At 36.8% G+C, this 288358-nt stretch overlaps 1 protein-coding gene across 5 annotated transcripts; it reads left to right on the top strand.

The window, feature by feature from the left end:
* Nucleotides 1–59704: 59704 nt before the first annotated feature.
* SYT14 (synaptotagmin 14) lies at nt 59705–276411 on the top strand. Of its 5 annotated transcripts, XM_025399213.1 has the most exons (10): nt 59705–59808; nt 74198–74245; nt 87301–87421; nt 128242–128406; nt 134650–134865; nt 207132–207403; nt 212874–213323; nt 269606–269795; nt 273279–273335; nt 274589–276411. In XM_025399213.1, the coding sequence occupies exons 1-10, from the start codon at nt 59782–59784 to the stop codon at nt 274900–274902; spliced, it is 1860 nt and encodes a 619-aa protein (XP_025254998.1). In that variant the 5' UTR covers nt 59705–59781; the 3' UTR covers nt 274903–276411. The 5 variants fall into 5 exon arrangements, with proteins under 5 accessions (XP_025254998.1, XP_025255008.1, XP_025255030.1 ...); XM_025399223.1 differs by lacking the exon at nt 273279–273335; XM_025399245.1 differs by lacking the exons at nt 87301–87421; nt 273279–273335 and adding an exon at nt 74548–74752.
* The last annotated feature ends 11947 nt before the right edge of the window (nt 276412–288358 follow it).

The raw sequence follows: 288358 nt of genomic DNA, 5'->3' as shown, positions 1-288358 counted from the left end.
AGAAAGTCATTTCCTCTCCCTGGCCTCAATTTCCTTTTGTGTCAAATGAGAGTAGTACTCTAAACTGGGGGTCAGCAAACTTTCTGAGTAAAAGGCCAGATGGTAAATGTGTAGGCTTTACGGGTAATACAGTTTCTGTCACAACTACCCAATTCTGCAGTTGTAGTACAAAAGCAGCCAAAGACAAAATGTGGCCGTGTTCCAATAAAACTTTATTTACAAAAGCAGGTAGTGGGCTGGGTTTGACCCATAGGCCATATTTTGCCAACCCTAGGTGTAGATGATCTTCAGCATCTTTTTAAATAACCATAATTCCTTTAGGTGAGAAGTGGATTTTTTTGATACTACACATACAATTCGTTTAAATGTAAGATCCCCAATATAATAACTCCAACTGTTTTTTTGTTGTTTTGGATAACATCTTTTCTTCTCTCCTTTAGTGATAAATCAAATCTCAACAGACTTTATTTAGAGGTTAGAATAATAGGTCAGGTGATGCTCTCACTGAGGAATTTGACAATATACATGACTAAATCCTAGACCTCAAAGTGTTCACAATGTAATGAAAGAGACACACACATAAAGGCATAATTATAAAGCATTACAGTAATTGCTAAAATCATGCTATTATCCATTATCAAGACTTAAGTTCTACTACATCCAAATTTCAGATGCTAGAGTAGACCAAGTTCAAGGACATTGCAATATAATATATGTAGCATATGCAGAAAATTGGTGGACCATCTGAAATGCATTCCTGTGAAAATTGAGGGTGTGAGTTTTCAGGGAAGTCTTGACTTAGAATAGCACTTGTCCACAGAGCAAGGCTGTGCCAGATTGCACTTGAGACCAAAAGAGTGGCCATCTGTGGTAAAAGTCAGACCTTTGTTCAATTGCAAAGAAGTAAGGTGTAGTTATGATACAGAACATGTGAAAAGAACTTTTTGTTCTGAAAGGCGGCACATGACATTCCATTTGAAAGAGAAACATCAGAGAGAGCCATGCTTTCACTCTCACAAGGCACGATCCCCAGCTGCACAAAGCTTTGTATTTCTTATTGTATTTCCTTTTTCAGGGAGATAAGGGGCTGGTGGTAGAGATGCATAGACCACAGCAAGTTATTGTGCCATGATTTTGTCTTTGATGTACTTATTTCTGAAATTCATTATGACTTGAAATATCCTTTTCATAAAGACTGCAATAAAGTCCTTTGACAATATGGCTAGATGGATCAAAGGGCTTATCTCTGTTGAATCTTGAGTAGCCACCCAGATATCACTGGAGAAGCAACAGTGCAGGTAATTCAAAACACCCTCAACTCATATTTAGTTGATTCTGGGATGTACTACAGTTTTGCAGGAATAGATTTATATTTCTTATATTTCATAGCCTAATAGAAGCTTAAACAGTTAGCTCAGCCTTCATTGCACAGATGGTGAAAGAGAAGCTTAAAGAAGAGAAATTAAGTACTTGGCCCAAGGTCACATAGTTAGTTAATGGAAGAACCAAAACTAGAACCTAGATCTTCTGATGCCACATTTAAAGCTCCATGAACCACTGGTAAGAACTACCTTTGATGCTGGTACACAGTGTGTGTGCAAGATTACACCTATAATGATAAAACTGCTGGTTTTTATTCTGTCCTTTTCTATTTGATTATTTCCTTTTAAAAAGTGCTGGTCACAGTCCACAAACTCACTACGAGGTCTCAGCTAGCATTTGTAAATACTGCTGTGGATCACAGAATTGCTAATATGCCATCCTAACCATATACCAAATGATGCTTTCGTACAACAGTGAAAAAATATTTCCCTTGGAAAGATTAGATTTCTATTGTCTCTTTTTGTAAGTGAGTAGAAAGAATTTGTGACTATTTGGTTTTCTTAGGGAAAAAAGATTAAATATGCATAAAGGGAGCCACAAATCTGTCAAGTATTTTCAAACTGTGTTCAAAAACTCACCATTTCCCTGAACTCTTTCCACACTAGACTCATTGAACTCTCCGATCTTCTCAACACTGATGTACCTTTTTGCAAAACATTTAGTCACTGATCCTAAACTTCAACGTTACTCCCTTTTTCTAGAAAAATTAAGAAAAATTGCACTCACACACAAAATTTCCATTGGCATCAGGGGACTCTTACCTGCTTATTCCCAAATCTGGGAGGTATGGTAGAAGGCTCACATGCACGACACAGAATGACAGGCATTCATACATGTCAAATACTGTATATCTGAGAGCTGAAAATATTATAGGAATGCAACAAAAAGTCAAAATCAAATGGTCCAGAATGGAAATTTGGCTTAAAAAAAATCAGTCTGGGCACAGTGGCTCATACCAATGATCCCAGCACTTGGGAGGTGGGCGGATAGCTTGAGCTCAGGTGTTCAAGACCAGCCTGGGCAGCATGGTGTTACCCTGTCTCTATCCAAAACACAAAAATTTGTTGAGCATGGTGGCACGTACCTGTAGTCCCAGCTACTTGGGAGGGGCTGAGGCGAGGGGATCACTTGAGCCTGGGAAGTCAAAGCTGCAGAGAGCTGTGGTCACGACACAGTGCTCCAGCCTGGGTGACAAAGCCAGACCTGTCTCATTAAAAAAAAAAAAAAAAAAAAAAATCAGATTTCTAATGCAATTTTAGAAACTTTGCAGCCTGTGGATACCACGGACTCAACTGGATTCAACCACACCCTAGTCCTCCTTCCCAAACATCTCTCAGAGTTACACAATTCCAGCAAGGAATGCTTTGACATTCATTTTGTTTTCTTAACCACCACGCCTGCAGGAGATCCAGGATAAAGGCAAGGAGCGGAAGGGAGACACACAAGATGCTCAAGTCTTTAAAAATCTCCATAGGGAAAATCTTGCTACAAATGGGCAAATCACATCCTGAAACGGTGGACTCTCTGAAGACCTTACAAAACAGCCTTCAGGCCTGATCTGTCTCCTTTCCCAGCTTGAACTGTGTTTTTCTAAAGTGGTTTCACTTTCCTCCTTCTCCAAAAGGTGGCATCAGAAAGGAGGGAGCAGGAAGGCACAGGCCAAACGCTCATCTCAATGGCTGCCTCAGCCATGCTCTGACAAGCGAGCTGATGGGAAAATTGCTCCTAATTAAATCACTTCATAAAAAAGAGACCATTTTCCAAGCGAATGCACTCTGCAGTTCTCGTGGTGGGTAATTTGTTGTGTTAATAAGCTGGAGAGGTTGAATCCCAAGGTTGCAGCCGCTGACAGCCCACAGAAATAGGGACCATATTTTGGCAATGCCCTTGCCCTGTCGAGGGTACCGAAGAAAGCTGACAAATGGCAGTTCCTTATAATAGTTCTGCTCACTGGAGACCTGGGGGGCTGAGAATGATGTTTTCTAGTCTGTAGGTTTAGGATGCCAACAAGATAAAACAAATACACAGAAAAAGACCCTGTGTCTTTTGTTTACTGAAAAATAAACAGGGGAGGACTTCCCTTTTGTAGATCCTGCTGTGATAGAGGAAGAGGGTGCTTCTTCAGCTGTATTTGAACCAAAGCATGGAAAATTCCCATCTGCATTCGACTCCGTGGTTTTAGGGCAGCTGGATAGGCAGTGTTGCACAGTCTGAGGCTGTGGACCCTGAAGTTAGACCAAGTGTCAGTTCCAGTCCTAAATGCTTACCAGCTGTGACACCTTGAGCATGCATGGTAATCTCTCTAAGCCTCGTTTTCCTCATCTGTCAGGACAGTCATAATACCTACCTCTTGGAATGATGGTAAAGAGTAAAAAAGGTAATATTTGTAGAGTGCATAGTGTCTGGCAATAAGAAATACTTATTAAATGGTAGCAAAAGTGTTTTCCCCCACTTTACAGATGAGGAAATGGAGGATTACAGTGATTAAGTAGCTTAACCAAGGTCATAAAGCCCTGAGTGGGAGGGTCAAGACTCCATTTGGCTCTAAATCCAGGCACCGTGATTTCACTGTTGGTACAGATGGAAGCAAGCACTTAAATGCATGTGATCTTATTGGCTGTGAACTAAGCAGGACCATTTCTGATATTTCTGTCTAGAGCAGGCCAATCACGTAGTGCACAGATTATGTTCCCTGATGTATATCTTGGCAAAAATGGTCCCAATCCCTTTGGTTCTTGGGCTGATCTTGTTTGAGGATTCTGTTGCTCAGAGCCCCTGAGCCTGTTTCTCTCTAGCTTCTGAAGAACATTTGGTCTCCTGGGTTCCCTGTAGCCAGTCTGCTGCTTCACTTTTCTTCTTTAGCAGCTCAAAAAGATTTTTTCCCTTATTTCCTGAGACCCCAAAGAAAACTGGTGGTCCTGGCTCTTGCCTTCTGACCTCCACTTCTTTCTCAAGTTTCCACTTTAGTTTGGCTTCTGTGGAAAATTCCACTGTGGACTTATATGGATGAAAGCACTCTCTAATTATATTGAATCTACAGAGATCTGTTTTCACAACCCTAACAGGGTTAGTCTCTGAGTTCCTGTGACTGTTAGATGATCATGGACCCAATGGACCCATTCTGCTGGGTACAAGGGCCCCTCAGGGAGGCTCATTGACAGTGGCCAGTCATCTGTCATGAGTCATTGCTATCGTGCTAGAAAATAGAAACTTATGGCTTTGATCAATATCTTTCCTTAGGGCTCAGCATCTCTTGGCTCCCTTCTCTTGTTGGCACTATGAAACAGCAGCAGTTAAAACAATTTTTTTTTTCTACTGCAAATAAATTCTTTTTTGCTACAGTTTCTCTGAGGGCCCTCACTGCAAAAGAAACCAGGAACTGTAGCGTAATTTGGGTTGTGTTTAGTTCTCTTTCCCTCTCCTAGATTTCCTTGCTGTCTCCTTCCTTCCTCCTTCCTTTCTTCTCTTTTTCCTCCCTGTGTTTTCTTTCCCCTCACTTCCCTTGCTTTACTATACTCTTCCTTCTCCTATCTGCTCTGTCTTTCCACATTCTTTTCAATTCAATAAATATTGATTAGGTACTCAATTGATTGGACTAGGTAACTCAGTACCCCCAAAATGAGATGGTCTTTGTTCTTAAGGAACTCATGCTTATAATTTAGTAGAAATCTTTCCTATATTGCCTTTTCCCCCCAATGTATAGTGAAGGCTGAAATCTAGATACTATTTAGGGTTAGTAAATATTCTCTTACAAAAAGTCAAAATCTTCTTGAGGAGTCTGGCTTAGTTAGTCATTTACACATTAGTGTGAATTAATTTAATAAGATTGCTTTCCCTCTCATACCTAAACAGCTTGCCTTGTAAGAATAAAGACTCTGATTGGGGAAGGAGAAGTAGGAAATTTGGAACTATAAAACAATTTTTGGAGGTTGGTAGCCTCAGGGAAAGCCATTGGAAGAGGATAAGAACACTGTTCATTAAGATAGAGATTCTTGTTTTAAAATGAAATCAGGCCGTGCACAGTGGCTCACACCTATAATCCCAGCACTTTGGGAGGCCAAGGCGGGTGGATCATCTGAGTTCAGGAGTTCAAGACCAGCCTGGCCAAATGGTGAAACCCTGTCTCTATAAAAATATAAAAATTAGCCAGGCATGATGACAGGTGCCTGTAATCCCAATAACTCGGGAGGCTGAGGTGAAAGGATTGCTTGAACCCAGGAGGTGGAGGTTACAGTGAACTGAGATCGCACCATTGCACTCCAGCTTGGGCCACAGAGTGAGACTCCATCTCAACAAATAAATAAATAAACAAACAAGTAAATAAAAAATAAAATGAAATCAATACCAAAAAAATAAAGATAGATATTCTTTTTACCCAAGGCTTGCCAAACACCTCTGTGACCTATAGTTTTAATGTGAACCAAGGCTGAGTGAGAGAATTTGGAGGGATTACGATTTTAATTTCTCCAGCTGTCAAAATTTTTGACTCTACTCTCAGCAGGAAGAGGTGGAACTTTTTTACTGTCTTCTTCACTAGACTGTAAGCTCCATTAGGTTAAGATATGATCTGTCTTGTTCATAATTGTGTCCTCACTACCTAGAACTATGCCTGGTATACATGTAGTAGGTGCTCAAGAGGTACTTGATGAATAAATGAATGGATGAACAAAGTGACAGTTGGATACAAAGGATACAAACTGCTAAAGGAGTGCAAATGAGGGGGAAATTGCATCAGGTTGAAGAACACTTTCTACACCCTGGTTTAGAAGGAACTTCATGGAGAAGGGTTTTCAATGAAGAGCTAGTGGACTGTCTGCCTGGACCTCAAGGACAACAGAGGAAGAAAATAACTGCTGAGAACCAGTAGGGAACATTACCCAGTTGGAGTAATAACACTTCCAAAAAGTGAACATTCTAACAATGAACTATTTCTTGAGCACAGTGGAATGTACAATCAGATTGTGTGCATATTCTGATTGTACAGAATATGCCTGGTGGGATGATTTTACTTCCCTTCTGAGCAATCTGGGAATTGTCAGGAAAATGGAGATAGCTTCAGGCTAAGAAGGGATTGCCCAGGGAACCGCCTGGTGTTCCTGCAGAATCACTGCATGCTCCACAGGGCAGAGCCTCTCATTGAAGGCTTCCGGTGCTCTGTTTCTCAAGAGTTGTCACTCCTTAAATCCAGAACCCTCTCCAGATTTGTTCTACAGGGTTGTTCCTATCCGGAGTGAGTGACAAGTGACTACGCAGTCTGTTTGCAGGGAAGACCTTCCAACCCAGTATTGTGTGGGTGTGGGGATGATTCTGCCCCAAGGCGGGGAGGAGAGAAAATGTCCTTCAATGAGCCCCTTCAGCCTGAGAATCCATAATTACCGCGTAGACTGGTTGCAAAATCTGACCTATTTTCCAGCTCCCTGAGTGATGGCAGGTGTGGTTAACTCGACAGTCTTCCCCCTATGCCGTACATCTTCTCCTTTCCCCACTTACACCGACAGATTATTCCTTCCTAGTGTCCTTTTTTTCCCTTTGTCTCAGAAATAACGAGGTGTCATGAGTCTGCCATACATCGCCCTATCGGCAGCCAGTGGTGACTTCTGATTAGTGGAATACCATGGGAGCAGAGGGAGGGAGCGTGGCAGCACCGGCTGCTCTGCCTGGCAGCCCTGTCGCGCCTCAGAGACTGGCGTTTTGTCTGTGTCAACAAGAATCCGCCTGGGTATTATTCATGTAGCTGGACATAATGAATTCAGCTGTTTGCTAGTGCAGCAAATAGGTTTTTTGCCAGTGATATTAGGATCAAGCTGAGTAATAGGATGTGTCCATACCAGAGTAATGTCCATTTATTAGCTTCTGTGGGAACACACACATATTAAGAAAAATCACATTTCGCATGGCTCTGTAGCTGAGGGAACTGCTTGCTAAAAATTTCCTCAGCTAAGGATTTGTATTCCTAAGAGCTGGACCTATTTCACCAAAAGTATTTACTTGTGAAGTAGAAAAATCCTACAAGCTTAATGAGCACAAATGACTCTGCCTTATGTAAAATCCCTGTGGGAAAGTTAACCTTAGTGGAGGAGAAAAGCTGGAGGTCTACAGAGAGGGCAACCCAGGGGAAATGGCTGACACATGCTGTCTTTCAACATAACGTCAATTGGCTTTTTTTAATGGCAACATGAGATTGACTTTAATTGCCTAGGAGGTTACGCTGGGAACAAGAACAGGCTTCTAAGCCATCAGGAGAAGCAGCTGTCTACTTGATTTCAGGGGATGGGAGCAGATTCTTTTAGTCCTCCTCAGAAACCTCTCACCAGCTCAACCAGGACTAAACTCCCACCATCTCAGATTCAGACCTTGGCTTGAGATTTACCTTTGCCCAGTGAAAGATGTCACTAGGAAGCGCCACACATGAAGCCTCTTAGAATTGTACAGTGCCAGCCCCCACAGACTTAGTCATTTGAAACTCTTTCTTATGAATGAGTTTTGATGGGAGAGAAGGTGAAAATTGGAGGGCTCTGGGATCTGGTGGAGGGGAAAGAGAATATAGACAAGGCAGAGAGGGAGTGACTAGTAGTTCCAAAAAGGTAGGAAGAAGTGGATTTGGCATGCCTGTAGTCTCCGCTACTCAGAAGGCTGAGGCAAGAGAGTTGCCTGAGCCCAGGAGTTCATGGCCAGCCTGGTCAACATAGTGAGACAGATGGAAGGAAAGAAGGAAGGGAGGGAGGGAGGGAGGGAGGGAAGAAAAGAGAGAAAAAGAGTCAAGACCAGAAACAGAGACCTAAAATTTTGCCTATTTCACAGTCTTGCAAAGGAAAACTTAATAAATAGGAGTTCCAGTCATTGTCATTTGGGAGTTTACAAATGTGGAATGCCTTCTAAGGTACATCCCATGCAGCCTAGACAACTGCCTTCCATGAAGCCAAAGGGACAGTGGAAATGTCTTGGTGGTACGCCTTCTTCCAGGTGGGAAGGAAAAGGCAGACACGAAGGTGAATATTCTGAGGTGAGGCAAACCCACCTGCTGTTTTCCCACACAGAGGGCCTCATGCAGTCGTAGCAGTGGAGGTGTTGGATGATGCTGTGCTCCTCCATGGGTCTGTCAAGCATGTCTCCCACGGAAGGCACACCCTTGGCACCAACTTGGCAATTGCAGCCGTCAGCATTTTGTGATCTAGTGAAAGTGTCCATGTTCCTTGGAAGACAGGAGGGCAATTCCTTCAGCTCAGACCACCAGGTCAGAGAACACGGGGGGCTCCTGTCAGGCAAACATATCTCCCAACCCAGCCCCCGTGGCCCTGGCTCCACTTTCGCTAGTTCCCAGATGCCTCTCTGGAGATCAGGTTGCGTTCTCTGCCCTTCACAGATGTCCCTCACACCGACTCAACTTCTTGGGCCTTTTTTTCCTCAAGACCGACTTCTGAATAGACTACTGGCTCATCAGCTATGCTCTTCCTTGCTATCTCTGAAAACAAACACAGGGGTACCCTTTTCTTTGTTTTAACCACCTGCCACCAGGAAGAAACAGCCATGTTTCAAAGAAGTTACAATCATAAGGTGAACACAGAGGTTCCAACATTTTACTCATTTCTTCTGGTCACTGTCTCACACCACAGATGCCAGCTTATCCCTTGACTATTGCTCAGTCCTTGGCCCTCTTTTCTTCTCAAGCTGCATCTGAACAATCACATGACAATCACATGACTTTGTTTGTCATCTTTAGGCTGAATTCTTCCAAGTCTCTGTTTCTGGTCTCGACTCTTTCTCTGAACATGAAACCTCCATATCCAGCTGCAGGGTCAACAGTCTCACTTTAGTGTTCTCCAACTCAGCACGTCCACACAGTTCATTATGACTTCCCCTACAGTCTGCTCTTCCACCTGAATTATTTATATTGACTTCAAGCATCCATCTAATCAATTAAACCCTACACCTGGAAACCTTCCCAGACAACTTTTTCCTCTCCAGACCCTCATATCTACTTACAAAATCATGTCTTTTTAACATCTCTGTTCCTGACCCCTTCCTTCTTCTCAACGCAGTACTCTTTCCCTAATCCAATATAGGCCCTCCTTGTCTCTTGCTCTGCTCCGGTAGTAAGCTCACCCTCTGGGCTTGCCTGTCCCTAATAATTCTTTTGCTATCCTGCCAAAGAATGGCTCCCATAAGGCAGATATGATTTTTGTTATCCTCCTGATTAAAACCCGACAGCGGACTCCTCCTTGCCCTTGGCATATAATCTGAGTTTCTTTGAATGTCCTATGAGGTGGCCCCCGAAATGTCTCTGCTGAACCCTCTGACCTTATCTCTGGTGAAGCTGCCCACATGCCTCACGCCACTGCCCCCTTGCCATGCTCTAGGTCAACCACACTCCCTACCTCCATGCTGCCCACTGACCCCAATGTCACTAAGTCATTTTTTTCAAGAGAGTCACTCTCCTTGGCAAGTAGGTCTGAAGTTAGATTTGGGGTAGAACAATAACTGTGAAACAGATGGCCAAAAACTCAGGGCCATTCAACTGCCTTCCCAATCTAAGGACCATTATGGTGGTGTGGCATAATGAAGGTGGGCTGACCCTGTATGTCTAATATAAACAGAATACAGCTTAGCATAGCTCATTTAAAGTGCTTAAATAGATAAAGAAGCAGCCTCTGGAGTCAGAATTCTTAGGTTCAAATTCTACCTCATCAATTAAACCTTAGTTTCCTCATTTGAAAAATAGAAACATTGGTATTCACATGAAATTGCTGGCAGCAAATTTTAAAAGTGGAAATAATAATACCTGTCTCGTAAGGTTGAGAGAAATGGAAATATTGAAATGGGGCCTGCAAAAGGTGTTTGGTAAATGTTAGCTATTGATGTTATCATTATTAATGGTATTTATAGAATTCCATTTCTTTTCTATCAAATAATCAGAAGGAGGTTTTACCCTTGAAACTGTTGGAGAGATGACCATGGGATTCGGCAGTCAGGCTGGCATTCTGATTGGTGGCAGATTGACAGGTGCAGCAGGAAAACAAAGACATACAACCCATTCCTCCCTCCCCCACACTGTTTTATATTTTATAAAGGGAATTCACAGCCTAGTAGATATGGGATTGAGTAAAAATACTTCCTGCCTCTATTGAAGCTTGAGGACACTGGAGTCTTCCACAATTCAGCCAGAACCCAGGGTACGCCAAACCACTTTGCGATCCTCCATCTCTGTAGGCTACAGTTTATAAAACACTTCTATCTCCATGATTTCATGTGATTCCCAGAGTGACCAATGAGGTGTTAGACCTCTCCATCCTCAGACAGACTCTGTCACATGCCTCTGAAAATGCTTTAGTTGTTGCCATGCGGATGGACACTCAGAAAATACTTTAGAAAAAAAAAAAATCTAAACTGCTTGCTTTAGTGGTTTTGTGTAAAATGCAACCAGAGAGAGAAAGAGAGAGAGGCCCTTGGCAGATAGGTTTAACTCAAATCACTGAGCAGGAAAATATGTGGGAATCTGGCCTGGTTTGAGAAAAAGAGCCAGCTTTTTTAGCTGACTAGGAAGGAGCTTAAAAGGGGAAAAAAATGAAAGGAGGGAAACTAATGAGGCATCTCTTTCCTCACAGATAATGTGGGATGCTCACCCAGTGGTTTGCAGTGGCTATAGCATCTGTTACACTTCAGTGACAACCAAAATGCCTTGGAGATAAGACAACAATTATGAGACCTGCCTGAGAAGAAATGAAAGAAAACCCAATCGCGGCCAAATAGCACTGCCATCTATTAACAAATTATTACAGGCTGAAGCAGTCTTTAATGAGATTTTAACAAAAGAAATCCAGTCGTGTTCCTCTGGGGCAAAGAGATTTTATTATCATGTGAATGGTTAAGCAGGTAAGAGGCCCTCCCTTGGAGCTCCAATAAAGAGGAAATGTGTGAGCCCTGTGTTCTGCCTCTCCAAGGAGCTCTAACTCCCAGTCAAGATGAAAACATCTTGGAGAAAGGACCCAAATAATACTGTTCAAGAGGAAGTTTTAGTTTAGTAAGTGGCTTGATGAGCCAAGTGAGTCTTCAGGAAAGCCGCGTTAGACCTTTGGGTTGTGATTCCAATCCTTTGTGCTTTTGGTTATCCTAGAGGACATTGTGACATTCTCAAGAGATTCTTAAGTCAAAGGGTATAGTGGCAACATTAATCTGAAGGAATAATGAAGCCAGCTAGATTCAGGACCTGCCTGCCCATGATCTTGTAGAACCGCTGCGGTTTCAGAAGAGAAACTGCTATGAGTCTAATGTTGTTAGTTTAAAGGAGGAAAGAAAAATTGGCTGCATGGAGGGAGTTCGAGGGAGGGGGGAAAATGTGCAGTACAAGGAAGTCAGTGAGAAGTCTGCTCTGATGCACTAGACCGTCTTGCATGAATTGGGTTTTTCTTTTTGCTTCTCCCACCCCTTTCATTGATCCACTACATGAACACTTATAGGCAGTCAATAATATCAGGAGAAATATAGCCATTTTGAAACTAATATTTCTGTTACCCAGGAATTTGCTTTATTTGCAATATGAGCCTCCAATGCCTGACTAAAGGAAACTGAGGACTAACCTGGGTGATCCAAGAATTCCTGGACTGTTAAATAGCATAGTTTCTTTAGAAAAGGACTCTGGACCTCCTCCTGGGAGGAGGGGCAGTGAGGCTAGGGTGAGTAAGCAGGCTCCCCACGTGAGGGTGAGTCAGGGAGACTGATTCCTTAGCAGCCGGGGCACTGTGTAAGACTAGGTCACCTTCTGTGGCAAAAGAACAACCACAATCGCTATGTGTTATGCTGGTTATACTCCCCTTGAGACCAATGGCAGACACTGGCTGTTAAAATATTTAGTGTCTGATAATGTATGATTAATGGGTAAGGAGTAGAGTAGCACTTCTTTTAATGGCTCACACTGTAGGAAAGAGATTTAATAGAATTGAAGATGGACTTAGAATGACATAGAAGATAAATCTCAGGAACATACATCTTTGGGACAGATAGCTCATTCTGTTAGAATATAGTGTTATTATTGTTATTAGCTAACATTTATTAAGCACTGACTAAGTGCCAGGAGCTGCTTCAAGTGTTTTACATATGTTAACTTAATGCTTCTTGTGCTGTGATAATGAACCAGTATTTGTTTTTTAAATTTCCAATGTGTCATGGACAAATGCTTTTGTGGAATTCAATAAAAATAAATTACTACAAAAGTGAAAAAAATTTAAAACATGCAAAATTCAAGCTCAATTTTTTGTTTTTTTAACTATTAGATGTAAGAGACATCAAATTGTCAAAATCCTATAAAAGTTTCTAAATCCTTACTCTTAGTTACTATACATAACTCCCCATAGACTAGTAACAAACCTTCACCAACTGGTGCAAGTCTACGGACTCTGTTGAAGAGCACTGTATTAACTCATTTAAACCCTCCTAAAAGTTCATGACGTCATTAATATTTTCATTCTACAGATGAGGAAACTGAGACACAAAACAATTATCTTGCTACTGAGGCCAGACATTTAATTTTGCAAAGAGAAAAATATCTATTTCATGGTCATAGAAGAGTACCCCAACTAGTCACTGAAAAATTAAGAGTAGCATTAAGAAAAACAAGCCTTAATGAGAAAGTATGAATGGAGTTTTATTATCCAGGCTTCTGTGGAAAAACCAGGAAAGGCATAGGCCATACTGGTGACATTTTGGGAGTGTCATCGTTGCTGTATTGGGCAACGGGATGAAGTGTTTAAGACTGTGGCTTGAGGGCTAGGCTTCCAGGATTAGTTTTCTTGCTTGGTCACCTACTTGCCATGTGAAGTTGTTAGTTCCTATCTGAAAGGATGGTTGGGAGGATTAACTGAGTTGTATATGTAAAGTATTTTTCTTTAAATGCCTGGTACATAGTAAGTAGTTTATACGTGCTGCTGTATTTGCATATGAAAAACCACCCATTGCAAAAATTTCAGATTCCTTAAATGCTTCCATCTATAATCTTTAATCAGAAGTCATGTTTGACTTCTAATTAAACAAGCCTATCCTCCTTGCCTTAAACTTAGAGCCCCTGGTAAAACTCAGCAGTGCTGCAGTGGTCACTGCCAGACCTCAGGTATAGAGCAATGTTTGGGGCTGGATAATTCTTTTTCTTGGGGAGGGGGTGGTTACTGTGTGCATTATATGATAGCAGCATTCCTGGTCTCTACCCACTAGATGCCAGTATTATCCCCTTCCAGCTGTGACAACCAAAAATGTCTTCAGTCATTGCAAAACGTCCCCTGGGAGGCAAAATTGCCCCCAGTTGAGAACCACTGATATAGAGAAAAGAGAATATTAATAATAGTCTCTTATGTTTTCATAGCTTTTCAGTGTAAAAGGGCTTCTGCATGTTTTAACTCCGTTGGGAAAAAGAAAAAGAGGAAAAAGATGAAATAGATCAGAAGAAGAAAAGAGAGAAGGGAATAGGGGAGGGATAAGGGAGGGAGAGAATGCAGAGCGCAAAGAGATGAAGTGGGGCAGACACTCAAAACATAAAGGAACGAACAAACAGGTGTGTGAGTTTGTGTGATCGCCCATGAGTGCATCTACACCTGCAGGTCCTCCCAGCACCTCCCACTCAACATGTTCAAAACTGAACTCAGCAGGTTGTAGACAAGGAAGGAAACTGAAGTCCATGGCGGTCTAAGGTGTGACCTTGGGCAGATTCTTCTGAGTCTAGTTTCCTTGATTGTAAAATGAAGATAACACCACGTGCCTTAATGGACTGTGTGAGCTGGCATGGAGCTAACCTATCACAGTGTGCTCTTGCTCATCCTTTTCCCTCCTCCTTGTCTCATGCCTGTCAGTTAAGGGCTAGGGTCTGGCACTCTTCCTCCTTCACAGCACTGCCTCCCGGACAGAGGTCCTGTCCCTACTAGCACCCAGTGTTTCTATCCATTTGACGCCACTATTCCATTCCTCTTCCCACTGCTCCAATCCATGGCCAGCCCTCAACACTGCACAGCTAATGTCCTGTGGGAGCCTCCTAGTTAGACTTCCTGACTCTGGGTTCTCCCCACGACAATCCAGATTCATGTCCTAAAACAGCACTGGGATCAAGTCACTCTAATTTTTTTAAAAAACTGTTCACTGGCTCCCCAGCATAAAATCTAAACTTCTTTGCCTACCATTAAAAGCCATCCTCTCTCCCTACTTCCCACTGTCTGGCTCCAACCTAGCTTCCTAACCTTAATTCTCCATTGTGCTACCCATCTCTCTCTCTTTTTTTTTTTAGACAGAGTTTCGCTCTCGTTGTCCAGGCTGGAGTGCAATGGTATGATCTCGGCTCACTGCAACCTCTGCTTCCTGAGTTCAAGTGATTCTCCTGCCTCAGCCTCCCGAGTAGCTGGGATTACAGGCATGCACTACCACACCCAGCTAATTTTGTACTTTTGGTAGAGATGGGGTTTCACCATGTTGGCCAGGCTGGTTTCAAACTCCTGACCTCAGGTCATCTGCCCGACTCAGCCTCCCAAAGAGCTGAGATTACAGGCATGAGCCCCCGCGCCTGGCCTGTACTTCCCATCTCTTATCAAACTAAAAAGGCAGTTTCTTATACACACCCTGTGTTTTCCTCATCTTCCTGGGATTCCCTTCCTAAATCCCCACAGTCTATCCCCATCCCTCAAGGCCTATTTCACTTGTTAACTTCCTTCATGAAACCTAACCTCCTCTTTCTGGACATTTACAGTTGTACCTTGCTATCATCAGCAGACTGGTTCCAGGACCCTATAGATACCAAAATCCATGGATGCCCAAATCTTTTATATAAAATAATGTAGTATTTGCATATAACCTATGCACATCCTCCCACATACTTTAAATTATCTCTAGATTACTTATAATACCTCATACAATGTAAATTCTATGTAAATAGTTGTTATACTATATATTTTAAATTTGTATTATTTTTTATTGGTGTCTTTCTCAAATAATTTTGATCTTTGGTTGATTGAATTCACATATGCAGAACCCATGGACGTAGAGGGCTGACTATATTCAGTCTCTCTCATCTCTGGACTCTCATAGCACTTTCTCTGTGTCTATTATATAGCATTTATGTTTTTCCATCTTGTATCATAAATATCTATGTGTTTATCTCTTATCTCCCACTGAACAAGGGGCTCCTTGAAGACCCAATATGTACAGACTGATTTTCATATCTTCTGTGGGACCTAGTACAATGAATATTTACCTAGTATATATAAGCCATATAAATAGCATTAGTTGTCATACTTTTTTATCCTCCACGGAATTCCTATCTATTACTTATCTAACTAAACTTTATAATGGTTTAAAAAAGAAACAGGGAGGAGGGAGAGATAGCCAAAGATTGGTTAATGGATATAAAAGTGATGCAGGGGCCAGGCGGGTGGCTCACACCTGTAATCCCAGCACTTTGGGAGGCCGAGAAGGGCAGATTGCCTGAGGTTAGGAGTTCAAGACCAGCCTAGCCAACATGGTGAAATCCCATCTCTACTGAAAATACAAAGAAACTAGCCAGGCGTGGTGGTGCATACCTGTAATCCCAGCTACTCGGGAGGCTGAGGCAGGAGAATTGCTTGAACCAGAGAGGTGGAGGTTGCAGTGAGCCGAGATCGTGCCACTGCACTCCAGCCTGGGTGACAGAGCAAGACTCTGTTTAAAAAAAAAAAAAAAAAAAGTGATGCAGGACAGAGACTCAATAAACAAAGGAATAGGCCCACCTAGAGAGGAGGAACAAGTTACAGTGTTCTATAATACTGTAGGGTGACTATCATTAACAACAATTTACTACATATTTTCAAATTGAAGAGTAGATTTTTATTCCCAACACAAAGCAATGATACATGCTCGAGGTAACAGGTATGCTCGTTATCCTGATTTGATCATTACGCATTGTACACAGGTATCAAAATATCACACTGTACCCATAGATATGTATCCATTAACAGTAATAATAAGAGAAAAAAACTAGCATATGATAGCAGCATGAGGAGAGTCCCTACTGACTTGGGTCATAAGAGCAGCCTGAGGTGTATGTGTATGTGTGTGTGTGCATGTGTGTGTTGTAGTGTAATGCAGTGTTCTGAAATCATATAGAACTGGTTTCTAATCCTAGCTGTAAAACTTGATAGCTATGTGGATTTTGGACCAGATAGTCCGGATACCTAACTTCATTTCCTCATTTGCAAAAAAGAGATAACAATACATGCTTTATAATGTTATTATGAATCATTTATTTATGTCATCAACAAGAATTTACTGAGTTTTCACTATGTGCCCGGTACCTGGTAGAAACAAAATAATGTACATGGTATATTTACCAGAGGACCTGGTATATACTGAGTATTTGTAATGTTTAGTATTTAGCATTAGAGCAATTCGAATAATATGAGAGCAGCTACTCTATTACACATACATGTACACATAAATAGAGAGAGCTACAGGTACCAAGTAGGGGTCTTTATTTTAAAATTTGGACAAAGGGAAACACAGTATTCTTTAGCCAAAAGTTTTTCTTCTCCAGTTAGCTTGAATATGCTTTTTCCTGCTTCATTCTTAGTATCCATACTCATGGGAAAAAAATCAGACGTCAAGAATACCATTTATCTGGTGTCTATTATGTGCTATGAACCTTTCAACAACTCTTTAAGGTAGATTAGCTGGTCTCCGTTTTATGGGTGAAGAAAGAGACCCAGAGGATAGTATTTGCTAGTCTTTTCCACATAACCTGTAAATGGTGGAATCCTCTTTCAAATCCCATACTGTCTGCTGTTCTGCTGGAGAGGCATCCTACATGCCAGCTCAAGGTGAGGAACAATTATTTGCTCGATCAACTTCCCAGAAGTTTCTATCAATAATTCTCCTGGGTTCAGAGTTCTTGGAAATATTGAAACAAAGTTGGTTTCCAATTCTGTCTAAAAAGATAACATTTTTACTTGGAAGGAGACATCATATTACTCTTCTTACATTCCCACTTATTCCTATACAGGAGGTAACTTCACTAACTGTTCAAATCTCCACTCTCTACTGGTTCCTCCCCAGGTAGAAAAAAAAAAGATTAATTCTTTTCTTTTTATAGTTAGCAGGGCTATTGGCTTCAAAAACAGGAACCAGGCCTAGCAGGTCGTCTGGTCCAGGTTTCCACATCTTTCTTTTAGGTGAAGAGAGCCCATTGCATCGTCCTTGCCCATGCAATAGAGAGAACTGGGTCTATCTTGCTTGTGACAGTGTGTGTGACAAAGCTTGTGGCAGTTTGCCTTACTGGATTTCCTGCAAACTCAGAGTCTCTGCACTCTACACATTCCTCACCTTGGAGGCTCGTGCCTGTCCCAAGGTCCAGATTCCAGTGCAGAGGTAAGAAGCCCCCAGTTTGGCACCAGTTTCAAGCAGCTTTTCTCTATCCCAAGTTGTACTACAGATCCTCATATTGTAGAGATAATTGGGCACTTGCCAAACTGTTGATAAAGCTGATATTTTTGTCTTTTTTTGGCTAGCAGTGCTTATGTGTATTATCTAACAGTCAGAATCCAGAGAGGAAAAGAACGTGGTTTTACATCCAGAACTGCTGGCTCTGTTGCTGGGTTAGGAGCTTTCTCCATCTTAGTCTGTTCTATATCAAGGCTAACCTTGTTTTCACGGATCAGTGAACTCGTAGGCCCTTTCAGTGATTTTTAAAGCCATATACACAAATATCTAACAACACTCAAAGATGGCCTGCCACTAGAAATTTATTCATTTTACAGTTACCAGTGTAGGAGGATGGAGATACATTCAGTAATATTTGTTTGGGGGCCTAGAATTCAAAACTAAAAACTCTACAGTCTAATTTTGTTACAAATAACTCATACATGTTAGCAAGTTAATTCTGACAAAAGTCAATCTAGGTGAGCTTACTTGTATTTCTACTTACCATCTTAAAAATAAAGTTGGAGTTCCAGCCCCACTACCAGTTGTTCTGTGACTTGGATAAGGCCTATTCCTGGGCCTCCATTTCCTCGTCTAGAACAATGCCTGTTTTGATTCAGACCATCACTGACAACCCTCCTGCTCTTCTGTCCTCTTAATACTCAGAAGTTAGCATTTGAGCCTATGTTGCCTTCAGGGTGTATTCTCGTGGCTCTGAGGGGTTTGGGAAGAGGAGTGGATCTAGAGGAAAATTTAATGAACATAAAGGGAGAAACTTGCCAGATGCAAAGTGGGAGTTTATTCCAGGAATATTAAATTATCATGAAACACATCTATCTACATTTATTAAGAACAGGAAGCACGACTCTGCTTGCCTGAAGCCTTCATTTCTAAAGCAGTAACAAATTATTCATTTCCTTCATAAGCTCTTTAGTCCTTGGGGTATTTAACACCAGGAGTTTGACCATATTATGACTCATCCTCATATCACATGATAAAGATGATACTAAATATTGTAAACATATGACAGTGGATATAACTTATGAATCCTCATTAATTTATTTTGATTTTAGCATAATGGCTTAATACTTTGCAGGAGACTTCTTTTTACCCAAAACAGGACTGGTGTGTCTCAGATTTGCAGTATTTTCATGAGTAAATACCACTGACCACATTAAGAAAGCATTCTTCTTTTATGCAAATATGTGTCAAAGATTATCAAAATGGGAAAGAATTTTACCTTCTCAGCTATTTAAAAAAAAAAGATTTTAAAAGAAGCCTATCATTATTTAGCTGTATACTCTGTGTTAGTTTTCCGTGGCTGCATAATACATTATCACGAACTTAGAGCAACATCCATTTCTTAGCTCACAGCTCTGTAGGTCAGAGTGTGGGTTCTGCTGGATTCTCTACACAGGATCAAACAGGGCCAAAATCAAGGTATTTGCCTACTGCCTCTTCCCTGGAGGATCTGAGAAGAATCTGCTTTCAAAGTCATTCAGGTTGTTGACAGAATTCTATTCCTGTGGTTGTAGGACTGAAGTCCCATTTCCTTGCCGGCTTTTGGTGGGGGACTGCTCTTTGGTCCCTAAGGTCACTCACATTCCCTGGCAGATGACCTCTTCCTTCTTCGAGCCAGAAATGGTTCATAGAATCCCCTTTGTGCTTTGAATCTCTGACTCCTCTTCTGCAGCTAGCTAAAGAAAACTCTCTGCTCTTAAAAGGTTCATCTACTGGGTCAGGCCCACCCAGATAATCTCTGTAACTCAAGGTTAACTGATTCGGGACTTTAATTATATCTGCAAAATACCTTCTCAGCATGAAGAAGATTAGTGTTTGACTGAATAACCAGGGACAAGCATCTTGAGGGGCCATTTTCATGATTCTATCTATCTGTCATACACAGTTGTCCCTTGGTATTCATGGGCGATTGGTTTCAGGACCTCCGCAAATAGCAAAAGCCACAGATGCTCAAGTCCCTGGTAAAAAATGGTCTAGTATTTGCTTAAAATCTATGCACATTCTCCTGTATACTTTAAATCAACTCCAGGTTATTTATAATACTTAATACAATGTAAATGCTATGTAAGTAGTAGTTTTTAGGGAATAATGGCAAAGAATAAAGGTCCGTACATGTTCAGGACAGATGCAATATCTTTTTCCAAATTATTTTCTAATTTTCTAGCTGTGGTTGATTGAATCCATGGATACAGAACTCATGGATATGGAGGGTCAACTGTACTTTAATGCAATTGAGCAAATTATCTAACCTTTTTTTTTTTTTTTTTGGAATTCTACTCTGAGAGCTTTGATGAATAGACCTATGAAGGGATTATGCTTATGATAACTTTTCTACAGCAGCCAACAAAACAAAATAATCAAAACAGACAACAAAAACTGTTCACACTGGATCTATAAGATGCCAAAGCACATGAATAAAAAATAGACTTAATGATTATCAATCTTGTTAACCACCATTTGCCCAGCTCTTGGAACAGAGCCTGACTCAAAGTAGGTGCTCATTAAATATAGTGTTTGCTGAATGAATGGATGTATAGCACTAATTAGAGCCCTTTAGTTAACTCTTTATCAAGTGCTTCCTGCAAACAATGGACTTGTGCTGAGTATAGTGAAGGAAGATTCATTGTGATGGTTGATTTTATGTGTCACTTCAGCTAGGCTATGGTACCCAGTTGTTTGGTCAAACACTAGTCTGTATGTTGCTGTGAAGGTATTTTTTAGATGTGATAACGTTTAGCCCAGTAAAGTTTGAGTTAAGCAGATTGCCCTCCATAATGTGGGTGGGCCTCATCCAATCAGTTGAAGATTTTAAGAGAAAAGACTCCAAGCGGGTGGATCACTTGAGGTCAGGAGTTTGAGAACAGCCTGGCCAACATGGCAAAACCCTGTCTCTACTAAATAAAAACAAAAACAAAAATTAGCTGGGTGTGGTGGCACATGTCTGTCGTCCCAGCTACTCAGAAGGGTGAGGCAGGAGAATCACTTGAATCCAGGAGGCAGAGGTTGCAATGAGCCAAGATTGCACCACTGCACTCCAGCCTGGGTGACAGAGCGAGACACTGTCTCAAAAAATAAATTAAAAGAAAAAGAAAAAAAAAAAGAGAAAAGACTGAGGTCCCCTGAGGAAGAAGAAATTCTGCCTTCAGATTTCTTTCAGACTCAAAACTGCAATATCAACCCTTCCATGGGTCTGTTGTATTCTGGGAACAGGGAAAAGAACAGCCCAACTAAAGAATCCCAGGGGTAGAGAAGCATGCTGTTAGGGAACCTGGAGGCTAGGTTGCAGAGAGCCCTGATAAGCATAGAACATAGGCTGCAAAAGCCTTAAAGATTCATCTTTTAAACAAGCAGCATTAAGTACTTCTCTTTCTTGTGGCAGGCTAGAGTCCCTATCATCTTGCCCCAGGCCTCTCATCTTGTAACAAGAAGCTGAGACCCAGGATGAGTGTCCTTGGGTCACAGGGGAAATCTTTGCAGGAGAAGGCTATCTTCTACTGCCTCAGCCAGCACTCTGGCTACCACATCTTCCTGCTTCCTGCGTCTGCAAACTCATCTCCTGCCTGCTCCCACGTTGCTTACTGCCACACTGGTTCTCTTGCCGTTCCTCAAATGCTCTAAGTTTGTTGCCACTTCAGAACCATTACACTTGTTCCCTCTGCCCAAAAGCTAAAAGGACCTTGCCTTGGGTTTTTACACCCTGGAGCTTCTTGTCTCTGATCTCAGGTCAGCTGTTGTCTTCTCAGAAAAGTCTTCCCTGACCACAGGCTTGAATGGTGCCTCATCCACATCTGTTCCATTGCCCTGATTTACTTTTTTTTTTTTAAGATTTTTTTGAGACAAGGTCCCACTTTGTCGCCCAGGCTGGAGTGCAGTGGCACAATCTCAACTCACTGCAACCTCCCCTTCCGGCTTCCTGGGTTCAAGTGATTTTCATGCCTCAGTCTCCTGAGTAGCTGGGACTATAGGCATGTGCCACCATGCCTGGATAATTTTTGTGTTTTTAGTAGAGACGGGGTTTCGCCACGTTGGCCAGGCTGGTCTTGAACTCCTGAGCTCAAGCAATCCACCTCTCTCGGCCTCCTAAAGTGCTGGGACTACAGGCGTGAGCCACTGCATCCAGCCTACCTTCTCTATAGTACTAATCAATGTCTAGAATTATTATTATTTACCTCTCTATTGTTTGTTTCCCTAAATAGAATATAAGTTCCATGAGAGTAGAATTTGTTCCCTAATGTGATTTGCTCATTGCTTTAACCCCAGCACCTTGAATAATGTACATATTCGTTACTCTATAATTATGAATTGAATTAATGAATGTTGAATACAGATCTCAGTTCTCACAGAGTAGTTTAAGGGGGAAAAGAGATCAAGAGAAACAAAGAGGCATTTTCATGAGGTAAGCAGAGAAGCCATCGGCGATCACCTCTGGTCCCACAGCAATGCACTTTTCCTTCTTCCACTTTTTATTCAAAACAGATGCCTCTAGAAGGAATTGTTAAGGTCACAGTTCTTGCTGGATAAAAATCACAATTGGTACTGAATTCAGCTCACCATTAAAATTCCCCACAATGCCAGTTTCAAAACAAAGTGCTCTCCGAAAGATGAAACCTTATGTTCCTCCCCTGACATTCCCCTCTTTCCTGAGAGTCATATGAACTCTCTCAGCTTCCCTGGACTCACTTTATCACTAATCCTTCACTTTTCCCTTTCTGCCTCAAAGGAAGATGCTCCCCTCTTCACTTACTGAACCTAACATGGATCTGCTCATGCTGTGCAGTAAAGCTAAACAATCACCCTGGGGTTTTGCAGCAAAAGAAAGGAGGATGTTTATCTGTGGGGCCCCAAGCAAGGAGAATCTGGCAGCTTACACTTAAGACCTGACCTCCTTGATGGATTACAAGCAAGGTTTGTTGTTGTTGTTGTTGTTTGTTTGTTTGTTTTTTGAGACAGGGTCTAACTCTGTCATCCAGGCTGAAGTGCAGTAGTGTGATCTCAGCTTACTGCAACCTCCACCTTCTAGGCTCAAGCGATTCTCCTGCTTCAGCCTCCAAAGTAGCTGGGATTACGGGCATGCACCACTACTGCCCGGCTAATTTTTGTATTTTTAGTAGAAATGGAAACCGGTTGCACCATGTTGGTCAGGCTGGTCTCGAACTCCTGGGTTCAAGCGACCCTCCCACCTTGGCCTCCCGAAGTGCTGGGATTATAGGTATGAGCCACTGTGCCCAACCTCAATCTAGGTCTTTTTAAAGGCTGGGATAAATTTCAGGAAAGCAGAAATCACAAGCAAAAAGGTAAATCAATACATGGAGGTTATATATTGGTTTGGCCTAAAAAGGTGGGATATCTTGAAGTGGGGCTTTACAGGTCACAAGTGAATTCAGAGACTCTCTGGTTTGCAATTCGCTAAGCAAGCAAAGCTTTGTCTAAACATTTGGGGTTGGCAGAAAAGAATGTTAAGATCTAGCCTGTGGGCATGACTTTCTCCAGGTCCCTTAGGAAGAAATTCAGAACAAAGAATGACAGAGTTCAGTCCTCAGTTCTCCCGTGTCTGAGGTCTACATGCCAGCAGACAGTATTTTCCATTTGGTGGGGTGCGGGGGAAGGTAGGGGCGGGTCCAGGTTTCTGAAACACAACTCAGGGACATATGTTAAGATATTATCTTTAATTTCTCTAGAGAACCAAACATCTTGTGACTCTAACTTTCTTGGCTATTGTTTTAAGCTATTAGATTACTCATTTACTTCTCAAGGCTAGCTAAGTGCCTGGAATTTCCCTTGAAGAAACTCAAGATTTTCCTTTATTCTCGTGCTTGGGTTGGGGGTGGGAAGGCAGGACCCTAAAAGGGGTCCCTGCTCTGTCTCACTTCCATTTTGGGATTTTCTTCTTTACTTGTTCTCTGAACCCCTTCCCAACTGATCTTCCTCCTGCCTCAGATCCACATTTCACATTGCCACCCAAGGATCTTCAATAAACCACTTCTATGAATATTGCTCGGTTACTCGGATACCTCCACTGGCTCTTCAAACTCACATTATTGAGCCTGGTACTCAAGGCCCTCCCCAAGGACAAAGGCCAGCTTACCTCTTCACCCTTATTTCTACGTTCCCTAGCATTAAACTGACGACAAAGCATATAGGATATAACTAACTGCCTGCAATTTTAATGCAGTGGAGCTGTTGGCTTGCAGCTGTGACAGGAAAAGACATTTGACCACAGGGAATCTGGTGCAAAGGCATTCTGGCAGAGCAAACCCAACACATCAGTTTTACTGTTTCCCATGACTTATGAATCCACTCTGGAGAGGATTTGAATCACTTGACTTCTTCCTCTGAAACCTTCCTAGCTGCCTAGCTGTTTGTGTGTGTGTGTGACTGCATTATTGAGTACCCAAGACTTTTGAATCAGGGATCTTAACTATCAATTATTTTACATCATCCTAAACCTCTCTTCCCTTCCATTTGCATGGATAATTGGAAGCTGATGAGGGTTAGCATTACACAAGGAGATAAATTCATTCAACAAACATTCAGCAAACACTTATTAAGTACCTAATGTATGCCACCTTGAGATACTCACAGTGTAGAAGGGGACACAACCATGTAAACATCGTTACTTCAAAAGAAGAAATGCTATAATAAAGGTATGTTCAATATTATATGTACAGAGGGAATATAGAGGCAGTGCTTCTCTAACAATCTAAAGAGTACAGGGAAGGCTTTGGGGAGGTGACAAGAAATGGAGGATGTAAATCTGAGGCAAGGATAGAAAGAGAAGTAAATTTTCCAGACTTCACCCCCATACCATCAGTATAATTTGAGATATATTTTAAAACATCATGACAGTACAAATTTTTTTAGTGGCATTATTTGGGCCATACCGAATGATTGCTGCATGCATTTCTACTCCTTTGACCTACTTTTTCATAAGTATCAACAGAGGCTTGCAAACAACCACTAAAAGAGTGTTCACAATGTATCAGGATGGAGTTTTGAATTAGAGGCTTCCAGGCTGTGCTGAAGCTGGTGGTCTTGTGAGCAGAAACACTTTGCTAAGCAGAAGGAAGCATAGCATGGCAAAGGAGGAAAGAGACAGAGCAAGCCTAAAGCTAAAGAGTTGTGAGGGGTGGAGCCCGGGTCATTCAGGGATTTTTTTTTTAAAGTGGGTCACTCATAATATTTCTGGAAGAGCATACAACTTAGCGGACAGGACCCATATGACTTGTAAATTACAAGGCAGTCATTAACAACATAGCCAAGCTAGAGGAAGGGCGCCTTCTGTTAGAGTGGCTATGTAACTCTCGATTTCAAAATGCCTCTTGGTTCATTTGCAGGACTAGGCAAAAAAAAAAGCACAAGAGTACATCAAACTTAGCATTTTGGATCAAGCCAATTTTGTTGCCAAAGGACACTTCATGAGATCAGTAGTAGCTGCCTCTATGTTGACCAACTAAAGTCATAGAGGTACCATATTCTCAACTTCTTCCTATGAATTTTAGTTTTTAAATTACCAAGTCAAAAGCAGTAAGCATTTAAACCACTTTTGATAACTATCTTATGTTGTTTATCAAAAGAGCTGTATTAATTTACTATACCACCAACAGGGTATATGTATACCAGATTCACCACAACCTGTCGTACATTTAGCAAAAGTAAGTTATTGAGTTAACAATTTATGATTTAGTATATTTAAAACAGTAGCTTAACAATGGTTTAACGTGCATTCAACAAACATTTGGCAAAGAATTATTAAGCACTTAATGTACTTTGATTACTGGAGTTATCTTTTTAGGCTGGCACAAAGCCACTAGAAAGGTCCATTTGAATCAAGTGTCATTGCTGATTTGATGATTTCTCCCTTTCCTTCATCCCCCATAGGAATCAACATATATATATGTGTGTGTATGTATACATATGTATATATACATTGAGTTCTTTTGACTATCTCTTTCAAAGGCCTCTTACATCTATCTATACTGTTATTTTTATTCCTACTACCATCAGCATAGTTCATAGTGCAGAAAACTTAAGTCTGTGCTACTGAAAATGTCTTCACAGGTCTCTCTTCCTTCAGTCTTCCCCATGGGAATAATCACAACTCATTTACTGAGCAACTAGTATGAGCCAAGCCGACTGCTGGGCGTTTCATAGACATTACCTCCCACAACAATCCCATGAGGCAGATATTAACTCGACTTTATAGATGAGGAAACTGGAACACAGAAAATTAAGATAATCACTGAATTTACACAACAGTAAGTGGAAGAGCAGATATTTTAACCTGAGTCTGACTGAGTCCAAAACCTGTGTCCTCAATGAAACATTTCTCGAATCAGTCCTCTAACCCATTCTAAACATTCCTGTACTTGTTATTAAGTAGTTGCCTTTTAGCTTCAAACCCCTCCTGTGATACCTGGCTTTGTGATACTCAGCTGGGACTCTGCAAAACACAGTCCGCTTTGCCTGTTAGCTCTGTGTTGGGCTCTGCCAATAGCGGGTGCTAGAGGAAGAGCTCAAGGCTGGAGGAGGGAGGACAAAGTCCTCAAAGCAGCCCAACTACCTGCTTCCCATGGACTTCCTGTGAGCATCACTTCTGTAGTACTTCATCCCAGCAGTAGCAGTTCTGTCCCATAGTAGCAGCTAAATTCAGTTTGCCGTTTTCCCAACCCTTACAGAATGAGTTTTATTACATCCCCCTCAGAGATGCCAGCATTAGCCAGCAGGTGCCCCTTTTCCAAGATGCGGGTCCCAGTTCCACTTAGGCCCTCCTCCCAAACAGTATCTCCTCTTCAAGTCTGAGCTTTGGCTTATCAGAGCTGCTCCTCTTCAGCTTCCAGGGTTTAGTCATTCTAACATCTTCCTTTTGTTCCCTCAGCCCTAGAGATGGTAGTGTTTTGATGCTAACTTCATAATATATTAGAGTTCATTTTTACCTGTTCAAGTATCTAGTTAACAAATTTATACCTCATTAACAATTCTGGAGAAGTTGTTGCAAGAAGGAACTTACTCCAGAAAGCAAGTGAACCTGAGTAATGCAAGGAGTGAAACATATTGGATACTGTGTTGTTCCCCCAGGTCCCCTCTTTTGGGCCACAGCACCCATCTTCTAGTTGCTCGGGGTATCCACAGCTGCATCCCCTGGGTTTCATGGAACTGCCTCACCCAAGGCTACAGCCCCTGTCAGCAGCGGATATTTTTGTTGTTCTGTGTTTTCAACTACTTTTTAGCTTTAACGAGTCAAATTGCCTTGCTACCCTGAGGCCACTTCAGAATACATATGCCGCATTGGTACTTGAAATCTGCGTATCTTATTTTTGTTTTCCACTGCCTGTAATTCTATAAATAAAAGGGAAAATAATGTATGAAATTTCAACTTATCTGCAATTCATATTATATAAAACATTAACTTTTGGGGAGAAGGAATTGATTTAAATTATTAAAACCCTAAAAATGCTAATATACAAAATAGTCATCTCTCATAACATTATGTATTCTAAGAAGTTGCTACTTGAGTTTTTCAAAGGCTTACTCATGAACTAATTTTCTTAGTCTGCAAACAAATTTAAGTGTTCATAAATGCCATTAAAATTATATCCTGCAGTTTTGAAACAATATTCAATTAGTTTTTAATGAAGGAAAAATATATAAAGAAGATAAAATATTCTTCAATTAGTAGTATGGTTTATACCTCAGGCAATGAATAAAGCCTCCCTGAAATATTTCAAGAAAATTGACTATTTTGAGCTTATTTTTAATATCATTATAAGCCATAACTACATTTTGTTTTAGGGAGATAAACATTTATAACAACCAAATGTCTGCCTACCAGAAGTTTGATTATCTGAAAAAACTCAAGACGAGGAATATTTAATATGTCACTTAAAATTAATACCTAGGAAGAAGTCTCAATTAAATCCTAGGTATAGAGGTGAATCCCCATGTTTTATTTGGCCTGATATGATATTGCTGGGTCTTTCTTAAGGCCTTAAGATAGTACTGTGAAAATGTCATTTGTATATTTTTATGATATCTGCATTTTGTTTGGATGTATTTATATGTTCTTATTTATACCATAGCTTATACTTCCTGACAGTTTTTCATTTTAAATTGGATCATAAATTTCCTTCACTTACTAGTTTCTTGATTTTCCTCTTTGCCATTTCTTCACATTTTATCTTCAAAATAACCTCTCATTTTCTTGACTTCCTGGATAGCACAGAAAAGAAGGCACATTGAACAAGGGGGAGGAAGGAAGGAATTACAATAAGAAGCCTAAGTAGAGGCAGAGTGGGCAGTGGGCTACTTTTCCTGCCATCAAATGTCTTCTCTAACATTTAGAAAGGTATGGAGAGGCTGCTAGTTTAAAGACTAACAAACTAGGAAGGCTGACCACATATTAGCAGAGTTTAATATATTAACCAACCGAATATTAAATTTACACACTAACACAGGATTAAATGCATACTCGTTAATGTGCTACCAAGCAACTAGGGCTAGCTATTTAACCAGTACATATAGGTAACTGTAACTGAGTCCTTGAACTGTGGTTAAAACCTTCTGAAAATAATGTGTGTGTGTGTGTATTTACACTGCTCCTCAATTGACAATGGATTTCAGGAGACTCCAGAATTACATATACAATGAAGTAGGAAAGTTGAATTAAAAAACAACAACAACAACAAAAACAATTAGTATGCTGGTGTTTGCTGGTTACAAAGCAACTAGTCCCCTCTTCCCTCCTCCTACCTTTACCTTTTTTTTTTTTTTTTTTTACCTCCCCAATGTAACTGGGAGAAAACTGACCCCACTGCCAGATCTAGGGTTCTGATTAGTCTAAATCAATCAAGATCTTACCATCTGGATTAGGCCCTTTTTGCATTGCTATAAAGAAATACCTGAAGGCTGGGTAATTAATAAGGAAAAGAGCCTCATGGTTCTAGGCTGCACAAGCATGGTACCAATGTTTGCTTACTTCTGGTGAGGGTTTCAGGAAGCTTATGATCATGGTGGAAGATGAAGAGGGAGCAGGCATATCACATGGTAACAGAGGGAGCAAGACGTGGAGGGAGGTCCCAGACTTTTAAAAACCAGATCTCATGTGAACTAAATGAGCAAAAACTCATTTATCAGCAAGAGGATGGTGCTAAACCACTCATGAAGGATCCATCCCCATGATCCAATCACCTCCCACTAGGCCTCACCTCCAACTCTGGGAATCACATTTCAACATGAGATTTGTCAGGAAGAGACATCCAAACCTGATTACCATCTCTTATGTGACAATGAATGAGAGTCCCCTGTTCATAGGTATGGACATAGGATCCTTTGGCAGTCTTAAAACATGGCCCCCAAATTCTTTGACAGCCTTCCTATTGAGAGGTAGAATCTCTGTCTCCTCCCCTTAAATCTGGTATCTTTGATTTCTTAACTAATAGGATGTGGCAGAATTGACAGTTATGTTAGAAAATACCAGCTCCTACTCCTTGTCTCTTGGGATACTTTGCTTTGGAAACACAACAACCATGCTGTGAAGAAGCTCAAAGCAGCTCATGAAGAGACCCACAGGGAGAGTAATCCAGGTCTCTGACCCTCAATTCCAGGTGAGCCACCACCTGGCAACCAGCACCAATTTGCCAGCTGTGTAGGTGAACCATCTTGGAAATGAATCCTCCACCCAATTCATAAGCTAAATAAATAGTTATTTTAAGCCACTAAATGGGTTTATAAAGCAACAATAGATAACTAGAACACTGATACTTGACTCCCCATAGGTGAACCTTTTTTCTTTCTCTTGAGAAGTTTAGGCTCTTTCATTAATCCATCATGAAATTTAATGTTAACACTTTTTTCTTTCCTTTTCTTTTTTTTTCCCTCCTTCCTTTTTTTTCCTGCCATTTGGTGATCTTTAATAATAATAATAATAATAAATCACTCAATTCTAGGGAATGTCTTTGGTAATCTTCTTCTGGTAATTTTCTCCCCTTCATTTTCTCTGTTCTTTCTTTCTGGCACTCCATATGAGACAAACTGGATCTCCTGATTGATTTTCAAATTCTCTTTCCTTTTGTTCATCTTTTTTTCTATTTTTCTTCCAACCATGATACTGAATTTTTAAGTGCAGCTATCAGATACTTGTACTTAAGAGCTCTGTCTTGTTCTTTGATTCTCTCTTTTAAATAGGATTCTATTCTTTTTTCCATGGATCAAATATATCTCTTTTCTCTCTGGAGACATTTATCTTCAGGATTTTTAAAAAATAAAAACTCTTCTGCTTTTGTGTCATTTATATTTCTTTGGTATTCCTATTCTCTGTTTCCTTAGGTTTCTCTTTTATTTTGGAGGCATTTATTTTTCAACTATCTGGTAATCCTTGGCTACAGATTCACAGTTTAAGGCAAGAGGCTGTCTAGTTTAGTCTACCTACTGAAAATCAGTTTTAATTTCAATTGAATTTAATAATTTTTGAGGCTTGCTTTATAAAATGTCTAATTGTAAGCATTTCCAAGGTTATGAAAAGGAATAAAACAAAGCCCTCAAGAGGTTTACAACATAATACAGTAGTCTTATTAGTCTCTTCTCATGCTGCTAATAAAGACATACTCAAGACTGGTTAATTTATAAAGAAAAAGAGGTTTAATGGACTCACAGTTCCACGTGGCTGGAGAGGCCTCACAATCATGGTGGAAGGCGAGGAGGAGCAAAGGCATGTCTTACACGGTGACAGGCAAGAGTGCTTTTGCAGGGGAACTCCCCTTTATAAAACCATGAGATCTTATAAGGCTTACTCATTATGACCAGAACAGCATGGGAAAGATCTGCCCCCATGATTCAATTACCTGCCACCAGGTCCCTCCCACAGCATGTGGAATTATGAGAGCTACAATTCAAGATGAGATCTGGGTGGGACACAGCCAAACCATATCAGTAGTAATGTTTTTTTGTTTCTGTTTTTTTTCTGTCTCAATCTTTATGTCATTTATTTATTTGCCTGTGTTTACTGCACTGGCTAGGCTTCCTGATAAAATGCTACTTAGAAGCAGTGACAGGGATTTTATTGAATCTGTAGATGAATTTAAAGAGTATTGTCATCTTAATAACATTAGGTCTTCTGATCCATAAATGTGAGATTTTTTCCATTTATTTAAATCTTATTTCATTTTTTTCACAATGTTTTAAAGATTTCAGATTATAAGTTTTGCACTTACTCAGTAAAATGTATTCCTAAATGTTTTATTCTTTCTGGTGCTATTATAAATGAAATTCTCTTAATTTCATTTTTAATTGTTTATTGCAAGTGTATAGAAATATAATTTATTTTTATATATTGATCTTGTCTCCAGCAACCTTGATAAACTAATTTATTAGTACAGTATTTTGTGCATGTGGACTCCTTAGAAATTTCTATATACAAGATCATGCCATTTGCAGTAGAAAGAATTTTAATTATTTCTTTCCAAACTTGATGGTTTTCTTTCATTTTCTTGCTTTATTGCTCTGGCTAGAACCTCTAGTACAACACAGAATAAATGTTGTAAGTACAGACATCTTGTCTTGTTCCTGTTCTTAGTGGCAAAGACTTCCACTATTAAGAATGATGTTAGCTGTGAACTTTTTGTAGATGCCCTTCAGCAGGTTGAGGAAGTTCTCTTCTATTTCTAGTATTGTCAGTGTTATCTTTTTTTGTACTTCATCATAAAAGCACATGAAATTTTTTCAAATACCTTTCCCGCATTTATTAAGATAATGTGATTTTGGCTTTTTATTCAGTTGCTATGGCATAGTATATTAATTGACTTTTAGATATTATTAAGTTGGTACAAAAGTAATTGCAGTTTAATAAAACAACCATGCATACCTGGAGTATATGCCACTTGATCATGATATATCATTATTTTTATACATTGCTGAATTTAGTTTGCTGGCATTTTGTAGAAGATTTTTATGTCCATATTCATAAGAGGTATTGGGTTATAGTTTTCTTGTGATGTTCTTGTGTGGTTTGGTATCAAGGTAATATTGCCTTCATAGAATGAATTGGAAGGTGTTTTCCTCGTCTATTTTTTGGGTAGAGTTTGTGAGGAATGCATCTTAATTCATCTTTAAATGTTTAGAATAATTTACTAGTGAAGACATCTGGCATGGGCGTTTCTTTGGAGGTAGTTTTTTGATTACTAATTCAATCTGTTTACTTCTTGTAGGTCAATTAATGTCTATTTCTTCTTGAGTCAGTTTCAGGAGTTTGTATTTTTTAGAAATTTTTCTATTTTATCTAAGTTATCTAATTTATTGGCATACAATTGTTCATAGTCTTCTTTATAATATTTTTATTTCTGTAAGGTTAGTAGTAATATCTGCTTTTTATTTCTAGTTTTAGTGATTTATGTTGCTGTTTTTTTTTTCCTTGGTCAATCTAGCTAAATATTTGTTAGTTTGTTCAACTTTTTGAAGAACCAACTTTCAGTTTCATTGCTTTTCTCTATTGTTTTTTAATTCTCTACTTAATTAGTTTCCATTGTAATCATTATTATTTCCTTCTTTCTGCTTGGTTTGGGCTTAGTTTGCTCTACTTTATACTAGTGTTTTAAAATAGAAAATCAGATTATTGCTTTATGACCTTTTTTTACTGTGGGCATTTACAGCTATACATTTTCTTTTGAGCACTGCTTTAACTCCATCCCATATGTTTTAAATATGTGGTATGTTCACTTTTATTCACATCAAAGTATTTTCTAATTTCCTTTTTTATTTTTTTTTGATTCATTGATGATTTAGGTGCGTTTTAATTTCCACACATTTGCATGTTTTACAACTTTTTTCTGTTATTGATTTCTAATTTAATTTCATTGTGGTTGAATAACATACTTTGTATTATTTCTTTCCTTTTAAATGTATTCAAGTTTGTTTTGTTGCCTAGCATATGTTCTATTCTGGAGAATGTTCCATGTGCAGTTGAGAAGAATGTGCTGTTGTTGTTGGATAGAGTGTTCCATAGATGTCTGTTAGGTTAAGTTTGTTTACAATTGTCCCAGTCTTCCAATTCCTTGTTCATCTAATTGTTCTATTCATTATTGAAAGTGGGGCATTGAAGTTTCTGGCTGGTTGTCAATTTCTTTATTTCTGTCAGTAGTTTTTGCTTTGGGTATTCTGATGCTCAGTTGTTAGGTGCATATTAATTTATAATTGTCATATCTTTCTGAAGAATTCATCCCTTTATCCACATGAAATGTCCTTCTTTATCTCTAATAATTTTTTTTGTTTAGAAGTCTATTTTTTCTGGTATAAGTATAGCCACTCCATTTTTTATGGTTGGTGTGTATAATATACACATTTTGTCATCTTTGACTTTCAATGTATTGGTATCTTTGAATATAAACTGTGTCTCTTGTAGACAGCATATAGTTAGATCTTGTTTTTTATCCATTCTGATAATCTCTGTTTTGTGATTGGGATATTTAATCTGTTCATGTTTAATATTATTATTAAATAGCTTATTTAATACATATTAAATATATTACAGAAAATTGTACATATATCTAATCTCATGAATAAATAAATATAAATAATTATTTGATGACATAGTTGGGCTTATGATGTGATATGACATAGTTAATATGGTTGGATTCATGTTTACCATTTTGTTTTTTGGTTTTTGTATGCTTCTTTTTTTTTTTTTTTTTTTTTTTGGTCCTCCATTCCTCTTGTACTGCTTTTTTTGGCATTAAGTGAATATTTTCTAATGAAGTATTTAAATTTCTTATTGATATTTTGATATTGCTTTAGAGTTTACCATATTCACCTTAATTTATTGAAATAATCTTCAGATTTATAGTAACAATTCCAATGTAACATAGAAATGTTTTTCCTATATAGCTCTATTAATCTTCTCCCCTTTTGTGACGTTATTATTATACATATTACATTTATACATGTTAAAAACACAAGAATACATTGTTATAGATACTATTTTACATAATTTTGTCTTTCAAAGAAGCTAATAGAAGACAGAAAGTTTATATTTATAGCTTTTGTTATATTAACCTGTTTATTTTTCATTTCTGGTTCTCTTTATTTGTTTCTATAGATTCAAGTTACCAACTGGAGTCGTTTTCTTAGCTCAATAAAGCTTTGCTCTTATCCACCTCTTTTGTGGTGTTAATGGCAAATATATTACATTTCTTTTTCCTTCCTTCCTTTCTTCTTTCTCTCTCTCTTTTTCCCTTTCTTTCCTTCCTTCCTTCCTTCCTTCCTTCCTTCCTTCCTTCCTTCTTTTCTTCTTCCATTCCCTTGATCTGTCACCCAGGCTAGAGTAGAGTGACACAATCATAGCTCACTGCAGCCTCAAACTCCTGGGCTCAAGCAATCTTCCTGCCTCAACCTCCCAATTAGTTAAGACTACAGGCATGTGCCACCATGTCTGACTAATTAAAAAAAAACTTGTAAAAATCAGATCTAAGATCTCATTCTATTGTCCAGACTAGTCTTGAACTCTTAGCCTCAAGCAATACTCCCACCTGGGCCTCCCAAAGTGTTGGGATGACAGGCATGAGCCACTGCACCTGGTGTGAATATATTTCTGTATGTATTATATGTCCAACAATTTGTTACACACTGTTTATACAATAGACGCATTTATCAGCTGAAACTTTGACTATAACTACCATTTCCCCCAATCTCCTTGTTCTTTATCTCTGTGTGGTTAAGAGGTAGTTTAGGGCCAGGCATGGTGACTTACACCTGTAATCCCAGCACTTTGGGAGGTCAAGGTGTGAGGATTACTTGAGCCCAGGAGTCCGACACCAGCCTGGGAAAAACAGTGAGACCCTGTCTCTACAAAAAATAAAATAAAAAAATTAGCCAAGTGTGGTGGTGCATGCTTGTAGTCCCAGCTACTTGGGAGACTGAGGTGGGAGGATCAGTTGAGCCCCAGAGGTTGAGGTGGCAGTGAGTCATGTTTGTGCCACTGCACTTCAGCCGGTGCAACAGAGAAAGACTGTCTCAAAGAAAAAAAATGGGGGTAGTAGAGGAATAGGAAAAGACCATAACTGATTTGTAGTTGGCCTGGGGAAGGTAATTCTCAGCAAGAAGAAACACATGGAATAAATGACCAGATCAGGTTATTTTGGCAGTGTTTGTAATATGCAACAATATTGTGCAGAAATTAAGAGCACATACTTTTTTAGTCAATTAGACTGTTACTTGCTGGTTGAGTGACTTTGAGTAAGCACTACTTTGTTTTACTGAACTTCCATTTCCTCTTCAGTATTAATGGGTATAATAACATCTATGTGGTATGGGAGCTAAGTGATGTGACATATGCCAGGTGTTCAATAAAAATAGCTATTATTATCAGCTCAGAAATAAAAATTCAGAACACACCCACAGAAGGCTAGGGAGTACACCAGTGGAAGGACTATGGCCAACAGGGATAATGGCCTACAGTTATTCTGGATGTCATTAGTAGAGCTATTGCACTAAAAAGCAAAGTGGAATTTAGGGACCATGGATGTAGAACTAATGAGTATGATGTGAAGCTTTTCTAATATTTTATCCTTGTCTTAGAACACTGCTGCACACATTTGAAAAACAGATTGTCAAAATCCCTTGTGTCTACACAGTAGGGTGGTTTTGGATTCATTATTTATATGGCAAAACATCTTATTTGTAGGTCTTCTATTTACATGCATATTTGCTGGAGAGCTGAAAAAGTTAGCAGAATGAGGAGATGAGGGAATACTTGGTGCTGCCACACTCTCTTTGTTTTTCTTGGAATCATGATACAAATTGCTTAGGAAAAAAGATAAAGATGCTAATTCAAGAGTAGTATCTTAATTTGTCGACTGTGGATATGATAACAGCAGGTAGAAGAGCATTCAGGTAATTAGAAAAATCTTTTATCAAAAGAGGACATACCTTTACTATGTATTTTGCAATTACAATTACGTAACTCCCAAATATTTCTTTCTTTCTTATTTTCATGGTTTTTAAAATAATTTCTTTTATAAAATGTACAGGTTGTAATTAAACAAGTTCATGGGCAGAACTTTTCACAATATCCCTATTTTAGAGAAAATTATCAGGGAAAAAAAACAACGCATAAAGAGAACTGGAAAGTGGCCTGGCCTGCTAAAGCAGCTGATATCAGCTTTTGGGAGCTAGCATGTCCCTCATATGGGAAGACAGGGCAGAGTCCTTTATCATACAAGGCAACAGGTGCTTCCCTGAAGAGCTACTCCTTTTTCTTCTCCTGGCTGCTAGGTAAATCATGATGGTTAAATCCTAGCATGTCCAGCTGGGGACATACTACATCTGAAAAGGGAGGAAAGAGACTATACCCCCAAAGCAGCTGCAAGAATTAACTAACATGTACTAGCAGGGGCCAGGGTGCTTGATCAAAGAAGCTAAAAAATAAGATGCAATAAAGCAAAAGTTCATTGACTCAGGGACACTTCTCAGTGGAAGAAGGGGTGGTTCTTAGAAACCTGCAGAAATTGATGCTTCATACTAAGTGAAGTTGAAATGCCTAAGTGGCCATGGCAGATGGTGGCAGAAGGGATTTAAATGCTCAAGGAGATGTGCATGTTGGAATATATATATGACGTGAGCCAGAAGACCCACCAGAAGATTCTTTTCCACAGCAGGGCCTAGATGTTACATCATTTACCAAACTGTCAGGAACATGCTGATAAGACAAGCACTGACATTGCTAAGAAGATCGGGGTTGGCTTTTCTCTGTAGGCCAGGGCTGACTGTAGGAGATGCAGTCACAGAGCTGGGCTCATCAATAGCAATGGGGATAGTGAGGTTCTGAAACAAAAAGGCCAGTTGTTGACCCTTAACCGCCGGAAGCCAGAGCAAAACAATTATGATATTGATTGATAAATTTGTAGAGGCAGCCAGGGGGACCTAATCTACAAGGAAGCTGTGGAGATTGGTCAATGTGGCATCCCTAGGAGCAAGATAAATAGGAAACCAACAAGAGTGCTGCCTCATAGAATCAAAAGAAAGCAAAAATGGGTGAATGGAAGGCTGAGGGCAGAGTTTCCTCAACAAAAAAGTTGTGATTCCTTGCTCAATTCCTAAGACAACTGGATCTAAGCCAATTTTCAAACTCTAAACCTATTGACTGAAAAGGTGAATAGGTCCCCAGGAAAAATATAAAGAGTTCTCTAGACCTCCCCAAAGGGACCTACAGCCATTTACTCAGGTGACTATCCACTGGAGCAAGAAGAATGCCAAGGCATTTTGAGGACTGTTGGACATGGGAACTAAGTTGATCTAGAAACGTCAAGGGTCATATCATAGTCATTCTGTTTCAACGATGGTATATGCAGACCTACTGGAATACATTCAACCTGGAAGAAGCACTGAACAACCAAGAAGGCACTACTTAGCCTTGATCATCAGGTACCCCAAAACTAGTAAAATGGGCACATGAACAGAGTGATTGTGGTGTCAGAGATGGCGTCTATGCATGAACTCAATAGCATGGAGACCCACTTACCAGGGCCTTTCTAACTGCCACCTATGAATGTCCAACCTGCCAGCAATGAGACCAATTTTGAGGTCACTTATGGCATTATTCCTTTAGAGACCAACTGGCCACTTGGTTTTCAGTTTTCTATACTGGGTCTTTTCCATACTGAAAGGGCTAGAGATCCATTTGCACAGGAAAAGAAACTTATTTCAGGTATGGATTTGCCTTTCTTACCTGCAGAGCCTCAGTCAGCACCACTAATAGGGAGCTTATGGAACAGGTGATTCGTAGGCATGAAATCCCTCACAGTACAGCATCTGGCCAGGAGATCCACTTCAGAGTGAAAGAGTTGCACAAGGAGACCAATAACCATAGAAGCTACTGGTTGTATCACACCTTCCAGAAGCAGCTAGTCTGACAGAGCATTGGAATGACTCGTTCAAGGCAGAATTACAGTGTCAGCTTGGAAACATACTTTGCAAGTGTGGGATGACATCCTATGATATGCAGTATATATGTGTACATTGAATCAAGTTTCTATGTATAGCTTGGGACCAAGAGGTGGAAGCATAAGAGCCCCATTTACCATCATTTTCATTGACCCAGTGAGGCACTTTGTTCTTCCTGTGCCCAAGTTCTGGGCTCTGCAGCATCTGAGATCCTTTACTCCCCTAAAAGAGCAGTTGTGCCAGGGTCCCATTGATCTACAGGCTAAAGCCCATCTGGGCACTTTGTACTTCTATGTACAGAGATCAGCTGAGAGAAGAAGAGTCATCATCTTGTCAGTCATAATTGACCTTGGTTATCAAGTGGAGGTAAGAGGTTGCTGTTATACAATAAGGGCAGAAAGTAATATCAATGGACTGCAAAGGATTCTGAGTGCCTCCTGGTACTCTCTTGACCAATTGTGATGAGGCATGGAAAAGTACAGCAACTCTGACTTGATTAAGGGGTCAGGAGCTCAGACTTCACAGAAATGAGGGTTTGACACTACCAGATAAGCCCTCGAGATCAACAGAAGTGATGGCTTAGTGTGAGTAAAATTTGAATGGTTAGTGGAAGAGGAAGATGATGAGTACCACTGCAACACTTTGAACAACTGTAGAGATTGCTACTGCAGTTAATCCCACTAATCTCCTTCTTCTAACTTTCCAGGAAAAGAGGCTACTATAAGCCAGGGAGATGTTGAATGACATTCTGAAGTGTTCAAGGCAAGAAATGCTGTCTCCTTGCAGAGACTGAGTAAGAGACTGAGCATAATAGGGGAAACTGGGGTTTGGCCATTTATATACAAGGAGAAATTCTTGTAACAGGCAATCTTTGCCCTGGAGCTTGCTATCAGACTGGCTGAATCTTTCTGAGAGTTGCACCATGGTCTGAAGCTCTTTTCACCTCCCTCCTTCCTCTTCTCACTTCACAGGGGTCAGACCTGCATTGTGGCCTGGTGACGTTCTATACCTACTTCTATTCCTTTTTCCCTGTTCTTTCGCAGGCATTAGCCTTAGTGAATCTCTTGCATTTCTAACTGTATTTTGACATTTGCTTCCAAGACAGCTCAGACTGACATGCCAACTATGAGACTTCCCAGTTTATGCATTTCCATGACTTGAGGAAGTAGATTTCCTTGTTTATTTTTTAACCTTTTTCTTTTTTAAAAAAATCAAAGTTATATGTGAACAAAGCTTAAAAAGTAAAATAGTTCTACAAGATCTGTTATTTAGAAAAACGGCATCCTCCTGGCCCTCTCTTACTGTTTTCTTTCTCATAACAGCCAATCCTTTCCCCTTGTTTACCTAATTAATTTGAATTTTGTCTTCCTATCTCCAAATAACATAGTTATATTGTTACAACTTAATTTTTCAGTTTTAGATATTATCTATTCCACTGTACAAGATGATTTAGCTGTCTTTCTTTCCCCTACTCCTTCCACACACATGCACACTTGCCATAGTTCTTATGCTCCCCAAAGTATTTAATCATACTTTGATTAGGTCAATACCCAATGTTTATATTGTGATAACTAAGTGATTGCTATTCAGAGCTAAGTCAGGTAGTAACCTATGATTACATTTCCTTTCACACAAAATGAAATTAATCATGGTGTGTGTGTGTGTGTATCTTCTTAGTTTTTTTTTATGTACCAATTCAAGCCCCAGTACCTAAATACCTTCTCAAGATGTTCAGGCACATAAAATATTCTATTAATTTCATCTTCATGAAGAAGTCTTTCACATGGAGCCTCCTGACTTGTCCCTGATAGGACTCACTGACTTCCATTTTTGGTGTCCAGGTGTTTCTCTGGTTCTCCTTATCATCATTCTAGGATTCCAAGAATTTCTATTAGAATATGTTTCCGACAAGAGCACATGTCAGAACACCTGTTTCCTATAATTTGTGTCTTCTTTTTTTTGGCTTATTCTCTCATTATGTTGGAAAACATTTGCAAATAAATATTTAGGAAAGGGTACATAGGAGGTAACATGTTTTGAAACCATACATTTCTGACAATGTTCTTATGCTATCCTTCCACTTTATTTATAATTTTATAGAATATGGAAGTTTAGGTTGGACATAGTTTTCCTGCAGAATTTTAAAAGCATGGCTTTATTGCTTCATAGCTTGTATTATTGCTGCTTAGAAGTCTACAGCCAATCTGATTCAATTTACTGATCAACTATTATGCACCAGATTGTTCTATATCCAATATATCTGATTTCTGACCTTCCTGCTGTCCCTGGTATTCTCGGTCATGAGAAGTGTCCTAGTGTAGGCCTCTTTTTACTAATTATACTAAGTATTCAGAGTGCCCTTTCAATCTGTAAAATCTGTTCTTCAGATATAGGAAGTTTTCTTAGATTTTTTTTTTTTTTGTGGTTGTTGCAGATTTCTTCTCTAATTTCTTTTTATTTCCTTTGATGATTTCTTTCCTTTTTCTTTCTAAAACTCCTTTTATTTGTATATTGAACCTTCTGTGTCCCCTTATTTTTGCCCCTATTTTCTGTATCTTCATCTTCATCATTGTTCAGCTTTCTGGGAAATGTCTTCACTTGTGTCTTTCAATCCTTCTATTGACATTTTAATTTATCTTATTTTTTAGTTTGAAAATCTTTTTTTTGTTCTATAAATGCTCCCTGCTTATCTTGTTCTTGTTTCACTGTTGAAATATCTTCTGTTGTCTCAGGCATAAGTTAAGAGAAAAGGCAACTCTGGGGAGATTGGTGTTAACAGTTTGTGAATCTTATTCTAAACCTTAAACCTCCCAACTACCATGTTCTTTTGGTGTCTTAGTTCAAATGAGAGAAAGAAGTTGACTGGGATTGATTAGTCCCCGTGGGTTAGGTGTTTATTACCCCTGGCCCAATCCATTATGGCCAAGGGCCCATGCATACTACAGAAACATGAATTCCAGATATTTTCCATTGATATCTGTGAGAATAATTCTCAGAGAAGAGCATACTTGTTATGGAATAGAAAGATATCCCAAAAATTATGTTTTTCTACTGTTTATTCTTGAAATTTCTTTAATACTTCTTATACTTGAAAATTTTCAGTATGTGTTAGATTCCAGAACTCAAAATTGTATGCAGGTGAAAAATATTCTGCATTTAAAATCAGTCTTTATGGAGGCAGTGGTTCTCAAGCTTTGGTTTACACAAGAATCGTTTGGAGGAGATTTTTTTTTTTTTTTGATGCAAAATACATTTATTTCCAATTAAAATTTTATTTAAAAATAAACATTATTTTGTACAAAAGCTTCAGGTTCACAGCAATACTGAATAGACAATCCCCTGTCCCCACCATGCATAGCCTCCTTCATTATCAATATCCAAAGGGACGCTTTTTAAAAATGTGATTTCTCAGGTCCTACTACAAGAGATTTGTCTTCATTTTATGTGGGATAGAATCTGGAAATTTGTGTTTTTTAAGAAAATCCAGGTAGTATTAATGCCATATTAAGGATCACACTTTGAGAAATGGCTATAGAGAAGGTCTTTTTAATGGCATGTTATAAAAGAATAATGTTTTAAGAATCTGGTTTTATTTCAGGAGCCAAAAATATACATGAATGCATTAAGACAGGTATTTAAAAGAAAGACTTAGGTATTTAATAATCTGTTGGGGGATATTTTGCTTAACTCACTAGGTTGGATGGCCAACAGAGCAAACTCATCTTGGCAATGGTTGTGTAGTTGTTGCCAAAAGTTCTTAGTGAAAAATTCAAATTCAGCATTCAGATCAATGAAGGCATGGCACAATATCATAATTATTATAGCCACCTTGTCACCTGCTGGGCTAATCAGTTTTCCGGGAAAGAACTTTCTTATCTCTCAAAAAAGGGTCATATTTTAACATTATCTGTATTTCCAAATGGATCGCTGTTATAACTATGACATTGAACTTAATCTTTTTAGGCAAATGCAAGACGTATTATCATGTGACTAATTAATGGATTCATTAAAAACTTAATCCATTGTTGACTTAGTATTCAGAATTATTTAATATTCAATTTCCTTGCTTTCTTAGTTTAAAAAAAATTGTAAAGACAGGTCAGTAGAATATTTTCTTCTTGTTCTGCATTCAGATTCCTTTATGTATATGTATGTTATTTATACATATGATTTACATATGTTATATATATATAATTATTCCTTAAAGAAATTGTAATTTGGATTTGGCTTTTTTTTTTTTTTAAAGGAAGCCCTTAAAAGTACTTACCACTATTTGGGTAGTTTAACCATTGTTTTGACTTTAACGTTGCTTAGCCTTTATTATAACAAATAAAATATAGTTAATTTGAACTAATTAGCAAATTACATTAATGAAGGATATGTATGTTGGTAGCAATTTCATTTAGATTATGTATAAGAATACAAAATAAAAAGACGAGAAAGCTGGGTGCGGTGGCTCATGCCTGTAATCCCAGCACTTTGGGAGGCGGATCACCTGAGGTAAGGAGTTCAACACTCGCCTGGTTAACATGGAGAAACCCCGTCTCTACTAAAAATATAAAAATTAGCCAGACGCAGTGGCAGGCACCTGTAATCCCAGGTACTGGGGAGGCTGGGGCAGGAGAATTGCTTGAACCCGGGAGGCGGAGGTTGCAGTAAGCCAAGATTTTGTGCTGTTGCACTCCAGCCTGGGCGACAGAGCGAGACTGTCTCAAAACAAACAACAACAACAACAAAATCCAGAAATAATTATCTAATTATATGGCAAGAAGTGTGGTGCTGTGATCTCAGCTCACTGCAACGTCTACCTCCCGGGTTCAAGCAGTTCTCCTGCCTCAGCCTCCCAAGTAACTGGGCTGACAGGCGCCTGCCACCGCACCTGGCTAATTTTTGTATTTTTGGTAGACATGGGGTTTTACCATGTTGGCCAGGCTGGTCTCTAACTTCTGACCTCAAGTGATCCACCCACCTCAGCCTCCCAAAGTGCTGGGATTACATACATGAGCCACCGTGCCCAGCTGAGCCCAGTATACGATCTTGGTAAACTGATTTTACGTTCTAGTTTCAAGTATTATGTGTCTGTATTTCATCCTGAAACCTCTCACTAAGGCTTCAATTTTTTTTTATCCTCAATAACCTAACTACATTTTTATTTGGATATCCTGTTATGTCTCAATCATCTCTCATAAGGAATTTCTAATTCCCAAATTTTTGTGAATAGCACCATTATTTTTGTCTCGTATGCCTATACCATTAGAACTAACTGCTTCTTATCCTCTACTTAATCCTTTGTCTATTTTGTCACTGTGTATATTAATTATGACTCTTTTGGCTTCAAATGACTGAATTTGAAATTCCAGCTACCTTAAGAAAAAAAAAGGGAGATTTATTGGAAGGATCCTGGGTACCCCATATAATTTAAAAAGAAAAAAAGAGAGAGAGAGAGCTGCAGGAAACTAGAGCAGCTCCATGACCCTCAGGAACTGGAACCAGCAAAGTGGTGCCACGAAAATGCACTCTTTCTGTTTCTATCTGGATGATAGCTATACTTTCTGGATCTTTTCCACAAGGCTGGGATTCTAGTAGCAGACTTAGGTCACACCCATTCAGCAGCATCTGCATTTAAAAACTCAGTTTGGCCTCTAGTTTAAACTCAGCCAGTCTCAGGGGGCGTTCTTAGTGGTCCAACTTGGGTCGTGTGCCTATTCCTTGGAATAATCACTATGGGTAGATGGATGCTGTACTAGTTAATTGGCCCAGCCTGGATCATGTGCTACTCCTGGGGTGTGTGTATGTGTAAAAGAGAGAGAGCGAGACAGAGAGATAGAAGTGGCCTCAGTGCAAACATGGAGATGGATTTCCAAGTGCAGTAGCTGAGGCCCTTACTCAAGTGTGCTCTTTGTGGTAGGAGTTCTACCAAGGGCATTCTCATGGCTGTACCTGTCCCCTACATAATCATATGGCTGGAGTGGGAGAGGGGCAACTTTTGGAAAAGAAGGGATATATTTTTCTGGTCAGATAATGTCCAGTACACTAAGTATCATCAAAATTCCTTTAACATGCCTCTCCACCTAACTCTTCCTTTCCATGCTTACAGCTGCTCCCATTGTCCATGCTTTCACCATCTGATTCTTGGACTACCATGGCATCTTCCAATTAGTTCCTGCCTTTATTCTCTACTTTCTTGAACTAATCCTATACTCCATCTTATAATTTACTGCCTAGAATGTCACTTTGAACATATCACTTTCTTGCTAAAATCCTTACAAGATTTTGGGGGTCCTCAGTCTGCCATTCAGCAATAGTAATAGGACTCTTACAATTCCTCAGTTCTACTTCTTTACTCTTGAAAATCTCCTCATCTTTCAAGTACATCATGTTCATTTCTATCTCAAGCTTGCCTTAGAATCATCATTGACTCTTAGGTGGAAAATCTCTATGTGAGCATTAATTTCTCTCCATTTTAGCTTCTTGGACCTTTGGGAGATTAGAGGTGAATCACTGAAAATTAAAGCTGAAGTATAAATGAGGAGGAGTGAGGCGAGAGAGAGAAACCTAAGGTGTGGGCTCTATGACAAAACTAGCATGTGGTCCTTAGGATTTTGAGAGCAGGAGAATGGGATAAAATGAAACCTGCTGGAAAGTTGGACCGTGGGAAAGAGAGGGATGGGTAGACAGGTACAGATTCCAGGATGGGTCTTCGGCAAGAAGAAAGCCTACCTGGGAAATCATTGTCTTCAACTATCTCAAGTGCTTCCACCAACGCAGAGTGGAAAAACCCCAAAAAACAAACAAACAAAAAATGCCAAGTAAGGAGGAGGGGAAAGGGCTGGCAGCTTCCCAAATCTGCCATCCACCTAATGCTTTTGTTGAGTCGCCTGTTAGCATAATTCTCTTAAAATAGAGTTTGCATGTAGGCTATGATTACAATCTGGTTTAATGTGGTAAAAACAAAAAAAACAAAAAACAAAAAAACAATTATTATGCACACTAAACCAAGAGAGACTATTCATGACAGTGATAATCTCAGCACCAGGGCTTATAACAAGCACAGATCTCTTCCTGTACAGCTGCCACCCGCTGGTTTTGGCTCTAACCATCGTGACCATACTGAATAAGCCTAATCTCTTTTCATCTGGCAGACATTCAAATATTTGAAAACAATTATCATGGAGTCCCTGAGTCATTTCTTTTTCAGACTAAACATTATCAGCTTTTTAGCCTTTTTCACACAGAATATAATTAGAAATATCTTGCCGTTGAATTCACTCCAGGTATTTTCTTACCAGGGCAGAGAAGAGTGAGACTGCTGCTTTCTTTTTGATAGATAATAGGTATCTAAAATTGCAGTCTGAAACCACATTAATAATTTTAGTAGGCACCCCATATATACAAATTGAACTTACTCTCAATTAAAACTCCAGGTCCTTCTAGCTGTGCTTCTTCTGGTCTAGGTTTTCCCTATTCTACTTTCATTCATTTATTGAAGGGCTTTATTGATGATTTCTTATTAATTAAATACATTTTCACTAATGAGGGATCACTGTGGGCTTGGTACTGGGAGTGGGGGAAGATTTAGCACTGTTGGGAAACTCTCCCATTGCTGTGACCCAGAGGAGCTAGAGGTGGTAGGAATCCAAGGTCAGGACTAAGGTTGAGGTAAGCCAGGAACCTAGGGTGCAACACTTAAGGAGGCACTCACTGTTGGGTTGGTGCAAGCACAGCACAAATAGTGTACTATTCTGGACAGAGTTCTTGTCCAGTCCCCTCTCTGGTTTATTGTTTAGAATAAGCTGACAGCGTAGCTCAGGTGGGTCAGTCGCAGGTTTTGGACATTTTAACTACAAACCAAAGTTTTACAGTTTATATTAGGCATTTATATTCATTATCGAATACATTCATAGTCTGCACAAAGGACCACACAAGCATAGACCCTTATAATATACAATGAGGAAAATCATAGTTGTTATGTGGTATGTCAGGGTGAGGGAATTCAGAATATAAGACTGGGGTTTTTCCTGGAGCCTCCCTGACAGCACTGTAAGGAGGGATAGGAGAAGTATACATAGAAATCCAACTTTCCCCCCGAGTTTGTAAGGTATTTATGCTCAGGGTCCTCCTATGGTTTTTGGATCCTTGATGTGATTGTCCAAATTTTTTAAAAAACCTATCACCAGGCTCCAGATTCTCCCATCTGCAGAGATATAGCTCAGCACATTAAATGACTTCCCATTGACCAGCACCAATAGAAAAGCCCTACATAGAAAATTTGGAGAAAATAAAGAACTTCATCTGTCCTTATATAACTAAGACTCAGACATAAAAGGAGGCTAAATCAAAAGGGAATGGCCACTAAGAGAGAACAGTAAAACCCTTTCCAGGAAAACGAAGAGAATGAGAGCACAGGCCAAGGTGGGCTGAATATACACTTCCTCTCTCAGACTGGCTTGCCCTGTCTAGCTCAAACCAATTCTATTTGAGGAACTCCTCATTTAAGCCTCCGCAGTGAAAGGGAACCAGGAAGATGAATGAAACAGAGTTACTAACTTAGGGCTCAGTTTAGGGCTCATTCAATTATGAAGAGACACTCTAAATATAATATACATAAATGCAAATATCACGAGAGTTCTTACCTCTGATGGAAGGTAAGTTTGGGAGGCATCACAGAGGAGGAGAGAAGCCATTCGAACCTTTATTTTCAGAATATATTTTTAAATTTTTAATGCCAAAACAAAAATTATATTTTCCAATTGAGACTCCTCCAACAGGTAAACTTTTATAAGTTTCTGTTTTTAGTTATTGCGATTATCACCATATGCTAAATAATATAATTCTATTGACTGGCGCAGTGGCTCATGCCCGTAATCCTAGCACTTTGGGAGGCCGAGGCAGGCAGATCACCTGAAGTCAGGAGTTTGAGACTAGCCTGACCAACATGGTGAAACCCTGTCTCTACTAAAAACACAAAAATTAGCTGGGTGTGGTGTCGTGCCTGTAATCCCGGCTACCCCAGAGGCTGAGACAGGAGAATCGCTGGAACCTGGGAGGCAGAGGCTGCAGTGAGCCGAGATGGCACTACTGCACTCCAGCCTGGGCGACAGAGCAAGACTCCGTCTCAAAAAAAAAAAAAAAAAAAAAAAAAAAATATATATATATATAAAAATTCTGGCCAGATGTGGTGGCTCACACCTGTAATCCCAGCACTTTGGGAGGTGAAGGCAGGTGGATCACGAGGTCAAGAAATCGAGACCATCTTGGCCAACATGGTGAAACCCCATCTCTACTAAAAAAACAAAATCAGCTGGGTATGTTGGTGTGTGCCTCTAGTCCCAGCTACTCAGGAGGCTGAGGCAGGAGAATCACTTAGACCCGGGAGATGGAGATTGCAGTGAGCTGAGATCATGCCACTGTACTCCGGCCTGGCAACAGAGTGGGACTCCAACTCAAAATATATATATCTAATATATAAAATTCTATCTTATAAGTTTACACATCTGTTGATTCCAGGTTATGAAACAAGAAGAATTTGCCTCATATATAATTGGTCCTCTGTAACTGTAGGTTCTGCATCCACAGATTCAACAACTGTGAATTTAAAAATTTGGAAAAAAAAAAACAACCAATACAACAAGAAATAATACAAATTAAAAAAAAATACAGTATAAGAAAGATTTGCTTAGCATTTACTTCGAAGTAGATATTACAAGTAATCCAGAGATAACTTAAAATATACAGGAGGATGCGGTTAGGATATATGCAAATTATCCATCATTTTATACAAAGAACTTAAGCATTCATGGACTTTGGAATGGGGAGGAGTGTCTTGGAACCAATTTTCTGAGGATACTGAGGGATGACTATACACTATTTCCCACCTCCTCCCTTCCTCTTTTTCTGAACGTATATATAGAAGATACAATGTAAGAATATATAGGCCAGGCGAGGTGCCTCATGCCTGTAATCCCGGCACTTTGGGAGGCTGAGGCAGCCGGATCACTTGAGGTCAGGAGTTCGAGACCAGCCTGGCCAACATGGTGAAACCCCGTCTCTACTAAAAATACAAGAATTAGTTTGTTGTGGTGGCACACACCTGTAATTCCAGCTACTCGGGAGGCTGAGGCAGGAGAATTGCTTGAACCTGGGAGGTGGAGGTTGCAGTGAGGTGAGATCATGCCACTGTACTCTAGTCTGGGCAACAGAGAGAGACTTTGTCTCAAAAAAAAAAAATATATATATATATAAAATACATATATATGTATGTATATATATGTGTGTTCTATTGCTCATTTATATCAATTTAAAAATATAATAAAATTTGTCCTTATTTTCCTTACATTTTAAAAAGTAACTTTAATTCTCTCTTATGTAGGCTGGGAGAAATTACTATCCTTGTTCTCCATCCCTCATTTCTCTGCTTTACTTCTCAGCCTCTGATGGCTATATTCTTATTTTGATATTGTCAATATTGATAACATTTATGTCTGGTTCTGTGAAGTATTCTGTGCCTTTCATAGTATCTTTGAATTAATAAACAGTATCTATATGTTATTATTAAAGAAATATTATTTACTATGTCTCAAGTTGTATGATTACAATTTTAAATTGGAAAATGTGGTGCTATGTTGCTAAATCAGTGCTGCTCAAAAGAGAATATTCCAAGTGCCAAGGTCAACTAGATTTTCTCTAACAACTTTAACAATGACTCAAACTCAAGCCATATGTAATTTGCTTCATATGTGGGCCATATGGCTTTTCCACCCTAGAGCATCTAATTGCTCTTCTTTTTTCTACTGAGAGAAAAAATGTATGCCTTTTTCATGACAATAAGATCTTTCAGCATTATAGTATATTAGTTGTTGAATGACAATTTTCTTTCTGAACATTTTCTTCAGACTTCCCTTTATAATTTAAATTTGTTGATTTTCAGGTTCATTGTCATCCTATTTCTTTTCATCATACTCATAGGTTAGTTTCATGGTTTCTTGGATCTATAACTTCTTCCTTGGATTATTATTTCGTTGGGCTATATCATTAAGTTAAAAATTTTAAAAATGTGAACAACAGTAGATTTTTAAAAAATTTATGAATGCCTGAAACGCTGTACTCTGTCCTCATTCCTGATTGAGTCAGGCTTGACATAGAATTTGAAGTTCATAATCATTCTTTCTTCAAGACTCCACAGTCATCGCTCCTTTTTTTTTTTTTTCCAGATGGAGTCTCGCTGCAACACCCAGGCTGGAGTGCAACAGCATGATCTCAGCTCACTGTAACCTCCGCTTCTTGGGTTCAAGTGATTCCCCTGCCTCAGCCTCCCAAGTAACTGAGACTACAGGTGCACGCCACCACATCTGGCTATTTTTTTTATTCTTCATAGAGATGTGGTTTCACCATATTGGCCAGGCTGGTCTTGAACTCCTGACCTCAAGTGATCCGCCCACTACAGCCTCCCAAAGTGCTGGGACTATAGGCATTAGCCACCGCATCCGGCTGCTCCCTTCTTTTCTAATACCCACTTTGTCATTGAAATCTCTGATCCCAATTTGAAACTCAGTTTTTCAGAGTTAAGTTATTTATTTTACTTCTTCTTTTTCCTTTTCTTTTAAAAAATCTCTGCCTTAAGAATTTTCATTATTCTTGATGTTCTAAAATTCCATGAGATGTGTCTCAATGTGGGTCTTCATTCATTCATCTTGCTTGGTTCTTGCAGGGTTCTTTCCATCTAAAGTCCAGGGCCTTTCTTTAGATCACAGAAATCGTTTTGCATTGTTTCTTTAACCATTTGTGCTTCAGATCCTCTCTTCTTTCCCTCTGGAACTCTTATCGGTTAAACTCTAGACTTTCAGAATTGATCTTCAAGGAAGTTTATTTTTTTCTCCTATTTTCCATTAACCTATCTTTTGTCTCTTCTAGTTTTTTTTTCCTTTCTCAACCAGATTTTTTGAAGCATAATTGATAAACAATAAGTTGCATATGTTTTAAGTATATGAATTGATCAGTTTTGACATAGAAATACACTCATGACACCATTACCACAATCAAGATAACACATCAGTCAGCCCCCAAAACTCCCTTCTGTCCCTTTGTAATCTCTCCCTCTTGCCCCTTCCTAGACCACCTTATCTCTTTCCTCCCAGGCAACCGCTGATTTACTGCCTGTAACTATACATTATGTAGTTTGTATATTTTAGATTTTTATCTGAATGGAATCATAGAGTATGTATTCATTTTTCTCCCTGGCTTCTTTCATTCAGCATAATTATTCTGAGGTTCATCCACGATGTTGTGTGCATCAACAGTTTATTCCTTCTAATTACTGGTTATTACTTCATTATATGGATATGCCACGGTTTGTTTATTCATTCACTTATGATGAACTTTTGGGTTGTCTCGAGTTTTTAGCAACTTCAAATAATGCTGCTATGAACACTCAGGTACAAGTCTTTGTTTGGACGTATGCTTTCTTCCCTTTTTTTTTTTTTTTTTTTTTGAGATGGAATTGTGCTCTGTCGCCCAGGATGGAGTGCAGTGGCACGATCTTGGTTCACTGCAACCTCCACCTCCCGGGTTCAAACGATTCTCCTGCCTCAGCTTCCGGAGTAGCTGGGACTACAGGTGCATGCCACACACCCAGGTAACTTGTATTTTTAGTAGAGACAGGGTTTCACTACGTTGGCTAGGCTCGAACTCCTGCCCTCAGATGATTTGCCCACCTCGACCTCCCCAAGTGCTGGGATTACAGGCGTGAGCCACCATGCCTGGCCATGCTTTCTTTACTCTTGGATAAGTATCTAGAAAAATAACTAGATCATGCAGTAGCTCTATGTTTAACTTTTAATGAGACTGACAGGCTGTTTTCCAACTTTTTCACCTTTTCTAATGAGTATTTTGTTTCAATAATCATATTTTCACAATAGCAGTCTTTGTTTAAAGGCTCGTAATGTCTTATTGAAGCTCTCTGAGTTCCCCTTGGGTTCATTTGTCCAATTGTTCACCTAGGGTTTTTTGTTTTTGTTTTTGTTGGTTTTTTTTTTTTTTGAGACAGGGTCTCACTTTGTTGCCCAGGCTGGAGGGCAGTGGTGTGATCACGGCTCACTGCAGCTTCTGCCTCCCAGGCTCAAGCCATCCTCCCACTTCAGCCTCCTGAATAGCTGGGACCACAGGCACATGCCAACACACCCGGCTAATCTTTTGTATTTCTTGTGGTAAAGTCAGGGTTTCACTATGTTGACCAGGCTGGTCGCAAACTCCTGAGCTCAAGCAATCCACCTGCCTCAGCCTTCCACAGTGATGGGATTACTTACAGGTGTGAGCCAGTGCACCCAGCCTCTCCTAAGTCTTTTACAAATGTCTAAAGATCCTTTATTTAAGAACTTATATTTTAAAATAAGGGACCAGATTGAATAATACATGTAGTTAGTATATCAAAATATAGAGGGCTTTATGTCAGGGTGCCAACACTAGGAGCCTTACCTCTTTCTAGACAGATGTTCAATTTATTTACAATTCTCTGATTCTATCCTACAAATTTCACTTCTTTCTGGCAGTTACCTACACACGTGGTTTTGGGAAAAATAGGGGAGGCTGTATTGAACCAGCTATCCATTGATAGACTTTTTGTTTGTTTGTTTGCTTTTTGTTTGTTTGTTTGTTTTGAGACGGAGTCTCGCTCTGTTGCCCAGGCTGGAGTGCAGTGCCATGATCTCGGCTCACTGCAACCTCCGCCTCCCGGGTTCAAGCGATTCTCCTGCATCGGCCTCCTGAGTAGCTGGGACTACAGGTGCATGCCACCATGCCCGGTTAATTTTTGTATTTTTAGTAGAGACGGTGTTTTACCATGTTGGCCAGGATGGTCTCGATCTCTTGACCTCATGATCCACCTGCCTGGGCCTCCCAAAGTGCTAGGATTACAGGCATGAGCCACTGCGCCCGGCCCACTGATAGGCTTTTAATTAAGTTCCCTTAGTTCTTACCCTAGAATCTGCTTTTCCACTTCATTTATATCCACTTCAAGCCCGAGGTCTCTGGTGCTTTATTGGGAAAGACAGCTTTCATCATTGCTCTGGAATTCTTCTATGAGTTCTGGGCTGACATTTCCCTCCATTGATATATCCATTGCAGCTGAAGTTTTCCCTCTAGAAAGCTGTTAAAAGTCTGTGATCAACTAACGCACATGCATCTCCCTTTTACCACTATTATCTGAAGATTTAAACATAAGAATAAAATGTTCAGGTATGTATTTTGGAAATGCAGTGTATAATATTGATAGAATTGAAGAAGATAAATTTGGGCAAGGTAATGATATGTGGAATAAAGGAAAGACAGTCAAAGCAGGAAGATAATTTAGGAATTTATTGTAAAAATCTGGAAAAGAGATGATGAGGGCATCCATTAGGAAAAGTAAGGTTTTGATTATATATATATGGTGGAATCTACAGATTTGATGACTTTTTGAGAGTGAGGGATACAAATAATTCTAAGTCATTCTAATTTGGATTACTTAGTGGATTGTGGTATCAATAACTTAGGTGGTGAATAAAGGAAAAGGAATAATTTTTTTTAAAAAAAAGAGAATGTAGTGAGTTTGATTAAGAATTAGGTTGAGCATAACAGGTGGAAATTACCAGTAGGCAACTAAAAGTAATACTCTGATATTTAAAAGGTTTAGAAATGGATCCCAGTGGAAATTTTATGCAAACATTACAAAGGACAATATATTTGTTACGTTTTAGATTGAGAGTTTGAAATTTAGAAGCCTCTTGAACAATGGTGAATTCAGCTGAATTAATACTTAATAAATAGACATAAACTCAATCAAGTGTAGTTTGGTTGGGTGAGAAGTCTGGATGGAGAAGAAAAATAACATGGCTTAGCATATAGCAAAGGAGTACAGTTCCCCTCTGTAAATTCGTAACAATCAGATGCAGTGAACAGAAACTAGTAGAAGTAGCAGGTACCCTAAATGTTTTATCTAATATTATCTATATTATCTTTTCTACTGAAAGCTAAGCAACGTCAGGTGCGGTGGCTCACACCTGTAATCCCAGCACTTTGGGAGGCCAAGGCAGGTGGATCACTTGAGGTCAGGAGTTTGAGATCAGCCTGGCCAACATCGTGAAGCCCCCACCTCTACTAAAAACACAAAATTAGCTGAGTGCATGCCTATAATCCTAGCTGCTCAGGAGGCTGAGACAGGAGAATCGCTTGAATCTGGGAGGTGGAGGTTGCAGTGAGCCGAGATCACTGGAGTCTCACAATTTACTTCCAGTCCTTAACATATCATTTTCAATTCAAAATTGTACTCTTACAAGTCATTCTATGATTGATTTTGTAGCCTATCTTTCTGAATCCTTAAAAAATGTTCCATAATTCCTTTAGTAAATTGTTCCATGTTAAAATAGAAAACACTAATAAACTTTCTAATTGTCAGATTATGGCGTGTCATACCACGTTAAACTCTACAATTTTTTTCCCTTTCCTTAATAACAGTAAGTAAATACTTAAGCAAAGAGAAATTCTGTATTAGGAAATGATGATTAGGAAGATGATAATGAGAAATACTATTTTACATAAAGGGTTTTCGATAATCAATTTTTAGCTTCTCTTTATCACAATCATCAATGGCTATTTAATCTGATTTTTGTGTGGATGTATGCATCAGAGTTTAAGAACTACAATCATAAAGGACACATGACTCCAAGCCTGTTACAATTTATTCATTTAACAAAAATTCATTGAGCACCTACTTTTATACAAAGAATAATGTTTGATAGCATTGTATTTGAAGAGCGTAAGCAATAAAAGCTCTTAGTGACCGTCATAGATTCTCTGCTCTGATCAAGCCCATTATTTCACCTCCTTTTCCTAACTGATGCCCTAATCATCTCTTTTCCAGATTATCCTAAACTATCTTTCTGCTTTGACTCTCCTTCCTCTACTGTATTCCACACATCATTACCCTGTTCAAATTTGCAATTATATAAACCAAGAAGATTTGAATAATGTTTTTGCAGCAGAAGACCATTTTCTCATCTAACTCAGATTATCGATTTATTTTAGGTGTAAAATTCAATTTCTTTCCTGTATATGTATATTCTTTAGGGCTTCTAAAAGTTGCTTCCATTTTCCACATCATAGGTGGCTGCATTTACTGGTGGGTGACATATTTATGTCATGTAAAAGGTTTGTGGCACACTTTTTGACCTCTGAGTGAAAGTCATCATACAAATGTCACTTGTCATTATCATGGAAACACTCAGTCGTGAAGAAAGGTTTTAAATATAGTCCAGTACTCCTACCTAGAACAAAATAATACGCTTTTTTGTTGTGAATAAGAACACTTAGTTACAGTAGCCTGTATCCTACTAAGCATGTACTTGTTGATCATTTTGTGTTAAATTGGTCTATATGTTTAAAAGTTCTGTTCACTCCTGCGAGCTGGACAGGCCAGTATCGTGCTGTGTTATTATTCTTTTGAAAAACCTCTGCATACTGCTCTATGCAGCTAGCCAATAGCAATAACTTCAGTGAGCAATAAGAAAATTATAGCAGATTATACAGGAAGAATATCATATTTACAGAGGAAAAGGAAGCAAAGTATAGTTGGCCCTTCTGTCTGAATGAAAGGCTTAGAAGACACAACGGAAGGGAAGCACAGGATAATAAATTAGTGTCCATGCTATTTGCTCTTTTGTTCCTTTTCTTTGCTAGAGCTTGTGTTACTTCTAAAGCTTTAGGTGGCAGGAAAAAAACTACCATTTGATCTAAGTGAACAAAAATAATTCTAGAATATTTCATGTTAGTTTTTCCCTGTTATAACTGTGCTATCTATAGTAGAGTAAATGACAACTCTTGAGGAAAATATTTGCTGGAGGAAATGGAAGAGAAAACAAAATTATTCTGATTTCTGGTTACTTTTTTCCATCACCGTCTTTAACTACCTCCACATAGCATGATGGATATATTTCTTACAGTGTCAGGTCATTAGGTAGAATTGCCAAACATGGGAAATTGCTGCTATCCTTTTCCCACTATAGACATTACAGTTTATCTCACCAAGTGCTCATTAAATAATCTTCTTTCTTACTTCCTGCCTGAACATTACCATGCCATTTCTGTAGCTCTAAGTCTATGCTGTTTGATATGGCAGAAAATAGCCATATGTGGCTTTTTAAACTTTAAATTGAATACAATTAAATAAAACTAAAAATTCAGTTCCTCAGTTGCACTCCCTACATTTCAAGTGCTCAGTAGCACAGGTGGCTAGGAGCCACTGTATTGGACAGCACAAATATAGAGTGTTTTAACTGTTGCAGACAATTGTTTTGGATAGCTCTGCTGTAAGGGAACTGCAGGGAAGTATGATGAAAGGCAAGTGCTTGCAAAAGAGTTAGAAGGTAGACATGAGGTGGATGTCTAGACAGTACAGTACCTTTGTAGTTACTACTTAACCCATTTATGCCTGAAGTTGCAATTTTTAGAATTTTTGCAATCAGACCTTGGCGATGTCCTTGAGCAGTAGGACATAAATAACTCCCACATGCTTAGCGTTCCGATAATGGAACACTAGGCATAAATTTCTTTCTGTCCCAACAACCTCCTTCTGGGAACTATCTTCCTTCTTCCCCAGTTCATCTTTATGAGTCTCATGGGGGCTGCTGTATTATTCCATGACCCTGCCATTATGGCCACAGAGGTTTTGTTCAGGGGCATTCACTTGACTCAAGCTAGGGCTAATTTTTGTACTTGGCCTCCTGATTGGTAGGAAACAGAGTATTTCATTTAAGTTGAGTAATGATGCTTTACTTTATGGGGACTTTATGAAGCTGGGGCCCAGAAAGTTGCCAGAAACTGTGAGCTGTAAAGCTCGACATCTTTCAAGTGTCATGTTTTCTGCCATAGGCACAAAGTTAGCCTGTGGTGAGCAAGCAAAATGAAGCTAACATGCACAAAAGTAGAGATAAGAGGTAGAAGGTATGGTGCTGGCATTGGGGTTTCCAAGTCTAGCTGATTGTGAGGCCAAGGTTCATTTCTGTACTTACACCTTTATAACTAACTTTCCACTTTTCTTAAGCTAATTCAAATTGAGTTGCTCTCATTTGCAACCAAAAAAGTATTAACTAATGTACAATTAATTGAAGACACTAGCTTGTTGGAATGTATGGATTTAGAGAGGCAAGTATAATTCAAATTTGTAATGTAACAAATATAAACAAAATAGGTCAATTACATACATCAACAAAGCTCTGGTAATTATATTTATTTTAAACAAACTAATTTATAATTGCAAAAAGACAGTATTATTTTATAAAGACAACTTGCCATATTTTGTTTAACTTCATGAGTGCTAGAAAAACAGACGAAGATATCAGAATAACTAATAGTGTAACTTTTCATGGCACTGTGATTCATGAAGAAAAAGAAATATTAATGGTTTTAACTTGGTTTTTCACCAGGTTTGTATAATCCAGCCACCTCTTTTCAGATAATTACAACTGGTAACAAAGCTTAAAGTTTAAAAGTGTTGGCTGGGCACATTGTCTCAGGTCGGGCACAGTGGCTCATGCCTGTAATCCCAGCAGCTTGGGAGGCTGAGGCAGGAGGATCGCTTGAGCCCAGAAGTTTGACACCAGCCTGGGCAACAAAGTGAGACCCTGCCTCTCCACAAAATAAAAAATAAAAAAGTTAGCCAGGTGTGGTGGTGCATACCTGTGGTCCCAGCTACACAGGAGGTTGAGGCAGGAGGATTGCTTGAGCTTAGGAGGTCGAGGCTGCAGTGAGTCATGTTCACGCCACTGCACTCAAGCCTGGATGACAAGAGAGAGACCCTGTCTGAAGAAAAAGTCTCCCTTAACTCAAATACTCAAATGCCTGAATAATATAAGATCTACTAAAATTTTTCAAAATACATATTTTTTTGTATAGATACTTGTTAAATCTCCACTTCTATATATGCAACTATATAATTGCTGGTTAGTATTTTTTTTTTTCATTCTTCTAGTGGTTTAGTCTTTTTCAGTTGAACAGCTTAAATTAAATAAAGGAAAGGTCCAATTTTAAACATGAGTTGTTTCTTAAAAGCACATTGGGAATTTTTGTAACTTGGAACATACTTTCCCATCAAGATGATATTGTTATCAATAGTGGTTATTTTGTGTGGTACATGAAAACTACTTAACTAATATAGGTGAAATTACTCTTCACTTCCCTTTTGAGTGGTTCTTCCCACATGATTCATCTTCCGTGCTCAATTTTTCCACTGATGTTTCAGCCACATCACTAGGTAATAAGCTTCGTGGTTCTCCTGGAAATAAAACTCTCATTGAAAATAATAGCTCTATGAAAAACTAATTGGAAACTGAAAATACCAAAAACATTTCCATTTTATAACATAAGAAAGGAAATTAGTATGACTAACTTGCGTTGCCTAAGCTGGAGTGCACTAGTGCAATCACTGTTTACTGCAGCCTTGACTTCTCGTTAAGGTGATCCTTCCACCTCAGCCTCCTGAGTAGCTGAAACTATAGGCAAGTGCCACCATACCCGGCTAATTTTTTGTAGTTTTAGTAGAGACAGGGTTTCACCATGTTGTCCAGGCTGGTCTTGACTCCTGGGCTCAAGCCTGCTTCAGCCTCCCAAAGTGCTGGGGTTATAGGCATGAGCCACTAAGCCCAGCTTGACTTCTTTTATTCTACTTTTCCTAACTGAGCTCCTAACTATCTCCACATCACATGATGGTAATTGCTTGAATTATATGTTTGGAAACTGTTTTGCAAATAATTTATTATAAAGAAGAATGAAGAATGAAAAATGAAGAATCTCTTGTGCATTCCCACGTACATAAAGGTATACAGACTAAAGACAGTTTTGGAAGTGTAAGGTGAAGATTAGGAACAATTTTTGTTATTAGGCAGGATGTGTAATTAACAAAATGTAAAACATTCAAATTATAAATAATTGACAATCCCTAAAAGTATCAAACCCACAACATACTTTATAAATAAGAATATGTAAGACACTAAATTAAAAATCTGATTCCAAGTGGCTGCTAAGCAAACTCAGCATCTATATGAAATCTTGGGTGAGGAAATCCATATGATATTTTCCAACATCAGTCTCAGAAATTTTCCAGTTAGTATTTGGAAAACATAGTTTCTTTTTTTTTTAAAAAGCAATGTTGGTAGGGAGAATTCTGCATTCTAATCCAGAGGGAAAGGTCATCAATACCCAGTGGCCTTGGCCTAAACTCCTGTATTCAACAAGTTTGAAACTCAAGTTCACCACACATACACACACAAATAAGTCTCCTGAACAAATAATAGCGATGTTAATCTAGGTTATGGAAACTCACATAATCTGGTTATTTACTTAATAGCTGCGTAATTGGTGAGGAAAGGATGATTAAATTTTTGGGGCTTTCAATATGAAATTCTTTAAAAGTTTGAAAAATTGGATTACTCAGAGCTAGCCAGAAACCACAAACTCAGAATTGTGGTGTCAAGTTCAGATCAATGTCTTGGAGTTCAAGATTATTTTAAGGGAGGCTGCCTGGGGAAAATGTCATTAAACATTTTACCTGAATCCTCTAGATGTCTATCATAAACTCTCTCATGAAGCTTTCCTAAAGTATAGGCATTTTAATGTTTTCTGAGTAAAACAGTATTTTGTTTGATCCCTCGATAACAATTCTTGCTTGTAGCCAGATTTCAGCACAGTGCCGGCTCCACAGATACTCACTGAACTAACGAAAATGGTAAAGGATGAATGTCTATTGAGCATAAACTGCGACTGAGGGAGAGGTTATATAAAAGCAATGGAAGACAGTTTCTGCTCTAGATTTACAGTCCAACCTCACTTACATAAGTGTAAAATATTTCTTCTTTGTGTCAGTCCCTATATAGCTATTTTGCTCTAGGAATTAGCATTTCCTCCACAAGGGAGAATCACTAAACTCCCTATTTCTCAATGTTGTTTATGCTGTTGATTGTCCAGGTCCTCAAATTACTAAACGAAGTTGAGAGTTGGGTAAATGGTTGAGCGGTTCAAGTATCTTAAGTAAAAACTAAGTGGCCAATTGTTGTTGTGCTCAGGGTTGGCCTGGGACCGTTGACAATGCTCACAGGTTTACAAATTTTAAAAACCTGCATGTGACATGCTTTCCAGGTCCTTTGTCAGAACGTCTGTCTGACCCCTACTTTTGTGTGGCTTCAAATGTGCGTTTGCTGTGTGCAGACAAATTCCAACTCTTAGTTCCAAGAGGTAAACCAAGCTCTGTGTGCCAGCAAGGCTTATCAAGAGCGAGGCTAAGGGGTGAAGTGGGTGCGTGCAGGTGAGTGTGTGTGTGTGTGAGAGCGAGAGAGACAACTGCTGTGCTCAGGATTCCTCTCTCTTCTTTGCTTTTTGCGAACTAGCTGTTCCTCCACTTCACAGCGGAGATCTGAGACAAGTATGTGGCTGATTCGGGCAAAACAAAACAAAATAAAACCAAACGAAACCAAAACAGACCTTCCTATCACCAAATCTGAGTTAGTGGGTGGAATCCTTTTCAACCAAGGAGACCTGTCCTTGGTCCTGACCACATCATTTGCCACTCGCCTCCTTTATCGACTCCGTTTGCTACAAGTACGGAACCGGCGGGCGCCCGGCGCCAGGAAGCTCGGGCCCGGGCCCCCACAAGTGCTCGGCGCGCTTCGGGCGGGTCTCGGGCGCGGGCCCGTGGCTCTCCGGGCCGGGCACCTGTTTCGAATCCACGCGCGAGGCGCGGTGGGGGCGGTGGGGTGGGGTGGGATGGGGTGGGGTGGGGGCGGGGTGGCGTCACGTGCCGCCGGCGGCAGCGGCGGCGGCGGCACCGGGAAGGTTCCATTTCTTCAGCGGCCCGCACTCGCGGTGCTCGGGGCCCCTCCCTCGCCCCGCCCGCGGCGCCCCTTGCGGCCGCGCAGCCGGACGACTCCGGGCCGGGCCCCGCCCCTCTCGCTGGCGGACTCGGCGTGTCCTCCGCCCGCCCTCGCGCCCGCTGCCCCCGCCATCTAGTTGGTGCGGTCCATGGCGAGCACATCATGGCGATTGAAGGTAAGTGGAGGCTGACAGCGGGGAGCGAGGATGGGGACCGCCCAGCTGGCTGGGGGCTCGGAGGCGCGCCGGCAGGCCGAGGCGCTGACGGGGCCGTCTCCTGAGGGCTGGAGCCGGCTGAGGCGGCGCGGGGGTCCCGGCCGCGTCTCGGGAGGCAGGTGGGCGGAGCGGCGCCGCTGGGACGCCGGGCTCCACTGGCTCGCTCGCCCCGGCCTTCGCAGTTTCACCGGCCTCCCGGCGGCCGCACGCGGGGCAGAGCGGACTGGCGGGCAGGTACAGCGTCCGGGCCGCTGCCTCCTGCCGGCCGCGCGGTGTGGGGGTCGGGCTGAGGCCCTACAGACCCCGCGGGACGGGCTGGGAGGAGCGAGGGGCCACGGGGGGCTCAGGCTGCACCTTCTTCTCTGGCTCCCGCCGCGGCAAACCATCCTTTCACAATACCCGCCTTCCTGCCAAACTGAGAGTCCAGTTTTTTGTTCCCTTTCTAACCCTTCCCTGTCCCCACTCAGGCTGATGCTGGGTTACACTCTCCGTCATTCCCCTTCTGTTTGCCGTTGTAGGGTGTCCAGGAAATTTGGGGTTAGGTTAATTTTCTCTTCAAGTGGTTTTGTTCCTCCCCAACACTCAAAATTGTTTTTCTCCGTGAAAAGAAGTAAATACGTCTTTACAACAAGCACACATTCTTAGAATCCTGCAAATATCAGTCTATGAAGTGTTACAGTGCCAACAATGCTCATATTTCGAAAAGCAGCTTAATAAAAATTAAGTTCCTGGATAAGGTAGTTGACACGAAAGTGTATTTTTCTCTTGTTCCAGAAACATGTAACTGGGACCCAGCGTCTATATTTTGCCTTGTTTTTAAGGAAGATATTGTGAAAATTAATTTCACACGTCTAGGATGTTTATGTGAAAGATTACATCTTCCAGGCCCTGTCTCTTAGATTAACTCAAACAGTGAAAGTAATTTGTAAATTTTCCCTGTGCGTGTATATTAATCTGTACAGCTGTGCAAGGTGCCTATAGCTGTATCATTATTTGTCTACATTGAATGTGTGTTCCTAAGTAAAACTTTTTAAAGCGTTTCCCTTCTAAGTGACCAATCACTGGTAGTATGCATCTCTGGGGACTGCTTTTTGTCAGATCGTGTGGACTCCAAAATAGAGTTTAGCCATGTGTTTACGTTTATCTTATTTATTTAAGCGAGGGAGTACTATTATATGCAAGACACGCATTCAGACAGTTTCAAATGTCTACTTTAGTTAAAATGGTGGGAATAAGATCTACCTATAATTTATGATATTCCTGTTATCTGGAGCAGTACTTTCAACGTTTGTTTCCCTGGCTGTTCTTTCACCAAAGGTTAAAAATCAAGAAACCAAACCCACTGATTTATGTTGTGTACTTTATTTTCCCAACTAGTTTGTGGTAGAGTTTCTTGTGAAGCTGTGAAGGTAGAAAGGTTTAGCAGAACATGAGGAAAATCCTTCAGCCAGATGCCATTCAGATATGATGCTATAACTTGTAATTTCTTAAAATCTTTTCAGTTTTTTCCTTTTTTTCTTAGTTCTTCCTTTCTTTCTTCTGGCGGTTAAGTGTTACTGGTTAATTTTCCATGTCACCTGATGGGATTTTGCTCTGCCTACTACTTAACATGTTTAAAGAATAAGATTTTTTGAATCCTCACATTCTAGAGATTCCTCTGTGTTTGAGATACTCTCATAAATATTTTCATACTGAAGCATTTGCTTAAGGTTTCATAATACAAAGATCAGGAATTATATCTTTTCTAGTTTGGCAAAGAAACTGTAATTAATATTAGCACTTCAGATAAAGATGGCAGTTCGAATTAGCCTAACTGTGCTCCTTATCACATAGTAAAATAGATTCATTATGCACACCCTCCCTAGGCTGTGTTATGGAGTAGAATGAGTTCTGCATGAGACTCTGTGCTAAGGAAATCTTAAAAATTTAGGGGCCCAAAAGGGCATCTCATTTTTTCAATGAAGTGTTTCTTAAAACATTCAATTTCTTCATTCACCTATTCAATAGACTTTTTTTTTTTTTTTTTTTTGTACAGTAGCCGTATACAATGTTCATTCCTGGATTCCATGAGGCCAAAACATAAATAAGACTATAACCCTTCCCTCAAAGAGTTCATGTTCTATTCGGAGAGACAGATAATTTTAAACATGCAATTACAGTGTAGTGTGAATGCTAAGAGATGGATCATCTTTCCTTTGTAAAAAAACATTCAATGATGATGGGTCTAACACGATTTTTGGCAGTAATTCTTATATTCATAAGGTCTTTGTATTTGGCCGAATATCTGACATTCTGTAATGTCTGTCTACCCATCCTAGTTTTGCTTTCTGTAGCAATGAAAAGCCCACTATTCTCTCTCTCTGTGATATCCCTTCTGCCATTTGAAGACAGCTCTAGAGTGTTTTCTAGATAAAATTATCCACTTCCCTTCTCTGGATGATCTGTAGTTGTATGTTTTAAAATTTAGAATATAGTAGTGGGCCATTTCATTCCAGTTATACTATTGAATAGCATACATTAAAACTGTTATACCACTCCTTCACTTGTGTGTAATCCTGTTAATATAGCTTAACATTAGAATAGGTTTTTTGGAGCTTCATGTTGGCACAGAGCAAGGCTGTAATCAACTAAAACCACAGTCTCTTTTAGCTGGACTACTCTCAAGGCATGTGCCTGCAACCCTTTACTTAGCTAACCAATGTTTTGAACTGAACAGTTCGTTAATATCTGTTAAGCATACTCTTATTAGCTATGGCCCAGTGTTTTAGCCCTTGAGTCTAGACTTTTAAGTACTAAGGATTGTTTTTATTTCCTTCTCTGTGTAAACCTGCTATTTTATAACACAAAATTATTTCTACTAAGTAATCATTAATTTCCTCCTTTTATCAGTCAGATGTGTGACTACTAATAAAAAGAGACAAATAAAAGATGCTAGAGTTACTACATTGAGCTAACATAATTCCAGTCAGCGGTAAAGAAGTTAGGCTATATTAGGTAAAGTTATAATTTTTAAAAGGCATTTTGAAATATTGAGAATAGTTATACATCCTTACTGTTGGCCCAGTGGTCTGGCAATACCAGATTGGGAATCATTGTTGTAGCCTAGCCAATGAAGTGATGTAATTGCTATCCAGCATATTCATTCCTCTAGTGTTGGCCTCTGTTAATCTGATAGTGTTGACTCTTTTTTGTTGTATTTGAAATTTCCTCCTCTCTTGATTACATATTTCTCAGTCTTCTCTTAATCTACCTGACCTAATGTTCTAGTGGCTTCCATTCTTGACCCTGTTGCCATTGTCTGCTTTATACACATTGCCGTAATTGCACACATTGAACAATTTTGTAATCACTTATTTACAAGTTTGTTTTTCCTGTCCGACTGTAAATTTCTAGAGGTTAATATCTTATTCATTTGTACCCCTTAGGTTTTGTATGGTACCTGAATACAGTTTCCCCTTGGTAACTGTGGGGAAGATTGGTTCCAGGTGCCCTGGAGATACCAAAATTTGAGAATGCTCAAGGTCTTTATATCGTATGGCATAATATTTGCATCTAACTTATGCACATCCTCTCATATACTTTAAATCATCTCCAGTCTACTTGTTACCTACTGTAATGTAAATGCTATGTAAATAGTTCTTTAGGGGATAATGACAAGAAAAAAGTCTGTACATATTCAGTACACTTACAACCACTGTAGGCCTAACTATGTTTTCCATGCACGGTTAGTTAAATCCGTAGGTGCTGAACCTGTGGATATGGGGGGCCAATTGTATTTTGTATGAACTGAAACCAAGTTTCTATGCATTGTTTCATGGAATTCTGAACATTGTCATCATAAATTATGCCATTACCCAGAAGCGTATTTCTAACACAGAATTTTCCTGACTTATATTTCCAAATAGTAGCTAGATACTTTCACATGGTTGTCCTCAGCAATCCAAAATGTTTAGCTTGGTATATTCAGAATGTCCCAAAGTTGTCATCACAGCCACCAAATCCAGCCTCCATCAAAATTTACCCCCACTCTGTGCAGATTTACCATCTGAGTGGCATTTTTAAGTAACCAGGAATCTGAGTTAAAAACCTGGACACCAACCTTGTATTACAGTTCACCTCCCACATCCTGTTGATAACGAAGTCCTGCCAAGTCTACAATTCAAATCAGTTTGTGCTGCTTGGTGTCTTCACTTTAGTTTATGCCCATATCGCTCATTAAGAGACTTGCATTAATTTCCTAAGTAGTCTTATTTCCAGTGTTAAGTTTCCTTCCAATTCATTTTCCAAAGTAGTGCTAGTTATCTTCGTATTATAAAATGCAAATCTGAGTTTCTTAAAACCTCAAGATAAGGCTGGTCTTTAATGATCTAACTTCCTTCCTTCATCCAATCGACATTTTTCTTTCTCTTCCATAAGAATATCAGAAGACTCTGCAAACTGTTTTGCCAAAGTAAAAAATAAACACTTGTTACATTGCTATACTAACTTTAACTACTTAACTTCTCTGGGTAACATTTTTTAAAAATGTAGAATAAGGTTAAACTAGCGAGAATCTATGTGTGTGTGTATATATATGTGTGAGTGTATATAGTGCATTTGCTTTTTATTAATAATGTACCTTATAGTTTGCTACATACATATATTGTATTTTTAAAATAATGAGAAGAATACTGAGATGTTCTTTAAGGTTTCTTTTGGCTCTAAGATTTCTAAGGCAAAATTTAGACTTTCAAAAGCCATTTGAAATACTCAGTTGAAAAACCCAGTAGATTTACTTTGAATAATTTACAGTTTATTCAAGGTTACTTTTCTAACTCACCAAAGAAAATTAGAAACACTTAGGGAACATTAGAGACACAGTGGTATTTTATTTTTTGTTGTTTTAAGGTTGTGTTGCAGCAGTGCACTTTGGTAGGCCGAGGTGGGTGGATCAGTTGAAGTCAGGAGTTTGAGACCAGCCTGGCCAACATGGTGAAACCTTGTCTCTACTGAAAATACAAAACTTAGCTGGGTATAGTGGCTCACGCCTGTAGTCCCAGCTGCTGGGGAGGCCGAGGCAGGAGAATCACCTAAACCCTGGAGACGGAGGTTGCAGTGAGCCAAGATCGTGCCCCTGCACTCCAACCTGGGTAACAGAGCGAGATTCTGTCTCAAAAAAAAAAAAAAAAAAAGGAGAATGCAGCAGTGCATGCCAATGGGGAAAGCAGAGAGAACCATACACTGGCTTAATTTATACAGTTTGTTATTTGAGTAATACTATTTGCATTATCAGTTTATTTGAAAATATTATGTTCGCGCATAGTATATATGTGGTAGTATAATAGATTGTTTTCATGAATTTTATTTCCATTTAGCTGACTTTATCCTTTTATTCTTTTCCCCAAATCCTAGTCGATTACTACCTAATATGAAAGTGCCTATATATGAATAATGTAAGACTGAACAAACTACTATAAATAAAACATTTCACGCTTTTGAGTAAAATGATTATATGCATATTTTTTATGTCTATATAGTAGTATCTTAATTGGACCCTATCAAATTAGAACACTTGATTTACCATTTTTTTTAGAAGGGGGAAATAGTGACAACTCAGGAAGCTGTTATTGGGCATTTACGAACAAATTTCGAAGAGCTACACATGTATTCAGAACAATTTATTTTCACATTTTTAGGACTATGTTAGAATTGGTATTCAAGATATTATTTTGAGCCATCATGAGATAGAAGTTTTAATGAATATTAAATTATCTTCAGTATTCTGAACTTAATGCGGTAATGCATATGAGTAGCTTTAAAAAATGATTTGGTGCAGAAGTAAAAAAAAAGTTTTATTCTCTGTTGACTAGAAAATACACTTAAGTAGAATTTTTTGTGAGCACATACTTAAGGTTTTATTGTGTTATGTTAATGAGTATCTAGCAGTCAAAAGCATAATTGACCAAATGAATTGGATTAAAAAGTAGCTCAGAAGTTGGAAAAATGGATTAATTTGTGAACAGTAAATTTAATTTTATAGGATAAAATTTATACCTCTTAGAAAAGACTATTGAATAAATTCATAGGAACTTATATGGATCAAATGAGATACCATATTTAGCATGCTTTGTAAATTATAAAGTGCTCTAAGATATTGTTGTGAATAAGATCTAGTTTATTTTATGTGATGCTTGAGGGGTAGTATGTGTCTCAAAGTGTAGGCTGCTATTTAATAGGAGTAGCATAGATAAAATGAGTTTGTAAAAGTATAGAAAGGACTTGACTTTTTCAGACTATTTTAACTCTACAGTAATTGCATAGCAACAGCAAAAAGTAAAGGAATTCCAATTTGGGAGGATAACTCCCAGAGGGTTGGAAGGCTGAAGGTTTTTCCCCCCTCTTTTTTAAAGAAAAAATTCAAAAAAGAGGACAGGTTAAGAAGTATGAGAAAGTTAACATTTATTTTGGAATATTTACATGGGAGAATGTCTGACATTCAATGATAGCTGTAGAAAAGAAGAAAACATCTCCAGAGCCTGAATTTCTTTGATTTTTATATTCTACTTGGTGAAGAATGCAAGGGAATTACCTTTCTTTGGGTGCTTGCCACGGGCCAGGCAACATATATTCATTTTCTCAGTCATGAATAGCACCACTTCTCCCTCTGTTGTCTGCAGCAGACATCTGTTTTATTAAGACATCTTTTTTCCTGCCAGTTGTGGACTTGGTTTCCGAATCCTTGGCAACACTACCCTCCACCCCTACTCTAGCAGCTACTACCAATCCATCAGAATTAGTATACAAGATGAAAGCTATTTTCTGTCCTGAGGTTATTATTACTATTTTATAAATTACTTTAGCTATTATTTTTGCTTACTCCAAAGATTAAGTAACAAGCACAGGTTTGCAAAGACAGTACTAGGTGATGCTGACTTTAGAATTGAAGTCTGACTCAATTCAGAAGCAATGATCTTTATGTAACCCTGTGTTTTAAATTGGTGACCAAAATTGGTATTATTCCTTGAATGGTCTAATTAGGGACAAAACTAAAAGATGTCTAGAGGTTAGTGACTATGGTCTAAGTGGATTAAGTTGGTTGGGGGTTGGTAACATTAGTAGTTTCATGCTTATGATGTGCAGTATAGGTGTCTGCATAAGGATTAGCTATAAAAGAGTTTATAATTGTAAGTTAGGTGATCATTTAAAGGCTCTGACTGATGCATGTGCTTTGGAGAAGAATCTTTAGATGAGATAGAATTTAAAATATTTCTAAGGTAGCCTTTCAGTGTTTGACCAAGAAGAAATAAGTAGAACCTGTAAATTGTGGTGATTTAGGCTAATGGTCAGAATAAACATGGTAGACAAAATAGTTGATTTTGAAAAGGACTCTTAGATCCATTTTAAAGGAACTAAATTTGGGGGTTTAATTCCATGTTTGTGTGCAGGTATACAAAATTGTGCTTCATTTTATTGTAAATTCACAAATTTGCATTTTTTACAAATTGAAAGTTTGTGGCAACTCTGTGTTGAACGAATCTATTGGCACAATTTTTTCAACAGCATGTGCTCACCTTGTGTCTCTGTGTCACGTTTTGGTAATTCTTGTAATATTTGAAACTTTTTCATTATTATTATATTTGTTATGGTGATCTGTGATCAGTGATCTTTGATGCTACTGTTGTAATTGTTTTGGGCGCTACGAGCCATGCCAATATAAGATGGCAAACTTAGTTGATAAATGTTGTGTGTGTTCTGATTGTTCCTCCAACCAGTTATTCCCTCAGTCTCTCTTCCTTTCCTCAGGCTTCCCTATTCCCTGAGACACAACAATTAATAACCCTACAAATGTTGAGTGAAAGGACGAGTCACATGTCTCTCACTTTAAATCAAAAGCTAGAAATGATTAATCCCAGTGAGAAAGGCATGTTAAAAGCTGAGACTGGCCAAAAGCTAGGCCTTTTGTGCCAGTAGATGAAGTTGTGAATGCAAAGAAAAAGTTCTTGAAGGAAATTAACAGTGCTACCTGCTGTAGTGAACACATGAGTGACAGGAAGACTTAACAGGCTTATTGCTGATATGGAGAAGTTTGAGTGGTCTGGATGATAGATCAAACCAGCCACAACATTCCCTAAAGCCAAAGCCTAATTCAGAGTAAGGCCCTCACTCTCTTCAATTCTGTGAATGCTGAGAAAGTGAAGAAGCTGCAGAAGAAAAGTTGGAAGCCAGCAGAGGTTAGTTCATAAGGTTTAGAAAGAAGCTATCTCCATAACATAAAAGTATGAAGTGAAGCAGCAAGTGCTGATGGAGAAGCTGTAGCAGGTTATCTATAAGATCTAGCTGAGATCATTGATGAAGGTGGCTACACTAAACAACAGATTTTCATTGTAGGTGAAACAGCCTTCTATTAGAAGAGGATGCCATCTAAGAGTTTCATAGCTAGAGAGAAGTCAGTGCCTGGCTTCAAAACTTCAAAGGACAGGCTGACTCTCTTGTTAGGGGCTGATGCATCTGGTGACTTTAAGTGGAAGCCAGTGCCCATTGACGATTCTGAAAGTCCTTGGGGTTTTAAGAAGGATGCTAAATGTATTCTGTGTGCTCTACAAATAGAACAACAAAGCCTAAATTTTTGGGGTTTTAGATGACAGAACATCTGTTTACAGCATGGTTTATTGAATATTTTGAGTCTGCTGTTGAGTCCTACTGCTCAGAAAAAAGATTCCTTTCAAAATGTTACTGCTCTTTGACAAGGCATCTGCTCACCCAGGAGCTCTAATGGAGACGTACAAGGAGATGAATGTTGTTTTCATGCCTGCTAATATAATATTTATTCTGTAGCTCATGAATCAAGGATTAGTTAAGACCTTCAAGCTTTATTATTTAGGAAATATATTGTGTAAGGCTATAGCTGCCATAGATAGTGATTCCTTTGATGGACCTGGCAAAGTAAATTGAAAACTTTCTGGAAAGGATTAATCATTCTAGATGCCATTAGGAACATTTGTGATTCGTTTGCGGAGGCCAAAATATCAACATTAATAGGAGTTTGGAAGAAGTTGATTCCAACTATCATGGATGAGTTTGAGAGGCTCAAGACTTAAGTAGGGGAAGCCACTACAGATGAGGTGAAACTAGCAAGAGAACTAGAATTAAAAGTGGAGCCTGAATATGTGACTAAATTCCTGAAATCTCATGATAAAACTTGAATGGATGAGGAGGTGCTTATAAGGATGAACAGAGTGATTTCCTGAGATGAAATCTACTGGTGAAGCTGCTATGAACATTGTTGAAATGACAAAGGGTTTAAAATATTATATACACGTAGTTGATAAAAAAAAAAAAGCAGTAGGGTTTGAGAGGATTGACTCCAGTTTTTAAAGTTCTATTGTGGGTAAAATGCTATGAAACAGCATTGCATGCTACAGAGAAATCTTCCATGAAAGGAAGACTCCATCGGTGTGGTAAGCTTCATTGTCTAATTTTAAGAAATTGCTACAACCACCCCAACCTTCATCAGCCATCATCCTGATTGGTCCACAATCATCAACATCAAGGCAAAACCCTTCACCAGCAAAAAGATAGGACTTGCTGAAGGTTTAGACAATCATTACTATTTTTTTTTTTTGCAATAAATTATTTTTAAATTAAGGTCATACATTTTTTAAGACACAATGATATTGCACACTTAATAGACTACAGTCTGGTGTAAACATAACTTTTGTTTGCACTGGGAAACCAAAAAGTTTATGTGACTTGTTTTATTGCGATATACACTTTATTGCAGTGATTGGAAGTCAAACCCATTGATATCTCTGAGGTATGCCTGTACCTGGATGTATTTCGATGGGGCTGTCATATAACTACATATTTTCCTTCTGTAAACATGTGGGCAAGTACATATGTTGTAATGATCCTTTTGTTTATTTTTTTAAAATTCCAGTTTCCAGTGACACTCACATGTATATTCATACACAAACACATGCACACAATCACAGCATACGTGTGTGCCTACACACATCTATTTTCTCTTATACCCCTTATTCCAATTGTAGAGGATTATGCCAGTTTACATTTTGCTCCTACATGGGTTTGCCTGAGGGAAAAGATGGTAACTTTGACTAAGCTTGTCATTTTCTATCTGTTTCTCCTTTCCATGTTGCTGAGATGATTATTTCAAAAGCAGTGCTACTATTATCTCCAAGTATAGTTTTTATGCAGTTCTATTTAAATTACCTTAAAGGATTGGAAAACAATTTCATAACTTTCAGTTATTTCATAAAAATGAAGAAAAATCAATATTAACTTTCCAAAATGCATTAAACATAATGTTCTTTTTTTTTTTTTCCCCTGACAATTAACTAGTGACCTTGAACAACTTTAACTTTTGGGGTCTCCATTTATCTATAAAATTATGAACTGGACAAATGTGTTTCTGAGTTCTAGTGTCTTATGTTCTGTTGTCTCAGTACTCATTTTCTTGAATTAAATTTGATGTGTGGAAAATTGTATTTATACAGGAGTTCATTTTGGGGGTGATTTTTTTAGTGGAAGATTAATCTCTTTCCAAAGATACTGGCTAAGTGACTAAATAAGCATTCCCTCTTGTGCATTACACTGTTAAAAGCAGTATACCACTTTTTGGATTACCACCACATCTAAATCAAGATATGTCTACAGTGTCTTTCTTGCCTCCGGCTTACAAATTTAACATTTCTTTTGGAAACTTTTCAGATTTACTTTTCAAGACAAAATAAAACATAAAATTTGTACAAAGTTCAACTTATCTCTAATTGAAAAAGTATTTAAGCCTTTGACTTCCAAACAGACATATACATTAAAAAATTTACATTTAACCTAGAGAATTCATATTTTTTCCTTACACTCCTCCCAGTCTTAGGAAGGATTGGGGATAAAGGGAACACTAGGCTGGGCATGGTGGCTCACGCCTGTAATCCCAGCACTTTGGGAGGCCGAGGCAGGTGGATCATGAGGTCAAGAGATCGAGACCATCCTGGGCAACATAGTGAAATCCTGTCTCTACTTAAAATACAAAAATTAGGCACCATTTGCACGTGCCTGTAGTCCCAGCTACTTGGGAGGCTGAGGCAGGAGAATTGCTTGAACCTGGGAGGCGGTGGTTGCAGTGAGCTGAGATTGCGCCACTGTACTCCAGCCTGGTGACAGAGTGAGACTCCATCTCAAAAAAAATAAAAAAAAAATAAAAAAAAAAAGGACACTGAATTTCAGTTTCCAATAATGTAATAAATTTATATGACTTTTTTGTATTTCTTCTTTTGTATTTTTAAAAGCAGGGTTTTCTTGAATTTTATTTTATTGTCTGGAAATTATGTATCCTTAGTATTTCTGTTCACTGTTCATTTTCATAAGAATAGTGATTTCTTTTGAGTTCCACATGTACATCAGTGAAGTCTTATTTGTTGGTTAGAATTTAGGGGACAAATATCAAGAAAGGTCGTGCATAGTCTTATTTGCTTATTTGACTTTTGTGGGTACTTTGACAAATTTGGCAGCTAATTGACTGTAAATATGAAATATAGTGATTATTTGAGTAACTTGAAAAATTTATGAGGTTCTTTGATATAGATAAATTGAATGCTTTTAAAAGTGGGAATTGGCTTTCATTGTCATTCTGCAGTTTTGAGAAATGTCTTAGAATGTAGTAGTTTTTATTGTTACTGTACATACTAAGCCTTGTAAAAATAATGCTGGTACAGTTAAGATTAGGTGTATGTGGTAAAACCTAATCAATTTATATTAAATACATGGGAGAGTTTAGTTCTAATTACAGGCCTTAAAAAGTACAGCGTTTTTACATGAATTAACTATGTAACTCAAACTAAGTTATGTGTGTAACTTCTAGAGAATAAGCCTTAATGTGCATGGAGAATATTTCTAAGTAACCTCTGAAAACATCGTAGGCCTCAATATATTAATACATTATAATTATGTTATTTTTATTACATGACCCTTCTAATGTTTCAAAAATAGCTTTTTGTTATAATTCGGTAAATAGCCAGTCATTGGACTAGCATCTCCTCAATTGGAAAGAACTGTAGTACATAGGTATATTTCATTTTAGCCTTTCAGCAGGTAATCTGTGTTCACTGGTAATATTCCAATTAACACTCTATTTTTTGCACTGGGGTTTTGCTGAATAATTCCTTTATAACCCCATAGCTTTAAGTTAGGTGTTTCTTCTTGCAAAGCCTATCTTCCTGATAATCAGTGATTATTCTGTATTTTTAATAATAAAGAAGCATTGCCATTGTTATAACCAAGTCAGAATGAAGATCTAACCTACTTTGGTGATAGAAATACTATTTTCTAGTTTTTTTAGCTTGCTTCTCAGACGACCTACTTTTTTTAGTGGATATCATGGTTTTTACTTCTCATGTTATTGCTGTAGGATATTTCTGTTTCTTATATCCAAGCTGTTTTTAAAAGCTTCTGTGCTAAACTGAAATGATTAAATTATTTAATATTTTCATTATGGAAAGACTAAAAGTAATTCACAATAATTATAAGGTCATACATATACAGAACACTGCAAAGTTTTATTCAGCTTACATTAAAGTGGTGACATGCTTCTGAGTGAAGGAAATAGATCTATATAGTAGTAACTAATAGATAAAATTACTCTTATAATAAATTAGAATATTCAAAGTATGTGTTTATGGGGTACAGTGTGATGTTTTGATATATGTATACATTGTGGAATGATTAAATCAAGCTAATTAACATATCAGTCACTTCACCTTTTTTGTAGTGAGAACATTTAAGGTCCATTCTTTTAGAAATTTTGACATATACAACACATTATTAATGACTGTAGTGACCATGCTATGCGGTAGATCTCTAGAACTCCTCGTCTGTCTGAAACTTTGTACCCTTTGCAGTATCTCCCCATTTCCTGTCCTGCCCCTCTCCATTCCCTTCTCTCTCCCACCTCTGGTAACTACCATTCTACTCTACATCTGTGAGTTTGACTTTTGTAGATTCTACATACAAGTGAGATCATGCAGTATTTGTCCTTCCGTGTCTGCTTTCTTTCACTTGGCATAATGTCCTCCGGGTTCATCCATATTGTTGCACATGACAGAATTTCCTTGTTCTTTTAGACTGCATAGTATTCCACCGCATATATTTACCACATTTTCTTTATCTGTTTCCACCATTTGCCATTATCTTCTAAAGTTAAACATATATTTGCCCCATAAACCCAGCTGTTCTCCTCGAAATACATTTAGAAGACACGCACGCACAGCATGCGTGTGGGAAACAAAGAGACATGTATTATATAAAAAGGTTCATAGCAAAATGAGTCACAGCAAACCCAAATCAATTCAAATGTTTATGAATGGTAGAATTGAAATTCATACGTATGTATGCATGAATATATGTGTATATATGTATATTTATACACAATGGAATTATATACAGAAATGAAAAGGAATGAGCCACAACTACAAGCAATAAAATAGTTTGATCTTACAAACCTAATATTGAAAGAAGTAGGACTCAAAAATGCCCACTTAACAACTCCACTTGTTTAAATTTTCTAAGCAGACAAAACCAAGCTGTGGTGATAGCACTGAGAAGATTAGGTACTTCTGGGGCACAAAGTAGTGCCTAGGAAGATGAGTTAAAGGGGCTCCTGGAATGCCAGCAAAGTTCTGGTTCTTGGCTTGGTTTGTAGCAACTCAGGTGCTTACTTTGTGATAATTACATGAAAGTTTTATACATTTGTGCACTTTTCTGTATTTTTGGTTTTTGGCCCAATAAGTAGAGATTTTTTAAAAAAGAAACATTACAAAAGACTCTTTCCAAAAAAGAATAATCAAAGTAATTTTTAAAGTTAAATTTGTTTTTATCATCATACTGTTAAATTTGTTTTACAAATTTATAATAGTGGGTTGTTGGAGAATATATAATATGAGCATATATGATAAAATGTAAATAGTAACTTTAGAGGATTGACCTTTCAGTAACTTACTTGTGTATGTTAAGGCTCAGATACAAAAGTGGGTCCTCTCTTAGAGTCTTTCCTTCTAGACGATGTGAAGAGATGCTTGGGAAATGGTGGTGTGATTTCTGCGGTTGGGAAGCTTGCCATTCAGAATCACATACTTGAATGAAGTGTCTTCATTCCGAGACTTCCTAAGACCTAATTTCTGGGTTGTTCCAGAAAATTCTGTTATCAGGCTATCATATTCATTTAGTTAAGTATAAAGAGAAGAGTTAGGGAAACTTTTTCTGAGGTCACTTTTAGGTGCTAATTTAAAATGATTCTTTGTAACAGTCAAATTCACGCTACTTTCTTTGTTCTTAACTTTCCATAAACTTTTTTTAACAGGTGGAGAGAGAACCTGTGGAGTACATGAACTTATCTGTATTAGAAAAGGTAAGTCACTGCTCTGCATGGCTGTTTAAATACTAACTGAATACTTTCAAAGTGTATAATAGATTTTAGTAGGATGGCGTATAATTTGTATTTATAAAGTGTAAATTTTAGTAAATATTAACATTTGTCTTATAGACTTAAGCATTCATAAAGTGCATATTACTTGTTATGTGATTATTGAGAGTTGTTGCTTTATATTTAGTTTTGATGGGCTGATAGAGCCTGCCTGGTTTCTAGCATATTGGTTATTAGACATGGTGAAGAGGCAAAGAATGGAGGGTTTGATTTTTGTTCCCTTTCAGAATCTGGAATCTGAGTGCATGCTGATCTCCCATTGACTTCTGTTCTATTACTGTACCCCATCAGAGAGATGTGAGGAGTTGGTTGAAATTCAAATCGGGAACATATCCAAAGACCACAACATCCTTTGACACCAACAACTGTCTATGCTTCCTTAGAAGGAGCCACCTGACAACTGGGTGGTTCAACAAAGTGGCCCCAGGAAAGGTAATTCAGTTACTAGGTGGGAGGCAAGGAATCAGGTATTCTCTAGATTTGGAAGAATCAGGAGAACCTTGGGAGTCCTCACAACTTCTTATAAGTAATCACAAATCTGTGAAATGGTATGAAGAAAAGATATTCCTGGGGAGGTCAGGGGAAGAAATCCTCATAAATTTACTACTCTTGGCTCTTTTTAAACTTGGGGCACTTTCTTTTCTTGCATCTCTCTTCAAACTCACTTGGCCCTCCTGAGTCTAGCCAACTAACAGCACTCCTCCCATCCCCAATATTTCACTTTAAGGAAGTTTGGAGCAGTGTCATTATTTGACACTCATACCTGGGTATTAGAGGCATGGCAGGAAAATGTCAGCATATTTTCAGTAAGTCTTTAACAGCTCTGAAAGGCCTCAAGTTCTTTAGACTTTAAAAACATTTTAATCCTTTTTAGGTGAATTTATGTCACTATTATTGACATGGTCGTACTAGTTTATCTGTGAGTCATTGCATGCAACTGCTGTTCATTTAAAAATCTTCTTTCTTTATTAAAATACAGTTTTTCTGTATACCTTTCCTCTGGTACCACAAAGGAGGAAATTGAAGTCAGTTTCGTGAAATCTCAAATTTAGGATTGTGATTCTCACGCTATAACCATTGTTGATTTGTGCTTCTTACTAAAGTGGAGGTAGGGGATAGACAAATTTATGCATTGTTTTATTTCTCCACATAAACATTTGTAGTCTTCTGCTATTTATATAAATCCGGAATTCCTAAAAATGTTTAAAATAATTTTATAGTTATTATCCAGTCCCACTAAAACTTTTTAAAACTTTTAATTTGATGGGATAGCAAAAGACAGTAAAGATCAGTTGGAATCAAAAGCTATTAAAGGTGTGGTCAGGTGAAAAGAGAATCAAGACAAGAATAGAGACAGCTAGAAGTAAGAAAATGAAAAGGTTTAGAGGGTCTTTTGTGGCTACAAAGGGAACAGAAAGCTACAATGGAGAAAATTAGATAAGGATAGAGGATAGTGTGAATATATCTTTTTTTATCATGGCTTTTTTGGTTGTTGTTCTTTATTGCTGTCTCTATTCCTATTCAGGTAGTTCTCAAAGTATGCTTTGCCCAAATTTCTCTATATTAGTCTAGCTTTTTCTCTGTCTTCCATTATCTATAGAAATTTAATTCTGCATTAAAAAAATTTATTCACACCATAGCCATGACATGGAAAAATATCTGAATCTCTGTTTATCCTCTGAACATTCAGTACAGTAAATTTTTCATAAGTATTTGAATATTTTTAGAATTAATGCTCTGGGCTAAAGCTTTTTGCGTTTTATGCTAGACTTCCATAGAGTAGATCATATGAAAGTTGTGAAGAGTAATTATAATTAGTATCAGTGATTATTTTAATGAAATGACATCTCTGACATCACAACCTCCTTTTTTCTTTTTCTTTTCCTTTTTTTTTAAAAGACAGATTTTCACTCTGTCTCCCAGGCTGGAATGCAGTGGTATGATCTTGGCCCACTGCACCCTCTGCCTCCTGGGTTCAAGCTATTCTCATGCCTCAGCCTCCCAAGTAGCTGGGATTACAGGCGTACACCACCATGCCCGGCTAATTTTTCTATTTTTAGTAGAGATGGGGTTTCACCATGTTGGCCAGGCTGGCCTTGAACTCGTGACCTCAAATGATCTGCCCACCTCAGCCTCCCCAAATTCTGGGATTACAGGTGTGAGCCACCGCACTCGGCCAGACATCACAACTTCTTTTTACCTCTTTGGCTGTTTCTGTCTCTTTTGCTAGCCTCTCTCCCCGTCAGACCTCTGATTATATCATATACCAGGGGTTTGGTCCTGGGCTTACTTCATTTTTCTATCTTTTACTCTGTTTGATTTTATCTAGTTCTGTTGCTTGAAATACCACATAAATTTGTAAATCCAGCTCTTGGCTGTCTGAGCTTCCTCATCTTTTATCAAATGAGTTACTTGATATTTCTATCTGGATATCTGTTATAACAACAACTTGACACGTTTAAAATGCAAGTCTTGATTTTCTTACCTGAGCCTATACCTTCCTCAGTTTTCTCCATCTCAGCTAATAAATAGCACCATCTACCCAGTTACTCAACTCCTAACTTAGGAATCATCCTGTATTTCCCTCATTATTATTGTCCACATTTAATTTATTAGTAAATTCAATCAGTTCTACCTGCAAAGTGTATTTTTTAATTTATCCTCTTTTTTTTTCATTCTGCTGCTGTCATTGTAGTGTAGTTCTCTGTCTTTTTTTGCCTAGATCACTGTCATAGTTTTCTAACTGGTTTCCCTACTTGCATTTTTATCTCCTTTCAGTAAGTATTAGTGATTTTCAAAAATGTAAATCAGGCCAACCACTTTGCTTGTTGAAATTTTTCTGTGGATTCTTATTATACTTCAAATAAAAGTATCTTACCCTGATCTACAAAGACATTATAGTATCAACTCGGAGCCCGAAATGTCATCTGAATATCATCAGTTCAAAAGTCTCATTATCTAAATCACTTACATAATGTATGGGTGAGACTCTGGGTGTAATCCATTGTGGTTCAAAATTCGTTTCTATCTTTGGACCTGTGAAAATAGAAACCAACTTACCCTCTCATGCATTTCTTCAAATCTCATTTCCCTAAGTTGTATTTCAATTTTGATTAAGTCAGTTTTCAGAACTTACTTTTTTATGATCAATATTGTTTGCAGTAAAGCCATATTATATCATAATTATATTTCCCTTTTATATAGTTTTCATCTTAAAAATATCCCTTCTTTCAAATTGTAAGCACCTGTCTCAACTCCTCATTAACCATGGTTCAGAATCCACTCTGATTTCTCTGTCATTCTTATTTTTCTTCTGCTACCACTCTTCCCCCTGTGTTGAAGTATACATCTTCTGTATCGTATATCCCTATAGAAGATTTTTCTGCTTCCCTAGGAAATAGTCAACATATTGTATTACTCAAGGTACTGTTAGCTGCTGCGCCAAACAAACCCCAAACAAATAATGACTCAAACAGGATAGAGGTTTATTTCTCTCTCGTGAAGTTTATATCGGGTATTTCTAGTTGCCACAGAGCACTCCTTCAGCAGTGATTCAGGGATCCAGGATCCTAGCTTGTGGCTCTGGCACATGGCTTTGGAGGTTAGTGTATTCATCTTCATTAAGCAGGGAGTGTGTGGGGGAAAAAAGGGGAAAGGAAGATCGTGTGTACGAGATTTTTGTGGGATAGGCCTGGAAGCAAAGTACATTCTTTAAGATTCCCATGTCAATAATTCAGTCACAGGGCTACATCTAGTAACTTCAAAACAGGCTGGGAAATGTTGGTGAGTCAGTGAGCCCAAGAAGTACAGCAACCTATATTCTGCCCTTTATCAATTAATCTACCCTAATATAAAGTGCTCACCTTGCCATAGTCTTACATGCTCTATATATGCTAATGGTGACCATGTGGATACATTTCTTCTAGAGGTAGGTATATAACTTAAAAGTGTTACTTCAGTGAGAAAATTTAAGGCTAAGGTGAAGGGGAGATTGATATGGAAGTATGTAATAGGGTTGTTTTGTTTTGTTGTATTTTGTTTTGGAAGGGAAGGGATTGTGAATCCTCTGATTTTGTGATTGTCTTTTGTCTCTTAGGACCCTACCCCCTTTTTTTTCATTTTCCCTTCACCACCCAATTGCTGAAGGGCCTTTTCCCTTCTGCCTTTTTTCCTCCTGCAGAAGCTATGTACAAAGACTGCCCAACTACCCCATTAAGTTATGCTCGAAAGTAACTTATGCTAAGTTATGCTGAAAGTAACTCACATGTACTTTTAGAGTTCCTTGCCTGTAGGCTGTGCTGTCATCTACTCAGTTTTGTTATTGCTGCTGTTAGTATTTTCAGATTTAACATGGACTTTCCTTTCTAACTTTAGCCCCCCATTGCTGTCTTCTTTCTTCTGTCTTCCTGGTAGTTTTTCTCTTCCTTTGTCTACACCAAAACCTTTCTGTTTTGTTTGGGTGGGGTGGGATCATGAGAGATTGCACCTTATGATTTGGTAAGTTTTCTGTTTTTACTCGCGTTTATTTTGAGATATTAGCATTCTCTGCATTCAGATGATTCTGATGATTTAGTTTTTATATGTGAGACAGAGTCTTGCTCTTGTCACCCAGGCTGGAGTGCAATGGCGCGATCTCAGCTTACTGCAATCTCCACCTCCTGGGTTCAGGCGATTCTCCTGCCTCAGCCTCCCAAGCAACTGGGATTACAGGCATGCACCACCATGCCCAGCTAATTTTTATATTTGTAGTAGAGACTGGGTTTCACCATGTTGGCCAGGCTTGTCTTGAACTCCTTACCTCAGGTGGTTCATCCACTTCAGCCTCCCAATGTGCTGGGATTACAGGCGTGAGCCACCCCGCCCAGCCTGTAGATTTACTTTTTCTTTCTTGTTTTGTACAGTTTGGGGGAGGTAAAACTGGGAGGCATGGAATTAGGCAGATTCCATTTTTTTCAAATACTCGAAAGTGTTGATGGTATGTTCATGAACAAAAATTTTAATGTTAATTTAGTCTAACTTCTTAATATTTTTTCTTTTCATTCTTTTCTCTTTCTCCCCCTCCTTCCTTCTTTCTCTCTGTCTTTCTAGTGCTTTTTGAGATGTTGTGGGGAAATCCTTCCTTACCCCTAAGATGATAGCAATTCTATTACTTTAAGAGGTTTAGTCTTGCTTTTTATGTTTATGTTATTAATCCATCTGAAATTGATTTTTATATGGTTAAGAACCTAATTTCAGTTTTTATTGGTTAAGTAGTAGTTCCAGCATAATTTACTAAGTATTCCAAACATTTCCCACTGATCTGCAGTGCCACCTCTGCTACCTCTGTCGAGTTTTTATCAAGTTGGTCTGTTTCTGTTCTGTTAATCAGTTTACCTATTCCCTAACAGTACGTCACTATCTTAATTATTGAAGTGTTGTGATTCTTGTTATCTAGTAGTACAAATTCTTCTTACTTTTCTTCTTCAGTAATGTAATAACTATTTCTGGGCCTTTGATTTTCCATATAAAGTTTAGAATCAGCTTGTCAAGTTCTTTAAAAAGCCTTTTTGGAATTTTAATAGGGATTACATTGAATCTCTAGATCTATGTGGAGATGATATCTTTAAAATACTGAGATATCTTATTCTTGAACATGGTGTATCTTTACATTTGTTTAATACTTTTCAGTAAGGTTTTGAAAAGTCATCTATAATGATCTTGCATTTTTTTAGATTTATGTTTAGATATATTATTTGTTGCTATAGTAAATGAAATTTGTTAATAAAAATGCAATAAACTTCTCTAAATTAGTGTTATATGTGGCCATATTGCTAAACTATTTAACTATTTCCATAGATATTTTGGGTTTTCTCAGTAAACATATCATCTGCAAATAATAACAGTTTTTTAATCTTTTCTAGTTATACTTTTTATTTCTTTGGCAGCTTCTTCGGGAAAATAAACAAAATAGAACTAAAAGGATACTCTATATTCCTCTTCCAACTGCTTGACTAAGCATGATCTTAAAAATGGACAATAACAAGTGTTGGCAAGGATGTGGAGGAATTGAGACTCCCATCTATTGCTGGGAATGTAAAATGGTACAGCAACGTTAGAAAACAATTACAAAGTTCCTTAAAAAAAAAAAAAAAAAAAAAAAAGACATAGAGTTACCATATAACCCAGGCCTATACCCAAGAAAATTGAAAACATATGTTTATACAAAAATTTGTAGATGAATATTCATAGCAAGGTTATTCTTTTTTTTAATTTTTTTTTTTTTGAGACAGAGTCTCACTCTGTCGCCCAGGCAGGAGTGCAGTGGCATGATCTCAGCTCACTGCAACCTCCGCCTCCTGGGTTGAAGTGATTCTCATGCCTCAACCTTCTGAGTAGCTGGTACTACAGGTGTGTGCCACCACACCCAGCTAATTTTTTTTTTTTTTTTTTTTTTTTGAGACGGAGTCTCGCTCTGTCACCCAGGCTAGTAGAGACGGGGTTTCACCACATTGGCCAGGCTGGTCTCGATCGCTTGATCTCTTGATCTTTCTGCCTTGGCCTCCCAAAGTGCTGAGATTACAGGCATGAGCCACCATACCTGGCCTAGCAACTGTATTCTTAATAGCCAAAAAGAAAGGGAAACAACCTAAATATCTATCAACTGATGAATGAATTAAATAAATGTGGCATATTGGCATAATGGAATATTATTCATCCACCAGAAGAAATGAATTATTGATACAAGCTACAACATTGATGAACCTTGCAAACAGTGAAAGAAACCAGACACAGAAAGCCACATATCATATGTATAGGCTTTCATTCATATGAAATGTCCAGAATAGACAAATCTATAGAGACAGAATATAGATTAGTAGTTGCCAGGGCTAGGGGAGGGGAGAATAGAGAGCTACTACTAATAGGTATGGGTTTTTCTGGGGAGTGATGAAAATATTCTGAAATTAGATAGTGATTGCACAACTCTATGAATATATTACAGAACACTGAATTATGCACTTTGGTGAATTTTGTGGCATATGTGTTTTATCTCAATAAAAAAAAGCATCTGCTTACATAGCGTGTTTTATTCTTACCAGCTCCTCTTTTTATGCAAAAGTTTCCATTACCTGAAATTCTATTCCTTTGATATTTACTACTTTAGATTTTTTATGTCTTTATGAACCTAAATTAAAATAATGATATGCCTGAGACAGGTGAATGTATATACTAATGTATGTTAACATGTTCAAGTCATATTAACCTGGAGGGTAGTTTGTAGTTTTATGGCACAGGACTCTCTATTGTCCTGGCCTGTTAGTATTTTTATATACTAAATCTATCTTTATGGCATTACTTTATTGGATATTCACAAATCAACATGTAATATCCCAGTATTAATGACAATCTGTTTTTGGAAATTGTAGAAAAAAGTCTCTGTAGTGATTAGAGAATAGGAGATGATCAGTGGTTAACTTTGTTTTTTCAATTTAGGAAAAATAAATATATGCCTTTTTTTAAACAGTGAAAATAAAAATTACTTTACTGAATCAATTGGGAAGATGTATAGAATATTTAAATTTATTACCTTCAATGTTTTTCCTTGACTAGAAGGAAGTCACTTATTTAAACCACTAAAATATAAATATCTGAGCATACTTGAGAAATAGTAGCAAAAAACAACTTTCCAGTCTTTTCTCCCATTTGAATCAAAGACTGTCTTGAAGCTAGGTTGGCCACATGTGGTTTTTTGAATGCTGCTCATCACTAGTCTAGGTGGCCTTTACAATTTCTTTCAAATATGATCCGAAATAATAACTTAAACCTCATCAATTAACATCTTAAGGTGAGTAGTTGTAACTTATCTGAGGGCAAAGCCTTGTATGATTGTTGACATAGGATGTGCATGGTAGTGGTAGGTTTACAAATTATGGGGCTACAATAGATATCCTATATCTGTTCAGTTCTGATAGTTTCTTGTCCTAATACACAACTGTTTTAGAATGATACACTTATAAGAGAGTATAAGGTGTGAGAGATGAAAATTTGGAGACAATAGGTAGATTACAGTTACTAGAGCTAGGGGAGAGGCTGAACTTGATGCTGCTTTTCCAAACCTCTGGCAATCAAGGGAATGTTTTTGCATGTGCTATTTTCCTTTGAGTTGGCTGATATCGCTTTGTGGACAAATGGAAATCCAGTTAGGTGTTTATATTTTACTGTCTACAGCCTTGGATTCTCCCTTTTTGCTGGGTAGACAGATTTATTATTTCTTTCTCTTTCCCCTGAAGTGCATCGTGGGCTCTTCCCTCTTTTGGTGGTGTTTTAGTTATTTCTTTTGGGAACATAGTAGAAAAGTGTCTGAACTGTAGGTGACAATTTTTCATGTAGAATTCGTGAAGGTGTAGAACTATATTCTGACTTTTTAGGGGCTGGGATAGGTACAGATTTCTTGCTTAGTGACCAAACTTGACTTTCAAGCCTTTTATAGTTCTAATTGTCCAGAGTAGTAGAACAATAAAGTAACTTTTCTTTTTTTGTGTATTTATTAGAGCTAGTATTTAGTAGAAAGAGAACATGATTATGAAATAAAGAGATATGGATTAAATTTCCCAATTTGCTTCATCCAGGCTAGGTAACTAAAGTCATTAAATTCTTTGAGTCTCAGTTTCCCCCTCTGTAAAATGGTGACATTATTAAGGCTATCTATACTAATCTCACAAGGCTTCTGTGAGGATCAAGTAAAGTAAAGTGTATGAAACCCTTTGTAGTCAGTAAATTGGTATGTACATATTATTGTTATCTTGCTGAAGAAGGTAGGGACAGTCTTGGAACTTGTAGACTCTTATTGGAGATGAATGAATTTTTTTGTATGAATTCTGGAAGGCATGACCCAATTGTTTCATTGTTTATTCTTTCAGTGGTTTGACACTCAGAGCTTTGAATTTATGAGACCTACCTACTGAGTCACTAATGTTAGCCTTCTAAAATGTTTCAGTAATTCATTTAATAATGGCATATGTCTGTAGGAAACAGTTTGCTGATCTCTGAACAAGGAAGTGGCTCCTAGTATGAAAAATTCTGACCACAAATCTTTGGGTGTTGGCATATAAGCAGACCTCCATCTTCAATTTCTATGCAGACCCAGTAAAATACTTTTTCTCCTATTGTTAGATCAACATGCAAATGAAAAATTCTAAAAATTATGTAAAAATTGTAATTGTCTTTTCTTTCTTTCTTGTGACTAAACAGTATGTAATGAATCAAGTACTCTTTTTCTCAGTGTATAATTTAGTTTTCATTATTTTAAAAAATATCTAGTCATAATATAATTCTTTTATTTATGCCATTTTCATTTTTTCTGGTTCTTAGGGTAGATATGTTTCCTTTTGATATAGCTCAGTGACTTCTAGACACTACTATTAAGAGATATTCTTGAATTGAAGAGGCCAATAGATTTTTGTAACTGCCCTGTTGTACATTTTAAGCTTTTTTTTTTTTTTAACCTGGTGCAAGAAATTTCAATTAGGTTGTGAATTTATAGAGCCTCAGTAGTAGCAGAGAATAGGGCTTTAGCTACTATAATTAAAATGACAGTTTCATTTACAATTTAATAGAAGGTGGAGATCATGGAGCTGTATTTTCTTTGATTCATTCTCGGCTTCTTTGAACTTCTTAATGAGAGGTTTGTGTGCACCCAGAGGGAGGGAGCCTACTGCATTGACTCATGCTTGTTATTTTTAGTTTTATGTTCCAAATTCAGGCTGCCATAAATTAACATATACGCTAAGAGTAAAGCAGACCCCCAGTCTTTGAAGGGGAATGATTTTATTCATTCATGAGGGGAAACATTTTATTATGGAGGTCATAGGAGTATAAGAATCTAGAGTAATCCAAATAAAAATGGAGAGCAAATGGGTGATGAAGGCTATGAGAACCCGTCCTGTACCTCACTAAGTTCTACCTTTCTCTGAAATACCCATCTAAAAGTGTCATTTTCTTCTTCCCTTATTTCTTTCTGTAATGGCTGTATGAGTTGGAGTTTTATGAGTGTAAAACTAAGGTGTTTACAGAATGATGTCTGTGTACCAACCTCAGAAATGTAAAGCCTATTTCAGTTTTTCCTAACCCGTCTGCATTATTCAATTGAGTTATGGACTCTTTAATAAATCACATTGAAACGGAACAGAAGTTCATTTATTGCTACCAGAACAGAAAGACAAGAATGTTGTTTATCTGCCCGGCGCTTGGTTCAAGGGAAGTGGTCTAGGCATTCTTTTACTCAGAATAGACATTGTAGTTGAGATGTCCAGGGTGTGTGTAAAAAAGAAAATCTTTTTTTTATTCTTGAGAGAAGAGGAATAGAGATGGATTGCTGAGATGATCCTGACAGAATGGGTGTCATACATACCATCCACTATAGTCTCTTTAGTAAGGGTCCAGGTATTATAAAAAATGTCCCATTGTCAATTTAGTTTAGATTTCTCTCTCCTAAGGTCTTTTCCATTGGAAGAAAGAGAGGGAAATTTTCTTGTTTTATCAACCTATTTCATCCTAAGACTTAGGCAGACAAATGGGATATATACTAAGTAATTTTGGCTTATGTACTTATTTTACCTAAATGAATTATATATGTAAAAATATGTATGGTTGGGATCTTTTGATCAATAAATTTAATTTTCTGATTATTTATTCTGGCCTGTCATCATTTTCATGAGGAGGAAAAATATCTACAGAGGACAGTTTTCATACATCAACTGAAGTATGACTCATCTTTTCTACATTTCAACACCAGAGGTTAGGTAAACACAAACAGACCTTTAAGAAATATATCTACAAAATGAGAGTGATTAATCTGATGAAATGACAGATTTGGTGATTATTTCCTCAAAGAATTGGTTGTTCACATCAGTGAATCTCTAATTACTGTAAAATATGGGCTTCTGTAAACATGTGTTTACATCCACTTGTAGTTTATTTCAGTCAGGGGTGTGAGGGAAGGATCCAGCTTTATATTAATCTCTAACTGATCAGCCACTTATACAGTACCAGTTATTGGATAATTCATTCTTTCCTGACAACTTGTAGTACTACTGTTTTCATGTACTAAGTTGTTATACACGCTTGGGTCAGTGATATGATTTGGCTCTGTGTCCCCACCTGAATCTCATCTTGAATTGTAATCCCCATTATTCCCACATGTCAAGGGAGGCACCAGGTGGGAGGTGATTGGATCATGGCGGCAGGTTCCCCCATGCTGTTCTCGTGTTAGTGAGTTCTCACAAGAGCTGATGGTTTTTAAGAGTTCAGCAGTTCCTCTTCTCTCCCACCTGCTGCCGTGTAAGATGTGCCTGCTTCCCCTTCTGCAATGATTGTAAGTTTCTTGAGGCCTCACCAGCCATATGGAACTGTGAGTCAATTAAACTTCCTATCTTTATAAATTACCCAGTCTCGGGCAGTTCTTTATAGCAGTGTAGACTAATATAGTCAGTTTCTGTAGTTAAGTTTTTTTTCTTTCTATTCATCTGTATATGTTTTCTGGAACCACTATTACTCTGCTTTTATTAGTGAGGCTTTTGTTACCTAGTAGAAAAGGGTTTCTTGCATTAATGTTCATTTTAAACATTTTCCGGTTATTCCCTTATGTTTATTTTTCAGTGAACTTTGAAGTAAAGTATGCTTTTTTACAATTTATATTCCAAAGGAATCCTTTTTCCCAGAAATAATCCTAATACAATTGAGTTTCCTTGTGCTTTCTCCCTGTCATGAGGGGTCACACAGAGCGCACCTCCCTCAGAAATGAAAATGCAGTAACATGTATACCATCTTCATGCCTAGGAAAGTCCATTAGAGACTCAGAGCCCAAGGTTTTCATTGAGGGCTTGCCATGTAAACACCCTCTTCCTAGCTTGCAAAAAAATTGCAGATTTCCAAAATAAATATAGGAGTTCAGCATAAACCATAGTATTTATACAAACAGTCTAGGTACAAGAAACTACTCGTATCAATTAATGTTGACTGGTACCACTCTGAGGATCGAGTTCCCAGATGCCAGCCAGGGGCCAACCCTGTAAGCAGGGTTTTCTAAGGATAGCAGTCTCAGGTCTGCCATGTTCACTTTTTTTTCTGTACAGAAGGTCAATGCCAAAGTAAGGCATGTTTTGACGAAGTCTATTTTAAAATAAAATTTTAGATTCAAGAGGTCCATGTTCATGTTTGTTACATGGATATATTAATATATTGTGTGATGCTGAAATCTGGGCTTCTGTTGGATCCATTACCCAAAAAGTAAACAGAGTACTCAATAGTCATTCAACCCTTGTCCCGCTCCCTCTCTCTTCTCTTTTAGACTCCCCGTGTCTATTGTTTCCATCTTTATATCTTTGTGTACTCAGTGAGAACAAGTGATACCTGATTTTCTGTTTCTCCATTAATTCACTTAGGATAATGGCCTCCGGCTACATCCATATTGCTGCAAAGGACATGATTTCATCTTTTTTGCGGCTGCATAGTATTCCATGACATATATGTACCACATTTTCTTTATCTAGTCAATTGTTGATGGGCACCTAGTTGATTCCATGTCTTTGCTATTGTGAATAGCACTGGGATAAACATATAAGTGCATGAATCTTTTTGGTAGAAGAGTTTGTTTTCCTTTGGGCATTTACCCAGTAATGAGATTGCCGGGTTGAGTGGTAGTTCTATTTTTAGTTCTTTGAGAAATCTCCAGACTGCTTTCCACAGGGACTGAACTAATCTACAGTCCCATCAACAGTCCGTAAGCATTCCCTAAGGAAGACATTTTGAGTTAATTTTTATGTATGATGTGAGATACATATCAAAGTTCACTTGGTATGGATATCTAATTGTTTCAGCCTCATTTTTTGAAAAAAAAAAAAAACCTCTCTGAAATGCCTTTGTCCTTTTATATCAAATCAATAGATTATGTATTTATTGGTTTATTTTTGAAATTTTCTTTCTTTTTTTTTTTTTTTTTTGAGATGGGGTCTTTCCCTGTGGCCAGGCTGGAGTGCAGTGGCGCCATCTTGGCTCACTGCAACCTCCGTCTCCTGGGTTCAATCGATTCTCCTGCCTCAGCCTCCCAGGTAGGTGGGACTACAGGTGTGTGCCCACCACACCCAGCTAATTTTGGTATTTTTAGTAGAGATGGGATTTCACTGTCTTCGCCAGGATGGTCTCGATCGCTTGATCTCATGATCTGCCTGCCTAGGCCTCCCAAAGTGCTGAGATTACAGGCATGAGCCACTGCACCCGTCCTCCTTTTGAACTTTATCCTGTTCCATTGAATTATTTGTCTGCCTTGTTGCCAATACCAAAGTGTCTTGATTACTATAGCTTTATAACCATTCTTGAAGTGCAAGTCTATGAATTTTATTTGTTTTCAGATTCTTCGCTCTTCCAGATCTCTTGCATGTCTATGTGAATTTTAGCTTCAGTTTATCAATTTCTACAAAATAGCCTGGCGGAATTTTGGATGGGACTGTGTTAGAAAAAAACACCTGTAGATAAGCTGAAGAAAATTGACATTTTAATATTATTGAGTCTACTAATCCATGAACCTAGTGTATATTTCTATTTAGTTCTTCTTTAATTTTCTTTAGATATAAATTGTAATTTTCAGTGTGTAAGTCTTAAACATTTTATCAGATATATCCCTAAGCATTTCATATTTTTTAATGTTGTAAATAGAAATTTTAAATTTAAATTTTTAGTGGTTCATTGATATTATATAGGAATACAGTTATGTTTTGTACATTATTTTGTATGCTGCAACCTTGCTAAATGCACTCGTTAGTTCTAGTAGCTTATTTTGTAGATTCTAAAGAAATATTTATGTAGATGACCGTGTCTGTGAATAAAGACAGTTTTACTTCTTCCTTTCCAATCTGGATGCCTTTTATTTCTTTTTCCTGCCTTATATTTCACTGACTAGAACTTACAATACTGAATAGAAGTAATGAGAATGAGAATCTTTGCCTTGTTGGTGATCTCAAGGGAAAGCATTTTGGGTGATCTCAAGGGAAGACCATTCAATCTTTTACCAGTAAGTATGATGTTAGATGTTTTTGCCTGGGTGAGGAACATCCTTTTTATTCCTAGTTTTCTGAGAAAGTTTAGAAGGAATGATTGTTGGAATTTTTCCAAGAAAATGCTTTTTCTGTATCTACTGATATGATCATGTGATTTTAAAACTTTTTTTAGTTTATTTACATGATGAATCACGTGTCAAACCAATCTTACATTTATGAGATAAATTCTACTTGTCCATGATGGATTATCCTTTTACTATATTGTTGGATTGAATTTGCTAAAAATTTGTTAAGACTTTTCGTGTATCAGTAGGGATACTGGTTTCTTTTCTTTTCTTTTCATGCCTCTTTCTAGTTTCAGTATCAGGATGATACTGGCCTGAGAGAATGAATTGGGAAGTTCCTTCCTCTTGAATTTTGTGAGAGAGTTATATATAGTTGGTATTATTTCTTTCTTAAATGTTTGGTACAGTTCACCAGAGAAGCCACATAGGCCTTGGTGGCATAAATTTTCTTTATGGGAAGGTTTTTAACTGCAGACTTAATTTTTAAAAAAATATATGGGCCTCTTTAGGTTATGTATTTATTCAATCCACTGTTGATGGGCACCTGGGTTGGTTCCATGTCTTTGCTATTGTGAATAATGCTGTGGTGAACATATGTGTGCATATGTCTTTTTTGGTAGAAACATTTTCTTTTGAAGATATATCTGGTAATGGGATTGCTGCATCAAATGGTAGCTCTGTTTCAAGTTATTTGAGAAATCTCAGAGTTGCTTTCCACAGTGGCTAAACTTATTTACTTTACCATCAACAGTGTTTAAGTGTTCCCCTTTCTTTGCAGCCTCACCAGCATCTGCTAATTTTTTACTTTTTAATAATAGCCATTCTGACTATTGTGAAATGGTATCTCATTGTGGGGTTGTTTTTTCTTTTCTTTTTTTCTTTTCTTTTTTTTTTTTTTTTGAGATGGAATCTCGCTCTGTTGCCCAGGCTGGAGTGCAGTGGTGCGATCTCGGCTCACTGCAACCTCCGCCTCCTGGGTTCAAGCGATTCTCCTGCCTCAGCCTCCCGAGTAGCTTGGACTACAGGCATGCGCCACCACACCTGGGTAATTTTTTGTATTTTTAGTAGAGATGGGGTTTCACCCTGTTAGCCAGGATGGTCTTGATCTCCTGACCTCGTGATCCACCCGTCTTGGCCTCCCAAAGTACTGGGATTACAGGCATGAACCACCATGCCTGGCCCTCATTGTGGTTTTGATTTTCATTTCTCTGATGATTAGTGATAGTGACCATTTTTTCATGTTTGTTGGCTGCTTGTATGTCTTCTTTTGAGAAGTGTCTGTTTGTGTCTTTGCTCACTTTTTAATGAGGTTGTTTTTCGTTTGTTGACTTGCTTATTCCTTATAGATTCTGGATATTAGACCTTTGTCGATACATAGTTTGAAATAAGCGAATATTTTCCCCCATTCTGCAGGCTGGCTGTTCGTTGTGTGGATTACTACTTTTACCGTGCAGAAGCTTTTTAGTTTATATAGTCCCATTTGTGTATTTTTGTTTTTGTTGCATTTGCTTTGGGGGTCTTAGTCATGAATTCTTTGCCTAGACAAATGTGCAGAGGAGGTTTTCCTGTATTTTCTTTTAGAATTTTTATAGCTTCAGAATTTACATTTAAGTCCTTAATTCATCTTGAGTTAATTTTTGTATATAGTGAGAGATAGGGATCCAGTTTCAGTCCGCATATAGTAATCCAGTTTTCCAGCACCATTTATTGAATAGAGTGTCCTTTCCCCAGTGTATGTTTTTGTTAACTTTGTCGAAGGTCAGTTGGCTATAGGTATGTAACTTTATTTCTGGGTTGTCTATTCTGTCCCATTGGTCTATGTGTCCTTTTTTGTATCAGTACCATGCTGTTCTGGTTACTATAGCCTTATACCATTTAAAGTTGGGTAATGTGATGCATCCAGCTTTATTCTTTTTGCTTAGGATGGCTTTCACTATTTGGGCTCTTTTTTGGTTCTATATGAATTTTAGGGGTTTTTTTGTTTTCTAATTCTGTGAAGAATTGACATTGGTAGTTTGATAGGAATAGCATTGAATCTATAGATTGCTTTGGGCAGTATGACTTTTTTTTTGGTGTCAGAGTCTCACTCTTACCCAGGCTGGAGTACAATGGCAGTCTTGGCTCACTGCAACCTCCACCTCCCAGGTTCAAGCCATTCTCCTGCCCTCAGCCTCCCAAGTACCTGGGATTACAGGCATGTGCCACCACGCCCAGCTAGTTTTTGTATTTTTAGTAGAGACGGGATTTCACCATGTTGACCAGGCTGGTCTCAAACTCCTGACATAAGGTGATCTGCCCACCTTAGCCTCCCAAAGTGTTGGGATTACAGGTGTGAGCCACTGCACCCGGGGCAGTATGGCCATTTTAATGATACTTACTCTCCAATCCATGAGCATGGAATGTTTTTCCATTTGTATTATCTATGATTTCTTTCAGCAGTGTTTGGTAGCTCTCCTTGAGGAGATCATTCACCTCTTTGATTAGATATATTCCTAGATATTTCTTTTCTTGTGTGGCTGTTATGAAAGAGATTGTTCTTGGCTTGGCTCTCAGCTTAAACATTATTAGAGTATATAAATGCTACTGATTTTTGTACTTTGATTTTTATCTTGAAACTTTATGAAGTCGTTTATCAGTTCCGGGAGCATTTTCCTGGAGTCTTTAGGGTTTTCTAGGTATAGCATCATATCATCATTAAAAAGAGACAGTTTGACTTCCTTTTGTCCTATAAGGATACCTTTCATTTCTTGCTCTTGCCTGATTGCTCTGGGTAGGTCTTCCAGTATTATGTTGAGTAAGAGTGGTGAGAGTAGACATCCTTGTCTTGTTCCAGTTCTCAAGGGGAATTGCTCCAGCTTTTGTCCATTCAGTATAATTTTGGCTATGAATTTGTCATAGGTGGGTCTTATTATTTTGAGGTATGTTCCTTTTGCTGCCTGGTTTGTTGAGGGTTTTTATCATAAAGGGATATTGGATTTTATCAAAAGCTTTTTCCATGTTGATTGATATGATCATGTGATTTTTGTTCTTGACTCAGTTTATGCAGTGAATCACATTTATTGATTTGTGTCTGTTGGACCAACCTTGCATCCCAGCAATGAAGGCTCCTTGATCATGGCAGATTAACTTTTTGATATGTTGCTGAATTTGACTTGCTAGTATTTTGTTGAGAGTTTTTGTGTCTAAATTCATCAGGGATATTGGCCTGAACTTTTCTTTTTTTGTTGTTGTATTTTTGCCAAGTTTTAGTATTAGGGTGATGCTGGCTTTGTAGAATGAGTTAAGGAGGAGTCCCTCCTCCTTGTTTTTCTGGAATAGTTTCAGTAGGGTTGGCACCAGTTCTTCTTTATGCATCTGTTAGAATTTGGCTGTGAGTCCATCTGGTCCAGGGCTTTTTTTGGTTGGTAGGGTTTTTATTACTGATTCAATTTTGGAACTTGATATTGGTCTGTTCAAGGTTTCAGTTTCTTCTTGAGACAATCTTGGGAGGTTATATGTTTCCAGGAATTTATCCATTTCCTCTAGATTTTCTAGTTTTATGTGTATAGAGATATTCATAGTAGTCTCTGAAGATCTTTTATATTTCTATATAATTGGTTGTAATGTCTGGATCATCTCACTGTTTTTCTTTTTTAATGTTACTAGTGGCCTATCAATGTTGTTTAACGTTTCAAGGAACCAACTTTTGGTTTCATTGTTCTTGGTATGTATTTGGGGTCTCAGTTTCCTTCCGTTCTACACTGATTTTTATTTATTTATTTATTTATTTATTTATTTATTTATTTTGCTGACTTTCAGGTTAGTTTGTTCTTGTTTTTCTAGTTCTTCTAGGTGTGATGTTAGATCATTAAGATTTTTCTAACTATTTTAGGTTGGTGTATAGCACTATGAACTTTCCTCTTAATACTGCTTTTGCTGCATCCCAGAGATTTTTGTATGTTGTGTCTCTGTTTTCATTTATTTTAAATATTTTTAAAATTTCTGCCTTAGTTTTATTGTTTACTGCAAAGTCATTCGGTAGCAAGTTGTTTAATTTCCATGAAATTGTGTGGTTTTGAGAGATCTTCTTGTTACTGATTTCTATTTTTATTTCACTGTGATCTGAAAGTATGGTTGGAATGATTTCAGTTTTTTTGAATTTACTGAGACTTGCCTTATGGCTGAGCATGTGGTCTATCTTAGAGTATGTTCTATGTGCAGACGAGAAGAATGTATATTCTGTGGTTGACGGGTACAATATTCCGTAGATGGTTATTAGGTTCAGTTGGTCAAGTATCAAACTTAAGTCCAGAAATTCTTTGTTGATTTTCTGCCTTGATGATCTGTCTCATGCTGTCAGTTGGGTATCGAAGTCCCTCACTATTATTGTGTGGTTGTCTAAGTCTTTTCATAGGTGTAGAATAATTTGTTTTATGAATTTGGGTGCCTCAGTGTTGGGTGTGTATGTATTTAGGATAGTTAAGTCTTATTTAATTGGATGCTTTCTCATTATATAATACAATTCTCTATCCTTTTTTATTGTTTTTGGTTTAAAGTATGTTTTATCTGATATAAGAAGAGCGACTCTAGCTCTTTTTTTTTTCTGTTTGTACGATAGATCTTTCTTCTACCCTTTTCTTTGAGCCTATGGATTTATATGTGAGATGGACTTCTTGAGGACAGCAGACAAATGGGTCTTTTTTTTTTTGCCAACTTTTAAGTTTAGGGGTACGTTTGCAGGATGTGAAAGTTTGTTACAGAGGTAACATGTGCCATGGTGGCTTGCTGCACAGATCATCCCATCAACTAGGTATTAAGCCCAGCATCCATTAGCTGTTCGTCTTGATGCTTTCCCTCTTCCTGCCCCCCAACTCTCCAACAGGCCCCAGTGTGTGTTGTTCCCCGCTATGTGTCCATGTCTTCTCATCATTAACCTCCCACTTGTAAGAGAACATGTGGCATTTGGTTTTCTGTTCCTGGATTAGTTTGCTGAAGATAATGGCTTGCGGCTCCATCCATGTCCCTACAGAGGACATGATCGTGTTTCTTTTTATGGCTGTGTGGTACTCCATGGTGTATATATACCACATTTTCTTTATCCAGTCTATCACTGATGGGCATTTAGATTGATTCCATGTCTTTGCTAATGTGAATAGTGCTACAATGAATGTGTGCATGCATATATCTTTTTTTTTATTATTATCATACTTTAAGTTCTAGGGTACATGTGCACAACATGCAGGTTTGTTACATATGTATACAGTACATGCATATATCTTTATAATAGAATGATTTATACTTCTTTGGGTATATACCCAGTAATGGGAGGATTGCTGGGTCAAATGGTATTTCTGCCTCTAGGTTTTTGAAGAATCACCACATTGTCTTCCACAATAGTTGAACTTAACTTATACCTTTGCCAACAGTGTAAAAGCATTCCCTTTTCTCTACAACCATGCCAGCATCTATTTTTTTTTTTGACTTTTTAATTATAGCTATTCTTACTGGTGTGAGATGGTATCTCATTGTAGTTTTGATTTACATTTCTCTGATGATCAGTGATGTCGAGCTTTTTTTCACATGTATGTTGGCTGCGTGTGTATCTTTTTTTGAGAAGTGTCTGTTCATATTCTTTGCCTACTTTTTAATGGTTTTTTTTCTTGTAAATTTGTTTAAATTCCTTGTAGTTGGTGGGTGTTAGACCTTTGTGAGATGGATAGGTTGCAAAATTTTCTCCCGTTCTTTAGGTTGTTTGTTCATTCTGATGGATAGTTCTTTTTGCTGTGCAGAAACCTTTTAATTAGATCCCATTTGTCAATTTTTGCTTTAGTTGCAATTGCTTTTGGCACTTTCGTCATGAAATCTTTGCTAGTGCCTATATCCTGAAAGGTATTGCCTAGATTTTCTTCTAAGGTTTTTATAGTTTTGGGTTTTACATTTCATTCTTTATTTATCTCAAGTTGATTTTTATATATAGTGTAAAGAAGGGGTCCAGTTTCAGTTTTCTGCATATGGCTAGTCAGTTCTCCCAGTACCATTTATTAAATAGGGAGCCCTTATCCCATTGCTTGTTTTTATCAGGTTTGTTGAAGATAAGATGGTTGCAGGTGTGCAGTCATATTTCTGAGTTTCTATTCTGTTCCATTGGTCTATGTGTCTGTTCTTGTACCAGTACCAGGCTGTTTTGGCTACTGCAGCCTTGTATAGTTTGAAGTCGGGTAGCATGATGCCTCCAACTTCGTTCTTTTTGCTTAGGATTGTCTTGACTATTTGGGCTCTTTTTTGTCCATATGAATTTTAAAATAGTTTTTTTTTTCTAATTCTGTAAAGAATGTCAATGTTAGTTTAATGGGAATAGCATTCAACCTATAAATTACTTTGGGCAGTATGGATTTTCATGGCATTGATTCTTCCTATCCATGAGCATGGAATGTTTTTCCATTTGTTTGTGTCATTTCTGATTTCACTGAGCAGTGGTTTGTAGTTCTCCTCAAAGAAGTCCTTCACTTCCCTTGTTAGCTGTTCTTTCTTCTTTTTTTTAAAATGCAACTTGCAACTCTGTGCCTTTCAAGTGGGGCATTTAGACCATTTATATTCAAGGTTAGTATTCATATGTGAGGTTTCAACCATATGAAGTTGTTAGCTTTTTGCTCTGTCATTTTTATTGTGTGGAAGCTGTATAGGGTCTATGGGCTATGTACTTTATTATGTTTTTGTGGTAGCAGGTATTGTTCTTTCATTTCCATGTTTAGAATTCCATTAAGGATCTCTTGTAAGGTTGATCTGGTGGTAATGAATTTTCTTAGTGCTTGCTTGGTTGGAAAAATGTTTTATTTTTTCTTTGCATATGAAGCTTAGTTTGGTGGAATATGAAATTCTTTGTTGAAATTTCTTTTCCTCCTCCTCCTTCTTCTCCTCCTTCTTCTCTTCTTCTTCTTCTTTTTTTTTTTTTTTTTTTTTTTGCCGGGTCTCACTCTGTTGCCCAAGCTAGAGAGTGGTGTTGTGACTGAAGCTCACTGCACCTCAAACTTCTGTGTTTAGGCAATCCTTCCACCTTAACCTCCCGAGTAGCTGGGACTACAGTTGTGTACCACCACACCTGACTAATTTTTAATGTTTATTTTTTGGAGAGATGACATCTTGCTATGTTTTTCATGCTGCTGTCAAACTCCTGGGCTCAAGCAAGCCTTCTGCATCACCATCTCAAAGTGTTGGGATTACAGATGTGAGCCACTATGCCTGACCCAGACTTTCTTCTTTTCAAGAAAGCTGAAAATAGGCCCTTATTCTCTCCTACTTTGTAAGGTTTCTGCTGAGAGGCCTGCTCTTAGTCTCATGGGGTTCCATTTGTGCATGATCTGACACCTTTTTCTCTAGCTGCCTTTAAGATTTTTTTCTTTAGCAGTGACCTTGGACAGTCTGGTGACTATATGCATTGGTGATGTTTGTTTTGTGTAGTATCTTGTAGGTGTTGCCTGGATTTCTTATATCTAGATGCCTACCCCTCTTGCAAGATTAGGAAGATTTTCTTGATTTATTCCTTCAGTTATGTTTTCCAGGTTTACTTTTTCTCAAGAATGCCAGTAATTCATAGGTTTGGTTACTTTACATAGTCCCATATTTCTCAAAGGCTTTGTTTATTATTATTATTATTATTATTTGAAATAGGGTCTCACTCTGTAACCCAAGCTGGAGTGCAGTGGTGCCATCACAGCTCACTGCAGCCTTGACCTTTTGGTCTTAGGTGATCCTCCCACCTCAGCCCCCAGAGTAGCCAGGACTACAGCCATGTACCACCGTGGCCGGCTAATTTTTGTATTTTTCGTGAAGACAAGGTTTCACCATATTGCTTAGTCTGGTCTCAAATTCCTGAGTTGAAGCAATCCACCTGCCTCAGCCTCCCAAGGTGCTGGGATTATAGCCATGAGACCGTGTGTTAAAATTCTCTTTTCTTTGTTTTTCTGTGACTGGGTTAGTTTAAAACACTGGTTTTGAAGTTTTGAAAATTTTGTTTTCTGTAATAGCTCATTTGTTTTTAACACTGAATAGTATTCCGTTGTCTGGATGTTGTACAGTTTTATTTATCCATTCACCTACAGAGGGACATCTTCGTTGCTTCCAAGTTTTGGCAATTATGAATAAAGCTGCTGTAAGCATCAATGTACACATTTTTGTGTAGACGTAAGTTTTTAACTTTTTCGGTAAATACCAAGGAATGTAATTGCTGAATCATATGGTAAGAGTATATTTAGCTTTGTGAGAAGCAGCCAAACTGTCTTTTAGAGTCGCTTTGCCATGTTGCATTTACAGCAGCTGTTAATGAGGGTTCCTGTTGCTCCACACCCTCATCAGCATTTGGAGCTGTCAGTGTTCTGGATTTTGGCCATTCTAATAGGTATGTGGTGGTGTCTCTGTTGTTTTAATTTGCATTACCCTGATGACAGATGTTGTGGAGTGTGTTTTTACATGCTAATTTGCTATATGCTTATCGCTTTTGGTGAGGTATCTTTTAAGGCCTTTGGCCCATTTATTCATCAGGCTGTTTTTTTTTTTTTTTTTTTTTTTATTGTTGAGTTTTAAGAGTTCTTTATATATTTTCGAAACAGTCCGTTATCAAGTTTGTCTTTTGCAAATATTTTCCTCTAATTTGTAGCTTGTCTTTTCATTTTCTTCACATTGTATTTTGCAGATCAGAAGTTTTAAATTTTAAATTGAGATCCAGCTTATCAACTATTGTTTTTCATGGGTTGTGCTTTTGGTGTTATATTTACAGTCATTTTTGGCCGTTACTTCTTCTGATATTGTTCTGCCTTTTTCCTCTTCTCCTTTTGGTGCTCATATGATACATGTGTTGGTATGTTTGATGCTATCTCACAGGCTTTCACATTCTGTTCATTTTTCTGCCTTCTTTTTTTTCCCCCAGCTCCTCAAACTGGATCATTTCAATGGTTTTATCTTAATGTTTCCTGAGTCTCTGATTTGCCTGGCCAAATCTGCCATTGAACCTCTGTAGTAAACTTTTCATTTAATCTAGTGTACTTTTCACTGTCAGAATTTCTATTTGGTTTCTTTTTATAATTTCTGTCCCTTTATTCATACTCCCTACTCATACAATGTTCTTCTGATTTTCTTTTTTTTTTGTCCCTGGTTTATTTTGGCTTATTAATCTTATTTAAGAGTGTTCATTAAACATCCTTAACTAGTAATTCTAATTTTGGATCTTCCTCAGAGATTGTTTCTGTGAAATTCTTTTATCCTGAGAATGGGCCATACTTTCCTGTTTCTTTGAAGGCTTTGTAACTTTTTGTTGAAAACAACATTTTAAATACTCTATTATGGTAAGTAGAAATGAGATTGTCCTACTCCTCAGGGATTTCTCATTTTTGGTTAGTAGATGCTGCAGTTACCTGTTTAGTGACCTCCCCAGACTATTTTTGAAAAGTCTTTATTCCTTCTTGTATATGGTCAGAGATGTTTCTTTTTCATTATATCTGTGGTCAGACAAGGACCTGTCTCAGGTTTTCCTAAATGTCTTGATCCAAAAACCCAACCAAAGATGTATGTGCCTTCTTGAAATAGCCACTGCTGGCAAAGCCACTACAGCCTGAGGCAGCCCAAACAAAGGCAAGCATCTACATCTGTTCTTCAGGGAAATGCCAGAATGATCAAAATGCACAACTGCCAATTTTTGGAAGTCAGGGTCCTTACTGCTGATTTTAGCACCAGCTAGCCAGTCCAGGTATATGAGCTGATGTCCCATTGCCAAGGTAGGGCTGAAGGGTGGGGGATGGTAGCTGTTTTGTGCATACTGTTCTCTTACTGAGTTTCAGCAGTCTCTCCTTTCAGCAAGCGCATCTGTCGTTGCTGTAATTGGCCAGCAAGGTTCCAGAGTTTTGAAATAGTTGATTTTGACAATTTTTTTCCTGTTTAATGGTTCAGTGGAGGTATGTACCCTTGAAGCTTCCTACTCCCTCATTTTCTGTGATGTCACTCTCTCTTATCTTTAAAAAACTTTAAATAATAAGATGAAAACTATTTTTTTTAGTACACTGTATTCTTTGTGTTGTATATCTGGGTTTCATCTTTTGTCATTTTCTTTCTGTTTGAAGAACTTTAATATTTCTTACGGCAGATTTGCTGGTGATGTTGTCTTTCAACATTTGTGTATTAGTCCATTCTTGTGTTGCTATAAATACCTGAGACTGGGTAATTTATTATAGAAAAGAGGTTAATTGGCTCAGGGTTCTGCAGGCTCTATAAGCATGACACTGGCATCTTCTCAGCTTCTGGAGGGGGCTCAGGGAGCTTTTACTCATGCTGGAGGGGAAAGTGAGAGCAGGCACTTCACATGGCAAAAGCAGGAACAAGAGAGAGTCAGTGGGGAGGTGCCACACACTTAAACAACTAGATCTTGTGAGTACTCACTATTTCAAGAACAGCACTAAGCCATGAGAGTTCTGCCCGCAATACCTGAACACTTCCCACCAGGCCCCACCTCCAGCATTGGGAATTACATCTCAATATGAGATTTGGGTGGGGACAGATATACAAGCTGTATCATTCTGCCCCTGGCCCCACCAAATCTCATGTCCTTCTCATGTTGCTAAATATAATCAGGCCTTTACAATAGTCCCCCAAAGTTTTAACTTGTTGCAACACTAAAAGTCCAAAGTCTCACCTGAGACAAGGCAATTGCTTTCTGTCTAGGAGTCTGCAAAATCAAATGGGACAAGTTATTTACTCCCAAGGTACAGTGTGGGTAGAGACATTGGGTAAGCATTTCCATTCCAAAAGGGAGAAATTGGTCAAAAGAAAGGGGCTGCAGACCCTATGTAAGTTCAAAATGCAGCAGGGCAGTCATTAAATCTTAAAGTTCCAAATCAGTCTCTTCTTTGACTCCATGTCCTATATTCAGGGCACACTGCTTTAAGAAGTGGGCTCCCAAAGCCTTCGGCCGTTCTGCCTCTGTGGCTTTGTAGGCGGTCAGCCCCCAAAGCTGCTCTTCCAGGATGGAGTTGAGTGTTTGTGGTTTTTCCAGGTGCACAGTGAAAGCTGCTGGTGGATCTGCCCCTCTGGAGTCTGGAAGACAGTTGCCCTCTTCCCACAGCTCCACTGGGAATGTCCCAGTGAGGACTCTGTGTGGGGCCTCCATCCTCACATTTTCCCTCTGCACTGCTCTAGTAGAGGTTCTCTGTGAGGCCTTCATCCCTGCAGCAATCTTCTTCCTAGACATTCAGGCTTTTCCAAACATCCCTGAAATCTAGGCAGAGGCTGCCACGCCTACACTACTCTTGCACTCCAAGTGCCTAAAGACTTAACACTAAGTGGAAACCTCCAAGGCTTACAGCTTGCACCCTCTGAAGCAGCGGCCCAAGGTATACTTGGGCTTCTTTGAGCTGGCTGGAGCCAGAGTGGCCGGGATACCGGGAGCAATTTCCCAAGGCTGTGCAGGACAACAGGACCCTAGGCCCGGCCCACAAAACCATTCTGTTCTCCTAGGCTTCAGGACCTGTGGTTGGAAGGGCTTCCATGAAGGTCTCTGAGACCTTTATCCCATAGTATTAGGTATTAGTACTTGGCTCCTTTTTAATTTTGCAAATTTCTCTAGGAAGTGGTTGCTCTGCAGCCTGCTTGAATTCCTCCCTTGAAATTGAGCCTTTCTTTTCTACCACATGGCCAGGCTGCAAATTTTCCAAACTTTTATGCTCTGCTTCCCTTTTAAATATAAATTCCAACTTTAGTCATTTATTTGTTCCCAGATCTGAACATAGGCTGTTAGAAGCAGCCAGACCACATCTTGAATGCTTTGCCACTTAGAAATTTCTTCTGCCAGATACCCTAAATTATCTTTCCTTCTTTTTTTTTCTTTTTTGAGACAGAGTCTCGCTGTGTTGCCCAGGCTAGAGTGTAGTGGCGTGATCTCAGCTCACTGCAACCTTTGCCTCCCAGGTTCAAATGATTCTCCTGCCTCAGCCTCCTGAGTAGCTGGGATTACAGGCATGCGCCACCACGCCCGGCTAATATTTGTATTTTTCGTAGAGACAGGGTTTCACCATGTTGGTCAGGCTGGTCTTGAACTCCCAACCTTGTGATCCGCCCACCTTGGCCTCCCAAAGTGCAGGGATTACAGACGTGAGCCACCATGCCCGGCCCAATTATCCTTCATTTTTAAACTTACACAGATCCCTAGGACATGAGCACAATGCAGCCAAGCTCTTTGTTAAGGCATAATATGAGTTACCTTTGCTCCAGTTCCTAGTATGTTTGTCATTTCCATCTGAGACCTCAGCAGCCTGGATTGATTGTCCATATCACCATCATCATTTTGGTCACAGCCATTTAACTCATCTCTAAGCAGTTCCAAACTTTCCCTTATCTTCCTGTCTTCTTCTGAGCCCTCCAGACTATTCTAACCTCTGCCTGCTACCCACTTCCAAAGTTGCTTTCACATTTTCAGGTATCTTTATAGCAGAGCCCCACTCCTTGGTACCAGTTTTCTATATTAGGCCATTCTTGTGTTGCTATAAAGAAATACCTGAGACTGGATAATTTATAGAGGTTTAATTGGTTCACAGTTTTGTAGGCTGTACAAGCATGGCGCTGGCATCTGTTCAGCTTCTGTAGAGGCCTCAGGGAGCTTTTACTAATAGTGGGAGATGAAGTGGGAGCAAGCACTTCACATGGTGAAAACAGGAGCAAGAGAGGGTGTGGGTGAGGTGCTACACACTTAAACAATCAGATCTTCTGAGTACTCACTCTTGCAAGGATAGCACCAAGCTATAAAGGATCCTCCCACCGTGATCCAAACACCTCCCGTTAGGTCTCACTTCCAACACTGATAATTACATTTCAGTATGAGATTTGGGTGGAGACAAATATCCAAACTATATCCTTTTTTGTGACTCAAAGTTATGTTGTATTGTTTTGCAAACTTTCACCTTTTATTTTTCAAAGATCATTTAACTGGCAAGGACTTCTAGATTAGCGGCTTTTATTCTTTCAGTACTTTAAAGATAGTGTGCCACTTGTTCTGTCTTTTATTATTTCTGATGAATCTCTTGTCAGCCTTACCTCTATTTTTTTTAGGTAATGTGTAATTTTTCTGACTACTTCTGTTTTTATCTTTACAACTTTAATGCATTTGAATATAATGTTCCTTTGTGTAGTTTTCTTCATTTTTTTCTTTTTTTCTTTTTTTTCATTTTTTTCTTGTTCTTTGAATTTAGTGAGCTGCTTTTGGTTATAGTTTTCATTAAATTTGGAACAATTTTGACCATTACTTCTTCAAATGTTTTCTTGATTTCTTCTTTTCTCATCTCTTTTGTGTGGGTGTCAGTTACACATACATTTATCTACTTGAAGTTGTCCCACAATTTACTGATTATTTGCTTATTTATTTAGTCATTCTGTTCTTGTGTTTATGCCTTCTGTTGATATGTCTTCAGGTTCATTAACATTTTCTTTTTAATATCTGATGTGCTGTCAGTCTCTTTCAGTGTATTTTTATCAAAGACATTTTAGTTTTCACGTTTGGAAGTTTGATTTAGGCTTTTAAGAAAAGTTCCATGCCTCTTCTTAACACATTCGATCATTCCTCTGGTTCTTCAAACTCATGGAATATATCATAATAATTGTTAGTGTCCCTGTCTCCTAATGTTATCAATTTTCTGAGTCAGTTTTGATTGATTAATTTTTCTCCTGGGTTTTTTTCTTTTTGCTTCTTTGCATACCTGATAATTTCTTTTTTGGATGCCAAACATTGTGAAGTTTCCCTTGTTGAGTGTTAGATCTAATAGTGATTAGTTCTTGAGCTTTATTCTGAGATAGGTTAAATTACCTGAGAACAGTTTGTTCCTTTCAGTCTTGCTTTTCACCTTTGTTAGGAGGGGCAAAACCTGCATTTAGTGTAAGATTAATTTTCTGAAGCAAAATCCTTGATATGTCAGTCTAATCAGTGGATCATAAGGTTTGAGATTTTAAAATTCTGGATCTTCAGAATAGTCCCCATTTTGTGCTCTGTGTAAGATTCGGCATCTCTTCCCTCTAATCCTGTTAGGCAGATTTTTCCCCAGCCTCTCATTGTTTCCTTACATGTATGTGCTAAGAAGTACTGAACTGTATGTTACGAGTGACTCAGTGCAGGTATCTGGAGTTCTCTGTCTACACAGCTTTTTATTCTGGGACTCAGCCACATGAACTTTAGCACACGTGGCTTCTTCATACTCCCAGGTTTATCTCCTCAGCACTCACCTGATTGTACAGTGACCTTACTGTCCCCTTTCTCCAGGTAGTAAGCTTGGAAAATCATTATCATACAGATGATCCCATTTTTTTTTCTTTCTCTGAATGATCACTCCTTTATTGCCCATCTTCAGTGTCTTAAGTGCCATTGTTTCATATGCTGTCCGTTGTTTTAGTGTTTTCAGGTGGTGGGATAAATCTGATCCATGTTATTTTATCTTAGCTGGAAGTAGAAAATGTGATTATTAGAATGGGGTCGTTTTTGGTGTTTAAATAGACTATATAAAAATCTGCAGCCGCGATTTCAGGAGGGAGTGGGAAATTACACAGGAACTGAGAGTCCTGCATTAGAGAACAAGATACGGTGAAATTTAAGAGGAGACAGAAATTTGATTGTTTAGAAGAAGTGGAAATTGGACAATGTAGTTTATGAATAAAAAGTAAAAACAAAATTTATTAAGGTAGAGAATTAGTTTTATCTTACATTTACCTTAAGGAAGGGCATTCTCTAGCTGTCTGCTCTTTAACCTTTGAATCATTGTCTTAGAACACTCCATTTGATTTCTGAATGAGATTACTTATTAAGTTTTAACATTCCAGAAATGGTGATGTAAATGTAGTTGCTTATGTCATCTTTCTTCACTTTAAAACTTAAAGTTAACAATGATAAAAGATAATGTGTATTATATTTACGTAAAAGTTAAATATTTTTATATTACTTTTTGAGCATGTTGGGAAATTAGTTTAGTATAGTTATGTTAACTAGTAGATATATGGTGCCATCTAATGGCTAATATGAAAATATATTTAGTAAATACTTCAGTCTTTGCCTAGTGTGTATATATGAAATTTTACTATGAAATTATCGTTGCTTTAGATGTCCAAGGTGCAGTTTTTATTTAAACTCTAAGATATATGTATATTTTCATTTCAGTTTATAGTTTTTAAAATTCAGCTATATATTGGTCTGACTTTTCATCACGTTTAAAGCCATATACTTGCAATTAGCACAATTTAAAGTATATTCGATATATTCAATATAAAATTAGCATATAAATCAATTTTAATAAGCAAGTCAAAGTTACAGACCTCCTGTTTGCTATCTTTTAGTTCTGGTTCCTTAAGACTTGACCCAATATATAGTTATAAATTATGCCTTATGGAACCTCAGCTTTATTGTAAACAGAATTCATTTTCCTTCCACCTTTCATCTGTTTTTGTACATTTTACAAAATATATCAAAAATGTTAGAGTGTTGTATTAGGTTGGTGATTTTTTTTTTTTTTCTTTTGAGACAGAGTCTCACTCTGTCGCCCAGGCTGGAGTGCAGTGACCCGATCTCTGCTCACTGCAAGCTCCGCCACCTCCCTGGTTCACGCCATTCTTCTGCCTCAGCCTCCCTAGAAGCTGGGACTACAGGCGCCCGCCACCACGCCTGGCTAATTTTTTTATATTTTTAGTAGAGATGGGGTTTCACCGTGTTCACCAGGATGGTCTCGATCTCCTGACCTCGTGATCCGCCCGCCTCGGCCTCCCAAAGTGCTGGGATTACAGGCGTGAGCCACCGCGCCCGGCCTACATTGGTGGTTTTTAAGTGCTGTTCCAGATTGTTAGGGCTTCTCTAGAGCCACTCACAGGCTGTGATGGAGATGGCTAAGTTTAGAAAATTAGCATATCAATGGCTCTAGAAGTCCCGCACTGAAAAACTTTTCAACTTTATTTAGCCCAATATTTCCTGAATGCATTTCACCATGGAACCCCTTACCTTCCTTTTTTAAAAATCTCACATCCAGACCTGTTGATCTAGTGTTCCTCAGATGTCATTTTGGCAATTGTCTTAAATTCCATTTTTAAGGATGAAGGAATATTTCATATATATGTATGTGTGTGTGTATGTGTGTATATATTTCTTGTTTTAATGAAATAAAATTTGTTGCTTTTTCTTGTCATATGATATTTATCAAAAATTTAGCAATATGCCACTTACGCTGATGTGATTATTCCACATTGTATGCCTGTATCAAAATAGCTAATGTACCCCGTAAATATATACATATATATATATACACACCCCAAAAATTTTAAAAATTAGTAAATACAGAGTAATCATTGTTTCTTTTACATTCTTGTCATTTCCTGGTTAAAAAAAAACTTTATCAAATTGGTATTATTACAAAGTTGGAGGTCTCACTTTACCTGACTTCAGGTTATATTGCAAGGTGTTAGTAACCACAATAGCATGGTATAAAAATAGTCACAGATCAGTAGAATAGAACAGAGAACCCAGAAATAAAGCCACATACTTACAGCAAACTGATCTTTGACAAAGTCAACAAAATTATACACTGGGGGAAAGGACACCCTATTCAGTAAGTGGTGCTAGGAAAATTGGATTGCCATATGCAAAATGAAACTGGACTCCTGACTGTCACCATATACAAAAAATAACTCAAGATGGATTAAAGCCTTAAATGTAAGTCCTGAAACTGCAAAAATTGTAGAAGAAAATCTAGGAAAAACTCCTCCAGACATTGGCCTAGACCAAGAATTCATGACTAAGACCTTCAAAAGCAAATGCAACAAAAACAAAAGTAGACAAATGGGATTATATAAACTAAAAAGCTTCTGCACAGCAAAAGAAATAATCAACCCAGTGAACAGACAACCTGCAGAATGGGGGAAAATCTTGCCAACTTTGCATCTGATTTTAGGTCTAATGTCCAGAATCTACAAGGAATGCAAACAACTCAACCAAAATCCCTCAAATAACCCCATTAAAAAGTGAGCAAAGGAAATGCACAGACATTTTACAAGGGAAGACATATAAATGGCTAAGAAGCATGTTGAAAAAATGCTCAACATCACTAATCATCAGAGAAATGCAAATTAAAACCACAAGGAGATACCGTCTTACACCAATCAGAATAGCCATTATTTAAAAGTCAAATAACATCTAATCTGACCAATATAGTGAAACCCCGTCTCTACTGAAAATACAAAAATTAGCTGAGCATGGTGGCATATGCCTGTGGTCCCAGCTACTCGGAAGGCTAAGGCATGAGAATCGCTTGAACCCAGGAGGCAGAGACTGCAGTGAGCCAAGATCACATCACTGCACTCCAGCCTGTGCAATAAAGCGAGACTCAGTCTCGAGAGAGAGAGAAAAAAAAAAAAAAGTCAAATAACAGATATTGGCAGGGATGCAGAGAAATGGAAACACTTATATGCTGTTGGTGGGAATGTAAATTAGTTAAGCCACTGTAGAAAGCAGTTTGGAGATTTCTCAAATAATTTAAAACAGAAGTACCATTTGACCTAGCAGTCTCATTACTTGAGGGAGAAGAAATCATTATGTCAAAAAGATGCCTGCACCTGTATGTTTATTGCAGCACTATTCGCAATGGCAAAGATACGGAATCAACCTAAGTGTCCACCAACAGATGACTGGATAAAAAAATGTGTTTATTTATTTATTTTTGTGTGTTTGTTTTTGCTTGAGACAGGGTCTTGCTCTGTCACCCAGGCTGCAGTATAGCGGCACGATCATAGCTCACTCGTCCTTGAACTCCTGGGTTCAAGTAATCCTCCTTTCTCAGCCTCTCAGGTAGCTAGGACTACAGATGCACACCACCATACCTGGCTAAAAAATGTGGTTTATATAACCATGGAATTTCACTCAGCTATAAAAAAGAATGAAATCTTGTCTTTTGCAGCAACATGGTGGGAACTGGAATGGAGGACATTATTTTAAGTGAAATAACTAAAAAACAAAGTCAGATGCTGCATGTTCTTATGGGTAAGTGGGAGAAAAATAATGTGTACACATGGACATAGAGAATGTAATAATAGACATTGGCGACTCAGTAGGATAGAAGTGTAAGAGAAGGATGGGGGATGGGAAATTACTTAATGGGTATAGCGTACACTATTCTGGTGATGGCTGCGCTAAAAACACTGCTATGCAATGTATCTTTGTAACAAAATGGCACTTAACCCCCCTGAATTTACAAAAAACAAATAAATAAAAGGCAAATGTAACCATGCTTGCTTAAGAAAACTGATGGAGGGACAAGATGGCCTACTAGATGCAGGGAGGAAGTAGCATTCACACTGAGAGAGACCAAATTATTGACTAAACCACCTTAATTTGGGCAGATCTTCAAAGAGAAAAAGCTGAGAGTGGATGGAAACACTGAAGCTGAGCATGAAGGGGGCGGAAGCTGGGAACACTGTGTAGGATAACTGAACCCCTGGACTAGTTCCTGGCCCCTAAGAGCTCCTGGGAAAGAGGCGAATGAACGACCTGAGGGACAGCTCACTTTCACCACTGACCCCTAGGATCCTAGTTACAGGGTGCCTGGAGTCCCCTGTGGACATGTGAGCTGGCAGAGGGATCTTGCTGGGGATAGGCAGAGACTAATTTTCAGATGTTGCAGAGCCTGGGAGTTTTTGTGGGCTGGGTAGCTCCGTCAGAGAGTGGCCATGGATGCCTTTCCTCTAGGGCTCCCCATCTCCCTTCAGGAAGTGCCAGCCCTAACTGACCTCTGAGCCAGAAGAGAGTGGGGCTGGCTTCGCTATGGAACAGGGCACATCTGTTGTGCTAGCTCTCTTGTCGACTGCCTCTCCCTGGACCTATGCCTGGGTGTACTGTGTAGCATCAGCAGCCCAGCCTGAGTGCTTGGGGTCAGGTTCCAGCTGTGCTGAGGAATTGCAGGTGTTTCTGGGCCACTGGGAAAAGAAATAAGGTGAAACATTGCACTCAGGCTGGGCTGCAGATGCTACACAGCTTGACATCTGGGTACCCCCAGAGCTGCAGCCTGCAGCCAAGATCATGGCCAGCATATGAGCTGGGGAGGAGCCTGTACCCTTAGAACACTGAGAGGGGTGACACACATGGGTTCCTGGACCGGGGTGGGAACCAGACATGCATTTCTCCTTACACAGGGCCTGTCCAGAAGGGGTTTGGCATATTTCCCTGTTGCAGCCTCTGCCTGGGGGACCTGGCAGCCTGGAACACCTAACAAAAGAAACTCGGGCGTGGGCGCCCGTGATTGGAGGGAGTTCCCTAAAGTGGACCTGGTGAGGCCATCTCTTCTCCCCCTCTTCCCGTCCCCGACCTCCCCACTGCAGAGCACACCAGTGAAAGTGAGGAAGTACAAGAGTTGTGTGGCTGGGTATTAGCCTAGCTACTGGCCATTACTCTTAAGTGCCAGCTACTGGATTCTAGCCCAAACTGCAACACCAAAAATCTGCTGATATATACACCTGTGAAACCAAGTGCAAGTGTTTACCTACACATAAAGATGTTGTACAGAGCCCTAGTCCTCTGAAAGCACCCAGAAACGAAGCTAACTGACTATATACAGTTAACACTGCAGAACACCAACCCTCCAAGATGAGAGTCAGTGCTAGAACTCTGGCAATTCAAAAAGCCAAAATGTCCCTCTACCTCCAAATGAATCCACTAGTTCCCCAGCAGTGGTTCTTAACTAGTTTGAAATGACTAAAATAACAGTCATAGAATTCAGAATCTGGATAGCAGGGACGCTCATTGAGATTCAGGAGATAGTTGAAACACAATCTAAGGAATCTGGTAAGGTGATCCAAGAGCTGAAAGAGGAAATAACCATTTTAAGAAGGAACCAACTGAACTTCTAGACCTGAAGAACTCATGACAAAAATTTTGTAATACAATCAGAAGTATTAACAGCAGAATAGAACAAACTTAGGAAAGAATCTTAGACTTTGAAGACTGTTTCTTCAAGGCAACTCTGACAAAAATGAAGAAAAAAGAATTTTTTAAAACTGAAAAAAAAACTCTGAGAAATATGGGATTATGTAAAGTGATTAAATCTAAGACTCTGGCATTCCTCAGAGAGAAGGAGAGAGAAAAATAACTTGGAAAATATACTTGAGGGTGTAGTCCATGAAAATTTCCCTAATCTTGCTAGAGGTTGACATGTTAATCCAATAAATACAGAGAATACCAGATAGATACTATAGACAGGAACCATCACCAAAGCACATAGCCATCAGATTCACCAAGGTCAACACAAAAGAAAAAAATCTTAAAAACAGCTAGAAAGAAGGGTCAAGTCACATAGAGAGGGAACCTCATCAGGTTAGCAGCAGACCTCTCAGTAGAAACCTTACTAGCCAGATGAGATTGGGGGCCTGTTTTCAACATCCATAGAGAAAATAAATTTCAACTGTTTCATCTCTTACCAAACTAAGCTTCATAAGTGAAAGAGAAATAAAATCTTCATCAGATTTTAAGCAAATGCTGAGGAGATTTGTTTCAACTAGACCAGCCATATAAGAAGTCTTTAAGGGAGTGCTAAACATGGAATCATAAGAACAACATCTGATACCACAAAAACACGCTTAAGTACGTAGCTCACAGGTACTGTAAAGCAACTATGCAATCGGTTCTACATAACAATCAGCTGACAAGATGATGACAAGATGAAAATCATGTGTATCAATACTAACCTTGAATGTAAAGGCACTAAACACCCCACTTAAAAGACACAGAGTGGCAAGGTGGATAAAAAGAGAAGGCTCAACCATCTGTTGTCTTCAAGAGAACCATCTTACCTCTCGTGACACCCATAGGCACAAAGGAAGGGGATGGAGAAAGATATGCAAACAGAAACCAAAAAAAGAGCAGAAGTCACTATTCTTATATCAGATAAAACATATGTTAAGCCAGTAAAAATTAGGAAGAATGAAGGACATTACAAAATGATGAAAAGTACAATCCAACAAGAAGACTTAATTATCCTAAATACATAGGCATCAAACATTGGAGCACCCGGATTCATAAAACCAGTTCTTCTTGTCCTACGAAAAGACATAGACAACCACACAATAATAGGGTGAGACTTCAACACCCCACTGATAGTGTTAGATCATCAAGGCAGAAAACTAACAATGAAACTTCAGCCTTAAACTCAACATTTGACCAATTGTACCTCATAGACATCTATAGAAAATTCCACCCAACAACTACAGAGTATATGTTGTTCTCATATGCATACTGAACATATTCTAAGAGCCAGCACATGGTCAGTCGTAAAGCGAATCTCAGTAAATTAAAAAGAAAACTCAAATCATACCAGCCACATTCTGAGACCACAATACAGTAAAAATAGAAATCAACATAAGGAAGATCTCTCAAAACTGCACAAGTACATGGAAATTAAACAACTTACTCTTGAAACTCCTGGAAGAATGTTGAAATTAAGGCAGAAATACATTATTTGTATTTAATGAAAATAGGGACACATCTTACTAGAATCTCTGGGATACAGCTAAACCAGTGTTAAGAGAACAGTTTATAACCCTAAATGCCTTCATCAAAAATTTAGAAAGATCTCAAATGAACAATCTACCCTTGCCCCAAAGGAACTAAAAAAGAAGAAAAAATACCAGCCCAAAGCTAGCAGAAGAAAAGAAATAACTAAAATTAGAGAAGAGTTTAATGAAATTGAGCTGCAGAAATCCATACAAAAGATCAATGAAATGAAGAGTTGGTTCCTTGAAAAATTAAACAAGACTCATAGACAGCTAGATTAACAAATACAGTTGGAAATGACAAAGATGGCGTGTAAGTGATCCCACAGTAATACAAAAGATCCTCGGAGAATAATGTGAACAGCTCTATGCATGCAGATTAGAAAATCTAGAGGAAGTGTATAAAATTCTGGAAACATGCAGTCTTCCAAGACTCAATAAGAAAGAGATTGAAATCCTGAACAGATCAATATCGAGATCTGAATCTGAATCAATAATAAAAACCCTACCAACCAAAAAAGCCCTGGACCAGATGGATTCACAGCCAAATTCTAACAGACACACAAAGAAAAACTGATGCCAATCCTACTGAAAACTATTCCAGGAAATCAAGGAGGAGGGACTCCTCCCTAACTCATTCTACAAAGCCAGCATCACCCTAATACCAAAACCTGGCAAAGACACAACAACAACAAAAAAAGAAAAGTTCAGGCCAGTATCCCTGATGAACATAGGCACAAAAACCCTCAGCAAAATACTAACAAATCAAATTCAGCAGCATATCAAAAAGTTAATTTGTGATGATTAAGTGTCTTTCATTCCTGGGATGCAAGGTTGTTCCAACATACATAAATCAAAAATGCTTCACTGCCTGAACAGAATCAAAAGCAAAATCCACGTGATCATCTCAATTGACACAGAAAAAGCTTTTGATAAAATCCAATATCCCTTCATGACAAAAACCCTCACCAAACTAGGCATCAAAGGAACATACCTCAAAATAATAAGAGTCATCTATGCCAGACTCATAGCCAGCATCATACTGAATGGGCAAAAGCTAGAACCTTTCTCCGTGAGAACTGGAACAAGACAAGAATGTCTACTGTTACCACTCTTATTCAGCACAGCACTGGAAGTCCTAGCCAGAGCAATCAGGCAAGAGAAAAATAAAAGGCATCCAGATAGGAAAAAAAAAAAAGTCAAATAGCTTCTTTTTGCTGATGATATGATTCTACATGTAGAAAATCCTAAAGACTCCACCAAAAGGCTGCAAGAACTGATAAACAATTTTAGCAAGGTTTCAGGATACGAAATCAATGTACAAAAATCAGTAGCATTTCTATACACCATAATGCCCAGACTGAGAATCAAATTAAGAACACAATCCCATTCATAATAACCACACAAAAAATGAAATGCCTGGGAATACATCTAACCAAGGAAGTGAAATGAAAGATCTCTATAAGGAAAATTAAAAAACACTACTGAAAGAAATTGGAGATGACACAAATAAATAAGAAAACACTGTTCTCATGGATTGGAAGAATCAATATTGTTAAAATGGCCACACTACCCAGTGCAATCTACAGATTCAATGCTATCTCTATTAAACTACCAATGTAGTTCTTCACAGAATTAGAAAAAAAGGCCATTCTAAATTTCATATGGAACATTGGATACCCAGGGACATAAATATGAGAACAGTGGACACTGCACACTACTAGAGAGGGCATGGGGGCATGGGTTGTAAAACTACCTATTGGGTACTGTGCTCACTACCTGGATGCAATATAAATCACCATGTAACAGGTCTGTACATATACCCCCCAGTATCTAAAATAAAAGTTGAAAGTAAAAAAAAATATTTAAAATTGCTTTATTACTCTGAAGTTGGATATTTTTTCAATTTTAAGAGTGATTTAACTTTTAAGAAATAAACATTCCTCTTTAGTGACGATTCCATAGAAATTATTCTTGAAGGTTTATTAATGCTCTTTATTTAAAAAATTAAAGGCTTTTTTGAGTAATTTTTAAAACCATATGTTAAATTTTGCCCTCTATTTTGTTTAACTTTGAATTTTGATTGTTTTTAAGACAGAGTTCTCATATTTGTACATAGGAAAAAAGTATTAATCATTTTTATTTCTAGGATTTTTTTTGTTTAATTTTATATAGCATTTTTATACACCAATAATGAGTAGCTGAAAAAGGCCAAGAAGGCAATCACTTTTACCACAGGTATGGAAAACAAAATAAAATAATAAAGTTAGCCATGAAGGTGAAAGACGTCTATGAGGAAAACTGTGAAACACTGATAAAAGAAATTGAAGAGGACCCAAACAAATGGAAAGCCATCCCATACTCATAGATTGGAAGAGTTAGTATTATTAAAATGACCATATTACACAAAGCAGTCTACACATTCGGTGCAATCCCTGTCAGAATATCCGTGTCATTTTTAACAGAAATAGAGAAAACAACTCTAAAATTTGTATAGAACTAAAAAAATAGCCCAAATAGCCAAAACAATCCTGAGCAAAAAGGATAAAGCTGGACGCAGCATACTATCTGACTTCAAAATACAAGGCCGTAGTAACCAAAACAGCATGATGTTGATATTAAAGCAGACTTATAAACCAATGGAATAGAATAGAGAACCCAGAAATAAACCTACATATTTATATCCAACTGATTTTGACAAAAGCCCCAAGAACATATTTTGTGGAAAGAATAGCCTCTTCAATAAATGGTGTTGGAAAATCTGGATATTCATATGCAGAAAAATGAAACAGTATTCCTATCTCTCACCATATACATACATGAACTCAAGACTGATTGAAGACTTAAACGTAAGACCTGAAACTATAAAACTACTAAAAGAAAAAAGGAGAAACACTTCAGGACATTGGGTTAGGCAAGATTTTATGGCTAAGACCTCAAAAGCACAAGCTAAAACCCCCAAAATAGACAAATGGAACTATATTAAGCTAAAAAGCTTCTGCACAGCAAAGGAAACAACAGAGCAAAAAGACAACATGTTGAATGGGAGAAAATATAAAATATTAGCAGACTTTATCTGACAAGGAACTTATATTCAGAATTTACAAGAAACTCTGGTAGAAAAATAAATAATCCTATTAAAAAGTGGGCAAAGGAGATGAATAGACATTTCTGAAAAGACAGTTTGATATCACTGATCATTAAGGAAATGCAAACCAAAGCCACAATGAGATATCATCTTACACCAGTTAAAATGGCTATTATCAAAAAGATTAAAAATGACAGATGTTGTCAAGGATGCAGAAAAATGGGAATTCTTATACACGGTTGGAGGGAATGTAAATTAGTACAGCCACTATGGGAAACGGTATGGAGATATCTCAAAAAAGTAAAAATAGAACTACCATACAATCCAGAAATCCTTCTACTGGGTATTTATCTAAGGGGGAAGAAATTAGTTTTTATCAGTGGGATACCTGCATCCATAGTTTCTTGCAGCACTATTCACAATAGCACAGATATGAAATCAATGTAAGTGTCCATTTTCAGATGAATTGATAAGAAAATGTGGTAAATTTACACAGTGGAATACTATTCAGCCATAAAAAGAGTGAAACCTTGTCATTTGCAGCAACGTGAAAGGAACTAGAGGTCATTATGGTAAATGAAATAAGCCAGGCACAGAAAGACATTGCATGCACTCACTCATATGTGGGAGCTAAAAAAGTGGATCTCATAGAGGTAGAGAGTAGAATAGTAAATATCAGAGGCTCAGAATGGTGTGTGTGGTAAGGATAGGGGAATAAGAGGTTGATTAATGCATATGAACATAGTTAAATAGAAGGAATAAGTTCTAATGTTCAGTAGCAGAGCAGGGCGACTAGGTAACAACAATATATTGTGTATTTCAAAATCTAGAAGAGAGGACTTGAAATGTTTCCAACACATGGAAATAATAAATACTGGAGGTGATGGATACCTTGAAGTACTCCAAGTTGGTCATTCTATTCTTGTAACAAAATACCAGATGTACCCCATGAATATGTGCAAAAATTATGTATTAATAAAAATGTTTTTAAAGTTTTGATTTTATTTTTATTTTACAGATATTTGCAAATGTATACAAATACATTTTTTACGTGGTATGTCAAGTATTTGCTTTAAAATTGTATACGTATATATTTATGGTTATCTCCCTATTTTCATGTACGGTATTCTATATTTGTAAGTATTGTATTAGTCCAGACAGTTGAATCCTGACTCTGCTACTTAATGGTTTTGTGAATTTGGACAAATTATTTCATCACATGTTTCGGTTTCCTTTTCTGCAAGGGTAGTAGAGTTGTTGTGAAACTTGAATGAAATTATACGTGTAAAATACGTGGGATAGTGCATGATGCAGAGTAAGCCTTGAATTACTTTTGTTGTAATTTTTATTAGACTTGCCAAAGTATGTTCATCTTATTTTAGTCCTCCGTCCTCATGCGTGCGCGTATACACATACATACGCATACACACACACACACACACAAAATCTAAGAAAATGTTCTTAGATACTTCTGTTGCTTTTATTGAATTTAATTTTTTGCTGTTTTTATGTCCTCCTACTTTCTTTAGGGCTATTTTATGCCTTCTTTTCTTTTTTTTCTTGAGGCAGAGTCTCTGTCACCCAGGCTGGAGTGCAGTGGCGCAATCTTGGCTCACTGCAACCTCTGCCCTCTGAGTTCCAGAGATTCTCCTGCCTCAGCCTCCCTAGTACCTGGGATTACAGGTGTCCGCCACCGCACCAGGCTAATTTTTTGTTTTTTTAGTAGAGACAGGGTTTCATCATCTTGGCCAGGCCGATCTTGGTCTCCTGACCTCGTGATCCACCCACCTGGGCCTCCCAAAGTGCTGGGATGCCTTCTTTTTAAAACTTGTTTCTGTGTGCCTCATAGTTTTCATCCTTTTGTGATTAAAAACACATTTTAAGACTGAATTATGTTTTTCATTAACCTCTTAAGAATGAAGTTTTATTGTTAGAATAATAAAGGACTCTTGTTTTCACTGAGGTTCATGGAGGCTAGAAATTGAATGTTGTTTTGAATCCAGGGCAACCTAAAACCTCTGCTTTAGTGCTGAAAAAAAAAGCAAGCAACTTTGCTGTGTTCCTGATTTTAAAGTGAATACTTTTGAATTGTAATATATTCTCATGAATTTTTTTTGCTATATTATTTTAGCTGATTTCTTTTATCAGGCTAAGTAAGTTACCTTCCAGTTCAAATTTACTAATTTTTTTCTTTTTAAAATTATAGGTTGCTGTTGAGGTTTCTTAATAACTTTTTTTTTTCTGCCCTGTTGAAAGGGTGTCTTGACTCCTTTAACTTGTTTGTGTGATGAATTCTATCAGTTGATTTTCTAATGTTACATTATTTTTACATAGTGGGGATAAATCTAACTCTGGATGTATTTCTCCATGTATTTCTGGATTTGGGTCTTAGTATTTATATTTTACATTTATATTCATCATTTTAAATTACATTTATGTTCATAATTATTGCCTAGCAATCTATCCCAAATATCAGTGACAAATAAAAATAAGCATTTATGGGCCGGGCGCGGTGGCTCAAGCCTGTAATCCCAGCACTTTGGGAGGCCGAGATGGGCGGATCACGAGGTCAGGAGATCGAGACCATCCTGGCTAACACGGTGAAACCCCGTCTCTACTAAGAAATACAAAAAAAAAAATAGCCCGGCGAGGTGGCGGGCGCCTGTAGTCCCAGCTACTCGGGAGGCTGAGGCCGGAGAATGGCGTGAACCCGGGAGGCGGAGCTTGCAGTGAGCTGAGATCCGGCCACTGCACTCCAGCCTGGGCTACAGAGCGAGACTCCGTCTCAAAAAAAAAAAAAAAAAAAAAAAAAAAAAAAAAAAAAAAAAAAAAAAATAAGCATTTATTTTCATAGATCTGAGAGTCAGCTGGCTTCCTGCCTTTTTGAAGCATACACGCTAGTATGGGAAGACAGATAACAACTGATGTAAAAAGTAATAAATTATTTGGTATTTTAGAAGATAAGAGATACAAAAAATAAGCCAGGGAAAAGGTGAGGTATGGGTGTTAATGGGTTGCACTTTTAAATATTGTTGACAGAGTTGTTCTCATTAAGAAGGTAATGTTTAAGCAAAGACTCAAAGGAGGTGAAAGAATCAGCTATGTGAATATCTGGGAAAATGCCATCAAAGCAGAGGGGGAACATCCAGGGAAAAACAACCTGGCTAATACTTGAGAAACATCAAGGCAGACTGTGGAATGAGCTAGTAGGGAAGTGGTAGGAAATGAGGTCAGAATAGTCATAGAGAGCCAGATCATGCAGGAAGTGAGGAGCCATTGGAAGGTTTTGACCAGAGGACAGTCAGTTCTGATTTATATTTTGAAGGGCTCATTCTGGACACTGTGGTAAGATTAGACTGAGAGGGACAAAATTGTAAGTGGGTCATTCAGATAGCAGCTCTTGCAGACTGGAATGATTCACCACGTATCACCATAACCAAGATAAACTGCCCATAAGAACTATACATTTTTTAAGTTCTTTTTAAATTTTGAAACAAAATGAAGAATAATATTTAAAAGCAAGTACCTGTGTAACTAGAACCCAGGTAGAGAAGTAGAATGCTGCCATTTCTTCAAAAGCCCCCATGCACTCTTCCTTAGTATTATGTCTTTTCTGCTTACTTTTATGGACATTAATTTTGCTTGCTTTAAGTTTTACCACCTAAGTACACATCCTTGAAAGATTAGTTTTGCCTGTTTTGAACTTTATATTGGAATCTTGCCCCTTCTGCCTTGCTTCTTTTGCTTAACCTCATGTTTCCAAGTTTCAGTTTTTTGCATGTAACTATTATTCATTCATTTTTATGGCTACATAATTTTCTAGTGTATGAGTATATATCCATGAATTTTTTTCTCCACTGTTGAGTCTCAGATTTTTATCGTCTGAAAGATTTCCAATTGTACCACTTCCTCACGAATACTTCATATTACAGGTTCTAAATTTTGGCCATTCTGGAATAATGATATTGCTTTATGATGTAATTTGAAGTTTTCTGATACATAACAAAGTTGAATACCTTTTCATACATTTATTGGCCATTTTTATTTTATCCTTCGTGATAACCCTGATCAGGACTTTGCCCATTTTTTTTGTGCTGTCTTTAAAAAAATGTTTTTACACATTTTTAATATATTTAGATATGAGCCTTCTCCTCCTGATTATGTGTTGCAAATACATTATTCCATATAATATATTATTTGGCTTCCCTAGTCATTATATGATATCTTTTGATGATCAGAAATTTTAAATTTTAATGTAATAAAATTTATCAGTATTCTCTTGTGATTTATGATTTTTATGTCTTGTTTAGTAAGAAATCCTTTGCCTTGGGATCATGAAGAAAAGTATTTGTATTTTTTTCTGCAATATTGATTGGCTAACACATTTCACACTTAGATCTATAATCTATCTAGAATTGGTTTGTATGTAAATTCATTTTTCCGTTATATTCTCGATTTTCCAAACACAATGCATTGAAAACATGATCCCCCACTCACCCACTGCTCTGCAGCCAACTTTGTCATACATCAGAATCTATGTGTGCAAGTGTCTATGTCTGGCTTTTTGGTATGTTATCTATTCCTGTGCCAATATCATCTGGTTTTAATTATTCTACTTTTAAAATAATTATTGGTATCTGGTAGAGTTTCTTCCCTTTAGTTTTCATTCTGTGCCTGCCAAGAAACCTTTTAATTACTGTTTCAGCTTTTCAGGTACTCTAATACCAGGAAGATGTGTGTGTCCTGGTTTGACATTCTGTTAACATTTCTGTTATTCTAATGGAGTTTTCTCCAGTGTAAATTTTAAGTTGTTCATATATCCTCTGCCATTTGAGTTTATTTGGCTACTGTGTAACAGGATCTAAATGCTAGATTCTTTACCTCTATTCATTTTTTACCTCACATAGGCCCTCTAGGCCCTGAAAAAAGACAAGTTTTTGGTCTTCTGAAAGTGAGGATAAGACAGTAGACTGTGATGAACTCATCAAAGATCAAACTGTTCTGGAAAGCAGCTTGCTGATCAGTCACTTGCTGGCAATGCTTCTTAACTTGCTCTCTTTAAGCCATTGCATTATATTCTTTAGCAGGATTAGGAAACAGTTTCCCTTTTAAAATGCATTAAATATTGGAAAAATCCTTACAAATACTGGTTTTAATATTTTTCCCACATTAATTTTATTCACAAATGATTTTTTAGTTTTTTTTTTTTTAACAAATGCTGTTTCTGTTTGTTTTCTTCTGCTTTAAAATTTTTTTTTCCTTATTGTGAAAGTCTTCAGATGTATTTTTACTAGGTGTTCTCAGTTTTACTTTGAAATTGGAGACCATAATTGCTTCATCAGAATCAGATCGCATAGTAGAATGATTAGTTTTCACCAGTTAGAAACATTATACTGCTGATTTCTATTTGACTTGTATTATATTATTTTAATTTTTTTCCTGACACATTTTGCTGAGCCAACATTTTCATTAACATTTATTAGTGTTTGGCTCCTAATGGAGTAGTAACCTTGAAATTATCCATATTGAATTTCATTTTGTTTTGATGTGTTATTTCTTTAATATATTGAGGTCCTTAGTGTATCTTAATTTCTTTTCAGCGAATTAGCAGTCATGCCCTACCTAGTATTCCTAGGACCTTCTACAAAATTAATGAACATATTCTCAATTCCTTTATTCAGGTCATTGGTAAAGGTATTAAGTAACACGGGTTTATATATCTCCCAAAATATCTAACTAAAATGGATACCACTGAAAGACGTGTCATGGTATACCACCAAATTTTACATCTCTTAATTTCATCATTTCATTGCTTATCTTTTCTCTTTTTGATTGACAAATTCTTTCTTCAGTTAATGTTGATTTGGTTGCTGGTGACCCTTGTAACACTACTTCTTACTTTATAATACCTTACTTATTGAAAGTAGGTCCTACTTTATTTTAATTACTTAAAATTTATATTTCAATCTCTAAGGACAAAGACTCAAACTGTTTCTCACATGATTCTGCTCCAAAACTGCGATGCTTGTTCAGAGGTTACTCAGAACTCTATCAGTACCTAAACTTAAAGGATTGTATCTTCTTTGCAAAGCTTTTAGAGTAGTTTTTCTTTAAAATTTCAAATATTTTTGCTTTTACTATATCTGATATTGATATATCAACAAAGAGGTGGAATGGTATCACTTTGCAAATGGAGCTACACATTTTTTATTCTATATGCGTTGAGAATGCAAGTGAGTAGAACATTCCAATTGCTATATTCGGGTGGGAACACAGTATGATGTTGATATTGAGCTCTTGTCATCACTAAAGTATGCTGGACTCATTTATTGAGTGGATAAGAAAACATGATATGCTGGTAAGGTTAGATGAACCTTTGATTGCCTATTTATGTGTTCGTACACAGCAAATCTATTGAACCCTTCAATGTTTTCAGGAAAAACTACTTCTCTTCAGAATGGATCAGGCTTAGTAAGGGGAAAGATGGTTTTTGAGTGAGCGAACAATGTTTTGATCATTTCAAGAAGAAAACCAGGTGTCCTAATATTAAAATTTAAGAGGAAGATGGTGTCTCTCTGAGAGATTTGAATGAAACTGCTTTGTATTTACCAGAATTTTGATGGGTTTGAACTAAACCTTGAAATAAGCACATCTAAAACTGTGGTTGAAATCACAGATTGGCTTTAACCAGAATATTCCCTTGGGGCTGGTGTTGAATTCAAAATCTTACTCATAGTAGCTCAGCAATGAAGATCTTATTGAAAAGAAAGAACAAAGAATCATTGAAAAAGTAAAGGAGAGGAAGCGGTGACCTTAGATATTGCCCATGCCATTTCTCATTCAGGTAATTTTAAAGGAATCCATACACATTGAATAGGTAATGAACAAATTTGACATAGTCAACCCTAGTTTGTTGTTCAAAAGAATGACTATGCTTTGCTATAGAGAGATTTGCCAGGAAAATAAGTTTTTCTTAGTCTAAACTTCATTGGAATCATAATTCTGAAGCCTCAATCAAGACTGTCCTTGAAGAAAAGTCTCTGCCAGAGATTGACACAGTTTTATATTAAGATTTGGTTTAAATATATGAAGTACATTAAGTATTATTAAGTAAGAAGTATGTGGTTTAAATATACTTTATATTTGGTTTTCCATACTTGATAAGTGTTTGGGTTTTCTGTTTTTTCCAGTTTCTTCTAGATTGATTTAGGGTTTTTTGTTGTGATATTCAAATGAAATTTCAATTTATTGCATTGTACTTAGAGGAAATACAGGTTCAATCTATTCATGGCTTGAACTCTGAAACAAGTTGAGTGGCATGTCTTTTATCAACCTGACCAGGTAGGTAACTGTTTCTCTTAGAGGGCATTTTTTCCCCTAAGATCTTAGTTTTTCACATCACTGCCATCTATGCCTTCATCCGTTGTCCCTTTAAGTTACTCACCAGTGAATTGTGTTACTTCTGTCAGTAAATGCTCTTTGTAATGATTGGTTTTTATAAAATCTGGGGTTAACAGCTAGCATTGCTACATTCTTTTTTTGATTTACATATATTCTTTCCAGTTTTGTGTCATTTATAATGTAATATAAAAATTTGAGGGAAATTTTATTTGTGAACTAATTGAAATATTATAAAAGGAAACTGAAACATATTAACCTTCTGTTTTCCTAAATTATCTCTTAGAATTATGAATAATTATCTATGTCCAAACCCAGAGCAAAATAAATTATAGCAGTTTTCTGATTAAAATATGGGGAAAATATTTAGAGCTAATTAAATGTAAAACACATATATCTTTTTCAATGAAAGTTGCCTTTGATAGTTCACATTTTGGTCAAGAGATAGAATTGCATCTATTAAATGAATTATTAAGGTATCCATGACATGGAGTTAGAGGATTAGTGTTTCATGCCCAGCAGGACAAATCAGCAATACATCCCTTATAATGCAAATTGTAAGTTGTTGCTTTTTATCTTTTTAAAAAAATAATTAGATGAAGCAGAGGTACTTTTTGTTTAATTTTGCATTTAAGATATAATGAATAGAATAGTCTTGCAAAATTTATATTAGAAGTTATAATTAATTTGTTTTGATAGAAGTATTATTTAGAGTATTATTGTGGTCCAAGTAAATCAAAATTGAAAATGTTTTGGTTTAGTAGATAAATATCCCCCATATGTTTAATTGTTTTTATGTATATCCTAGCATTTTTCTCAGAAAAAATTTTCTTAGCTAGAAAATGTTCTTTCGTAACAAAATATGATGCAGAATTTAAGTGAAATCTACAATACTTGCAAAGTTGAAATGTATTTGCTCTTGCTTTGACTTTAGTAAGATTGTAATTTTATCATCTTTTTAATGACCAACTTATCTGTAGAAATTAAAATGAATTTTACCACTGTTACTGAAGCTTAAAATTTTAAAAATTGGTGTTTTTAAAGTTTATTTTTTGTAAACACATACATTTATTTCTAAATATAAAGATAACTTCCAGAGCCAGTTCAGTATACATAACACAAATAATCATTAGTCTTGAAAGGACTAAACTTTCTACATTTTCTGGTGAGATATTGTACCTAGTGCCCCTTCTCACTTTGCAGTATGATCTTTAGGTAATTCATATAGCGGATGATATAGCTCACAGAGAGCAGTTAATATTCTTTATTGAACACTACTAATGAATATCAAGCTTATTTTCTACAGAGTACCTTTAGTTTTTTAATTCGTATGTGTTTTATTAGCTTTTCAAATGTGGCATACAAGGATGTACTGCATATTTTGGTTTTTAAACTTAATTCTAAATTCTAAAATATTTTGAATAGTAACTTGAATAGAAAAAAGTTACGATTCCAGTTTTAAAATTCATGTATTTACTTTGAGGAAGCTGAAATTGCTTGCTATTTTTTAACATATATAAAAGCTATAAATAAAACATTTGCACATAATATATATAGTAAGCTATGTTACTTTGGTCACGTAGCATTTTCTTATCTTTTATATGCAGGTTGGCGTACAAGGAGCAGTATTGGTGTTTAAGATCATGGATTCTGGAATCAAAATGTCTAGGTTCAAATCCAGGTTCTACCACTTCATAGATTTGTGAACTTGGACAACTTAATTATTCTCTGGACTTCAATTTACTAATCTAAAGACTAAGATAATATTATAGTACTTATCATAAAATTGTCTTCAGCATTAAATTTTAAAATGAAAACAATTATAATAATATCTGGCAAATGGGAAGCTAAGAGATTAGCAGTTAACAGTTTGGGTTCAGGAGTCAGTGTGCCCAAGTTCAAATCCAGATTGTGTCACTGAATAAAAAATTTTAAGATCTTGAAGATTTTACTTACTCTTTGTGAACCTCCGTATCTATATCTGTAAAATACGGTTGCAGTGAGGATTAAGTAAGATAATGCTTGTAAAGCACTTAAAATAGTCCCTGTTAAATAATAAGCACTTTTTAAGTGTTTGATATTGTTCAGGTTTTTAGTTGGTCTTGGTTTTGTTGTTTACCACATTAAAACTTTGCAAATTTGGATGGGAAAACAGTGCATTAGTGAAATTTGAGTTATTGACTATATTCAACAAATTTAATTCTTCAGATGTGTAATATTAACCTAAACTAATTATTGACTGTGTGCTTTTAAATAGAATTTTTTTTTTCTTTTTGAGATGGAGTCTCACTCTCACTCAGGCTGGAGTGCAGTGGTGTGATTTTGGCTCACTGCAACCTCCGCCTCCTGGGTTCAAGCAATTCTCCTGCCTCAGCCTCCTGGGTAGCTGGGATTACAGGTGCCCACCACCACACCTGGCTAATTTTTGTAATTTTAGTAGAAATGGGGTTTTGCCATGTTGGCCAGGCTGGTCTTGAACTTCTGACCTCAGGTGATCCACCTGCCTCAGCCTCCCAAAGTGCCGGGATTACAGGCGTAAGCTACCACACCTGGCATAAATGGAGATTTTGAAGATCCTCCTTAAGAGGCATATGTATTTAAATAGATTTATTTTCCTGCAGTGGATGGCCTAGAATGCTTGAAAGAAGGTAGCTTCATGTATAGATAAATTAACCATATTTTTAGAAATACTTATGCAGAATGACTTTGTAAGCAGATTCATAGTATAAAAAGATTTTAGGGGGAAATTCTACTCCTATAATGAATGAGAATATATTTTTTATTAGTGAGGTCTAAATCTGTGTAATTTTTTAATTGATGGTGTACAGCAGGGGTGTTGAATCTTTTGGCTTCCTTGGGCCACACATAAAATACACTAATGATAGCTGATGAGCTAAAAACAAATTGTAAAAAAAACTCGGCCGGGCGCGGTGACTCAAGCCTGTAATCCTAGCACTTTGGGAGGCCGAGGTCAGGAGATCGAGGCCATCCTGGCTAACAAGGTGAAACCCCGTCTCTACTAAAAATACGAAAAAAAGCTAGCCGGGCAAGGTGGCGGGTGCCTGTAGTCCCAGCTACTTGGGAGGCTGAGGCAGGAGAATGGCGTAAACCTGGGAGGCAGAGCTTGCAGTGAGCCGAGATGGCGCTACTGCACTCCAGCTTGGGCGACAGAGCGAGACTCCGTCTCAAAAAACAAAACAAAACAAAACAAAAAAAACTCATAAGATTTTAACAAAGTTTACAAATTTGTGTTGGGCTGCATTCAAAGCCATCCTGGGCTGCATATGGCCAGCAGGCTATGGGTTGGACAAGCATGGTTTACAGTATTCATATCTTTAGTTTAATTTCAGTATGTCTTCTATTGCAGTTTTATGTACAGGTGGGATTTACTTGTACAGTTCTTAGTTTTATACTCAGAACTGTTACTGGCTAACTTCTGGTATCATTATAATATATTTGAAATAATAAATATTAGTTTAATTCTCAGCTAAGGATGAAAAATGAGCTTGAGGATTTTAAATATTTTTATTAGAAGATATTTTATTTCTTGTCTATGACCATATTACTGTTTTAAAATTGTAAATAGATAAAATATTTTTAATGAATGTAAAAAACAGGCATTCAGTCAGGGAATTATGTGAATAGTATGTTTACAGCAGGCATATTTCACCTTTTCCTAGTGGAGCAAGCTGCTTTTTTTTTTTTTTTTTAATTTGTCTGATGCCACAGTATGTATTTATCTAAAGATATGTAACATAATATATTTACCATTAATAAAGCCTGGCACCTGCATTTGCCAGCTTGGTTTTATTTAGCGAGTGAAGTGTTTCATGTGGAATAAGAGGAACAAAAAAGAGGGAAAATTTTCAAATTTTGTTAACTAACCTGACCTTTACCAGAACATCATACTCATATTTCCCTCTGTGAAATATTCTGTTGGCATTTCCAATGTAGCATGTCAAAAACTAAACTAATCATCTATCATTCTGCTTCTATTTTCCTCTTTCCTCCCATGCTCTAATCCAAATGCCTTTCTTCTCATATTTTTCATTCTGGTTAGTGCATTACCATTTACCTGGTCACTCAAAGCAGAAACTTTAGAATTAACCTCAACTCTTCTTCTTTCTTACTCTCTAAATTTACATAAGTGGATCATTATCAATTTTCTTTGAATAAAGACTAGATTTCACCCTTCTCTGTTACCACTGCTACTACTTAAAGAACTGAAGATATTTTACCACTGTTGACTTGCTACCATATTTCAGTTTTCTAGTTTTTTTTTTAAACCAATATAGTTCTACAAGACATACTTGTAATCATGTTACTCCCCAAATGCAAAATTTTTTGGATGATATTCAAGGTTCTTTGACAATATGGACCTTGATTTCATCTCCAGTTACAGCTCCTCTGGTATATTCTTGATCTTTCCTGAATACACATATATTTATTAATTCATTCATTCATCCATCCATTTGTCCACAGATGTTTATATGTCAGCTATGTGGTGCTGTCCTAGGTACTTCGAAGATACAGAGGTAAATAAATATGACAGCTGTGATTATTACCCATTAGTGCTTATAGAATGCCAGGTATATTTTACCAGGTGTCTTATTAAATGCCAGGTGTCTTTAACCATGCTATTTCAAATGTACTTTTACTATTTATAGAGGTTCTATTAATCTTTTATACCCTATTCAAGTATCATCTCTTCTAAAGCATTTTGTGACTTTCTCAGGTACTGGTTCTTTGTGTTCCAGTAATAATTTATATTCATATCTCTATTATAGTATTTACTGTATGTTATACTTACTTGCTTATAGTGGATCTCTCCTACTAGGTTGAATTTTTAAAATGGGCAAGAGAAAGATGAAAGAGGAACATAGAAATAAGGATTGAGGCAAGGGATAGAAAGAGGCAAGAAGAGGAGAGAAGGTAAACAGAAGCAGTATGAGTAGTAGTTAAGACGCAGACACTGGGGCCAGACAGGGTTTGAATCCTGACTTACTATCTGTACACATAGTTTAATATCTCTTTGTCTCAATTTACAATTGGGATGATAATAGGATCATTGTGGAGATTAAATGGGTTAATATATATAAAATGCTTAAAACAGTGAGTGGTATATAGTATATGCTATATGTTTTTGTTGCTATTTTTGTTATCGATAACTAGCTTTCTTAAGTGACATGAGCTACATTTTCTCTTTCATTTAGTTTTCCAAGACATGGGAGATTTTCAGTCTGCATGATATCTAATCTTGTGTAGCCACTTAAGGCATTAAATGTCTGAGTGTTTTGAGCCTGGACTAAAAGAGGAACTCCTATATATATTTGTTATTACAGTGTAATATTGAAATACTGCTCTTTTTTGCCTCTTCCTAACAGATTATGTTCTGCTTCTGATTTTCCTGGCTATCTTAAATGTTGATTTTAATTATTCTGTTTTCTTTTTTACTCCATATCTCAGGCTTGATACATACCACTGTTTTTATGTCATATACCTTAGCTTCTTTTATTAAAATAGTTTTCTTCCCTGGCTGTGCTTCAGCCTGAGGACAAGACAGGCAAGGCTAATGTCTGGCTATAATTTCTTGGTTCTAGGAGCAAGATCTGTCCTTCAGCACCAGCCTGGTATCCAGCTAGCACTCCTACCATTCCTGCTGCCTCCTACTCTCACTCCTCCTCTCACTCCCATTGCCCCTGCCTTACAGTGTTACTCTGCTTCATCTTCTACTGCAACACCATTGACCCCGCTTTGAAAAGATATAATGTCTTATTCAGTTCTATACCTCGTATGCCTAACTTTTATAAATAATGAAAAAGGAAATCAAAGCACTCATCATTGACCAATTGGTGACTTCATTTTTAACAAATGAGTTAAGATACTATTTGCCATTGCTCTCTGATTTAAGAATCTTAGAGAAAACAACATTTTAGTTGCTGCTTGAATGATAGAGGAGGAAGAGTAGATTATACAGGGATCTTTGTAGGGGTGTTTGAAACTTAGAATCATTCTCAGCTAATACTTGAATATTATCTGTAAGACATGGAGGATACAAAAACTTAGCTCCTGTTTAACTTCAAATGACTGATATAGTGACAAATAATAAAAAAGTTGGAAGAGAGATTGCCAAGGACTGGAGAAGCTGTCTTTTGTCTTTTCCCACTGTATAAAACCTCTCTAGGTGATTTCATATATTTGCTTGAGACCAAATTCTCTTGAAAATCTAGTAGCTTATCATAACAGAATTTCATTCAGTTTCTGGAATATAACATGATCCTCTGTCTCTGGGCTTTTGCGCATGTTATTTCTGCCTGAAGTAATTCTTATTAATTCTTAAAATATAATCATAGAGTCCATAACTTCCAGAAAACCTTTCTTGATCTTTCAGCACTGGAATAAGTGTTCCTGTGTTCTCATAGTCCCTGTTCTTTCCCAATCATAGCCTTTATTACACTATATTGCCTTTATTACGCTGTGTTGTATCTGTCTTCACCAGATTGTTCAAGGAACTCAGGAACTGTTTATATAACAATGCCTGGTATATGGTTGGTGCTCCAAATATATAAGTTGGTTGAGTGAATGAGTAGGATATAGTAGAGAGGCGTTGGTTGTTCTAGGCAAGGGAAGAGGATCAATAAAAACAAGGAGTGTGGTATTTAATATTGCAGATTCTGAGGCAATGAGTACAACATTTGACTGGAGTATAGTATTGAAAAGGGAGGCTGGAGCTTTAAATGCCACATTAGGGAATACAAAGTTTACTAAGAAAGAGCGATTGAAGCTTTTAGAGATAAAAATAATGATATGTGTTCTCATAAATTTTGTTAAGTAATATATCCGTGCATGGGATATAACTTTTTTCTAATTCTTTTTTTTTTTTTTTTTTTTTTTGAGACAGAGTCTCACTGTATCACCCAGGCTGGAGTGCAGTGGTGTGATCTCGGCTCACTGCAACCTCTGCCTCTCAGGTTTAAATGAGTCTCCTGCCTCAGCCTCCTGAGTAGCTGGGATTACAGGTGCCCGCCACCATGCCTGGGTAATTTTTGTACTTTAGTAGAGACAGGGTTTCGCTATGTTGGCCAGGCTGGTCTTGAACTCGTGACCTCAAGTGATCCGCTCACCTTGGCCTTCCAAAATGCTGGGATTACAGGCATGAGCCACCGTACCTGGCCTTTTTTCTAATTCTTATTTTCAAATTTTTGCAGTGCTCTTCGATGGATTAAACATATGATGATTGCCTATTTTATAGACTCCTGTCTTTTTTTTTTTTTTAAGACAGGGTTTTGTTCTGTTGCCCAGGCTGGAATGCAGTGGCACAATCTTGGCTCACTGTGGCCTCTGTCTCCCAGGTTCAAGCGATTCTCATGCCTTAGCCATCCAAGTAGCTGGGATTACAGGCATGTGCCACCATGCCAGGCTAAGTATTGCATTTTTAGTAGAGACAGGGTATCACCATGTTGGCCAGGCTCGTCTTGAACTCCTGGCCTCAAGAGATTCTCCCGACTTGGCCTCCCACAATCACACCTCCTACAGGGATTACAGGTGTGAGCCACTGTGCCTGGCTGACTCCTGTCTTTTAAGATTGTTCCTCTGAATATTTAAGGAAACTTAGAAAATTTGAATGAATGCTGCTGAATAGATTGAACAACTGTCATCAAACTTTGCAGTTTGTTTTTCTTATAAATGAAACTATTTTTAAACTATGACAATTAAAAAATATGATTCAAATAAGGTAGTAAGCTAACTTATGTTTGGGGTTTCCTTCTTATTTGTAGCTTAAAGAAAAATAAATGCTTACAGCTGTGACTTTTTTTTCTCTAGTATCTCCAGAGGCAGTTGGATTTTTGTCAGCTGTTGGGGTGTTTATTATCTTGATGCTGCTCCTTTTTCTCTATATTAATAAGAAGTTCTGTTTTGAAAATGTTGGCGGGTTTCCAGATCTTGGTTCAGAATACAGTACAAGGAAGAATTCACAAGATAAAATTTGTAAGTATCATATTGCTGCTTCTCTTGTTTGTTCTCTTTATCTGTACTATTATTTACTTATTTTAATATATGCAATAAAAAGGTTGGTTGTGACATACAATAAACTAATATTTGAGCTACTGTTCTGTAAAAGATCTGTTGAGTAAATTATGTTCAGGTGTCCTTCCGTTGTTCATGAATTGCTAGTACATAAAGGTGAATTGTCTACTATCACAAAATGACATTTTAATTTTCATATGTAAGATATACTTTTGAGCCTATGATAGGAACAGATACGCTTGAGAAAGAAGGAAGTATGTTGTTACTTTATGTAGCATATTTCCATTGTCCAAGAAGCTCTTTAGAGAACTTTTTTCTCCACATCCCTAGAACACTTTTGAAAGTGTTCACCCTTTTTCTTTACCTGCTATTTAATTTTCAGCTAATGGGTAATTTTATTGTTTGGAGGAGTTGGAGGTGGTTCTACTTAGTAACTTAATTTATATATAAATTGTGATGATAAAAAATAGTGTTCTGCTCCCTCCTTTGGCACCATATATTATAGCGTTACTAGGAAAGATGAGGGCTGTAAATACCATTCTTTCTCTTATGGAAACATTTTCCTTGGAATGTTTTTTAAATTACTACAAGAGTTTTTAAAATTTTCTATTTCCAAAGACTGGTTTATATAAATGATAGCAGAAACAAATTGGAAATTATAAAAGCAAAGTGTTAATTTAGAAGAATGTGATGAAAAATAGCTGAGAAATCTTGCTTTACTTATCTGTGTACAGAGATAAGTGTTGGAGATATGCTTTTCTGTTACATCTGATAACTTAAAAGGTGATAGCCCTGTTACTTACAAGAATCTATAAGTTATTAAATTATATGTTGTGACTTTTGCATTAAGAAACTATAAATAGTGTTTTATACAGTTTTAATTTGGTTAAGTTCAATGCTTCTTATAATCCACTCCAGTCCTGCTTTTTGATCATTTGTGCAGAAAGAACTGGCTAAAAGTATCTCTTTACCAGCCTTTGGTAATTCACTGGTTCAGCGTTTCTGGCTTTTCCTTTGTTTAATGACAACTTTGTACAAATTTTATTAAGTACTCCCAAAGAGCTTTTTGTTTATGTGGATTTTATCTATTGATATGTACCATATTAGAGTTAAAACTGAGAAAATTTAAAATATTTATTTTTTAAAAAAACAAGACTATTACACATTAATATAAATAACATCTTTAAATTAAAAAAAACTATCTTCCAAAACAAAAAGAAAATGGGGAAAAAATGGTGAGAAGAGTGATTTTGTTATACTTTTTGCAAATCTTTTTAATGACTAGCATAATGGAAGACAGCTGGATTCTCATTTCTGCCTCTACATTCAATCTGGCATGTAGCCTCTGGATAACTCGTGTTCACTTGTGAGCCAATGAGAACGAAAAAGTTAAGTACCCCTTGCTGTTATTGTAAAACTAGTCTTGACCTTGAGGATCCCTTGAAAATGTCTCAGGGAACTTTATTTTTCTGAGCCTTGTTTTTCTTTCACTTATTAAATAGGAATAATAATATTTACCTCCTAGAATTACTGTAAGATCAAGTGGGATAAAATGTGTCAATTACAATGCCTGGCATATAGTAGCCACTCAGCAAATGTCCACACCTCCTCTCCCCTAATCTTACCACTAGGCAAAATTGTTTAGATATTTCCCTCTAATATTTTTCTTCATTTGAAATGATACTGGGTAGTTTATTAGTAAGATAGGGTAGTTCCCTTACATAGACTATTAATAAGCAAACTAAAAGTACATAATAAAAATCCTTTTTATACTTCTTCTTTCAGGTATAGAATAAAAACCAATAGTATTTGAGGGAAAAATATTGTCTTGCTGCTGTTACAATAGCTGTGGAGTGAGAAAAAATGTCATAACATTTAAACCAAGTGGTTTGATTTTTGTTTTTCGGAAGAATCTTTACTTCAGCATATTTCTTTCAATGCATAATGTATTTACAGAAAGATTGAAAGCTACAATGTGAATTGCTAATATTGAGCTGACGAATAGCAACATTTAAGTAAATGTTAAATTCAAGTTCCAAAGTGGTTGATATTTTGAGAAGAGAAAATTCTGTTACTGCACCTTTTAGGAACAAGGAATTAGAAAATGGCATTTTTCAGAAATTTCCAACAGAATCTGCCTTCAGTGTCCTCTCTGGTAGACACAATCAGTAGTGCTGTAGAGGATTTGACCACTGCTGTTGGGGAGGTCAGCTATGCTTTAACTGACTCAGTTGCTAAGCAGGTAACAAGTATGATAAGTGGCTTTCGCCCAGAAGAGGAAAGCTCTGTAGCAGAAGAAGCTGTAGACACTTCTAACCAAAAAAATGCCGGGTTAACAGAAGTCTCCAAAAACACTAATTGTCAGAAAACACAAGCCAATTTAGAGCATAGAGCAAAGCAAATAAATACTTGCAAAACTTCAGTTTCACAAAAGCAAGATCAAGGTATATATGAAGAAAGAGTATCTAAACATGTTAATGATAGGCAACAGACTCTATCAGGATATCAAGATACTGGTAATACTGGTGATTCTTCTTTGAAAGGCTGCATGAATAATGGTGGGATATCAGTTATCAAACAGAATACAAGGGCTGGATCTATTTGTCAAGAACTTGAAAGTACCAACAGATGTAAAACAATTGGACTAGGAGTTTCCAATAATGGTAAGAATGATTTAAAGGAGGTAAGATATCAAGAAATGAAAGGAAATCAGAAGAATGCCAATGGAATAAACAAATTGTATGAGCAAAAGAAATACATTGGTACAGATAATCGTGAAAAGGAAGAATATGCTAAATCTCAACATGTATATTTGGGAAGAGATCAAGAGAATATGGGGCATTTCAATAAATATAAACATCTTCCCAATTTAGGGCATTCAGATCATTTAAAGAAAGCTGAAAAATGTGTTAAAAGTAAAACATCTAAAGGGAATGAATGTTCAGGAAATGAATGTTCTTTAAAAGGTATTTTGACAAGCAATAGACATATGACACAGAAATCCATTATAAAAGAAGACATACATCCAGCACCATCAACTAATTCTAAAGATAAGTTATCTGGGAAAATTGAAGAACAAATAAATTCAAAGAAATACTGTAAAGTAAAAGAAGACATAAAACTGAAGAAAACTGAGGCAATTTCTGCCAAGAAAGGAACAGCAAAGAGTAAAGATGAAAAATATTCTAAGTTAATACCAGAAAAAGGTGAGGTCTCCTAATGTTGGTGTGAATGATTAAATTTTCTCTTGATTTTTTAAATTAGTAAAACATCATCCAAATTTCTCAGCTTTCCTATTCATGTGTCTACATTTAAGACTTTCTTGAATCCTTTTACTGGGAAACATTTTTAAAGCCATTCAGTATTTTTTCTAAAATCACTTTGAGACCATTCATGTTATTTGTGCCGCTAAGTATTGCCCCTGGTCCCTGCATTATTTGGCCAACTTTTCAGCAGCCCTAGTTTTTCTTAATGTCCCTATTATGTATGTAATCGTAGCAGAACTGAAAAGTCTTCTTAATGTCCTCGTGATCCGCCCGCCTTGGCCTCCCAAAGTGCTAGGATTACAGGCGTGAGCCACTGTGCCCGTCCATTCTAGCAATTTTTTGATTGTCAGATTTAGTGATCTTTGGTAGGCCCAGTTTAGTTCTGATAGACTTACTGCTTAAAGTAGCAAAAATTAAAAAATAATGTAAAATAGTTTACATATTTTATTCAGAAAATAATGGTAGAATGGACACTCATAATAAATACATTACAAGTAGCATGTAGGGTTTTAACTTTTTAAATTTGTTTTCATTAAGAAGCATGCTAGTACCTAAAGAAACCAAATATTTCTAACATATTCCACAATATAGTCAGTACTAAACTTACGCATGTTCCCAAATGATTTTCAAAAGCTTTTTGATCCATAGGTTAACCCTTCATTTAGCTGAACGGTAATATTACTGGTACCTATGTTCCAGATTCTGACACAGGGTTTATCAGGTATAGAAAAAGGAGGAAGGCCGGGCACGGTGGCTCACGCTTGTAATCCCAGCACTTTGGGAGGCCGAGGCAGGCGGATCACGAGGTCAGGAGATCGAGACCATCCTGGCTAACATGGTGAAACCCTGTCTCTACTAAAAATACAAAAATTAGCTGGGCATGGTGGTGGGTGCTTGTAATCCTAGCTACTCCGGAGGCTGAGGCAGGAGAATTGCTTGAACCCAGGAGGCGGAGGTTGCAGTGAGCCGAGATCACGCCACTATACTCCAGACTGGCAACAGGGCGAGACTCCTCAAAAAAACAAACAAAAGAAAAGAAAAAGGAAGGGTTTTCTTCTCTATTTCTAATGCAGGTTACGTTAGATAATGTTTTTTAATAGGTGAAGTTTGGCCACAGACTAATTACCCTCCTCAAGAGACTCAAAACCTTTTGCTGCTTTAAGATCCCCACCGTGGTATCCAACAAAATGCTAACAGCTCTGCACTGGGAGTCGGAGGTCTTATGGCTCAGCCATCTCATTGTTGTCTAATAGTATTTTCTGCAACAATGAAAAAATCTTACATCTCTGCATTGTTCCATACAATAACCACTAGCTGCATGTGGCTGTTGAGCACTTCAAACGTGGCTAATAGCATGGGGAACTGGGTTTTAATTTCTGTTTAATTTTAATTAGTTTAAATAGCCACATGTGACTATTGGCTATGTATTGGGCAAGCACTGTCACAATATGTGACATTGGTGATAGCATTACCCATTTATGGCTTTATTTTACTGATTTAAAAACTAGGACTAGACTAGATGACATATAACCTTTTTCTAACTCTAAGCATTTAGTTTCTGTCCTGTATTTAAAAATTACTTATTCTGTAACTCCTACTCAAATTTCAGCCTCGATTTCTTTACTACAGATGATCTTAACTGACTATAAAGAGAAAAATAACCCTGTTGAACTAATGAATTTTAACTACTGTAGTCTCTTCATCTTTCTAGAATTGTTTAATAATTCTAAGAAAGTTGCACCACTGTGCAGTTTCAAAGTGGTTACCTTTTTAAAAAACTGGTAATAACTAGTGCTTTTTAGAACAATAAAAAATTTAGACTTCCTGAAAGTTTTGTTTGAAATTTAGGTATATTTAAGTAAAATTTTCTTAGAAATTCTGCCTTTCACAAGCAGTAAGTGTTAACAGTTTGGTGTATATCCTTACAGATAGTTTTGTCTGTGCATACCTAGACTGCATTATGTGTGTGTACATGCCACGTGTGTATATATATTTTTCAAATGAGAATGTAATTATAACTTCTACATTTTAACCTCCTTTTTTCTCATAACATGATATTGTAGTTATTCTTCCCCTGAGAGTTCTTTTAAGTTCACATCCTCATTTTTAATGACTGCATAGTATATCATTGAATAGATGTATCATATTTATTTAAACAAAGCCCACTGTTGGACATTTAGATTATCTCTTTTGCCATTAAATACAATGCAGTGAATTGTTTCAAAAATCTGTCTTTACTCATCTGTTAATTAATTTCTTAGGCTGAATTCTTAGAAATAGAATCGATAAATTCCTGGAAATGGATCAGAGTATGCAGATTTAAAAGTCTGATATATTTTGCCAAATTGCTGTCTAGGAAAGTAGTATCAGTTATAATTTCACCAATAGTGTATACCTGTCCATTGCTGTATTTTACTGCTAGCACTGAGTATTATCAGTTTTGAAAATTTCAACCAAAACGAGAACCAGAAATGTGTCTTTTAATGTGAATTATTTGAATCAGATGCATAGTACTGGCAATACTTAGAACTTCACTTATGTGTTACTTATACTTCAAAAAATGTAAAATGGTAAGTATTATAATTTCCTTTATATATAACATGGTTGAAAATCCCTGTGACTAACAAATATTATTTATATAATAGAATATACAAGCTGATCTTTTTCCAAAGCTTGGGCTTCTTATGTGAAAAAATTGTATTTCTTTAAATCTGAAAATTCAGGTTATATATGTGTATATATGTGTGTGTGTATATATATATATTTGTGTATATATATGTGTGTGTGTGTATATATGTGTGTGTTTATATGTATAACTTCAGCAAGTTTTCCATATTTGATTGCATAAAAATTTTCATTTCACAGGCCCAGCAGGGCCAGTTGAGGGGAGGGAAATTTTTTTTCAATTACGGTTTGTTCTTCATGTCATTCCAAATAGATAATTCCTACATGGACAAAGATGAGCATGGTTCGTCCTCTGAAAGTGAAGATGAAGCACTGGGTAAATATCATGAGGCCTTATCCAGAACACACAATTCCAGACTACCACTGGCAGATTCTAGACAAAAGAACTATGCTTGGGAAACAAGGCAGAAATACAGTCCTTTATCCGCAGAGTATGATGGATACAGTAGTGAAGCATCAATAGATGAAGGTAAGATGGGCTGTTTTATTTTTTTACATGACACACTATAGTATTCGATTACTTGTGCCTGAAATTCTAGGAATCTGTGGTTGCAGAATAAACAAGAGAGCTCACACGGTAGAGTCACATTTCTGGAAATGTAATTTATTCAAATTCATATCTTTGGGCTCAGGCCAAAAATCAAAACCAATACCAAAACACCCCAAAGCAAAAACCAAATAATTTACGTGATGTGATAATTGTAGCTCTCATTTCACAGTGAACATATGCTTAGCAAGCATGATATGGAAGATGTGAATCTGCTGTTCTCTCAGATGGAATCAGTTCTCTATACCTGTTATAGGAACTGATAGAGTTTAAGTCTCTCACGGTGTTGAATATGATTCCAGTGTGTAAATGTATGCTGTTTCATTCAATATGGCTCCTAAACACCAGCCAAATGTTGCACATGGCACGCAGCGGAAGAAATGGTAATCTGTTTTGTGCAGAAGGGAAAACTGTCTGAGATGAATTTATTGAGAGCTGGTACTATATTATACCATGCTTTAAAGGCAGTGTAAGGGATTTTCAAGGATTTCAGTAATTTGAAGGATTATTTGTCTCTAATTGATTTTGTGTTATGTACTGAAATTGACTTTAAAACTCAACCTGTATAGAAGATGTCAGTCCATTTATACATGTTTTTACATCTTTCTGTGACATAAATAAGACAGGTTTTGCCATTAATTAAAGCATATTTATTTCCACATTTAAATAAATTATTCACTTGCTTAATAGACTGTATGGGTGCTCATCATGATTATTATCTTTATACACAGATATGAAGGGAAGAATAACATATCCTAGATATCATTTTTATCAGTATACATAAACACAAGCTATCCTTGATTTTGTAGCTGTGACTTAATGTTTTAGGGCCTATTACTATTGATGACTTTGAGTCTTATCCCAACATGTACAGTTGTCAAAGGGGATAAATCGTCTATTACTGTATTTGGCTTCATGCCAACTAAAGATTAGTGCACCTCAATTCTTATGTCTTTTAGTACACGGATATAATAATAAATTAATCAAATACTGAATGATTGCTATATGGTCATTATGAGATTCAAGGGAAAAGATAAAAAATATTTGACATGTACTCTACCCTCAAAAATACAGTTTAGTACTAGGGAAAAGAAGACATGTGCTTACTAAGTTAATTAAATAATGCAAAGCAGTAAAACCAGTCCCCAAGTTATGTACACCTCTGGTACAAGAATAGTAGAGCAGGAAGAGAATGTGTTTTGAGATCTGGTCCTTATTAACGTTCAGGCCATATCTCTTAACATGTTAGCTGTGAGACCTTTGGCAATATAGTTCATTGTTTTTAGATTTCTTTCATTGTCTGTAAAATATGAGTAATACTGAACTGGTAGGGTTGCCATGAAAATTAAATGATAGATGTGGTACAGTTTTTAGCATAGTGTCTGATAGCTCATAAGTAAGTGATAAGTAAATGTAGCTAATTATAATGGTAGTGAAAACAGTGATGGTCATGAGCAAGCCCTGAGTGTGCATTCCCTTTTTACAGGTGTACATTTAGGATTTATTTTCTATTCATTTCTCTTTCCTCTCACCCCAACACCCCTCTGCTGTCTTGAGCATGTCTCGGTAGTTCTGTTAGTCTAGCCTGACTTTATAGACTATGGAAAGAGCAGTGAGGAGAGAGATACAACCTAGGTGCTTTTACTATTCTTGCCCTAACCTCTGCAAGTGGTCCAAGTGTCCAGAATCACTTTCTCATATTAGTTTACCCATATATTTAGGAGCTATCCTGTACTTTTTTACACATTCCTACCCTAAACTATTTGATGAAACACTTAATTTTAGGCATTCCGAGATTAGATTTATTTATTTTGTAAACATGAAAAGCTTTTGTGAACACTTTTTAGCAGTCATACACTGCTAGATACTGTGGATATGAAGATCATAAGCTTGTTTCTCTCAAAAGCCTACTGACGGCTGGGCACGGTAGCTCACGCCTGTAATCCCAGCACTTTGGGAGGCTGAGGCGGGCAGATCATGAGGTCAGGAGATCGAGACCATCCTGGCTAACACGGTGAAACCCCGTCACTACTAAAAAAATAGAAAAAATCAGCTTAGTAAAAAAAATCATTTTTTACTAAACAAAAATCAGCTGGGTGTGGTGGCCGATGGCTGTAGTCCCAGCTACTGAGGAGGCTGAGGCAGGAGAATGGCATGAACCCGGGAGGTGGATCTTGCAGTGAGCCGAGATCGCATCACTGCACCCCAGCCTGGGCGACAGAGCAAGACTCTGTCTCAAAAAAAAAGAAAAAAGCCTACTGACTGGAGGAGGAAAATCAGTGAGTGTATATGTAATATAATATGACGAGAGGTCTGTTAGTCACATGAACAAAGTGCAGTAGAAATATAGAAGAGAAAAAAAAAGAAAAACTGTTTTGAGATGGAGTCTCACTCTGTTGCCCAGGCTAGAGTATAGTGGCATGATCTTGGCTCACTGTAACCTCTGCCTCCTGGGTTCAAGAGATTCTGCTTCCTCAGCCTCCCGAGTAGCTGGGATTACAGGCACGTGCCACCATGCCCAGCTAATTTTTGTACTTTTAATGGACATGGGGCTTTACCTGGCTGGTCTCGAACTCCTGACCTTCTGATCTGCCCACCTCGACCTCCCAAAGTGCTGGGATTGCAGGCATGAGCCATTGCACCCAGCTGACAAAACTTTAAAAAGTAAAAATAATAAAAGATACACAGAGTAGGAGGTGATTTCGATTTTGGGAGATAGGAATCTCAGGAAGTCTAATGGGGTCTAGGTGAGCTGGACTTGAGTGAGAATTATTTCAACAAGCATGGAATAGGGCTTTCATGCAATCATGAATCCAAAAGAAAGTGTATTTCAGCGCCTCTAACTTGGGATCTTTGTTCAAAGAAGGGGAATGCCTTGCTCAGTAGTTTTTAAGCAGGAGAGTGTGATACAATGTAGAGAATATTTCAGGGATGGAGAGAAATCCACTTGACTCCAGCATAGCTGCATCTATACACATACATCTGAGGGAATAGGAGTTAAAATTGAAAAGAGAGATGAGGTTGAAGGCCTGGAGTGCCCCCTGACTAGGAAGATAGGGTTTAATTTGTTTGCCAGTGAGAATTTGCTGAAGAGTTTTTTACTAAGGAATCATAATCAGGGTTGTGCTTCAGAAAGATTAATTTAGCAGCAAGCGGACTGTCAGAAAAGATACCGATTAAAGAGATCTATAGGGTAGTATATGTGGAAAATGATAGAAGTTTGAATTACAGTAGTGGCAATAGAAATAAAGTAAGATAGGAGAGCGATTATTGAGGTAGAATTTACTGGATTTAGGATCTGAATGTGTTTGGAACATTTGGAAAAAGAAAGGAAACATCAGAGATGACTGATTTCCATCATGTATGGTGAGGAGAATGATGACATCATTAATATAAATATGAAATCCAGAGAGGGACCTGTGTTTGGTTGGAAGGGGGCAGTGGATAAGAGATATAATAAGTGATTTTACATAGTGATGAGGCAGGATATTTAAGCAGTTGGAAATGGCTATCAAGCTTGTAATCATGAATGCATTTGAGGGAGAAGTTTTCAGATCATATATGCTTAGAGAATAGAAGCTATGGGCATGAATTAAATTGATGAAGGAGAATGCGTGGAGAGAAAAGATCAGAGAATCATTTCCTTTGACAGGAGAATTAGGGGTGTCATGAAAAGACACAAAGAAACAGTAAAAGAGATAAAGAGGAGATTCAGGAAAATGTTATATTTTATCAGCCTTGGAAGAAAAGTTTTAGAAGAAGAAGGAAGGCAGCGTGGTTGGGGAGGGTGATAATTCAGATAAACCCGTTTGTCCAGTAGAAGTTGATCAATCATTTTCAATTAGAGTTTTAGGAGAGTAATAAGGAAGTCAGATTGAGTGTTGTTAAGGAGAGGATAAGTGGTAAGGAAGTATACATTTGCTGCCTAGGCTTTCTTACCATCTATTCTCTCCTTATCAACTCAGAGTCAGAGAGGTGGTTGAGGGGTTTTGTTTGTAACCCAACTGTTCACTTTCTTTCTCTCGCCCACTGATACTCCCCTCTGTTATATGTTTGGGAAAGAAGGGGATTTGCGTCTCCATCTGGTGGTTGCCCCTTGGCAAAGCTGCCTCTGCAGAAACTGCTACTTTGTGGCTGATCACCCACCTAAGAGAACTGCTGGGTACAGTTCTCTTGGTAGGACTTCATTCATTTTCTTGTGTGAGTAGAAAATAAATGACACACAAATAAAGAGATGAATAGAGTAAGTTACATTTCTTATTGCTGTGATCCTGTAGTCTGCATGTGACCATCACACAAGTTTATAAAGGTTAAACTTGACTAATGTGAGTTAACTAAAGGGAATCACAAGGTAGAAGGAAAAATATTTAAAAATATACATTTTTTTACATGGCATAGTATTTACCTCATTAATGCTAATAAGGAACCTTTAGTCTATTTCTCAACAGCCTAAGTAATTCCAGTTGAGAAACTTTGGAACGGCCAATTTTGAAAACAAATCTGCAGGAGTAGAGAAGATTAGAGAGGACCTGAAGAGGTATTAGGAGACACCAGTGCAAGAGAAATTTTACCAGGTAGCGAGGACTGCCATTTATTGAGTTCCTACCATGTGCCTCACTCTGTTTCTGTTATGCTGTCATATTTAATTTTCATTGCCATGTATGGTGGTAGGTAAGATTCTACAGAATTGAAGTGACTTTGATTATTTTTTTAACCCAAAGTCACACAGCAAGATAAAAACTATACTTGTCAAGTCGACAGCAAAATTAATGTTATTTGGCTTTCATTAGGTCATCACTGCTACTTTAATATTTCCCCTAAGTCTATTTCATACAAGATGAACCACTTCAATTGGTCCTTTAGAGCAGGTTATATGTTATGAATCTGAAATACACATATTCTAGAAAAAGTAAGAAAATGTAATGGCGTATTTGTTGATCATGTTTTCTCCTCTAGGTGGCCATATTAATCTTTTTTTTTTTTTTTGGAACTACAAAAAGTATGATATCTGTAAGAAATTTTTCTAGAATAAAGAAACATTAAAATAATTTATCAAATCCTTTTGTTCCCAATTTTAATTTATTTTTACTGTGTTGGGCTTAAAATTAAGGGCATTTTCTGAAAACCACTCTAGTTTTAAAAAGGTCAGTGTCAAAATATGGTTTGTGGGTATCTTGTTTAATTGATGAGCTAGACCAACCTCTGAAATTTCATTCACGCTAATTAATACTTTCTATTTTTATATTAGATAGAAGCTTATTAAAGATGATTCTATATGAAGTTCAAGTTCAGTGTAAAATTACTAGAATGTCTTTTGTTATTGATAGCTTTTTATTATTAGTTTACCATAGAGATTACATAGATATATATTATGGAAAGCTGTATTATTAAATTTACATTATTTATTGTGGGGTAAGTTAATATAAAACACCATGGAAAAATAATTTTCAGCATCACTTATGTCTTAGGGTGTATAGCTTACACACATACATACACACACACAGCCCTACTTGCCATTCTCTTTCTGTTATAGCTATGCCACAAGCTTCATTCTATTAATTTTGATGTTACCTTAAAATTAGGACTACCAAAATATATTTATTTATTCCTTTTATTTATATTTTACTCTTATAGTAATTTAATATTTAAGAGTAATAGATTGTTTATATTTCCTTTAAGTCCATTTTAACTATTATATTAAAAATTTTTTTATTAATTTTCATAATTTCTTTGCAAAGTGGAAAAGTACTAAAAATTCTCTCTGTATTTTCCAGAATTCTTTGATATAAAAATAGTGTAGTGACTTTGAATAGTTAAAGTTAGGTATGTTACATTTGACTTTTGAATAACCTAGGAGTTAGAGGCACTGATCCCTCCGTTCAGTCAAAAATTCACATATAACTTTTGATTCACCAAAAACTTAACTACTGATAGCCAACTGTTGACTGGAAGCCTTTATTGATAATATTAACAGTCAATTAATGCATATTTTAAATTTTATCTGTATTATATACTGTATTATTACAGTAAAGTAAGCTAGAAAAAAGAAAATGTTATTAAGAAAATTATAAGGGGACTTGGGCGCAGTGGCTCATGCCTATAATGTCTCTACAAAAAAATTTTTAAAAACTAGCCAAGCCTGGTGGCCCATGCCTGTAACCTTAATTTCTCGGGAGGCCAAGTCAGGAGGACCACTTAAGCCCAGGAGTTTGAGGTTGCAGTGAACTATGATCATGCCACTACACTCCAGCCGAGGCAACAGAGTGAGACCCTGTTCCAAAAAAAAAAGGAAAAGAAAATATATTTACTGTTCATTAAGTAGACATGGATTATCAAAAAGGTCTTCATTCTTATCTTCATGTTGAGTGGGCTCTGGAGGAAGAGGAGGGGTTGGTCTTGCTGTCTCAGGTGCCAGAGATGGATGAAAATCTATTTATAACTACACTCACACAGTTCAAACTCCTGTTGTTCAAGGGTCAACCATACATGTTTTTTTAGATTTTTGGTAAACTTTTTTCTTAATTTCAGATTTTTGTGTATGAACATCTCTCCTCTAAGGAATTCTTTATCATGTGTATATTTTTAAAACATGGCCAATTTGAAGAGGAAATAATCTTGACTCTTATTTTACTGAAACTTTGGTGTTTTGGAGATCTTTTTATGTGATGGGATTAATTCCTCCCAATAGTGTAGAATTTTATTTTAATTTTTACATCTACAGTATTTTTCTCTTTTTATTCCTTATTGTGATAAAATATATATAGCACAAAACTTATCATTTTAATAATGTTTAAATGTACGGTTCAATGTCATTAAGTATATTCACATTGTTGAACAACCATCATCACTATTCCATCTCTAGGATTTTTTCATCATCTTAAATGGAAACTCTATACCCATTAAAAAATAAGTCTTTTATTCTCTCATCCCAGCCTCGAATAACCAATATTCTACTTTCTGTCTCTATGAATGTGACTACTCTGGGTAGCTCATATAAGTAGAATCATACTCTATTTGTCCTTTTTTTGTCTCGCTTATTTCAGTCAGCGTGATGTCATCAAGATTCATCCACGTTGTAGCATGTATCAGAAGTTTATTCCTTTTTTTTCTTCAATTTTAAAATAGTGGTAAAATACACATAACATAAAATTTACCATCTCAACCATTTTTAAGTGTACAGCTCAATAGTTTTCAGTCCAATTGTTGTGCACCATCACCACTATCCATCTCTAGAACTCTTCATCTTGCAAAGCTGAACTCCATACCCATTAAACAACTTTCCATTCCCAATTCCCCCAACCCTGGCAGTCACCATTCTACTTTTTGCCTCTGTGGTTTTAACTACTCTAAGTACTTCATATAAATGGAATCATATCCTATTTGTCTTTTTGTGACCAACTTATTTCACTTAGCATAATGTCCTCAGTTTCATCTGTGTTACAGCATGTATCAGAATATTCTTCCATTTTAAAGCTGAATAATACTCTGTTTTGTGCATGTGCCATATTTTGCTTAACCATTTATCCATTGGTGAACACTTGTATTGCTTCTGTGTTTTAGCTGTTGTGAATAATGCTGCTATGCACATGGGTGTACAAATATCTCTTTGAAACTCTTCTTTCAGTTCTTTTGAGTATGGACCCAGAAATGAAATTGGTGGATCAGTGGTAATTCTATTTTTAATTTTTTTAGGAACTGCCATACTATTTTCCACAGTGACTATACTATTTTACATTTCCTCCAGTAGCGTACAAGGGTTCCAGTTCCTCCACCTCCTAACCAACACTTATTATTGTCTGTTTTTTCAAAATAATAGCCATTCTAATAGGTATGAGGTGATATCTTACTGTAGTTTTGATTTACATCTCCTTAATTAATAGTGATACTGAACATCTTTTCATGTGCTTATTGGCTGTTTGTGTATCTTTTTTTTTGAGAAATGTCCAAATCTTTTGCCCATTTTGGATTCACGTTGTTTGTTGGTTGGTTGTTGAGTTTTAGGAATTCTCCATATATTTTGGATATTAATCTCTTATCAGACACACAGTTTGCAAATATTTTTTCCCATTCTGGACTGGCATTTTTTACTCTGTTGATAGTATCTTTTGATAGACAAAATGTTTTAATTTTCATGAAATCCACTTTGTGTATTTTTTGTTGTTGTCTGTGCCTTTGGTGTCACGTCCAAGAAATCTGCCAAATCCAATGTTGTAAAGCTTTTTCCCTATGTTTTCTTCTAAGAGTTTTGTAGTTTTAAGTCATAGTTATGATGTGATCCATTTTGAGTTAATTTTAAAATATGATATTAGGCAAGGGTTCAGTTTTATTCTTTTACATTTGGATATCCAGTTTTCCCAGAACATTTGTTGAAAAGGCTCTTCTACATTGCATGGTCTTGGTCCCCTATCAAAAATCATTTGACCGTATATGCAAGGTTTTATTTCAGGACTTTCTGTTTCATTCCATTGGCCTATATGTTTGTCTTTGGCCAGTACAACAGTGTTTTGATTACTGTAGCTTTATAGTACATTTTGAAATCAAGAAGTTTGAGTCCTCCAGCTATGTTTCTCTTTTTCAGAATTGGGATCTCATTGGATTCCATATGAATTTCAGGATGTTTTTCTATTTCTGCAAGAAATGTTATTGGAATTTTATGGAGGTGGCGTTAAATCTGTAAATCACTTTGGGTATTATTGACATCTTAATATTAAGTTTTCTAAGCATCAACATAGTGTGTCTTCTCATTTATTTATGTCTTTACTTTCTTTTGGAAATGTTTTAGTTTTCATTGTACAAGCCTTTCACCTCCTTAGTTAAGTTTATTCCTAAGTATTTTGTTCTTTTTGATGTAATCGCAAATGAAATTGTTTTCTTAGAAATTTCCTTTTCAGATTGTTCATTATTAGTGTATAGAGATGCAGCTGATTTTTTTAAATGTTGATTTTGTATCCTGCTGCTTTGCTGGATTTGTTTATTAGTTTTTTGTTTGTTTGTTTGTTTGTTTGTTTTTAGTGGAGTCTCGCTCTGTTGCCCAAGCTGGAGTGCAGTGGTGTGATCTTGGCTCACTGCAACCTCTGCTTCCTGAGTTCAAGTGATTTTCCTTCCTTAGCCTCCCAAGTAGCTGGGATTACAGTTTCCTGCCACCATGCCCATGCCCAGCTAATCTCTGTATTTTTACTAGTGATGGGGTTTCACCATGTTGGCCAGGCTGATCTTTAACTACTGACCTCAAGTGATCCGCCTGCCTCAGCTGCCCAAAGTGCTGGGATTACAGGTGTGAACCACTGCACCTGGTCTGATTTGTTTAGTAGTTCTAGCAGTTTTTTCTAAGGTGGAATCTTTAGGATTTTCTGCATAGAAGATCATATAATCTGTGAGCAGAGATAATTTTTTTCCTTTTCACTTTGGATACCTTTTATTTCTTTTTCTTGACTAATTGCTCTGGCTAGGACTTTCAGTACTATGTTGAGTTGAAGTGGTGAAAGTAGGCATGCCTGACTTTTTCTTGATCTTAGAGGGTAAGGTTTCAGTCTTTTATCATTGAGTATGATGAAGTGAGGAGTGTTTTAGGAAAGTATGTCAACTTTCTCTGTTGTTGGGATTCATGCATGTCTGTGCGTGGCTGTTGGACAGGGAGGAGAGTGTGAGAGAAGATCACTTATAAGAACAGTTTCTTGAGAAAGGTTTAGGAACCAGACATGGTGAACTGGCTCAGTAATAAAACTAATTAGTATGGGAAGGCAGTGTTTTGTTTGTTTTGTTTTGTTTTGTCGAGACAGGTTCTCAATCATTTGCCCAGGCTGGAGTGCAGTGGCACAATGATGGCTCACTGCAGCCTTGACCTCCTGGGCTCAAGCAGTCTTCCACCTCGGTCTCCTGAGTAACCAGGACTATAGGCATGCACCACCATGCCTGTCTTTTTTTTTTTTTTTTTTTTTTTTGGTAGAGATGGGGGTTTCTCCATGTTGCCCAGGATGGGGCAGTTTTAAATATAGCTTGCTATCTGTATCTGTTGATAGTATCGTATGGTTTTTCTTCTTCAGCCATATGTGATGGATGGATTACATTCTTTCATTTTCAAATGTTGAACCAGCCTGGCGTACCTGGAATAAAACTCAGTTGGTTGTGGTTTTTATCCATTATTGGACTTGATTTGCTAATGATTTGTTTGGGATTTTTGAATCTTTTTTCATGGAGATATTGGTCTGTAGTTTTCTTTTCTTGTAATAGCTTTGGTATTAGGGTGATGCTGGCCTCATAGGATGAGTTAGGAAATATTCACTGTACTTCTGTCTTCTGAAAGAGAGTGTACAGAATTGGTATAATTTCTCCCATAAATGCTTGGTAGAATTTACCACTGAATCCAAAATTTCTGCTTTGGAAAGTTATTAATAATTGATTCAATTTTTAAATAGGTATATACCTATTCTGGTTGTCTGTTTCTTCTTGTGTGAGTTTTGGAATACTGTGTGTTTTGAGGAATTGGTTTATTTCACCTAGGTCATCAAATTTGTACGCATAGATGTTGTTTATAATATTCCTTTGTTATCCTTTAATATCAGTGTGGCCAGTGGTGGTGGAGATTGCTATCTGTTTCTCAGGTTGTTTTCCTGTTATAGCTTTTACCTGATTCATGCCTGAGTTTTGTGAAGAGCAAGGAGGCCATTGTAAGACCTCAAAACCTGTTTTAATAAATCCTGTAATGCCCACCTATTGTTGTTTAGGGATCTTTTCTAAAAGAAGGTAACAAGAAGGAGAGAAATTTATTCTTTCCCTCTTTGCTGTGGACTACTGTGCACTTTAGCATCTTCAGGACAAATAAGCGACAACTAGCAGAGAATGACTATGCTCGGAAGTAGAACAGGAAAGTAATACCTGGTGGAGCATTTAAATGCCATGGCAGAGTTAAGTATCTTCCTTTTTTCTCTTCTTCCTATGGTTTTTTTTTTTTTTTTTCCAGAGAAGGATGTCATTGGAATCAACTGAAGATGCTAGATTAAGAAAGATTAAGTACACTGCCATCATTTACCTCTAACTCCGATATTTTTGTATAGTACCGACAAAACAGAATGGTATTAATGCAGTTGAATTTCAATAGCATACCAGCTGCTTCTGAAATAATTAAGTAAGCAGTGTTTTCTACCAGTTTTTCCTACTTTTGTCTCTTGTATTACCTTTTTATCACCATCTTTTACCTTTAGGTTGCCCTAAGCACTTCATCAGGTTTGTCCCACACCAAGTATCTCTTCTTCTCAAATCATGTTTTCCTCTCTTATCAGTAGAAAGATTCTTTACCACTAGAAGTTTCCAAGTTATCGTTTATTTCCTTTCTAAAAATGGAAGTAAAAAGGGGGAGCAGAGGAAAACCTAGCTTCAGTTAGAGTATTAAACCATGTGAAATCATACTTGTTTGTTTATGATATTAACTCCTCATACCTGCTTCTTTCATTTTTTGTATGAGTGACTCTGACTATAGTACCCAGTAAAAAAACCCCATCATGGGAAGTAGAGTGTAAATATTAATAGTTACAAATAAATACGGTAACAGAAGACTATATCAATTCTGTTGGTTTTCTATTTAAATACTTACTATGAAGACAATAATTAGAAGCTGATTAATTTAGCTATACTGTTCTCCTAGTTTACTCTTCCATGTTTTCCATTCTACTAATTGTTTGTGGTAGAAGCTTACCTATACATTTGCACTATTTATTTATGTACTCTCTAAATTTGTTCATAGTAATCCCCAAATTATTGCATTTTCAATTTTTTTTTTGCCTTAAAACTGAGTTTTAATATGGGACAGGATCATTTAAATATCTTTTCTTACCAGTTACTGCTATAGTACAAACTAGAATAAGAATTAGGGGAGACAAAAAAAGTAGAAGTCAGTTATAATAGTGAAAACATACATTGAAATGTTCAGATGATAATGTCAGAAGAACATGTCCCGTCTGTCCTCTCTTGAGGCAGATATTAATCAGGGTTTGAGTTTTGAGAAGCATAAAGAAAAGAGACCTGACTGAATGCAAACTTTTATTGGACCATAGGGGTAGACTGTGAGAGTTGAGCTAAAGATATAAATGTATAGACATTATACTTTATGGTAATGTGTTTCTCTGGCTTCATTCATGTTAAATAATTACAGAGCCATTTTAAAGAGGTAAATATCAACTGAATATCATTAGTTTTGGGTGAAATAGAATTGAGATTCTGTTTATTTTAATGCATAATTCTGAAAAATCTTTCATCTAAGCAATCTTAATGTAGAGCTCTCTTTTTGAGATTTCCTACCTTTGAGAAAATAAATTACATTGAAATCTTTGATGTGTGAGTCAAAAATTACCTTGAGAATATAAGAGGTGTTTTGACGCCTTAGAATATCTCTTTCATTTTGCTTGATGTGTACTCATAAGGGTAAAGATTTTCCTAGAATATCAGATTATATTTAAGTCTGAGTTGCTGAAATGCCATCCACCAAAAGTAAGATCATTTAAATGGATTTTGAATCTTAGTAAGGCAGTTATTTACTATTCAGTTAGTTATGAAAAAAGCACTTGGCTTTTTATAATTTAACCAATCTTTTAGTCGTTGTGCCTTGATTTTAGTAGGTAACTGAAAAACATATCATGGGATTTTGGTCATTGGTAACTTTGAAAATGCTTCTTTAATTAAGTATAAATTTAATAAAGCATAACACTTTATAAGGAAAATATTTATACCCTTATACATTTTTACTTGTTTCTCAAAGAAAGAATATACCCTTAATTTTTTTTATAATTTCATAGTGAACAGCTTTTTAAAGATGATGGATTACAATATTTTGGAAGTCTGGAAAATCTGTATTTTTAGTACATTAATAAAAAGTTAGTTCTGCAAATAACAATAGCTATACTTTATTAATGATTATGTGGTAAATAATATTGTAAACATTTTACATAAATTAACTCATTTAATCTTCAAAATAACCATAAGGGACAAGTTTTATTAGTGTCCATATTTTGAAGATGAAGAAACTGAAACACAATGAGGTTAAGGAACTTAGGTCTAAGGTTAATAGCAAGTATATGGCAGGGCCAAAATTTAAATACACTGTGTCTGCCCTCAGAGCTAATGCACCAAACTCCTCCACTGAAATAACTTAGATAACATAATATGAGAAAATTTTTTTTGTATAACTGTTACACCCAAGTAAATCTTTATTGCTGTTTTATTTTTATTGTGTAAGTAATACATGTTCATTATAGAAAAATCAGAATTTTAAATTTTTATATATATATTTTTTTCTTTTTTTTTTTTTAAGTAGATGTAAGGGGTATAAGTACAGTGTTGTTGCATAGATATATTGCATAGTGATGAAGCCTGGGCTTTTAGTGTAAACATTACCCAAATAGGGTACATTGTACTCATTAGGTAATTCTCATCCCTCACCCACCCACTTTCCCTCTCACTTTTCTGAATCTTCAGTTTCTATTATTCCACTCTCTATGTCCACGTGTAAATATTACCTAGCTTCCACTTGTAAGTGGGATCATGCAGTATATGACTTTATGCTTCCGAGTTATTTTACTTAAGATAATGACCTCCAGTTCCATCCGTGTTGCTGCAAAAGACATGATTTCAATTTTTTATGACTGAGTAGTATTCCATGATATGTGTAAACCACATTTTCTTTATTCAGTCCTCTGTTGAACACTTAGGTTGATTCCATATTTTGCTACTGTGAATAGTGCTGTGATAAACATGTAAGTGCAGGTATCTTTTCTGATATAATGATTTCTTTTCCTTTAGGTACATACCCCAGTATTGGGATTGCTGGATCGAATGGTAGATCTACTTTTAATTCTTTCAGAAATCTCCATACCGTTTTCCTTAGAGGCTGTACTAATTTACATTCTCACCAACAGTATATAAGCATACCCTTTTCTCCACATCCTCGCCAACATGTTATTTTTTGACTTCTTAGTAACAGCCGTTCTGACTGGTGTCATATGCTTATTGACCATTTGCAAAATTGCCTGCCTTCTTTTGCAAAATGTCTGTTCATTTCCTTTGCCCACTTTTTCATAGGATTATTTGGGGGATTTTGGTTGAGTTGTTTGCATTCCTCATAGATTGTGGATATTATTACTTCTCTATCAGAGGCATAGTTTGGAAATATTTTCTCCCATTTTTCAAGTTGTCTGTTGACTGTGTTGATTGTTTTTTGCTGTGCAGATGCCTTTTAGTTTATATAGTCCCGTTTGTCTATCTTTGTTTCTGTTGTTTTTGCTTTTGATGTCTTAGTCATGAATTCTTTGTCTAGGCCAATGCCCAGAGGAGTTTTTCTTAGATTTTCTTCTAGGGTTTTTAAAGTTTCCAGACTTGTATTTAAGTATTTAATCCATCTTGAGATAATTTTTGTGTGTGGTGAGAGATAGGGGTCCAGTGTCATTTTTCTGCATATAGTAGAGGAATGGAAATCCAATTTTCCTAGCACCATTTATGGAATAACATGTCATTTCCCCAGTGTAGGTTTTGGTTGACTTTGTTAAAGATCAGTTATTTCTGGGTTCTCTATTTTGTTCCATTCATCTGTAAGTCTATTTTTATACCAATACCATGCTGTTTTAGTTATTATAGCCTTGTAGTATAATTTGAAGTCAGGTTATGTAGTGGTTCCAGCTTTGTTCTTTTTGCTTAAGATTATTTTGGCTATTTGGGCTCTTTGTTGGTTCTGTCTGAATTTGGGGATTGTTTTTTCTAATTCTGTGAAAAATAATATTGATATTTTGATAGGGATTCCATTGAATCTATAGATCACTTTGTGTAGTATAGTCATTTTAGTAGTATCAATTCTTCCGATCCCTGAGCATGAGTTGTCTCTCCATTTGTTGGTATCATTGACAGTTTCTTTTGTCAGCGTTTGGTAGTTTTCCTTGTAGAAATCTTTCACCTTCTTGGTTGAATGTAGTCCTAGGTATTTTATTTTTTTTATTTTTGTAGCTTATTATAAATGGAATTGCTGTCCTGATTTGGATCTCAGCTTATTGTTGGTGTATAGAAATGCTGCTGATTCCTGCACATTGATTTTGTATCCTGAAACTTGACTGAATTTATCAAACCTTGAAGTCTTTTGGAGGAGTCTTTAGGAGGAGTCTTTAGAGAGATGATTATTTTAGGCATAAGATTATATCATCAGCAAACGGAGATAATTTGACTTATATTTTCCAGTTTGGATGACCTTTCTTTCTCTTGCATGATTGTTCTGCCTAGGACTTCCTAGTACTAGGAATAGGAGTGGAAAAAGTGAGCATCCTTGTCTTGTTCCAGTTCTTAAGGGGGAATGCTTTCTTTTACCCATTCAGTATGATGCTGGCTGTGAGTGTGTCGCTTATGGCTTTTATTATTTTGAGATATGTTCCTTCTATATCTGGTTTGTTGAGAGATTTTATCATGAAGAGATGCTGAATTTTATCAAATGCTTTTTCGGCATCTGTTGAGATGATAATATAGTTTTTGTTTTTAATTCTGTTTATGTGGTGAATCTCATTTATTGATTTGCATATGTTGAACCATCCTTGTATCCCTGGAATAAATCCCACTTGATCATGGTGTATTATATTTGTGATGTACTGCTGGGTTCAGTTTGCTAGTAATTTGTTGAGGATTTTTGCATCTATGGCCATTAGGGATATGGATCCGCAGTTTTCTATTTTGGTTATGTCTTTGGCTGGCTTTGGTGTAAGGGTGATATTGGCTTTGTAGAATGAGTTGGGGAGAATTCCTTTTTTCTTGATTTTTTTTGAAACAGTTTCAGTAGGATCGGTATCAGTTCTTTGTATGTCTCATAACATTTGGCTGTGAATTTTTCTGGTTCTGGGCTTTTTTGTTGTTGGTAGAAGATTTGTTATTATTTGTTCAGTCTCACTACTCATTATTGGTCTGTTCAGAATTTCTGTTTCTTCCTGGTTCAATCTTGGGAGATTGTATGTTTCTAGGAATATATCCATTTCCTCTAGGTTTTCTAGTATGTAAGTGTAGAGATGTTCATGCAGTCTCTGATAATCCTTTGTATTTCTGTGTTGTCACTTGTAATGTCTCCTATTTAACATTTCTGATTGTGCATATTTGAATCTTCTTTCCTCTTTTATTTGTTTGTCTTGGTAGCAGCCTATCAGTTTTGTTTATCTTTTCAAAGAACCACCTTTCATTTGATTGATCCTTTGTAATTTTTTGGTCTCCATTTTGTTTAGTTCTGCTCTGATCTTTGTTATTTCTTTTCCTCCAGTAATTTTGGGTTTGGTTTTCTCATTCCTTAAAGTGCAACATTAGGTTGGTGATTTGTTATTTTTCTGGCTTTTTAAAATTGTTGTTGTTGTTATTAATAAAGGCACATAGTGCTATAGACTCCCTCTTAGCATTGCTTTTGCTGTATCTCAGAGGTTTTGGTATGTTGTGTCTTCATTTTCATTCATTTCAGAAATATTTTAAATTTGGTTTAATTTTGTCATTGATTCAAAGATCATTCAGGAGCAGTTTGTTTAATCTCCATGTATTTGTATAGTTTTGAGCTTTCCTCCTGGAATCAATTTCTAGTTTTATTCCATTCTGATCCAGGAAGATATTTTATATGATTCTGATATTTTTAAAAATTTATTGAGACTTGTTTTGTGGCCTACTATGTGGTCTATGTTGGAGAATATTCCATGCACTGATGAGAAGAATGTATATTAGGTGGTTGTTGGATAGAATATTCTGTAAATTTCTGTTAGGTCCATTTAGTCTAAAGTCTAATTTAAGTTCAGTGTTTTTCTTTGTTGATTTTCTCTCTTGATGATCTGTCTCATGCTGTCAGTGGGATGTTGCAGTCCCCCACTATTACTGTATTGTTGTCTCTCTCTTCCTAGATCTAGTCATATTTGTTTTATGAATCTGGGTGCATATAAATTTCGAATTGTTACATCTTGTTGAATTGATCACTTTATCATTATATAATGCCCTTCTTTGTCTTCTTTTATTGTTGTTGATTTAAAAATCTGTTTTATCTGATATAAATGTAGCTATTCCTACTTACTTTTGGCTTCCGTTTGAATGGAGTATCTTTTTCCACTCCTTCACCTTCAGCCTTGGTGTCCTTTCCAGTTAGGTGGGTTTCTTGTAAGTAGCATCTGGTTGTGTCATGTTTTTTACAAATCTGTTGTACCAATGTTTATCTTTTAAGTGGAGTGTTTAAGGCATTTATGGTCAAGATTAATATTGATATGTAGGATTTCATCTTGTCATAATGTTTACTGTTACCTAGTTGTTTTGCAGTCTCATTTGTGTAATTGTTTTGTAAGATCTATGAGTTTTATACTTTTATGTGTTTTTATGGTGGTGATTATCAATCTTTCATTTCCATATTTAGAATTCCCTAGAGTATTTCTTGTAGGACTGGTCTAGTGGTGATGAATTCCCTTAGCACTTTCCTGTTTGGGAAAGACTATTCTCTTTCATTTATGAAGCTTATACTAGTATGATAACAAATTCATGGTTGACAGGTTTTGTTTTTAAGTCCGAAAATGGGACCCCACTCTCTTCTTGCTTGTACAGTTTCTGCTGGGAAGTCTGCTTTTAGTCTGTTGGGATTTCCTTTATAGGTGTTTAGATGCTATTTTCCTCCTGACACTAGGAATTTTTCCTTCATGTTGACTTTAGTCTGATGACTGTTTGTCTTGGTGAAGTCCTTGCAGTGTGTTTTCCAGAGTTCTCCGAGTCTGTTGTATCTGGATGTCTGAATCTCTAGCAAGACTAGTGAAGTTTTCCTCAATTATATCCTCAAATAGGTTTTCCAAACTTTTTACTTTTTCTTCTCCCTCAGGAATGCCTATGACTCCTAGGTTCTGGTGTTTTACATAACTTGATACTTCTCAGAGGCTTTGTTCATGTTTTAAATTCTTTTTATTTATTTTTGTCTGATTGGATTAATTCAAAAGACCTGTCTTCAAGCTCTGAGATTCTTTCTTCTCCTTGGTCTAGTCTGTTTTTAAAGCTTTCAACTGTGTTTTATAATTCCTTCAATGAATTTTTCACTTCTCCCAGACTCTTGGGACATTGAGATTGGTGAGACACTGCTGTCTAGCCTGCAGTGTAGCCAATAGCTGTAAAAGATGCCTGCCCTTAGGCTCACTGCCAAAATAGCTGTAGTGCAGAATCTCCTGCCTCAGCCCCAATCAAGATGGATTAAAGACTTAAATGTAAGACCTAAAACCATAAAAACCCTAGAAGAAAACCTAGGCAATACCATTCAGGACATAGGCATGGGCAAAGATTTCATGACGAAAACACCAAAAGCAATGGCAACAAAAGCCAAAATTGACAAATGGGATCTAATTAAACTAAAGAGCTTCTTCTACACAGCAAAAGAAACTGTCATCAGAGTGAACAGGCACCCTACAGGATGGGAGAAAATTTTTGCAATCTGTCCATCTGACAAAGGGCTAATATCCAGAATCTACAGAGAGCTTAAATTTACAAGAAGAAAACAACTTCATCAAAAACTGGGTGAAGGATATGAACAGACACTTCCCAAAAGAAGACATTTATGTGGCCAGGAAACATATGAAAAAAAGCTCATCATCACTGGTTATTAGAGAAATGCAAATCAAAACCACAATGAGATACTATCTCATGCCAGTTAGAATAGTGATCATTGAGAAGTCAGCAAACAACAGATGCTAGAGAGGATGTGGAGAAATAGGAACACTTTTACACTGTTGGTGGGAGTGTAAATTAGTTCAAACATTGTAGGAGACAGTGTGGTGATTCCTCAAGGATGTAGAACCAGAAATACCATTACACTCAGTAATCCCATTCCTGGGTGAATACTCAAAGGATTATAAATCATTCTACTATAAAGACACATGCACACGTATGTTTATTGCAGCACTGTTCACAATAGCAAAGACTTGGAACCAACCCAGATGCCCACTGATGATAGACTGGATTAAGAAAACATGGCACATATACACCATGGAATACTATGCAGCCATAAAAAAGGATGAGTTCATGTCCTTTGTAGGGACATTGATGAATCTGGAAACCATCATTCTCAGCAAACTAACACAGGAACAGAAAACCAAACACAGCATGTTCTCACTCATAAGTGGGAGTTGAACAGTGAGAACACATGGACACAGGGAGGGGAACATCACACACTGGGGCCTGTTGGGGGGTGAGGGGCAAGGGGAGGGATAGCATTAGGAGAAATACCTAATGTAGAAGACGGGTTGATGGGTGCAGCAAACCGCCATGGCATGTGTAAACCTATGTAACCTTCACGTTCTGCACATGTATCCTAGAACTTAAGGTATAATTTTAAAAAAAAGAAACCAAAGTGATGCTAACTCTACACAGATGTTTATACATTGTTCATATACATGTTACATTGTCCTTATAAATAAATGGACTTAGGATCAGACTTTAAAATCTAATGTATATAACTATAGGAGCTTCTGAACTTAGTAAGAATTAATTCTATGTCTTTATGATATACATCTTCCAGCAGCATTGGTTCCTAAAGTCATTTAGTCAGGAATCCCCTGTAGTCAAAATGATCTTTGAAAATTCCTAAATGGGTTTGTGTATGTAACTGTGTAATGATTCTAAAGTTTGAAGACTATTTAGTCTTTTAAAAATAAAAATAAACTGTCAATGCAAATAAATAAATAAATAAATAAATAAATGGATTCTCTATTTAGGGCCTCTCTCCAGCCTCAAATAGCTGGGCTTCCATGATCTCTGTTCTTTTGTGGGAGTGGCCTGCAGTGCAACACCAATATGGTGCCTGTGGTGACTTCCATTGCTACCTTTACTTTTTTTCAGAGTAAGTAAAGGCTATGGTTATCATAAGGAGTTAAACCAAGGAAATGTGGGCAGTCAGCAGATGGCCTAAACCTGGGTAGGACAGATGGACATTGAACATTTGCCCACTGGGATACCAGTGCCAAGGATGTCTCCTCTGGTGTTAGGAAAACATGTAAGGATAGGGCCTACAGAACTGGTGAGTTTAACAGCAGCCCCTACCCAGGGCTCCTGAGGGAGCAAGAAAGGAGGCTTTAGGTCAACCCTCTTGAGTCTTTGTGGTGTTCAGCAGGTGGGACTTGTGGTGGCTACTTGCTTGGGCACCAAACAGCCTGAAAGAAGGTTTCCAAATGGGGAAATCAAAGCTATACTGGTACTGTGTGGCTGAATGTCAGCCCTGAGTTGATCACTGGTTTTAATTTGATTATTATTAAAATAGGTGAAGCCCTATAATTTACAAAAAATTCTTTTCTAAAGGAAGCATGCATGTGGGATGCAGGGGTGAATATATGCAGTACATTAATGCTTAATATTGATAACTGCTACTGGGAGATGTATAGCATACTGTAAGTGAAAAAAGCAAAGCATAGAACAATTCTTATGCTATAATACCTTTTATCTAGAAAGGTGGAATATGTTTGTATTTCTTATTCTTGAAAACAGTAGAAGAAATCATAAACTTAAAAATAGTTACTTATGAGGGAGGAAACAAGATAGAGGAGATAGCAGAGACCCTACTACTTGGGTCTGGTGAGACAGAATACTCTTACAAGTTAGACAAAGCAACTTTATTACTCACAGATAGGCAGCAAGATAAGCAGAAGCCAGGGATCCATGATGAGCTAGTCCCCCAGGGTTTACAAAAGCTGCCCAAGGTAGATAGAGTCTTGTCTGTGTATGCCTCTTCTTGCAGCACAACTGAGGGACCCCAAAAGCACTCTGCTCTGGGTTTTATACGCCAGCATTACTGGGAACACTGAGCCAAGTGTTGCTTAGTGATAGGAGGAATGATGAGCCTTGGTTGTTCTGGACAGTTTCTTACCTCAGGATGTTGCATTCTGAGTGCATTTGTTGAGTTATTCTCACAACTGCAATCAGGAGAGGCAGGGGAAGGGCTGAGTGGACCAAAGCCATCTGGGGACCTGTCCTTCTGCAGGGACAGGGATAGAAACTAGACTCTGTGACAAACCTTGTTTACATAGCAACAAAGTGAAATTAAATTTGCAAACACATTTCCTAAAACCAAAAGCACAATGAAACAAATGAGCTTAACCATGTCTTGAATTAGTTTAACCATACAGAGAAGGATGTTTAGTTAAAAAATAAGTGGAAGCTTCTTTTGCTATGCAGAAGCTCTTTAGTTTAATTAGATCCCATTTGCCAATTTGGCTTTTGTTGCCATTGTTTTGGTGTTTTAGTCATGAAGTCTTTGTCCATGCCTATGTCCTGAATGGTATTGCCTAGGTTTTCTTCTATCGTTTTTATGGTTTTAGGTCTTACATTTAAGTCTTTAATCCATTTTGAATTAATTTTTTTATTATAGAGTTAATTTTTGTATAAGGTGTAAGGAAGGGATACAGTTTCAGTTTTCTGCTTATGGCTAGCCAGTTTTCCAAACACCATTTATTAAATAGGGAATCCTTTCCCTGTTGCTTGTTTTTGTCAGGTTTGTCAAAGATAGATGGTTGTAGATGTATGGCATGATTTCTAAGGCCTCCATTCTGTTCCATTGGTCTATGTATCTGTTTTGGTACCAGTACCATGCAGTTTTGGTTACTGTAGCCTTGTAGAATAGTTTGAAGTCAGGTAGCATGATGCCTCCAGCTTTGTTCTTTTTGCTTAGGATTGTCTTGGATATACAGGCTCTTTTTTGGTTCCATATGAAATTTAAGTAGTTTTTCCTAATTCTGTGAAGAAAGTCAATGGTAGCTTGATGAGGATAGCGTTGAATCTATCAATTACTTTGGGCAGTATGGCCATTTTCACGATATTGATTCTTCCTATCCATGAGCATGGAATGTTTTTCTATTTATTTGTGTCCTCTCTTACTTCCTTGAGTAGTGGTTTGTAGCTCTCCTTAAAGAGGTCCTTCACATCCCTTGTAAGTTGTATTCCTAGGTATTTTATTCTCTTTGTAGCAATTGTGAATGGGAGTTCATTCATGATTTGGCTCTCTGCGGGGGCAGATTGTAGAACCTTTTTGAATTCATTTCTTTTATTCTGCTTTCAAAGGATTTGATCCAATACAAAGCATGAAGCTACATGTGGTGTGTACAGAAATGATACTTTTCCATTAAAGGAAAAAGGCTTCAGAAGGTAACCGTGGAAACAGCCTAGTGTCCGTTCCAATTTCTAACAGAAAATCTTAGTTTTCTAATAAAAACCCACCAGATAGATATATTTCTACTCTAACTCACTAGTTCTAACTTTCTAAAAAGTTTTGGAATCTTTGTTTTACTTAAAAAAAAAAAAAAAGTAAAATATGTGTTTATGGCTGTAAAAAACAAATAACTGGAAGTTGGGTTAATTGGAAAATGTAGTTATGGTAATCCAAATGGCATATAGCTGTCTCTACTGCCGTGGTAACCGTGGGAATATAAGTGAGAATTTGAAATATATTTTGGAACCAGAATTAACAAGTTTGGATGCAATATGGGGGCTGACAGAAATTGACAAATCCAGGATAGATTCCTGGGTTTTTATTTGAGCAACAAACATAGTATGGGAAAGACTAGGGTAGGAATAAGGATTTTCTGGGCATGTTAGGACTTTGAGATACTCACATAGGATATGAAGTTGGCAGTTCAGTGTGAGTCTGTTTACTCAGAGGGAAGGTCTGAGCTGGAGATAGGAATCTAATTATCATCACTATATATATGACATTTAAAACCAGGTACTCTATTTTTGTTACATACTCCACTGCAGTCGAATCTGTCTCATGGATTATTCCAGATTTTTTATTAGGATCATATTGAGAAAGTGAATTTCTGTAATATGGGCATGGAGTGTATTTTTTCAGAAATCGTTTAAAATATACTGTTATATTTGTTTCTCAATTTAAAGCAGTTCCCCATTCTTTAGGAATGATCTCTGATTTCTAGCAGTGGGCCCCAGAAGTTATGTCTGTATTTCATGACCTTATCTCCACAGCTGTAGTTGGCTGATGGGTGCCAATGTTGTAAATAGAAGGTGCATAAACATCTACTTTTGGATCCCTAGAGAAGTCTTGGTTCAAGCACTTTTTGAGGCTTAGTTTTTTAATCATTTCCTGGATTGCATGGTACACCTTCCATTTTTCTCGCACTTTTATTTTCTTTGGCTTAAAATTCTAGTTCAAGTTGGTTTTGTTTTATTTAGTTTTACTAATACAGAAATAAATGTAAAGATCCTTGTGTTTTACTACCCAGAGCTCATAATAAGTTTAGATAATGTTTTGAAATCTCTAGAAATTTCACTTCAACTTTTTACTCCATTTTAAGCCACTGCTGGCATCTTTCCTTTTGTGGAAAGCTTATTTGAAACAGTCTTTTAATGAATCAAAGCCATAGGAATCTTGTTTCAGCATCGAAACTTATTAGGGTGCTTCTGCCAGACAATGTGATAGATATGTTCTTTCTGGATCTTGTAGTTTTGATATTAAAGATATCTCGCTCCTTACACATTTTTCTTCCAAGAATGAAAGTATCTCTAAAGAGTTCTCTTTTCTTGGAATTTCCAGATAATGATTTGTATTAGGCTCTTCTCGCATTACTATAAAGGAATGCCTGAGAGTAGGTAATTTATAAAGAAAAGAAGTTTAGTTGGCTCACAGCTCTGCAGGCTGTGCAAACATGGCACCAACATCTGCTCAGCTTCTGCTGAGGCCTCAGGGAGCTTCTACTTATGGTGGAACATGAAGTGGGAGCAGGCATGTCATATGGTGAGAACGGGAGCGAGAGAGTGAGTTGGCAGGGATGTCCTAGACTTTTACTACCAAGGGGATGGTACTAAACCATTCATGAAGGATCTGCCCCCATGATGCAGTCACCTTGCATTAGGCCCCACCTCCAACACTGGGAATCACTTTTCAGTATGAGATTTGAGGGGGACAGACCTCCAAATCATGTCATGATTCTCTTTAATAATAATAATACATCTACTTTCAGAATATTTATAAATTTTCCATGACTTGAATAGACTCATTTCATTCAGTGCTATACACATTTAGTTCAAAGTTTAAAATGTAGAAATTAATTCATCAGTGTAAATTAGTCAACAAAATATTTTCTTAATGCATTGTGAAACCTTGTCAAACTAAGATCTGTTTATTCATAATAGTGCTAAATACAAAGTAAATGCTTCCCCAAAATTAATTAGATTTCTGTAAAAAACATATGAGATGCTTTGAATGTAGTTAATTTGTAGTTCATTTATTTCAGACCCTTACATTTCAAATGAACTCACTTAAAAATTTATAAGTTTTAGTACACTTCAATGGAGGACATACTCTTTTTTTTGTTTTGTTTTTGCATTCAGATAAAATTAACTTTAAATACAGAATAATGCTACTAGCAGTTTTGAAGGAATACTCTTTCCTATAAGATGAAGGCATTGAAAAAAGCCTCCTCCAGCCATTTCTTATCTCTGAATTAATAGTATAGTTACATTAATAAATAAGAAGGACTTTAACCAGATGAAAATGCAACTTCTTATCTTTCTGTACTTTTGTTTAGAATAACGTTTGGAGGTATATTTATCAGTAATAAATAGGAGACTATATAAAAGCAAATGAAATATTAGTAATGAGTAAAATCATGTTAAACTATTTTTAAGTCTGTAGGGAAAATTTCTATTTCTATTCTAGGTATAATTTTATGTCACTTTAGAACTTCTCAATCTTCAGGAAATTATTATACATTTTCATTAATTCTCAGAAATTTAACAATTTTATTATATGTTCTGTTTGTCCTTAGAAAATATATTATTTTCATATCTTGATTGTATTTGATAATATAAATCATGTAGTACAAAGAAAATTATTTTATCTTAATAATTGCTAATACATTGAACACATTTTTCACTAAGTATTTTAAAATTGCTTTATGGAGTTATGTTTTTTCTTTAAAATTTACTCATGACTGGGTATCATGGCTCACAGCTATAATTCCAGCACTTTGGGAGGGTGTGAGGCAGGAGGATCACTTGAGGTCAGGAGTTCGAGACCAGTCTGCCCAACATTTAGGTGAGATCCTGTCTCTACTAAAAGTACAAAAATTAGCTGGGCATGGTGGTGGGCATGGTGGTGGGCATGGTGGTGCCCAACATTTAGGTGAGATCCTGTCTCTACTAAAAGTACAAAAATTAGCTGGGCATGGTGGTGGGCACCCAGCTACTTGAGAGGCTGAGGCAGGAGAATCACTTGAACCCAGGATGCAGAGGTTGCATTGAGCCAAGATCACACCACTGCACTTCAGCCCGGGTGACAAAACAAGACTCAGTCTCAAGTAGAAAACAAACAGACAAACAAAATTTGCTCATTTTAAGTGTACAAGTCAGTGATTTTTTTTTTAGTAACTTTACTGAATGGTATAACTATTACCGTAAATTATTTTTGGAATGTTTCCATTAGCCATTCAGATTTGTCATGCCTATTCACAGTTAATCCCTACTCTCACCCTCAGTATCAGGCAACCACTCATCTACTTTATATAAATTCGCCTATTCTGGACATTTTATATAATTGGGATCATACAATGTGAAGTCTCTTGTGTCTGGCTTCTTTCACTTAGCATCATGTTTTTGAGGTTCATCTGTTGACTTAGCATGGGTCAGTAGTTCCTTTTTATTACTGAATAATACTTCATTGTGTGAATATACCACATATTGTCTATCCACTTAGCCACTGATGAACATTTAGGGCATTTCCAGTTTTTTACTATTAGGAATAATGCTGCTATGAAGATTCACTTGCAAGTCTTTGTGTGGTTGCTTGTAAGTATTCTAAAATCTTTGTGTATATTAACACCTTTAATCTTCACAACATCTCCAGAGTTAAATAGTATTATCATCCCCATTCTATAAAAGAGGAAACTGTAAAATTATATTAACATCATATAGCTACTAAGTGATGGACCCAGGAATCAAACCAGTTTAATTCCAGATCCCCTGTTTTTAATTCTATAATTAATTAATTAATTTGATATTAATGTATCTTTATCATATTGATTGGTATAAATAATTATTCTAATTAGATCTATCACATTGATTGGTATAATTATTCTAATTAACTTAGCTCCACCATTATATAATCCTTTTAAACCAGAATTTAGGTAAATATTACTTTATCGTTAGATTTATTATTAGAAATTTTTATGAAAAGGATAAAGGTGGCAAGTACTTTGCCTTATTCGTCCTTCTCTATCTAGCACCTCTCAAAGAGTATGGCACATAGAAAGGTAGACAACAAATGTTTATTGAATTAATATAGCCAAAAAATAAAAAATTACTTGGATTTTTCTGTTACTTAGGTATAGTTTTTTTCATTATTTATCGTTTTCCTGTATATCCTAATTTGAAGAATTTATTTATTTATTTATTTATTTATTTTATTTTATTTTATTTTATTATTGAGATGGAGTCTCCACTGTCAGTTGAGCTGGAGTACAATGGTGCAGTCTCGGCTCACTGCAACCTCTGCCTCCCAGGCTCAAGTGATTCTCCTGCCTCAGCTTCCTAAGTAACTAGGATTACAGGCACCTGCCACCACGCCTGGCTAATTTTTTGTATCTTTAGTAGAGACGGAGTTTCACCATGTTGGGCAGGCTGGTCTCGAACTCCTGACCTCGTAATCTGCCTGCCTCGGCCACCCAAAGTGCTGGGATTACAGGCGTGAGCCATCATGCCTGGCCTTGCTGAATTTAATGTAGATTATATTTTCAATGCGTTTCTGATTAAATATCCTAAGACTACTACAGATGTTTTAAGATACTATAATTGACAAACATGGTTGAGTATAGCTCAAGAATTGGGAATCCAAGTTATGTGTTATGCAAAATATGAATAAAAAAGATGTCTGCTTTTTTCAGGTTGATTTTTGGCAGGAATACTATATCAGTGAAATGTCTTCAGTGTGTTACATCAGGGACCACATGATCTCGGATGTTACTGGTGCTACTAACTTTGCTTGTTTGATTTAAGTGGTGTGGTGTCCACTAGATTGCTCCATTTTGGAAGACCTTTTTCCACTTTTTCAGGAGTAAATAATTTCTGGATTGGTACTTTGAGACTGTGAATATCCTGTTCCCCAATACCTAGTGGTTTTAACATTCATTGATGATTCTTGACTAAATCAATTATTACCTTTTTCTTTAGTATTAATACTCAGAGATTCTTTTTCTATTCAGTGTTATCCACTCCTGTCATTTTTTATTTGGATCCCCGAATTGTCTCAAATTGGGCTATCAATTGTTCACTCAAACTGACTCCCACATCTTTTTGACCTGTGTGTGTCCCTGTATTAGTCTGTTTTCACACCACTGATAAATACATACCCAAGACTGGGCAATTTACAAAAGAAAGGTTTATTGGACTTACAGTTCCACATGGCTGGGGAGGCCTCATAATCATGGCGGAAGGTGAAAGGCACATCTTACATGGTGACAGACGAGAAGAGAGCTGGTGCGAGAAAGCCCCCCCCCCTTTTAAAACCATCAGATCTTGTGAGTGAGACTCATTCACTATTACGAGGACAGTGTAGGAAAGATGCACCCCCATAATTCAATCATCTCCCATTGGGTTCCTCTCATGATACATGGAAATTGTGGGAGTTAAAATTCAAGATGAGATTTGGGTGGGGACACAGCCAAACCATATCATTTCGCCCCTGGCCCCTTCCACATCTCTCATCCTCACATTTCAAAACCAATCATACTTTCCCAGCGGTCCCCCAAAGTCTTAACTCATTTCAGCATTAACTCAGAAGTCCACAGTCCGGCGTCTCATCTGACACAAGGCAAGTCCCCTCTGCCTATGAGGCTGTAAAATCAAAAGCAAGTTAGTAACCTCCTAGATACAATGGGGGTACAGGCATTAGGTAAATACAGCTTTTCCAAATGGGAGAAATTGGCCAAAACAAAGGGGCTACAGGCCCCATGCAAGTTTATAAGCCAGCAGGGCAGTCAAATCTTAAAGCTCTGAAATGATTTCCTCGGACTCCATGTCTCACATCTGGGTCATACTGATGCAAGGGGTGGGTTCCCATGGTCTTGGGCAGTTCTGCCCCTGTGGCTCTGCAGGATACAGCCTCCCTCCCAGCTGCTTTCACAGGATGGTATTGAGTGTCTGCAGCTTTTCCAGGCACACTGTGCAATCCATTGGTGGATCTACCATTCTGGGGTCTGAAGGACCGTGACCCTTTTCTCACAGCTCCACTAGGCAGTGCCCCAGTAGGGACTCTGTGGGGGGGCTTTGACCCCACATTTTCCTTCTGCACTGCCCTGGCAGAGGATCTCCATAAGAGCCCCACCCCTGTGGCAAACTTCTGCCTGGACATCCAGGCATATCCATACATCTGAAATATAAGTGGAGGTTCCCAAATACCAATTTTTTTTTTCTTCTTTAATCTTTTATTTGGATTTTTTTTCTTTTCTTTTTTTTTAAATTATACTTTTAAGTCCTGGGATACATGTGCAGAATGTGCAGGTTTGTTACATAGGTATACATGTGCCATGGTGGTTTGCTATATCCATCAACTTGTCATCTACATCAGGTATTTCTCCTAATGCTATCCTTCCCCTTGCCTCCCACCCTCCAACAGGCCCCAGTGTGTGATGTTCCCCTCCCTGTGCCCATAAGTTCTCATTGTTCAACACCCACTTATGAGTGAGACATGCTGTGTTTGGTTTTCTGTTCCTGCCCAAACACCAGTTCTTGACTTCTGTGTACTCACAGGCTCAACACCATGTGGAAGGTGCCAAGACTTGTGGCTTGCACCCTCTGAAGCCACAGCCCGAGCTCTGTGGTGGCCCCTTTCAGCCACTGCTGGAGCAGCTGTGATGCCTGGCCCACAAAACCACTTTTTCTTCCTTGACCTACTGGCTCATGTTGGTAGGGGCTGTGGTGAAGACCTCTAATATGCCCTGGAGACATTTTCCCCATTGTCTTGATTTTAACATTTGGCTCCTCATTACTCATGTAAATTTCTGCAGCCAGTTTGAATTTCACCTCAGAAAATGGGATTTTCTTTTCTGTCTCATTATCAGGCTGCAAATTTTCCAAACTTTTATGCTCTGTTTCCCTTCTAAAACTGCCTTTAACAGCACAGAGTCACCTCTTGAATGCTTTTCTGCTTAGAAATTTCTTCTGCCAGATACCCTAAATCATCTCTCTCAAGTTTAAATTTCCACAGATCTCTAGGGCAGGGGCAAAATGCCACCAGTCTCTTTTCTAAAACATAACAAGAGTCACCTTTGCTCCATTTCCCAACAAGTTCCTCATCACTGGAGACCACCTCAGCTTGGATCTTATTGTCCATATCACTATCAGCATTTTGGGCAAACCATTCAACAAGTCTCTAGGAAGTTCCAAACTTTCCCACATTTTCCTGTCTTCTTCTGAGCCCTCCAAACTATTCCAACCTCTGCCTGTTACCCAGTTCTAAAGTTGCTTCCACATTTTCGGTTATCTTTTCAGCAGGACCCCACTCTACTGGTAACAATTTACTGTATTAGTCCATTAATACATGGACTAATATGTTACATTAGTAATGTATAGAGAGTATCACATCATTTGGGAGGCCTCACGATCATTGCAGAATGTGAAAGGCATGTCTCACATGGTGGCAGATAGGAGAAGAGAGCTTATGCAGGGAAACTCCCCTTTTAAAACCATCAGATCTTGTGAGACTCATGAGAACAGTGCAGGAAAGACCCACCCCCATAATTCAGTCACCTCCACTGAGTTCCTCCCATGACACTTAGGAATTGTGGGAGTTACCATTCAAGGTGAGATTTGGGTGGGGATGCTGATGGGACGATATAAGTCCCATCAGGTCTTGAGTCCTTTCTTCCTTTTAATCCTTTTTTTTTTGGCAGAGAAAGTTGCATTCTTATCTTGTTTTTTGTTTGTTTTGTTTTGTTTTGTTTTTTTGTTTTTTAAGGAGGCCTGGATCCTTTTGTGAGGAAGGACATTTAGAAATGAAGATCTAGGTGTGCTTGTTACTGCTGGGTATCATTTCTTCTAGATTCTTTCAGTGAACAGTTTATTTTGATATGACGCATTCAATCCAGTACCAGAGTTCTTCCTCTTCTTTCTCTTTTCTGTATTTGTATCTCTCTTCACCCATAGAACTGTGGTTCCTAGCAAAATTTTTTGTATTTATTCATTTGCTCAGTCCTACAATACATATAAAATAGTTTAGGTATTGGTACTTAAATACCACTGCCAATAATAAATCTATTACATAAAATTCAAGAATTTTGGTTACATAATGTTTGTCCTCAGAATATATCAATAAGGTTGTACAATATACTGTGTTCAAAAGTTATCTGCATTAATTCTTTTTTGTGGTTACTGTTTGCTGTGAATATAGTTCACTTCATACTTTTTGTTTCATTCGATGTTGAGTTTTCCTTTTTCAATTTAATTGTTTTTGAATATGTAAAACATTAGTCTAAATTAAAAGCTAAATTAAAACATATACTCAGATAAATCCCATTTCTTTTTTATTTCTTCTACTTCATTCCCACTCACCTGTGTAGGTAACCACATTTTTAGTTTCTGGCTTATCCTTCCTATGTTTTGTTTTGAAAAAACATAATTATGTGTGTCTTGTTATTTTCCCTTCATATAGAATACTATATATATGTGTGTATGTGTGTATATGTATTTTTTCTTTTGCATTTTTCTTTTGTTACTTATTTTGGAAACCGCTCCATATGAATTCATAGAAATCGCCTTCCTTCTTTTTATACATCTGCTGGTTATACTTCTGAATAAGTACCTAGCTTATATTCAACCAGTATCCCACGTACATGAGAAATACCTACCTTTCAGATTATTTTTTATAGGATATTAATATCAGATTCTTTGAAAGAGTAATTAGCCTCATATCTGTGTTACTTTGTTTCCTTTACATTTAATATGATTGAGACTGCTAACCAAATCTTAGTTGTTTTTAGAATATTGTTGGATTTCTTACCTGCTACTTATGTTAACTTTTGGACCCTTTTTTGCATATGTATAGTCAAATTTCTTGGTTTATATCCTGAACTGAAATCAATCAGGAACACTCTGTTGTCAAACAAATTGTTAACAATAACTTGTTAAATTCTTTTCAAGCTCTTGGTTAAGTTACTCTTTAAGAGCAAGTTATTTGGATTCTAATTACAGAATTTTTAGTATATTCTGGCTCTTTGAGTTTTTTCCCCGATGACAAACTCTTTGGAGCAAATTTTAGGTTTTAAAAGCTCTCCAGGCCCGGTGCAGTGGCTCATGCCTGTAATCCCAGCACCCTGGGAGGCCAAGGTGGGTGGATCATCTGAGGTCAGGAGTTTGAGACAAGCCTGGCCAACACGGTGAAACCCCGTCTCTACTAAAAATACAAAAATTAGCTGGGCATGGTGGCGGGTGCCTGTAATCCCAGCTACTCAGGAGGCTGAGGCAGGAGAATCACATGATCCCAGAGCTGGAGGTTGCAGTGAGCTGAGATCGCGCCACTGCACTCCAGCCTGGGCAACAAGAGCGAAACTCCATCTCACAAAAAAAAAAAAAAAAAAAAAAAGCTCTCCAAGCACAGGAACAGTGGCATTCTAAAGCAATTTATTAAATATTAAAGATTTGACAGGCAGAAAGCATTGTAAATACTTAGGAGTCCATTTAATAGGTTGCTAACAGGAAATTATTGAGGTGTATTAATTAAATTTTTAAAATAAAAAATAGCTCCACATACCTATTATAAGTTTATTTTCCTTTTACTGAAATTTAATTCACCTTCAATGTTACCTTTAAGTTTTAGATGTGGTATTAAATGTCAAGATCATTCTGCCGTATTCTCTACATTTTCTTATGACTGCTACTAGTATTATAATTTTATACAATATCCTACATGACTACAAATTTTCTTTCCTTTATTTATACATAAGGACAAAGCCCAGATCAAAGAAGGGCAAATTATACCAGAACATGGAAATTTTGTGTTGATCCATACAGTGTCAGTATAGATCAACATTTTAATTTAACTTTAACTTATTATGTTCATGCATAGAAGGTAGAATTATATTGTAGTAGAATCTCCTTTGGTTTTTTATTACAGTGAATCACTAATTTATGCCACTGTAATTTTATTTTTGAATGCCTGCTATGCTATGCACAGAGATAGAAAAAGCTGTTTAAGAGAAAATTCTTTCTGCCAAGTTGAGAAGCAACAAGTGGTTTGTGTGCTGAAGTAATAGTAGTGGTAAAACATAAGACTGAAAAGTTGGTATAGATCATTTAGGGTCTTAAGTGATGGGTCAAGCAATTAGGACTGTTTTTTTAGGCAGTGAAGACCATTAGAAGATTTTAAACTAAAAGCATTATATGACCTGACTTTTGCTTTAGGTAGATAACACTATTAAGTCTAAGAAGAATGAATTGGAGATGTGGGAAATGAGAGGTAGGAAGACGAGTTAACTGTTGAGGCAGGAAAATTGTTGATTTAGTTGAACAGTAATACGAAACTTGTCAAATAGCTAAATGTAACAATTCCTAGCATTCATTAGGTAATTTTGTGGATTGTATCTATAGTTTGAGTGCTTATGTGTTCAACTTCTGGTACCAATCTTATTGAAATCTAGAGCCATTAACTGTTATCCTAACTCTGGTCTTATCACAGCACCTTTAATTTTCTGTTAAAGTAATTTACATATGTAAGTATATTAAAAACTCAACAGTCTTTTTTTTTTGTTTACTTTCTCATTTTGGTATAAAGCCTATCTTCCAGTAGCTTCCAGAGAAACAGTGTATAGCAAGTGAGCTTTTTGAGATGCTGCACATTTGAAAATCTCTTTATTCTAACTTGTAATTGATTAATGGTTTGGCCAGGTATAGAATGCCAGTTTAGAAATCATTTTCCTATAGAATTTTGAAGTCATTGCTCTATTGTCTTCTCACTAATAGTGTTGCTATTTTGGTTCTCATTTATTTTTAGATATTTTATTTTCTCTGCAAGTTTTAATTATGTTATTCTTCTTCCTGTTTTGGGAAATTTTGTAACATTGTACCTTGGGTACAACTTTCATTGTTGATGTCAGGCACTTGGCGGGCGCTTTCAGTCTGAATATTCATTTCTTAAGATGTGAAAAAAAAAAAAGGAATCATTTATTTCATAGTTCCTTCCATTTTCTCCTTTGTTTCTGGCAAGATTATTAGTCTGATATTGAGAAGCCTAATTTCCTCCCATACTGTAACTTTCTGCTATCACATTTTAAAATATCAAGAGTTGTTTCTCAGTCTCTGATGGTTTCTTACTTAAAGTAATTGTTCTTATTTTATGATTGTGATATCTTTTCATCACTAAGGATATTCTTTTCTTCCATCTTAAGCCCTTTTCTTGTTCCTATATTACGTTTCCTTTTTTTTTTTTTTTAAGTCTCTTGTCTTTCATATTGGAGGTTTTCTCACATATGTAGAGATTGTCATATTTAACAGTGATATGTAGAAAAGCAGATTAGAAACTGTGTGCTTGGACTGAGTTTGTTATCAGTGACTTCAGTGCTAGTTTATTGGGAAGGAATATGACCATTTCATTTGAGACTCCCACATGTCAGTGTTTATAACTGTAGTCTTTTAGGCCACTTAATTTTTTGGAATAACCCTCCATTATCCTCATCCTGTTTTTGGTGAGAGGTGTGATATAATGCTTGGCTGCAGCACTCTTGGAACTGAGTAATAAAAGGTAGCTGAGCATTGAACTGTTCGTCAGATTTTCACTTAATTCTCTGTTTTCAGAGGGGGAATGCTTCTCCCTGTTTCCTGTTATGCCTGATGTTCCTTAATTGGATTCTTGGATACTTATTATAGAGGACACAGTTTGTGGTGGGAGTGTTGTTATTGCTTACTGTGCAAGCTTTCATCTGCCTGCTCTTGTTTTAGCATACTTCTCACCCACTACCTTCCAAGGTACTAATGCCTTCAATTCCTGAGCCTTTCTGGAGCTCTGTGGAGTGAACTGGCTTGTTTCTCATCACGTTCTGATTTTCACATGAGTCAGGAGATGAATAAGCTGTGGAAAAACTTAATTCCGATCCTGTCTTCAGTGATTATTATCTGTGTGATATAATAAACTTTTCTGAGTCTTTTCTTAAATGTAAATTATCTAAAAATACTTGCCCTAAAGAGTTAGTGTGAGGACTAGAAATACTACATGTCTTGGGATATAATGGTTCTGAATAAATGGTAGCTATTAACATATTTGTATATATGAAATGTCTTTATGTATAAAATTAAATAGGTATGCCCATTGATAATTTGTTGAAAAAAATAAAAGTGCACGAACTTCAAACTGTCTGAAAAATGGGAACAGCTAGTTTTTAATCGATATTTTATTGGTTGAGAGGGAAAAATATGTTTTTTTCCTACTAGAATGTCTTAAAAATAGAATTGTTGGCCAGACACGGTGGTTCATGCCTATATTCCCAACACTTTGGGAGGCTAAGTCAAGAGGATTACTTGAAGCCAGGAGTTCGAGACCAGCCTGGTCAACATAGTGAAACCCCATCACTACAAAAAAAAAAAAAAAAAAATTAGCTGGGTGTGGTGGCATGCACCTATAATTCCAGATACTTGGGAGGCTAAGGCAGGAGGATCACTTAAGCCCAGGAGCTCAAGGCTACAGTGAGCTATGATTGTACCAGTGAACTCCAACCCTGTCTCAAAAAAAAAAAAAAAAAGATTGTCTCCCATATAAAAAGTTAATTTGTTATAGTTTTGGTTATATATCAACTAAAATTTAAGTCAAAGTGATTTCTCACTTACCATCTCCAGTTCACCTTTAACCATTTAGAAGTCTCTTCTAAGTAGGTGTTTTACTTCTCACAGAACATTTAGAAACATCATGTAAATAAGATTTTTGATGCTGTTTTTAAAAAGTGCTGTTTTGCCTATGACTAATCCTCATTTCAGATTTAAAACTCTGTAATTATACAGTTAGAGGCAAAGTTTATTTTAAATTCACTTTAAAAATTAATATAAATTAACGCCCAATATGAAACTTACCTTTATAAGTTTATGTTCTTTAAAGTACATTTGATGACATCGTATTATAAAAGCTGTACTCACCTAAATATTTCCAACATTTATCCTTATGGAGCTGTTGTCTCTCAAGAGCTTTCAGTGAAACTGTGGGTGAAGAAATCTATAGGGCATGCAACTAGTTGAGAATTGAGCCAACTAAAAGGTAATTGAGACCTCAGCCCTCACCAAAAAAATATTCCACAACAGTTTTAAACATGTTTTTCATTAAGGGGTTCTGTGGATCCTTGGTAGGGGTTTGTTCTAGGAGTAAGATAAAATGAGAGTCAGGGAATCAGAATGAGGAGACAGAGCTCAAGCTCCTTATTTCTTCTTTTATTGGTTTAAATAGATTAGATTTTATTTGAACAAAAAGTTCTATAACTAAAAAGTTTTTCTGGGGCTGGGGCTGGGCCTGGTGGCTCACGCCTGTAACCTCAGCACTTTGGGAGGCCAAAGCAGGCAGATCATGAGGTCAGGAGATCGAGACCATCCTGGCTAACATGGTGAAATCCTGTCTCTACTAAAAAAAAAAAAAAAAAAAAAATTAACCCGGTGTGGTGCCATGCGCCTGTAGCCCCAGCTACTCAGGAGGCTGAGGCAGGAGAATCACTTGAACCCGGGAGGTAGAGGTTGCAGTGACCCAAGATCGCGCCACTGCACTCCAGCCTGGGCGACAGAGTGAGACTCCGTCTCAAAAAACAACAACAACAACAAAAAAGTTTTTTTGAAAGCTTCCAGTTGATACTATTATTTATTTATTTATTTATTTATTTATTTATTTATTTTTATTTTATTTTTTTTTTTGAGACTGAGTCTTGCTCTGTCACCCAGGCTGGAGCGTAGCAGCTGCAATATCGGCTCACTGCAACTTCTACCTCCCAGGCTGAAGTATTTCTCCTGCCTCAGCCTCCCAAGTAGCTGGGATTACAGGCACCTACCACCACATTGGGCTAATTTTTGTACTTTTAGTAGAGATGGGGTTTCGCCATGTTGGCCAGGTTGATCTGGAACTCTTGACCTCAAGTGATCTGCCCTCCTTGGCCTCCCAAAGTGCAGGGATTACAGGCATGAGCCGCCACGCCCGACCCCAGTTGATATTGATATTTGAAATCACAAGATTGGAGACAAACCCAAACATGAAGTAGTATAAATATCTAAATTAACCTTTCCTTGTTCTCCCATTGTTTAAAACCTTCTCTAGTTGGCCAGTTCTTTGCAGAGGTAATTTGGTCATCATGCCTGACTTTGTACCTTTGTTAATATTATACCCCAGTTTGAAAAACAGCACCCTCTTTCAGCCTATTTAGCACTGCATTTCAAGCAAAGTTAAGGCCAACTCCTGCCATGAAGTTTTCTTGCCAACACTCTCACAGATTAATCTTTCTATTTTCAGAATTTCTATAGACCTCGGTTGCTTTGGATATTCTTTTGTTATGTACAGTAACTTCTTTCACTTCACTTCGGTGTGAGTTCCCAGTATCTCACATAGTGCTTGCTGGACGCAAATTTAATAAATCAATAATTTTTTTATTTAAGTGGAACAAAGTTATGAGGTTGATTTTTCTAATTAAAACCTCTCTTGCCCTTATTACCGTTAGCCTATTTTGTTAATGATTTATATATTTGGACTTCTTGAGTTTCTTGAGTTTGATTCTTTAACATTCTTTATGATCTCTTACATTTTGCATTCATCTTGATTTGCCCACAAAATGGAATAATAAATCATTCATGTTTGACAGCTAGCTATACTCCTACTTCCCTATAGCCTGACAACAGAATACTCCTTCCATATGCAGATTTCTTGTGACTATTTGGGGTTAAAGAGGACCATCTCTCAGAATATACAGAACACATAAACTTTCTTTCCCTGTGTGTTCTTACATAGGCATTTGATTAGGTTGTGCATTTAGGTCTATACCTACCACAGATTATAGTGATGTATAAGAAAGATTGTTTGTCCCTATTTTAATTGTATTTGTATCAGAATGTTTAATGAGATTTTTCTTGAGGCTTTTGTTATTCTGGAATAGGTGACTAGGGACTGAAAGCTGGAATAAGGAGGTAATAGTAATTCATCTCTATCTAAAATCTTGAGCTAACAGCCATTGGCAGTCTGGGTCAGAGACTTCCCTACATGTTTATTATGAGGTAGTCCAAACTAGTTTTATTACTCCCAAATATTAATCTAACTGCTGTGCTCCCACTCCCATCCCATGTCAAATAAGCAGGAGATGAGGTAGGGGGAGAAAGAGAGTTGGAGTTTGAAAGTTGGGGGGTACTGTGGTTACAGCTCTTCTACCTCATCCCATTTTTCAGTGGGCACTTGAGATTTGTGAAGAACATGGAGATATTTTTGAGGCTCCCTTTGGAGAAGCATGGAAAGTAGAAGAGATAAGAGTTATAGGGCTAGTCAGGCAACCAGCAAACCAGGGAATTTGCTACCTAATTAGGGGATTAGGAGTATGGACTTCTGACCACAGGGGAAGACTTGGCTGCTCTCCTCTGAGTAGTTCCTCTGTGACTGCAGAGGCTGAGATGAAGCTGAGTATCACCCAAATGAATTACTGCATAATTTATGAAGAAACCACCATATCAGCAGAAGCTACTATAGCCAACCAGTGCTAGAGTGAGGTTTAGGGTACCTTTCTACTACCTGCATGCAGCCAGTAAGGCAATCTCAGCAATTTCTGCTATTCCTGTTCCTTACCCCAATACATCAGAGTAATTAGAGGTGGAAGAGAGGGAAAGATGTTCCAGAATGAAGTCATTCAAGGTGCTGGATGGAGTAAGGAGGATTAAAAGTGCAGACCTCACTTTGTCTCCCACTCAGAAGTTCCATGAACAGAAGCTTAGCTGGCATCAGAGGAAAGGAGTAACAAAAGCAAATACATATATAGTGCTTGCGATGTAACAGGCACTGTTTTAAGCCCTTTGCTTATATTAGCTCATTTAATGTTTTGACAGCACTGTGAACTATGAACTATTATTACCTCTGTTTTACAAGTTAGAAACTTAGATATAGAGAGGAAATTAAGTTAGACCTGGGAATGGAATTTTAAATTCTACTAGCTTGAGATTCTTTACTAACAGAAAGTGGTAATGAATGAACTCAAATTAAGGGCAGGATGAGAGAAATTCACTATCATACAATTAAAACATAAGGATTAGAATAAAAATTTCCCACGGAAAAAATTCCCAGGAATTTCACATGCTAAATTCCCATACTAATTTGGGAATGAATTTGGTGGCTAAGAGCTGACAAATTCTCTTACTCACCCTGCATGAGATAAATTATATATATATATATACATCTATATGTATGATGACAAGAAAGAATATATATATATATATATATATATATAGAGAGAGAGAGAGAGAGAGAGAGATATGAATGGGATTACATTAACATTATTTCCAAAATAATGGGAACTAAAATAATTACTGTCGGAGTTGTGGGCCCTAGGATGTAAAGAGGCTGTTGTTTCAGTTCATGCACTGCGTGGTTTCTTCCCAGGGTGTGAATGCATTGCCAGAATTGGTAGGATAAAATAATTTACTAGCCACCACGTTGCACTAGGGGTCCATACTCTTCTCTGATCTCAGGCCAAATAGCCTACTATGGCTTTCTGTGAAAGATACCCCCTTTTCTTATTGTGAGTATTCAAGAGTCTCATTGCACTTTTCAGAAATTTGGATTGTCACATTCACTTTACCCTCTAATTTGCAAGACATGTTTATATATAGTCCTAGTTTAAGATGCTTTTTCTGAAGGCATCTCACCCTCCCATGTAAATCAGTGGATGCAAGTTTATCTACAGTGGGTGGAGAATGAGGAAATGGGATGGGAACTGGGAGGTGGGAAATTGAAGGATATGGAAGCCATCTAATTCCATTGTATGAGAAGTATCTGCATCTCAGCTCTAGTCTAGCGTTGGTCCTTGCTACATCTGTTTCAGCTTTGGAATTGTATGCAACCTCATTTCTTTTTTCTTTTTTCTTTTTTTATATATATACTTTAAGTTCTAGGGTACATGTGCACAACATGCAGGTTTATTACATATGTATACATGTGCCATGTTGGTGTGCTGCATAGTATTCCATGGTGTATATGTGCCACAAATTCTTAACCCAGTCTATCATTGATGGACATTTGGGTTGGTTCCAAGTCTTTGCTATTGTGAATTCTTAAGCATACTTAGAAGTAGTTAGATCCAATGGGTATGCTTGTATAGGTCTGTACTCAGGAGACTTCTAAATGGCAGATGTGGTTTCTAATCTTACCCTTTGTATAAACTATTACTTTAGGAATGTCACAGGCCCTCATTTCCTTTTGCACAAATGTTAAGGTTAGGCAATGTGATCTAAGGTTCCTTCCACTTCTCACATTTTGAGTTCCTATGTTCCTAAGTAGAGCTACTAAAATTGCATTTTATTGCCTTTATAATTTCCAGCATAATATGTAAAGTTAACTTCAAAAAATAAACTATGTATGCAGTTTATATCCTGTAATCTTTCTTTTAGTTCTTTTGTATAGCTACTTTTCTAAAATTTATAGTTTGTCTCTATGTCAAGATTAACGTGAGAATTCTATGTGCTTTGAACTTTGGTGCTGTATTACAAATATTCCAGAGTAGGTTTGTAAAGGAAGAAAACTCTGAGCCAATAACATATTTACCTTTAGAGAGGTTTAAAATATTCATTGGGTGTACTTGTGGGCAAAAATATGGAAATTTAAAGGGAAACAGCCCTCTACAGAAAGGAAAAAAATATATATTCAATTCATGGGCCATGCTGCTATTATTGCTGGGTGAGATCAGATGTCCTTTTTTAGGGCAATTTTCCATTTGCCGTTGCTATTACGATTTTGAATTTCTATGCATCATTTTCTCCAGCTTTAATTGGTAGTTGATTTGCTATAAAACATGTTTTTCTGCTATTTTCTTACGGAATACTTAGTGAATAGATCTGGTCAGTGTTATCTACAAACTCCTAATTAAATTCAGGGCTTCATCAATTAAGACATCTTTGATTTATCTACTGTGTCATCATTATTTAAGTTTTTTATCTCTATAAGAAAACTGAAAAGATACGTTTTGTGTACCTGAACTAGATTCACTGTCTTCACTGAAAGGACTTCCATGCCTTTATTGTATTTCCCAAAGGCCTGCCATTTAATCTTTTTTTTCATTATCTCAGATACCATTGAATCCTTTTTCTCTATCCCATTAATTTCATCCTTCATATTACTACACCTTGACATTAATGGACTGTCATTGTAGAGGATATTATGTTTGGTATGTCTATAATATTGAATAGGACTAATATGAAATTTTCATAATTGAGTTGGGTTGCACGAGCAATGATGTTCATATCTGGAGGGTTTCTTTAAATGATGAGTCAAATTTGAAGCTTCTGGGAAGAAAAATTATCAAAATATATGCATTTATTCTTGCTTATGCGAATTTTAAATCAGAGGCTAATCAATTATGTGTTACATTTCAAGTTATTGGTAAACATTTATGTTCTCAGTAGCCTCAAAAATAGATGTTTATAGACTAAGACTCAGTTATCTTTTTTTCCTTATTCGTTTTAAAAGCAAATATCCACAGTAAAGGTGACATAAACTAGTGTCTGGTATAATGGATATTCAATGCTGTATCTTGACATGCTTAACTAAGAAAACTCAATTTAAGTTTGATAGACTTGAGCTTTTCCAGATGAGGGTCACTTCTAGACATGTAACTAGTTATAGAAATTTTGTAGTGGGGTTTATACTTAAGGGGTTTAAATGAAACTAACTTTATTGATACAAAAATAGTAATCTGAATTTAAGTATTAAAAGAATTCCCAATTCACAATATAACTTAGAGTTTTGATTTTGTAATTTTATGTACGTGTTGTTTGTTGGCTAAACTTCATATAATCTATTGTTACATTGTGAGCTTTGCTATTTGAATCTTATTCAACTTTGTCTCTTTCAATATTTAGAGTTAATTTTCTAAGACTGCTGTAGTTACCTTATTTTTTCAATTATCTCTTTTTTTCAATAGTGTAAAGATCTATTATACAGTGGCTTTGCATTTTTGGCATTCCATTGCAGAAAGTATCAATTTGTCACATAAAAAGAAAAATTAGATATACTTTATTCATGTTAAAGTCACACCCTAGCTTTTTTAAAGGCAGCTTTGACTTAGAGTTCCAAGCCTGAGGATATTGATTTGAATTATGCATGACTGTCTGGTGTGCAGTTGCATTAGCCTGCTGGATGGATAATGTAAACATGTTCTGAATTTTAAGTACATGACAGTATATGAGTGGCAGGTTAAAAATAGAACTAATAACCAAGTGCATATTTGGAAATTTGATTCTTACAGTGTAAAACTATACAGGGATGATCTCTGCAAATGGTTGACTGCAAATACAATAACTTGTTTTGTATTCTACAAATATAAAAGGTAGTGTCTGATAAGTATACTGGGTCAATGATTTTTTTTTCTAATTTGTCAAACTTTTGACAGTAGAAAACAAAAGCACAATAATGTGCAAATGAATAAGGATTACCTTGCACAGATTATTAGTTGATTGCTCAGCCATGCTGTTTCTAACATATTTTTCAATAAATAGGCAGGAAGATTTGATGCTAGTTATACCACTTTGCCATCAACACATCCATTTTGAATTCTAGAATTGCAGTGGGTACAACTAAACGTTGTAGTTTACAAATGAAATTTGACATTCTATTCTCATGAAATCCTGTACCTTTCACTCCCATTTCAAATTGGTAGAAAACAGTTTGTTCTAACTACAATCTGTATCTTTGACACTTATATTTTAATTTACATTTCCAACTATACATTTTTCCTAATGTTATCGTTCTTTGATTTTGAAAATTTCTAAAGTTTAATATTAAATGTTTTAGTTTGTATTATAGTTTATGTGCTTGTATTATATATGCTGTGTGTATGCATGTATATTTATTTGTGCATGTTGGTAAATTTAACCCATTTTTCTTTTGCGTTGATGGTATTTTTCTTCTTGATTCATAATTCATGGATATTAAGAATATTAGCCTTTGTTGCATGTAACATTTTTTCTGGTTTTTTTTTTTTTTTTTTTTTTGGTAACATTGGTGGTGATTTTGCTGACCCAAAATTTTTATGTTATCTCAGATTTTTTGGGTTTTTTTTCATTTATAGCTTCTGGATTGTATGTCACATTCAGAAAGACCTTTCCTGTTTTGAGATTTGGAAAATTGTGTTCATGTTTTCTTCTAGTATTTTTATGGGTTCATCTTTTACCTGTAAATCTTTGATCTAGCTTTGATTTTTGTTGCAAGAACTGAAGTGGAGATCTAGCATTCTTCTTTTCCAAATTGCTGCCATTTATCACTGTGTTTTTTGCTGGAAAATCTAATTTATTAATCACTGGTTTGAAATACTGCTTTTATCCTACGTTAAATTCCTTTGTGGACTTGTATCTATTTCTGAACTTTATTGTGTTCCAATTGATTTCTCTACTACAGTGTCTAATGCTATAACATCATATTCTTTGTCAAATCTTTTATGGTTATTCTTATTCAATAATCTTTTTGGCTGAACTTTAGAATAATTCTGGTGCTATTTTGAATGAGATCACATTGAATTTATGTTGAGTGTTTCTTGATTACTTTTAATGCAGAGTTTAATTACCATTGTGAAGTTTTTTGATGCCCCTCCTTTCCAATATTCTGTTGTTTTTATTCATCATTTCTATGTTGTATTCTAGAGGCCAGATACTTATGTCTTAACTGCTGTCTTCATTTGGCCACAGCTGGAATTGGTTATCAGCAATCACTTATTCTTTTTTATTGTGTGATGGCCTTCTTTTTTCTCTATGATTCGCTTTCTTCTATTCTTAAACACTCATAGGTTTCCTATATGAAGAGTATCCTCCCTCTAATCTTAATTTTTTTAGTGTTTTTTAAAAAATCAACTTGAGATATAACAGCCTTCTAATCTTTTTAATTACTCTTAACACCCTCTTTCCGTTTCTTATATATCTCTTTAGAAGGCTGGCTGACAATGCTTTCATATTTTCACGATCCATTTTTCCAAATCACTTGAAAGCTGACTTTTAATTATCTCACACTAGTGAATTTTTTCTATTTAGTTTTTTATTGTGGTAAAATATATACATAGCATACAATTTATCCCATATAAGTGGGATCTCATATAACTTAAATAATAATATATGCCTTTTTGTGTCTGACTTATTTCACTTAGCATAGTTTTCAAAGTTCATTTATGTTATGGCATGTATCAGAATTTCATTCTTTTAAAAATCTGTTATATATTTCTTTTAATTGTGGTAAAATATGTAAAAATAAAATTTACCATCTTTACCATTTTTAAGTGTGCAGGTCTTTGACACTGAGTACATTCACAGTGTTATGCAACCATCACCATTATCTATTTCCAGAACTTTTTCATCTTCCCGAATAGAAACCCTGCCTATTAAAAAATAACTCCTCATTTCCTCTTCCCCTTAGTCCTTGGTAACCACTCTTCTATGTTCTGTCTTTATGAATTTGCATGTTGTAAATAACCCATGTAAATGGAATCATACAATATTTGTCCTTCTGTGTTTGGTTTATTTCATTTAGCATAATGTCTCCAAGGTTCATCTATATTGTACCAGGTATCAGAACTTCATTTCTTTTTGTGGCTGAATAATATTCTGTTGTACATATATACCACATTTTGCCTATCCATTCATCCTCTGATGGATTCTTGAGTTGCTTCTACCTTTTGGCTATTGTGAATAATACTGCTGTAAACATTGATGTGCAAGTGTCTGATTGAGCTGCTGCTTTCATTTATTTTGGGTGTATACCTAGGAATAGAATTGTAGGGTCACATGCTAATTCTGTGTTTGACTTTCCTCAGAACTGCCAAACTGTTTTTTTCTGCAGTGGCTGAACCCTTTTACACTCCAGCAGCAATGCATGAGGGTTCCAATTCTTCCACATCCTCGCCAACACTTGTTATTCCTTTGTTGGTTTTGTTTTTAGTGGTAGCCATTCTAGTGGGTAAAAACTAGTATCTCATTATGGTTTTGATTTGCATTTCCTTAATGACTAATGGTGTTAGGCATCTTTTGATGTGCTTACTAGCCATTTGTTTATCTTCTTCTGTGAAGTGTATATTCAGGTCCTTTGCCCATTTTTGAATTGGGTTGTTTTGAGTTGTTTCATATTTTCTTCCATTCTGTGAGCTATCTTTTCACTGTCTTGGTAGTGTGCTTTGATACACAAAAGTGCTTGATACAGTTTGGCTGTGTCCCCACCTAAATCTCATCTTGAATTGTACTTCCTGTAATCCCCACGTGTCATGGGAGGAACTCAGTGGGAGGTAATTTAATCACAGGGGTGGTTACCCCTCATTCTGTTCTTGTGATAGTGAGTGGATTCTCATGAGATCTGATGGTTTTATAAGGGGCTTTTCTCCCTTTTGCTTGGCACTTCTCCTTGCTGCTTCCATGTAAAGAAGGATGTGTTTGCTTCCCCCTTCTGCCATGTTTGTGAGTTTCCTGAGGCCTCCCCAGCTGTGCTGAACTGTGAGTCAGTTAAACCTTTTTCCTTTATAAATTACCCAGTCTCAGGTATGTCTTTATTAGCAGCGTAAGAATGGACTAATACAGTGCTCAGTGAAAAGTGTTTGATGAATTTCAATTTATCTCTTGTTCCTTTTGTTGCCTGTATTTTGTTTGTGGTATCCAAGAAATAATTCCCAAAACTGGTGTCATAAAAAATTTTTCGTTTTCTTCTAAGAGTTTTATAGTTTAAGCTCTCATTTAGGTATTTAATTTTGAGCTAATTTCTCTATATAGTATAAGATAAGGGTCTGACTTCATTCTTTTGCATGTAAATAACCACTTACCTCAGCACTATTTGTTGAAGACTGTTCTTTACCCATTGAATGGTCTTGGCACCCTTGTCAGTTGACCACACACATACGGTTTTATTTCCTGACTGTCAAGTGTATATCATTGATCTACATGTCTGTCCTCTTGCCAGTACCACACTCTCTTGATTACAGTTGCTTTTACTAAGCTTGAAATCATAAAGTGTGAGCCTTCCTACTCTATTCTTCTTTTCCTTATTGTTTTAGCTATTCTGGTTATCCTTGCAATTCCATATGAATTTTAGAATCAACTTGACAATTTTTACAAAGAATTCCTCTGAGATTCTTATGGGGATTGTGTTGAATCTGTAGATTACTTTGGAGGATATTGCCATCTTAATATTAAGTCTTCTAACTCATGAACGTGAGATGTTTGTCCAGTTATTCATGTCTTCTTTAATTTCTTTCAACAGTGTTTTTCAGTTTTCAGATGTTTTAATAGGTTATTCATGTTGTATCATGTGTTTGAATTTCATATTACTATATTCTAAGAACTTTTTTAGGACATGAAACATTATATAGATTTGAAGACCTCTCTTTATATATCACCATATTCTAGAATTTGGTATTTATGCATCTTATACATATTTTAAAAATTTACCCTCCCATTAACAGCCTTCTTACTGATCTTTTATGTCCTCATCAATGCTTACATTTGCTAGATTTTTGCATTTTTGGCAATCTGATAGGTGGTATTTCACATTTTTGTGGAGTTCCTAGGAAAAGCTGATAATATAGAAATGTGAGATGTAAAGATTGAAAAGGGAGAAATAAAACAGGCATTGCTTGGAAATGATATGGTTGTCTATCTAGAAGAGGAAAGAGATTCTACAGGCATATTATTAGGAAAGGTATCTTATTCAACAATCTTGTTCATTATTTCTGATAAATTATAATAATTTGTCTCTAGCTCTGGCTAGGAACTCACATACAATGTTTAATACCAGTGAATGTGCCTCTTGTTTCTGTTTTAAAGAGAATGCTTCTAATGTTTGCCTTTTATGATGTTTGCTCTGGTTATTTGGAAGATATCACTTATTGAATTAAGGAAATTCCCTTTTGTTCCTAGTTTTCTAAAAACTATAACCATTAATTGATGTTTAGTTTTATTATTTTCTCTTTTTAATCTTTGGAAATCACATGGATTTTATCTTTTAATCTGTTCATGTTGTGAATTACATTAAAAGATATCCGTTTGCTAAACTAACCTTGTGTTCCTGAAATAAAACCCAATTTGTCATGCTGTATTTTGATTACCTGTTGTGTTCCCTTTAGGGTTTCCCAAATAAGCTTATTATACACCATTTTTTCTCTTACTATCTTTGTTTGAGTCTTAGCATCAAGGTTTTATGAAATTGTAAGCTAAGTTTTGGATTATTTGCTCTTTTTCATTTCTCTAGACCATTATGTAAGATTAAGAGTATCTGTTCTCTGGTAGAATCAACCTATGAAACTACTTGTATCTTATGAGTTTTTCTGAAGATAGATTTTTTATTAATTTAATACTTAAATGTAGGTGTCATTGGATTCTCTATTTCTTCATGAGTCAGTTTTGGTAAATTATATTTTTCCAAAAATTTTTTATTGTATACATTTTCAGAATTATGATTGTAAAGTTAATAGCATTATTTTCCTTACTTAATTCTTACAGGGTTTTTAAAAAATAATTCGTTAATTCTTTCAAGGAAACGTTTTGGTTTTGTTAATCCTCTCTATAGAATTGGTTTTTTAAAAATTTTATTGATTCTATCTACTTTCTTTTTTCTTTTATTTAGATTTATACTTTAACTTCTTGAGCTGGATGCTTACTTCATTGTTTTTCAGTCTTTTTTGGTTTCTAACATGTGGATTTAAGACTATACATTCCTTTTAAAATACCGTTTCAATTGTATCCAACACATTTTAATATGCAATATCTTCATTTTTATTTGTTCTTATAATTTTTCTAATTCCTATTATGATTTTTTTCAGTTGCTGGGTTTGGATTTAAGATTCCAAATATTTAAGCTAAAAGAAATCTCTTCATGTTCCTGAGTTCTCAGTTAACTGTGTTGTGATCAGCTATCAAAATCTATGCAATACCAACTTTGCTATTGTTAAGACTTGCTTTATGTGGCTGGTGTATTCGTGTGTGTGTGTCAAGGGGATTAATGTCTATTGTATCCAACAAAAGAGTACGCATTCTCTAATTCTTGGTTGTAAGTTTCTGTGAATGTCTTTTAGTTGAGCTTATTGAGTTCAACTCATCTGCTGTATCCTTCCTAAATATTCTTTTTGCTTTGCCTTTTAATCAGTAGGAGAGATATATAATATCTTCCACTATGATTGTAGATTTTGTCAGCTTTTTCCTTGGAATTCTGTTTTTCTTTAATTATTTTAACGTTATGTTATAAGGGACTTACATGTTTACAAATTCATCTTTCTGGTGGATCATCCCATATATAATTTTGTGGTAATAACCTTCTTTATATATTTATATTTATGTCTCTTCAGAGAGGGCTCAAAAACTATTTTATTTGTTATAATATGCTTACACAGCTTTTAAAAATTGATTTTTGTTAAGTATATCTTTTTATGCTTTAATATTCAACCTTTCTTTATTCTGAGTTATAAGTGTGTATTGTAAATGTTTACTTCCTATGTATTTTTTGCAGTACTTTTTGTAATTATTCTCTTATTTGAATTTGTTTTTGCTGTATTATTTTCTTATATTTACCCCACTTTTTCTATGCTTTTTTTTCCTCTGTGTTATACCTTTTTTTTTTTTCTTTTGCCTTTGTCATGATGTGACTTAGGAACATGATAGTGTGGAAAATTTTTTGATGGTTTCTGCATTTGATGGCATCTGTCTCTGGGAAATAACCTCAGGAAAGATCACATTATGAACAGCTTTAGGAATTTAGAAACATTGAAGCAAAACATTGTTCACATTAAAGTTGAGTTTACTAATGAGATCCTCGCATATTAATGTAAAATGTCTGCAAAATATAGTGGTTACTTAAACATCACTTAACATAAACATTTTATTCTGAGGAGGAAAAAATGTTTTTATTCTTTTCGTGTTTTAACCTTTGCATACAATTTCTCTCGTCCCACTCTCTCTCTCTTCCTTCATTGTGCCATCACCATATATTTAAAGATCTTGAGAGCTTATGTAGTCTTGCAGGAAGGCCTGGATCTCAAATATGAAAAGGTAGAACTCTGTTAGAGTTAACTAGACTTTGAAGAAATGAAATTTTCTACGTCCCTTTTATAATCCATTGCAGCAATAGCAGTTTTCACTTTTAGAAAATTAATCCCTTATTCTATTCCACTTTCAAAATGGAACTGTTAAGTGTTATGGATTCATTGTAGTTAAAATTACACAGATCTTAGTGATCTGGCTCGTTCTCTTCGGTTTATGGACAAAAGCCCAGAGAGTTTAAATACTCACTTTGCTTTTTAGTAGCAGACCATGGGTTCAAACTCAGGTTTCTGCTCTCCCTGTTCAGTGTTCTTTATTGATTTCCCCTTTCCCTGTTATAAAAGCTTGACAAATTAGGTTTTCTTCTCAAGGCCTATGGAATTTAGTAACTTGCATAATGCCTGGCACAAAATAGGTCCTAAAATAAATGCCTGTTGTTTACCATTTACTGAGAAATACAGGTACACTTGGAGTCTTGGAGTTTTAAGTGGCTTGCGCTTCGTTGTCTGTGGGCACAGAAGAGGCACACTGAAATCAGCTGAGTGTTTCTTGGTATAGGGTCGGCTGCTTTTCTCCAAACCACTTTTTTTTTTTTTTTTTTTTTTGAGACAGAGTCTCGCTCTGTCACCCAGGCTGGAGTGCAGTGGCCAGATCTCAGCTCACTGCAAGCTCCTCCTCTCGGGTTCACGCCATTCTCCTGCCTCAGCCTCCCGAGTAGCTGGGACTACAGGCAACCGCCACTTCGCCCGGCTAGTTTTTTGTATTTTTTAGTAGAGACGGGGTTTCACCGTGTTAGCCAGGATGGTCTCGATCTCCTGACCTCGTGATCCGCCCGTCTCGGCCTCCCAAAGTGCTGGGATTACAGGCTTGAGCCACCGCGCCCGGCTCTCCAAACCACTTTTAACAGAACATGGGATTGTCTCCAGAAGCAATCATGAGAGAAGCTGATTTAGATGGATATATTTTCTCTGCTAGTCAGCTTAGTTCAACAAAGATAGTTGGGTATAATTTTTTTTTTTTTTTTTTTGCCTAGACTTTTGCTACAGTCCTTTGTGATGAGGAAAAACAGTCCTTTGTGATGAGGAAAAACACTCCCTGTGAGTCTTGATAAAAATTTCAGACATGTGTTATAATATTTTCCCTTAAGCTAATTCTCATATAAGCCTAGTAATACCATTTTTTTTTTTTTACTATTTTTATGGTTTCTATTTAGAAACGTTTCATAATCTTTCCAAAACAACAAAAGATGCCTTCCCCCTCTAAAGATGGAAAAATTGAGGCATTGTGAGTGTTGAGTTGGAACCTCTGTGTGAAATTCCCTGCATCAGACTGAATTTGTATAGATATGTATTTCTTATAAATTAAAGAGCTTCCCTTTAGTAAGTACTATATTTATATATTAGATAATAAAAATATTTATGTTTATTCACTCTATGATCTCTAAGTCACAAGTCCTTATAGAAGGAGTAATACGTGTTTCTACATTGTAATACGTATCTTAATCATAAAATTTAAAATAAACATTCACTAAAAGGACATACCTAGCCACATTGAATGATACAATTCCTGTGAATTGTTATGTCATGTGAAGTTTCTTATTATTTATGTGGGTACATTTGTCTTATAAAGTAAAATTGTATCTCTCTGACAAGAAGTCTGTTTAACTGCTTCATACAAACTTATACTATTTTTAAAAGAAGTCACAAAAGGAGTTGTTGAAAATATTTTTTGTAGGAGCTGAGTTTGATATTCAATTCCTGATTTTTTAAAAAGATCTCTTATGTAGTAAAAGATATTAAATAGTGAAGAAAGATTTGATTGCTACACTAAGAAAGAAGAAAGTATAGGTAGAATGAGATGATTTCTGACATAATCTGAATAATTTTTACTGGTAAAAAAAAGCTTCGATTCCATTTTGCAATGATGTTTTTGTTACAGTTTAGCACTTAACCTTGAACAATCTGCATGTTCTCATAAATGACCTCTTCTGAAATTTTTTATTATGGGCTACATAATATGAATGTTCCTATGAGATATTGTCTTTCATATAATTAGAAATTTTTATTACTGAAGAACTCAAAACTCAAGTTTACTTTTGGATTCAGGTTTTACTTTGAATCACAGATTGTCATATTGGCTTATTTTAATGTTTATACCTTTTTTAAAATAACATTTTCTATCCAATAATTTGATGTCTATTCAGATTTTTAAAAATAATTAGCTGGTTTAATTAAATATACACACACACACACACACACACACACACACACACACTATTTTTTAAAAGCATGAACAATTAGAGATTCATAATGTCTTGATGGCTTGATTCCTGCCATGTCAGTTTTCTTGTGTTTGATGAGACACATAGAGCAGTTATGGGAGAATACTTGTCACTGGTATCCATGGTAACTCCAAAGATACTTTGGAACTCAGAGGCATAGAGTGAGCCATAGTAATAGATCTCATTATAAGGGCAAAATACATAAAAGGTTCAGGCATATGCTTTTAATTAGTTGCCAAAAATAGCTAGAACTGGAGAGGATGCAGTGAAATATTTTTCACTGATAGAAATAGTATGGGCAGCGTTAAATTTTAAATGCTTCCCATACTATTATCTTTTTCTGCTAAAGTAAGGGAGATGTACATTCTGAATACTCATAGTAGTAGTTTCTTAATCACAATTTGGACATGGGAGTACAGGAGTAATACATTCGTAGAAGAGAAGACTTAGTTTCATACTGATAAAAATATAGTATTTGCTTATCTTTTTAAATTTTAGTCCTACAACATAATTTATTCAGAAAAGCACTTCTTAGACTTTTCCTTGTAGGTTCTAAACTACCCCTGAGATTTACTTTCTGTCTAAACAACATACAGAATATTATTCCATGCATTTTTGTTTTAAAATGCAAATGATACAGTAGCTAAAATTCTTATTGTTCAGGTATATTAAATTTTCTGTCTTTTTTGGGACATATTAAATTTAAATTAGCTAAAACAGGCTTCAGGAAAAGTAGACAAGAATAATTAAGTATTTTCCATTAGAGAATTATGATGGATAAAAGATTAATAACTCTTTTAAGACAAAATTCTTTAAAGATTTCCTTTTGAATTGCAATCTGTAAAAAAAAAAAAAAAAAAAAAAAATCTTGTATTGCATTGCAATTCGACACATTATTTCTTCCTGTTGCTATAGAAACTAATTCTGGTGCAGCTGTGATTGCTAATCAAAATTCTAACATTATACAACCTTTTCCCCCTTAGTATTTCATTTTGTTTTTAGTTACAAAATAATAAATTTCAGTGGTAAGTTCATAACAATGGTCAAAACATTAATGCAAAGATTTTTAAAAATTTAAGCCCTTTTCTTTGAAAATAAGGAGGTATTCTTATTGTGTAGTTTCAATATGAATAACAAGAAAACAAAGCATTTTAGCTAAATTACAAAGGTCTATAATTGCTGTATTACATCAACATTGTGAAGCACTTAACTGCTTCATAATCCTAAATTGCTACTATTTCAACCATCTATTTTTGAAGTGTCTGGTTATTTGGTATTATAAAAATGAAAAAATAAAAAAAATCCTCAGAATGCCTGAAGTCTTTTAACACAATGGGAATGAAACTTCCTTATTGTTTTATCTTCAAAGAATTGATATCACATCCCCATTTTATGTCATAAGTAAAAGCTAATTAGTTCTCATTCTTGCCTTTATTGATATATACTCCCCAACAAACTGTACTGTTACTATCATCCAATATAAGTCCATATATGTTTTACAGGCCAGAATGGAGTTATGTTTTGGGTTCTGGGTTTTTTTTTTTTTTTTCCTCTCTAAAATCATTGGTTCTTTTCTACTTCCTAAAACAAATATAAAAACTAATCACCAATTTATACATAGCAAAAAATGTATTCTGTATGTATATACACATTCAACAGGCCTTAAGCTGAATCTAAAATAAAATCTTTGGTATGTGTTATAGTATCAATTACACTATGTTATTTGCATATACTATCACAAAGTTTTAATTTGGTATACCAAGAAAACAAAGATGAAATTTATCATTTCAAGTTACTGATTGAGTTTAATAAAAACTCAGATGTAAAAACATAACATTTTGTATGGTTTAACAGGGTAGACTGTGTCCAAAATTAACCTGAAAACAAATTTATAAGTTCCATGGCCTTTTCTCAGGAACACTAAATAAAAAATGAAAAATACAGATCTAATTTATTTATCCTTTCTGAGCCTCACCTACCTCAGGGGGTTACTGTATTGATTAATGCTAATATGATAACTATAATAACAATTAAATTTACCGACGCTATGAAGCACTGTGCAAAGCACTTAAAACATTAACTGAGTTAATCTTCAGAAATTACAATAAGGTTGATGCTACTATGATTCCTGATTTACAGATGAGCAAATAAAGTCATCAGAGATGTAAATAAGTTGTCCACAGTCACACAGCTAGTGAATGGAAGAGGTAGAATTAGAACCGGGTAGTCTAATACCAAAACCCACATTCTTAGCTCCTGTTAAGTACTGTATAGACCACAAATTATTATATGAGCTGAAGGTATTGATACAAACATAGGCACTCTGTCAGCCAACTGCTGCCTTAAACTTTACATTGTTTATTAATAATGTTGGAAGAGGTATACGTCACGTAAAAAATTTCTGTTAGGATGTTCTCAGGTGACTATAATCCCAATTCTATAAATTCTTTACTGTCAGAAGAAAATGCCTTCAGAAAGCAATACATTTTTTCCCAACTCTCCATAATAGTGAAATGGGAAAAGTTCCCTTGTCCCCCTCGCAGGGCCTGTGATGGTGGTGTGGATCACTTCTTCAGTGCCCTGCTACTTAAACCTGTAGGGGAGCATACAGACTGGCAGGCTGTGGGGCTCTGACCCCATGGCAGTGTCTAGGGATGAATGGTTACAACTGAAGCCCCAGTAAGCATGTGTTACAGGGTGCTCTTCTAGTTTGGCCATCCATAGGCGGCTTGTGTTAGTCAGCTCAATTAGACCCCTGCCTTTATTACAAGGACAGAGGGCTTTCTGTGTCCCAGGGTTCTTGCCTTAGTGTGCTAGAAGAATTGGATCACATGTGGGTTTGGAGAATGAATACAAGGTTTTATTGAGCGGAAGTAGCTCTTAGCAGATAGGATGGCCGCCTAGAAGGGAAATGGTTTTCCCCTGGAGTCCGACCGCTCAGCAGCCCGGCTCTCCTCTGACTGCCCCAGCCAAACTTGGCCTCATCTGGCCAGTCTATGGCCTGTCAGTGCAGCCAGCTGACGTGTGTGCTTCTGCCGGCGTGCTCCCCTCGATGTCCTCTCACTGTCCAGCCATTTGTGTCTTGTGCTGATGTGTTCTTCTCGACGTCTAGCCGCTTGTATGCTTGCCTGCTAGGGTTTTTTTTGTTTTTTGTTTTTGTTTGTTTGTTTGAGACAGAGTCTCCCTCTGTCTCCTAGGCTGGAGTGCAATGGCAGGATCTCAGCTCACCACAACCTCTGCCTTCTGGGTTCAAGCGATTCTCCTGTCTCAGCCTCCTGAGTAGCTGGGACTACAGGCGAGCGCAACAACACTCAGCTAATTTTTGTATTTTTAGTAGAGATGGGGTTTCACCATGTTGGCCAGGATGGTCTCGAACTCCTAACCTCGTTATCTGCCTGCCTCGGCCTCCCAGAGTGCTGGGATTACAGGCCTGAGCCACTGCCCCTGGCCGGTCCTGAGGGTTTTTATAGGCACAGGATGGGGGCGTGGCTGGCCAGGGTAGTCTTGGGAAATGCAACATTTGGGCGCAAAGTCAGGAGTACCTGTCCTCACCTAGGTCTGTGGGCACAGGCCTGGGGGTTAAAGCCCTTGCCAGAGACCCATCCTTCCGTTCCCAGCACTTCCCTGCCCTTCTTCCGTATCAATAGTTCCCTTGTATAGATTTTCTGTTACCAAAGGTATATCTTTGCTATTAATAAGGGACTTAAATTTGTGTTAAATAGTACCTGCATGATGGGTGTATTTTTTAAATATTGAATATTATGTTTTATATAATTTTATTTCCCGTAGGCTTATCCCTTAAGCAAAAAACTTTAAACTTTTTGATAGCAGCATTCTATCTTACTGGTTTTACGTTGCCTTCAACTAACAGATTTGCTACTTCATTTATCCATTGAGATATTACTCTGTAGACTTTGGGAATAGTAAGAGCCATTTTCTCCACTAGAATCTCAGACACAAGTAGGAGAGTTTTATTGAGATACTTGGCTTAATTGAATCTTTGATGATAATTTTGGGTAATGATTAATATTGGTTACTAAGTGGAACCCCCCAAAAAGCTGAAATTTCAGCTGCTGTTACTAATATAGATGGCATGGTGTATATTCCTGAATGACTTTTGGTAAGAGCAGTATCAGGTCAAAAAATTCACTCACAGTATATAATTCAAGAGTTTTACAACCATCACAATAATTTAGTTTTAGAACATTCTCATCACCTAAAAAATAAATCTTGTACGTATGAGCAGTCACTCCCCAGCACCAGCATCTAAGTAACTACTACTCATCTACTTTCTGTCTCTTTATATTTGCCTGTTTCTCATCTTTCATATAAATGGAGCAATATAAAAGGTGGCTGTATTAGTCCATTCTCATGCTGCTATGAAGAAATACCCAAGACTGTTGTTTATAAAGAAAAGAGGTTTAATTGGCTCATGGTTCTGTAGGCTGTACAGAAAGTATAGCAGCTTCTGCTTCTGGGGAGGCCTCAGGAAACTTATACAATCATGGCAGAGGAAATATAGGGAGCCAGCACTTCACATGGCTGGAACAGGAGGAAGAGAGAGAGTGGGCAGGTGCTACACACTTCTAAACAACCAAATCTCACAATAACTCACTCGCTATCACGAGAACACCACCAAGGGGATGGTGCTAACTCATTCATGAGAACTCCACCCCCATGATTCAGATCCCTTCTCCAACACTGAGGATTACAATTCAACATGAGATTTGGGTGGGGACACAGCCAAACCGTATCAGTGGCTTTTTGTTACTGGTTTCTTTCACTTAGTCTAGTGTTTTGAAGGTTCTTCCTTGTTGTAGAATTTCTTTTTATTGCTGTGTTAGGCCATTCTTGTGTTGCCATAAGGAAATACCTGAGACTGGGTAATTTATAAAGAAATGAGGTTTAATTACCTTACAGTTCTGCAGTTCCAATAACCATGATGCCAGCATCTTCTCAGCTTCTGGGGAGGCTTCAGGGAGCTTTTACTCATGGTGGAAGGCAAAGTGGGAACCAGCACTTTACATGGTGAAAGCGGGAGCAAGAGAGAGTCTGTCGGGGGGAGGTGCCACACACTTAAAACAACCAGATCTCAGGAGTATTCACTCACTGTGACACAGACAGCCCCGAGCCATGAAGGATCCACCCCATCACCCAAACGTCTGCTACCAGGCCCCACCTCCAACATTGAGGATTGCATCTTAGCATGAGATTAGGTGGGGGCAAATATCCAAACCATATCAATTGCCAAATAGTATTATATTGTATAGATGTACCACATTTTGTTCATCAGTTCATCACTTCATGGTCATTTGGGTTCTTTCTACCTTTTGGCTACTATATGAGTAATGCTTATGTGAATATGTGTACAAAAAAATCATTATGTGGATACATTTTTTATTTCTTTTGAGTAAATACAAATGTACAAGTCCAATTGCTGGGTCATATTGTAACTATTTTTAGACTTCTGATAAGTGTTTTTTGAAATGGTTGTACCATTATACATTTCTATCTGCAATTTATGAAAATTCCTGTTTTTTCATACCTTCCAATACTTACTATTGTCTATATTCTTATCATAGATATTTTAATGGGGTATAAAGTGGTATCTGACTGTGATTTGGGGGAAATGTTTTAAAATAAAGAATTAAATACTGTGTTAACTGCTGTGGAAACTAGATGCAGAACAGTGCCGCAGAGGAAGGGATTGTTAGACCAGAAAAGGTTTTATACTAGAACTGAAGTCTTGGACATTGAAAACAAAGGATATCTCCATGTTGATGCTGGAAACAAAGAACATTATAGCAAACGCCACTGAAGCATGAAAATATGCGTCTATTTCAGGGAACTGTAAATGGCCTGACAGGGTTGGTACAGTGATTTGATAAATTGCATGTGGATCATGAAATCAGTTTAGTAGGTCTTCACAAACACTAAAAAAAGTGATTTGCCATGAAGAATACTTAGGAAAAACAAATTGTATTTCTTATAAAATATGGTTATTGCACATACTAAGGATATTACTTAATTACTCTTTTACCCCCATAATTTAAGACATATACTTTTAAATTGTATTTATGGTGTGGGTCTTGGTTCAAGAGTTTGAAATTCACAGGTCTAGAGTACACGTTGAAAGACAAAAAAGACATGAAACACTTAAAACAGCCTAACACAGCATGTTACCCTAGTGTGTACTGTAGAAATATCAAGTATGTCAGAAAACATTTTCATTGACCGTCTGTGAATAATATGATACATGTATTTTTTTTTTTTTTTTTTTTTTGAGACAGGGTCTCACTCTGTCGCCCAGACTGGAGTGCAGTGATGTTATCATGGCTCACTGTAGCCTCGACTTCTCAGGCTCAAGTGATTCTCCCACCTCAGCTTCCCCAGTAACTGGGACTACAGGGTTGTGTGCCACTATGCCTGGCTATTTTTTTTTTTTCAATCTTTTTGTAGAAATGGCATTTCACCGTGTTTCTCAGGCTAGTCTTGGACACATGAGCTCAAGCAATCAGCCCGTCTTGGCCTCTAAGTGCTGGGATTATAGGCGTGAGCCTCTGTGCCCAGCATGTATGAATCCTTTAAAGCTATGGTATTATAATAATTTTTTAATCATTGTTTTTTTTAGCCTGAGTAGATGCCTTGTAAAACTATCTAGGTCATTGTTTCTCAACCTTTTTTCATTATTGCTTCCCTACAGAGATCATTTCAATTTAATTTAAATAAATCAATTAAATTAATTTGAAAATAATCTCTACATAATAGGATACTATGTTCACTATTTGTGTGATGGGTTCAATAGAAGCCCAAACCTCACCGTCACTCAATATAACAATTATATAACTATAATGGTTACAGTTATATCCATGTGACAAACCTGCACATGTACCCCTGAGTCTTAAAAATATTCTACCTAACAAGAGAAGATAAATACGAAGGAATAAGTTTTTGTCAGGTAGGGTTATGTTTTGGTAAGCCATAAAACATAATAGTGAAGATATTTTTTCCCATCACTCCAAAAACCAATTGTAGCTCACTGGGGCATGACATTGTCTGAGTTGAGAATGCATGATCTAGCTTATTCCTATTTTGTTTAAAATTAGAAGACTTGGAATTTCTACCACAGCCCATGAAGAAGTAACTGCTAAAGGACTTGCTTTCCTGCCATAAATAATTAGAATACTCAAAAAAAAAAGTAAGGAAAAACTATTTTGAGTCATTGGACAGTAGGCAGGGCAGGGATATGATCCATGAGAGAAAGCAAATGAATGAGGAAATACCTATGAAGGCCCAGCTTATTACTTAGAGACAATTTTGAGGCTGCAGTGCAAGGAGGGAAAACCAAAATGGAATCTGGCAGTCTCCAAAAATATTGATTGAAATTAATATTGTAATTTTGGACAATCTTCCTTTCAAAATTTAATAGGGAATTATTTATCAAGAATCTTATAGTTTCAGCATAGTTGAACAAAGTAAAAAGAAATTCTGGTCATTGTTGATATTGAGTTGTCCTCATATTATTTTAAAGGCGATAAAATATATATTGTTAAATTTAATTCTAGATTTATCTAGTTTGGTTTTGTGAAGTTTTCTGAGGAATACCAATTATCTTTTTAATTTTGTCCTCAAAAATTGCTGCATTATTTAGGATAATTCAGTGAATTTAAAGCAATGGATTTGAAATATCTACTGTGTATATTTTAAACCAGATCAGCCTTTTAGCAGGAACACTTGTCATTTCATTTAATTGTTTAGGCAATTTTGTGAATAAAACACCCTTCAGTGTCCCCTAAAAGAAATCTGAAGTCATTTTCAGAATCATAATTTAGATTCATAATATCTTGTAGTCAGATTAGAAGGAAATTTTTTGAATAATTGTTTTCTTGGCTTTTTTTTCTAACAGCCTGGTATTGCTGTGACATGTTTCATTTAGAAGAGTTTTATAACTTTGAATAGTCACACCTCTTGATATCATGTACTCTTTTATTTCCTTAATGTTACAACAAAAAATATAGTGTGAGTTCATGACATGGGAATCCAGAGGTTTCACTGCCCTGCCAGTCATGATTGGGTCACATTGAATACCTCTGCAACAATTATTTTGCCCTTTATTCAACAAACTGTTTAAAAATTGTGATTTAGCAACTGCATTTCAAGCAAGTTGCTGGGCACTGCAGATACAAAGATAAGAGACAGTTCCTGGTCTTTCAGGGAGCTCACATGAACATCTAAACAGAGATAGAAAAGTTAAATGTTAACATAGTGCAATACACTGTAAATGATGGAAGCAACGTGTGCTGTAGAAGTCAGTACTTAGGACCGCTTAACCCAACATGCATACATAGGTGGATGTATTTGGGGAGAGGGTGGTTATGTTTGGGGATAGGGTGACAAATGCAACTGGGAAGGATAGGAGAGCGTGAATCTTTGAAATTCTTCAAACAGGTGACAACTAAGCTGATTCTTGCAGGATAATATGTGAACTTACCCAAGTGAAAAGGAGGAGGAAGTGAAGGATATCACAGGCCAAGGGAAGGGCATGTACCAAAGAGAGCATAAAAGACCATAATGCATTGAGGAAATTACCAGTGTATGGCTGTGACTGGATTCAGGGGTAAAAAACATTTAGGATATTGTCTTGAAAGTAATGTGTAGACCTTTAAAGAGTACAGAACCGGCTCTGAAGAACTATAATACTATAAGAACAAAACATTTTGTCCCTGGAACCTGAGCAAGGCTAAGTCTGCTTTGGGGTATAGTTAAGGATGTACAGGCATACCTGAGAGATACTGCAGGTGCAGTTCCAAACTATTGCAATAAAGTAAATTTTGCAATAAAGCAAGTCCCGTGATATTTTTGGTTTCCTAGTGCATATAAATGTTATGTTTATACAATACTGTAGTATATTAAGTGTGCAATAGTATTATGCCAAAAACAATTTACATTCCTTAATTAATACTTCATTGCTACAAAAATGAGCACATGCTGTTGGGAAAATGGTTCCAGTAGACTTGCTTGATGTAGGGTTGCCACAGACCTTCAGTTTGACTGCTGTATCTTTGAAGCACAATAAAGCAAAGCACAATAAAACATGATATGTCTGTGATTTTTAATGTGATATAGAATAATCACAACTGGAGAGATAAACCTATGGCCTCAGCCTCATGAGCGTCATGAACTACCCAACTATATTAACCTGCACTTAATTACACCTGGTTCCAAAGCACTTCGTAAAACAAAATAAACAATATCATAGTAATCCTATAATCATAATAGCACTATAGTTTGTAGGAAGTTTGAATTAAAACCTGGCAAGCATATGATAGTGAAACATCTCGAAAGTTTTGATTAAAGGTGAATATGATTAAGCATAAGAATTAGAGATTCATTTGGAAAAAACTCATACTGAACTCAATTGTGGAAATTCCTTGATGCTATTTGTAGAGAGAAAAGTTAACGTTAAATGTTAAGATTTTCAGTTTCTATTTGACAGCAGCAGAAATTCAGTTTAAGGAGCAAAGCAAAGCAGTTGAGTAAATGTAGTTGTTAGAATATTTAGAAGTGTTTTCCATGTGAGAAAGAATTACACTTGGAATATGTGGGGTTAAATTTTAGAAATCATGATGTTTGGTGCATATTTGAGTTTTAAATTGTATTGGAAATGTAAACATTTTCAAGCCATAGAGCCATCCTGGGTGACATCAGTCTTCCAGTCTTTCTCCTCCCAAGTCTATACATTGAACCAAACCATTGGCAGCTAGGAATTAATGGAGACCAACCCTTATTCTAAGCAAACTTGAAAACCAAATAGACTACTAGGAATTCTATCCACCGAGGTTTTCCTTCTCTATTATCTTCCAGGGCCACCTCTGAAAAGTACTGGAATACCAGAACATTTTGCTTCTGTTGGTGTTGGTGTATCACTAGATACAATTGTTTTACTCAGTTAGCTAATCATGATATATTCCCCATGAGGCTATGAGTGTAGGTAAGCAAGATAAAACAGGCATAACTATAATACCTACCTATCCCTTAGAGCCTACTTAGTCTGATAATTATCATCCAATATATGCCAACTTTCCTTAAAGATGGTTTGCAGTGGACATCCTCAACTTTATAGCTAAGAGATCACATGTCATCTGTTTCATACTGGACAAGTTGGAACACATTGCTACCTGATGTTCCTTGGTCTTCCATATAGCCTCTGTTTGATACTAATAGTAGACCAAGAGCTGTTTCTCAAAACAGAAATGCTTTTCACTTTACTTGCTGATGTGAGTATGATCTTGTTTTAGAGCTCTAAGGGTCAAGAAATGAGAGGCAGTGAGTTGATTTTTCACTAGAGAAATAGATGTACTGAATAAGATTGTACTGGTAGAAAGTTGGTAGCTATGCGTGCAGTCTGGTTTGAATAATGGGTTATTTCTTTTTTCTTTCTTTCTTTCTTTTTTTGAGATGGATTCTCACTCAGTCACCCAAACTGGAGTGCAGTGGCCTGATCTCACCTGACTGCAACTTCCACCTACTGGGTTCAAGAGATCTTCCCACTTCACCCTCCCAAGTAGTTGGAATTATAGGCGTGTGCTACCATGCCCAACTAATTTTGAGGGTTTTTTTGTATTTTTAGTAGAGATAGTGCCTCACTGTGTTGGCCAGGCTGGTCTCAAACTCCTAACCTCAAGTGATCCACCCACCTTGGCCTCCCAAAGTGCTGGAATCACACCATGCCCAGCTGAGTAATGGATTATTTCAAATCAACAGGAAAATAAACTAATCAAAGATTAGACTTTCAAGGCATGACACAAAAATAATCTGAACTTTGTTTTCTAATAAAATGTATCTGAAGGTACAAAAGAAGATTATTTATATATTTATTTTATAACAGGGTCACGCTCTGTGGCTCAGGCTGGAGTGCAGTGGCACAATCATAGCTCACTGCAGCCTCAATCTCCTGGGCTCAAATGATCCTTTTTTAGTAGCTGCAGTTAACAGGCATATGCCACAATGCTCAGCTAATTTTTTTTATTTTTTTTCTTGAGACAGGGTCTCACTCTGTCGCCCAGGCTGGAGTGCAGTGGTGTGATCACGGCTCACTGCTGTCTTGACCTCCTGGGCTCAAGTGATCCTCCCACCTCAGCCTCCTGAGTAGCTGGGACCATAGACACACATCACCACCCCTGGCTAATTTTGTATTTTTTTGTAGAGATGAACTTTCGCCATATTGCACAGGCTAGTTTTGAACTCTAGGGCTCAAGCTGTCAGTCCAGCTTGGCCTCTCAAAGTTCTGGAATTACAAGTGTGAGCCATTGCACCTGGTCAAATTTTTAATTTTTTTATAGAGACAGAATCTCACTATGTTCCCCAGGCTGGTCTAGAACTCTTGGTCTCAAGCAATCCTCCCACCTTGGCCTCCTAAAATGTTGGGATTACAGACGTGAGTCACCATGCCTGGACTAGAAGATAATTTTTAAAAATCTGTAGGCCTCCACAGCAATTTTACCATCAGGGCTTCCCAATGGTATTTTTTAGCGCCATTACCTACAACAGACATTTTAGCACCACTTGGTTTGCTGGGTCTCAAAGGTCAGGCATAGAGCTTCCTCTACGGTATCCTCAATCATCTGGAGAGACTTATCTTGCTCTGCATGCTACTCAAAGCTATTAGCTTTTTAGTTTACCTTATAAATGGATAAGAGGTATATATTAAAATGTGGAATGTGCTGCTTTCAAAGTGTAAAGAGGCCAACAAAGCTTTTTGTCTCCTTATCAGGAAACAGACAAGGAATATAAATTCTCTTTGACTTTGGGAGGAATATTCTTATCATATGCATGGATCCTTGGGAACGTTATTGATATGGCAAGCCCATGTATTTTTGTAGGATTTAGTTCTTGATTCTGTCTCACATGTATATCTTACCAAGGCACTTCATCTCTCAACTCTTCTACTCTCCTGGTCATAATAGCTTGCTGTCATCAGAGCAAACTTGATCCTTCAAGGAAAAGTAGTATGGAATATTGAGGCAGCCGAGGTTTCTGCAGAGTAGATCGTGGCATAGAACAAGAATTCTGAAAGCAGGTCAGTAGATGTATTCCTGTCCTTGCCAGGTGAAGACAACCTGTTAACTTTTGTTCTTTCTGGATAAATACAAAGGAAAAGAGCATTTGTAGGTTAAAGCTGCATATCAGATACCAGGGCTGTCTTAATTTGCTCAATAAGAAGACTCCATCTGGAGCGGCAACTGCAGTTGAAGTCATCTTCTAATTAAGTTTATGATAATCTGCCATCATTTTTCAAGCCTACTAATTTTTGCAGTAGACAAACTAGTGAAAGCATTTGTCAAACCTGCAATTCTCTACCATCTCCGATGGTAGACTAGTCTCTGCCTTTCTTTTGAGATGCTGTGTTAATGGAGAAAGGAAGCTCTGTTGGTTTTCAGCTGTCCTTTCCTGTACCATATAGGCACTGCCTGGAATGCCAAAGTTTGGATTCCACCAATTGCTAAGAATATACATTCTAATTATAAGCCCAAGAACTAGAAAAATAACAATGTCATTTCTTAGCATTATCCTTAGGTATTTAATGTTATCTAATGCTATTATATGTGAGATTTTTAAAATTTTTGCTTTCTAATTGATCATTGAGTGTAGAAATTCAATTCATTTTTTAAAATATTGATCACATAGCCAGTGACCTTGCTAAATTTACCAACTCTTAATAGGTTATCTCTAAATTATTTTGGGTTTTCTGTATCACAGTCATCATATGAGAGTAATGACCGTTGTTTTTCTCTTTCCAATCATTTTATATCTTCTTTTTCTCGGCTTATTGCCCTGGCTAGGACCTTTAATTCATTGTTGAATAGAAGTGGTGGTAACAGGCATCCTTGTCATTCCTCATCTCAGAAGTCAAACTTTCAACATTTCACCATTAAATATGATGTTTGCTTTAGGACTTTCATGGATACCCTTTAGGAGATCAAGGAGATTGCCTTCTATTCCTAGTGTGCTGAGAGATTTTATCATGAATGGATAATGAATTTTATCAAATGTTTTTAGTAAGTCTTACAATTATCATATTACTTTTTATATTTGTTCTTTCAGTGCAGTATATTAGATTGATTAGTTCTTAAATGTTACATCTATCTTGAATGTACAGAATAACTGCATTCCAAATTGATTGTGATATGGTACCCTGTTTACATAACTCTGGGTTAGATTTGCTAATATTTTGTATAGATTTTTTGTATCTATGTTCACAGGAGAGATTGGTTTATACTTATTCTTTCTTGTGAGATACTTTTTGGGTCCTGATGTCAAGGTTATTATGGCCTTATAAAGTAAGAAGTATTCCCTCTTTTTTGTATCATCTGAAAAATTTTATGTAAAATTGGTGTTTTTCCCTTCTTTAAATAATAAATTCACCAGTGACGCTCTCTCTGGGCCTGGAATTGTCTTTATTGTGGAGGTTTTAAAATAAGGATTCAATTTCTGTAATAGATAAAAGATTATATAATTTCCTATTTCTTCGTGGGTTCATTTTGATAGATTGTGGAGTTATTTTGTAGCGGTATCCTCTCTATTTTGTTAGAGATATTCCTCATTGCATTTTATCAGGTGGGGTACAATTTTGATTTGTTCTGTTTCTCATAATGTTCACTTTGATCTCTAGTTTAAGCTGGTATCTACCAGGCTTCTCCACTGTAAAGTTACCCTTTGTAATTAAAAAAGTATTTTGTAGGAAGATACTTTGTAATTATGTACATATCCTATTCCTCAAAAAATTTTTCATTTATTCATATATTTATTTATATCTATATGGACTCATAGTTTTCTCATTTATTCTATGAGCAATAATCAGTTACTGTATTTATTTTGAGCTCAGATGGTTAGTGGTCAGTGGGATCACTGTCAAGCTGATTTCTTTGTCCTTTTGACATATCCCCATCAGTCTTTGAACATCTCCTCACTTTCAATACACAAACTTTTCTAGGCTCATCATGTACTTTACCTGGCCTCACCCTGGAATTAGCCATTTCTTTAAATAATCCTGGTTCCTTTTAGTGGATAATAGATTTAGAAGCCAAGACCCAGGTGCTCAGTGGACTCACTGCTGTCGAGGTGGTGGTGGTCACAAACCTCCTCAGTGAGCAAAGCTAGGATATTTATGTATGGGTGTATGTGCAAATATGTGCACACATATATGCACATTTGCACTAATAACTTCTATCTATGTATTTTTAAACTATGAGTTTATGTGGATTGTCCAATTCCAATGCAACGCCATAGAATTTGTTTCAGTTTTTTCCTTTTTCATATTTGTAACTCCCTTTTCCATCAGTAAGAAACCTGGCTGCCATTAACCTTAATATATTTATTATTTGATTAGTCTGCACACATGTCCTCCCATCTCTCTGCACACATGCCCCCTTCACTCTGTTTGAGTTCTGATATCTCGTGCTGCCTTTCACACTTGTGGGTGTCCTCATGACCAGCTGAGCATGGGCTCTGATACCCGAGGTCAGCTTGCCCCACATTGGGTGCCCTCATCGTCCTTTCTAGACCCTGACTTCCTGCTTGAGTTTTAGCACCATGGTCCAGGACTCCCCCTTACTCCACATAGTTGCCCTCTTCGCCCCACTTCGCCACCCTCACACTGGACACCCTGTCCACGCTGCTTAGGCTGTAGTTTCCTGATAGGCCACCTGTCTGTACAAATGCGCACCTTACCCTGCTCGTGCTCTGATGTTCTTCACCAGATACCCCTGTGTGTGGCACCCTCCTCACCCTCCTGGGTTTTCACAGTCCACCCCAGTCACCTGGCTCTATGGCCCTGATACTTCTCATTCTCTGACTTCACATTAGGTTGCTCTTCTTCCTCAATGCGAACACACTCCTTATCTTGTTTGGGCTCTGTTGCTCCAGGACAGGCTGCCCTCCCATGAGGAGCTTCCTTATCCTGCCAAGGCTCTGACTTCCCTCACTGGGCCTTTCTCACCTGCTTGGGCTTCAGCATGCTCTGTAGGACTGCCCCCATGTATGTGTGCTGTCTTTACCCTACTTTACACCTCAGTCTGGTCACTTTCTGAACTGAAAACCCTTCTCACCTGCCCTTGGGTTCTGACACTGTATGTTTGACTGACTCCACTCCCCAGTATGGACATGGACACCCTTCTTTCATCTCACTGGGGCCCAGGCCCCAAGATACCACACTGGGCTGGACATCTTCCCACTTGGGCTCTAACATGTGGCTCTGTACCGCTGTGACTTCCTTTGCCACCATCAGTGCAGCCCTCTGCCTTCCTCTGTCCCACTCAGTGGCTTTAGGGCTGAAATTTTCAGAAAGAGAAGAACAAAGGGGAAATTTTTGTCTTTTTAATGTCTATGGGATTTGAAATGATGTCCTCTTTTTATTCCTGGTATTCATAGTTTATGTAATCTCTTTTTTTCTGGACTTATCTCTTCTAGTAGTTTATCAATTTTATTTGTGTTTACAATGAATTTTATTTTGATGCTTTGTTATATGCTTGGTTTTTTATTTAATTTCTGCTCTATTATTTCATCCCTTCTACTTTCTTTGGATTTAATTTGCTATTTTTATTAACTTCTTTTTTTTACAATGAGTTTTTTTTTAAATTATACTTTGAGTTCTGGGATACATGTGCAGAATGTGCAAGTTTGTTACATAGGTATACACGTGCCAGCTGGTTTGCTGCACCCAACAACCCGTCATCTACATTACGTATTTCTCCTAATGCTATCCCTCCCCTAGCTTCCCACCCGCCGACAGGCCCCGGTGTGTGATGTTCCCCTCCCTGTGCCCATATGTTCTCATTGTTCAACTCCCACTTACAAGTGAGAACATGAGGTGTTTGGTTTTCTGTTCCTGTGTTAGCTTGCTGAGAATGATGGTTTCAAAGGATTGTAAATCATTCTACTATAAAGACACATGCACACGTGTGTTTATTGCAGCACTATTCACAATAGCAAAGACTTGGAACCAGCCCAAATGCCCATCAATGATAGAATGGATAAAGAAAATGTGGCACATATACACCATGGAATACTATGCAGCCATAAAAAAGAATGAGTTCATGTCCTTTGTGTGGATATGGATGAAGCTGGAAACTATCATTCTTATTTTTGTTAACTTCTTGAAGTGGATTCTTAGACCGTTGTTTTTTAGCCTCCCACCTCTCCCCAATATTTTATGCTCAGACCTGTACATTTCCTTCTAAGCACAGATTAACCACATTCTACAAGTAGTTGTGTAGATCATTTCATTATCATTCTCTTCAGGATATTTCTTTTTTATTTTTTTATTATACTTTAAGTTCTGGGATACATGTGCAGAATGTGCAGGTTTGTTACATGGGTATACACGTGCCATGATGGTTTACTGCAACCATCAACCCATCATCTACATTAGGTATTTCTCCTAATGCTATCCCTCCCCTAGCTCCCTACCCCCGGACATGCCTGTGTGTGATGTTCCCCTCCCTGTGTCCATGTGTTCTCACTGTTCAACTCCCACTTGTGAGTGAGAACATACGGTGTTTGATTTTCTGTTCCTGTGTTAGTTTGCTGAGAATGATGGTTTCCAGCTTCATCCGTGTCCCTGCAAAGGACATGAACTCATCCTTTTCTATGGCTGCATAGTATTCCATGGTGTATTTGTGCCACATTTTCTTAATCCAGTCTATCACTGATGGGCATTTGGGTTGGTTCAACTGATGGGCATTTGGGTTGTGAACAGTGCTGCAATAACCATACGTGGGCATGTGTCTTTATAGTAGAATGATTTGTAATCCTTTGGCTGTATACCCAGTAATGAGATTGCTGGGTCAAATGGTATTTCTGGTTCTAGATCCTTGAGGAATCACCACACTGTCTTCCACAATGGTTGAACTAATTTACACTCCCACCAACAGTGTAAAAGCATTCCTATTTTTCCACAACCTCTCCAGCATCTGTTGTTTTCTGACTTTTTAATGACTACTATCTTCAGGATATTTCTAATTTATATTGTGATTTCTTCTTTGATCCATGGATTATTTTGAAGTCTGTTTTAATCTCTAGTTATTTTCATTTACATTTCTGTACATTTTCTAGTTACAGTTTTGTTTCTGATTTCTAGTGTAATTCTGTAGTGGTCATGTCACCAGTGGATGTCTTGACTATGAGTCGTCCAGATTCTTGGTGTTTTGAACAAAGAATTGGATAAAATGCACAAACAAAGCAACAAAAAAAATGAAGCAATGAACTCATAGATTTATGCTAACATAGATTTAAGCATAGTGAAACAAAATTACACTCCACAGAACAGCCCAAGAGCACTGGCTACAGAATTTTCTGTGGTTTAAATACCCTCTAGCGGTTTCCCATTGGTTACTTGGCTACCTCCTATGTAATGAAGGACTGACCTGTGACCAGTCTGATTGGTTGGAGGAGGTGACCAATCAGAGGCTAAAGTGAAGTTACAGAGTTACCCGTGAAGACTTGGCTGGTCACCAGTCTGACTGTGGGAGGGGACCAATCAGAGGTACTTCCCATTTTTCACCTGCCACACAGTGCAAAGGGAGTAGCCTCTGATCCTTTTGTTACTTGGGTATGGAGAGCTGGGGTTTTACTTTTGATTCAGTTCTAGGAAGTCAGCATGGCCTTAGGTTTCCTGCCTTCAGACTTTATTCTCCTGCCTCGTTTAGAAAACATCCTCTTCATGCTTCCAATTTGTGAAATGTATTGAGACTTAATTTATTGCCCAGCATATAATCAATTTTGGCAGATTTCCACAGGCACTTGAAAAAAAAAAGAATTCTGCAGTTGTTGAGTATACATCTTTTTTTTTAGAGCTGTGGTTCTCACCACTGTTTTAAAAGATAAGAACCACAGGTCATATTCCGTGTGTGTGCACATGCTATTTTTTCTATGGTAAGAAAATACTTCGTCTTGTTTTGCAGGTGCTATGCAATATGCAGATGGTAAATTAAAATGCTTAAAATATATCCATGCCTAAATCCTTTTATAGATATGTTATTTATATAGAAATAGAGGTATGAAATTAGGTAATAAAGCAAGAACTAAAGTAATAGGAGGGCATCATCACGTGGTGTTTGATAGTTCCATAGAAATTTCTTCTTAAGGTTGATGTTTATATAGTGTAATTTAACAATAATAATATAAATTTTGTTGCTTTATAAAATTATTTAAAAATTTTTCTTATATCAATTACATTTAAGCCAACTCTTAGTACACTATGTAGACTAAAAAGAGATTGCAAACATTTAAAAAGGAGGGATCTTCAGAGCTATATTTTTTAATGAAATTTTTATTCCACCTACATTTGTGTGTTCTACACTTTAAAAAATAAAATGCAAAAATAAAGTGAAAAGTAAAGATAAAAGTGTGGTGTTACTATTTTCAAAACTTGAAGGATATGGTGTGGCTAAAATAAATTTTATATATTCACAGCTTTAATGTTGTTTCTCTCAAATCCAGAAAACAGTAGTGAAGTCTACCCATTGAGCCCACTTAACATCTTTATATATCACAAACCCATTTTGTGTAACTTGTGCCTTGGTCTCTGGAGCAAGAGTTACACTAAATCTAAAGTAGCACCAGATGCCTGGAGCTCAGCTGTGATAATTCACTTAGTTGGCCCACAGCTAGGCAGGGACCTAATATAAAAAAGCAAACCAAAGGAAATAAGGTGTAACATTATTACCAGACCGAAATTATCCTGTGCTGGCATATCAAAAGGAACCTCAGAAAAGAATTGTTATATTGAGGGAAAAAAATACTGTGATCAAGAAAACAGGCCTGGCATAGTGCCTTATACCTGTAATCCCAACACCTTGGGATGCCGAGGCAGATTGCTTGAGCCCAGGAATTCAGGATCAGCCTGGGCAACATGGCAAGACCCTGTCTCTACAAACAGTTTTTAAAATTAGCCAGGCATGGTGGCACATGCCTATAGTTCCAGCTACTTGGGAGGCTGAGGAGGGGGGATCACTTGAGCCTGGGAGGTCAAGACTGCGGTGAGCCATGTTCACTGGATCATGAACTGGATCATGTTTGTTTTGTAACCAACATTCTTTCTCTTTCATCCTCCCTCCTGGATCCTACCTTGTTTAGGCATCTACTCTTTTCCACATAGGTACGAAGAGTGAAGCTGGCCCCATCCCCAGCTTCAAATTTTGATGGCTTCTGATTAATTTCAGACAATTATGGTCATCCCATTTCTTCTACCAGTGATGGGTTTAGGAATAGACATGTGACCCAGGTCTGTGCATTGAGATCTGTGAGGCAATATGCTCAAGACTTCTAGGAAAGATCACCTGTCTTCTAAGAAAAAAGGTAAAGGAGTAGATGGTGTGCTGACTCCCAAAACCACTTACGTTGGAAAATTTTTAATTGACTTCATGTTACAGTATTTAGGTATTACCCTTTAATTCGGTGGCTAATTAAATATGCACTTTTAAAGGGGCAGAGGATGTCAGTTTAATGATTGATAAACTTTGTCCTATCCCTTGAGAATATATTTGGAAACAGCAGAAAATCCAAATATTGTTGTTTTTTCTTTTTCTTTAACAAATAGGGATTTGTCTCAGCCATCAAGTTTGGAGGTGGGTATTTAGTGATGTTTCAGATACCCGGACTTTTCATTTTCCTGCTTCTGCCTTCCTAGCTTTCATTCTCGTACTTACCACTGTATGGTCACAAGGTAGCTGCTACTCCTCCAAGAAGGAAGCAGGGGAAAGGCAAAGGGACAAAGGGGCATGCCAGTAGAGTCTGGCTGCTTTTATCAGGAAAACAAAACTTTCCTGGAAGGTTTACTCTGAAATCTGCTTAGATCGGCCACTCCTAATCGGAATGCTGCTTAGGAGAAAAAGAGGTTATGGATGGAGTCAAGTCAGTCTGCCAGCGGTGGCAGCCACACATAGTTACCCACCCCACATAAATGGATCAAGCTAATTAACTGTCTAAAACCACTTGTCTCTTTACTATTCTGTAATTCTGTGGGTTATTTTGCTATGACTTGCAACATGTCTAATCTGTCTTCTTGAATTCAGCTTCAGCTATATTAATTCAGCCACTTTTTTACTTTTTGCTTATGTTATAAACTAAAGTTAGTACAGCCGGCCCTCCATGTATGTGGATTCTGCATCTGTGAATTCAACCAACCTCAGATGGAAAATATTTGAAAAAATGTGTGGTTTCTATCAGACTTTTTCTTATTATTTCCCAAACAATACAGTATTACAACATTTACATAGCATTCACATTTGTGTTAGATATTGTAAGTAACATCGAGATGATTTAAAGTATGTGGGAGGATGTACTTAGGTTATATGTAAATACTATACCATTTTGTAATAGGTACTTGAGCATTTTTGCGTTTTGGTATTTGAGAGGGAATGGTGGGGTTAGAACCAGTTCCCCACATATGCTGAGAGATGACTCTGTGGATAGACTATTAGACTCACTAGGTAAGACATTTAGTTTTACTTTTTTTCCAAAATTGGGGCCTCTGAGCAACTATGTAAATTTGTGCTACATTTGTGCAAATTATTATTTTTCATTTGAACCAAGCGTTGTGGTAATTTTTAAATGAAGCTTATAGTTCTTATGTAACTTTTTATCTTAGGAAGAACAGAGGAACTATTGAATGTTTGAACTGAACTCCATATCAATGATAATACAAACTACTGTTTCAGGGTCCCTTGAGAAAAGAGATGCACAGTTCATTAAAAGAAAAAAAAAAGATCAGTGTTTACATTTAATGTTTAGTATTGCATTCAGAATTTGTCTACAAAGACTTAACTGTTCTTAAATTATGTACTGGGCTCTATTTCCCTCCTGTCCCCAACTCTGTCCTTGTTCACAGATACATTTATTCTCAATCACTGAGATAAATAATTGAGGTAAAAATTAAAAGGAGAATTTTAGAGTGAAAGAAAATGTGGTTTCATGTTAACTGCTAGAGGTAGAGATGCCTACTATAGGCAAGATGGAGTCATAATTTACAAAGAATACAGACACAGATGTAGAATGGGATAGAGTGCCATTATAATGGAGAAGAGACAGAACACAGCCTCCAATCTTTGCTGATTGATGGATGTTAGCAAACAGGGAATGGGCCTGATTCACAGTACACCTCATTTTAGGATTCTGGATCCAGAACAGATATAGAAAAACATTTCTGACACCACCAGCTGAATGCTAGTTTAAGTTCATCTCAGTAACTGAAGAACATAGATGAGTTCTTATTGAACACAGTTGAAGAACAAGCAGAGGTATTATGTTTGTTTTTCCAACCATATTTGTATTGCTTTGACCCTAGGGTGGCCACAGATCACAGGGTAACAGATGAAGTATGTATACATCAGGATTGTTTTGAGACAGACAAATAAATACACTGTTTAATACTTATCACTCCCTCATTTTTATGATATGTAACAGGATCTTTCTTCATATATGACTTTTATTTTTGCTAATCTTATTATGCAGGAGGTGAGGAGTGGGAAACCAGATTATTTTATTTGTGCCTCTGAACTAGGGAAGAAGAGGTCATTAGTAAATCTAATAGTTATGTTGCCATCAATTTTTTGATCCAGTTTTCAAAAGTTATTTACAGTTATTGTGTGTAACACTGTACTGCATGTTGAGGCTAACTGGAAACAGTGACCAGATTCTTAATCATTATCAGGAAACTGCATTCAGAGAATGAGAAGAACACCCCCGCTGGATGAATTGCAGCCACCACCATATCAGGATGACAGTGGTTCTCCCCATCTGTCATGTACACCCTCAGAAATTGGGGACAGTAAATGTGAATTTTCCCACTGCAGCAACAGTCCAAGATGCTCATATAACAAGTGCCCAAGTGAAGGAAGCACAGGTCATGAAATAGAAAGTTTTCATAATAAAGGATATGAAGAAGATGTTCCAAGTGACAGCACTGCAGTCCTGAGCCCTGAAGTAAGTAAAAGCACATAGAAGTTTGAAAATGAATGTTATTTGGAGGATAATAATCCTGTGCTTCTCCTCTTGGTAAGAAGAATTGATTTTATCACTATCTTATTCCTTTGTAATTTATAGTACCAGTATCCATCCTTAATCTAATCTTTATCCAACAAACTTATCAGGAATGTCCCAACTAGTCTTCAACTGCCCCCACTCCCCAACCCCAAGCCCCACCACCAAAGGAAGATGGGTACCTACAGATGTTTTTTTTTAACACTTTGTATAAAACATTCTAGAATAATTGATTTTATCATTTATTTCATCTTGAGGCTACTATTTGTATTATTTTATTTTATTTTGGATTTTTTTTTTACTATGAGGAGGTTACTCAATGTTTCACAAGTCTTTCATAATCTTATTGTATTTTCATATCATAGAAAATACAAGGGATAAATGATGATCAGCTTTACTAATGAAATTTGAATCCATGGCTTCATGCATTCAGAGTGGCTGGTTGGTTGGGCTTTAAGTTTACTTACTGTTTTGGAGCAAAAATGTGAAAATGACAACAAAAATAATTTTGTGGCCGTTGTGAAGTATTACTGTGTTCTAAAAAGAATTTGTTTTAATGTTTCTGTCATAATGAAAACAAAAAAGGCAATCTAGTGGTTTTATAAGTTAGTATTTAGATTTACTTTCAAGTTTTTTTGTTTTTGTTTTGAGACAGGGTCTCGCTCTGTCACTCAGAACAGAGTGCAGTGGCGCAATCACAGCTCACTGCAGCTTCCTCCCACCTCAGCTTCCCGAGTAACTGATACTACAGGTGTGTATCACCACACCTACAAATTTTTTAATTTTTTTGTAGAGACAGGGTTTCACTATGTTGCCCAGGCTGGTCTCAAATTCCTGGGCTCAAGCAGTCTTCCTGCTTCAGCTTCCCAAAGTGCTGGGTTTGCAGGCATGAGCCACTGCACCCAGCCTACTTAAAAGTTTTAGATTACAAGTTTTTACTGCTTTGTTCCAGACAACATTAGTAATACTGAAATATGTCTGTATTCTTACCAGTCAAATTTTCAGATCTGCTGCCAAAATTAAATAATAGATGTAGTTTCCTAATACCCAGAACAATTAAGCTATGGATAGAATTTCCTTAATTTTAAGTTTTTCTTTTATAATTGTTAAAAATACCTTGTATCTGTTATTGCTTTTTTAGTATTTCTAGTATTACAGTATCTGACCTAGAAGAAAATTGTACATTGATATTTTAAGTTTAATATATCATTATTTTATTATTTTTCATGATGTATGTTTCTTTGTGTTCCATTACCTAAACAAATTTGAGACAGCTGTTTTGTAGCTTTGTAAACTACATATACAGCTCACAAGTTAACAGTGAAGTCTGGATTGTGAGATTAATAAACAACAACAAAATACTATCACCACTGTGTCAGGAATTTTGCTATGAGCTTTATGTAGTCTGCTCATTTAATTCTAACAACCACATCTTTAGGAAGTTATTATCTCCATTTTATAAATGAAAACATTAAGAGTCAGAGAGCTAAACAATTTGACTAAGTACAAGCAGCTCTTAAATAGTGGAACTACAGTTCAAACCCAGGTCTGTCTGACTGCCAAAACAGTGCTCTTAACAAGTATATTATATTGTCTTTTTTGATCCAAAACGTTGTGTGAGAAATTACTTTGATTCAGTGGTACCCTCCAACATTACCAGGCAAACTCTCTCAGAGGACTAAAGGACCAAAGTAAGATGCTCAAATTATGTGTGTGTGTGTGTGTGTGAGAGAGAGAGAGTGTGTGTGTGTTTTAATCCATTTCACATACAGAGCAAGAAGTAAGAGGAGCTAGATGAAATCAGAAATCCATTAACACACCTAGGGATAAGCTGCAAGTGGGTATAGGTAGCAAGACCACACTGTGTGAGTCCTGGTTTATGCAGTGCCCATACATCCTATCTCACTGTCTTTTTTCCATCAGCATTCCTATTTATGATGTAACAAGGACCAGAGTTGAGATTTGAACAAGGGTACCAAGAGCCAACAGCACACACTTGTTTGTTTTGTGGGAGAGATATAGTTATACTCCTGACCATCACTTAAACTTGTCAGTTAGCCTGCTAGGCAGTTGTAGGTTTTATCTGCATTTCTTAAGTAGAGCACATGGGTGACAGAGCTGTCAGCCCAGAGGCTACATGATCGTGGCTTGTGCATTTCATCCCTTTCTATAGGTAACACTCATTTGATCCATCATATTTTCTATTTAATCTTTCTTTGGCATGTGTTGTAAGTTATTAACTATTTGTATTTAATATCTTATGAATTCTGCCTATGTCTCACAAGCTGCTTCTTAACTCACTCTCTATAGTTATCACACACTGTGAGTTTTGTCCGTATTTCAGAAGCTGCTAACTTGCTATTTGTAACCACTTCTTTGGAATTTCCTCCATCCTGCTTATTTTTGTGTCTTCTGTAGTAGCATTGAATGTGCTCAAACGATGTAGCAAATGCACATTACAGAAATATTTAGATGTGAATGCTGATAGCCTATGCTAATATAAAATTCACTTTTGTGTTTTTTCAAGTTTATTTTGCATCCTTGTAATAGGTATTATGTGTCAGATAGAAAATTCTCACTTTTCTCTTGGTTTAATCCAGGCTGTAGTTATCTTAGAGCCTATCCACATATATGATTAAACTGAGAGAGGAGAGAAGGTTCAGAAGAATTCCATGGGAAGGAGTTTATAGACGCTGTTGATGACCTATTGCTATCTAGATAAAGTTTTTTTAAAACTGGTCCAGATACCTTGAAAGGAAGAATTGTTTGCTTATTGCCTATTTTCAGAATGCAAATAATGTCTTTTATCTGTAAATGTTCTACCCTTTCAACACTGGGTTTCACAAGAATTGTTGGCATGTTTGGAAAAAAAAGAAAAAACAATCAGGGAGGCACCAAGAGAAACAAAATTGAAAAATAGCTATCTAGGACCTGATAAACATTTTTATTGCCTGAAAATCTTAGCTGTCGTGATGCTGTTTTAGAAAATCTTTAATTGAAATACCAAAACCATATAATTAATAATCTTTAATTACCAATTATAAAGTAGTATACATTAAAACATTTTGCTCTAAACTGTAAATTTTTTTAATAGAATAAGAATATGTTTTGATTTTCTCATACTATATTAAAAACTGAATTCTCTTATGGGAATTTATTCCTTCCCCCCAAGTATTGTTCTTCTGTTGTTTTTTTTCCCCCATACATTATACCAACTAGCATGTAAGATTTATAAGACCAAAGACTAACTGGGCATGGTGACTCCACACCTGTAATCCCAGCACTTTGGGAAGCCGAGGCAGGAGGGTTGCTTGAGCCCAAGAGTTTGAGACCAGCCTGGGTAACATAGTAAGACTTTTGTCTCTACTAAAAATCAAAAAATTTAGCCAGGTGTGGTGGTGTGTGCCTGTGGTTCCAGCTATTCAGGAGGCTGAGGCAGGAGGATTACTTGAGCATGGGAGGCCAAGGCTGCAGTGAGCTGTGATTGTGCCATTGCACTCCAGCCTGGTTGACAAAGCAAGACTCTGTCAAAAAAAAAATAAAAAAAAAAAATTAAGGACTCATGTCTTTTTAGTTCTCTCTGCAGAAAGAAGCACTCTCCCGACCTAAAATAGGGCTTGGCACATAGTAGGTACAGTAGTTACGGCACATGTTAAGCTGCTACAACAAAAAGACCCCTCAGCCCCCACCAAATACAATGGCTAAGGAACACAGAAACTTACTTCTCTTTTGTTTAACAACAGTGCATGGTGAGCAGGGGGCTTTGCTCTATGAGATTATTCAGGGACCCAGTTCCTTCTCTTCTGTTGCTCTGCCTTGCCCTAGGGTGTTGTCCTAGTCCACATGGTCTGAGCAGACCCACACATCCTGACTGTATATCTGCTTGTGAGAAGAGTGAGACAGAGAGTGGAGAGCAAGTAATTTCTTATATAAACCTGATCTGGATGTTTCACACATAAATTATTTTTGCCTCCCATTGGCCGAAGCTGAGTCATGTAGTCGTATGAGCTATAATAGAGGCACTGAAGTATATATAGTCTCTTATGGACAGTGTTTTTTCTTTTTTTTTTTTTTACACAAAGTCTCACTCTGTCACTGAGACTGGAGTCCACTGGCATGATCTTGGCTCACTGCAACCTCTGCCTCCCTGGCTCGAGCGATTCTCCTGCCTCACCCACCTGAGTAGCTGGGACTACAGGCACCTACCACCCATACCCAGTTAAGTTTTGTATTTTTAGTAGAGATGGGGTTTCACCATGTTGGCCAGGCTGGTCTCAAACTCCTGACCTCAAGTGATCTGCCTGCCTCGGCTCCCCAAATCTTACGGGTAGTATTTCTAGCTAACACTCAGGAAGATTTTGTTTTGTTTTGTTTTGTTTTGTAAATGGAAAAAGAGAAGACTGAGATTCAGTAGTATTCACTGCCACTCAAAGTTTAGAAAATTTTAAAAATTTATTAAATTGGCCCACATTTTGAAATGAGAATTATTTAAGATTTATTAAAATACTTGAAGAGGCAGAGTGGTATAGTTGAAAGGTCAGAGACCTAGGTTTGACATTGTTGGTAACTAGCTAAAACCCCTATTACATTCTAGATAGATAGACTGGCAGGAATTTGAGACAATTACAGGAAAAATGGTTATAATTTCTTTTAATTTCATAATTAAAATGTACCATTTCAGCCTTTCTTGAACTTTTAAAATGTGTGTTCTGTCATTTTAAATAGTCATTAATGTTAGAAAATAATGTGTTTTTAATTGTGGTTAGAAATTGAAGTAAATATAGTCTATGTTACGGAAAGTAAATATTTGCTAATATTTTGAGACCTTTATTTATGCTTTCACATTTCCATTGATTTTTAAGTCTAAATATCTTTATATTTTATTACAGATTGGGGTGTTTTAGAACAAACTCTGAAGACGGAACCAAATTTTTTAATAGCATTATACTTTTACTTATGTTCTGTTCCTCTGCAGCCTGATACTGTGCTGTCAGTGGCATTGTTTATAACATTGAAAGTAAAATATAGTAGTTTTCTACAAAAGGAGCAGATATACCCACTAAAGGATATATTTTAAATTATCATTTATAAAAACATACATCACACTTTCTCAGAATTGTAATGGTGAATATTAAATTCTAAACGTGTCTTTATTATCATAAGTTTTGAGTTTAACTTACTGCTTATAGTAATCTCGCCCTATAGGGTTGCTTTTGGTTGTAGTTGACGGTTAATTGTTATTGTATTACTTTCTTTGTGGCAGAATTGTTTTCACATCACAAGGCTTTCACATCACAAAGCAGAGAGACTGTTTAGAATGGTATTTCCTTCTAAAGAAATACCAAGTATTTATTGACATGCTAGGTTAAATAATTGAGTTAAAAACTCTAACATTTAAATTTTCTTTTCTTAGGATATATCAGCTCAAGGATCATCATCACAGCTTCCTAAACCTTTTGATCCTGAGCCAGAAGCTAAATATGGCACACTGGATGTGACTTTTGACTATGACTCACAAGAACAGAAGCTTCTGGTAACAGTGACAGCTGTCACAGACATCCCAACATATAACAGGACAGGTGGCAACTCATGGCAAGTACACCTTGTTCTTCTACCTATAAAGAAACAGAGAGCAAAAACCAGCATCCAGAGAGGACCATGCCCTGTCTTCACAGAAACATTTAAATTTAATCATGTTGAATCTGAGATGATTGGAAATTATGCAGTTCGGTTTAGACTGTATGGTGTACATCGCATGAAAAAAGAAAAGATTGTGGGGGAAAAGATTTTTTATTTAACAAAATTGAATCTTCAAGGGAAAATGTCATTGCCTGTGATACTGGAACCTTCTTACAATCATTCTGTGAGTATCTCATCAAATGGCCTGAATATAGTTTATGTTCATGGTTTATAGTGTGCACAATTTTAAAAATCTTTAATCAAGCCAACAAGTTTGTCAGTCTATTTTTTAACATAGTAATCATGCCTTTTCAAAAATATCTAAGCCCTGGATAGATAGATATACTTTTTCTTACCTAAAAAAGTTGCCCTTGAAGATAATTTGTGATTTATGTCTTTTATTTTATCCTTCACAGAGTTTTGGCCCAGGATTTTACATGTTTGTTGTTTTGTTGAACATTTATTAAATGTTTGATTATGAAGTCATCCAAACTCCTTATAGAATTTTTTTTTCCAGGTTAAAATTAGGCAATGCATTCAGAAGTATCAGCCCCATATATTATTTGCTATATGGCAGAAAGGATTTGCCCTTACAGAATATGTACTGCTCCCTAGGTCATGACTGGATATGTTTCCAGAACTTCTGTGAAATTATTTTAAAGTTTCAAAATAAATCTGGCCTCAGTAGACTTTCCACCCTTTTTAAACAGATTGTGAAGTATTTCCAGAGAACCCTTAAGCTTAGTACTTTGAGCTAGTTCTCTCTTTTCTCTTTTTGTCCTCCAGATGATAATCACATATAAATCTCTCTCTCTGTCTTCATATTTTAAACTAAATTCCCACAAGGCATTGCAAATCACAGGAGAGAAATGTCTGCACTGTTTATTTAAACCAGGGAGATACATTATGCCACATTTAGATTATGAAAAAATCTGTGATATGCTATAAGTGTGCAGTACGGTTTATATTTATTCCTCTCTGTTATATTGAAAACAAAGCATTTTTAAAATATAAATATACAGATTTTAGAATATATTTATATTTTAAAATAAAGGTATATTATTTTAGTGTTGTTTTAAGCTTTTAAATGTGTAAGCTTCAGTCCAAGTAGTTTAGGGTCTCATTGCATTTACACCAGGCAACATTTTATGTTGTAGGAACTTCATTCACAGTCACACCATACCAGTTTAACTAAATGATTTCAATGTCTTTATGTACAAATGATGATGGTAAATATAGTATATTCATATGGGTTTCTAGGATAAGAATTAATATCTTTCGGGAAAATTGATAACTTGCTATCCTTTTAAATTTTCAGAATTATCATTTTGGGGAAATACCTTTTTAAAATAATAACAGCAGCTTATAAGAGGGGAGAAAAAAGAGTGCAGGCAATATTTCAGGGGGAAAAGAACAAATTTTTCATAAAATTTAATAATCTACAGTTATTAATATGATTTCTAAACTTTTTCATTATTTGGTCTGGGTGATCACTAGTTATTCTGTGGAAAATACACCCTTATCTAGAAATAACTTATTTAAATTAGCAGAGAAAGACTCTGTCATCAAGAGGTATGTAATTTATCTGTTCCCAATTGTGTTTTAATTACATTCATTTCACAAAGAGAATGAAGTCATAGAAAATAATACTGTCTTATCTCTGTTCAAACTAAGCAATTTTTTAATGGACCTACATTACATGTGTTAGCTTCGGGTCATTGATTCTATAATCTTTTTCTGCCAACCAGTACAATAATTTCTGAGGAAAAAGTGCTAAATAAATAGCTTGTAAGACATAACATTTCTTTTTTATTAACTTTTATTTTAAGTTCAGGGGTACATGTGCAGGTTTGTTATATAGGTAAACTTGTGTCATGGGGGTTTGTTTTACAGATTATTTCATCACCCAGGTATAAAGCCCAGGACCTAATAGTTAATTTTCCTGATCCTCTATCTTCTCCCACCCACCACCCTCTGATAGGCCCCATTGTCTGTTGTTCCTCTCTAAAGATGTAACATTTGTATTTGAATAAAACTATCCATCTTCTGCCCTTAGAGAATGTTTTCTCTGTGTTGACATGCTTCTCAAATTTAGTACCCTATATTTAATTATTCTTCTTTATTACTTTCCTTCTTTCTCCACCTTCTCAAATCTCATTGGTTCCTTTTGGCTTCTGTGCTATCAGTTATTTAGTTGTTAAAATATACCAATAGAATGTATATATTCTATATATACTATAGTATTAATGTTCTCTTTGCTTAAGTTTTAATATTAACTTTGTGGGGAGATCTTGTGATTACAGTTTACTTGGGTGAGTTTGGCTCTAATTTTTGTAAGATGTAGTAATATATCTGTAAGAGATATGCTCATAATTAAACATTTGTTCTAGTTGCTTTTTTTTCCCCCAGAGTCAGGGTCTCACTCTGGGAAAAGTCAGGGTCACCCAGGCTGGGGTGTAGTAGTGCAATCATGGCTGACTGTAGCCTGAAACTCCTGGGCTTAAGCGATCCTCCCACCTCAGCATCTCAAATAGGACTACAGGTGCACACCACCAGGCCTGGCTAATTTTTTTTTTAGAGATGGGGTCTTGCTATGTTGTCCAGGCTGGTCTTGAACTCCTGGCCTGAAGCGATTCTCCCACATCAGTCTCCCAAAATGCTGGGATTACAGGCTTGAGGCACCATTCCAGGCCTTCTGGTAGCTTTTGAATACTTACTTATTATTGTTGTCATTTTTGTTGTAAGGGTATTAGCCTTTTGGCCAGGAAAATTTTAATCCAGCCAAAGAACTTGCAAACTACCATTAAAACACATTTAAGCTTACAGTTTTTTTTCATAGATAATAGGAACATAGAATTTTGCATATAAAATTTAGTTTTATAGCTAGTTTTGCAGGAACTGATTGAGAGAAAAAAAGACCAATGTCACCAAAATGACTTTCTGAGGACTAAACAGTAGGTTTCCCTGAGAATAAGATTAAAGTTTAACATTAAGGCCGGGGCGCAGTGGCTCATGCCTGTAATCCCAGCACTTTGGGAGGCCGAGGCAGGTGGATCACAAGGTCAGGAGATTGAGACCATCCTAGCTAACACGGTGAAACCCCATCTCTACTAAAAATACAAAAAATTAGCCGGGCGTGGTGGTGTGCGCCTGTAGTCCCAGCTACGCGGGAGGCTGAGGCAGGAGAATGGTGTGAACTCAGGAGGTGGAGCTTGCAGTGAGCCAAGATCGCGCCACTGCACTCCAGCCTGGGTGACAGAGCAAGACTCCATCTCAAAAAAAAAAAAATTAAAATACCATTTGAAGTGTTCCTTCTTGATCATTGCATGATAGAAAATATACTAAGAATTAAAAAGCATAATTTCTTTCTACTGACTAGCCATGTAAACTAAGTAAATCATCTGATCATTTTGGGTATCAGGTTTCTCATTAGTGAAATGAGAGGATTAGACCAAGTGATCTCTAAAAGCCTATCCATCTCTGATATTATCTAATTATGCTAGTATATGTTGGGGAAGGAGTTAGGTAGGAACAGAAATTGGTGAATTTTAGATGAGTTTTGTATGCTTGATATGACATTTTGTGGCAGACATGTATTATGTTTTCTCACTCTTCCACCTTTTCAGTAACTATCTGGGAATAACTATGTCTACCTCCCTAAGGTAAGCCATAAGTTGACTTTCCCAGTCTCACTGGTAGGTACGGCAGGAGCTGTGTGACCTAGACTCTGCCACTCATATTCATTTTCAGGAAACCTCAATACAGACTGAACAAAGAAGCAGGCACTGCACTCAGATCATGTTTCCATGAAGTTGATGGTGGAGGTATCTGGTTTTCAGAGGCAATAGTAACTCTGTAATAAAATAGCTCTGCTGATGCAGAAATGGTATTGGTGCTGGGCCACTAACAGTTGCAATAGAGAAAAGTCCTTGGCAGAAAAGAATCCAGTGAAAACAGCAGCAGGTTCTCCTCACCCAACCAATTCTGTAGTATGGTTTTTAGACTTCATTCTTGAGAAGCTTAACCATTTACTTGGTTCTTTATTCATCCCTATTCCTTTAATAAATTACTATTCCACTTAATGAGTCAGTTAGCTTCTGTTGTTTTCAAATAAGAATCGTGAAATAGCCATATGGTTTACTATTAACTTGCTTTAGTACTGTCTTATGCCAAACTCAGTAGCTAGAACGTTGTCAGTTATCCTTCCTACCATGGTATATATCCCTCTCATAATTTGAACTCTTCTTACATACTCAGCTTTGTTCAGATGGCACTCTTTCTTAGCATATAACCCCAATTAATTTCTTCACTTGGATTTTTGGTACTATATTACTCTCTCTAACAGTTGCATAAAGCAGCCTTTCCCTTTTTCCTCATCCTGGTTTTACGTCTAATTGCAGCTTATTAGATTTGTTAATGTTATTATATTTGATTGATTAATAATGAAACTTTATTCTTTCTCTCACAAACATACACACAACCCTTCCTGTACAAACAGTACTTAATTAGCCTGATCTCTTCGGAGTGGCTAGCGATAATAATAGTGAGGCTACCTACACATTGGACAGTTCTCATAATATAGGAATCTTTATTAAATCATTGGTTTACTTTAAATAATATGTATGGTTTTTGGTGAGTTGCCTTTTAGGAAAACTGATATTTGACAAAGCTGTGTTGTATTTCATCTTGAAATAAGGTTCTCTACATTAATAGATGAGCTGCAGGCGTACCTATTGAGTTTTTTTTCTGTAGACAAATGGTTCTCAAGGTGTGATTCCTGGACCAATAACATCATCACATAGGAACTTGATACAAGTGCAGATTCTCAGTCCCTCTCTGAAACTTTCTGAATTAAAAAAAAAAAATGTGAGGGTAGGGCCCAGCAATCTGTATTTTAACAAGCACTGTACATTATTCTGATATACATTAAAGTTTGTGAATCACTGCTTTTGACCAGTGATTTTGACTATTACTTGTGAGTCAACTCTGGCATGTAGCCTGCTTTGGTAAGGTCTGTTGCTCCTCTCTGCAAAAGCAGCATAGATTACCACTCTGTTCAACTCAGGTGTGGCCACATGACTTGCTTTTATCTTTTGCTCATAACCTTTAAGAATCAGAATAATGCTTTCACTATTATGGAAGCATGTGTGGAAATGGAGCCTCTTTGAGCTTTGAAGGAAGCCTCTGTTGCCAGTCCAAAATCCATATGTTGTATAAGGAGGAAGTAAACCATTGTTGAATTAAACTGCTAAGAATTTGGAGTTCTCTGTTACTATAGCATAATCTGCCCTGGCTGATAAAACATTTGCTCTTCTGACTAAGGAGTACATTAACCCCTGTGGGAAGAGAATCAGATGAAGCAGGTAATATAGTTTGGATGTCCCCTCCAAATCTCATGTTGAACATGTTGAAATGTAATCCCCAATGTTGGAGGCGGGGCCTGGTGGGAGGTGATTGGATCCTGGGGGCAGATTTCTCACAAATGGTTTATTTTAGCACCATCCTCTTGCTGCTGTCCTCACGATAGTAAATTATTTATCATGAGATCTGATTGTTTAAAGGTCTATAGCGTCTCCCCCTCTCCCTCTCTCACTCTTGCTCTCTTCATGTAACATGCCTGCTTTCATTTTTGCCTTCTGCTGAGAGTAAAAGCTCCCAGTGACCTCCCTAGAAGCTGAGCAGCTTGCTGCACCATGCTTGTACAGCCTGCAGAACTGTGAGCCAATTCAACCTCTTTTCTTTAAATTGCCCAGGTACGTCTTAATAACAACATAAGAATGGCCTAACACAGCAGGGAATTGACTAATGCAGTTGCCTTCTTCTGAAAGAATCTAAGGCACCATATGTGTTCCAGATTCGATTACCTGGGAAGCAGACTCTGAGAGGGAGTTTAGAGTGCCAAATGTTTGTTAAGGAGTGCTCTTGGAATTCATACTTGTAAAAGAGAGGAGATGGAAGCAGGATTGGGCAGAGAGAAGTCAAGCTGCAGTGCACGCCCAATGACAGTCTTAGCCAGCCCCCAGGGAACTCTGGAACTAAAATAGTCCTTTAGAGTTGTCCCCATTTGGGCTGAGATGGCTAGGCCTTTATACTCCCATCAGTCAGTTATTGGATACTGGTTGCCCCTTGTATTAGTCCATTCTCATGACGCTAATAAAGACATACCCGAGACTGGGTAATTTATAAAGGAAAGAGGTGTAATTGACTCACAGTTCCACAGGGCTGGAGAGGCATCTTGAAACTTAAAATCATGGCAGAAGGGGAAGCAAACATGTCCTTCTCCACATGGCAGCAACAAGGAGAAGTGCCAAGGAAAAGGGGGAAAAGCCCCTTATAAAACAATCAGATCTCGTGAGAACTCACTCACTGTTATGAGAACAGCATGAGGGTAACTGCCCCCATGATTAAATTATGTCCCACAGGGTTCCTCCCATGGAAGCGGGATTATGGGAACTACAATTCAATGGGTGAGGAATTGTGAGGAATTATGGGTGGGGAAACTGCCAAACCATATCATTCCGCCCCTGGCCCCCCCCCCACCAAATTTCATGTCCTCACATTTCAAAACAAAATCCTGCCTTCCCACAGTCCCCCAAAGTCTTAACTCATTCCAGCATTAAGTCAAAAGTCCAAGTCTAAAATCTCATCTGAGACAAGGCAAGGCCCTTCCACCTATGAGCCTGTAAAATAAAAAGCAAGTTAGTTACTTCTTGGATGAAGTGGGGGTACAGGCATTGAGTAAATACACCCGTTCCAAGTGGGAGAAATTGGTCAAAACAAAGGGGCTACAGGCCCCATGCCAAGTCCAAAATCCAATAGAGCAGTCATTAAATATTAAAATTCCAAAATGATCTGCTTTGACTCCATGTCTCACATCCAGGTCATGCCGATGCAAGAGAAGGGCTCCCACAGCCTTGGGCACCCCTGAAAGGGTGACCTTGGGTGAGACAGTTCTTTACAGTTGAGTCAGTTCCTGAAGGGACTGACATTGAAGGCTGTCTTCCAACAGCCCTACCAACAGCTAGGGCAACAGTCTCTTCGTAGATAGATAGAGAATTATCTATTGACAATTACAATTGTCAGCTACAATTCAAGGTGAGACTTGGGTGGGGAAACAGCCAAACTGTATCATTCCACCTTTGGCCCCTCCCAAATCTTATGTCCTCACAATTCAAAACAAAACCATATTGACATTCCATTGACAGTGTATCACAGTGTCTGTCAGAGCTATAAATCTGGACAGTATAAAAAATAATACTGTATTTGATTTTTTTTACCTGAAAGGCAGACATAGGGCAGATGGAAAGAAATGTAAGAATGCTAATATGCTAATGTAGTTAAGAAAAATGACTAAACCTCTCCTATTTAACTTAGAGAAGGATTATTTAGAAAATAATCAGCAAGGAAGAAATATTTATGTAAAGTTCAACTATTCATTTTATTTCATTTTTTCTATTAAATTTATATAAGGTAAAATGGATTTTTAAATAAAATAGCTATAGTGTGATCCCATTTTTATAAAAGTATTTCTATTCCTTTTTCTGTTAGTATATATTCATAGAATGATGCCTGCAGGGTGTTTACCTAATAGCAATTTATGAATGGTTTAGGTTTATGGTGATTTTTTTACTTCTATCTTTATTTCTGTCTTTGTTTAATTATTTATGATAATCATTTGTCAGTTAAAAAATGGAGAGTCAGAAAGGGCCACGGAATTTGGACCCTGGTCAGTTTGGTGGGGATAAATAAGTAGATAAGTTTCTTGCTGGATTCTTTAAGACAGGTGAAAGGATGGGAGAAAAGACAGGACCATAGTGAAAACTTAAATTTTCTTAAGTTCTAATGATAGAGGGCACTTAATATTTTCTTAGATGTGTGTATTTCATTAAATCTGACTCTCGCTTACACTTCTATGTGAACACAAAGCAGTTCTGGAAGTAGACATGAGAGTAGATGATTGTCTTGGGTGAGAAGAGAAGATCTTAAGGAATTCCTAGATTTAAAAATCGGAGAAAAGAGAGGTAAAGTAGGAAGAAAGAGGCAGTAAGAGATCATGAAAGCCAAGGATGAAATTCATGAAGGAAGGAATAATCAGCTTTGTCAGATGTTGCTGATGGAAAGAATAATCTGAGTATTAAAAACTGTGTGTTGGATTTAGGATATGGAAATCATAGATAGCTTTTCAGGGGCTAATTTTGATACTGTGAAGGGGCTAGAATCCAAACGAGAGTGGCAGTCATTTAGACTTTTTTTTTCACCTAATCTGGCTATAACAGTAGGAAGAAAAAGAGGACAGTATTTGGAAAGCAAGGGTTTAGGGAGAATGTTTTTGAGCTGAGGAGAGCCTTGGGCATGTTTAAATAGTAATGCAAAAGATTTGATTTTAAAAAAGGACAAATAACTGAAGAGAGCCATTAATCAATGTGTTTGGGATAAACAGAGAGGCAAAAGTGTTAGAGTATTTTCAAGAGATTTATTTAAATGGTAGATCATGAAATTAATAAAGAGAGAAGTGAAGCCAGAAAGGGGATTATGGGCAGGAGAAGGTTAGTGAACTGAAAGTCCCAAGGATATCAAGAAAGAGATGTGAGGGGAGTAGCTAAGCAAGAAGTGTTGAAGGATGGCAGACTGTGGTTGAAAGGGGAATGTTTTCAGTTCATTTGAAGTGGAAGGAGAAGAGTCCAGAGCGTGATGGTGGAAGTGGGCATCTGAGATAGAGTAAAAGGTACAATTACTGGAGAGGGATACTTGTCAAGAGGGCTGGTTTCTTAGATAGGCTGAGTGGACACGGAATTTACAAAAGATGATGACAGAAGTTGAAGTGTGAAAAAAGGTTGAATTCAGAATCAAATTTTTAAGAAAAAAACAACTCCATCAAGAAGTGGGCAAAGGATATGAACAGACACTTCTCAAAAGAAGACATTTATGCAGCCAACAAACATATGAAAAAAAGCTCATCATCACTGGGTATTAGAGAAATGCAAATCAAAACCACAATGAGATAACATCTCCAGTTAGAATGGTGATCACTAAAAAGGTAGAAAACAGGCCGGGCACGGTGGCTCACACCTGTAATCCCAGCACTTTGGGAGGCTGAGGTGGGTAGATCATGAGGTCAGGAGGTTGAAACCATCCTGGCCAACATGGTAAAATCCCGTCTCTACTAAAATACCAAAAATTAGCCGGGCATGGTCACGCACACCTGTAGTCCCAGCTACTCAGGAGGCTGAGGCAGGGGAATCGCTTAAACCTGGGAGGTGGAGGTTGCAGTGAGCCGAGATTGCACCATAGCATTCCAGCTTGGCAACAGAGCAAGACTCCGTCTCAAAAACAAAAAACAAAAACAAAATAGCAACAAAAGTCAGGAAACAACAAATGCCAGAGAAATAAGAATGCTTTTACACTGTTGGTAGGAGGGTAGATTAGTTCAACCATTGTGGAAGACAATGTGGTGATTCCTCAAGAACCTAGAACTAGAAATCTCATTTTGCCCAGCAGTCCCATTACTGGGTATATACCCAAAGGATTATAAATCATTCTACTATAGATACGTACACGTGTATGTTTATTGCAGCAGTGTTCACAATAGCAAAACTTGGTACTAATCCAAATGCCCATCAATGATAGACTGGATAAAGAAAATGTGGCATATACACACCATGGAATACTATGCAGCCATTAAAAAGGATGAGTTCATGTCCTTTGCAGGGACATGGATGAAGCTGGAAACCATTATTCTCAGCAAACTAACACAGGAACAGAAAACCAAACACTGCATGTTCTCACTCACAAGTGGGAGTTGAACAGTGAGAGCACATGGACACAGGGAGGGCAACATCACACACTGAGGCCTGTGAGGGGGTTGGGGGCTAGGGGAGGGATAACATTAGGAGAAATACCTAATGTAGATGATGGGTTGATGGTTGCAGTAAACCATCATGGCACATGTATACCTATGTAACCTGCACATTCTGCACATGTATCCCAGAATTTAAAGTATAATAAAATTTTTCAAAAGGTTGAATCAAGGACCATTTCCTCAAGGAATAAAGAAGAAATGTTCAAGGAATGAAGATGAAATATCCAGGAGGACAAAATAGGAGGACAGGATGATACAAACTTTAAAGGAAAATAGTTGTTCTTTTCCTCAACTTTTAAAGGAGCAGTGCTTAAGAAGCAGCAGAGAACTTTGCTTCCTGATCTTGAGTCATTTGGGATATGAGGGAATAACCAGATTGAAAAGTCAAGAGGGAATGAAGTATCCTCAGGGAAGAATTCCGTTTCAATTAAACAAGGTGTTGGGAGTCCAAAGTAAAGACTAAAGTTCTAGAAGAGTTTATCATATGTCAGGAGTACCAAGGAGACATAGTAAAGGATTATACTAAAATGTCAATCTCAGTCATAATTTGATTCTATTTAAATCTCACATTTCACTTTAAGTCTAATTTAAATCATACCTTTATAGAAATGTATTAGATTGTTAATATTATTATTCTTTTTTGAGACGGAGTTTCACTCTTGTTGCCCAGACTAGAGTGCAGTGGCGCAATCTCGGCTCACCACAACCTCCGCCTTCTGGGTTCGAGCGATTCTCGTGTCTCAGCCTCCCGAGTAGCTGGGATTACGGGCATACGCCACCATGCCCAGCTAACTTTGTATTTTTAGTAAAGATGGAGTTTCTCCATGTTGGTCAGGCTGATCTCGAACTCCCAACCTCAGGTGATCTGTCCGCCTCAGCCTCCCAAAGTGCTGGGATTGGAGGTTTGAGCCACCACATTAACATAAACCATTTAATTTATCTATCTTTGTAAAACCAAAATCCAGTACTAATTTTCATATGTGTCTGTGTGAAGAGACCACCAAACAGGCTTTGTGTGGCAATAAAGCTTTTTAATCACCTGGGTGCAGGCAGGCTGAGTCCAAAAAGAGAGTCAGCGAAGGGAGATGGGGTGGGGCTGTTTTATAGGATTTGGGTGGGTAGTGGAAAATTACAGTCAGAGGGGGTTGTTCTCTGGTGGGCGGGGTGGGGGGGGTCACAAGGTACTCAGTGGGGGAGCTTCTGAGCCCGGAGAAGGAATTTCACAAGGTAATGTCATCAGTTAAGGCAAGAACTGACCATTTTCACTTACTTTTGACATTCTTCAGTTACTTCAGGCCATCTGGATGTATATGTGCAGGCTTGGGCCCAGAGGCCTGACACTAATTATTGCTGTATAAATGTTGAATGAATGGATGGGTAAATAAGTTCATAGGATATGTATATTATCTCTGAGTTTATTGCCTCTGGTCTCATTTTGCAGCTAATCTTATATTATTGAACTTGGTTTTGTTTTGTTTTGAGATAGAGTCTCGCTCTGTTGCCAGGCTGAAGTGCAGTGGGACAATCTCAGCTCACTGCAACCTCCACCTCCCAGGTTCCTGGTTTCAAGTGATTTTCCTGCCTCACCCTCCCAAGTAGCCAGGACCACAGGTGTGTGCCACCATGTCTGGCTAATTTTTGTATTTTTGGTAGAGGTGGAGTTTCACCATGTTGGCCAGGCTGGTCTCAAACTCCTGACTTCAAGTGATCTGCCCACCTTGGCCTCCCAAAGTGTTGGGATTACAGGCATGAGCCACCGTGCCCGGCCTGAACTCATTGTTTTGTATCTTCATCTAGATTTTAAACACTTGGAGAAGAGAGACTGTTTTATTTATATGGTAGTTTTCATAGCATCTAAAACACAGGTGTTCAATGAACACTTATTAAATTTATTCATCAACATGTTCAAGTAAATCTGATCATTCTTAAATTCTTATTCAGTTTCATATAATGTAATATTATTTCTTGAGAGGTGTCAGTATTCTGGCCCTACTAAGAATCTTTTATAACCTGGGATACAATAAGCATGCATCTCAGGGTATTTAAACATATGAGGAGTTGTTTTATTTTTAAATAATAATTGATTAATTAGGGATATATGTGCATTTCTCAGTCAAGAACATAATGCCACAGACTCTTAAAAGTGAGCTACTTTATGACTTACTACAATGATGAACTTGTAGATAGTTGTAATTTCAACCTTTAATTTCTAAAATTCCTATGTGTCAGAAATAGCCTATCTTTTATGTTAATGGATTAAATCAATTTAAATCAATTCAGTTTGATGTTTATACTGTTATTTTTATTTTTAGGAGGTAAATTATTGCTGATACTCTATCATTCAGTTATGTGTCCCTATAAGAGTCATACTTTATATGATTAGGAAATACTTTCAAAACTTAGCTTCATCCATTTTCATATTCACTATAATTCACAACTACCATTGTCAGCAAAAATCTACATTTTCTGAATGGAGATTACTCTTCTTCTTTGTAAAACAATTTGTAATAAATACTTCATGATAAACTAATAATCACAGTTGAAAATTGCTACATGAAGGAGAAAGTTACATATGTTTTAGTTCCCTAGACAACAACAGTAATGAGTCATGGCTCACTTTAGTATAAAATTCAATGATTATAGACCTATTTAGAGACAGTTATTCACAGAGAAAGTAAATGAGCATATATTATTAGTTGAGAGGGAATAACTGCAGTCTCACACAAAGAATTGTTATCAGATAAATCTTTTAGTGAAAGGAAGAAACTAAAACAGGTCATAAAAGAAGCCTTTTGTTTAAGTCAGATTTTTAGTTTTGTAGGAAAAAATTCAAGTTTAAAGATCAAGTCTCAAGAAATTTTGAACATGCAGGAAAATTGAGTGAGAAAAACTGAAATTTCAATATGTAAAACTGCTTTTTAAAGTATTTAATATAGAGAATAAAGAACATCAAGCAACTAAATTGGGATTCATTTTGTTGAACCATCCAAATGCTAATCCCTTCACTGTCAGCATACCAACAAGTGTGTATTATGTTTTTCAAAAATGAGCCAGAAAATTAACAAATAAGCTTAAAGCGCAGGTATTGTTTTCCTTTGCTGCTCTTATTTTATTTTAAGCAATTTATTTCTTCAAGATACCAACTTTAGTTGTTGCAATGCTAATGAGAGAGATTAACAAATGTTTTATGGAAAGAGAATACTACTTGACCATTTTATGGTAGATTATAACAGATAAATGGGTCCAAGCAAGCAGCATATTCTATAATTAAGTACACTGTAAAATTTATTAAATTGAGAAACAGGAGATAAAATAGTGTTTCATATAAAAACATCATAGGGAGACACATTCAAATTCTAAATATTATCCGTTATTTCAAAAATTATTTCTTTTGGGAGTATCTAGATTATGGCCATCCCGAAAACATGCCTTCTTCATTATTATCAACATCTATGAAATGATATATATTTTACTTCAAGGAAGCATTTTTATTACAGTGTTCCCAAGTAAGTTCCCTTTTGTGTTGATTTTTTGTTTTCGTTTTTTGAGATGGAGTCTTGCTTTTGTCACCCAGGCTGGAGTGCAATGGCATGTTCTCGGCTCACTGCAACCTCCACCTCCCAGTTCAAGTGATTCTCCTGCTTCAGCCTCCCAAGTAGCTGGGATAACAGGCACGCGCCACCATGCCTGGCTAATATTTTTGTATTTTTAGTAGAGACGAGGTTTCGTCATGTTGGCCAGGCTGGTCTTGAACTACTGACCTCAGGTGATCAGTCCGCCTCGGCTAATTGTTTAATAATAATAGAGTAGTCATATCCACTGTGTTTCTTATTTATTATCTTACCATTTGGTGGATGGATGATAATTAAATGAACAGTAACATTGAATGAGGTTGTTCTTGAGGCCTACCCTTTATAATAATGAAAGAAATAGCAAACAGAAGCAATGTTTTATTATTTTCTTGAATCATTTTCCCCATCATGCTAATCTAAAATAACAAGAAAGTATACAATGGGCAAATATATTTTAAAACCAAAATCCTTAATTCTCATATTTTTGTATTCAAAATCTTGACAGATGATTTAAAATAGTAGGTGCTTCATTTGAAAAATGTTTAATACTATTTTTAATGATAGATATGAATATGTATTTTATCAGAATATATTTTATAAGCTAACTACTAGTAATTACATTGCTCGTAGTCTTTCCTCTGAATTTAGCACTAGTGAGGATATTTCTTCCAAGAGTTATGGATATATCTGCTGAGATAGTTATTTCGAGGTAGACAGGATTTAATGCTACTTTTCCAAAGTAGTGTCCATTTAGGCAGATGGTGAGAATTTAAAGAAAACTGGAAAATACTAATTGCAAAAATGTTTTTCTCTCCAGAAAACTTGAGATTTAATTTAGAAAAGAGGCAGTTTTTATCCTTGATGTATTTATGTTCTTAGAATAGAACTTAAGAAATACTGAATGCATTCCTAGGACAAAGGAACTTAATTTTAAATATTTTAACTTGAATGAAATTGTTTATTAGCAGGTTTCCAGTCTCATAATCACATTTGTGCTGTGGATTCGGTAGAGACTGTAATGAGTCAGAAAGATGTCTATTTGAAAGTTACATTGAATTTTATGCAGGGAAAAGAATAATTCTGGTCATAAAGTTATTGTTCATGATAAGCCAGTATATAAATTTCCTGATGTTTATTTTAAGCAAATAGATGTAAATTTCCATCACTGAAAATGAACATGCTCCTGCAAATACCACGTGTTTGTATTCCAGGAGCTCTTGTTAGAGTAAAATACACATTTTTAGGTGTTGATTATGGAAAGGTGTTCTGGTAAAAAGGCTAATTCTCCATACTACACATGTTAGAATTGAAATAGTAGTGCCAGCTTACCTGGGTACTTCACAAGGTTGTGAAGATTAAATGAGGTAAAAGTATGTGAAAACCTTTGAACTAACAAACATTAGCTGCTTCTCTTGAGATAAAACAGATGTCCTTAATTTAATTTGAGTAATTCTACCATTTTTTGTAACGATATTCTCTGATCTTACAAAAGGTATACATTATTTTCTTTCCTATATCTCTTAGAATTGTTTTTATAGGCTATACCTTAGCTATTTACCATGTCCTTTTTACAGTCAGTCACTTTTGGGGCAACTAATGATTAGAATGGTACTAAATTACATTTTTTTTCTAGTGGAAAAAGCTAACAGAACTAATAGAAACCGAAAACTTAAGTTTGGCGCACATAGTTTTGTTATATTTTGGAATTACCTGATATTATAATCAAATTATATACAGTCATGCACCACACATAACATTTCAGTCAAAAACAGATCACATAATTGATTGTGATCCCAGAAGATTATTACACAGTCTTATTACTGTACCTTTTTTTGGTGTTTTTGTTGTGTTTTGTTTTGTTTGAGATAGGGTTGCTCTCTTAGCTGGAGTGCAGTGGCACAATCAAGGTTCACTGCAACTTTGACCTCCTGGGCTTATCAGCCTCCCGAGTAGCTACTGTACCTTTTATATGTTTAAATATGCTTAGATACACAAATACTTAACCATTGTGTTACAGTTGCCTACAGTGTTCAGTACGGTAACATGCTGTACAGGTTTGTAGCCTGGGAGCAGTAGGCTATACCATCTGGGTTTGTATAAGTACACTCTATGATGTTCCCACAATGACGAAATTGCCAAACAATGCATTTCTCAGACCACACCTGTGTCATTAAGTGACTATAATTTGTATAATAAAAGTTATAACATATCTAAAGAGAATAAGACTTTTTTAGTTTATGGAAAACAGCATATTAGAAGTACATTTTTCGTTAGTCAGTTTACTTTCAGTGGTATATTTCTCCCTAAAATGAAAATTAGCACTGTCCTTAAGCTGTGTTCAAGTTAAGAAAAATTTTTATACCAGCTCATTTGTGATTTGTCACAAAATATTAAAGAATTGCTAGATAGGAGAAATCTGCCATTTTAATGCCAAAATTGTTAGATATTCAAGACCAAGTTTATGTTTGCATTTAGGAGGGTTGGTATAAAGTTGGGAGCATCTGCAGTCTCTGGATTCACGTCATGGATCCCACTCCATCCCAACTGTGTGTCCTTAGTTGAATATTCAGCCTCTCTGTGCCTCATTTTTTTCATTTGTAAAAAGAGATAGTAATGATAATAGCCACCTCATAAAATTTTTGTGAGGAATAAAGGAGATAGTCCATGTGGAGTCCTTAGAACAGCAGCTGGTAAAGAGTGGGAACTTGATAAATGCTAACTATTTTTATTTGATCTTATCCATGTGTGAATAAATTTAATGTTCCAATTTTGTGGTAACCTTAATTAGATACTACTCCGCAAGTAAAAAATCATTGCATTGTATTTTTTCAAGTTTCAAAATCAGAAGGAACATACCAAACTGGAAAAGAAGAGGGTAAACTGGAAAAGAAGAGGGTAAAAGTACTATTATTACAACAACGGAAGTAGCTAGTAATAACTATTTTCAGGAACTAAATATAATTTAAGCCTCAAATGTTTTTGAGATATAACTTTTAGAAATATATTCTGAGTAATTATTAAGAAGACAATTATAAATATTCTTTAAATGCACTTTTATTATTTTCAGGCATATGTAGGAACTCATATTACATTGACACATAGCAAGCAGCTTAAACTAGGCTATTCTGAGGTAACAAATCCTGTGACTTTTAAATGCCCACAACAACGGTTTCTTTTTTACTTATGCTACATGTTTATTATGGGTCAATTATGGCTCTATTCCATGTTTTCTTCACTGTAAGTTCCAGACTGATTGGGCAGGTTCTTTCTGAAACTTTGTTGGTTGTCATGGCAGAGAGCATAGCAAACTAATCCTTATCTCTGTAAGCTTTTGCCTAAAATTGACACATGCCACTTCCATTTACATTTCATTGTCTAAAGCAGGGGTTGGCAAACTTTTTCTGCAAAGTGCCAGAGAGTTCATTTTTTTTTTTTTCTTTTTTTAAGGTTCTACATGTGGTCTCTGTCGCTTTTTTTTAATTTTTTTTTTTTTTTACAATTCTTTTTAAAAATGTAAAACCTTTCTTAGCATGCTGGCTGAACAAAAAGCAGACCACATGCCGCATTCAGTTTGCAGCCTGTAGTTTGCTTACTTCTGATCTAAAAGCAAGTCTTACAGCCAAGCCTGGTATCAACAGTGAGGGGCAGTGAATAACTGTAAACAATATTCCATACAGTGAATTGTAAGATTAATGTAATCTGTATATTCACATTGTGGTTTGCATATCAGTAGTTTATAAATTTGTGCTTTTATAGTACATGAATTTGCTCTCTTGGAACAACATTCTCTTTTACATCTTACTTAAATAATAGAGTTGCGTAACAAAGCCTTTCCTAAATACTCAACTGTGTCCAGTTATCACAGTTTCTGAATCCAAGTGCTAATTTATAAAAATATTATTGAATATGAAATACTTAAATATCTGACAAGTCGTAGTATGTGTTAAATAAGTTGGCCTAGACTGGCACTGCCGAAAGAAAATGCAAGAAAGAGTTTATTTTTACAGTTAAAGATGGTGGATTAGGCACATATAATTATTTATTCTTCCTGTAATCTCCACTGAAATGATAGTATCATAGTTTACAAAAATAAATACATATATATACACATTCACATTTATACCCATAAGGTCCAAATAACTGGAAACAGGGCATCAGCAGATGAGACACACCACCCTCTGAAGACATTGTGGATGGAGGCTGGTAACTGACTCTTCGGAAAGAATGGAGATAACTGAGCATAAAGTGCACATAGAAGGGGAGAACTAATCTGATCACAGAACCATGAATACTACCAGGTACAGCATGGGGTAGCATGAATCTGGGGATTAAAAGCAAGATAATCACTAAAAGCCTGTAAGATGTATAGTAGTATTTCCATCCAGCGTGAAGAATAGTGTCAGGCTTGCATCTAGCCCTTGGGCAGTCAATATCATAAGTTTCTTCTCTGGAAAAACTCAAGATTCCAAGCAAAGATTGCCCCATACTGACATTTAGGAGTCCCCAGGGAAATTGTCTTATCTCCATCTAATCATGTTTATGCCTTCAGTGAACAAGCTGCATTTAAACGTTTAGAGTTTTTTGGGGAATGTATTCTTAAACAGGCAATCATGGCTGAGGAGGCACTAAGGGAAAGCCTCCACCAGGAAAGAAAATCCAGGATAAACAGAAAATAAAATTATGCAACAGAAAGAGTCCATAATGGAAAGATGACAAGAAAACTAAAAACTAATTTTAATTAGTGTTTTCAGAAAGATTTAAGAAGACAGATTTTTTTTAGAAGAGAAAAAATGCTCAGAAAAAAGAACAGTCATAGAAAAAGGGGGCTCTTCTAAATTACAAGTATGATCGCCAAAACAAAGCAGATAGTAGAAGGATCAGTACGAGGACTGGCAAACTATAGCCTTCCACCTGTTTTTGTAAAGAAAGGTATACAGGAACCCAGCGCTGCCTATTTGTTTTCATATTGTCTATGGCTGCTTTCATGCTACAACAGCAGAGTGAGTAGTTATGACAGAGATCGTATGCTCATGAAACCAAAAAATTTACTCTCTGGCCCTTTACAGAAAATGTTTGCTAACCCATTAATTAGAAAATAGAAATGAAAAAAAAAAAAAAACCTCCAGGAAATATAAAAGGAAAATAGAGTAGAAAAGAAACAGATGGAAAGATTTAAAAAAGGATTAGAGACTTAGACAATCCAGGAGGATTTAACATATGACTAACAGGTGATTCATAAAGAAAGAAAACAGAGGGGAGGAAGTTGTATTAAAAATACAAATTTACAAGAAAAAAACAAACAACCCCATCAAAAAGTGGGCAAAGGATATGAATAGACATTTCTCAAAAGAAGACATTCATGCAGCCAACAAACACATGAAAAAATGCTCATCATCACTGGCCATCAGAGAAATGCAAATCAAAACCACAATGAGATACCATCTCACACCAGTTAGAATGGCGATCATTCAAAAGTCAGGAAACAACAGGTGCTGGAGAGGATGTGGAGAATTAGGAACACTTTTACACTGTTGGTGGGATTGTAAACTAGTTCAACCATTATGGAAAACAGTATGGCGATTCCTCAAGGATCTAGAACTAGATGTACCATATGACCCAGCCATCCCATTACTGGGTATATACCCAAAGGATTATAAATTATGCTGCTATAAAGACACATGCACACGTATGTTTATTGCAGCACTATTCACAATAGCAAAGACTTGGAATCAACCCAAATGTCCATCAGTGACAGATTGGATTAAGAAAATGTGGCATATATACACCATGGAATACTATGCAGCCATAAAAAAGGATGAGTTTGTGTCCTTTGTAGGGACATGGATGCAGCTGGAATCCATCATTCTTAGCAAACTATCACAAGAACAGAAAACCAAACACCGCATGTTCTCACTCATAGGTGGGAACTGAACAATGAGATCACTTGGACTCGGGAAGGGGAACATCACACACCGGGGCCTATCATGGGGAGGGGGGCGGGGGGAGGGATTGCATTGGGAGTTATACCTGATGTAAATGACGAGTTGATGGGTGCAGCACACCAACAAGGCACAAGTATACATATGTAACAAACCTGCACGTTATGCACATGTACCCTACAACTTACAGTATAATAATAATAAATAAATTAAAAAAAAAAAAAAAAAAAAAGAAAATCCATGAAGAAAGTGCAAAAAAAAAAAAAAAAAAAAAATACAAGGCAATGTGCCAAAGCTGAAGAGCTTGTCTCCAAATAAAGGATCTGAACAATAAATGAAAAAGTCCAGACCTAGACACAGCATTGTGAAATTTTAGAACACCAGGGGTGAAAGAAAATCCAAAAAGACCCCCAGATGACATAAAAATTAGATCGGTGGGGCATCAAACTTTTCAACTGCAAAACTAGATGCTGCAAGACAGTTAAGCTAAGGCTTCAAAATGGTAAAGATACATGATTTTCACTACATTAAGTGTTTTGTATGTATAATCTCCTGAAATTCTAAACACAACACTATTATGGGTAGGTGTCATTATTTAATCCCGATTTTACAGATGATAAAACTGTACTTTTGTGACTTTGAGTATCCCAAAGTCACTGTGTTACATTTGATTACTTGGCAAACTACAAATATTCCCAGCCCTTTCTAGTTTTTTGTTTTTTGTTTTTTTTTTTTCCTGTACTTCAAGAGAAATATGTTTGAGATTCTGTAGCGTTCTGGATGCTAATCAGGTTCCAGCAGTTAAACACATTTGTGCATGATTTGTGAAGTTAAAGTGAAGGCAGAAGCCATTTTCTTACTGCTTCAGACAGGCAAGTTCAAGGAAAGATGCTTTTCCTCCTCCAATAACATTCTTTTTCTTTTTTTTAGATTCAAGGGGTAGGTGTCCATGTTTGTTACAAGGATATATTGCATGATGCTGGAGTTTGAGCTTCTATTGAACCCATCACCCAAATGGTTAGCATAGTACCCAATGAGTAGTTTCTCAGTCCTTACCCCCATCCCACCCTCCCCGCTTTTGAAATTCCCAGGGTCTGTTGTTTCCATCTTTATGCCTATGTGTACCCATTATTTAGTTCCCACTTTCAAGTGAGAACATGTGGATTTGATTTTCTGTTTCTGCGCTAATTCTCTTAGGATAATGGCCTCCAGCTGCATCTGTGTTGCTGCAAAGGATATGATTTCGTTGTTTTTTTAGGGCTGCATGGTATTCCATGGTGTATAGTGGCTAGTTTACAGTTTCATGTACACTAAGAGGTAATTGCAATGGCTGTGAAGACTTCCTGATCTCTTGATCAAACTAATATAGTGTGTTTTTTAAGTCATATCTTCCCGCCTCCCCACTACATAGTAACTCCTTTGGGGGATCAGCTTTTCAAAAATGTTCTAGGAGTCATTTCTGCAGAACTAGCCTAAACCTTGCTACTCCAGCTCTTCTAACAATTTTGTAAAGCCCCTAATTTTCTGAATTAAATCTCTTTCTTAAAATACCCAAAGTGATTTCTGTTTCCTTCACTGATTCCTGACTGATGTAGTTCACAGAAGTTTAATATTAATGATAGAATAAGAGGTTTTCAGATTTTAAAATTTTTATCTAGGCAGTCCATGCTATATTAAAACACTGCCCGTCATAACCAGGGTTTGATTCTAGTTAAAATGGTTTTTTAACATATAATATCTAAGAATAATTACATTAGTGGAAAGAGGTAAAGAAAGGCAACATCCAGCTGGGCTCAGTGGATCATGCCTGTAATCCCAGCACTTTGGGAGGCCGAGGCGAGCGGATCAGGAGGTCAGGAGATCGACATCATCCTGGCCAACATAGTGAAACCCCGTCTCTACTAAAAATACAAAATTAGCTGGGCATGGTGGTGCACACCTGTAATCCCAGCTACTCAGGAGGCTGAGGGAGGGGAATTGCTTGCACCAGGGAGTCAGAGGCTACTGTGAGCTGAGATCCCCCCACTGCACTCCAGCCTGGCAACAGAGTGAGACTCCGTCTCAAGAAAAAAAAAGAAAGGCAACGTCCACTTACTTTCTTCAGCTTGAATAGTGCTTCCGTGTACTGGGTGCAATTTTAAGCATGATATATATTAACACATTTACCCCCGAGATAGCTACTATTATCCTTAATTTATGGCAAAAAAAGAAAAAAAGGCATAGAAAGGTTAACTGAATTGCCCAAAGTCATATGCTTAGTAAGAGGCAGAGTGAGGATTTAAATTCATCTGTCTCCACAGTCTGTTCTTTTAGCTATTCTATACTTTATCATTATATCTTTGTAACACTAAATTGGACCTGAAAGGGGGTTAGATTTGTCTGGGATTGTTGATAGAACCAAGTGTAAAGTATAAACATGTCTTTATTCCCATGTAATTTGTTTTTTATTAGATGTGAAAATCAGAATCCTTAAAATGTCAAGATTGTGATTTTTAGGACAAAAATACAATGTAAAGTAGATCCAGAAATGAGAACTAAAAGTACTCTTTTCATCATCAGTAGTGGTGTGCTGCTGAAAATATATTATGACCAAAATAATTTTATGAAAAAGTGCTGAATTCTCTCTTTGTGGATGCTTGCCATTTCTTTTTAAATTTTGGTCCTTTTGGATGTTTCTCACCATTTTCCTCTGAATCTTTTATGGTTCTGTACCCTAGAATGTATCATGAAATATGTTAACTCACTTAAAATTTCATAGCTCTGATCAATTTAACAGTTTACTAAATTGTGTGAGTGACATATAGAGAAAGAAGCAGAGGCTTTTGATAATGTTATGTTCCTTGGTGGATGGGGTTCTATGGCTTTGAGTGGGCAGGGGCTTGGATATTTAAAATAGGAAAAATGGTAAAATGTGCTTTCACAGGTAGTCCCTACCTAATGAATATGTTGTGGTCCCATACTCATTTATAAGTTAAAAGTTCATTTGCAAGTCAGCATGTAGACAGTGTTCGGAAGTTTGAACTAAGGCTGATTATTATAAAAGCACTAAAGATTCTAGGAGAACATAAGTACTACTTAGACTTTATTTTCATTGCATAATGAGGTAGATATATTTCCCATTCTCACCCTCACTTCCAGGGCAGTGACTTGAGCAATCTATAAGTGGACATCCTCAGGGATTGCTAAGGAGACCCTCCATTGAGGACTCTGGCAGGGGAGGTGACAGTATAAAAGTATGGCTGTGTTGGTGATGGCTACAGCAAATGCCCTCAGCAAACTTCCTCTTAGATTCCATTGGCTAGGATTTGGTCACATACCCATGGCATCTACCAGAAAGACTGGAAATACAACTGCTGGCATTTTTAGTCTTCGAAGTAGGAGGACAGCCCTTCCAACAAGAAATAAAGAGGTTGGCAGTGGCTGTTTAGCAGGCAACCAACAGTGTTATAACCGGGGATTTTGGTAGCAGTCTTCAAATTTATGCTTTAATATGGAACTATCTTTTGGACGAATGTACCTAAAATGAATAATTTATCCTTTAAGTTTCTCCCCTCTTTCCAAGTATACAATATATTATTTTTTAAATTGGATGATCAGGGCAGGGCACGGTGGCTCACTCCTGTAATCCCAGCACTTTGAGAGGCTGAGGTGAGTGGATCACCTGAGGTCAGTAGTTCGAGACCAGCCTGGCCAACATGGTGAAACCTCGTCTCTACTAAAAATACCAAAAATTAGCTGGGTGTGGGGGCGGGCACCTGTAGTCCGAGCTACTCGGGAGGCTGAGGTAGGAGAATTGCTTGAACCCGGGAGGTGGAGGCTGCAGATCATGCCCAGGATCGTGCCATTTACTCCAGCCTGGACAAAAAGTGAAACTCCATCTCAATAAAATAAAATAGGATGATTAGATCTATGACTATTAATTATTTTCAAGGGAGATTTGAAATCTCCCTTGAGGTGTGGTGGCTCATGCCTGTAATCCCAGCACTTTGGAGGGCCAAGGCAGGAGGATCGCTTGAGGTCAGAAGTTCGAGACCAACCTGGACAACACAGGGAGACCCAGTCTCTACAAAAAATATTTAAAAAAATTAATTGTGGTAACACATGCCTGTGGTCCCAGCTACTGGGGAGGCTGAGGTGGGAGGTTTGCTTGAGGCTGGGAGAGTGAGGCTGTAGTGAGCCACGGTTGCACCATTGTACTCTAGCCTGGGTGACAAAGCAAGACCCTATCTCAAAAAAAAAAAAAAAAAAAAATTTATGTATGTAGCTGTTCACTAGTGAACAGCTATCTTATATTGTAAATGCAAACAAAAGTTCACAACTCATACACTATTTCTTTTTCCTTTCATCTTCTTTTAATAAGAACTTAGGCTTGTTTAGCTTTGGAAAATATTTTTCACTTTTATATTACATTAGAAATGCCACTCTTTAAAAAATCAATATTTAAAATACAAAATTAATAGCTGAAGTGTTTGTACTGAAACAGATCCACTACCCTCTTCTGTCCTACAGAATTTCTGAGTAAGCTCTGCCAGTCATTTGCATCAGAATCTTATGGAATACGAACAGTGTCTATTTCGGGGACTCAACACTAGATCCACTAAATCAGAATCACTGGAAAGCAGCCTAGGAATCTATTTCAAACAAATTGCCCAAGTGATAGTAGCATACACTGAAATATCAGAGCCACTGATAGATAAATTGTTTTCCCGAAGAACATTGTGGATATGAGTGAATTGAAGTATATATTTTGGAATAAGTTCTGAGGACATATTTTTGTCTGTTTTTTTGTGTTTCATCAGATTTTTCCATCTTTTACTGCCTTTGTTTTCCTTTTCAAATATTTAGCAATGTATGTTCCTTAGGTATCAAAAAAATAGCTTCAGGAGTAGAATTATAGAGAAGTATAAATGAAATTATAGTAAAAATGTTAAGAAAAGTTTCCATTTTAGAAATCCCCTACCATCATTTAATCATATAAAGAGCCAGAGATTACACTGAATAATTACTTGCATCAGTTAAGATTCTGTCAGTTTCAAGTGAATGCACACCAACTCAAAATGGCTTAAGCAATAACAAAGACCAAGAGAGTAGGCCTTTCTTCAGGCATGACTGAAATACTATTACCAAGGTACTGGTTTCTCTCTCTACTCTCTTCCCTGACCCTGCCTTCTATGCGTCAGCTGCATAATCAGGTTTCACATAGGGGCCCTCTTGAAACTCCTTGTGTCTCACTGAGTTATGTGCTCATTCCAGAACCAACCACAGTGGCTACAGGGATGGGCCGCACTGATTAGCTTATGCCCTGGAGCTGGGTGGTCGATCACCTTCTAAATCACATTAGATAAGAGTTAGAAAGGAGTTAAATTCATGGTACCACCACTAAAAGGAAGTGATGAATGGATGCTCGGGAGATGAACAACTAATGTCTGATATAATGTTTATTTAAACTTTCTTGATAATAATGTTCACTAAACCTTTAGTGATTGGACATAATATACATGAAATCCTATTTTAATCCGTTTGATGCTACATCAGAATTAGGCAGAATTTTCTGCACATTGTCTTTAGGAAACTTGAGGTCTGTTACACACAGTGTCTTTCTAATATGCTTAATTGGTTATGAGCTAAGTAAGCCCTGAAAATGATGATTCTCAATCTTGATTACACTAGAATGAGTTGGAGAGTCTTGAAAGTCAAGATGCTCAGGCTCCCACTTAGACCTTTGATTTGTGGGGCCTGAGTATCTGTATCTTCTAAATGCTCTGCAAGAGACTCTAATACCAAAACTGCATCAGTTTTCATTGCCCCATAGAATCTATCTGACTTTCATATCTTCTTCACTGTCATTTTCTGGATAGCCCCAGGACTGCAGTGAGTCACTGTCGAGTTCTGAAATATCTGTCGAGTCTGACCATAGACTTAACATGAAACAAACCATATCATTCAGAAAACTATTATAAAACTGTTTTTTCCAAAACTGCTCAAACTGCAGCCAGCTAAACGAATGGAAAGAGGTACTTATACACACTATTAAATGTTAACCATTTCATTGCCTTTGGCTTCTTTCATTTCATATATACTGTAAAATATTAAAATTATTTATCTCCTTGATTCATTAGAATTTTAGTGTATTTTGAGAGCAGAAAAAAACAAAAAAACATTTTAAGAATGGATTAAAGTCATGACCATGAGAAAAAAAATGGTTTATTTCCAGTGTTCATTGTATGTAACCTAGAATATTATAGATTACATTTTCCTTTTGATTCAGTTTATTTAAACAAAGTTTATTGTGGCACTGAAGACGTTAGAACTAAATTTTTAAGAAACTGACAAATTCATCATTTCCTGGGCGTCATTGGTCATTTGGGAACACTGATTTGGAAAAATATGCCAAGTGGCCCATTAATTATCCACAAGGCCATTCTTATGGTGTATAGTCCCACCTGGACTGTCCTGAAATTCACAGTGTAAAATGATAGAAGGAATGAAGATAACGTTAAAAGATTTGTTCCAAAATAACACATCATGATAAAGTGAAATAAAAACCATTGCTCTTTCTATAGCTATTAACATTTCATTTCCCGGGAAATGCTTTTAATACTTTATGAGGATATATACAAAAACAACAGTAATAACATCATATATAATAACTCAGGTAGCTAGAGAATTCATGATGAAGTTGGTCTCTCAGAAATATCCTTCTTTATTCCTATTTTAATGAACATGTAAATCATATTTTGCCATTATATTTGTCAGTAACTTACTCATAACACTTGAAATTTGAATCAGAACTAATCTTCAAACAGTCTGTTTTGTGGCATAAAAGAATTGTTATTACCATTTTAACATTTAAGAAAGGAAATTTGAAACTCAAGGTATTCATAAATTTAAACTGAAATCATCTTTGTCCTAATTCCTTAGTGAGAGTGTGTTTAAGATTTTAATTCATATGAAGTGGTTAGCACAGTTTCTGGGACTTAGTAAACAGTCAGTAAATAATAGTTGTGTTAATATTATCATCATCACTACTGTTTCTACTACCATCACCACTGTGACTGTCGCCTTTTAGCCACTTCTTTCATAAGCATAGTTTAATTTGATTTCCTTTTAGTTGGAATTGACAGTTGTTTTCATAATCCATTTTGTCCCTGTGAACATCTTGCATGAGTAATTTTTAAAAAGTTTCTCCCTTTTACAGGGATAGTCTTATTAATATGTGCAGAAGTTGTTATAAAATATGAAAAAAGTGTAAATTGTTAAAGTCTTAATTGCACGGTAGAATTGGCATATGCTATACTAAATATCTTTCATGGCTTATGCCACTTTTTCATGGAGGCAAGACTTATGGAATATTATGCTTCTATTTTTTTATCATTATTCTATTTGTATATAGGTATACATATATATACATATTTACATTTATATTTATTTCTATACCTATATATTGAAAGCCATGCATTCACATTGAGACTACCAATTTTAGTTCAGCACCACAGGATTCATACTAATTTTCTCCCTTTTTATATGTGTAGCTACCTTCTTCCATAGTGAGAAGTATGGCTTCTGTTATCCTTAATGTATTAACTCATTTGATCAATCTCTTTGAATGTAGCCAGTGTTCTGTTGCAGCCATACCTTCCATATAAACATTCATTCCCAAACTCAGGTTCTAACTCCTTGTGTTTATTTTCTCCTCCTGCATGAAGTCCTCATTATGTTTGGCCTCTGACACCAAGTAAAGGCTCTCCTCACCCTGCAATGGCTTTGAAGCCTCACCAGCCTTGGGCTCTGACATCCCACACTAGACCACTCTTCTATGGAAACACTGTCCTTACCATACTTGGAACCTGACACCTGAATGGGCCCACCCCTCTGAATGGGTGCCCTTCTCACCCTGCAAAAGGTTCTGGCAGCCCATTCTGTGTTACTACGTGTTGCCCTCAGTGGAATGTCTTCTTTACCCCACCAAGGCTCTACACCCCAGACAAGGCCATCCCTCTGTGGAAATGTTCTTATTCTGCTCAGGATCTGATGGCCACCACCAGGCTGCCCATCTGGGCTCTCTCCCCATGCCAAGTCCACCTCTTCATATCTTTCTTCCCACCCTGGCATGGACATCCTCTTCACCCTGCTGTTGTGCCATTCCTCTGTGAGGACACCCTCCTCACCCTGCTTGGACATAATTGAATTTTTTTAACTTTTTTTTTTTAATACTTTAAGTTCTAGTGTACATGTACACAACGTGCAGATTTGTTACATATGTATACATGTGCCATGTTGATGTGCTGCACCCATCAACTCGTCATTTACATTAGGTATATCTCCTAATGCTATCCCTCCCCCTTGCCCCCTCCCCACAATAGGACCCAGTGTGTGATGATCCCCTTCCTGTGTCCAAGTGATCTCATTGTTCAGTTCCCACCTATGAGTAAGAACATGCAGTATTTGGTTTTCTGTTCTTGCAATAGTTTGCTGAGAATGATGGTTTCCAGCTGCATCCATGTCCCTACAAAGGACACGAACTCATCCTTTTTTATGGCCGCATAGTATTCCATGGTGTATATGTGCCACATTTTCTTAATCCAGTCTGTCACTAATGAACATTTGGGTTGATTCCAAGTCTTTGCTATTGTGAATAGTGCCGCAATAAACATATGCGTGCATGCGTCTTTATAGCAGCATGACTTGTAATCCTTTGGGTATATCCCCAGTAATGGGATGGCTGGGTCAAATGGTATTTCTAGTTCTAGACCCTTCAGGAATCGCCACACTGTTTTCCACAATGGTTGAACTAGTTTACAGTCCCACCAACAGTGTAAAAGTGTTCCTATTTCTCCACATCCTCTCCAGCACCTGTTGTTTCCTGATTTTTTACTGATTGCCATTCTAACTGGTGTGAGATGGTATCTCATTGTGGTTTTGATTTGCATTTCTCTGATGGCAAGTGATAATGAGCATTTTTTCATGTGTCTGTTGGCTGTATGAATCTCTTCTTTTCAGAAGTGTCTGTTCATATCCTTTGCCCACTTTTTGATGGGGTTATTTGTTTTTTTCTTGTAAATTTTTTTGAGTTTTTTGGAGGTTCTGGATATTAGCCCTTTGTCAGATGAGTAGACTGCAAAAATTTTCTCCCATTCTATAGGTTACCGGTTCACTCTGATGGTAGTTTCTTTTGCTGTGCAGAAGCTCTTTAGTTTAATTAGATCTCATTTGTCAATTTTGGCTTTTGCTACCATTGCTTTTGGTGTTTTAAACATGAAGTCCTTGCTCATGCCTATGTCCTGAATGGTATTACCTAGGTTTTCTTCTAGGGTTTTTATGGTTTTAGGTCTAACATTTATGTCTCTAATCCATCTTGAATTAATTTTCGTATAAGGAGTAAGGAAAGGATCCAGTTTCAGCTTTCTATTTATGGCTAGCCAATTTTCCCAGCACCATTTATTAAATAGGGAATCCTTTCCCCATTTCTTGTTTTTGTCAGGTTTGTCAAAGATCAGATGGCTATAGATGTGTGGTATTATTTCTGAGGGCTCTGTTCTGTTCCATTGGTCTATGTCTCTGTTTTGGTACCAGTATCATGCTGTTTTAGTTACTGTAGCCTTGTAGTATAGTTTGAAGTCAGGTAGTGTGATGCCTCTAGCTTTGTTCTTTTGACTTAGGATTGTCTTGGCAATGCGGGCTCTTTTTTGGTTCCATATGAACTTTAAAGCAGTTTTTTCCAATTCTGTGAAGAAAGTCATTGGTAGCTTAGCTTAATGGGGATGCCATTGAACCTATAAATTACCTTGGGCAGTATGGCCATTTTCACAATGTTGATTCTTCCTGTCCATGAGCATGGTATGTTCTTCCATTTGTTTGTGTCCTCTTTTATTTCACCGAGCAGTGGTTTGTAGTTCTCCTTGAAGAGGTCCTTTACATCCCTTGTAAGTTGGATTCCTAGGTATTGTATTCTCTTAGAAGCTATTGTGAATGGGAGTTCATTCATGATTTGGCTCTTTGTCTGTTACTGGTGTATAAGAATGCTTGTGATTTTTGCACATTGATTTTGTATCCTGAGAGTTTGCTGAAGTTGCTTATCAGCTTAAGGTGATTTTGGACTGAGACAATGGGGATTTCTAAATATACAATCATGTCATCTGCAAACAGGGACAATTTGACTTCTTCTTTTCCTAACTGAATACCCTTTATTTCTTTCTCTTGCCTGATTGCTGTAGCCAGAACTTCCAACACTATGTTGAATAGGAGTGATGAGAGAGGGCATCCCTGTCTTGTGTCAGTTTTCAAAGGGAATGCTTCCAGTTTTTGCCCATTCAGTATGATATTGGCTGTGGGTTTGTCATAAATAGCTCTTATGACTTTGAGATACGTTCCATCAATACCGAATTTATTGAGAGTTTTTAGCATGAAGGGCTGTTGAATTTTGTCAAAGGCCTTTTCTGCATCTATTGAGATAATCATGTGGTTTTTGTCTTTGGTTCTGTTTATATGCTGGATTACATTTATTGATTTGCATATGTTGAACCAGCCTTGCATTCCAGAGATGAAGCCCACTTGATCATGGTGGATAAGCTTTTTGATGTGCTGCTGGATCCGGTTTGCCAGTATTTTATTGAGGATTTTTGCATAGATGTTCATCAGGGATATTGGTCTAAAATTCTCTTTTTTTGTTGTATCTCTGTCAGCCTTTGGTATCAGGATGATGTTGGCCTCATAAAATGAGTTAGGGAGGATTCCCTCTTTTTCTATTGTTTGGAATAGTTTCGGAAGGAATGGTACCAGCTCCTCCTTGTACCTCTGGTAGAATTCGGCTGTGAATCCATCTGGTCCTGGACTTTTTTTGGTTGGTAGGCTATTAATTATTGCCTCAATTTCAGAGCCTGAAATTGGTCTATTCAGGGATTCAACTTCTTCCTGGTTTAGTCTTGGGAGAGTGTAAGTGTCCAGGAAATTATCCATTTCTTCTAGGTTTTCTAGTTTATTTGTGTAGAGGTGTTTATAGTATTCTCTGATGGTAGTTTGTATTTCTGTGGGGTCGGTGGTGATATCCCCTTTATCATTTTTTACTGCATCTATTTGATTCTTCTCTCTTTTCTTCTTTGTTAGTTTTGCTAGCAGTCTATCAATTTTGTTGTTCTTTTCAAAAAACCAGCTCCCAGATTCATTGATTTTTTTGGAGGGTTTTTTGTGTCTCTATCTTCTTCAGTTCTGCTCTGATCTTAGTTATTTCTTGCCTTCTGCTAGCTTTTGAATGTGTTTGCTCTTGCTTCTCTAGTTCTTTTAATTGTGGTGTTAGGGTGTCAATTTTAGATCTTTCCTGCTTTCTTTTGTGGGCATTTAGTGCTATAAATTTCCCTCTACACACTGCTTTAAATGTGTCCCAGAGATTCTGGTATGTTGTATCTTTGTTCCCATTGGTTTCAAAGAATATCTTTATTTCTGCCTTCATTTCATTATGTACCCAGTAGTCATTCAGGAGCAGGTTGTTCAATTTCCATGTAGTTGAGTGGTTTTGATTGAGTTTCTTAGTCCTGAGTTCTAGTTTGATTGCACTGTGGTCTGAGAGACAGTTTGTTATAATTTCTGTTCTTTTACATTTGCTGAGGAGTGCTTTGCTTCTAACTATGTGGGCAATTTTGGAATAAGTGTGATGTGGTGCTGAGAAGAATGTATATTCTGTTGCTTTGGTGTGGAGAGTTCTGTAGATGTCTATTAGGTCTGCTTGGTGCAGAGTTGAGTTCAATTCCTGGATATCCTTGTTAACTTTCTGTCTTGTTGATCTATCTAATATTGACAGTGGGATGTTAAAGTCTCCCATTATTATTTTATGGGAGTCTAAGTCTCTTTGTAAGTCTCCAAGGACATGCTGTATGAATCTGGGTGCTCCTGTATTGAGTGCATATATATTTAGGATAGTTAGCTCTTCCTGATGAATTGATCCCTTGACCATTATGTAATGGTCTTCTTTGTCTCTTTTGATCTTTGATGGTTTAAAGTCTGTTTTATCAGAGACTAAGATTGCAACCCCTGCTTTTTTTTGTTTTCCATTTGCTTGGTAGATCTTCTTCCATCCATTTATTTTGAGCCTATATATGTCTCTGCATGTGAGATGGGTCTCCTGAATACAGCAAACTGATGGGTCTTGACTTTTTATCCAATTTGCTAGTCTGTGTCTTTTAATTGGACCTTTTAGTCCATTTACATTTAAGGTTAATATTGTTATGTGTGAACTTGATCATGTCATTATGATATTAGCTGGTTATTTTGCTTGCTAGTTGATGCAATTTCTTCCTAGCATCGATGGACTTTACATTTTGACATGTTTTTTGCAATGGCTGGTACCTGTTGTTCCTTTCCATGTTTAGTGCTTCCTTCAGGATCTCTTGTAGGGCAGGCCTGGTGGTGACAAAATCTCTCAGCATTTGCTTGTCTGTAAAGGATTTTATTTCTCCTTCACTTATGAAACTTAGTTTGGCTGGATATGAAATTCTGGGTTTAAAATTCTTTTCTTTAAGAATGTTAAATATTGGCCCCCACTCTCTTCTGGCTTGGAGAGTTTCTGCCGAGAGATCTGCTGTTAGTCTGATGGGCTTCCCTTTGTGTGTAACCCGACCTTTCTCTCTGGCTGCCCTTAACATTTTTTCCTTCATTTCAACTTTGGTGAATCTGACAATTATGTGTCTTGGAGTTGCTCTTCTCGAGGAATATCTTTGGCGTTCTCTGTATTTCCTGAATTTGAATGTTGGCCTGCCTTACTAGGTTGGGGAAGTTCTCCTGGATGATATCCTGCAGAGTATTTTCCAACTTGGTTCCATTTTCCCCGTCACTTTCAGGCACCCCAATCAGACGCAGATTTGGTCTTTTCACATAATCCCATATTTCTTGGAGGCTTTGTCCATTTCTTTTTACTCTTTTTTCTCTACACTTCTCTTCTCGTTTCACTTCATTCATTTGATATTCAATCACTGATACTGTTTCTTCCAGTTGATCAAGTTGGTTACTGAAGGTTGTACATTTGTCACGTAGTTCTCGTGTTATGGTTTTCATTTCTATTAGTTCTTTTAAGGACTTCTGTACATTGGTTATTCTAGTTAGCCATTCATCAAATCTTTTTTCAAGGTTTTTAGTTTCTTTGCGCTGGTTACATAGTTCCTCCTTTAACTCTGAGAAGTTTGATCAACCGAAGCCTTCTTCTCTCACCTCGTCAAAGTCGTTCTCCGTCCAGCTTTGTTCTGTTGCTGGCGATGAGCTGCGTTCCTTTGGATGGGGAGATGCACTCTGATTTTTTCAATTTCCAGCTTTTCTGCACTGCTTTTTCCCCATCTTTGTGGTTTTATCTGCCTTTGGTCTTTGATGATGGTGACGTACTGATGGGGTTTTGGTGTGGGTGTCGTTTCTGTTTGTTAGTTTTCCTTCTAACAGTCAGGACCCTCAGCTGCAGGTCTGTTGGAGTTTGCTTGAGGTCCACTCCAGACCCTGTTTGCCTGGGTATCAGCAGCAGAAGCTGCAGAAGATAGAATATTGCTGAACAGCGAGTCTTGCTGTCTGATTCTTGCTCTGGAAGCTTCGTCTCATGGGTGTACCCAGCCCTGTGAGGTGTGAGGTGTCAGTCTGCACCTAGTGGGGGATGTCTCCCAGTTAGGCTACTCAGGGGTCAAGGACCCACTTGAGCAGGCAGTCTGTCCGTTCTCAGATCTCAACCTCCGTTCTGGGAGATCCACTGCTGTCTTCAAAGCTGTCAGACAGGGACATTTACCTCTGCCGAGGTTCCTGCTGCTTTTTGTTTAGCTATGCCCTGTCCCCAGAGGAGGATTCTACAGAGGCAGGCAGGCCTCCTTGAGCTGTGGTGGGCTCCACCCAATTCGAGCTTCCCAGCAGCTTCGTTTACCTACTTAAGCCTCAGCAATGGCGGGCACCCCTTCCCAGCCTCGCAGCTGCCTTGCAGTTAGATCTCAGACTGCTGTGCTAGCAATAAGGGAGGCTCCATGGGCGTGGGACCCTCCGGGCCAGGTGTGGGATATAATTTCCTGGTGTGCAGTTTGCTAAGACCCTTGGTAAAGCACAGTATTAGGGTGGGAGTTACCCGATTTTCTAGGTTTTCCTTTGGCTAAGAAAAGGAATTCCCTTCCCCCTTGCCCTTCCCAAGTGAGGCGATGCCTCGCCCTGCTTCAGCTCTCGCTGATTGCTCTGCACCCGCGGACTAGCACCAACTGTCCAACACGCCCCAGTGAGGTGAACCCGGTACCTCAGTTGAAAATGCAGAAATCCTCCGTCTTCTGTGTGACTCACGCTGGGAGCTGGAGGCTGGAGCTGTTCGTATTCAGCCATCTTGGGCATGCCCCCGATTTTTTTAACATTTATTTTAAGCTCAGGGGTACATGTGCAGGTTTGTTTTATAGGTAAACTTGTATCATAGGGGTTTATTGTACAGATTATTTCATCACCCTTAATTGGTTTTGTAAGTTAATGACCCCTGGACAGTCCCTCTATAAAGTCTAAGATGATGATTTTATATATATATATATATATATATGGGTGTGTGTGTGTGTACACAGATGTGTACACAGATGTATACACACACACACACAATGATAGCCACTAACTTATATTGACCGTTATACAGATGTGGCCATATTTTATGTTTCAGATAATTCAGATATTTCCCTTTTCCAGATGTCTATGAAATGGCCACCAAGTATAATCTTCAGAGTATTGCAACTAGATGTAATTTTTGGCCTTCTGAGATTAAAGACAGAAACTGAGTGGTGGAACTATCCCCGGTACTGACAAGTCCCTGGCGTCTCTTCTGGATTCTTGTGTAGCTGCCTTAAATCCGCCATTTACGATCTAACTATACCTCTTACTTTTTTTCTGAGATTTTTTTTCTAAAACCTTGTAAAACCTGACTTCATTCCCACACTTTGACTGGGTAGGAGCTTTTGTAAATCTGTACACCATTCTCTGAATTTATTATATCTTACTCTGATCTTTTTATTTTCCCACAATGGTCAGAGGACCTTTCCATAAGCCAGCTGGAGGATAACTAACTTCAAAAGGTAGTACCTTCTTTTAATTAATAGACATGTTCATATGTTACAGTCCTAATGTTGCAGTTATACCCCTTCCTAGGAGGAGAACTTTCTGAAAGTGCACATGTATTTCTAGCGAAGCATCTTAGCAGTTGACCTCAGGTCAGGTTCTCTGGAGAATCAGACTCAGTTTGGGAGGTAATGACTTTTGCTGTATTCCACTGGGATATAGGTTCTTCAACACTTATTATTCCTATAATATGATAGGTGCAGCTTTTGTGATAATCTCAGATTTATACCAGAAGCTATTTTCACTGGAGAAGTCCTCAGATTCATATCCTGCTCTTCGTATTTACTGAAAGTATAATAAGAAATGAGTTAATAGATATTGTATAGCAAACAGGTTTATTTCATTTGATAGCAGAGTACACCAGTAAATGCTTAAATCTGATTGAGTAGCTAGAGTTAGCCAATAGTGGTGCCAGTAACGGTGAATCTGATAGTGGTGTCCAGTGTATTAGTTAGTATTTTCTCTTGCCTTCCATATTTTATTAATATATTCACTTATCCATTCCCAAGGGAACTGACAGGAAGATCAAATCTCTGTATTTCCTGAAGTATTCCTTTTGCTTCTTGTGGAAGGTGGAGGCAAATAAAAATTTCTAAGAATCCTATTGCCGAGTGCTAATTTTGACTTTTTTTGGCAACTGTCTGATGGTTTATTTTTGAGAACCTAGCCCAAAAGATACCTTATTCACATCTGATTGTCTTATTTACTCTTTTTTTTTTTTTTTTTTTTTGGAGAGCTTGTTCAAGTGTGAAGTGTGGGGATGGACCACTCAGAAACACCAACTCCATAGAAATGGAGTTGGCACTCCAAAGTAGGAAAGTTAAAGTTTCATTTGTATAGGCAGAGACAGAGGCACTTTTGACAGGATTACAACATTATTCATATAAGGTTGGCACATAGTTACAACAATTTGGTTGGTTAGGTTTAGTTGTTGTTGTTTTGTTTTTTTGGTTTTTGGTTTTTGTTTTGTTTTGTTTGAGACGGAATCTTGTTCTGTCACCCAGGCTGGAGATAAGGTCTTGCTCTGTCACCCAGGCTGGAGGGCAGTGGTGCAGTCATGGCTCACTGCAGCCTCAACCTCCCAGGCTCAAGCGATCCTCCCACCTCAGCCTCCTGAGTAGCTGAGACCACAGGTGCATGCCACCACACCCAGCTGATTTTTAATTTTTTTTTTTTTTTTTTTTTTTTTGTAGAGACAGGAGTCTCACTATGTTTCCAGGGCTCGTCTTGAACTCCTGGGCTCAAGCGATCCACCCGCTTCAGCCTCCCAAAGTGCTGGGATTACAGGTGTGAGCCACCACACCCCGTTTTGATTATCTTATTCTTAACTATGCCTTACTCTTATTTATTCGAACATCTGTATCTAAGTTTTACAGTTTTAAGCTTAGCATCATCATTAGTATTAATGAAATGGAGCCCTGAGTTTCTTGCCTTAGTTGAACACATACTTAAATAATTTGTAAAACACTTCAACTGTTTACAGTGTGTTTTCACACACAGTATACCTTTAAAGCTTCATACTTTTAGTCCTTAAACTCACCATATACAATATTGAACTCCTTTCTGCCTCTACCTCTAAACATGCTTTTCCTCCTCCTCCATTTCTAAATCATTTTACAGTACCACTGTAAAATTGTTGATAAAGCTAGGAGCCATAACCTCATCATACATATGTCGTCTTGTCGATCTGGGTTCACTGAGTTTCTCAGCGGTTTGGATTTGTAGTTTTAATTAAAGGGAACCTTTTGCCAATACTTCTTCAAATATGAATTCTGGCCACATAACCCCTTTCTGAAACTCTGATACATACATATGAGACCCTTTGAAGTTGTCCCAAAACTCACTAATGCTGTGTTCTTAATTTTTTTCCCTTTTTTTTTTTTTTTTTTCAAAAACGGAGTCTCAATCTGTCACCCAGGCTGGAATACAGTGGCACAATCTCGGCTCACTGTAACCTCCACCTCCCAGGTTCAAGTGATTCTCCTACCTCAGCCTCCCGCATACCTAGGATTACAGGCATGCACCACCACACCTGGCTAATTTTTTGTATTTTTAGTAGAGACAGGGTTTTGCCATGTTGGCCAGGTTGGTCTCGAACTCCTGGCCTCAAGTGATCCACTGGCCTCACCCTCCCAAAGTGCTGGGATTACAGGCATGAGCCACCGCACCTGGCTTCCCTGTCTTTTTTTTCCTCTGTGGTTTGATTTTAGATCTTCTATTGCTATGTCTGGGTTCATTGATCTTGTCCTGTGCATTTTCTATGTTGGTAATCCAGTCCAGCGTATTTCTCATCTCAGATATATTTTTCAGTCTCTATAAGTTAAATGTGGGTCTATTTTATATAGTCTCTGTCTCTTCTTAACAATACCATGTTTTCTTCTATTGTCTTGAACCATGGGACATATTTATAATAGCTGTTTTAAGGTCCATGTCTACAAATTCTATCATCTGTTTTGTTTCTGGATCAGTTTTTATCGATTGACTTTTTTCCCTTAATATGGGTTTTATTTTCCTTCTTCTTTGCATGCTTGATAATTTTTAATGTATCCTGGATATTGTAGATTTTACATTGTTGGGTGCTAAATTATTTTGTTTTCTCATACTTTTGAGCTTTTTGGATGCAATCAGGCAACTTGAAAACATTTTGATCCTTTTGAGGCTTGCTTTTAAGTTTTGCTTTAGAAAACTAGACATTATTTATTCTAGGGCAAATTTGACCCCACTACTCAGGCAATTTCCTTCTAAGTACTCAACTCAGTGCCCCATATATTATGTTTTCTACACTTTATTCAGAATGTGAATTATTCTCAGGCCTATATGAGTTCTGGGAATTGTTCTGCTTGATTTCTTCCAGTACTTCTTTCCCTGGTCATAGATAGTTTGGGATTCAAAATGAATATTTAAACTATGAGTGAGACTTAAGTATATTTAAATATGGCTGAGACAAATTCATTGAAGCATGATATTTAGGATGTGAGACAAGAAGCCTATAGAAAATAGGATCCAGATAGCAGGTGGAGAAATTGGTCTGAAATACAAGGGATGCCTCCTCTTACAATGGTAAGAAAGAAGAAGAGAATCCAGATGTCAGAAAGTTTGTAGATATTTTCACAGGAAGTTGAGGAAGTTTCCACATATTGAGAGGTGTGTGTGCATGCATGAGTGTGTGTGAGAGAGAAAGAAGCAGGAGGCAGGAATGAGTAAGGAGAAAGGGAACGGGGTCAGTGATTTTAGGAGAATGGAACTGGGTCAGCTGATTTTAGAAAATGGAAGATTTATAATAATTGGGAAAATGGAAAAATAAATTTACCCGAGAAGTATAACTAGATTGTAAGTATAGCCAGATGATGGCCAAAGTTCCAATTCATCCCATTGTGTTGCTTTTCCTAGTGCAATCAAGGAGTTAATTGGTTCTTCCAAGGTTAGCGTTTTGGCAGCTTGGAATGCCAGCTTGATGGAGGAAGAAGTAAGGACAAGAAGGGGCTGATGAACAAAAAATATAGTGTCAAGGACTGAAGGTGCAGTCAAAGCATGGAGTTGTGAGAGCAGTTGAGTGAGCAACTTACATTAGAAAAAAGAGGTTGTAGTCAGCACCTGTTTTACTTAGTAATTTTGGCAAAGACCTCACCGTAGCCTCTGGTGATGTCGAGGCCCAAGAAATAACGTGAGACTGGGAGGGAGAAGTCATTAGAGAAGAGAAAATCAAATAACTTAGTGTGCAGACTGTTAGAAGGATCATTCATGTGGAAATTTAATTCACCTTAAGTCACATTAAGTCAGAGAGACGTTAGGGTGCAGGGGAATCTATGAGCCAGGTGGAAATCTTCACTAACGGAGCAGGCCTCACTAGATGATTAGCAGTTGAAACATTGCTGAGAGGGAGAATATGGTACAGTCAGATGGCAGGAGCTTCAGACTGAACCACAATCTGCAAGAGTGCCTCATGGATCCTGGTAACATGTGCTTCAAAATTTTATACAAATGAATTTCTGTCAGAGTATGGGCAGATTTGAAGGGACTTACCCAGTTTTGTAATTTGTATCAATCCCGTCTGAAGGCCCAAACAATAACGGGAACTCTGAAGAGGAGGCAGATGTGGGCCCCAGATTTGAAAGGTAAACTCGTAGGACACAGCCTCCTTCACCTCCTATGCTCACATTCTTGATGGGCAGTTGCCACACCCCCACCAAAAATCATCACCATCCCACTGGCGCTCTTCCTTGGTAGAAATGTGGGGACCTCACTACTCTTGTGAATTATAGAGGGAAAAATAATGAAAGTGAATATGAGGATGAAGCCAGATTATAAAGATCCTCAAAAACAGAATAAGGGATTTAGACTTCTTAGTAAAAAGACCATTCGAATTAAGAGTCCAGAATCCTGAGTCCTAGTCCATTTTCTCCAGAACAACTAGATATGTTAAAACTTTCAGAAAGGTATTTAAACTCTCCAGGCCTTATTTTTCTCATTTCTAAGGTAAATATGTTAGGTAAAATAGGTAGATTTGAACCATGTTCTCCAGAAATGCTCTGGGAAATGTTTGCTTCAAATTTCTTTTTTTTTTTGAAATGGAGTTTTGCTCTTGTTGCCCAGGCTGGAGTGTGGTGGCGCGATCTTGCCTCACTGCAACCTCCGCCCCCGGGGTTCAAGCGATTCTCCTGCCTCCGCTTCCTGAGTAGATGGAATTACAGGTACGTGCTACCATGCCTGACTAATTTTTGTATTTTTAGTAGAGACAGGGTTCCACCATGTTGGTCAAGCTGGTCTTAAACTCCTGACTTTGTGATCTGCCCACGTTGGCCTCCCAACATGCTGGGATTACAGGCGTGAGCCACTGCTCCCAACTTGTTTTTAAAATTATAGTTTAAAATTGTAAAAAAAAAAAATCATAATTATAAACACATGTGTATTAAATTTTAATATATTGGAAACTGTTTACATGTTAACTCACTGTATTAGTCCATTCTCACACCGCTAATAAAGACATACTGAGGCTGCGTAATTTATAAAGAAAAAGAAGTTTAATGGACTCATCGTTGCACATGACTGGGGAAGTCTCACAATCATGGTGGAGGCAAATGAGGAGCAAAGTCACATCTTACATGGTGACAAGCAAGAGAGCCTATGCAGGGGAACTGCCCTTTATAAAACCATCAGATCTCGTGAGACTTATTTACTACCAAGAGAACAGCACAGGAAAAACCCATCCCCATGATTCAATTATCTCCCACCGGTTCCCTCCCATAACATGTGGGGATTATGGGAGCTACAGTTCAAGATGAGATTTGGGTGGGGACACAGCCAAACCGTATCACTCACTATCTACTCTTTTTTTCTTCTATAGACTTACTAATAAAGCCACTTCTCCCATATCTCTCTATATATTTGAAATTCTTATAATTGTGACTTGGGAATATTATAGCTTGGTGTTGATATATTGTTTAATCACTATATATTGTTTAATTTAGTCCTATATATGTCTGCCATAAAAATTATACATGCATCACAGTCAGTGCTTTTTCTATATTTAAAAAAATCAGGTAGTTTTAATTATTTGCATAAAATCAGGGTAATTTTCTTTAATTATAAACAATCATTATAGTAATGGTTTAACTTAAAAAGTTTCTGTAATGTTCCCTAACTTTATCTTTCAATTTTCTTGGTCAGTTCAATCAATTAATATTCTGACATTGCAAGGCAAGGTAATTCACAACTTATCAGCTCTTTATTGATATACATAAAATAAAACACAAACACTGGATGCCAAAACTGTTACCTACAAACCTAAATATCAAATTTCATTTTTTATTCAAACAACCTGTTATAAATTTGACTCGGTAATAAACATATACTAATACAATGCTATACTTAACTGTTTCATGTATTTGAATGTGGAATTCGAATAATATTTTATTTCTTTTAATAGTACTTTTTTTTTTTTTTTTTTTTTGAGACAGAGTCTTGCTCTGTCACCCAGGTTGGAGTGCAGTGGTGCAATCTCAGCTCACTGTAACCTCCACCCCCCGTGTTTAAACAATTCTCATGCCTCAGCCTCCCGAGTAACTGGGACTACATACGTGCACCACCACGCCTGGCTAATTTTCTTTTTTTGTATTTTTAGTGGAGATGGGGTTTTGCCATGTTCCCCAGGTTGGTCTCGAACTCCTGCTAGGATTACAGGTGTGAGCCACCATGTCTAACCAAAAGGGTACTTTTACTACAACTCTTTGAAAACCACTAGATTAAATTATCTTTGAGATTCTAAGATTATATTATTCTGAAATAGGGATCCTGTAATTTTTCATAACTATTGAGACATGATTCACAGATCATAAAATTCACCCTTTTATAGTATAAAAGTCATGATTTTTAGAATATTCATATAGTTGTGCAGCCATCACCATGATTTAATTTCACAATATTTTTATTATCCCCCGCCCCCCAACCAAAACTCTGTAGCCATTAAGAGTTACACCTCCTGGCAACCACTAACCAATTTTTTGTCCTATGGTTTTGCCTCTTCTGCACATTTTATATGAATCGAATCATACAATATGTGGCTTTTTGTGTTTGATGACTTTTACTTAGCATGACGTTTTCAAGGCTTATTCATGTTTTATCACATATCCATACTTCATTGTTTTTTGGGGACTTAATAATATTCTTTGTATGGATATACCACATTTTGTTTGTCTTTTCATTCATTGACATTTGGGTTGTTTCCATTTTTGGCTTTATGAATAATGCTGCTATGAACATTTGTGTACAAGTTGTGTAGACATATAGTTTCATTTCTCTTGAGTATATATCTAGTTCTAGAGCTGTATTTATTCTTAACATTTCTAGGAACTACCAAACAGTTTTTCAAAGTAGGTGCACCATTTTACTGTCCCACCAGCAATGTATGAGAGTTTCAGTTTCTCCACATTCTCTTCAACACTTGTTATTATCTTTTTATGTAAGCTATCCTACTGGATATAAAGTAGTATCTTATTATGGTTTTGATTTGTGTTTCCCTAATGACTAATGATGTTGAGCATCTTTTCATGTGATTATTGACCATTCATTTATCTTCTTTGGATAAATTTCTATTAAAATCCTTTGCCTATTTTTGAAATTGGCTTATTTGTCTCTTTATTTTTGAGATGTAAGAGTTCTTTACATATTCTGGAAATAAGTCCTTTATAAGATAAGTGATTTGATAATATTTCCTCCCATTCTGCCTGTCTTTTTACTTGATGATGTTCTATGAAGTACAAAGTTCTTAATTTTGAGAATTCAGCTCATTGATTTTTCCTTTTGTTGCTTGTACTGTTAGTGTCTTATCTATGAAACCATTGCCTAATATAAGATAAAGATTTACTACTATGTTTTCTTCTAGTAGTTTTATGGTTTTAGCTCTTTAGATTTTTTATACGGTGTGAGGGGAGAGGTCCAAATTAATACTTTTACATGTGAATATCCAGTTGTCCCAACACCATTTGTTAAAAAAAATTCTTTTTTCATTTATTTGTGTTGGCACCCTTGTTGAAAATGAATTGCCCATGAATGTAAGTTTTTATTTCTGGACTGTCAATTATAGTCTCTTGATCTATTTGTCTATCCTTCTGCCAGTACCACACCGTCTTGATTATTAAAGCTTTATAGTAAGTTTTAAAATTGGGAAATGTGAGTCCTCCAACTTTGTTATTGTTTTTCAAGATTGTTTTGGCTATTCTGGGTCCTTTGCGTTTACATATGAATTTTTAGGACATGTAAATTTTAGGATTGAATTCTTTGTTTCTGCAAAAAAAAAAAAAAAAAAAAAAAAAAGGAAGGCCATTGCAATTTTGATAGGGATTGCTTCGAATCTGTTTGATCGGTACTTTGGGCTGTATTACCATCTTAACAATTTAAGTCTTCCAATCTATTAGCATGAGATGTCTTTTCATTTATTTGGGACTTCTTTGATTTCTTTCAAAAATGTTTTGTAACTTTCAATGTAATACAGGTTTTACAGTTTTATTAAATACATTCCTAAGTATTCTATTCATGTTGATGCTATTGTGAATGGAATTGTTTTCTTAATTTTGTTTTTTCATTGTTTATTTCTAGTGTAAAGAGATAAAATTGATTTTTGTATATTGATCACAAATCCTGAAGCTTTGCTGAGCATATTCATTAGTTCTAGTAGTTATTTTCTTCGTGTGTATGTTAGGATTTACTGCATAGGAGATCATGTCATCTGTGAATAGAGGTAGTTTTAATTCTTCACTTCCAATCTGAATGCCTTGACAAAGACATTCTCCTAGACTAGTCGCTCCCACGGTTTATTGTTGCTGTTTGTTGTTGTCATTCCTCTTTGTTTGATGACTTTCTTGGATTTTGTAAAGTCTATATTATTGTCATGTGCATCCCAGTTAACATTAGTGGCCAGCTAACAACTGGACAGAGATTTCATTAAGTCTTTGCTGAGGGGTTCTGCGTGTATTGAGCCATGCCTTCAATACTCCTGGAGTCAGTTTACAACTGTGCCTTATCTTTCACTTTCTGCATGCACAGAGCAACAAGATCAGCTAGAGTTATGAGACTAGGACCTTCTCAAGTTTTTTTCTGGGCATGCACATAGCTTTGCACATGTGCATGGACTGCTAGATTTCCAGAAATGCGTTAGAACTTTTCAGAGATCCCTATTAACTTTTCATTCCCTAGATTTTGCTCTTATTTTTTCATTGGCCAGAACTGCTTCTTTGGTGGCTGCAGTGTTAAACAATTGCCACTGATTGCTGTTGGATTTCACAGTTGAAAGTGTTGGCTTTCAACACTACCAGCGAACTGGGGAGAGGGTAATGGGAATAGGGTACATTTAAAATGCCACAAACCTTGTATTTCTCAGAGTATTCAGCCATTTTTCTTGAATAAACACTCCTTGGAATGTTGCAGGCCTTTAGTTAGTTCAGAGTTCTGAAAAAGTTTTTTTTTTTTTTGACAATGTTTGCCAGTGTTCATGTTGCTTTTATAGAGGAGCAGACTTTCAGAGGTCCTTACTTCACCATTCTGCCTATAACCGTTTTTGAATAGAGGTATGTCACCACAAAAGCCAGGTGTATGGTAGTCTAGTTTACCAGTGTCTGATGTCCATATGCTGGCATGGAGATTGGTGAACTGTAGTGATGAACTGATCCAAAATGGCCGTTCAGTTAAGGAAAACTAGGAACATTACCAGAAGAAAGTTACAAGGCCAAAAGTTCAAAGATTTAAAAGTAAGTAACAGATTGAGCTGACATGAAGGATGACCTGACTGAGCATAGGAGACCTCTCCTGTGCCTGTTCTCTGCACCCCTTCCTCCCCCATTTCCCACTGTCTGCATCCACTACACAGGTAATGTTTAAAAACTTTTCAAGCATTCAAACCGTTTATTTCAAATGAAATATTATTTATAACTCAAATGGTGTACAAGAAGCACCAGAATGGGGAAAAGATAACTAAGATGAAATTGCATTATAGAAATATAGTGATCTATTTTTAAAACACTTATGTGTTTGCTCACGTAATTTTATCACTTGAGAGGACATGAACATGAATCTCTGTTTTGTAATGGAGAAAAATGAGACTTTCAGTAGATCAATTACCTCCAAGGCTTAGGGCTAGAAACAGGTAGAACTGCTCCTAGTTCTTTTGATTTGTCAAGTACTTTTTGCACTATTAGATAATAACTCCTCTATTAGAGGAGTTTTAGTAGTAAGGAAGAGCCTATTTTGAGATACTATCTGGAGGAAAAATCACCAGTGTTTATCTGGTTGGTCATGTGAGATTAAAAAAGAGAAGATGCCCAAAAGTTGGAAAAGGTAATGCATGAAAAGTGTAATTTTAAAACATTACAGCTAGCCAAAAACAAATGCCATTCTAATGTAGGGAAATGAAGATCAAGTTGCTATTAATTCAGTGGAAGAAACAGGGAAATAATTACTGAATACTTAATTTTAGCCACAAATGTGTATATTTTGCTAATTTTTCTCCAGGTGTCAGCAGCACTGTAAACAATGGCAATTATAATAGTTACTTGGGTATCTACATTTGTTAAATATTACACATTTGGGAGTATATTATATTCATTTGCTCCCACCATCAATAGTTTATACTTTAATATCTTGAAAAATGTCATATATTATTTAGTGCTATATTCAATATTTTACCATCTATATTATTACGTCCTCAGCCTGCTAGAGAGTTACTTAACTGTAATCCTGTAAGTTTTGACTTAACTGAAGACTCAAAATATTTTGGAGAAACTGGGTCAGCAGGGGGCAGCACAATCTTACAATGTGTAAAATGTGGTCATTTGAATGACCGTTCAGAAATAGGATATAAAGGTAGTATAGTTCATGGCTTTTCAAGCATTCAAACCCTTTATTTCAAATGAAATATTATTTATAACTCAAACGTGTAAGGCAGAGAAAAGTGGTATTTTACTAACAGAAATCTTATTTTATAATATTTACTTGTAACATCTGATGCTGAAAATGATAGGGTGGTTTTGATGAACAAAAAATTGAGAATGAAATTTTCTAGAAAGTACTATTACTATATTATTTTTATAGATGAGGAAATCGAGTCTCAAGGAACTTTTAAAACATGTCCAATGTCACACAGATGGCAAAAAGTTAGAGCTTATTCATAAATTCAACTGTCTTACTCTGTCCAAAGCACAGGCACCTACAATTATGCAATTGCTGCTAATACGTTTTCGTCTTGCTGCAGCTCTGAAATCCAGTGCAACATATTTCTTTTATTTTAATTATGCATTTTAGAGAAAATTCTGATTCGTATAGATAAGGAGTTACAAATGATAACTTTTTTTGACAGCTTGCTCTTTAAACTTCAAATATTCTCAATTAAACAGAAATGACAGGTAAATCTTTAGTCCAAGATACAAAAAATAATACATTAAATTTATTTGCAGTACAATGTGTTCCCTAATATGTTAACAAGTGGTGTAACTATTAAGGAAGTAGATAGTTATTTCACATTTTTTAGATAACTGAAGTATGGAGATGCTAAATACCTTACTAAAGTCACAGTCCTGTAACAGACCCCAGTACATCTGGCTGCAAAGTTTCCTTTCCTTCTGAGTACACTGTGTTGCCTCTATTTTATTACTCATTTATGTACTTGTATTGTTTTTATTTTAATTTTTAAATAGTTAAAATTGTATTTTAAAAATGAAATTCAGTAGATTTCACTAACCACTGTTGGAAAACCAGTAGTCTATGGATAATTATAATCCAAAATATAGAAGACATTTAGAAATTATTTGGGGCTGTTATATTAATAATTTAATTTATTTCTATTTAGTTTTCCAATAATAAAAACATATTTATATTAAAAACAGATTCAAATCATCTCATTTAAAATAAATTAATTAAAGGGAACATATAATTGGATATATCAACTTGCATAGGAATAACTGATTCTAACACTCTATATGCTGAGTGACCAATTTAAAAAGCTCACACTTCCCCCAGGTGTAAATGTGAGAGCATTTCTGGGATATAGAGTCTTTACTATTTAGCAACCCAATATGTGTCAGCAGTGATTCAGATATCTCAGAGAAAGAGACTTTTGAAATTTTCAGAAATGTGATAGACTAGGAAGAAATCAAGGAAGTCAGCTACATTAATTTTGAAGCAAAATTTATAGTTCTTAGTATGTGCTAAAGCTATTAGGTTAGAAAAATCTTACATGATTACTCCAACTATAACATGTCTAGATCACTAAGATTGATTATAATAAAACAGATATTTTTAAGTCTATGTTTTGCTACAGGGTAAAAAATTGCAATTTTTTGCTCGGGATATAAAATGTGCACAAAGCAAGTGTTATCTCAAGTAAAGACTTATCTGTCACTAGCACAGCTAAGTAAGTTGTGATCCCTGCTCAAGCATTCAGTCATGCAGCATATTTGGCCTTATTTTTTGAAGAGGTCTATCTGAGCATGTTACTCCCCAGTTCAAAATGCCTCTCTTGCTTCCACTACTTGTAGAGTAGGTCCAACTTCTCTTACCACCGCATTTCATGTCTTCCATGATTCATTATTTTCATTCAGCAATATTTATTAAGTGCCTGCTGAATGATAGGCACTGTACTAATTTGAGGACATACAAAGATGAATAAAACAAAAGTTCTGCCCTCAAGGGACTCACAGTCTAGTGGGAAAGATAGACAAAGCAACAGTTACAGGACAGAAAGTCTCTAATAGAAATATTCATACAGTGTTGGGTGAATAAAATTTGGCTTCATCCTTCCTTTCCATCTACATTTTCCACTCCCTCCCCATAAACACATGCCACTCCAGATCCATTTACATTTAGCAAATGTGATACCCACTTTTGGGGCTTAGCTCATACTTTCTTTGTGTGAAATGCCCTTCCCTATGCCTGCTGAAATCCTATTAGGACCAACTTTAGGTAACTCTGGAATATTGTTTCTGTTATCCAGAGTTGATCACATCCACATATTTTCTCCCATAAAATCTCTAAAGGCAGTTTTTCATAGTCTGCCTTGAAATCAGTTCATCTATTCCCTAGTACAGTGCTTGTGCTGAACAGACATTGAATATACTTTTCTACTGCTGAGTCTCCAAATAACAACTTTATTTCTAGTCTATTCTGTTTCCTTCAGTAAAATAAAAAACAGTATGGCCGGGCATGGTGGCTCACATCTGTAATCCCAGCACTTTGGGAGGCTGAGGTGGGCAGATCACCTGAGGTCGGGAGTTCAAGACCAGCCTGGCCAATGCGATGAAACCCCATCTGTACTAAAAATACAAAAATTAACCAGGCATGTTGGCTCATGCCTGTAGTCCCAGCCACTCAGGAGGCTGAGGCAGGAGAATCACCTGAACGCAGGAGGCAGAGGTTGCAGTGCAATCACGCCACTGCACTCCAGCCTGGGCAACAGAGTGAGACTTGGTCTCAAAAAAAAAGAAAAAACAGTATATGGCCTATTTATTACTTTTTGCAACTGGCCTGAAGTCTGGTCACAAATAAAATGAATTAGGATTATAAGATGAATATGAGTGTTTCTAAAAACTATTAAACACAATGTAAACAGTATATTAGGTACTAGAGTATAATGGATACTGTTGGTTTTCTGCCCCAGGTGTAAATGTGAGAGCATTCCTGGGATACAGGCTTTACTATTTAGCAACCCAATATGTGTGAGCAGTGACTCAGATTATCTCAGAGAAAGAAGGTTTTTGAAATTTTCAGAAATGTGATAGACTGGTAAGAAATCAAGGAAGTATGTATATACTACATATATACTATATGTAGTATGCATGGCCTATATATGTATGTATGGCATACATATGTAGTATATATACTACATACATACTATATGTATGTATACATATACATTTCCCACATACAATTCCCACAGAAAAAAATAATTTCCAATGAAGATGAACTCACATTTTAAAAAGTATGAGCAGGAAGAATTGGTCCACCATGAATGACAGTAGACGCAAGAGAAAGATGTGTTGGCAGCTCTAGAACTAATAGGGCTCTGTGAAAGAGGTTATAAAATAAATATGCTTTAATAGAATAAAGAAATAAAAGAAGTAATAGAAACTACAAAAAAAAAGAATAAGACAATATGGGAAAAGAGGTTAATTTAAATAAGGGCCATATTGAACTTCTAGAATGAAAAAAGTCGTTAAAAATAGACTCAATGAAAAATATGAAAAAGTTTTGGAGAGTGGAATAGGAATGTTAAGCATATTTTCTAATAAGGACTCCAGAATGTGAGACTAGAAAAAACGAAAGATAATATTTAAAATACATAGATCATCAGATTGAGAAATTAGAAGTTTTACACAGGATTATTAAAACTGAGTCCACACCCATAAAAATTACAGTGAAAGGATAAAATACCAGACAAAATGATAAAAGCAACCAGATAAGATACAAGGGAACAACAGTGTGACCAACAGCAGACTTCTCAACAGCTACAACAAAGGCCAGAAGGCAGTGCAGTAGTATAATATACTACATGCTAGGTGTTGTTCTAGGTATTCAGTATACATTAATGAAAAACAGATATAAATTTTGGCTTGCATGAAACTTAATTCTAGGTAGAGAAGAGAGATAAACGTAATACATACAATAAGTATAAGGTATGTGAGAAAGAGGTAAGTACTGGGGGGTGGAGGGAGAAACAGGGTGAGCAGAATTAAGAGTGCTAGTGAAAAAGGAGGTGTAATATTAAATAAGGGTCAAGGTATAAGGCTCATTGGGAATGTGATATATGAGCAAAGACTTGAAAGAGGTGAGGGAGTTAACCATGTACAAATCTGAGGAAAGAACACCGCGAGCGGATGGAACAGCCTATCCTGAGCCCAGAGTGCGTGTGTTGTGTTCAAGGAATAGCAAGAAGTGCATTTAGCTAGAACTCTATGACTGAGGATTAAAGTAATAGGAGGTAAGAGAGTAAAAGAGGCAACCCTCTCACTCCAACCCCCCAAAATCTATATTTTTCAATACTCAAACCAAAAAAAAACTTTCTAAGTCAACTCAGCGTCAGAGACTAAAGCATAATTAAAATTGGAAATATTTAGGCACAAACACAAATGAAAATACCTAAATTTGTGGATTTCAGCCCCTATCAGTATTATAAGGAAATGTCTAGCCTTAAATTTATTTCTAAGAACATAAGAATGAGGCAAATTGATCGGCTATAAGCATTCTTCAACTCAAGAAGTTAGAAAGGGGAAACAGAGTAGAAATTAAAGAAAAATTGTAAAGAAGTTTAACATAAACAAAATCTGGTTCTTTGAGATTACTAATAAAAATAGATAACACCCCTGGAGTTGTTGAACAAGAAAGAAAGAAAAATATGTCAAATTAAAAGGAGGACATAACCACCAATTCAGTGGAGAGCTCAGAATTTTAAGAGAATGACTCTAGGAAAATAAATTTGAAAACAAATAAAATGTGCACTTTTCTTGAAACATACAAATGTCTAAAAAGTGATTTAAGAGTAATAGAAAACATGAAAAGACTGATTATCATTAAAGAAATTCAGCCAGTAGCCAGAGTCCTCTTAAAAGAAAGAGGAAAAAAAGATGGTCGAGTTTCAGAAGCAAGTTTTACCCAACTTCAGTGAACAAATAACTTCTGTTATATAAGCTATTTCAGAGAATGAAAAGGAAAGGTATCTAACTTCTCTTTCGAGGCTTGTATAATTTTGACACCAACTAGACAAGAATAACATGAGAAAATTATAAACCAATCTCATTTATAAACATATATGCAGAAACCCTAAATTAAGCATTTTAAAATAATTCAGCAAAAAATATACACATATGCCTATATTTATACATATATATTCTTCAAATAGGTATTGTTTCAGGAGACCGTGAGAAAAGAAACTTACAAACTTTATAAACCAATCTCATAAGCAGAAATGCTAATTAAATATGTTCATATTGAATAGAGCAAAAAAGTGCATATGTATATATACATATATATACATAAATTTTTATTATAGCAGGAATTTTTTTTTTTTTGAGACGGAGTCTCACTCTGTCGACCAGGCTGGAGTACAATGGCATGATCTTGGCTCACTACAACATCCACCTCGCAGGTTCAAGCAATTCTCGTGCCTCAACCTCCCGAGTAGCTGGGATTACAGGCGCCTGCCACCACACCTGACTAATTTTTGTATTTTTAGTAGTGACAATGTTTCACCATATTGGCCAGGCTGGTCTCAATCTCGTGACCTCAAGTGATCTGTCTGCCTCAGCCTCCCAAAGTGCTGGGATTACAGGTGTGAGCCACTGCACACAGCAGATCATAGCAGGGATTTTTATGACCATTTCCACATGATGCTATGGTCAAACGCTGATAAAGTATTCTGTTATTATGGTTATTTATGTGAATGTTCTATGATTCATTTTTCTTTTCTTAAATCTTATCAGATATGTTAATTTTTAGTGTTAATATGTAGGGCTTATGAAAGAAAAAGTGATCATTTTCTGCTTTTATTGTGACTCTTCCTTACCTAACCTGAATGTCAGAGCCGTGCTCCATGAGTGTAGTAGCATCATGATTCCGTTTCATTGAACCATCTTTTCATCCTCCTCGGCTCCTGCAAGGCTAATAACTGCACAGCAAGAGCCTGTGGAGGGTACTTACAATTGGAGCAACAGCAACAACATCACCTGCTCTCCAGTAATGTGGATAACAGTCCTCACTGAAGACCAAGGGGGAAAAAGCAGGGACAGACAACTCAGTTGAATGGGCTCTGTAGTTGACGTCTGTTTTTTCTGCCTAGCATTCATATCTTTCTTATGCACACCGTACCCAGATTTTGGTTGGGAGACTAACCTGCCCCTGTGTTCTGCTGAAGCAGACTTTATTCCAAAGCCCTAGAATTAAATCTCATGGGCTCTAAGCAGCAAGTTCCAGGATTTGGGTTTGAGCAAGTAGGATGCTGTCTTCCTCTTTCCCATGACACTCAGAGCTGCTGGCAACTAGGAGGGAAAAGTGTGCCAGAGAATGAAGCCAAATTTGGGAAACAAACCTGAGAAATGGATAAAGGAGAACTGGTTCCTAGTGACATGGGTTGAGGCCTGGATCAATGAGTGCCAGAAGCTACCTGTGTACAAACTGTACAAAGCCACTGTTCACTCCAGTAGACTATCCTTTTGATACACTCAGTGTTTTTACAAACCCTACTAAAACCCAGCCTGGCTCTCCTTTACGCTAGACTAACAGTGTGGAGGATGGAAAGGAGGTGGGATTTGGAGCAATTACGCTCTTTCTTCCTCTCTCCTGAAATTGCCTCTGGTGATCTCCTCCTTACCTAGTTCCCTGGGGCTAGGAGAGGGCCCTGAGGAGGAATCCTTGCTGCTAGAGATGAAGTTCATCATTAGTGGCAGCTCTGACTTTGCAGCAGGTGACTTCCCTTGTTTTAACTTCAGCACCCTCTGTGATCGCCCCATTTTCAGAAAAGTATGATGGAAGTATTTCACACATAAATAAAAACTGAATGCTATCTTCCAGACACAGTGAGAATTAAGTTCCACAGACACTATTCAATAGGTAATTCAATTATAGTAATGATCATTGTACAGTTCAGTGGTTTCACCTTAAAAAATATTGAGCATAAGTAGTTACAAGTAAGCTGGCAGTAATTTAATATTAATAAAAAGCCTAGTTGTTTACTTAATAGGAATTATATTGTATTTTTAATCATATTGTTTTTTCTCTATGTATTTACAAGCTTCCACCTGATTTTAACCTATTCACACCATTAAGGAAATGTAATGGCTACCTTAACCACTAATTCTGGTTATGGTAAACATATAGCATATATTCATTCCTCTAAAAATTACATATACTTCACTTTCACAGAATTACTTGTAATCCTTTACCCTAGGGCAGAAGACTCAGGGGGAAGGAGGGGAAATATTAAAAAGAAGTAAAATATTATGCAAGATGGGAAGAAGTTTTACTTTGGGGAGCCTGTGGGACTATTCCTTTAAGTAGACCTAGTTATGATTGGAATTTGTTTGACTTTGCATTAATCACCTGCAGCTACTGCTACCTAGGCAAGCCCCAGTTATAAATTAGTGATGAGATCTGCAGAGGGAGTAGATGGAGATTCCTGAATATACACTGAATGGAGCAGCATGCCCTGAGGAGTAGTCTGAGGAAAGATGCCATTTGGGCAGATAGTGTCGATATTTAATTTGAGGTTGGTTGTTTTTGAGACAGATCTCGCTATGTTGCCCAGGCTGGTCTAGAACTCCTGGGGTCAAGTGATTCTCCTCTGTCAGCCTCCCAAGTAGCTGAAATTATAGGCGAAAGCCCGTAACTTTTTTTTTTTTACTACAGTGATTCTGTTTAGCTATTTTTTACTGCTTTTCTTGTACTGAGTGATCTCCTTGGAGTGCCACAACTCTACCAATATTGAATGGGCAGTTACACTAATGTCAGTGGAAGGGACATGAGATTAGCACTTTTTCTAGGGTGTAAATTCATAATGAACTCTTCTAGGTAATAGTTTCTTGTGTTATTTAAACAGCACTATATTTCAGCAGGGCTTACTAAAATAGAATGTGATTAACAAGGATCTTAATGCTCTTGCTTTTTGGTTGGACTTGAAGGTAATGATTTTCACAGCAGTGAAGTGGGGAGTGTTTTCCTTAGGATCGAGAAAGGACTTTCCATCGCTTTCTTTGGGCATTGCTTTTTTTCTCAAAAGTGGCAGTATGACTTCTGTGTATAAGCAGCTATTAGGTTCACATCTTATCTGACAGTAGGTTAATGTGGAAAATACTATATTGTGAAAAATGTATCTAACAATATTCTAACAGATGCTGCTAGTATAATAGCCTAATGTAACAAATGCACCAAATGTGCTCAAGCATGTTTGTGACACTATTTTCATAAGTGATGATATATCCTAATTGAAACTTACTAAAATTGTTTTCGTCTCCAACTGTCATGAAAACATACCAAACTATGTGTTTTGTGTACCCATGATTTAAGAATATAAAATGTGTATTCCTTTTGGCTTCCACTCTGCAGTCTAGAGTTAAAAATATGAGATTTTAGCCTTAGTATATTAGTCCAACAAATTTGTTCAGGCTCCAGGTATGTATTCATTCTCCTTCATTACTTCTTCAGCCAGTAGTAGGTTTAAACTCGAAGATTCTTATAAAACATTTAAATTTTTTTTAACTACATTGTTATACGGAATAGTGTTAGTGTCTTTTTTCTTTCCTTTTTAATTCATGGACTGGATCTCTTTGGGAATCTTCAAAGAAAGTTCTGTATATTTATTTTTATCATTGTATATTCATTTGTGTATACTGTGTCTTTTCATCATGTAATTCTTTTCTTAAATCTTTCTTGCAAAACCCAACACACATTAGAAAAGGGTAAAAAATGCAAATGTACAACCCATTTATCACTAAGCAAAACCCATGTAATTACCATCCAGGTCGAGGAAAGAAACAGTGTCTCAGTAACCCCAGAAACTCCCATCCTGCCCTTCCCAATCACTGTTCTTCTCTCCCACCTCCAGAGTTAACTACAATTTTTACTTTATGTTAATTACTTTTTTGCTTTTCTTTGTAATGTTACCACCTATTAATACATCGGGAACATAATGGTTTAGTTCTGCTTGGTTTGAGGTTTTGGTTTTTGGGTTGTTTGATTTTTTGTTTGTTTTTGTTACTTTACATAAATGGAATTATGCAGCTAGGTATCCTTTTGGGCCCAACATGTTTTACTTACAATCACATTTGTAAATGTAGTTATAATTGGTTTTCATTGCTGTATAGTATGCTGTTATGAACTCAGTACAAATTATTTATCCATTCTATTGCTTGGATCCAATATGAATAATGCTGCTATGAACATTCTTTCATATGTCTCTTGATAAACATTGCACATATTTCTGATGGGTATGTATGTAGGAGTGGAACTGCCAGCTCATAGCGTATGTGTATTTATAACATTTAAAAAATTGGTATCACTTCACATTTCTACAAGAGAACTATGATAGTTCTCAGTGCTTTGTCCTCACCACACTTGGTATTCTTTTAGCTCATCTGTTTGTTGTGTAGTGTTACCTTGTAGTTTTCATTTCCATTCCCCTGATTACTGATGAAGTCAAACAATTCAAAGAAACCTGCTGATATTTTTATTAGAATTGAATTTAATCTATTGATTAATTTGGAGAGAATGTTACAAAATTGAGCTTTCTAGTACAGTAACAGTTTATATAGTACTTTTTGATTTCTCTCAGTAATGTTCATAGTTTTCTGTATCGAGGCCTTGCATATCATTTGTTACATTTATTCCTACATATTTTATATTTAAATGCCATAATAAATGCTATTTTAATACATTTTATTTTCTATTTGCTTCTGATCTATAGTAATGTATGGATTTCTACATTTTACCTTTGTATACAACTGCTGTTCATCTGTAGATTTATTCCTGTGTACATAATTATGTAATCTGCACATAAGGGCTTTTTAAAAAAATCTAGTCCCCTTCCAAATCATTATACTTTTTATTTCCTTTTATTGTCTTCTTCACTAGCTGGTATCTCCACTACAGTGTTGACTAAAAGTAGTAATAGTTGGCAATTTCAAAGGGGAAACATTAACATTTTTTGCTATTACGTATGATGTTGCATGTTGCTAGATTTGGTTTGCTAATAGTGTATTTAGGATTTTTTCATCTAGATTCATGAATGAGAAACTTTTTCTTTTTTATAATGCCCTTATTAGATTTTGGTTTTAATATTTTGCTAAATTCTTAAAGGAAGTTGAGGAGTGGTTTCTCTTTCTCTACTATCTGAAAGAGTTTGTGTAAGGCTAGCATTATTAATTAGAATTCACTAGTGAAGCCATCTAGGCCAAAGTTTCTTATTTTGTTTGGTATGTGTATTTTGGAAAGGCTTTTAATTACAAATTAAATTTCTTTAGTAAGACTGTTTCTGAACAGTCTTCCACCGTGTCTTTTGGTTGTTAATAACTTTCTAGAAAGATGTCTATTTCAGAGGTCTCCAACCCCCTGGACGCAGACCAGTACTAGTCCATGGCCTGTTGGGAATGGGTGCCACACAGCAGGAGGTGAGCAGCAGTGGGCTAGTGAACATTACAGCCTGAGCTCAGCCTCCTGTGAGATCAGTGGCAGCATTAGATTACCCTCTACACCCTGTCCATGGAAAAACTGTCTTCCAGGAAACTGGTCGCTGGTGCCAAAAAGGTTGGAGATCGCTGGTATATTTCATTCAAATTTCAAATTTACTAGAAGAAACTTGTTCATCCTATCCTCTTATTTTTTTCATGGTCTGTAGAATATATAGTGATGTCTCCTTCTTCATTCCTGATCATTGTTATTTGTCCCTTCTTTTTTTCTTAATTGGACTTTCCAGAAGTTTATTCATTTTATTAGTCTTTCAAATCACCTATTTCTATTATTTAGTTACTAAAAGTATACCTTTAATTTCCAAAAAATATAGATATTTTATTCTCCTCTAGAACAGAGTTTGGGTTTCTAATCAGTCAAAAACATTATGAATAATTTTCATTTGAAATTATTATTTGCTTTAATTTAAAAATTCTGTGTACTGGGGAAAATTATATTTTGTAGTTATTAGGTGTAATATTCTGCATGTGACTGTTAGGTCAATTTTGCTTATTGTGATGTTCAGATCTTCTACATCCTTATGGTACTTATTTGTCCGCCCATTTGGTCAGTTACTGAGGGAAGTGTGCTTATGTCCCCAGTGATTATGGATTTCTGTATTTCTCTTTCTAGTTCTGGCCATTTTTGCTTTCTGTATTTTGAGTCCATGTTATTAAATGCATCCAAATTTGGGGTTATTTTACTTTTTAGTAATTTCAGTGTTTTATCATTATTTCATATACTTCTTCATCTCTAGTGGTGATTATTGCCTTAAAGCCAACCCTGACTGATACTAATGTAACCACATCAATTTGTTTGATTATTTTTTACATGATTAATTTTTCACATATTGTTCAACTTTTCTATATCTCTGTGTTTTAGATGTTGGCTTATTAATAGCAGGTAGTTCTGTTTTGTTTATTTAAAGGCACAGTTAGGACATTTGATGTATTGAGTCTAAATCTTTGTCAGTCGTTTAAGGTTGATAGTCTTTAAACAATAATTTCTCATATTCAGAAAACAGTTTATTAACATCTATAAGTTTAAGAAACATTTATCTGATTTGTATATAAATATGCAGGGATTTGTGAAGTCTTCTCATTTCCTATTACTTCTTTGGCTTTTATATAATGAAAAGAAATCCAGGGGCTAAAATATGCTAAGGACGATAATTCTAATCTGGTGTTTGGTTTGGTTTGGTTTGCAACTCATCTTTATTGCGATTTACTTACCTAATCCAAATAAACATGGCATAACAATATATCTCTCTTGCAAAATACTATAAAAATTTTATTATTGATTACAGGGCTGTGACTCCCAAATGAGCATGTCAGAAATGTCATGTAGTGAAAGTACATCCTCATGTCAGTCTCTTGAACACGGCTCAGTTCCAGAAATTCTTATTGGCCTGCTTTATAATGCCACAACTGGAAGACTATCAGCAGAAGTGATAAAAGGCAGCCACTTCAAAAATTTGGCAGCAAATAGACCACCCAGTGAGTGAAAAATAACTTTTTAAATTCTAATGTTTTCTTTACTTTTGGGACTCTCAGTACTAGGGACTTCAATCCTATCATTTAGTCTTAACCAATCAAAATGAAATGGTGTAATCATCAGCTAATCTGTTTCATGTTTTCTATTTCCAGTCATTTGGGAAGTAGAAAAATTTGAAATTCAAAGTATTAATAGTAAGGTGACAGAACTTTTAATTTTTCATAGTGTCTGCAAAATAAATTATCTCTATCATCTTTTAATGCCAAAAAAGGTTACAGGGCCTTTAAAAGCGAGTAATGTTCACAAATATGAACAGGAATGTGTATAGCTATTGTTAACTGAAGAATAATGTGTTTTCTATCTGCATGCAGTACTATGAACTATTTTATTTACTTCTATATTTTCCTTCTTTCTCCCTTAACAATTTAAGAAGAAACTATTACTTCACATTTTTTCTCCTTTAAAATTATAACCCAGTACTGCCAGTAGAGACTTTTTTTTAGATGGAATGGGTTTTGCTCTTACCAGGACAAACAGAATAAGGAACAGTTTGCAGTTTACCCTGGATACTAAGAAAGAAAAGCTAGATGGCATACCTCTGCCCTGACTGTATGCATGTTATACCTGTTACTGTTCTCTCTCCAGATCTCTCTCCCAGTTCAACAGGGCCAGGGTAGGTGATGGGAGGATAGTGAAATTGTCACCCAATATACCTCTAAATTGTTGGTCCCTGTAAGAGGTAAACTGGGAAAGTGGCAGCTTTTTTTGGCGGGGAGACAGAGTTCTGTTCTTGTCGCCCAGGCTGGAGTGCGATGGCACAATCTCGGCTCACTGCAACCTCCACCTCCCAGGTTCAAGCAGTTCTCCTGCCTCAGCCTCCTGAGTAGCTGGGACTCCAGGCACCCACCACCACACCCAGCTATTATTTTGTATTTTTAGTAGAGACGGGTTTCACCATGTTGATCAAGCTGATCTCAAGCTCCTGACCTCAGGTGATCCATCTGCCTTGGCCTCCCAAAGTGCTGGGATTACAGGCGTGAGCCACCGCACCCGGCCCAGCTTCTTTATACTTAGCTAAAATTAAAGCTGTTAATGCCGTAAACTAAAAACTTGAAAAGAAATCTGAAATAATAATGCCACCTTAAATTTTCTTAAAATAGTTCTCACAGACTTACTTAATGCCATGTTTTATTCCAAGAAGCAAGTAATTAGTATAGGAGTAGGGCCAGGAACAGTATCTCATGCCTGTAATTCCAACACTTTAGGAGTCTGAGGTGGGAGGATCACTTGAGCCCAGGATTTCAAGACCAGCCTGGGCAACAAAGTGAGACCCTGACTCTACAAAAAATTAAAAAATTAGCCAGGCGTGGTGGCTTGAGCCTGTAGTGCCAGCTACTCAGGACAGTGAGGTGGAAGGATCGCTTGAGCCTGGGAGATCAAGGCTGCAGTGAGCCAAGATTGCACCACTGCACACCAGCCTGGGTGACAGAGCAAGACCCTGTCTTAAACAACAAAAAAAATTGGCCAGGTGCGGTGGCTCACGCCTGTAATCCCAGCACTTTGGGAGGCCGAGGCGGGCAGATCACGAGGTTAGGAGATCGAGACCATCTTGGCCAACATGGTGAAACCCCGCCTCTACTAAAATACAAAAAATTAGCTGGGCATGGTGGCGCATGCCTGTAATCCCAGTTACTTGGGAGGCTGAGGCAGGGGAATCACTTGAACCCAGGCGGTGGAGGTTGCAGTGAGCTGAGATCGCGCCACTGCATTCCAGCCTGGTGACAGAGCAAGACTCCGTCTAAAAAAATAATAATAATCAATTAATTAATTAAAATTTTAAAAATAAAGGAGGAGTAACTTTTTTACCCTTGAATTAACTGTTTCTAGTTGTCATAAAAATTATTTATTCAATGGAAGTAAAAAGTTATTATAATATATTATAATACTGGAAAACAATTTTGGAAATAATATTGGAAAGCTTGCTTCGTACATATATCATAGAAGGTATCTATCCCTGAATTAAAAATCTGAAGGGTTAAATTCATATTGCTACCCTTGGACAGTTGACCTCACTCCCTTAAGTCTGTTTATTTATAGGTAAAATTAAGGTCATGTATCTCACAGGGTAATTGTGAGACTCAAATCAGAGAAAGGTGCATAAAAGAAGGATGGAATTATTATTGTCCCCTTTCTCATTTCAGAAGGAGAAATTGAGTGGGAAAAAAGAAGCAATTTTTAGAATAAACAGATTTGGTAGTGTGACTTGATCATCTTCATTAGTATACACTTAGAATGCAAATTCAAAAGGCCTGGGGGATAATGAAATAAGTAAAACTCATAGGTGAAAGATGGGGAGATGGTGAGGCCTGTGACAAACACGAGAGTGCACACGCTGCCAGAAGACTTTGAGATTCACAGATTGTTAGCACTGTACTGGATAAATAGAGCATTGTTTAGGGTCACATTGAGCCCCCAGTTATCAATTTGCCACTTGTGCTTTAACTAATAATTTACTACATTTTTTCACAAATATTTAGCTGGAGATACTAAAAAATAGAATGAAATGATACGTTTGCCTTTCTATCCTTACTGTAGTCACTCTGATAGAAACAGAGCAACAAGGATCACAACTAAAAGGGAGGTCTGGCCAAGTGCAGGGATGGATAATAAACAGATGACAAAAGATTAACATCTGCAACATAGAGTGAATGTTTCAGGTTACAGAGTAGGTTATAGCAATTGCCATTATTTTACCATTAGACCTTCAGTATAAGGATAATTTATGGTGTTAGGTGGGAGGTAACTAGAAAGTAAGTATAAGTCAATTTAAAGCCATTTTATGAAAGTGAAATATTTATAAAGTAAAAGGTAAAACAGTTTTATCAGTTTGTCCTAAACAGTATATATTATATAAGATTATAGCCCCTCATATATACCTAGGTTATAAACTTTGAACTATGTTATAGACTGAATAATCCCCATTTTTCCAAAGAAAGAGCAATATTCAAGAGCAAAAATTTCAATAGTCCTATTTTGTTTTGCATAATTAATTTATATATATTGGGAGTAGTAAAAGTATTTGAAATATTAAATTGATAAATTTTAAATTTAGCAATAATAAGCATAATAATAATCCTGATGATCCTTATAATTACTCTTATTCAGTCTTTTATAGTTTGATAATGTGCATGATTCTATGTTCAATGTGCTTTAGACCAAGAGGATATCATTAAAAATATGTCCCCCTTTTAAAAAGTGTAATTTTTGTTTAAGATTACACAATAACCTTAACAATTCTCATCCCATGAAATTTGCCCAACATCCCTTTTGTTCAGTCCTCTATCTGAATTAAAATGCTAAAGTTTTGTGTTCTTCCACTCCAGTGAACAGTGTTTCCTCTTTAATTCTAACCTTTGACCCTCTTTCACCCAACGATTGACATCTGGTCATTATTTCTTTTACTGCTTTCCACCCCCTGTTGTCAGATGGACTGTTCTGTTGTCTAAAACACTTGATAGGTGGACAGGTTTATATAATCCGAGGTGAGTTCCTGTAGAGGCTAATTGGATGTTGTCTTTTCATGCAAAACCAAAATACCCTAAAACTTGCCAGCAGTGAAGCTGTCCACCATGTTGGTTTCCAAAACAATGCACATTTATTATCTGTGGTACTTTAAATAAAACTAACTTAGAATTTATCTCTGATTATGGATGATGGTATTCAGAGCATATATGAAATGAGCAAAACTTTTTAAAATAAAAATTGTTATTTTTTCATTCATTTGTACTTTGATTCATACAACAGAAATAGATATTTCCTGATAAATATTGTAATTTTCTTTAAAATTAATTGAAATTTTGATATGAAGTACACATGATGGATCACCATGCTGAAGATCATTTGCATGAGTCTAAAAAACTTGAAAACACAGTCTTATAAAGAGAGGATTTGTCTCCCAAATAATCAGGCAATGAACTGTTACGTTTCACTTCGTACACTAAACATCACATCAATTTTTTTTGTAATTCATAAAAATAGTTCAGATATCATTCTTAAAATTTTACATTAAATTTGTGCCAAAAAACAATCCTATTGTATTTTAACTATCCTGAAAGCACATTAAATGTACTCTTGCATGCAACCAGGCGAAAGTTTTACTTGGTTTGCTAAACTTTGAACCCTTAATGCATTTGGCTTCATTTTTGCCCTTAAATGTTTTTAAAGTATATTTAAAAACCACATCCATGCAGAGATTTTTTTTGACATTTCATCCTAAGCTGTTTTGATGTCATCTTTGCATTCTTGTCTTCTTTTCCTCTTCACCATTTGCCTTCATTTCTATTTGTTTGTTTATTCTTATTCTCTGAAAACAGTGGAATGCTTTACAGTGTTGTGGCTAATTGAGCTTGCTAAGTGTTTATTAATGCTATGATGTCCTGCTTAGTGAAGCTAAATGGGAAGGGGAATGGGCAGGGGAGGGTAGTGGGAGGTCAAGAATGGGGTGGGAGGGTGGAGGAAGGATTATGAGGTATACCTTTAAATTCTAACTATTACATAGAAATAGTAAGGTGAAGATATTATTACTCCCAAAATATCTTTGGCCTACTTAGCATTCTCTGTATTTGTCACATATTATAAGCATCTACATCAAAATGGAATTGGTTGAATTTCCATTAAACATGGTATACACCATATCCTTATAAAGTATAAATACTTAATTTTCTTAACCTATAAGAAAATTGTTTTGAGTTTGTTTCAAATGATATTTGTGATATGTTGTTTTTTTCTTCTTTAGATACGTATGTTAAGTTAACTCTGCTGAATTCCATGGGTCAAGAGATGTCCAAATGCAAGACATCCATTCGCAGAGGGCAGCCAAATCCAGTATACAAGGAAACTTTTGTTTTTCAAGTGGCCCTATTTCAGCTTTCTGATGTGACACTCATACTGTCTGTGTATAACAAACGCAGCATGAAAAGAAAAGAGATGATAGGCTGGATTTCTTTAGGTCTAAACAGCTCTGGAGAAGAAGAACTCAATCACTGGACTGAAATGAAAGAGTCAAAAGGACAGCAAGTATGTAGATGGCATGCGTTGCTAGAGTCATGATGAATAGAATAAGCAAACAGTTATCATCCAAGGCAGCATATTTCCAATTCCAACATTATTGTTTCTACCAAGTCACCATTAGAAGAACTGTTCTTTGAAGAATCATATTCAACTTTCTATCAAAATGCTTTAAGTTTTATGGAAAGAACATCTCATACTGACATAAATGAAGAAAATATGTGTATCTAGTAGAGCTTGTTTGGGAAACTGAGAAATGTACATTATCATTGCTAAACTAACAGCCCTCCAGAAATTTAATAAGATCTTTTTTATTTGAAGTTAATTTTAATTTAGCAAAAGAGCCAGTCATTTTATGAAAAATCAAAATTATAAGTGATTTTAAAAACCAGAATTTTAGTTGCGATGCAATTTTAATATCACCCTACATATTATTTATAAAACATAGTTTGACTGGCCAGTCCCTGGTGTTTGTAATGTTCTTTAATATGAAAAAGTAGTTCTCCAACTCTATCATAAGTCATATCTAATGGTGAAGGGTTTCAGTCACATTGAAAATTGTTTTATTTCAGACATGTTCCCTTTGTGCACTTAGTTTCATTGTGCCTCACTTCCTCTCAATAGCACTAAATCTAAGTGCAAACAAGTATTCATTTTCATACAGGAATTTTTTAATATGTTATTTTTTTAAAAGCTCATTTTTCATTTGCCTCCGCTTTTGCCTGATCCAAAGAGACCAAGTCACTGTACTGGTCCCTTGCAAGTCTTCTAGACAGGTTGTACTGTAGAACTACGTAACTTTCTGTTGAAAGCACTTCCTGTATTCTTGTATTCCAATGTAGGAAGCTAATAGAGCAGGACTTTACTTTAAAATTTCTTTCAGTGATTGACTCTTCAGAATTGCAGTAGTGTGAAAATACATTTTTTACAAACAAAATACAGTAGATAAGCTGTTGAAAATGGAAAACAATTCAATTTTAATTTTCTGCTCTGAGTATTTAGTAACCAACACTGCGTAAAGCAGGTAGCATCCAAAATAAGAAACTGTTCTCTCTCTAAATCTTCACTCTTACTTCAATTTATATTTGTGATGTAAAGACTATCCAGTTCTCAGTTTGAATTGGAACATCATGTTAAAAACAGTTATGAGATTCCTTATGAAGTTTCTAGTAACTTGTGACTAGACTTTATGAAATTTACAGATAAAGTTCTTCAACGTGATGTCATCTTGTGCCTTTCATGTAAGTTAAATTTGCTCATACAGCTTGAAAGTTGTATTTGCAAAATTAAGCCTTCAATTTTTATAAATGTAAAGATTCCTCAGAACAGTGTCGCAACATCTTTATTTCCTCTGAAGTATGTAAAAGTTGTATAATGTGCTAATTGTTTTAATGTCAAGGCACTTTCATTTGTTTTTATATTTAGGAACTCTAATCAGGAATATTAGAAGCTCTTTTCTTTTTAATTTTACTTCTTACCTAATATATCATTTTATGCATATACTTTATTGGAGTATGTTTTATATATATTAAAAATAGTTTCTTTTTTCTCCTTTTCATTTCTAGTTAAAATAGACAAAAATCTACTATTTACCAGTTACTAAAAAGCAGTATATCATTGCTTCTAGTCCCAACTAAGTACTATATATTATTGTAAACTAGAACTTGTTATTACCATAATAACAAAACAATGCATAGATATTACTTCAGCTTGGCTGTACTGAAAGGCCTTAAAAGAAATCCAAAAAGACCGTGAACTTCTGTAATTTTTAGTTTAAAAAATGGCAGCTCTATGCATTCATGCACATGAATTATGAGAAAAAATACAAATGCTATATTGGATGACATGAGGTTTGAGAATGTTTGTTACAGAGCTGCATTAAAGGGAAAAATCCATCTTTTATTGTTATATCAATGAGCTTTTTCCAGGATTTTTTAAATAAATGAGTAAGAGTTAGAACCTGAATCAAATGGCACAATATCTCATTTAAGTGTTTTCAGCAACAGTATGAAAAAAGACTTGAAGAGGGGATGTAGATTTTACTGAGAAATTGGACTTAGGCATTTGTCCAACAGTGATCTTTTCTGACTTTGAAACAACTGATTGCATTGCTAACAACTGTTATCTTCCTAATAAAAAGAGTTATCAGTCTTATTTGTAACTGGAACAGAGCTTAGTGAAACACATTAGTAAGACTAGTTTGGTGCTTTCACTCTTAGAAAAAGAGCTAACTAATTGTTATTTGTTAAATCTACCTGTTTTCAGACTATTCCCAGAACTCTGTGTGTGATTTGATACATCCCTAGGGATTTATCTGGTATAAGTATCAAATCCTTCATGGCCTAAAAATTAATAAACAGTTTTTTAATATTTCTGGAAAGACCCTACCTCCACCCTAGCTGCCAAGTCCTCAAAGATTATAAATTATCTATATGAGTGTGTGTATCTGTGTAAACACATGCACTTACACACATACAACATAAATATGTATATGTATATTCATTTGTAAAGGCAAAGGTGCCCTGGCTTTTTCAGATAACTGAATAGAGAAACATTTCATAAATTTAGGATTATTTTTCTCCTCTGTGTATTTACTAGATATTATATTTGGTTTGGGTGCTTTCTGCTGCTATTCTCCTTTACACACAGCAAAGTATACATTTGTTTCTGTAGATTGACACAACTATAGTAATTACTCCCAAAAAGTTGTCTATTCTTCTAGAAAAGGATTAAATAAGGCTCAGGGGACCCACTTCACTCTACTGAATCTAATGTACGAGACAGTACGACTGCTTTTTTGTGTGCTTAAATTTGCATGAAAGCTTAATAGCAAAATCTTCTATCTCAGTAATTATAGCAAATAGGGACCCACTATGGTAGGGAGCAGGTGTTGGCTCAGAAACCTGAAAAAGACAACCCACTTTCATATTCTATTAAAATCCCTTAAGTTTTCTAATAAAATGGTATAGTCCAAATATGACAATTGGCCAGCATTTATGGGAGCCTCTAAACCTGGAGTTCTGGGGTTTATTTGTCTCCCAAATGAGCTGCAAAAGATAGTTATTGCTGCCCAGTAAACAAAATGTATGTCAAATCAGTAAAGAATTTGTTTACTATAATATTGCCTTATCTTTCAGAAGCTTTCTTCTGTATTCTTGTGTCTTCAGAACAATCCACATTTTGTTTGAAATCCATTTGCATATTATCTTATTAGTGAATTCTCAATAATGTTGTATTTGCTGACAAGAATAATAAATTGGACCACAATTAAAAGAAAGAAAACCCAATGAGAAAATATCTAAACTACCTGATTAATATACACATGTTTAAATGTAGGGCCTGGTTAGGCATTTCATCCAACCTAGTGAAGATGCCCAGGGCTGTTTGTTAAATGATTTGCTTCATACCGTCATCATTTTCATTTCACTTATCAAGTGAATCAGAAGCATAATCAATAACTGCAAATTAAGATAGTACCAATAGGGGAAAGGGGTAAAAGAATTGAGTGTTTGTCAATATGAAGATGAGTGGGGATACTGAATGATATCATAGTCTTCCCAATGGAAGAAAAAGTAGGCTATGGGAGATGTAAATTTTTGATGGAGTAAGAACAGTAGTCACCAACAAATATTTTTCAATATCCCTATCCAAATATGAATAGAAAGGACACAAATTCGTTTGCATAAAATTGCCATTTGCCTACATAGACTAGACAATTCATAGAGATTTTTCACACTGACAGTTATTATATTATGTATATAGTTATTTTAGTTATCAGTAATTTCACCTTGATAGTTTTTATTTCTAATTTTTTTTCCATTCACTGTCCCCAGTTCATCTGTGGCCTACATTCAAGGTAGCTGTCGCTATTATTATTACTAACCAAACAATATTGAATACAAGTTTAAGCATGCTGCAAAGCATTTTCTAACGTTAATTTTAAAACATCATCTCTGCCCTCCAAAGTGATGGTAACAGCTATAATTTTCCAAGATCTAGCACAATAACTTATTATTTGCTTGATTCTCCAAACAATACTATGAGGTAAGTAATGTTATCAACATTTTATTGATAAAGACACTGCACCATGAAGAGGTTAAGCAGACTTTCCCAAAGTCATTCAGTAAGTAAGTAGTAGAACTGGGATTGGAACCCAGATGTAAATTACTCTAAAACCTATGCTATGCATGTTGCATCTGCCTCCCTGTTTGGGAAAAAAAAAAAACTACTTAGGACATTGTATTTATCAATAATCCCACTCACCTTGATTGAATGGCAAAACTAAGGGGGAAAAAACAGCTGGGGAAAGAGAAAAGACAAAGAAGAAAAGATCAGACGTTTTTTTTCTTTTCAGGACACAAATGGTGGTACTTTTATGTCATTTTGTAGATGACTTTGATTTGCAGAGATTTGGAATTGATTTATCCTGCCAGTTTAGCCTATCTTCTGAAAGCATATTAATCAGTTCTGCTCCTTGACCACTTTTGGGAATCCAAGGTGTTTTAATTGTTACATGACCCCCTTACTACTCTATGAAGGGCATACCCTGTGTCTAGCCCATATCTCACTCTTATCAGTGGTGAGACAAAAGATTTGTCTTCCTCTGCCCTCTCATTGCAATTTATTTATGTTTCTTTTATTCTCAATTTTGTTAAGATTTGTTAGGAATTATAGCTAGTTTTTTATTACGTATGTCTCTCTTTCGCCCTAGGTAAGTAGTCAATGCCTTGTTAGTATCTTTCTGTACCCCTTTGCTCATAGTAGGCAGACAATAAATATTGAACTAAATTCCCTGTGGAAGAAACCAGTCACACTATTACATGAGTCTTAGTTTTTATGAATCTTGTGTTATGCATGGATTTATTTATCCCTTCAGTTACTATATATTTAAGAGTACTAGATATGTGCCATGTGTTGTTGTTCCAAGTGCTACAGATGCAGAGATAGTAAATTGGTCAAAGTCTTTGCCCTCATGGGGCCTGCATTCTAAGGTAGGAAGATGGCCACAGAATGGATAATTTCAGTCTAGTATAATGAAGCATTAAGATAGAGGCATGCATAGAGTACCATGGGATTTAGTAGAAGAATGCAACATGGAATTCAAAAAAATCTTCCTGGAGAAGGTAATCCTTGAGTTGGGTCTTAAAGAACAAATACATGTTAGACTCCCATCAAACTTGAGGATACATGTTCTTTCCAAGAACAAAATGTAAAATAATGATTTCTAAACTATAGTATCCTTAAGAATTATTTTGAAAATTTAACTTGGGCCAGGCGTGGTGGCTTACGCCTGTAATCCCAACACTTTGGGAGGCTGAGATAGGTGGATTACTTGAGCTCAGGAGTTTAAGACCAGCCTGGGCAACATAGCAAAACCCCATCTCTACCAAAAATTTAAAAATTAGCTGGGTGTGATGGTGCATGCCTGTGGTCCCAGCTACTCAGGAGGCTTAGGTGGGAGAATCGCTGGAGCCTGGCAAGTCAAGGCTGGAGTGAGCCAAGATAGCGCCACTGCACTTCAGCCTGGGTGACAGAGCAAGACCTTGTAGAAAGGAAGGAAGAAAGGAGGGAGAGAGGGAGGAAGGGAGGAGGAGAAGGAAAGGAAGGAGAAGAAGGGAAAGTATGAAGGAGAAGGGAAAGAAGGGAGGAAAATTTAACTTGTATTCCAAAACTCCACCTCCAGAGATTAAACTTCATTTGGCCTGGAAGGGAGCCCAATAATCCACATTTTATTAAGCTCTCCAGGAAATTCTGTCTGAGATCTATTGATATAGAATATCAAGTGTATTACATAGCATTATTCATGAAATGTTTCAGTGCCTGTAGATCAGACCTTTAAGTGTGATAGTGATAGTGATAGTAAGAAGCAGATTAAGACTTGGATTGATGTTATTCATCTTTTTCTTGTGCTTCCTTACAAAGGAAAATATTTAATGAAAAAAATTAATATTTAATAATGAGTTTCTGTACATTTACACTCAACAGACATTTTTCAAAGTGTTTCTTGGTATAATAAATATGTTGATTTTATGGCTTCCAAAAATTCCTTTCCATTATTGTTCAAATATTTCCTTCAAGTTATCTTTACAATGATGGATATAAAGCAAAGAATGGGGAGGTATTTATCTAGTAATTTCTCTATCAGTATCGTAAATGAAGTAAGACTGACCTTTGAGTAAATGTATAGTAGCAGCCATAGGTGCTGGCATTTTTGCATTCTTGTATACAGTAAGATTTCTTGCTTCCCTTTATCATCATCTAAATGACTTCATTGTCATCACACTCATCAGATGAACTGCAGTACTGGATTCTTCTCTAAAAGCAGTGTTTCTGTGACTGCTGCTCTAAACTCTAGTTCCTTGATTGTTTTGTTCTTAGGATCCTTTGTTTCAAATAGCGAGTTAATACAGCAGCCTCAGGACCTTATCTTTCTCTCAAAATGAATGCTGTGGATAAGGTACATCTGTGTTTCCATTTCCCCTCATTTCAAATGTAGCCATATTTTCTTCTCTGATGTAATATTTTGTGTGAACACGTTTTACATTTTGAAGTTTTCTTTTCCCCCACGAAGATCTGTGGTTATCCCACTGAAAAATGAGCTTATTTGAATATGGGAAATAATGTTGTCATTGAATTAGACTGTTTTGTGACTGCAGATGTATCACTGTGTTTGATTTGGTGATAGCTTGAGGTCTGGTTAATATAATCTTGAGGTAATCAGCTTGATAGACTGGAATTACTAGTTTATTATCAAAAAATGAATGTAAAAATATTGCTCTTTTCTCTCCCTGTTTAGACTAGTATGTGCCTTTTTAAAAATATTCCCTTTCTCTTCCCTGCCTTTTTTCCCACTCTTATTCATGTACACTCAAACTAGATACCAGAGTTAGTTCATCAAAGCTGAATAATACCTATCAAAAAGTGGTACCCTGACTTTTTTCTCTTAATCACCTGTACTGGACTGTAGGGAGGACCAGATAAGCTTTCTTGGGGACTACAGAAAGAGCAAAGCGTAATACTCTTTAATCATAGCATGTTTGTTGTTGCTGTTTCAGTGGTGGTTGTGGTGGTGGTTGTATACTTGCCTTGAATAGTGTGAAGTACCCTAAAATTGTGTTGTGTGGGCTGGGAGCAGGAAGGAAACTGATTCTTCGTCTAACAAAAGTTTGGCATAATTTTATTGTAAAATTTCAACAACTTATGACATGAAAATTTCTAATTAATTATAAGAACAAAGTCACTGCGGTGGCGATAGTTGTGCAAGATGTTTGACATTATTTCTATGTCAGTTTGATAGTCTGTGTTATAAACTGTCTTATTAGGACCCTTCTTCCCTCTCTTCTTTATTATTCTGATTATCAGTAAATCCAGTTTGTACTGTTAGACTTTTGAGTTTGTCTTTTAAATATCCAAGACTATTTTAAAAAGAAAAACCATAGCATCTTTATGTTTAAAAATATGTATGACGATGTGTTTAAAATGAATTAATAGATAAAATATAACACTCCATTATATACTGAAAAAATGATTTTTCAAACTTTGTTTATATATTCAGTTATTGCTAGCAGTTCATGTTAAATATGACTATTTTGTTTAATGAGAAAATAGGAATTTTTCCTTATCTCTGAGACTTACTGCTTCTCTTTGCCATTCACATCTGTTGAAGGTGGATGGTTGTGAATTTCTTAACGTCACTTCATTTGTCAGTTTCTGGATGTGCCAACCTCCTCCTGACAGTTTAATTTTCGGTAATAATCAAACCATTTATTCCCTCAGGGGTTGGTCCTCATAGTGATTCCTGTTCTTAACCCCCATTAGTGTGAATGGAAGTAATCCATAAGCACCAGTAGGCGAAAAGGTCCATAAAGGATCAGTATCCCAGAACCCTGAAATAGGACGGCCACTTCAGTACCCAAATGTCATTGCAATTCTAATGGAGTAGAAGCCAGCTTCTTGAAGTGAGGATTTGAGATCATTATGTCATATTCTCTTCTTTTGGTCTCCTCCCTTCTCCCTCTAGCTTGCACATTCTTTTTATTTTAAATTTTACAGGAAGACTTCTTTTAAAAACCTGGTTTTTAAAATTTCACATGTTGCTTTAACCAGGCGATTTCCCAAACCAGAAAACTGAAGTACGTACCATGGAGTCATAAGAAGTTTGGGGGCTTTTTTGTTTTTTTTGTTTTTTGTTTTTTTGGTTTTTTGTGGCTTTTTTTTTTTTTTTTTTTTTTTTTTTTTTTGTCGTGTGGGGAGTAGGGAGAAGGAAAAGGGAGGAATCGTGCTTGTTTTGGTTTTGGGAAGTCTTTTTGGATAAATATTGAGAATATTTATAGTGTTCTGTAATTATGTGACATTTGTTGTGTGAGGGGAGACCAGAGTAGCTGTTGCACATAAATTGACTCTCTTAATATGTAAACATATTTAAACAGTTGTTTGAAGCAGAGCTAGAAATTAATGGTGATACTTCTAACAGCATTTTGATGTTATAAATATTACTTTAAGTTTATCAAGAGAAAAATTCCAGTAGTAGCTTGCATTATAAAATTAATTGATTTATTATGTTTCTGTATAATTCTATTGAGATTGCTTTTGTTTTTGTGGTGAATATAATACAGTGGCAACAATTTTGAGGAATCTTTAAAGCTGTTTGGAAGAGATGGCCAAACTTTGGCTAGATTTTTACTAGAATTTTGAAATAAGAAAGTATATAAATATGTTTTCAGTTAAATTAGTCTTGAGGAAGAACAGTTATTATATGAGTTTTAAGGATCTTGATAAATGTTGGGACCTATCCTAAAACTCATGAGGTTCCTCACTGATCAATACTCTTGCATTGTATTTTATTTCTCAAAATAATGAAATTTTTATGGAAAAGCTCAATTAGTGGAATCTTTTATTCAATATTCCCTTACTCTTCTTTCTTCCTTCCTTCTTTCTTTCCTTCCCTCTCTCCCTCCTTCCTTCCTAGTTCTTTCATTTTTTGAGGCAAGAAGCTTCCTTAATAATATAGTTTCTACAGAGCTTTCTTACTTATTTTTCTAATAATGGATATAACAGTATGATAAAGTTTAAATGCTCCGTGAGCAAAACTCTTATCAAACAACTGAAGAAATGCACTGCTATTAACCTTTTCCTTGGTCTTGAATTGTCTCCAGCATATTTGCTAGTGACTCTAAACCATTAATGGATCTTATTAATATAAACAAGTGTCTGTGTGGTTATCAACAGTGTTGTATTATTGTCACATTTATTTACATTTTTGGTCAAAAATATAAACAGATGCGTGTGTGAAGCAGTCTGTTTTATAGAGTGAGCATATATGTAATCATTTTCATGTAATTGGAAATGTGCTGTGTGTTGCATTTTATTCTCATGTCGACTTTTCTACTATGTATACACCGATTGTCTCGGTGCCTTTTTCCTTTTGTATAATTGTATTACATACAGAAATTGCTGACCTCTGTGAAAACAGTGTAAAAAATGTTAAAATTATTATTCCAATGAGATTTTAATGGCAGTTTAATTTTCCAGAGAATAAATTTTGTGTGGGTTAAAAGTTATTTTTCTTCACCTTTATGTAAGAAATCTGTTCACATTTTAGTACTCACATGGAATGGGTAAACATCTGACTTCATTGATGATGATACATAAACATCAGTCCTAATTCTTGTCATTGACAAATGTTAATATGACTGTTACACAAAATAAAATAATGTCAATTACATAAGGAAATACCGAACGGATATATGTACATGTTGTTTAGATCTTGGGTTTGAAAGGAGTCTCATCTAAATGCGCTATAAAATACTGCTCTCAAAAGGTTTGGGTCATATTATTTTCTTTAATTGTAAGTCAAATCTGGCTTCCAAAGAAAATAGACTTACAAATTCAAACATTTAAAAATATTCTCCTTTAAAGTTCATATAAATCACAAATAAACTAAATAGCTTTAAAATGGTCTCACTATCTTCAGCTGGAATATGAACTGTTATCTAGTTTGTTCTTTCACTTAATGTGAATTTGTTGTCATTCATATCAGTATTGCTATTCTGTTTAACAAAATAATTTTCTCTTTGCCAATAGTAGTTTGTTGATTTTTCATTCTTTTTCATTAGATAGTTGTATTGTTTCCCAAAGACCTTGAGTTTAGATATTTTTTATATTTCATTACCTTGTCCATTTTACTTCCAGCAACAAAGATTTATAACAACAGACTTAACAAGTACTATTTTGCATATGAAAAAGAATTGAAACGTTTGGTGCTCTAAAACTGAAAGAAATTAAAGTTGCTGCATCATCTAATCTCTGATTGTCTCTGAATCCTCAGTTCCATAAATTATCCAGAGCCTTTTTTAACATTATTTAAAGAGGGGAACGCCAGTGCCCAATTGGTCTGGTTGAGTTTTTTTTCTTTCCTTTTTGTAAAGTCGTCTCTACTGAAATATAATGAAAACATGAAACACATCTTCTGCTCAGAATAAACGGATTCATAATGTAATCTTCAAACTATAATTTAAGGAATTTGTATTTTTTCCCAGTACTCACTGCTGAATTCTTCCCCCACTCTCAAACATTTTGAGCTTCTGTTATTAAGACATTGAGGCTGGGCACAGTGGCTCATGCCTGTAATCCCAGCACTTTGGTAGACTGAGACGCGGATCACAAGGTCAGGAGTTCAAGATCAGCCTGGCCAACATGGTGAAACCCCATCTCTACTAAAAATTAAAAAATTAGCTGGGTGTGGTGGTGTGCGTCTGTAATCCCAGCTACTCTGGAGGCTGAGGCAGGAGAATCACTTGAACCTGGCAGGCGGAGGTTGCAGTGAGCCGAGATCACGCCACTGCACTGCAGCCTGGGTGACAAAGCAAGACTCTGTCTCAGAAAAAAAAAAAAAAGACATTTAAGATTAAGCCAAAAGTAACAGATTTGCTTGACTGTTGACAAAATTTTTTTTCTGAATTGTAAGCAATATCTTACTTAGGGATAATTTATTATTTAATACTTTGAAAAAAAATTATTTTCGTTTGGGTCTTTCAGAGAATTACAATTAATATAAAGTGAAATTCCAGCAAAAAGTTGGCACATCTGCATTCTTGCTAACAAATCATGAAATTGTCATTTTCTATTGTTATAAAATGGATTTAGTAGTTATTCATTATAACAGGTTACTATATTTAAGGTATGTTTTTTGTTTGTTTCTCTCTTTTTTAAGCCAAAACCTCACCAAACACTATATTTTAATTGCAAATTGATTATAACTCCTTTGATCTCCAGTATGCAAAATAATATTTAAATCAACTTTTTCTTTCCATAGATATCAAAATATTTCGTGATGTTTCCCATTTGAAAATAAAGTCATTCCCAATTTTAAAATAAATGGTCTCAGTAAAGGTATATATGGAATATTTTATTAGTAATTTATAATGAATTATTAAAATATAATACTTGTTTTTATGAAATTACCAAATAAATGGGGCAAATTATGTGAGGATCTCATAAACTTATATTGATTAGTAAGAGAAAAAATGAAAACATCTACTCAGCATGAAGAAAATATATCTAAAGGAAAACCTTCCAAAGAATACTTTTAATATGTGGTAGAAACTGCCAATTCTTCACCAAAACCTATGTATTTCTCTTTTTCTTGGTCATATGGCTAGCTTATGTTTCTCGCCTTCCCTTGAAATTAGGCATGGCCATGTGACTGAGTTCTAGCCAATTGAATACAACCAGAGATGATGTGTACCAATTTCTAGGAGGTTCTTTTTTTTTTTTTTTTTTTTTTTTTTTTTGAGACAGAGTCTTGTTCTTTTGCCCAGGCTGGGGTGCAGCGGCACGATCATAGTTCACTGCAGCTTTGATGTCCCAAACTCAAGAAATCCTCCCACTTCAGCCTCCCCAGTAGCTGGGACTACAGGTGCATGCTGCCACACTCGGCTTATATTTTTATTTTTTTGTAGAGACAAGGTCTCACTGTGGTGCCCAGGCTGGTCCTGAACTCGTAGGCTCAAGCTCTCTGCCTGCGTTGGTCTCCCAAAGTGCTGGGATTACAGGTGTGAGCCACCACACCCAGCCCAGGAGGCTTTTTAAGAATCAAATATGGCCAGGTATGGTGGCACATACCTGTAGCCCCAGTTACATGGGAGGCTGAGGCAGGAGGATCATTTGAACCCAGGATGTGGAGGTTGCAATGAGCCGAGATTGTGTCATTGCACTCCAGCCTAGGCAACAAAGGGAGTTCCTGTCTCAAAAAAAAAAAAAATCAAATGTGCCTTTTCCGTGCGTTCTTTTCAGTTTCCACTGGCTGGATACAGAGAAAACAAAGCTTTCAGGAATGGCAAAGCCCCAAGTTGGAGAGATTCTGGGTCACTGAGTCACCTCACAGAAAACAGACAACCAGGTATGCATGCCTTGGAATGACAGCATAAATAAGGAAAAAAAACTTCTATTATATTTGAGCCATTACTTATTTTGGAGTACATTTGTTACTGTAAACAACCAAAACAAAAAACCTATTGATAACCTTCCAGTGGGGTTCTGTGAGAATGAAAACCTAAAATACTTTACATTAACTTAGCAGTCAAGCAGCTAGTGGTGAGGAAATAGATACAGCAGCCTGGAAACCTGTAGCCGTATTTTGCTGTGGCAAAGCACAAATAAACCAGTTGCCTGTATAATGAAGGTGGTCAGTGTGACTGCTAAAACTGTAGTTCAGGGGAAATGGATGGAAAGAGCCAGAGTAGCGGTGTGTTTGAGATGTTCCTTGCTAAAATATATTAAAAGAAAGCAGTAAACTCAAGCAGGAGTTCCATGGCTTTCACGGAGAAATTGAAGGGAATGGAAAAGAGCCCTGAGATTAACTGCCTTGGAGTTGGAAAAGTCTACTGCTTCTAGATCCCAAGTATTAAGATAGAAAATTGAAAAAAGTGTTGAATAAGAAAAGCCCATTGAGACTGCTCAACCAAACACAGGGAATCAACCTCATGGCAAATATCAGAATTGTTTTAGTGTTCCCTCCTGTATCAGAGGAACTCCAGGCAAACTTTCATCCTCATGAAGCAAGCTATGAAAGTTGTGTGGCCTCCAAGAAGGAAACAATTCTCAATATCTACTTCAGATGAAACCATAGCATGTAACAGTCTTCTAACTCCTCAGAAGTCAGAGCAGTGGACCACTGAGAACAATGAATAAGAGAGTTCCTCTTAGAAAACAGATGGAGCCAAATAAAAAACTGCCCCTAGGTCAGGCGTGGCAGCTCACACCTATAATCCCAACACTTTGGGAGGCTGGGGCAGAGGGATGCCAGGAGTTAGAGACTAGCCTGGGCAACACAGGGAGACCCAATCTCTACCAATAAATAAATAAGTTGGGCATGGTATACTCCCAGCTACTCAGGAGGTTGAACTGGGAGGATCACTTCAACCTAGGAGTTCGAAGCTGCAGTGAGCTATGATCATTTCACTGCACTCTTGCACTCCAGCGTGGTCGACAGAGCAAG

This window comes from Theropithecus gelada, chromosome 1 (assembly GCF_003255815.1).
Source record: "Theropithecus gelada isolate Dixy chromosome 1, Tgel_1.0, whole genome shotgun sequence".
NCBI classification, from domain to species: domain Eukaryota; kingdom Metazoa; phylum Chordata; class Mammalia; order Primates; family Cercopithecidae; genus Theropithecus; species Theropithecus gelada.
This window is presented reverse-complemented; position numbering and strand designations above follow the sequence as displayed.

Coding starts and splice junctions, on each gene's coding strand:
- SYT14 (XM_025399213.1), top strand. CDS start 59,782: ATGGCGAGCACATCATGGCGATTGAAG. Junction 134,866..207,131: donor TGAAGCATCAATAGATGAAG/GTAAGATGGGCT, acceptor AATCATTATCAG/GAAACTGCATTCAGAGAATG. Junction 273,336..274,588: donor ACAGGTTTATATAATCCGAG/GTGAGTTCCTGT, acceptor TTTCTTCTTTAG/ATACGTATGTTAAGTTAACT.